This window comes from Rhinichthys klamathensis, unplaced genomic scaffold (assembly GCF_029890125.1).
Source record: "Rhinichthys klamathensis goyatoka isolate OS25496 unplaced genomic scaffold, OSU_Roscu_1.1 h1tg000485l_1, whole genome shotgun sequence".
In the NCBI taxonomy this organism is placed as follows: domain Eukaryota; kingdom Metazoa; phylum Chordata; class Actinopteri; order Cypriniformes; family Leuciscidae; genus Rhinichthys; species Rhinichthys klamathensis.
Genome location: NW_026606972.1, coordinates 18,977 through 307,334, shown reverse-complemented (window position 1 = coordinate 307,334; position 288,358 = coordinate 18,977). Strand labels below are relative to the sequence as shown.

The window sequence follows — 288,358 nt, the reverse complement described above, 5'->3', positions numbered from 1 at the left end:
ATCGCTTAATGTCTATCCTTTGTAGGGACATTCAAGTGCATTGTCCCTGCTTTGAGATGAGCAAGATTCATGACAGCCTACATACAGTAGGCCAAGTCCAACAAGGTCTAACGAGTCCAGGCCAAGTTAGCTGTGGGAGGGGGCGGAGCCAATCAATCGCTGAAGGATGATTCGCTGCCGGAGCTGTCATCATCTTGCTCTTCCAAGCCTTTTTTGCCACCATCTGGAACAGGTGCATCAGGAGTACTGAAGGATACAATAAAGAAATCTATTAGCTAGAACATAAACAGCTCATAATCATACAAATAGTGACAGAATCAACTTATACACATGCATCATCTTGTTTACTGTCATCAACACTTACTCAAGCAAACTAGGGTCCAAACCCTCCAATACCATCTTATTTTTAATGGCCATAGCTGGAACACCCTGTGAACATACAGAGCAAAATTTGGGCATTTGCATACACATTTGACATGACGTCGTCAGCCATAATTAGGGAGTAGGTTTGTTAATGATGAAACTTAAGAGAAACACGCATACCACTTGCACCATTTTCAGGTATCTGGCATATCGCGGGTCCTTGGCTACAGTCATGATGTTTTCCGCTGGGACCTCTGCTTTCGGCTCCTGAGGGGCCACTTGTGTTTGCTGAGATGCCTGAATGGAAAGGGATTTTGTATTAATACTGACTGAAGGACTTCCTATGAGTGCCATTATGTTATAACAACCTCAGAATGCAGTGGGATAAATGGATGAAGACATTAATAATATATCAGAATAACTGTTACCTCAACAGGGGGACCCGTTGCACGACTGGCTTGCACTGCAGGGCCGTTTGTCACTGGAGACGGTCTCACTCCATCCACTGTCACTTCTTCCAAACCAGGAATAGAGGCTAACTGAAAATGTATAAATCATTGTTTCATGAAATCAACTTAGATAAGCTTAAAAAAAGAAGGTATTCAATAAAGTCCTGTTCCTTGAGTCAGAGGTTTTGAGTATTTAGATACCACGGACCCCCAAATATGATCATTGATCAATGTTTTTCAATGCGAGAGACCCCTATCCTGGAACTTAAAAGGCATCCATATAGTTTCATGTACAAAGACCCAATTTCTACTGTAAAAAAATAATATTATGAATGGATCGAAAATAGTATTTGGAAAATATTTTATTTATTTTCTCAGTTGTTTTAATCCACTGTTTATGTATTTTTATCAAATGTTTGACTATTTATTTGTAATCTTACATTTAATTTGTATTAATTATTTAAAATCAAATGTTTATTTATTTGTTTAAATGTAATGTTCGTGGTGTATTTATTTTTATTCATTTCAATCTTATTCTTATTTTTAATTATTGTTTTAATAAAGTTATTAATTAAACACTTTTTTAAAAAACATTTTCACCGCCCATGAAAACCCCCTTAATTGCCTTGACTTACCTTTGCTTCCAAAATGCTTAGTGTGGTCTCAATCTGCTGGATTCGTAGTGATACTGTTGCTAGCTTCTGTAAAAGCAAATTCCATCAGGTCACTGACACTTCCCAGAATGTTTAAGTTGAGTGTTACTGTAAAGATGATGTGCTGACAGGTGAACATACCTCCTCACAAACTGTGGAAAAGCGGTTCAGGAACCTGACGGTGTGGACTATGAACTGATTGAGGAAAGCTACGATTCTTCTCTGTTGAATGGCTGGAACCTTAAGAAACAAAATGTAATGATCAGTTTCAGACCAGATGCTTTGTGCACATATGAGTTATGTGAAAACGAATTCATAGGTGTCAGACGATCATGTGAGCAGCAGCTGATGTTGCAAAGTAAAACAAACTCACCTTTGTAAGATCTATTCCTGATCCCACAATGGGTAATCCGTCCTCGTCCATTTCAGCAACTCTGTTGCGTTTTAATTATCACAGACAAAGATTTTTACGCGTTAAATGTCTTAAACGAGTTGGCATTGCGCATCAAATGCATCGTTGTGAAAATACCTCCTCACGTGACTTCACTGCAGTACTTCCGCGTTCTGAACATAATAAAAGTTCCCAAACCCTTCTAACCTTAATAAATACTGTTTTGTGTTACAAATAAAACTAAAGAGTAATTCATTGTTACACAAATCTTCTTTCACATATTTATATTTGAACTGTTTACGTTTGCTTGCAACTCAAAAGTCCTTAAAACTTCCACGTTACCATAATAAAAGTCCGCTCCCAAAAAACGAAAGTCGATTTTAAGAAATGTAACATTCGACTAAATGTTGAGTTATATTTATAAATAATTATTGCGAATAATCATAAGTGAGAGGATAGGTTATATATAATTGATTACTTTATGTCTAATTAATTACTAAGATTGAAACATTGTCACACACACACACACACACACACACACACACACACACGTCGCCTATGAGATGACGGGTTATATTTCAGACAGCAGAACTGTTTGTGTACCAAGTACAAACAACTAAAATGTCAGGAGTTTGATTCTTGCTACATAGTAGACCAAGAAAAGGACATCAACACCAGCAGAGGACGAACACCAGACTATTATTACAAGAGAGAGAAAAAAATGCAGATTTTACAAATTTGAAAAATGACTTTAATTTGGAGTCACAAAACAAAATTCCACACTTATTGGCATCCAACAGACTGATACATCACCAAAACAAAGATATCTTTTAAAAGACCACTGTGACAACAGTCATTTCTAACTGTTGCCAAATGAAAGGAAGAGGAAAGCTTCAAAATTTAAAAAGAATAAAAAGATAAAATAAGCAGTTTTGGACACATTTAGGGAGTTCACAAACATGATTGAAGGTGTTAAAGTCAGATGTATCTGAAGTGTTGCTCAGTCATCAATTGCGAAGTCAAAGGGCTCAAAGTCAGAGCGCACTTTTTTGGCCTGATCCTCCTCCTCTTCCTTTGTACATTTACACTCTCTCCAGTCAGCTCGCATGGGGATGTTCAACACCACCTCGCTCGCTAATACTTCCCTGTGGCAGCACACACAGGATATACACAGGTGGTTATGCTGAAGCGTGTTTTTACAATCAGGTCAAACACATACTAATGTTTATAACTAGTGTATGACTGCCCCCAGTTGATGAATTGTGCCAGTGTAACAATTACCTGCCAAACTGCAAAGGGAAATTTTTCTTGATGCGATAAAACAGCTTCTCGCCTGTATCCAGCTCCACATAAAAGTAGGGTGTTCCTGGAGGAGCAATCTGCAATGTGGAATATTATTGTTAGTCACAGTTATTTAAAAAAAATAAAAATTAATTTTATTTATTTGTTAAATTTGATTTTAGACTACACATGGATTTGTTTTTGCAGGTTAGACTACAACAAGAACAAACTAAACTGAATAGAGTTGCATATGCCATTAAGTAAATAGATTATTTTTTTTATATAATAATATTAATAATAGATTCTATTAACAATATATATATATATAACTTAAAAATAAATAAAATGACATAACAAATATAATGTAAATATAATTTAAATAAACTTTTGTAATAATAATAAGAAATTATTATATTAACAGTGTATGTATGCATGTATGTATGTATTGTATATATATATATATATATATAAATAAATATATATTAGTATATTATAAATTATAATATCAGTATACAATTTACATGATTGAATTAGCAGTATATTATATAATTTTAAATAAGTAATTTATACAATGTAATAATAATAATGATGATGAGAAAGCAATAAGTTGCTATTTTAATAGTATATATCATTTAAAAATAAATATTTATATAATATAATAAAGTAATAAATTATTATATTAAAAATATATTGAGTTTAAATAATAAATAAAAACTCTGACAAACTGTGAAGTGTTCAGTCTGAGGGAGACCGATGGTGTGTACCTGTTTGAGGTCTGTATGAGCTGGAATCTCCATCAGTTCCATCTGCTGCTCTTCAGCTTGTGTCATGAACGCCTCCTTGATGTCTTCTGTACTGCACTTCTCCATGGGCACCGGCACAACCTGAGGATGAAGCAGAAGAGAAGTTTCCGTCCGTTACACCCATTATGCACTGCTTTCTCATAACTTTAGGAAATCATGTATTTGGTCATCATTGGGAACACGTCCCTCAGAAATGGTTACTCGTCAATGCAGACAGATTGGCTATCCACTCAGACTTAAACTGATGAAATGATGTTGGAGTCTGAGATTGGTGGAAGGTGGGGCGTCTCTCACACTCTCCGCGCTGCTATAAGTTTACCAGACTCTCTTTTTCATATATGTGGTGCTGTTTAGACTGACCTGGGATCTGTGCAGGTCAGTCTGTTCAGGCAGACACCACAATCTCATTATGAATGACACTATTTTGTATGGACCTGTAGTTGAAGGTGCTGGCTGCGGTAGTTCCTCTCAAACAAGACGCACCGTTGGCCTCTGCTTTTACAGAACTTCTTGACAGCGCTCTTGTATTTCTCCATCTCTTCAACCACCTCTGATGCCAAATCCACCACTGACTGGTAATGTTTGATGGGCAGCAGAAGAACATGGTCAGGAGTGAGACCACCCTTAGCGAGAGCCACGTAACACTGGAAATAGAATACTGACATTAGATCAACATGAAAAAGCAACAGGAGAGAAGTCTATAGTCATATCTTTATGTTTAAAAGCTTTCTAAAGTGACACTGGGCTGCTAAGTACATATTTTGTGGACTGACGTGTGTTCCGATTCCGTTGCTTATGACCAAGTGCTTCTCGATTTCTGGATTGGCAAAGCAGAACCAACAGGGTCCAGTGGGCTGTGCTGTTATAAAAGCAGAAATCAAGGTCTGTGTCAAGAGCAGCAAGCAAAAATAAATTCAAATCCTCCCCAAAATCAACTCTAAAAAGAATTGAAATAAGTTCTGCTGAGTGTTTCTAAATGAGGTAATAAAAACAGTTCAGTTTGATCCATTAGACCACCTCTGAGAAGTGAATGGACTCACGGGGTTTTCTGGGCTGTTTGGGTCTGTCCCCGTCCGATTGTCTCTTCCTGCCATGTTGATGTTGCTGGACGCATTAAATGAATCAAAGGTGACAGTAAAGAAATTGATCAAAGAATCCTGAATTTTTTTATTTCAGTTTCCACAAAAATATTAAGCAGCACAACTATTTTCAACATTGACAATACGAAATGTTTCTTGAGCACCAAATCATCATATTAGAATGATTTCTGAAGGATCATGTGACACTGAAGACTGGAGTTATGATGCTGAAAATTCAGCTTTGCATAACAGGAATAAATTACATTTTAAAATATATTAAAATAGGAATCTGTTATTTTATTTGTAATCTTACATTTAATTTGTATTAATTATTTAAAATAAAAAAAATGTATCTATTTGTTTGTTTAAATGTAATGTTCGTGTATTTATTTTTATTAATTTCAATCTTAATCTTATTTTTAATTATTGTTTTAATAAAGTTATTTATTAAACACTTTAAAAAAAACATTTTCACCGCCCATGAAAACCCCCTTAATTGCCTTGACTTACCTTTGCTTCCAAAATGCTTAGTGTGGTCTCAATCTGCTGGATTCGTAGTGATACTGTTGCTAGCTTCTGTAAAAGCAAATTCCATCAGGTCACTGAGACTTCCCAGAATGTATAAGTTGAGTGTTACTGTAAAGATGATGTGCTGACAGGTGAACATACCTCCTCACAAACTGTGGAGTTTCACCAACTGGACGATAACCCGGATGCGCGGCCATTATGGAGGCACTCTGATGTAAACAACAGCATGGATTGCACTGTTTATGTACTACTGAACACATTGTTACACTAATAAACCACGGAAAAAACACGTGGTAGGTGCGAAATCAAATAGAGAAGGACTTGGGAAGCAGGAGAGAGCGCAACATTTAGACAAACTAAAGTTAATATGTGGTAAAGATCCGAACGATTTAGCTTCTCTAGCACGTAACATTACTGCAATTCTTCCATCTATTTATTATCCCGACATAGGATACGTTCAGATTATCAGTCCAAAAAAGCACATGAAATCCGTTTCAAGTTACATCCATATGTGGTTTGAAATCCTATTCAAATCACATATCAGGACATCAGCCTCAGTCTGAACGATCGGATTTCGCGTGGTATGTCTTAAAATGCAAACGTCATTTATAGGAAACATGCTGAAAGTCACTGCCGAAACAATGCTGTGTTGTTGCAAAGTGCCGGACGAGCAGAAAAGTATTATTTCTGAAACCGGCGCAGACGAGCGTGGGAAAACGTCTCCGGTTACTATCGTAACCTCGGTTCCCTGAGAGGCGGGAACGAGACATTACGTCAATCGCCGTGCTCGCCGTTTGATCAGCTGTGCTAGCGTTCAGTCTTGATTCTGACGTAATTGTCGCGCCCATGCTATTTATACTGCCCGCGGACCGGTCAGCATTTGCATGTTTTGCGTCAATTGGCCAGCTGGCGTTAACCTATAAGATTTCAGTGAAAATGGAGAAGGGAGGAGTTCCCATATACGTCAGTATGACGTAATGTCGAAGTGACCGCCTTGAAAGGGAACAGCAGTATACCAGCCTCCTACAGTTCTGCCGCAGTAGTCCAGCGCGGCGGCTGCACATTTGTAGTACCCCAGAGTGCAGTCTGGACGATGGGGCGGGGCGACACTTTTGGGCAGGGCGACACGTGTCGCTCCGCCCACCCCCAATTTTATTGGTTTATAATACCGCAATTAGGGCTGGGCGATATGGAGCAAAAAATATATCTCGATATATTTTGCTATATCTCGATATTCGATATATATCTCGATATCTTTACAGGAAAATGGATGTGAATACAACTCAAAATATAGGCCTACAATCAATAGAAAATTAATTTTCCATAACAGAATGTAACCAAATGAGAAAAATTAAACACAGGGCCTGAATTTCGTCATCATTATTAATCACGTGATTCATATACAGAAACTGAATAAAGAAATCAAATGGAAAATAACACTGAGTAGTATTTTAGTCCTGAATAAATTAAATACATAGGTTATTAATCCTGATTCCTTTAACTTAAAGCTATCTTTTGTTGTATTGACAACAAAATGAATGACACACATATGGCTGCCGTCACTTTAAGAGCTAGTGCACGGATCCTGTGTTCATTATACTGGCATGCGTTTTATGCTTATTAAAGACAAAACCGACTATGTTTAGAGTATACTCACGACGACCGAAATTGACAATTTTGCTTGTTAAAGCAATATAATCCGCGAAAAATAACTTTTGTTACTGGCCAGCTGTTCTTAAGGCGGATTTTCTATGAATGTGCGCATAGAAAATAATCTCTCAGAGAGCGCGCGAGCACTGATTAGTTTAAAATCGCTTGAATGTTTAAACTGGTAAGACTTAAAAAGACGTGCAAATGGTAAACTTCAGTCACGATGCACTGCTGGCCCGATTGTGCGAGTGAATATCCATCATGTCCCGACTCCTAAACGCGAGTGTGTTTTATCGCCGCAGCGCTTGATGCCTTGCACAACACATTATGAGAGACGAGAAAGAAGCGGCACCGCTGAACACTCACGCTGTTTGTGAAATTGCGTCTGGCAGATAGTTGTTAAAAGAATGATTTGATTTTATAATCTGTGTGGATTACGATTGCGGGAATTTCCCGCATTATAAATGGGAGACCTGCGGGAAAGATTAGAATTATGCGCAATACCCGCGCCGAAATTCGAGCCCTGCAATAGTTTAAAACAAGACGTTTGTAGTAGCCTTCTGATTACTGGAGTCCATTAATCGAACTTCCATGCCTCTTATATAGTAATTATATATTGTAGTATGTAGGCTACCAATTTACTAATGCAATTAATGCTCACACTCGGTTTCTCTCGTGCTCTGTCGCTCGCGCGCAGACACACTCGGAGTTCTGTAGCCTCCGGGCTGGTTGCGGATGAGACAATTGTTGAATGAGACAACACGCGAGGTGAGGGGGAACAAAAGCAAGGAGGCAGGGGCGAGCACAGCACAGAGAAGGCAAACTAGCAAAGTGGCAAAGTCAGGATTAAATATAAACAATATATCGATATACGATATGTCAAAATCCATATCGTGTTTAAAAAATATCTCGATATATTTTAAATATCGAGATATCGCCCACCCCTAACCGCAATCTTATTGGTGTAGACGATTCAGGTCTGAGTATGCGCATTCCTTTAAGTACGATTTTATGAATGATTTGGCCGTATTAAAGAACTATTAAATACTTTAATCGTATGGCTATCTTATCGGTTTACCATGGTAATTTTAGTTAAGATCTATTGCTGTTTTATTGTACTTAAGACACAGAATAGATTAAGTTATTGTTTAAAAACGAACGCTTGGTGACACAGCACCTGTAGGCCTACTTCAGTGAGATGTTTTACATTATAGCGCGTCATTCACTTGGCTTCTTTATACTTCTATCAGGATCGGTGGATCAGCACAAACTCGGGATTTTACGCAAAGGATGATAATTCACTGTAAGAATGTAGCCTAATAGCAGCTGATTTTAATTTTTAAAGCACGACCGTTTTTGTTTCATTTTTTAACGAGATGTTATTTGCATTATTGTGTAACGATGTAACGTGCATTATTTGGTAGGCTACAAAGTGCAAAATAAAATGTTTAATGGCAAACTCATGTTTCGTTGTTGTTTACCTGTTAATAAAATGAGGGCCTATATATGGTTCTGTAAAGCCCTATGTTATAGTTTTAAAAGATTCATGTTTTCTAATAAGTGTCAACTGGTTAACATGTAGGCTAGCTACAACTATCTGTGACTGCGACATTATAAAAATCCTATAATTTATTTATCCACCCCCGCATTACGTGTCCATGTTTTAATCTGCGTAGTATAGGCTACGGGATAAAAATGGTTTTAAATATTAACACTCACATATAGGCTAGCTGCATAACCATAAAAAAAAACACTGCTGTAAATCTGTGCAATTATAAGGCCTATAATAAAATAAATAAAATACCCAGCAGAGAAGTGATATGAACATGTAGGCATATTGCTTAAATACGCTCTTGAGCACATAAATAATAATATTTGCTATAGCCTAGATCGACATAATAAATCTGTTTTAGTAAATAAATATATATATTTTTTTCCACATTTCAGCAGTGCACGGTTTTTATTCCTTTTGTAGCCTACGCACAAACCCCAATGGCTTGTATGCTATTTGGTAGCCTATCATTGTCTTATTTGTCACCGTGGTTTTGCTTTAAAATAAAATAAAACACACTTTTGGATTTATACAATGTTTTACTGAAATACAGTTATCATCATTTGTGTAAAATCCCGAGTTTGTGTTTATTCACTGATCCTAATGGAAAAACGAAGAAGCATTTACGAATGATGTAAAATTCCGGAGCCCTGCATGAAATGCGGAAAAATATTGTCTAGCCTAAATCAGCCTATAGAAATTATCTCTCCTTCTATGCCAGTAATTTCATGCCGTCATGATCATTGCTCACTAAAAGTGGCACTGACTTTATCTCCAGGGTAAATTAATAAATACAATAGTATCTAGGCTAAATCTCAAACAGTGTATCATCAGCAACATAGGCTATTTCGTGATATCGCCTAGCCCTAAAACTGCTCAATATTATAGCCTATAAAGCTTACAATATTACTTTTTGTAAAGCTGCTTTGAAACGATGTGAATTGAGCGCTATACGAATACATTTTGACAGGAACTTCATCTAACTTGATTCGTAAATTCATCAAAACATTATCCAATTGATCGTTACTGAAATAGGAAATCGCCATGGTTATAACTTAATATTTCTGTAGTAGGCTATGGCCAAACAGCGTCGTAGATCATCCATAAACTCCTACCATAGACTCGTACATAATGGAATGCGCATGCTCATGCCTTAAGCATCTACGCCAATAAGAGTGCTGTATTATAAGCCAATAAAATCAGGTGTGGGCGGAGCGACACGTGTCGCCCCGCCCAAAAGTGTCGCCCCCGCCCCATCGTCCAGACTGCACTCTGGGGCTACTGGGGCTACTCGCACATTTCCATGTTGTAACATTTAAATAAGACACCATCTAACATTATATTGCAAATGCAACCCCCTCCATCAACGCAAAGTCATTGCCATATTACCAAATAACATGCATGGACACACACGTCGGATCTGAACAGTTGCGATACACAGTGTGGACATCATATTAGATCAGATTTCAATTTGATACAAAGATAATCGGATTTGGACTGACAGTGTGAATGTAGCCATAGTTAACTACGTCGACATTTTAGCCATAGTCAACGCTTCATTTACACGTGTCTGATGCTGTACCTCTCTCAACCACAAACGCCTAATTTCATCAGTTTTTTGCACTCTTCTCTTTAACTTTTGACAGTCTATAGCACTCGACATGCTTTTTCCCGATGTGACCGATTGGTACAGACCAAAACTCGACCATTTTTCAGCAGCAATAATCAGCCAAATTTGCGAGTCCATTCAGTTCAGTGGCATTATTTACGTTCTGTGCCTCCAAATTGGCCGACTTCCGGATTGATGACGCGTCGTGAAACCCCTCTCCTAGGTGTCAGACGATCATGTGAGCAGCAGCTGATGTTGCAAAGTAAAACAAACTCACCTTTGTAAGATCTATTCCTGATCCCACAATGGGTAATCCGTCCTCGTCCATTTCAGCAACTCTGTTGCGTTTTAATTATCACAGACACAGATTTTTACGCGTTAAATATCTTAAACGAGTTGGCATTGCGCATCAAATGCATCGTTGTGAAAATACCTCCTCACGTGACTTCACTGCAGTACTTCCGCGTTCTGAACATAATAAAAGTTCCCAAACCCGTCTAACCTTCATACTATTTTGTGTTGCAAATAAAACGAAAGAGTAATTCAATGTTACACAAATCTTCTTTCACATATTTATATTTGAACTGTTTACGTTTGCTTGCAACTCAAAAGTCCTTAAAGGGTTAGTTCACTTTGAAATACATTTTTGATATGTTTTAGCTTACCTCAAGGGCATCCAAGATGTAGGTGTCTTTGTTTCCGCAGAAGTTTCAATTTTGATATTTTTAGGTCAAACCGTTCTTATCTGTCAGTCATATAATGCAGGTCTATGGTCACCACCTCAAAGAGCATGCACAGAGAAGTCCAAATTAAACATGATTTAATGACTCGTAAATGTAAGTACACATTGATGGCCTAAGACACGAAACGAGCGGTTTGTGTGAGAAAACGAACAGTATTTATATCGTTTTTACCTCTTGTAACGCACAGACCGATGCGCCCGCGCCCTCAGATCACTTGGACGTGGCTGTGTTTACAAGAGGTAAAAACGATATAAATACTGTTCGTTTTCTCACACAAACCGCTCGTTTCGTGTCTATTTTTTACAGTCTATGGTCTTAGGCCATCAATGTGTACTTACATTTACGAGTCATTAAATCATGTTTAATTTGGACTTCTCTGTGCATGCTCTTTGAGGTGGTGACCATAGACCTGCATTATATGACTGACAGACAAGAACGGTTTGACCTAAAATAAAAGTCCGCTCCCAAAAAACTAAAGTCGATTTTAAGAAATGTAACATTCGAGCAAATGTTGAGTTTTATTTATAAATAATTATTGCGAATAATCATAAGTGAGGGGATAGGTTATATATAATTGATTACTTTACTATTTCTAATTAATTACTAAGATTGAAACATTGTCACTCTCACACACACACACACACACACACACACACGTCGCCTATGAGATGACGGGTTATATTTCAGACAGCAGAACTTTATGTACCAAGTACAAACAACTAAAATGTCAGGGGTTTGATTCTTGCTACATAGTAGACCAAGAAAAGGACATCAACACCAGCAGAGGACGAACACCACACTATTATTACAAGAGAGAAAAAAAATGCAGATTTTACAAATTTGAAAAAATGACTTTAATTTGGAGTCACAAAACAAAATTCCACACTTATTGGCATCCAACAGACTGATACATCACCAAAACAAAGATATATTTTAAAAGACCACTGTGACAACAGTGATTTCTAACTGTTGCCAAATGAAAGGAAGAGGAAAGCTTCAAAAATTTAAAAAGAATAAAAAGATAAAATAAGCAGTTTTGGACACATTTAGGGAGTTCACAAACATGATTGAAGGTGTTAAAGTCAGATGTATCTGAAGTGTTGCTCAGTCATCAATTGCGAAGTCAAAGGGCTCAAAGTCAGAGCGCACTTTTTTGGCCTGATCCTCCTCCTCTTCCTTTGTACATTTACACTCTCTCCAGTCAGCTCGCATGGGGATGTTCAACACCACCTCGCTCGCTAATACTTCCCTGTGGCAGCACACACAGGATATACACAGGTGGTTATGCTGAAGCGTGTTTTTACAATCAGGTCAAACACATACTAATGTTTATAACTAGTGTATGACTGCCCCCAGTTGATGAATTGTGCCAGTGTAACAATTACCTGCCAAACTGCAAAGGGAAATTTTTCTTGATGCGATAAAACAGCTTCTCGCCTGTATCCAGCTCCACATAAAAGTAGGGTGTTCCTGGAGGAGCAATCTGCAATGTGGAATATTATTGTTAGTCACAGTTCATCTTTACAGAAAACGCATCATCGTCTCATCATGACTTGCTCACTCATTCCCTACAGAGAGAATGTTTGGAACACTTTGGATTTACAGTGCACAAACAAGACACTTCCCAAATGACATATGATAGATAAAAAAAATAAAAATTAAATCTGACCATTCAAACATTTATTTAAAAAATAAAAATGTATTTAATTTGTTAAATTTGATTTTAGACTACACATGGATTTGTTTTTGCAGGTTAGACTAAAACAAGAACAAACTAAAGTGAATAGAGTTGCATATGCCAATAAGTAAATAGATTTTTTTTATATAATAATATTAATAATAGTTTCTATTAACAATATAATAATTTAAAAATAAATAAAATATTGACATAACTTATATAAATATAATTTAAATAAACTTTTGTAATAATAATAAGAAATTGTTATATTAACAGTGTATGTATATATATATATATATATATATATATATATATATATATATATATATAAGTATATTATAAATTATAATATCAGCATACAATTTACATGATTGAATTAACAGTATATTATATAATTTTAAATAAAGTAATTTATACAATGTAATAATAATAATGATGATGAGAAAGCAATAAGTTGCTATTTTAATAGTATATATCATTTAAAAATAAATAATTATATGATATAATAAAGTAATAAATTATTATATTAAAAATATATTGAGTTTAAATTTTTAAATAATAAATAAAAACTCTGACAAACTGTGAAGTGTTCAGTCTGAGGGAGACCGATGGTGTGTACCTGTTTGAGGTCTGTATGAGCTGGAATCTCCATCAGTTCCATCTGCTGCTCTTCAGCTTGTGTCATGAACGCCTCCTTGATGTCTTCTGTACTGCACTTCTCCATGGGCACCGGCACAACCTGAGGATGAAGCAGAAGAGAAGTTTCCATCCGTTAAACCCATTATGCACTGCTTTCTCATAACTTTAGGAAATCATGTATTTGGTCATCATTGGGAACACGTCCCTCAGAAATGGTTACTCGTCAATGCAGACAGATTGGCTATCCACTCAGACTTAAACTGATGAAATGATGTTGGAGTCTGAGATTGGTGGAAGGTGGGGCGTCTCTCACACTCTCCGCGCTGCTATAAGTTTACCAGACTCTCTTTTTCATATATGTGGTGCTGTTTAGACTGACCTGGGATCTGTTCAGGTCAGTCTGTTCAGGCAGACACCACAATCTCATTATGAATGACACTATTTTGTATGGACCTGTAGTTGAAGGTGCTGGCTGCGGTAGTTCCTCTCAAACAAGACGCACCGTTGGCCTCTGCTTTTACAGAACTTCTTGACGGCGCTCTTGTATTTCTCCATCTCTTCAACCACCTCTGATGCCAAATCCACCACTGACTGGTAATGTCCGATGGGCAGCAGAAGAACATGGTCAGGAGTGAGACCACCCTTAGCGAGAGCCACGTAACACTGGAAATAGAATACTGACATTAGATCAACATGAAAAAGCAACAGGAGAGAAGTCTATAGTCATATCTTTATGTTTAAAAGCTTTCTAAAGTGACACTGGGCTGCTGAATACATATTTTGTAGACTGACGTGCGTTCCGATGCTTATGACCAAGTGCTTCTCGACTTCTGGACTGGCAAGGCAGAACCAACAGGGTCCAGTGGGCTGTGCTGTTATAAAAGCAGAAATCAAGGTCTGTGTCAAGAGCAGCAAGCAAAAATAAATTCAAATCCTCCCCAAAATCAACTCTAAAAAGAATTGAAATAAGTTCTGCTGAGTGTTTCTAAATGAGGTGGTAAAAATAGTTCAGTTTGATCCATTAGACCACCTCTGAGAAGTGAATGGACTCACGGGGTTTTCTGGGCTGTTTGGGCTGATTGGGTCTGTCCCCGTCCGATTGTCTCTTCCTGCCATGTTGATGTTGCTGGTGATATGGTTTCTTCTGCCCCAGATCAAAAAAGAACTGGGATGCTGGTTCCTCCTGATCAAAAAGATTTTTTTTTTTTTGGAAGAAATTAATACTTTTATTGAGCAAGGACGCATTAAATGAATCAAAGGTGACAGTAAAGAAATTGATCAAAGAATCCTGAATTTTTTTATTTCAGTTTCCACAAAAATATTAAGCAGCACAACTATTTTCAACATTGACAATACGAAATGTTTCTTGAGCACCAAATCATCATATTAGAATGATTTCTGAAGGATCATGTGACACTGAAGACTTGAGTTATGATGCTGAAAATACAGCTTTGCATAACAGGAATAAATTATATTTTAAAATATATTAAAATAGGAATCTGTTATTTTGAATAGAAATATTTCACAATATTACTGTTTTTGATATTGAAGCATAAAAGGATGTGCTAAAAAAATCATATCCATCACCTGGATACTAATTCTATTAAGTAAAGTAAAAACTGTACACACACCTCCGCATCTGCCAAAGAGGGTGTCGGTCTTTCTTTCTTCCCATCTTTCGTAGGTTTCCTGTAGGGATTTTCTGTGACATCCTGAGGTTGTTTGACTAACTCTGTGGGGTCCATGGTTTTCATCGGGACAATGTTGAATGCATACAAGTACTGAGAGAAAAGATTAACTTTACAGTTAAACCATGAATTCAGTCTCCATGCACCACAGGTCTTCATTAAAAATGAAATATGTAGGGATGCACAGATATTACAATTCTGTGCATTAGTTGTTTTTGTGTTAAAATTTTAAACTATTTTGTCTAAAATTAAAATACAAAAAAATAAAATCAATTGTTTAAATGCTGTAAGTGAATTCAGGCATAATAACATTAATATTAGGCAGCATGAAAATGGATGTTTATATATGCTATTTTTTTAATTAATTGAAATAAAGCGATACACCAGAATAAAGAATTTTAAAAAAAGAAATAAAGTGAAATATATATAAACAAACTTAAATGACAAATGTTGCCTTAGTTACTTACTAAAATAAAGTTGTTTTTTTATAAAATAATTGTATATTACTATGGTGAAATTATACTGACTTTAAGTCAGTGTAAGATGATGACAAAAGGCGTTAGAAAATGTAATATAATCATACATCATTATCATATCTAATAATATCAGTCATAAAATTTTTTTACACACACACACAAATTACAAAAACATACAAAGAAACAAAAAAACCTTCTTCTTGGCAGGATTGTTGACTGCTGCCAGGGCAATGAATCTACTGACATGCTGAGCATTCTGTTGAAGGACCACATGATTCCTGTAAATGTATACACATTTTGTAAGACAAAGAGCATTTGAAAAAAGTAAAACATGTCCTGATGCTGTAATAGCACACCTGTAGGGCAGCCTCTCATAATGGACCCCTTCCACTCCTGCAAAATGGTAGCGGGGCTTAAGCTTGTCAGCGAGATCTGCGATGGTCGAAACCCCACAATACTTTGTATCAGTTTCCTGAAAAGGGCAAGAAAGTAAACGATTCTTAAGCACACGATCAGAAAATACCTGAGAAATGTATTAAAGAAGCACAACAAAGCACTGACGGGACTGTTTCCATACTGCCACACGCCTCGAGGCCACTGCGAAGACAGGAGAATGTCCACACCTCGAAATTTGGAGTTGGACAGCAGAGGAGCCACCAGGGCACTGAGGTCTTTACGGGTAAAGCAGTGTGAGGGAGCAGGTTCCTGTTGTGATTCTCTGCCACTGACATAGGCGATCTGAAGCCCCGATGCGCCCGTGAAAATGCCCCTTCGACCTAGGAAAAAACAAGCGTAATCGTCTAACTCAAGTTGACAAACCTGAGCCCAACAATACATACATGCATATTAAGCTGAAAGAAAACAGCAAAGACATAATGTTTTCTAAAGATGACAGGTTATAGATCCATCTTACCGAGACATGTGATGTTGTCTGCCAACTCGCAGCCATCAGAGTTTGGGAAATGCTTCACAGTCTCTTGACTGGCTGCGCCGAGAATATATGTGTGAATTGGTGCTGGGGGTTTAGAAAGAGCACAGTTTAATTCAGTACATTTGTTTGGTTTGATTAAAGGAATACATTTTAAAGATACGGAAACCTTACCCTTTTTTGCACCAGATTTGTATGTTTCCCATTCCGATTCAGCCTCGGGAGAGGTTCCAAAAAAGTCTCCAACACACAGCAGCAACTGAAAAACAAAGCAGTCTAGTTAAACCCACAACTCTCTCTCTCTCTCTCTCTCTCTTATGTTTATCGCTTTAAAATAAGTAAGATACACGTGCAGACTCACATCAAATTGCCCGCTCTTTTTCTGAATAGCGTTCACCCGGTTGAACAAAGCATTTATTCTTCCTTCAACGTCACCACATGCGAGACTGAGAGGGAATGAAACAGTAAAGCAGCGTGAAAACAAAACACATTGGTTAATTACATGTACACCTCCGCCTATGCTGTCATTTCTGACTGTAATTTACTTAGTGAGATGGGTAACGAACCAGCTACCATTCACATGTGACGCTTTTTAACCCAAAATCAAAACTTACACTCGTAAAGGCTTGTCTTCCATGCCGAAAAATATATAAATCTTTCTTAGACTCTTAAAATGTGTCTGAGCATTGGCGTTAAATTGTGTGCGTCGACAAAATAAACCCGGTCGTAATAGGGAGCAAATTATTTCGACCGCTCATTGTGAAACATACATCTGAAGGTGATTTTTTTTTGTGTGTGGGGGGGTGGGGGGGTGGGGGGGGGGGGGGGGGGGGGGGTTGGTTGGTACTATATATTATTACATACATTAGAGAAAATACCATATTTAAAGAATATAATTTGTAAACACGATAATATATATGACAACCCTAAACGCACATCAAGTTTCTCCCCGGAAGAAATAACAGAGTGACACAGTAAAAGCGTATTAAACGCTTCCACTATGCGCACATTATTCGCAATATTTGCTCCAGCGATTATCCCTTTATAGAGTAATTTTATCGGTTAAATTGAACATTTATAATGTATAGACTCAAACAAACTAAAAAAATGTTTAATAACATTAAATTATAATGTAGATTTAAAAAAACATACTACTGCGCAAAACTGGGGCGAGCAGGACACCACGTGACGCAACACAAACCACGAGACCAAAACAGGAACTGATTTACATTTGAAATCCCGAAGTGTACAATGTAATAAAAGAAAATAAACTGCCATATTATTTATATACAACGACAGAGATTTCTGCCGATGAGAACTGCTTTTAAACAAGTGCCAATATATCGCTTTAGTTCAGGAATGCACATTAGCTGACTGTATAAACCTGACAAATTGAACATGTTTAAACAAGCAGATGAATTTATATAGCACTATTCCTTTAGTATATGCAAGCCATCCGTTTGTTTTCAAAAGACGCGATTGTTTATGGGATCTATGCATGCATATCAGCAGACTCGATCGGATTCTGTGCGCTGAATATTTCCATATATAGGCTTTGGCATCGAAGGATGAAAAAGCGTCTCTATCACATCTGAAAAACAGCCGCTGGCCCCAGAACAGGAGACATGACATCCCCCGAGCAGATTATAGAGATCGTGATGGATGACAAAACGTACAATGTGAGTAAAAGCAAACTGATCGAGAAGAGCGATTACTTCCGCGCGCTGTACAGCTCGGGGATGCGCGAGTCCGGGGAGGATTCGGTGCAGCTTCGGGGACTGAGCATCCCGGGGCTCGAGTTGGTGCTGGAGTTCATCAACACCTCCAAAGTTCAGGTGGCCAACGAGACTCTGGAGGACCTGATCGAAACCGCATCCTTTCTGCAAGTCACTTCCATCTTAAAACTGCTCCTCTCGGAAATCAGGCAGGAGAATTGCGTCGAGCTCTACAATCTCTCTGAAGTCTACGGGATGCATGATCTTAGGAATGCTTGTTTGAAATTCATGAGCTGCTATTATCATCTCATGCTGCGCAGGCCGGAGTTTAAGAAGTTGCCAGCTGTTCTGCGGGATCAGATCCGAGATATGCGCATGAAAGGTACGGCCACTTTAGTAGCAATAGGGGATTTCACTGACACCTGTCTGGATCTGGCAAACCAGGACGAGCCGTGGTCCATGTTGAGGTATGATGAGCTAGAGCAACGCTGGAAACCTCTAGCCAACAATCTTCCTCCAGACATGATCAATGTCAGAGGTTACGGATCTGCTGTGCTGGACAACTACTTGTTTATTGTTGGTGGATACAGAATGACGAGTCAGGAGATCTCGGTGGCCCACTGCTACAACCCCTCCAAGAATGAGTGGAACCATGTGGCACCTTTGAACCAGAAGAGGTACAATTCACTCACGATGTGTCCAATTATTTGTGGTTTGTCTAGTGCAAGGGATCAGTAAGTGCTCTTTTGGTTTCCAGATCAAACTTCAAGCTCCTGGCCGTGAGTGGGAAGCTGTATGCGGTTGGAGGTCATTGTCTGGGGACGGTGGAGTGCTACAGTCCCGAGCAGGACTGGACGTGTGTGGCATCTCTGCCTGAACCTCTCGCCGAGTTCTCTGCCTGTGAGTGTCAGGGCATGATCTACGTCATGGGCGGTTATACCTCTAGAGGTGTGTCTTACTGTCTGAGAGATTGGTTCATTCACACTCACACACTCTAACAGGCATTAGACTTCATTTACTTTCTTTTACGTGACTGGTAGTAGTGTGAACTTATTCCAAAGAAAAAAATGATTGTCTTTACTTACTTCACTTGTGATTTTTCTCCCTGTTTTGGCTGACGTCATCAAGCCCTTTTTAAAAATAGATTTTACAAGAAGAAAAAAAGTATAGGCAAACATTTATTGCTCTTTTTAATCAATTTTAACATTTAAATGCCCTTTTACATCATTTGACACTCACTAAGTTTTTAAATTTAATCTTTAAAAACTCTCAAAATCAATATACATTTTTCATACAGTGTATGTTATGATGGCTAAATTCACTTGTAGCATTAAATATGATTGGTGTTCTTAAATGTATTTAGATGAAATATGATAGAATTTTATTACCAGTCGGTTATTTATCGGTTATAACATTAAATTAATTAATGTAATTGGCCATAATTTTAGTATTGGTACAAGATTACTTACTTTAAGTGAGTGTTAGATTATCGCAAAGTTAATCTAAAAGCAAAAATATGAGAAATCAGAATTAATTAACTTATTATTAAATTAATTTGTACTTTTTCATTAAATACATAAATGCCATTTTGCTCATATATACATAACAGTAGGGAAGAAAAGAAGATGGCAGTTTTATGTTTCATGCTGACTTTAAATTTCCATTAAAAAGATCTTAAAATGACCAGAGATTCCATCATCTCAGTTTTTCTCCTAATATCTGACAGATAGGAACACCAGCGTGCTGCGCTACTGCCCCGTATTGGACACGTGGTCCGTGTTCCATTCCTGTTCGGCTCATGTGCGCAAGCAGCAGATGCTCTCAGTGGAGGACACCATCTACCTAGTGGGTGGCTACACGCATGAGCTAGAACCTGCAGAAATGGGACGGCGGAGGCTAAGCCATACGGAGGACATGCTGACGGTACAGTCCTACAACGTGCAGACGGGAGAATTGTTGCAACTTAAGGAGAACACGTCAAAGTCGGGTTTGAACCTCACCTGCACGCTGCACAACGATGGCATCTACATCATGAGCAGAGACGTCAGGCTTCCAACCAGCCTGGAGCACCGCGTCTTCCTCAAATACAACATTTTCTCAGATGCCTGGGAGGCGTTCAGACGTTTCCCTGCTCTGGGACAGAACATGCTGCTTTGCTCACTCTACCTGCCCAACGTCCTCTGAGGTTGCGCTCTGGAGAAGACTGCAGACTGCTGGGACACACGGATTCTATTGTAGCGAGCCCAGACACTTCAGAAAGGACAAGGATTGCCACACCAGTTTACTTGATCAGAATGATCAGACAGCACAAAGAACCTGCAGGAGATATTAAAGCGATGGTTTAGCCAAAAATTTCAATCTGGTCATCATTTCCTCACCCTCATTTTGTTCCAAAAACGAGTGGCTTGAACATTCTTGATCGTTCTAATGTTGTTCCACAGAAGACAAAAAGTTTGGAATGACATGAAATTATGACAGAATATGTATTTATTTTTATTTAGGTAAAATAGTGCTTTAAATTATTACTTCTAAATACAGGTCAACATTTTGACTTTGATGAATAAAATCGTTTAAAAAAAAAGTATTTAATATCTCCATCAGAAGTTCTCTGAAAGTGCCCTTGTATTTAAAAGAAGTTTTATTATATTCAGTAAATAAATCATTTTACTTATCTTGGCAAAAAGCGAGAACACTATAAGAGTTGCACCGAACATTTACAACTTGCACAGAATCTACTAATTTAAATGCATGTACAGGATCTTAATGATATAAAACATGACATATATTACTACTAGTATACAGATGCACAAGTGAAGGCTTCAGATTTATAGAGCCTGGAGATTAAATTAACACTAAACTTGCACCAGCCAATTAAAAAACTTAACATGAAGGGTAATTAAGTCCCCGAATGAAACATTAAAGAGGTAGTTCACCCCAAAATAAAATAAAAATCCCATCATCATTTACTCACCCTTATTTCATTCCAAACCAAAGTCTTAGGTTCTTTTTTTTGGACTATAAAGTGAAATTAATGGGGTCCAGTACTGTTTTGGATCCATTGACTTTCATTATAAGGTTAAATAAAAAATTAATAAATATTCAAACAATCTTATTTTGTGTTTTGCAGAGGAAATGGTGAGTAAATTTTAATTTTTAGGTGAACTGTACCCTTAAGATCCAAAGTGCCAGACAGACTAGTGAATGTTTAAGACTGCCATTGCCTGAATAGTAGTTGATTTTTGACTTAATTACTCTGTTACTAGTCTTAATTATTTTATTCCAAATACTGTATATCTGGAGAAGTGTCTTAAAATGTGCTGCACAAATGAAGCACGAATACATAAGCACCTGACCTAAATCGCTGTGATGTATTTTTGCATTTGGTTGGAGTGAGATGACCTGATGTTAACGTGAAAGAAAAGGAGATTCTTTTGTTTTTGTGTTTGTTTGTTTTTTTAAGAGTGAAGGACTTTATACTTATGCTCCATTTACTTTTGGTTTTGTAGCGGTTTGATTATTTTTCATATGTTGAGCCAAAATGGATGATGGTTTTGTTGAACATTCCAAAGTTGCCTTGAAAATGTAAAGGTTGTAACAAGTTAAAAATAAAATGTTCAGGGAAGCAAATAACAGGCTTTATATTGCTTGTTTCTTTTTGTGTGTCTTTGCATTTGGCAGATGTCATACTGTCACTTGTCCTTCTTAGTGAGGTCACCTTCTGTCGTTCTGTCCTCACAGAGGAAGTCTGTGTGTAATCAGCTGTCCATCAGATCAGCTGTGTCATCATTGCAGCAAATGGGTGAGATGCATCGGATTAATTCATTGCCTTTGAATCTGATCGTTGTCCACTTCTTGTCCTTCATTCATTGTCTTGGCATCTGCACAGTGGATTGTATCCTGTGTCTCATAGCATGTGTATGTCCTAGCATGACTCTGGTCACTGGGTCTAAATGTTGAGCAGATGTCCCAGCAAAGACAAGCCACCTGTAAGAGAGTTAAACCGTGTAGTTAAACTCAGGGATACTAAGATCCAAATCCTCCACTGCACACAGGTCCTATATATATATATATATACCAAATAAAGCATATGAATGATGACATTACATTTTAATAAAACTGCACTTAAATGAAGAGATTTTTACCTGATCTATTAGAAGATTCTAATTTCATTCTTGTTTCACAGGCATACAACTGAAGAGAAGAGACAATTATATAAATTGTTTGTTATAATTCATTATTTATCAATAATAAGTGTACTTTTCACCAATACCTTTAGGGAATTCGTGAATAGAAAAGAGGTTGTCTTTAAACACTGATTAGTAAATCTCACATATAAATATTCAGCTCATATTTCACTCTAAAATCAATATAAGGAAAAAAAATTATTATATATTTATAAAGATATATATATAGATAGATAGATAGTCTAATTAGTATGTAGCATATTTTTAGGACCATCAAGATTATATTATATTATTTTTACCATTACAGCAATAAGAATCGGGGGGACTTAATTTTCTATAAGCATTTCTTTTTTTCCACTTAAAGATTTCTTGACAAGCATCATGATATCTACCCTGTCATTGTAACATGGTCAGTTAGTCTATGCATTACTGGGAGGCAAAATATCAAAATCATCTGTTCTATGTCCTTGGTCCTAGTTGTCCTTATGTCCTTGTTGCAATAGCCACTTGGTGGCGCTACAACTTAATTCATAATACATATTTTCACCACGCGCACACACGCACACTGTTATTCATTACAAATGGACATAATGCAAATGCAGATGAATAGAGTTTTTAAGTATTAAAACAACTAAGATCATAAATCCTAATGAAACCATGAAAAACATATCAAGCACTCAGATAAAGAACAGGCAGCAAAGAGCAGTGATTCTTCTGTATTACAGTGACCTCTTTTCAAATAGCCAGCAGCGTGATTTGTACTGGTTGGGAATTGGGGGTTGAGTGAGGGGAGTGTGTCTTTTACCGATTTTCTCTTGTACACCATGTGGCCAAATGATAATATCTCCAGCAAATCAGAGCTGAAGAAAGAAATGAGGTATTGCATGGCCGTTTAATGTGTCACTGCTATAGTGAGCTGACTCTAGCTGATGGGTCATGGTTCTCAAGCTGAAATAAATGCAGCAGACACAGCTTGTTCTACCTCAATGACTGATTTAACAAGTCTCTTACAACTCTCAATATAATTTCTGTTTTGAATAACACCAATTAATCAGACATTGAACAAATCACTTCATTTAAACACTGAATCACAGTGGTGAAGGTTTTTATTTAATTTTTTTGAAAATACAAGATCGAAAGTAAACCCTTGATACTCTGTCTGAATCTTTCTATAGTAGCACTTGAAAAAATGAATTGGCTGCAATCTTCATCTCTGGCTGACCTCTCCGTGTCAGTGAAACAAACCACACGATCATTGAAAATGTCAACCATGTCACTGTTTGTTCCAAAACACTAGACATCTGCACAGCTTCTTTCGAGATGCAGTTGCCCTACTTTACACACCTGGATACTCACTATTTCTATTCTTTTCTCTATTGCATGGGTTTTCAACCCTTTTCAAGCCAAAGACCACTGAATGGATACAGAGATTTTCAACTACACAAGAAAGTCTATTAACGTTTTGCCACGCATGTGTGCGTGACAATGAGAAGACCAAAGACGAAGGCCAAGCATATTTCAAAGAAGCCTTCATCATTCCGAGCTCATTAATGTTACATGCTGTAAGAAGTCACTTTGAAAAGACAATATGGGGAGAACGAGATGAAGAGAGACACATGGAACAGAGTGAGAGAGAAGTGAAAGTGTGAAAGAGAGGTAGGTGGAGAAAGAAAGGGGAGGTGGAGATAGAGAGAGGAGGGGAGGAGAGGAGAGATAGAGCACGAGAGGGAAAGAGGGGAGGACAGTTCGCCTCTGCAGCGCTGCAAGGACAGCGTGAACATCGCTAGGACACAGACGGACTCAAGCTCTCAACAATCACACATTCTTCACCATGACAACCATGCCAATCACTGCACTGGACTGACAGCTGTCAATCACAGGAGAAGATTATCAGGATCACCTGCCACAGGAGAGATTACAAGCTACAATAGGGGACTTAAGAGGAGTAATTCCAACTTGTGTTTGGTTACAAGTTGTCATCCAGGGGGAAATAGGCCATTTTTGATCCCTCAACTAATTTACGCCTGCATGCGTTCACATGTGCATGCTTTAGGGGGAGCACGTACGTACGAGGTTGTCTTGCTTTGAATCAGGGTCACATTCTTGCTGGCTTTCACCCGTCAGTGCAGTGCCACAATAAGCTTCAGTAGCCTGAGTTAGCGGGAAGCTCTGTTTATTTAGCCTTTCGTCCACGAAAAAACATGAGTGAGGGCAAGAAGGAGTTAGAGATGAGGGACAAAGCCATCATGCACCAGCAGAGGAGACTGAAGCAAGCCACCCAGTTCAGCCACAAGGACTCCGCAGATCTCCTGCCCCTGGATGGGCTGAAGAGGATGGGCACTTCCAAAGACCTGGTGAGTGGCTCTTTTGTTGATCCATAAAATGGTTGTGACAGTTATGAATTTACTTATGTAAATACTGTGCGTGAATATGTGTATAACTACATGCACGCAGCATTATATATATATATGCAAATCAGTAAGCAGTTTCATTTTTTTTTTTGCATCCCGTCACACAATGCTCACATGATGCATTAGTTAGCGCTTCAGGCATGCCAGTGAATGTTTCTGACACATCAGTAGATCCGGTTGCAGCTTCCCCTCCATGCTGGAAGATGAAAGTCACACACTTTCACACACGTCGTAGTTTATATCATGGTGAGGACCTCCCACTGACTTCTATTGTACTTGAATCAAGCTAATTATAATTACTACACTGTTACTCAACCTCTTTGAAAAACCTTTTGATATTTTGACATTAAATTAAGTGATTCATTTGTGAGGAAATTATGAGGTTGGGGACAAACATTTCGTTCTTGCTTAGTGCAACCTATTTTTTATTAGGTGGACCTTTTGGTCACCTGAGAAACATGTACATGTTTATTATAAAATGAAAAGTTATATAATAAGGTATTGTCACACAAGAAAGAGTGCCGACATGAATGTGATTCATATAGACACAAGGCAGCAGGGAATCACAATCGTGCTTATATTCAGAGCAACACAACTGTGAGTATGGTATTGCTTTTATACAGTAGTTCAGTAAGCAAGTTAATATTGAGTTAAACCATACATAATATGGCCACTTTCTGTATTTTTGCTATGCCAACAAAAATATTTCCAAACGAAGCCAACTGTCATGCATATTCGAGCAACACATAGTGGCATTTTGTTTTTTAATTAATCTGTGTTTCAATTTCAAATGGTCTGGTGAATAATTCAATGACTCATTAAATGAAATCAATGTTTTTGAATGGATCAGTTGACTGAAAGAGTCAGTGATTGTATCCGAAATCACAAAACTATAAGTAGTTATTTGATAAAGAATCATTTAAAAAAAAGTATGTATGAGTGTAGTATAAATGAAATCCAGACATACTAGCCATTCACAAGTCCTCTTCCATGGCCACATGGCCACAGTGTTTATAGGGTTCGAACTTTAGAATCTCGCCGGAAGTACGTCATCCGGTACCTTTAGCCTATTGTTTTATGAATACTAAGCATTCGGACAAACTATTTTTACATACTGTTTTTTTTTTTTTTTTTTCGTACTACATACAGTAATAGGGAAGTATGACTATTAGGACACAGGAAATTAATAAAAAACGTTCACTTGTCGCCACCTAATGGTATAAAGATGTAACCTGCATAAAGAGTCACTGACAATGCCCACTTCTAATGGACATACTGATCGAGATTGATGACTGGAACTAATAGTTATAATTAATAATAAATAATGTTATCTGGATACTTATTACTGATTTTTGTACTGTTTTTCTCAACAACAACAAAAAGGAGAAAAAAAGAAAAGTTTTGTCGACGTTACATAAGCAACACAGAAAAATAATATATGGCCTTTATGGGCTTCTGCGCCGCTATGGAGTTGAAATCTCCATAACGGTGCGCAAATTAATCCTCTCATGAATAAGTAAGAGCTGCCTATTTCCACACAAGATTTCTCACAGCTTAAGCTCTCTAGCTTTCCCCCACATATCAACAGTCATCAACATCAGAAGCTTAGAGAGAAATATTGGTGGTTATCTCATATCAAAATAATTAAAATATCTTACCCCTAATCCTAACGGTTACAGAAAACCTTTTTCCATGTTAGTCCCTTTACAAAGTCTCAGTGGCACCACAAGTTCCCCACAATATAAGTTTGTCACTACCTGAAACGCACAACAATAGGCCAACAATAAACCAAGAGGTAAAGTCCTGTTCATGTAGTGATATCTTCTTCCTCTATGCCATTAAATTGTCTATCTACCATAATACCTGTCCCGCTGTCATCTCTAGCCACTACTCTGATTAGATGGCACATACCCAAACTCCCAGTGCGCACTCCAAGAAACCTTCAGAATATGAGCGTGCACAGGCACGCATGCGTGTTTATACAGTGGTGTGAATAAGTTATTACCCCCATGCTAAAGTTGCCTAAAAAGAGGAATAAAAAATCATCTTTTGGAAATTGATCTTAATGCCTTACTTAGAAAAATGAGGAAAAATCCAACCTTTAAGGACACCAATTTTCTTTGTGTATGAATAATGTATCATAAATAAATAAATGTTCTTCCTTAAAATACAGGGTGCATAAGTCAGGCCCCCCCTATGTTAAATTCCCATAGAGTCAGGCAGATTTTTATTTTTAAAGGCCAGTTATTTCATGGATCCAGGATAATGTGCATCCTGATAAAGTTCCCTTGGCCTTTGGAATTAAAATATCCCACATCATCACATTCCCTTCACCATACCTAGAGATTGGCATGGTGTTATTTCAGTTAGCCTAATAGCTGGTTTGATTTGCATTGAAAGATGATCTTATGGAAAGTACCCCATGCCAATCTCTAGGTATGGTGAAGGGAATGTGATGATGTGGGATATTTTAATTCCAAAGGCCAAGGGAACTTTATCAGGATGCATATTATCCTGGATCCATGAAATAACTGGCCTTTAAAAATAAAAATCTGCCTGACTCTATGGGAATTTAACATAGGGGGGGCCTGACTTATGCACCCTGTATTTTAAGGAAGAACATTTATTTATTTATGATACATTATTCATACACAAAGAAAATTGGTGTCCTTAAAGGTTGGATTTTTCCTCATTTTTCTAAGTAAGGCATTAAGATCAATTTCCAAAAGATGATTTTTTATTCCTCTTTTTAGGCAACTTTAGCATGGGGGTAATAACTTATTCACACCACTGTATGTGTGTGCCTATGATTAGAGAGTGCATTTAAATGATCTCCATGCACAGCAGGGAAGAGCTGAAGCTTGTGTGCACAGCTTACGATGTCAGAGCCTCTAAAATGTGGGAGCTAAAGATAACTGGCTGTCAGTGGAGTTTTTTGTCTTAACACATCAATTTAAACGCTCGATGTGTCTCAAAGAATATCATATTCTGTTGTTTTTTTGTGTGTTACTGTTCATGCAGCTGTTTCTAAAAATCACAATCTGGCTTTTGTTATAAAAAAGAAAAGAAAAACAAAAAACAATTCTCTGCCTCTTTCTTGTTTCATGAAGGCTGCCATAAGCAATTATTCAACAGATTTGATTTTGACGCTCACGGTTGGCACAGATGTGTCACGCTTGTCCTGCCGTGGCGAGTCAGGGCAGACAGATACCTACTGACAGTTAGACAGATGGTACTGTCTTGTTGCCCTCTACAGTGGACTGTGTACCTCTTAAAGGGAAAGAGGAAGATTATGTCCTTTGTGTTCATATAGATGAAGTGCAGGGTGTGTAATACAGAGAATTTTGGAGAAGTTGAAGGCCCCAAACAAAGTCCAATTAAATTTATAGTTATAATTTAGTGTATTGCATATGAAAATGTTTCCACAGCATTTCAACAACGTTTACATAACTTCAAAAAAATCGAGGAGGTATATAGGCCTACCTGAAGAAAGCTCACTGTTAGCATTCTCATTTATCTCAATGTTAGTTGCTCGGCTGGCACAGGACCCCTGGAAGTAAATAAAAAATTATATATATACAAAAAAATTATATTAATATTTTATATATTTTATTGCATTTTTAATTTAAAATTTATATTAAATTTTATACTTATAATATAATAAATAAAATATAATTTATATTAAATTTTATAATGTGAATGCATATATACATATATTTATATAACGCTGACTCAAAGCATTTTTAAATTGTTTACATATATATCGCAGGACAATAACATACAACAGTGTATAAAATTGACGATACCAGACAAAGAACTGAAGAAAAACAGGGCTTAAATATATGGGGAGTGTAATCAAATGGAACAGGTTTGGGAACTGATAACAACCAGGGAAACTAACTAGAGAACTAAAGTAGGCAAAACAGGAACACAGAGGAAACAAAACCAAAACTGAACATAATCAGAACACTGTGAGAGAGAGACTGTCAAATATTTTTGAATAATGACTGCTAAACTATATTATTAATACATTTGACTCCTCTGAATGTCACTGTATAGGCTGATTCACACTCGGATGAAGTGTGTATATGCCAAGGCAATGTTTTTTTGAAGTGTTCTCAAGGCACCCTGGTTTGCTGCTCTAATTAACCTACAAGTGTCACGTGCAATTGTTCTTGTTACGTAACCGTAGGTTTGTTTTTCAGCTCTTTGGCCCTTAGGCCCTCTGCAATCCCTTCTTCTCTCTCTCATACTGCCTTGTTCTCTCTTGCCGTGAACTAGAACACAGAGAGCAAATCAGTGAGCATGAAAAGGGCACACTCAGATCAGCATTCATGCACAGGAGTTGTGGATGGAGTGAAAGAGAGAAAAATGCACAGACTCCTTTCTTACAATGCTTCTTAATGCACTGAAGAACTGTGTGATGTTTATGCCGCTATTTATTGAATTAGTCCAAGGCCGAACATTTCTCACCATTCAAAGATGAGGGCAGACATGACTAAAATATGTGTAAAAGAGTTGTAAAAAAGTGTAAAAAAGGGGGGGGGGGGGGGGGGGGTGTGTTGTGGGGGGCGTCTTCCACCCTTAGTTATATATACATTACAATGCATAATGCTGCGATGAATCGCATCTACCCTAAAAGTTGTTTTATATAATATATATATGTGTGTGTGTGTGTGTGTGTGTATATATATATATATATATATATATATACACACACACGAAGATCGAAGACCCCCGCATTATTATTATACATCAGATAAGATTATATATAAGATTATCAGAAAATGCTCTTTATGCTAAAAAAAGTTTTTTTTTAAGAACTGCTCACTTAATGATCCTTTGGGGAACCCAAAATGGATCTTCCATGGCATCGCTGCAAAAGCTTATTCTTGGAACTTTTATTTTTAAGAGTTTACTATTGACACAAAAACAAAATCATGTAAAGATTAATAACAAGTGAGTAATGGGGAGCTTTGTGTCCTGACTATAACTCCTCAGTGGCCTCATTGATCCTGAAACATTAACGCTTATTATTAGGATTACTTGATGAATGGCTGAGCCTTTTTTCCTCAGCTCAATCCCTCTTCTCGATCTCTGAGGGATTGTGAGGAGCTGAGATACAAAATGTTCCTTTAGGAGAGATGCTAAAAATACTACCTGTGTCAGGGGGGAAAATAAACAGCTGTACAGCTTCATAGAAGGTATAAGGGAAAGGGTTAAGATGAATAGGGGGGAGAGAGAGAGAGAGAGAGAGAGAGAGAGAGAGAGAGAGAGAGAGAGAGAGAGAGAGAGAGAGAGAGAGAGAGAGAGAGAGAGAGAGAGAGAGAGAGAGAGAGAGAGAGAGAAGCTGGCTGTCTGGTGCTGGGGCGGGAGATCAGCCATTAGGCAGGTCACATGACTCTCTGAATGAGAGAGAGGAGGCTGTTGCCGTCTGATAATGAGCTATTAGCAGGTAATCACACAAAGAGAGAGAGAAAGAGAGCAAGCTCTTTTGGGGCAAAAGCCGCAATCATGCAAGTAGACTCTTAAAAATAAAAGTTCTTTACTGGCATCCATGGTTCCATGAAGAACCTTTAACATCCATGGAAACTTTTCAATGTACAAAAGGTTCTATATAGTGGAAAAAAGCAGGTCGTCATGCAGGTCACTGCTCAATTTGTGCCAACAATTTCTTAAAGTTATGGAACAAAAAGGCTGTGAAAGGGTCAGTTATTTCACCAGTAATAGACACTGACCTCTATTTACCCACAATTCAACAGTACCATTGTTAAGGACATGCTGTTCTGGGCCAAACATAATTTTCTGATAATCTGTCAGTTTGGGATGTTTCTCATTCAGACCAGGGATGGCAATTGCCCCCAAACTACCAATAATAACACACATCTAATTCACAGACCTACGCAAATGAATCATGAATCATTCATGAAGGCCCTTGCAGCGTTTACAAGTTAAAATGGATTTTTAAATAATTGTTCTGGTGGGACTGAATAGATTTAGAGGGGAGATTTGCATTTGATCATAATCTGTTCATTGCATTTCTGAATTTAAAATGACAAAGAGAGAGTTATGAAGTCTTATGAGAGTTATGAAGTCTAAGACTTATGAAGTCTTTACATAAGTTTGAAAAAAATACACACAAAAACTGCTCTTTTAAGCGTAATATTTCGTAACTGCATTATGTCCTCCTTTAATGATTTACCTTGACTGTATTAAAAATCTTATTATGAAAGGTGGCCATTTCTATATCCTGACTATAGTCAATATTTTTTTTCCTTTTTTTTTGCATCTGGTGTGTCAATGACTTATATAATCTGATGCACAAGGTTACAGAGTCTTTTCAAATCGACAACTCAGAACCACACAAGAGCATAGCTCTATCAAGGCAACACGTAGTGACAGCCAGCTCTCAAAGGAAAGAGAGAGAGAGAGAGAGAAACAAACATAATGCTATGATCAATCCTGTCAAAATCAACCTACAAAAGCAAACCCAGATAAAGAGAAACACGGCTAATTCAGTTTTGTTGTGTTTAAAAGCAGACTGAAAAACTATTTTATCTGAATTCACCTGTACATGTACCCTACAAAAAATGGTGTAAAAACAATGTTCACTCAGAAATTGCTAGTAAATTTCACAAATTACAAAGAAGCAACACTAAATTAAATGAACATTTTGAAGTAGAAAGACTGTAAAATGTATTCAATAATCTGTTTTACAGTAAAATATCTTCAATTCTAAGATGTAAGATGATGCAGTAAATTAGCAAGATAATTATTTATAATCTTATCTTATTATATTAATAACGGTAAAATATTAAGAAATATTAAGACTTGTTTACAGATGTTTCTTGAATTAAGCAAACATTTTTTTTACTTAAAAAAAAAAAGATGTTTAAAACAAGCAAGAAAAAGCCAAATCTGCAGCAACTGTGTGATGCTATCATGTTAATATGGAGCAAAATCTCTGAGAAATGTTTCCAGCACCTTTGTTGAATCTATGCCATGAAGAATTAAGGCAGTTCTGAAGGCAAAATCGGGTCCAGCCCAGTCCTAGCAAGCTTACTAATGAAGAGGCCGGTGAGTGTATAAACGTTGGTGAATCAGAGGATTCCCACAGAAAATGAATTACCCTGACTATGTATTTACACATATGCAGAAGAGTGCTAAACGAGGTTCATCACAGCCCAATTAACTTGATGTGTTCACTTACATTATTAATCTTTTCAATAATAATAAAATAAAATAATGGGCAATTGTGGTGTGAAGGTCTTTTCTCAACTGTTTTCTCCATTTAGATCTAACTTAAAGGCTCTCAGAGATTCATTTGCACTGTTGTGTTGTGCTGTGATCAAACCATGTCATCATGCCATAGTTTCACTTTTAGACAAACACATGGAGTGCGTTGATATGCATGATGTTACACTGATTATGATTAATTACCAGGTAATAAAAAAAAAAAAATAAGGCCAGTTTAACAACCTGAATCTTGGCACACTTATATTTTTCGGACATCATCCGGATTTTACCCTGCATGTAAATAGTTACAGATGTTCTGGTTATACACATCTAACTTCACCTGCGTTCTCATTCAAAACAAGTTAAACTTGCAAGAAGATCAATATGTCCTTGTGAAACCAGTAAACAGCAGAGCAAGCAAAGATACTGGCATTTACCTTTTAGTCTCTCTTTTTACTCAACCAGACAAGCTATGGCCATCTGAGCAGAAGGACAAACAGAACTGGTTGTGATTGGTCTGTAGCTGTCAGAAACAAGAGCAATGCATTTGTTTTCATGCAAGCAATGTAATCAATCAAATCAATCATAACAATCTAATTTACCAGCCTTTGGATGTACAGCAGCAATAAAGAGCATCTGAAGCATCGTCCACAGTCAAGTCACAGCTGGATGGTTTTTCTCATTTTGTAAGAGGGTGTCAACAGGAATCTAAGGGCTCTTGTGGAGGTCATCTCATTATGCCGGGATAAAATGAGCTTTGCAATACCATCTCAGCCTTTGACTCTGTGTGAGGATATGGTCTTATCTGATCACACGGTATCGGACTTTGTAAAGATCAATGAATAAGAGAACAGATTGCTGCAACCTCTGTGACTTTTTATTTGATGAAAGAAGATGAAAATCCATAAATCTGTAGGCCTAAGCCTTGAATACATGTCCATTGAAAAATGCCACACCAGGCTGATCTTGTAGCAAAAAGTCAAAAAGCAACAGAACTCTATTTGTGGCTGGGGAGTCTGCTGACGGCCACGCACTCTTTTTCGATCAATGTACAAAAGTCTATTATAAAAAATGCTATTACACGCCATCTAACCCACAGCAGCGGATCAATAGTGTTGTTGCGTATAGCTGGAGGAAATACCTAGTGATAATGTTTTGGTGAGCTGACACATTTAAAGCACGATGCTAGAAAAATGTTGACACAAGCACAGGATGAACGTCTTTCTGATTCAATGCTCACGTACTTTGGATATGAAAGGCTTTATTTCATTCCATTCCTCTTCAAAGACCTATTTTTCCTTCTTTTTTATTGTGTTTTTATTTTTCTCCACTTTTCTCCAAAAATGCATATCAATCTTTTTACATTATGATTATTTTAGAATATATATACTATACTACTTTCCAAAACACATCTATCATCTTAAGCTGAATTTTTGAACAGGATGAGCATATGCTTTGAGTTACGAAAGAACAGCACATGTAGCAGATGAAAGAGATGGGAGAAGGGAGGGAAGATCTAGGTTTCTCTGTGTATTTTCAGCTTCCCCTTTGAGAATATCTGAATGGTACTTTCAAGAGGTCCTGATAATTGTATTATTAGAGGCAGAGACAATTTTAAAAGCAGATCAAATTGCAGTCTGGTCTCCTCAGGTTGCCCTGTTGTGGAAATGGCAGTTGTTCTCTAACAAAGTTATAGGGAGAAGCAATCTCATAGACAGTAACACAGCACATGCACTATGTACAGTGCACAGATTGCCTTCTTTATCCAATATTCACTTATCTGTCATAAACAACAATCTGCAGGATTTGTTTCTGAAATATAACTGAGATATTGTGCTATCTAGCCACAAGAAATATAACAGCATACTAGAATCACACTAACATCAAAAGGCCAATGAAACGGAAATAATGCATCAGAAGAAAGCTTTGAGGAATTTGTTTGAGATGTTTTTATTTTTAGTGTTATACTGTTAGCCTGTTGAATGAGACTCAATTGCATCAGTTTGTTAAAGAAGGTTGACAGAGTGACACTCACAGCCTCAAAAACGACTGTATAAAAAAATGATTTTACTTTCACTTTACATTAAAAGCATGCTGGAAGTTAATGGTGTCTTTCAGGAACTGTGGCCAAAGCAGACACACACACACACACACACACTTCAGCAGTGATTAAAGTGATGGGAGTCGTTCTGGAGTTAACTTCAGCACTCAGTGTTTAATGTCGGAGTTGGCAATGGCGAAAAACTGACTGATAAAAACATCCGTAAACTTGTATATTTCCCACAGGCATTAAAACGGCAGCAATGTACAAGGGAAAAACAATTAACATGTATCGTCAAAGTGCTCAGCAAAATATCATTCTACAAAATAGCTCCACTGGTACTTCATTATAATGCATGAGGATCCTATTGAAAGAAATGAGTTTGTCAAAAATTGGAAATTAGTTTTTCCCCAGCAGTCTTACTGATATATATATATAAAAAAAATCATGGGCTACGGTACGTTTGAAGTAGAACACCAGTATTCCTTATATGCAAGTTATGCAACACTTTAGTCACATGACAATAATTTAATTAAAATTTTAACTTAATATAATATAACTTAATGTAATATTTATATTGTGCATATTTTTAATTTTATATTTAATTCTATATAAAATATTTAATTAAATTAATATTTTTTTTCAGTCCAGTTTTATGACAAAAAAATTGGTATTAGGTAAATATAGTAGAACAACCAGGTTCTCGATGCATATAGAAAATGTGCATACTGTCTAAAATACACAAACTGCAGAAATATAGTACAGCCATAGCAATGAATGACATCACTTCCTATTCCTGTGTGCCCCATACAGCAGCCCCACAGCATCGTGCAGCGACGCCTCATGGAGGGCAACATTCCACGTTTGCGTGGAGAGGCCCGGGACATCCCGTCTCTTGTTCGCTCACCCCTGGCAGACAGCAAAGAGGGCGGAGAGCCAGAGGAGAGGAGCGAGAGCACGGTGGATGACTCCACGGAGGAGAGGGAGTCTCCAGAGGAGAGCGAGAAGAGCCTTAGGTCTGACGAAGATGCGGATAATGAATATGAAGGGGACAGCAGCGATGCAGGAGGGAAGACAGAGTCCAAACAGAAAGACAAAATAGGAGATGAGAGGAAGAAAGGTCTAAAAGAGGGCGAGAGAGCATCCTCCCTCTCAGCTCTAGTGGTCCAGTGTAAGGTAGGCATTCACACAGATGAACTGAGCTGAGCTGTCTGTGCCCATAATAGAAGCGATAACAGCTTGCTGTAATGACAAAACACAAGCTCTGGCTCCCTATGACTCATGGTTTTATTTTCCTCGCAGTCGATTGTTCTCGACGGTGGGGTTTTAGAGGGCCAGTATGCATCTAAAAAGCCCAAATCAGTGAAACACCACATGCAAAGTTTATAACAGAAATTATGTAACTGGTGCGCAAGTGACTCATTGTATGGTGACATAACATCTATCTGACCCATACTTTTCAAAGGTTCAAAAACTCATACATAAGACACAAGGAACTATAAGATACACTACCGTTCAAAAGTTTTGGGTCGGTAAGAAGTTTCTTGATCACCAAGGCTACATTTGTTTGCTAAAAATACAGTAACAACAGTTAATTTAACTAATTTTAATATAATTTAAAATGTTTTTTTTTTCCTGCGATGGCAAAGCTGAATTTTCAGCATACATTACTCCAGTCTTCAGTCACATGATCCTTCAGAAATCATTCTAATATGCTGATTTGCATATTAAGAAACATTTATTATTATCATCAATGTAGAAAACAATGGTGCTGTTTAATTTTTTTTTTTCAGGATTTTTTGATGAATAGAAAGAACAGCATTTATTTAAAATATGAATCGTTCTACACATAGGAGAAAACCAGGAGAAGTAGCAGCATAATCAACACACTTACTAAAGACAATAACTAATACACTTTTTAAATGATTATTTTTTAATTATTTCCTCAGATCTTAAAATAACTATTCTAAATTTCCCTGATGTTTCAAGGTTTTCCAGCACCATCCATTTCCATTAAAAGGTTCTCTGTTTTACTATAGAGCCGACTGAACATGATCAAAATGGCCCATCTCGCAGGACCCCCTCTCCATCACCCTCCATTCATGTAGTGATTGAGCGCGGTAAAAATAGACCCTAAATTAAAGCAGATTAAACCAGGGCTGGGTGTGAACCAAAGAGCAGCTAATTTCCTCTGCCTACACATGTCAGCTGACAATTCAAGACCAAGACCAATCAATGGACCACTGAACTCAAATTAGGCAATCATGGAAATGCCTGTGAAAATGTGATGCTACCTGATGTGATTTTAGCTTGTCCAGCTCACAGCATGGTAATAGTGAAGGCAAAAATACACAGTTAACAGAGTTTAATTAGTCATAATGCCCATCTGACTGCACATGATTTACTTATACTTAAAAAAGTAAATAAATTAACAAATTAATAATTTTACATTTTAAAATTAATTGATCTGACATTAAAATTCAATTAATTAGGCTACTTACTCGCATTATTATCATCAATCAAACTAATTCAAAATCAAACAAATGAATCAAGGTTATTCTACCACTATAAATACTATTTTTAAAAGTTTATAATTTACACATTTTAAATATATTTAATGTATAATGAACAAAAATGAATGAACAATAATAGTAGGCTATATTAGTTATAAATTAACATTAACCTAGATTAATAAATACTGTTAAAATTGTTCATTGTTATTTTATATGACACCTAATATTAAAAATGTAACCCTATTGTATAGTATTCTCTTTTTAACCCTCTGGGCTTCTTTGTTTAGGGGTTACACTTGGCTTCCTTTCGGTCAAAAAAGACCGAAGCCTTAAAATGTAACTTTTTTCCCCCCCAGGAAAACCATTCAAATATATTTTTGTTCAATAATATTTTCTTATTATTATTTAGAATTTTTAAAGATTTTTATGATACTTTGCATTATTTATATAATTTTTACGAGCTATTTTTTCCATTAGAATTTTTTTTTTTTTTTTTTTTTTTATATAAAATTTTTTTTTTCAAAAAACTCAACGTGACACATTAAAATATAATGCTGGCAGCAGGCAAAAAAAAATTCAAGTGAGAATACCGCCATCCAGTGGCTTTAAAAATGTTTTAAAGTGTGTAATGTCCGTAACCGCCTGTAGGCTGCCCATAGCTTCCTATGTAAATACATAGAAATGCTTTTTGATTCCTATTGCTGTTTTAGACATGATTTCTCTCTCTTATTCGTTTTTTTTTATTTAGATATATATTTAGATATGCTAAAAGACTACTTTTTTTTTTTTCTTTTTTTTTTTTTAGATAAGTAAAAATGTATAAATGTGTGTAATGTCCGTAACCGCCTGTAGGCTTCCTATATAAATACATAGAAAGGCTTTTTGATTCATATTGTTGTTTTAGACATGATGAGGTGTGTGTGTGTGTGCATTTGAGCGAGAAAGAGTAGCCTATCTGTACTTTATTTAAATTTTTGATTTTATTTAGCATTTTCTCAACATTTGCTGTTACAGTCTTTCCTATTCATTTCTCTGTGTGTGTGTGTGTGTGTGTTTGTGTGCGTTGGTGTGTGTGTGTGGGGGGGAGGTGTCTTATTTGCACTCTTGATGTTTTAGAGTGTCACCCCTTCATTGCTGTACACTTGGCTGATCTGTAGTTTGTATCACCAAAAGTTTCTCTGAGTTTTCCTATTTTTTCGTATTTCCCATTCATTTCCTATGTCGGTCATTTTTGACCGAAAGGAAGCTAAGTGTGACTATTTTTTTTAAGACCCTTTAACATATCCGAATCATCACCTTGATTTTTTTGTGTGTTCACATAGGTAATACAACAAAAGTCACCAAGTTTCATCCCCCTCCGATGAAGCAAAAAAATTAAACATTTCAAAACGTATACTGTTTCGGTCATTTTTGACCGAAGAAGCCCAGAGGGTTAAGAAAGAGACCACAAAGTGATACAAGAGACAATTGCTGGGTCATTATACAAAAAACATTCGGCCATGACACGACCGACCAATCGTAATGAAGTATTCCAAAAAGCAGTGTAATAAGGCTCGGATTTAAGTTAAATGAATGGAAATTCTCATTTGAATGTTCCAGATCACACGTGCATTCCGAATGAACTGAATGTTCTGGAAAACACATGCAGTTGTGTTGTGATACGTGAACTGAAAGACGGAACGAAACCATCAGCGTCTAATTAAAGCTTGGGTAATGAAGAGCCAGATAAATGGGGCAGCGGGTACTGGTTCATCCCTCCCTTTCTGGAAAGATACAGAGGCAGCAATTCAAGCACGATTTTGCTCCATGCAGAGCATCATTATAAATGTATCACACATGCACCAATGCACACAGATACACCCATTTATAATAGCGGCAATCAAATAAAGACATAGCACATCTCACAATGGAAGCATCCCACCGAGTTTGACTGTTTTTATAGCGTCAACTAGGAGTGCAGTGTGCAAGGAAAGACACTGAGAAACTAATGAAGACGTACACAACCTGACACATATCCAAAAGTCACAGTTTGCCTCATATGGTGTGTTTCCACCTCAATGTGTTTCATTTAGGCCATCTCGCATTGCAACAAAAACACTTTCAACACAGCACTAGAAAGCTAGCAGAGGAAGAAACAAGTGTGAAACAATGCAAGGAAACATGCAAGTGCACGTGGAACATACTAGTGGGGTCGGAACAATGTGCGAGAGGGGCTCAACGGCCCCCCGTAAGTGCACAATGAGAGACTGACGCACTGGTGCGAGAGATGGTGTGTCCCACCTTTTATGTGGTAGGAAAGTTGCGGGGGTGACAGCTCACCTTGAGTGACAGGAAACTCAAAAGAGGTTGCAACAAAGCTCTCATCCACTTATTTATCTTTAACGGTGGAACAGTGTTGACGCAGACCTCATCCCTCACTCATTAACTGTGCAGTTAACAAACAGGCGAAGAGCAAAAGCTTAACAACGCTTTAGCTGTGTGTAGGTGGAGCCATATTGTCTGTAAGTCCTCGTGCATGCTGAGAGACCATATGCTAAAAACAGGTTCCAAATCCCTCGAAATATCTCAGCTGAGGCTTCCTTCTCCCACGACACTAATTTATTATTATTATTATTATATGATATAATAAATTAAAGTATTATTTAATAAATATTGTGTACTCTAATCCAGATCAAATCAAATCAAATACTTTTCTTAATGGCTGTATTTACTGTACAAAATCACGGTAACATAGTTGTTCTTGGAGTTTTTTTTCAAACAATTATTAATTATGAAATGAAATGGTATATATTTTTTATAAGAGGGAGTTATGATGTAACAGCAACGACACTTCAGGTGTTACACTTTACAATACGTTTCCATTTGATAACATTAATTAACTACGTTAGTTAACATGACCTAACAATGAAAAGTATTTGTAGAATTTTTTCAACATTTACTAATACATTATTAAAATCTAGGTTGTATCTGTTAATATTATGTAAAGGACCGAGCTAACTAACAATGAACAGTTGAAGTTTAATTACTTAAGGTTAACATAGATTAATAAATACTGTACTAAATGTATTGCTCATTGTTAGTTAATGTTACACTGTATAAAAGTTGCTGCCTTAAACATTCAAGTTGATTGTACGCAGTTTCAACTTAAATGAAATTAAACTGGCTTAAATGAGTTGAATCTGGTATAACTTATTTTGATGAGTTAAATCAATGTAAAAACATATGTTGTCATACTTATTGATCATATATTTTTTTACAGAGTAGATAATGCATTAACTAACATCAACTAACGGGCCTTATTGTAAAGGGTTACCATAATATCTCCACTACAAATTAAATATATAAACTAAAATGTATTTGTCTTCTTCATTCTGTGCAGACATGCACATTTTGTTTGAAAATTTAAAAAATACATAAAAGGTACTATTTTCATATTTATACTTTGTTTTTTCCCCCACACAAAATGTGCATATACTTGCACATAGGAAGTATGAAAAAAAGAAGCTAAAAAACCCACCATTTTTTTTTCAGCGTTTTTTGCGCTGATCCATTAAGAAAAATGCCTGAAATAACACAAATGGAGTAAGCTATTGTATTCGTTGCTGAAGTTACTGTTTACACAAATGTGGTTTGACCCAACCGTGTGGAAGAATCCATCAGGAAACAAACGGATGGCTAATAAGTTAAAAGACAATCCACTAATTCTGCTAATACAGAACAAATTATTTACACATAAATGTCAAGCAAGCAGCATGAACAGGCACTTAGACCTTCCAAACAGCAAATGCTGCAAAAGCACAGGGTCATTGTTCATCTGATGAGCTCTGAATTCTGCAAGCGCTGATGGAATTTCAGGTTAAGGGACAGACTGAGAATAAACTGACTCACTGAAGCGAAACGACAGGGGCTTCCACAAAGTACCTTTGACAGTGTCAGTCCATTATTAACCAGGACTATTATCCTCAGACGCTGCTAAACCATCAATCCTGAATGATACTGTCACACAATGCAAAAACAAAACCTGGCACTGTCTATTTAAAAGAGCAAGAGCTAATATCTGTTCTTCAACATACTGTAGTGTCTCAGCTTGGCGTCGACGTTGTTAAACTGTTGACTGATAATGTGTTCTGGTATTTAAAATTCCTGTCACATGAAAAGCGTGAAAAAGGCATCACAAGGGAGAAAGATTATATTATCAGGGAATTCATCTGAGTGAAGACATTTTTTTATTTTGCAGAGTGGAGATGCAGAGGTGATGTTATCCATAAACACAGGGTGCCAACACAACCACATCTCTAAAACATGCTGCAGACGACTGGGGTACGTTTATTTCACACACACACACACACACACACACACACACACACACACACACACACACACACACACACACACACACACACACACACACACACACACACACACACACACACACACACACACACACACACACACACACACACACACACACACACGCACACACGCACGCATACACACGTTGTGTTTTTAGGGGACTTTCCATAGACATAATGGTTTGTATACTGTACAAACCGTATATTCTATCCATGCCCCCCAAAACCCATCACAGAAAACTTTCTGCATTGTACATTTTCACGAAACATCACTTAGTATGATTTATAAGCTGTTTTCAAACCAATGTCCCCACAAGGACAAGGATTTTGGATATTGCCATTGTCATTTTGTCCCCTTAGGGTTTACTTAGTCTGAGACTAGGTTTAAGCCTTGTCTGTGAAACTGGGCATAAAACCTTAATAAAATATACTACATGTCCTAAATGCTTGTATTTATTGCAGACTGAAAACCAACCAAGAAGACAAACCTCAAGACAGGCTGCCACTCAGTGATTCAACAGTGGAGACAGTGAAGTCCCTGCACCTGCAGCTGGGCAGAGAAAGAGTTCAATGCACTGCCCAGGTCATAGGTCAGATTTCAAAGTTTCTCCAGTCACTTCTTATGCACTGCCCATTGCATTAATAAAAACATGGCACCATTCAGCGGTTTATAAAATGTTTGATAGATTTGACTGAATACAGAATAGCTTAGAGATATCCAGGGCATTCTCCTTAACAGAACCGGTTTCAACCAGTCATGTCTAAATATAAGTTTAATGCAAAGAGAAAAGTCTTATGAGAGTGTGAAAAGGGATTTTAATATAAATGTCTTCAGCTTGTATTTGCATACAGCTTTCAGAGTAAGCCACTGACCTTTTCCAGTTCAGTCTGGGAATGCTTGAACAAAGAAATGTGGGCAGCACAGAGGAATTACATAACAGAAGAGTACATGACTTGGGCACGGTGGCGGTCGTGTTTCGTGCATGCATTGCATACAGACTTATACAAGCTATACCAATGATGGCAGTTTTATCAAGCCACCTCATGTGCTCTTCTATTTAGAGAAAGAATAAAATTATGCTCACAGGGGATAGATATTCTCTTTTTGCCTCCCACATTTTGAGTCTCACTTCTCGTCTGTTCACAGAGGATGCCACGTTTGAGGTGTGCTTGGGTCTACAGACTCTGCTGGAACTCAAAGTAAGCCCTGCGTTTATTAAACCTAATCTTCAGAGTCTCGAGTGGCATGATTTCCAATCCACGCGTCTCTGGCTTTTAAAAGTTTTGTATTTTCAGTGTGAGTTTTAAATGCATGCATACGTATTTTTGAAAATCACTTGCTTCTGCTACTGCAAATCGTGTTGGTCATCTAGATCAGATGTTGCACTGTATATACAGTATATATATATAAATAAATGTGTAAAATATACTCTACATATTTTTTGCTAAACTATTGCTGTCGATAGAATAAAATATTTATAAATGTTGAGTAAAATTCTGTACATTTTTAACATATGTACCCATATTTTGTTCTTAATAATATTATTTATAATGAATAATGTTTTATTACACTATTTTTTCATCTCAACCTTTTCCTCTGCCCCCAGTTTGATCTAGATCACATCATCATTCATTTAAATGAGACCTAATAATAGCAAATTACAAGCTTATAATCATACAGTTTGTAAATTTTGATTTTAGTTTTTTGATAAAAATCACATTATTTAGCAAAGCAACTTATTTAGATGATCAAAAGTTACATTGCATTCAAAGTATCTATTTTATCAGTGAGTAGTATGTGTTCTCATGCAATGCTCTACCAGTTGATTTTGAACAACTGAACGGTGAAAAATAAGCATGCTGAAATCATCACAGACATAACGTGATGCAAATCATATTATGAAATACGTCCAAAAACAAGAAGCAAAGAAGTTTTGAGGCCATGTTCGATGCTTTCTGACACTAAGTAGCTCTGTACATGATCGGGGAGTTATTTTATGATCATATATCTAAATATTGACTCAGTTCTGAATATGGCTATTTCAAATGCCAGGGAAAAAATCCCCTTTGGGGTTTACATGAGTTATGAGGAGGAAGATAAATGCTATTAAAAGAAGAGAAAATCCTTTTTAAAGTATGACAGTGGGAGCGAGAAAAGGGGATGTGTGAGAGAGAGAAAGCTAGAGGATGAAAGTGTGGAGGACGTGGACAGTATCTCTATAAGTATATGCAAATACTATTCTTGTCAGAAGAAAAAGATAATGTATGCAAGGAGAAGGATCCCTGAAACCAATGCGGACCTGTGAGGACAATAAACAGGAGAATTAAACTTAGGCCTATTTTTCAGCCAGTCTTTTCACCTGGAATATATAAATGCTCTTCAGGCTGTTACATGTACAGTGGCAAACAACAACAATAAAGAATGTTCACCAATAATCTTGCTTTAAAAAGGCACAACACAGTAATTACACATTGTGAGAACCAGTGACCAAAGTCAAGACTTTAGACTATGATCTGTCCTGTGACCGGTGTTTGGTTTAACTATGATCAGATTTAGAGAAAACAGACTGTGAAAACAAATCAAATAAATATTTTTTTTATATAAAAAGCCATTTTTCTCAGTTCCAGTGGTTACGTAGTTACTTGAAATGTCCTTGCTCATAATTTTTTATCATAAAGTATCTAAAAATAGAACATTAACTAAGCAGCTGCTAAGGTGTCATCATTTGTTGCTAGGGCAGGCAAACAGATAGACAGAATGATAGACCGTATTACTGAACGATAGACAGAATGATAGATAGAATAACAGACAGATTGAACGACAGACAGACGTATAGAACGATAGATAGAACAAAAGATAGAATAACAAACTGAACGACAGACAGATGTGTAGAACGATAGAACAGGCAGACAGAATTAGATAGGATGGCAGACAGATTGAATGACAGAGACAAACTGATATAGAGACACAGACAGACAGACAGATAGATAGATAAACAGACAGACACAGATTGAACGACAGACAGACAGCGATTTATAGACAGAACAATAGTTAGACAGACAAACAGATGAAACGTCAGAAAGACAGATAGAACGACAGATAAAATGATAGAGATAGACGGACGGACAGACAGACAGACAGATCAATCGTCAGACAGACAAATAGAATGATAGATAAAATGATTGAGAGACGGACAGACAAATAGACATACATACATACATACAGACAGACACAGATTGAACAACAGACAGACAGAACAATAGATAGATAGACAGACAGACAGACATACAGATAGATAGATAGATAGACAGACAGACAATTAGACAGACAGACAGACAGACAGACAGACAGACAGACAGACAGACAGACAGACAGAACAATAGATAGATAGACAGACAGACAGACATACAGATAGATAGATAGATAGACAGACAGACAATTAGACAGACAGACAGACAGACAGATAGACAGATAGATAGATAGATAGATAGATAGATAGATAGACAGACAGACAGACAGACAGACAGACAGACAGACAGACAGACAGACAATTAGATAGATAGATAGATAGATAGACAGACAGACAGACAGACAGACAGATAATTAGATAGATAGATAGACAGACAATTAGATAGATAGATAGACAGACAGACAGATAGACAGACAATTAGATAGATAGATAGACAGACAGACAGACAGATAGACAGACAATTAGATAGATAGATAGATAGACAGGCAGACAGACAGATAGACAGACAATTAGATAGATAGATAGACAGACAGACAGACAGACAGACAGATAGACAGACAATTAGATAGATAGATAGACAGACAGACAGACAGATAGACAGACAATTAGATAGATAGATAGATAGATAGATAGACAGACAGACAGACAGATAGACAGACAATTAGATAGATAGATAGATAGACAGACAGACAGACAGATAGACAGACAATTAGATAGATAGATAGAATTCTATGGAATATTTGATCTTTTGTAAGAGGAAAGCTTCAAGTCTGATCAGTCAGAAAAGCAACAACTGTGACAACGAGAAGTCAATATAATAAGTAGTATAATACACCAGATGTGATGCAATGATCTGCTCTCTATTCCCAGTGCTGTGTGGACCTGAACTCCAGAGTGCTCCGTCTCCACAGCACAGAGCAGGAGCTTCCCTTCCTGGATCCACCCGCTTGCAGCCAGTGCCATCACCATGACAACAACAAAAACATGTGACCTCGGACCTACGTGCCCAACAACCGCCATGACCGTACCCGTGTAATCAGAGAGGAAGTTGACGGAAGGACGCCTGCATCTGGTCTGTAGTGTTCCCTTGTGCCAGATCAACATAGACAGGCCTCTCCTCTCTCTCTCTCGCATCTTTCCTTCTTTATTATTCATTGTTTGTTTCTGTGCTATTTACAGAAATCTGCCAACTATGATTTTTTTTATTATTATAATTTGCTGTGCTGAATTAGTTTTGATTAAATGTAATAAAGCTCAGGAGGAGGAAGGTCGTGTTCTGACATGTTAAAATTGCCTTTATCAAAATGACAAAAGGGGCATGTGGTTAATCCGCAAGAAATTGAATTAATGTTTGAAGCCTGATGAGTGATATTCTTTAAGTGGTGATTTTAATTACAATACAAGTAAATTATATTCTTGAACGTTAGAGTAACTGAGAGTTGACGAGATACTTCACACTTTGGGAAACCTGATTTTATACTTTTAAATGTGTCAAAAAAACAAATCAGAAAGTTTCTTTCACAAAAACCTCAAATTTAGCTAGAAATCTCTCACCCGAAACTGCCTTTAACTAAACAAAGACTGTGTTTTCAAACCTCACTTCCCTTCAGAAAGTCAAATCTGCCCTCAGATGATAAGGAGGACTTCAGCCAGCCCAATCAAATGTTAATTGAGTCCTTGGGCTGCAATCTCACTCAATGACCCCCAAACCAAGCAAAACACTTCATCTGCATGATTTTAAGGACTTTTCCATTTGTATTTGTCTGCTTTTGGTACGTCAGACTGTGTAACACCTGCATGCGTTTTCTTTTAGAACGGTTAAATTCTCCTCTTCTAGAGCCCAGTTTCTAGAAACCCTGTTCAGTTGCTGCTCAGCTTGTCCTCATGACCGGAGGCATTTCTCCACCTCCTATGCCTTGCTCATTGCTCTGTTTTTCCACTCATAAGCACAACTACTGTCTTAGTACAGCCAAAATCTCCCACTAAAATGCCAACCGATGACCCAAAGGGCATCTATGTCCCACACAAACTCACTCTAAAGGGTGGGGATAATTAAATTGTTGGCACACAATTCTCAATAACCCAGATCATCCAGCCTTTTAACACTATGGATGACCTTTCAGTGTAGAATATATTTGTCCATTTTATGTTCTTCACTTTCTTTTTACGCTGTGTTGAGGGCCAATTGTATGAGGGGGAAAAAAAAAGAGTTTATTTTTTGGTGTTTTTTGGTTTCCTTTTCTCTGAACAGTATTTTCTCTGCCTAAACAAAATAAATATGTATTCTGGCTATAAAGGTCTCTGGTCTTCATCAATGCACAGATCTCGTAACAAGCGTCCTGAGAATCTCAAACCCGAGGAAAAAAAACACCTGCACTACTGCTGGCAAAAACAGCGAAAACACTGTGCTGCTCCTCACTCACTTGAAGGTTCCACACAGAGGATCACATGTTAATTTGCCCAAGGCAGTCAACAGCCTATTTTAAGCTTCTTTCATCTAATGATGGAGGGAAAAGATGTTCCCACAACCATTCAGAGCAACATGGGATGACATCATTGACCCTCCACTGAGGGCAGGCTGCTCCCGTTTCAACCAGCATGAAGACTGGAAACACAGCCAAGACAAGAATTGCTCATTTTGTTGCGGTCTAAAAACCATTAAATCCATTCGTTGAAAAAGCAAAGAAAAGATATTCTAATATATAATAGTTCTAAAATTACATATACAGTGTTCTAAACAGTTTTCAATGTGAAAGGGTACAGGGCAATTTGTAGGTAGCATTCTTGTGGAAATCTCATTGTATTTAACATTAAATATGATTCGACTGGCTTGTGTTGCGTCACACAAGTTTTTTTTTGTTTGTTTTTTGCGTTTTTTGTGAACAGACAAACAACTTAATAGTCATAAAAATAATCATTCATAGTTTTTCATGAAAATATAACAACGTTCCAGGCTCTGAAACAACTGTTCTTTCCTGCTATAATGCAACAAGCCACTTGGGAGGGGTAAAATAATATTATCCATTACAGCCAATGATATCACAGCATCTATAATTCACTTTTAACAATACAATCAAATCCAGACTTGTAAAGCAAATCCCTCCCTACATTATTTTGCACAGTTTCATTCAGATAAGTTGAATTATGGAAGTAAATGCATTGTGAATGCCTTTTTTTGTGGTCTTTAAGGGAGAAAAGAAATTAAATTCAACATCAAATCACTTTATAACCACATTTGCTTCAGCACGACAAGACAGCAGTGATGTATAAACAGTCTATTCATCTGTAAATGGCCGTGTCGCACGCTGTGCCCCATGTCTTTCTGTCACATCCAATGATGACTTGAGAATAACAGATAATCCTGTAAAGCCTCAGTTCCACACAGAAGAGTAGAAAATGCTTCTTTTTTTTTTTTCAGCCAGTGCTCGCACAGAGATGGGCTCTGCTACTGCTTCATAACCCACTGTGCAACGGGGGGCCTGTGGCGTTTTCTTCTAACTCAGTGCACATGCCACATCCTGTCACAGTTTTAAAAGACATCTCATTGTATCGGCGCGATAATATTTTTTTTTGCAGATTTACAGAACAGCAATGTAACCTCTGACACGTAGGTTTAGGGATTGACACGCTTGCTAATTTTGCAAGACGAATGAGTATCTGCAAGATTTGCATTTGCAAGAAGAATGATCGGTGTATGCAAACACCTGCAAAAAGATAAATATATATGCAGCAGAAATCATTGACTCAGCACACTCATCAGGCCAGGCAACATTTTTTCAATCGTCAGTTGTTTGATTTGTTGAGCCTGTGCGAATTGTAGCTTCTTAGCACAGTACTCTTCTGAATACATCGGTTGTAACGATTGTTTATTGCGAAATGACGACGTTTCCATTAACCGATGTTTTGCGACCAGAACATCATTTTTTTCTCTCACGATAAGTCATGGCCACGTATGAGGAGCTTCTGGAAGCTCCTCTCCCTCGTTTCTGCGTCAAGATCTTGATCAATTTTGGCGTTTCTTTGTTGTTTAGAATCCAGTATATCCGTAATTGTCTTTTATGAGTTAAATAAAGAACTCTGTCTCGTCTTCTGTCAAAACATACCGCGCTATCTTTAAAGAACGATCATGTGATGTTTACGTACGCCAGTTGACCTGTAAATGCGAAAAAACTGTTTCCATTGCAGTTTTGCGAAATATTCCTTTTTCGAATTGCCTCATGCAAGTGTAAAAACATTTTTGGGATATATGGGAGTTTTTGCGCAATTGACGTGTTTCCATTGGGCGCATTTTCAATTCTCGATTTCAATTTGCGCAATTTGAAGGGTAATGGAAACGCAGCTAGTTTTGCCTTTCTATCAGCTCGAACAAGTCTGGCCATTCTCCTCTGACCTCGGGCTTCAACAAGGCATTTTACCCCACAGAACTGCTGCTCACTGGATACTTTCTCTTTTTCAGACCATTCTCTGTAAACCCTAGAGATGGTCGTGCATGAAAATACCAGTGGATCAGCGGCTTTTGAAATCCTCAGACCAGCCCGTCTGGCACATTCAAAGTCACCTTTCGTCCCCGCTCAGTTTGGACTTTAGCAGGTCATCTTGGCCATATCTATATGCCTAAATTCATTGGGTTTCTGCCATGTGATTAGGTGTACCTGATGCAGCCGGCGAGTGTATACTGTATATATATTATTTAAAATAAACAATATATATTATTTGCATACAAGCCAAGATTCTTCTGTACTGCTCCTCAAATGAATCAAATTTTAGTAACATGCTTATTTATTTACCGAATGGACAACAGACAGGACACTTTTTTTATGGCTGGTATCTGAAGTGTGAGCAAGAAATCCAGTGGGAGTGCATCAGATGTATGAGACTAACAGGCAGGGAATGAGCTCCCTTACAGCACATAGGTGGGTTTAGGGGTCAAGCTTTGATTGACACCTTCATAGAAAAGAACAGAAATAAACAGAACCTTGTGTGAGCAATCTGCCAGCCCCTTCTCGACCCTAAATCCTTCCACCACCAAAGGCGTTGTGATATTTTGCCGAGAACACCCCATGGTGTCGGATCGGGCAAAATCCACCTCGGGTGTGCAGGTGGAAAGAGAAGCATTGATTAGAGGAAAAGACTCACATGCACGGCAAGAGGAATAAAGAGGAATGGGGCATCTTCCTGTCCGTAATGAACACGGCTAAGGGCAGAACACAGCGGCAGGACCACAGCGGTGTTTAATATCAAGATCTAATGAGCTTTGCACCTCTAATGGCACAAGCCAATGAGGAACCACCACAGAGGAACGCATTAAACGGAAACCCCGCTGCCAGCGGGATAAACATAGTGGCTTATTAAAACTGCCATTTGTGTTTCCATCGACAGGAGCGCCTCTGAGGGGGCTGATGAGATGATGGAATGAGAGACTATCAGGACCAGCACTAGTAAAGTTAAGTGTCCATTAAAAAAATGGCTGGAAACGGAGAATGAGACGCCTCACTGTCAATCAACAGGCTGGAATCCCTCTCTGTCTCCACATGAGAATGAGCACGGGTGCAAGGGAGGAAGACAGGCGCAGGCATTAGTCACAGGGATTTGAAGAGGCATAATCTTTTATGATTCACTCCTTTCTCACCACAATCATAAGTGATGGGTTGTAAAAGGCCAGCGGTATTAATTAAGGGCTTCTCTATTGCACATAGGAACTTGGTGAATTGAAGATAAAGTAAATAACCTTAATGTGACCAAAATACGAATAGGGGGTTAAGGTAAGAAGAGTTCCAGTCATTTAGCCAATGCTGATATCGTGCAAGACACACATTTGGGATTTTGACCATAGACAGTAAACGAAATGGACACAGCGACCCCATAGATTTCAACGGAGAAAATTGAAGCCTGTTAGAAGCACTCACTTCCTGATGGCTGAGCGCACTGCGCAGGCTCAAACTGAGCTTGACGACGTAGATGTGACGTGAGCAACCGTTCTGACAGTTGTAAGTCTTCTAGTAGCTGTGCCAAGACAAATCTGAATTGAAATCTGAAACAAATCTGTTGTTGAAATATTTTGTCCCGTTGCTTTTATGGACTCTCTATCTATGGGCTTCTCCCTTGACTTTATGTCTCAATGTCCACCCGATTGCCTCATAGACAGTAAAAGATTGCCTACGAGCTTCTCCTTCTGTCTATACGGTAATTTCTCTACTGTGCGACAGAGAGTCCTGTGGTTATGCCTATTTTTACAAAAACGGCTTCTACAGGGCCATAACGTAAGATACAAAGTAATGGAGCCTTTTATACATTGTCGTGTTTCTTTAGAAATAAATAATGGACAAATGGACTCTTTGGACGCCTCAGATGTAAAGTTATTTGCTGACGAAGTGACGCCAAAATGATTGGGAGTCAATGGAATGCTAACAGCAGGTGATGGTCTGCTATGGCGGCCCCCAAGCGAAGCTTCAGTTTCCGGCTGGTGGATTACCCCCTTGATTTTGACACAATTGTGAACCCTGGGTTAACATAATCCTAGGGTTTCTGGTTTAATTTTTTAGCGTAGATTCTAATTGGCATTTTATGGTTAAAAACAGGAACAGCATGTGAGGATCACGCAACACGTTTTAATAACTGCTTGTTCATTTGTACTAATAATCTTCACCTCTGCATTATGTTTAGTTACAAGAACCAATGACATTTGTTTGATGGTGAAAAATTATACTGATGTCCAACCTGTGGCAATAAGCAATATATCTGAATTGAGAGATGCAGCAGAAGTGAAGATAATAAGTCAATCAGGTTTTTTTTTTAACTGAAATTTCAATACAATTTTGGTAAATACATCACACTTTCTGCTAATTCTACATTTGGCAATCCAAACTCATGAATTACTAAAGACCACATTTGCATTTCTCATTACATTTCAATAATCCATAGTAAATGAGCATGTGTACGCTGATGAGTCATAAGACCAAGCAAAATTGAAATTACAAAATCATTTACATAGCATGAGTCACATTCAAGCACCACAGACAGCAAACGCTCATTGATGCAATTAACCTCGATGCATTACAGACGCCATCCGCATTAACACAAACACAAGAAGACACACTTGCACATACACAAGTCCTCGTGTGCAAACAGGCCGAATGGCCTCTAGAGAGCTCGGCTCCAGGCTGTCAGTTGCCATAATCTTCAACTAAACTGAGTCTGAATTACTCCCTCTAGCTTAACCGATTCTGTCGCACAGTTTTGGAGAGCAGTGAGAAGACAGCACACATTTTTTTCTCTCTTTTTTTCCTGGAGCTTCCCAGGTGCATTCAATATATCTTTGCGAAGAAATCTTCTCTGACCCCCTTTGACCCACTCAAATGGTTTAGAAAGAAAAACAAATCGCGCTGTCCCCCGAAAAATTGAAATGACGTGTATGTGGCACAATATTCTCTTCAGCCTGTGTGATGAAATTCACACAAAAACACTTTCAAAAGAGTAGCATCTCGCACAGACTAAGGAGTTTCGATCACACTATATCATACCAACTTTTAGTTGCCTATGTTGTAAAACCGAGGGACATGAGAAGACAGCAATATTTGACCATGAATAATTTGTCCACTGGAGTTTAGTCCACCTAGGACCCCAGGTTGTGGCAGTTTGCAATGCCTGTTCAAACTAAAATAAGATAACAGGCTAATATAAACTTTTGCACAGGATATAGGCTAAGCTAACAGGCTAATTTGAAAATCTGTGCAGGATATAGGGTAAGCTAACAGTCTGATTCAAGCATTTACTGAGGGTATAGGCCAAGCTAACATGCTAATCGGTTAACGGTGTGCTAAGTAGGCAATGTATACTGTGCGGTTAGACAGAAAAACATAAGCTATTTAAAAAAATTATTTTTTTGCAATCTACAATGTAGGTTATATACTGTTAAATGTATGTAACAATTAAAAAGACATTAATTGTTGTAATATAACACAGTTCAGACAATGTACATCAAACTAATTTTGGGGATTTCTAATGAGGTAATGAATAATTGAGTACCCTTTAAATGTTCTTTCAGCAAGTGAAATAAACAAAATAAAAACAGCCAGTTGTCCTTTCAGACACTTCTTTCAGACAGTTCTTTCAGACAGTGAACCAGTGTCACAAACAATGACAACATTGTTCGTTACATTGGTTCATAAATATAGCATGCAGCAGATGCTCATTGGTTTTAATGGTGCATTCTGGGAAATTCTATGTAATTTTTCAGCGAACTAGAACGATTTTGACAAAGGAATAGGCCTAGAAACTTCCTGGGAAGTGCACTTGATATCGAACAAGGGATTGAGACATAATAAAGATAAAGGATTCTCAGTCCAAATGACAGATAATCTTGTCTTTTACAATCAGTAACACCTGAGGCTTTTAATACTCAAACACAGACCAACTTCTAAAGTCTGCAGCAAAAACAAACAGCTGAACCATCTTTCATATTTTGGCTGTAGAGATTCCCAAGGGAGGTCTGTTCTCAGGGTCAGCTTTCTACTGGCTTCACATCAGCTAGTTTTTTTGCGCAATATTTTCTTACAGCTTGGCAACAAATTCAGTTCACATGGAATTAAGCAAATGCACAGCTCATTTAGATATGGGTCAGAAAGTCAAAGTGCCAGTAAGACACGTCAAAATGAACGTTTCCTTATGACTAAAAACTATCAAAAATATGGCACACAACGCCACTAAATTCAGTGTGACCCTGAGGAGTTGGTTTCTCTGATGGTTACTGTGCCCATTTACGGTAAAACAGGAAGTGTGATAAGACTGAGAGAGTGCTGACCATTCAGTGTCTTTATTCTACTCTGCACTTTTAAGGGTAAATCATTTTGTGCATGGCTTTTTTGGGTGGCTGAGGGATCAAGCTAAATTCCAGTCAGTGAACTGCTGTCATATTGCTCAAAATATAGTAATAACAGTAGACTTCATGCATTAGTGCTTGCAAACACTATTAGATGAGGCACACAGTAATTTCTTCCTAACTAAAAAACGTTTTAAACAAAGAAATTAGTACTTTTGAAAAATATGATTTATTTTACACAGCATGGGTCACCGCATGGGGGCTGCCATTTTGAAACACAAGACCAGTGTTATTGTTAACTAAGGGGCTGTTTACACGACACGAAGACTTTTTATGCATTTTAGCAGTTCAAAACGCTAGCCGTTAGCCGTTCAGGCACGTTTTGTGTGCCGGAAAACGTAAACTTTTGAAAACGTGTTTCAAAGTGAAAGTTTTTGAAAACGGTCTCCGTGTAAACAACAAAAACACAAATTTGTGAAAACATGATTGACGTCATGCACATGCGTATTTAGTGTTTAATCTATAGTGTTTCATCGCCATCTAATAGTCTGGCAGCAGAATTCAGCGTTTTTAGTTGTTTTCGTGGATCCGTGTGAATGGGGATCGTTTTGCCAATGGTGTCGTCTGTATGCGTGAAAACTCAAAGGAAAAACTTCTCCATTTTAAGCATATCGTTGTCGTGTAAACGTATCCAAAAACTGAAATTTATTGAAATATAAAAAAGGATAAAAATGACAAAAGCATGTTACATTATTACTAAAATAAAAACAGAAAATACACACACAAAAAAAAGCTAATTCAAAATATTAATAAATAATATAACAGTATATAAATAATACTAAAATAACACTGCACAAGACCAGTGTTTGGTGAAAGCAGCTAAATACGGTTTGCTTTTTTTTGGAACCCTTTCACTCTCAGAGAAAAAGTATATTAATTATAAGTTGAAAAATTGTTTTTTATTATTTGTAATTTATTACTTTTTATTTAGAATGTGATAATTATAAGATTATAATTTCATTCTTTTTTTTTTAGCTTTGAGTGAATCATGTTTTTGTACATATCTTTTAAGTGAGAAATCCTGAAAGCCCATTCGGACTTGTAAAAAGCCAAATAAACACGTTTAGTTGATCATTTACTGACTTTAATAATCTGTTTCGTTCACCTTCACAAGATTCACATTTGCTGAACGCCAGCATGTAAACTCTTGAGAGGGTAAAGAGATGTTTGTGTTCACCGAGTACAAAAGCTGTGTCTGGAGAACAGTTATATCCCCAGTGTTCTGCGGTGAACGGCAGTGCAGAGCTCAGAAACGCCTCAAGGGCAGACAGACACACAGGGGACTGACAGTGTTTCAGTACAACTGAATTTGCAGACACGGACACACTTCAATGTGTCCTCCCTCCTCAGCAGCAAGAAACCCCATAATGCATGATGACACCTGAGCCAAACATTGCTCTCGCTCTGAAGTACACACACACACAAACCCTGAAATCAATGTGTCCTCCTGCACTCCCGAAAGCAAAGTATCTCCATAATCCATCGATAATGCATGAAGCTCCACAGGCTCAGAGCAGGTGGTGGGACACGGAATCCTCCCCCTGGGCTTCTCCTACATCTCAGACACTCAGAAGGAGTGCTTCTCAGTACTCAAACTGATGCTTCCTCGTTTCCTCGCTCCTCCAGCTTGTGACCTGGAAACCGATCGTACTCTGCCATCTCAAATCTCTAACTGCACTGCGAGGAGGAGAGGAACGAGGAGCGAGGAAGCTTCCTGCGGAGTCATGAGCGAGGATACACAGGTGTATCCTTCCCTCGCATCCTAAAGGTCTGGAGCTAAGCCGCGAGGAAAGGAAACGAGGATGCACAAATAAGAAATGAGAAGCACCCAAGGACTTTTGCTCTATTCCTCTTCACCTGGAGTTCAACACGGCTCAGTAATAATCAATGCCTTTCAAACTAAAGCTATAAGAGTCATTCCTGTTTACGAAGTACTTTTTGAAATCTGTATAACTTTTTATACAAATTAACATGCTTGTTGTGTTAAAGTACTTCACCAGACTTTCCGAAACAAGCTCAGACATTTAAACTTTAATAATTATTTACAAAATTGAACCGGGTGGAAACTAAAAATAAGCCATTACACAGTGAGGGATTGAGAATTAGCTTACACAAGGGTGTCAAAGTTCAAAAGTAGTATGTTTTGAGCATCTTTAAATTTTTATCATATAAAAATGATTTGTTGTTTTATAGAATCTTTTAAAGTGAAACAAACCAACTAATACAACAAAATATAGATGTTTGTGCTGTTGTTTTCTTATCAGAATGATGCCACTTCCTGTAGGATGATGTCACTAAAGAACAGGATTTTGTTAGTATGGAATATTACAAGAATAACAAGTGATATTGAATCAGTAGTTGAATAATTATTATATAGCAAGAACGTATTTTTTAGTATAGTACTGTATAATAATAATATATAAAGAGTTTATTAAAAAAGAATGGGATTTTTAAATCAATATATGTAAATATGATATATTTTCTGAATATAAACAATATATATATATAATAAATGGTGAAGGGGGGAATAAAAATGAGCTGCAATAGGAATGATTCATATATTCCACCAATTTCAATAGAACCTCATGATCAAACAATGTCTCCAAATGATCAGAAAGGAAACTCTGACGAATGAACGGACTGAAAAGCAATAGCAGCAAATGACAGGCATAGACACAGAGGAAACATCCTGATGTAGTTTTATTAAAAGTCTATTTACAGAAATGAAGATCTGTGTTAGAGAGTCGTGATTCACTCTGTGCCATCTTTCGGTATGTTCTTGTAGAGCACGTCCCCAATGAGTTTCCGAACCGCTACAGTGTCACTGATATCTGTAAGGTGCACAAACAAACACACCCATATCGTTTTTATTCTGTTATATGGTGATAATTCTCTGCTTTCCTGCAGAATGTAAAACACTGAAGCTGTGCAAAAAACAAAAGCTTATTTCAAGCATGCTTGTGTGTGTGTGTGTGTGTGTTGTGCACAGAAACGGGCCAAAGGCATTGCGTGAATGAATTATAAATTCAAAAATGGGTACGAAAGGAGCCCTTGCTGCTGTCAGAATCCACTTCAGACTCATGTAAGATATTTTGGAAACTAAGAGTGGCAAGAAACGAATTGTGGGAGGTTAGGGGGCATCAGAGCTCCAAAAAGCCTTGCTTATTAATTCATGCCTCTAATGCTTTTTAAAATATTCTTTTGAATATATTTGCATAAAATAGTCATTTTATATAAAGTCAAATTCAACTAAAACAAACCATCCAATCCACTAATTGAAATTTGATCAACCCTCATCTTTTCAATTTTCCCATTGGGAATTCAAAAGGTGTCAGTCATTAACCTAAATTTAAAAGCTGTTTCTAACAAGAAAAAATACATTTGTTAAATATTCAGTGACATTTATTGGTGAACACATCGGTTTTAAAAGCCTGGCTCATTTGGTATAAACCTCCACTTATATCCTACAAACATGACATCACTAATGGTCTACCAACTATAGCTCTCCATCTCTCGTGATTCCTCTCACCTGCAGGAGTTCATGGCGGCTGCGTCCCGTGGCACGGTTAGCTAATCACGCTTTGAAAATCACGTTGTGGGAGCACATCAGACTCAGAGGATGAATAATTAACAGTGGCCCCAGGAAGTCAAGCTGGCTTTTCATTAACAACTGTGCATGTGGCAGGAGTCTGAGTGAGCAGAATGACCTGACCCCCCTTTGGCCCAGTCAACCGCTTTTGAATACGAAGGCAAATTATGCCGCGTCCCAAGAAATTGAAATGACGGGGCGCAAGAACACGACTTCAAGAGTCTCTTCAGCCTCTGTGGTGGAATTTGCATGGAAACACTTTCAGAAGAACAGGATTTGTTGCAGGGGTTATTTTTTCACCAGTCCAAACAAAAAAAATCTATTTTACACCATAAAATTTTAGATTGGCGTTTAAAGCAATTTAAAAAACTTGCATATTGGCCAACATAACTTAATCAGCTAAAACATCTCTAGTTTCAACAATAAAACGCACGCGTTTCATAAATACATTTTGGCATATGCTGTCTTGATGAGTGCTTATTACTCATAATGTAAAGTCATGCTCAGTTATAAATGCATTCAGAAACTTGATCTTGCCTATACATCCTATCTTTTCCCCGGCTCCTCCAGATGGTGACTGTGGGCAATGTTGAGCTCTACAAACAATCACACACACACAGACGTCCACTCACCCACTCCCAGTCTGTGAAGCAGGTCTGGATACTCGGGTCTCTCTTCCAGCACACTCAGCAGGTTGGTGGGCTCCATCCTCTCCAGCTCCACTCTCCAGTACACATAGATCTTATGGTTAAAGCTCACATAGACCAGGCAGGGGCTGTTCCTCCCATCCTTACATGCATACTGACCTAATGGAGGAAATAGGAACATGACAAAGAGGACACATTACAGACTATATTACTAAATGTAAAAAATGAACATTTAATAAAAAAATTATGAATGTGTAAATTACATTATATAATAAATAATAATGTATTTATTTATTTAAAAAATTAAAATAATCTACCTATATATATATATATATATATATATATATATATATATATATATATATATATATATATATATATATATATATATATATATTATAGTAACAAAATCATTGTTAAATAACCAATTATCAACCAGTTAGTAATTTAATGCTGTTAACATGATTAAGACAATAATGGCAACTATTGTTTCAATATTTTTGATTTTATAAAATGGATAGCTGCTGAACTGGATTGTGATTGGTCAATACAGCATTTTAGCCCTGTTTAAATACATTCTATGGTAACAGTTATGATGTCAAACATCTGCTCATGAAGTTACTGTGCAGCACCCATAGAGACCAACCAGTAACATTAGTTTACATTTTAGGGACTAGATCTTCTAGCGGAATTGTAGATCAAAATTTTATTAAATAACTAATTAAATAAGCAAACAAACAAATAAATAAAATATATTTTATATTATATGTAACATATTAATATTTTATATTCAAACAAAAAAAAATATAGAATAAATAAGTATCTAAGTAACTTGTTGCCTACATATAATGTAAAGAAGAAATGTTAAGGTTACACTGTTCCTTACCAGAAATCACGGACACATGACAATATAACATAAAACATGACATTGATTGTGTAGTAGTCTAATTCATTTAAAGGTATTTGAGTTAACACCAGATACTATTAAATTGGACACAAACCATGGTATCAAATATGTAAATGTATGCAAAGGCTCTGTTTACTATAACTGCTACTATAAAAACATCGATCAACACTTTTCAAGCTGATAAGCTTGAAAGAATGCTTATTAAATCAAATTACACCTCTGCATTTTTGTTTACACTTTCAAGTGGAAATGACTGATCAGGACTTCAACTGGTGCTGTATAGACAAGACCACATAATGTTTCACACAGCGTCTGATCTCTTTAGCATTAGAGTATGTTTTTCTCCAGAGAGACCTTGCGTGTAAAAGCAGCACCTCTCCTCGACATTCCCATCATACAGCAGACTCACAGAGAATGGGGCTGAATTTTAATGAGTGCACGCTCCCTCCACATTTGCTCTCTGCATTTTCACCAGATGAAAATGAAGACACAGGTGTATGAGCTGATAAACATTACACGTACTGTGTGAGGCTTTGTTGTACATGAGTCAGCGGTCTTTCAATGTCAACATGAATGCAAGTCGTTTTTGTGTGCATCACATCTATCAATTTAATCCTCTTAATGCAACGGTTTCAATACTTCACCAATGTGCACTGCGATGAAAGAAAGAGAGAAAAAAGGTGATAAAAGGAACAGGAAGATGTAAGCAGAAATGAAAGAGACCAGTATAGAAATGAGACTATTTCCCACCCTGCAGATCCTTCTTACATAAATTAATATTAAAAGGAAAATAGTCTTATTATCTTTATTAGATAGATAGATAGAACAATAGAAAAAGAGACAGATAGACAGACAGACAGACAGACAGACAGACAGACAGACAGACAGACAGACAGACAGACAGACAGACAGACAGACAGACAGACAGACAGACAGACAGACAGACAGACAGACAGACAGACAGATAGATAGATAGATAGATAGATAGACAGACAGACAGACAGACAGACAGACAGACAGACAGACAGACAGACAGACAGACAGACAGATAGATAGATAGATAGATAGATAGATAGATAGATAGATAGATAGATAGATAGATAGATAGATAGATAGATAGATAGATAGATAGATAGATACAGACAGATTTCTAAATATACGAAATTGTTGATCATGATTTCAAAATAAAAGTTTAAACCCTTGCTCTGAATTAGCATATTTTGATGTCCACGTGTTTAGAAATTACAGTGGCTGTAGCATCCTAAGGAAGTGGCCAAATATTAAAGATTGAGTGGACATTTGAATGCAGACCTGGTTTCACAGACAAGGCTTTGATTAAGCCAGGATTAAACCTTTGTTAAATTAGGACATAAACGTGCCTTAGAAAAACATTACTGGTGTGCATCTTGAAACAAAACAATGGCACTGACATATTTTAAGATAGTTAGTACAAGTTGCTTTCAGTTTAAACACCTCAAACATGCATTTTAGTCTGAGACTAGGCTTAAACCTTGTCTGTGAATCCGGGGGTAAATGTTGTTTGGCCAATATTAAACAAGGATTTGATCATGCTGTAAAGTGTAACAACAACTTGTTTTTTAATTGCAGTAATGAGAATTTGGGGAAAATATGCTTTGAATTTAATTGTCATGAAAATAATATCACAATGGAATTTTTTTTGTTTTTTTGTGGGGGGGTGAATGTGTTCCGAACATGTTCTTGACGAAAAATAAAGATTCACCCTGATAGAGACTATAAGAGAAGCTCACCCGCACAGAATGCATTCACATTTTCATCAAACTGGAATCGGACCACCATACGCGTATGATCGATGATGTAAGTCTGGCCGTCCCAGGCACAGGCCACCACTTCCTCTCTCCCATCACCCTTAACACATGTACAAATACACACCAAACTCTAATACACATCAGGTAGAGCACTTTTTTGTTGCATTTTCTAGTAGTCAAACATTTATGAAACATGAACATAGAAAAGTTCTAGTATAATTTCTTTGCAGATGGTTTGATTTTTTATATGTGATTCAATTATATATACTGTTTATGCACTTAAATAGTTTTTGGGGCCAAGTACACCCAGACTTACAGTGACATCCAGCTTCTGGAGGGCAAAAAGCTGGTGGTCCACCTGCACAGACCACAAGAGCTTCTCAGAGCTGTCCATGAGCTTCAGCGTTCCTGGAAGACCACCATTCAACGAAAAACAACCACAACAGCTAATGAAAAACAACAACAGCTAACCAATAACATCAATCCACTGCTGTCCAAACAATTATCCCAAAAAAAAAAATCAGGTTTGAATTTGTACTGTGTAACTGAGTGGCCATGGAGAATGACGTGAAGAACAAGCCTGCACTTTTAGAGTAAAAAGCCAATCTTCATAGTTCATACACACCTGAGCCCAGAGTGACCAAAGAACAGAGTGAACAGAGAAAACACATGTGCTGGGCTCATGTTTTCCCTACTACATCAAATAACCTCTGACATGTAGTGGACTAATCAGACACTCACCGTCTAAGGTGCAAAGAGCAAACAGGCCACCTTTAGACGAATCCTCCTTAGAACCTGCAGAAAACAGAAACAGGTTATGTCAATAGATTTGTTTGTTTGTTAAATTCTGAGAATGATTTGTGATTAGCGATGGACCAATATTACAACAACTTTTAAACATAATGATATAATAGCTATAAATACATTTTGATATAAATGTACTAACTAATACACATTTTTTTAAATAAACATCATTATATAAATACATTTTCATATATATACTATATTTACAATTCTTTTTTAATGTTTATTAAAATAATAAATAAATAAATGTATTTTTTTATTTATTAAAAATAAAAATATATATATTTTGATTATTATTTTGTTATTAACTATATATATATATATATATATATATATAACCTACCCTATCCTACAAGCTATCAATTACTTTAAATCCTACAAGTGAATTTAGAGATCATCAAAACATTGTAATAGACAGGGTAAAAAATATGTAAAAAATAATAATAATTTAAGTAAGTGTTAGATAGCAAAGTTAAATGTAAAAATGAGCATGTACAATCATACATCAAATATCAACCAATACCATTAAACTGATCTTTTTTTTGTGGTGGTGGTGAGCCAGTGAAAATCTTGGGAGAGCGAGTAAAAATCTGAACTACTAGTGACTTATTATTGAGTCATAATATACTCGGTCAGCTGCAAATTTTGTAAGGATATGTGTGCTGCATGCGCAGTATTCAATCTAAATGTGTGTGAGCATGCTCTCTCAGTACCTCTGCAAATGCTACCTATCAAATGAGTGGACACGTTCTTGTTATGGATGCGTCCGGAGGTAAGATGAAGGACAACGTCTCTGGAAGAACCCTCCCTGGGTACACACAACACACGCTGAATTACTCCCAAATCCAGTTCTGGATATGGTTTGAATTATTCAGTACCTCACTGTGATTCTCTCACTTGCTAGGAGATGCCGTGGTTTCATCCCCAGGTCCTGCAGCGCCCTCTTGTGTCCAAGAGCACGTCAGAATAGCATAGCCACAGCCAGGCTGAGACACCATGAGCTCAGGGAGACCTTCTGGACTTGGGTTTACTGAGAGACTGTCAACCTGGTGAAAGCAGATAAAAAGGCTGTAATAGTAGTTTGACTTCATGTTGGCCTGACGTTTGCTGCGTCTAGTTCAGTACCTGACCCTCCAGAAGCCATTTCTTCAGTAAGACCAGCTGACCAGAGCTCACATCTGAAGCATCAGAAGGTTCCTCCCACCTGAAGGCCCGCACCACCCGGTCCGTGTAGCCAACGACAAGCTCACAGCGCCCGTCTCCATCTTACATGCCACAAACACTTCAATATTCTCATGACTTAAAAAGGTTTAGAAATCTTTTAGCATGTCATATGCAAACTCCTCACCGATATCACTGATGAGCATGGCTTTGGTATTGGCGGGGATGTGCTGGGTGTAACTGGGCTTCTGTTCGTCACCAATCGAGCCGTCCTGCTGACTTGAGGAGTCTGACTTGGCTGCAGAAGCACTGATATCAAACAGGTGAAACCAGCCCTCCGCACCCACTGCCACAACAAAGTTCTGACAGAGCAGAAAGAAAGTCATGTAACAAAAGCAATGAAAGACTTAAATTTAGAAAAAAAAATAAGATTTGTGATTATTATTATTATTTTTAATAAAATGAAAGAAAACTAACAAAAAGTACCATGGAACTACAATGTTGTTGTTTAAAAAAAAAATATATATATGTAGAAAGTATAATTAATTGATAAATATGAATTGTTATATATTAATAACATAACAAATTATGTATTTACTTGCATATAAAGTTATAAGGTTTTACTAAAAATCCTTACACATATTACATTTAAAAAATAAAAATTAGAATTAATATTAATTAGTATATTAAATAATAATGTATTTACTACAAATAACACACACAACAATAATATTATTTAATATAATTGTATCTATAAATCTAATTATAATTAATAAACATTTAATTTTATTAAAAATAATGTATTTACTATAAATATAATATACACACATTTGTACACACACACACACTCAATATATTATCTATAAATTATAATTAATAATTTTACATAAAAAATGCTGTATTTCGTATTTATTTATATATATAACTGAAATGATTTGCATGTCTACTGCTTAGCATGTTTTTGGTCCCTTCAAAGACAAAAAACGTCATATACCACGGTTTGTGGCTATATACTACGGTTTACCATGATGATATCCTTGTTATTATCTTGGATTACTATTTAAATGCCATGGTACATGAATAAAGTAATCATTGACAATAGGTCATCTGATACCATCACAGGCACCTTTTTTTTTTTTGTAAGGAAGGAAGACAGAGAATTATAATCTTACCCTTCCTTTGTTGCAAACATCTCCCACTCCAACACATGTTAACTGTGAATAAAAACAGCTTGATTAATTTAAATACATTCACCATGGCATCAGTCACTATTCATTGATGCTCCTCCTCACCATGCCAACACATGTTCGCGTGATCCACGGCTTACAGTCATCATTTTTATAGATGTACAGCTTCCCACTAGTGTCACCCACCACCAGCTCATTCAGCTGCAGAAAAACATCTGGTTTAGTTTAGGCACAGAAAACTTAGCTAACGTTACTGAAACAGATACTAGGGAATATGATAGCGATATAACGTTAAACACTAGCCATATGACCTGGTAGATATGATACACCGAGTCATAAACTAAAACACACTTTTGTAACTTACAAGGTCATTATCTGCATCTCCAAGACAGATGGCGTGAGGAAAGAGTGTTCCTGTGAAGTCTAAACTCACGCGCTGCACATAACTCACCGAGCGCATGACCTTTCAACTATACACACTGCAGACTAACGATTAAAATGTATTAAACAGCAGTAAAAACACTCATTTTCAGATACACCTTACATCCAGTACAAACAAATGCACATGATCTGTTTGGGCTTCGTTATTTCAAAATAAAAGTCCGTGGTAACTGTAATAAGAGCCCCCCATACATACACTAAAGATATTATATTTATTCAGCAATTATGCATTAAATGTATCAAAAGTAATAGTACATTTAGTAATGTTACAAAATATTTTTATTTCAAATAAATGCTGTTCTTCTGACAATGTATCACGGTTTCCATAAAAACAAAACAAAAAAAACATTGACTGGAAAACCCCCTAAAATGTTTTATGAAATCGCCAACCAATCTTGGTTGTTTGAAAGATGCGAAATATAAGGCTAAAATTATTATTTATTTATTTTTGGAGTTTTGTCTTGTTAATTACCACCACAGCAGTTCTAATTACTTTTTTTTTTTTGAGGAGAAAAACAGGCAGTCAGAATCCTCCAAATAAGTTTATTTAACAAAAAGATTATTTACATATTCAAACTATTGAAAAATGTATGTCAGGTTTGCAGAACAGAAATCAGAAAGGAAACATAATTCACTGTATGAGCTTTCTCCTCATACTAACACGAGTCCATAAATTCCTGGCACCTCTAGATATGGTCGTCCTCGAAGGGAAACGGAGGCTTTTGAAGGGCTCACTCATACAAGTCAGCATCCCAGGCTGGGAGCTTTGCAAGTGCTCTTGGGAAATGTAGTCGATTCTTCTTAACTGTTTGTTATAGTAACTGTGCAGATGGTGTAGTTCCTCCACGGCAGCTGAAGAGATGATAGATAGCTCAGAAGGAGTGCTAACCAGATCGGCTCTCGCTTGGTCAGCATTAGCAGTACGGTTCTGAGTTGGCAGTGGTTTTTGCCTCTTTTTCGGTGATAAAGATTGCTGTACGGGGTCGTTTTTAAGACCCTTTTCGTCTTCACTTGCACAGTTCTGTTCTTGTATGAGGTTGACCTCGACATCAACCTCAAATACGGAGGTTGGCTTTACATACTCGCTTGCTTCTAAAGCAAGACTTTCAATGTGGTTTTGAGCGAGTCTTTTCTCTATGTTTTGGTGATTCTTAAAGATTTTAGTTTTGTTATGTCCCTCAATGGCCATATTGGACACATCAATCAATGCGGTCTCTGCTTCCTCTTGTGTATCAACTGCTTGATCATCCTGAGGAAAGAGAAGAAATTAGAGTTATCAAAATTAGTAGGTCTGTCTTTAAGATGAATGCAAAGCTATTTTAAGGTTATTGGCTATGGTTAGCTTCAATTCTAATGAAGACTTTTCTCTACAAAACTCCATGCACATCAAAACACCACTTGCGGACACAATAAATAGAAGATTTTAAGAATATTTCATAGCAAAGAAATGATAAATGAGGTTTGATGTAAACTCTGGGGTGCAATAAACATCATGATAGGTGACAAGCAGGAAGAAAAAAAAAAGATAGTGGTAGATGTTTCCCTCATTAAACGCTTAAATGTTTCTTAGGCAATGTCTACATGCTTTTGAGAATATGGAGTAAGTGAACTGTACTTTTGCTTTCTTCTCCTTACGGACTAGGGAAGAGTCTTGACTTTCTTGGCCACTGATTTTTTGTAGTCACTGTCAGCCGGTCTTTTTCCTTCTACTTTGGTACTACTTTTCTCCCCGGCACTTTCTGACACTTTCTTTACCTGTGGGGCGGCACAACAGCTCTTTACCTGTCGGGGTCTTAAAAATCATTTGGATGAGTGGTCACTATAAACTGTAGGAACACAAGAAATAAAAGGGGTTACTGCATGTTCAATGAGGGACCATGTAGCTGAAGTGACACCTCCAACTGAAGAGGTTTCACTCGTGATGGGAAAATGCTTGTATTACATATTGGGCCTGGGCCACTGTTTGTAGATGATCCAATTCCACTATGACTGCTGGGAAAGGGATGTTTAGAGGGTGGTGAATGCATAAACTGAGAGGAAGTCCAATTTTTTTTTTGCATCAACTGGACCACATTGATCTTCTGAAATCCTTCAATTTTCTGAGACAATATTCTTCTTAACAAGACACATAAATCACATACCACTCAAACGATTCTGATTAGAGAATTTAAGGATACAGTACAATCTTTGACACAGCCAAGCTAAATTAGAATCAAATAGCAAAGATTTTTGCTGGTTTTTCAAATTGAATTAACATATTTAAGTGGATAAAACCTATAAAACATGTGACAAAATGTTCAAGACTTGCATTCATTTTACTTTGTTAAAATGAGCTAATGCAAGACAATTCATGAACATTGTGTCACAAATTAATTTCATTGTTCAAATCACTTAAATTTGTTAAATGGAAGCTAAATTAAACTGTTTGTGTTGGAACTACATACATAATGTTTTGTTAACAACTAACTGGGGAGTGGATCTGTAGTTCCCACCATGTATTGTATGTGACTGCATTGGGAGAGTAAATTATTAAAATAAATGTTTTGTGTTTTTCAATGAAGAGAAAGGCTTGTTGGTTTAACAAAAACATTTGTTTGAACAAACTTTATTTTAGTTTTACTGACCTAAACTAATTGGGTGGAAACATTTAGCTTAATTTGATTGCTAACTATTTGTAGTTTGGTGTAAAAATCTAAGCTACGCAAACACTTTATGAATGTTTTAGTTACTGGGTAAAAAAGAGTGTTAACTAAGTGAACTGTGATGCTCCCCTCAAGCAATATGATGGCATCTACCTGAAACACAATAAGACTGGAAGAGGTACAATAAAATAGATAAACAAAAAAGCTCAGTAAATACTACAGAGCAGAGACCAAAGGCCAGATTCAATAAATATAATCTGAAGTTTGATACACATCACTAAATTTAGCAAAAGTCCAATTGAAATGGAGCAAATACAATAAATATTTGTATTACCGTGTAGCAAAAAGTAACAAAAGAATTAGAGGAGATGTTTGAAATGAATCTGGCCAATCGTCACCATTGAAAGAGGTTCAGGAAAGTATTAATCAAACAACCATTAGGAAAAGTTTAAATCTAGAATTTGCTAGAAGAAAAACAGGACTACTTGCGCGTGAAATATAAAAAATGCCTGCTGATTTTGTTGACTGTCTTACGGTAGCAGGTGACACCACTCTCCTCATCTTCATAGTGATTGAGTGACCGCCGTTCTTCAAGAGAGATGCCTTACGGCCCAACTTCAAGTAGAAGTGGGTTGTGTAGGGAGTGAAGCTAAAGTCCTCACTTATGTATAAAAGAAAAAAAAAAAGAGTTAGAGAATATATCTAAAAAATGGAAAGGAAATAGTTCATAATCTGTCTAAGTACCTGAAGTAGCCATGCAACAAAAGGTGGATGATAATGGACTCCACCTCCAAGCGTGACAAGGACGTGACCTTTATCATTTTGCGCCGCTTAGCGGGCCCTTTGCCCATCCAAGCCTCGCAGACTTTCAGAGGGGTCAGTTTTTCATCCATGGAGCCGGCCATTTCTACTACCTCAACAACGTCTCGAGCATGCTGGGTGATGTCCATTGTGATGTAGTCTGAATAAAAAAAACATCACCCATTGCATAAGTGGCCTGATTGAGTTAAGGTGCGGTCACATTAGGTGAAATTGTCTGGGCAAATGGTCAATTGTCTATTGTGTAGATCAGGGGTGCCCAGTCCTGCTCCTAGAGATGTACCTTCCTGCAAAGTTTAGCTCCAACCCTGATCAAACACACAGAAACCAGCTAATTAAGATCCTCAGGACCCAGGAGCACTTGATAATAACAGACAGGACTGTTGGATGAGGGTTGGATCTTATCTCTGCAGGTAGGTAGATCTCCAGGAACAGGATTGGGCACCCCTGGTGTAGATAAATGAATCACGTCACTTTCAAACCAAGCAGCTTTCTATTGGTCAACACGGTCAATTTGTGTGACCAACTTAACCCGTTGGGAAATCTTTCGTCCTCAAATGAAATTCCCAATTGTAGGTTGGACTCCTATTGAAATGACTGGATGTCGACAGTGAAAATTCACCAAGCAACAATAAATGTAAAAGCACATTAAGGTAGGTAATAAACGCTTACCATTGCCGTGACGACAGACGTCGCACATTTGGTTGCACTCTTCATCATTCCAAACTTCGTCAAAATGAATGGCCATCATAGCACGGCGACACCTATGCACACACATAAGAGTCTTGTCTTAAAAAAAAAAAAAACATTAATTCCAAACAACCCTTAAATCAACAGTCATATAACTTCCGGTCTCATCTGATACATTTTTGAAGGCAGCATAATGTATCCTTCGCTCCCTTTGATATCCTGTGCTATCCATTCTGTGACAGTTGAGCTAAAAAATAAAGATGACATCTGAACGTTGCGGTTGGTGGTCAGTGTGAGTGTAAATGCTACAGCTTTGCTGTAGAATCATTAAACCATTACGCCTTTCATGCGCAAACCCTGCCTACAAAGTCATTGCCCGATAAGGCAGCGAGGCAACAAGTCAGCTGCCTAATTTTTCCAGACACAACCAAAGTGTGCAGTGGGGAGGGGGGTCGCCAGGACAGGTGTAAGAAGCACTGATAAAACTAACAGGCCATATGGAGTTAACATATAAGGCATTAGTAATGGTTTGTTCAATGCGCCTGTCACATGACAAAGGAACGAAAGACTAATAATGCGTTTCATAATTTATCTTTGTGTGCATTAATTCCTTGTTTGGAACATGCTAAAAGATATGCCTGTGAATGTGTACAGGGAATTTGGAATTTAACTTTTTAAAAACTCAGTTCAAATGAATGAAATTACTTGAATAAAGGGTAGTTCATTTTGCTGAACGAGACAAAAGAGTTAAATAATCTGATCTTCCTGTCACTATAAACCATATAGTAACACTGAAAAAAAGAGAAAACACAGAACAATGTTTCACAAACTGAAAAATCTAAATTTAGAAACCAAAACCAGGAGCCAAGTCATTGGTATACTGAATATCCTGTGTATTTTGACTCACCTGTCCACATTTTGGCAATATGCTATCATATTCTGTAGCTTCTGCTGCCCAGTATTCTCCATCACAACCATTGTGCTTACTCTGAAGATATCCATAAACCCAAAGAACACAATACAATCTGCTGGGCCATCATCCCTTCCTGGAAAAAATAAATGAATAAAAAGTAAAGTAAAAAAAAGTCAAGATGTAACAGAAGTAGCAACAGACCCTTTCTTTCGAATTTTGACAAGTCAGCTGCCTAATTATAAAAAATATAAGGCATGAACTTCATTAGCATCCATCGGTTGTTGATTGGATGAAGGCAGATCTAAATGTGACATTGCAGTTGACTAACCCTGACTGTAAGAAAGGGGCGGGATTTAAGCAGACTAAAAGTCATACGGCACTACATAAGTCAGACTAAAAGTCTGTCATTTTACAGCAAGATTGAGCTATGACATTTTGATAAAAAATTACGAGCTCAAAAAACATTTGCATGGATGATTTATTTACAAAAAGATCAATAAATATCTTGTGTGAAAGAAAACGTCAACATAAAAGTATCAGGATGATGCCTACCTGCACGTCCACTCTCCTGATAATAATTTTCAATAGATTTGCTGAGGGTGTGATGGATAACAAATCGCACATCAGCCTTGTCAATGCCCATTCCAAAAGCCACAGTGGCAACGACCACCTGCACAGACACAAAAATAAGATAACATGAGGGAACATTACAAAAAAAAACAGGCGACAACAACAGCAACTCTGTAGGTGCAACCTGGATCTTCTTGGAGGACCACCGTTGATGCACCAGAGATTTATCTGAAGGCTCCATGTTGGCGTGGTATGGCTGAGCAAGAATATCCCTCTTCCGCAGGTCTGTAGCCACAACTTCTGCATCCTTTTGGGAGAACACATACACGATTCCTGCAAATACAACATATTGTACATATTTTTCATGAAGTAGTTTTCGAATAAATAGTGAATAATTTGAAGAGCACTACGGCCCGTTCACAACAATGATAAAAAACAAAGCACGACGCACAATAACGATATGTTTATTCTAAGCACAAGCTGCAGTTATACCATCTGCCACTTTAAATTCTCAAGGGCCATTTACTCCTCATAGCAATTTAATTGATTTACCTGACTGGTTTTTGTATCTTCCCCTGATCAATGCTGCAATTTGGTCGGTACAGTCTACGTTATCTTTAAAACGAACCTGTAGAAGTGAGATGACAAATTACTCTGATCTGCTTATTCGGCACTCTTCTAGCAGTGACGTCAAGAAAGAGAATGCAATGATTTGCATACCTCGTAGTAAAGGTTTGGTCTGTTGAACGGTGCTGTCAGAGTGATGGGTTCCTGAACACATAGTATCTTCTGGCAATCTTTAAGAACGTTGCTGGTTGCGGTGGCAGTCAGTCCGACCAATGGGACATTGGGGAACTGGCGCTTTAGGATACCCAGGAGCTTGTAATCTAAGAAAAGGAATTAAGCACAAATTAAATTATGTGTTAGAAGCTACACTCAGCCTGGATGATGAAAAACCTCACCTGGTCTGAAGTCATGCCCCCACTGACTGCAGCAGTGAACTTCATCCACAGCGATGCGTGCCAGCAGACCCATGTTATAGGCCTTTTCGAGTTTGGACATCAGTAGTTTGCTCTTGGCAATTTTCTCTGGGGTTACATAGAGCAACTTGAAAGGGCTGTTTGTATCTATCATCCCTGCCAGGACCCGCTTAGAGTCCTCCTGCAGATGTACATGAATATCAGCACCTGAATGTGAATCAAAACTGTACATCTACAGAGATGTACAAAGTACATCTGTCATACTGTACCTTTGAACTGGAGGCATTAAGAGTTACCGCCGAGACATTTTTGGCCTTCAGAGACATCAGTTGATCCTCCATCAGAGACACCAGCGGGGCGATAACTAACGTAAAACCTGGAAAATGCGACCACAAAAAGACATGCACAGGAATTGACATCAAAGCATTCAAAATATGTTCTTCATCTACCAAAATGTCTATGAAAGCACGAACCCTTAGAGCAGAGAGCTGGAAGTTGGTAACACAGGCTTTTCCCTCTTCCGGTGGGCATTACCAGGAAAAGGTCTTTCCCTGACATGCTAAGGTTGATGGCCGCCTGTTGCAGGGGACGAAATTTGGAGAGCTGGAACACACTACACAGCTTTGCCTGAACTTCTTTAGACCATGAGAAATCTGATGACAGAGCAACAAACAAAAAATAATGTAGATAACCAATTACATCTCTGCATTTTGTAAAACAGAGCATTTAACATTAAATACTTTGTGGCTATACTGATTTTGATTAAATTAATGCATTCTAATTTATTTAAACATCCTAAAACAGTCACTTTTAGTTTAAAGCTGCTTTGGAACAATATGCATTGTGAAAAGCACTGTAAATATAATTTATTTAAAAATGAGCGATACCTGACTCCTCATAGTGCTGTAGGTCCTGTTTGCTGAATGAGGGTTTAGGAGCTTTGCTGGATCCGGAGGGCTGTGCCGAGCTGCAGGCTCCCTCCAGGATCTTCAGGAGTTTGTTTTTCCTGGAGTTCAGCTTTGTCTGTTTCTCCAGCAGCTCAGAGATCTGCAGTTCCAGCATCTCCAACTCTGCTTCCACTGAGTCCAGTTCTGCTTGTGCATCATCTGCAAAGAAAAGGACTCTCTTTAGTCTCAGTCTCGATATGCTAAACTTGTACGCATTTATTAGGGAGCGTGTACGCTATGCTCGTCCATGCACTCGTTTTCTACGAACACACTAAGCAGTTTTTCCAGGATTCCAGGAAGGACTGCTGAATATTTCCCAGTGTCTCTCACCTCTGCATCTCTAATGAGCCGAGCTTCACAGAGAGATATAATGATGAAATTCACACCAGTATGCTTACCTGCCTCACTCACTCAAGGGAATAATAAGACATCCTGACAGTCTAATTCGTTCACTCACACTTTTCTCTCACACACACACACACACACACACACACACACACACACACACACACACACACACACACATATATATATGTGACATATATGAGCATATATAATGCAGAAGACAACAGATACTTACCAGTACTATTTGCCATTTTATACAGTTCTTCAAAGGTACAGATTATGATGACTGCAAGAGAGGGTTAATCAGTATTTTTCGCATAGTTTGACAGTAGGCAACTTTTCATTCTTGTTTAAAAGCATAAACAAACCAAAATGTAGTGATTTTTTTCTTCTCAAATAAATGTGGTTTAAAGGATGTTTACATTTTTTTTTACTGGGAAACAAGATTAAAATTATGATTATATATAAAAAAAAAACTCGTAATCATAGATGCATTATTTAAAAAAATATCTAAGTTAGTCTTTGAACAAAATTACTAGACAATTAACATTAGAACTGCCAACCATTTTACACAGACCATCTTCACCATTATTAAACTATTTTGCATGACGCTTGTATGATTATTAGTGTTGTTATATCTATTATAATAATAGATAATAGATCTGAGCAATGAAATACACGTCATATTTTTGTAAAACGTGTTCAGAACGTTCAGAAGCGCGCCATGTTCAACAGAATTTATATTACGTTATGAATAACACATTAACTGTATGAAAACGCATTTCTGCTTACTCACCGCTGAGTGATCATAAGTCTGCTTCTTTTCTTTTCACTTTCTCTTGTTTGCACCAGATGAAGTCCTCGTTGCCCCACGCGACCATTAATCGGGAAACTGACCAATCACGGACATGGAAATAAAAGAGTTCAGAGACGAGACAAGAGTCTTGTGCAATAGAAAAATAAACCTACGGTATTGTCGTATCACAAATACTGCTCAAACTAAATGTAGTTATTTATGCATTTCATGATTTACTGGGGGTAGTACAATGGTTTTATGTAATAAATGTATTACAAATTATACACACCTTCAACACTGTTAAACATTGGAGACCAGGAAGTGGGTTTTAGTTTTCATAATAAAAGTCAATAAAATGTTTGGTGCTGTGGACTGTAGACATTGAAATCCTGAAAACACTACTCACACTTCAACACTCTTTTTACATGCGCACTAGTTTATTTAATTGGTTTATCAACAATGTCAGAAACAGTGGATGCTGTGGATACAGAATTCTATTAGAATTCTCAGCATTTCCACTGGTTTGACCTCTATGTGGTGATAATAGCACTGCATGCTTCAAGTAATGTTATCTTGGTCTTCCACTATTTGATAGTTTTGATATCAAAAACTGGACAAGAGTGAGCAAGAGTGCCATTAATCATACTCATCAACTTTAAAGTAAGGCGTATAATAGCATATGCAAACTCTTTAATACATCTTTCCTTTTCTTGTGCATATTCTATCCCAGTAAACCTTTACAGAGGTTTTCTAAAAGCTCAGTGTGATACGCAATAGCATTCAGCTAGACAAAACTGAAGCTCTTGCATAGTATAATGAGCAGTCAGTGTCAACAAAAAAAGTAGATTTTTTTTTTAGTATTAAAACACAATGTATATCACACAATGGCAAAAAAAAAAAAAAAAAGTTTTCATTTTGGTTGTATTGGCCAGGTTTTAAAGCATTAATTGTTTGAAACGTGAATGTTTTGTGAGTTACTGTCAGTTGCGGTTTAGAGAATGTTAAGGCTGTTTCAAAAAATGAGACAAAACAACTGAGGATAAACAAATTAAGTCATGCCAATGTGTTTTCCTAACACAATTATTAATCCATCCGTCTTCAGTTAGTCCTATACAGTGTTGCAGGAGTTCTGGAACCGAAGGTTTTCCATAGTTTGTAATATTTGCATTGTTTTCTTAACTTGTTTGAACTTTCACAGTTTTAAACATTTAATTCTTTCAAATTTTGGTTTGAATGAAAATTCAGCTGCAATGACAACAATCTCCACAAGAGGCTGTTATAAACCAGGAAATAGTTTCATTTGCTTGTCCTGATCCATAGAACCTGAAAAAAAAAAACATCACTTCTTTAAATTTGTTCTTCACTCTTGCCCTGCTTTTTAAGAGGGTATTTCCGCTCTGTTCCATTTGCACTAAAATGCAGTCAGCATAAATGAAAAGTAACAAACAGTATAAAAATGTATAGCCTACATTATCAACTCCATGTGGTTGCATTTTTATACATTTATTTAGGCAATCATATTTAGGTATAAATGTGGTTTTATTACTAATGATTCCATGTTTCAGCAAACGTTACAGTAATGCCTGGCTTTTGCCCTTCCCTGTAGAAGCACACTGGACTTGATTACCTGCTTTCAAGAGCACTGGTGATTAAAGGAACACTCCGACTTTTTGGGACTTTAGCCTATTCACCTTATCCCCCAGAGTTAGATAAGTCCATACATACCTTTTTCATCTCCGTGCGTGCTATAAGTCTGTTTGACGCACCCACCGCTAGCCTAGCTTAGCACAAAGACTGGATGTAAATGGTTGCAGCTAGCATACTAATCCAAATAAGTGACAAAATAACGCAAACATTTTCCTATTTACATGTTGTGATTTGTATAGTCACAGAGTGTACAAAAAACAAAGTCACATGAGACACAGACATATTTTAACCGTATAAATACTGGGAACTATATTCTCTGAAGGCGAAGCACTGCTACTTGGGCGGAGTGATAACCGCAGCACCTGAGACGAGCCGTGGTGAGGAGCAGACTTTGTTTTTTGTACACTCTGTGACTATACAAATCACAACATGTAAATAGGAAAATGTTTGCGTTATTTTGTCACTTATTTGGATTAGTATGCTAGCTGCAACCATTTAGATGAAAAAGGTATGTATGGACTTATCTAACTCTGGGGGATAAGGTGAATAGGCTAAAGTCCCAAAAAGTTGGAGTGTTCCTTTAAGGCAAGATGTGTTCCATATGCATCACACAAATGCCTTAAGACATTTTCATGAGCCAGTAAGTGAACAAAGCAACTTCCCTTCTTCAAACTTGCTATAAAGGGCAGTACTTTAATAAAAATACAGCAATATGCTTTCCTTTGAGAGACTAAGTCCTGTGTATCCCTTCCTGGCGACTTCAGTGTTTTCAGCTCAAGGCTCAGCTGTTACATGCAGTCAATGCGACACTTATTTTTCCATTAAATATACTTTCGGGTACAGTGTAATCAAATGTCATTAATGACAGACAATTGCGTGTCTATATTTGAGGCGTATGAATGTACACCAGCATTGAGAACGGCAATGGAAGTCCAACACTGAGGATCTGTTCTCACAAGTTCCTCGGCCTGAGCAGATGTGCTCTGTGACATTTAAGCATTGCTTTAGAAAAAAATCCCCCTTCTAATGATCTGAACCGCAACGTTAAATGAAAAATGAAACGAATTGTCATTGGGGCGCTGAATTTGAGCTTTGCTCCTTATGACAGCGCAGTACGTTGGAAGATAAAGCCAGTTTTACAGGCTTTAAATACACCTGAGATGAAAATCTATCCCTATCTTAGGTTTTTGTGTGTGTATTTGGGGGGCATGTAATAATATTTCACAATTGTACAGTTTTTACTGTATTTTTGATCAAATAAATGCAGCCTTCTTTCAAAAACATTTACAAACCTTACCAACCCAACACCTTTGAACAGTGTACTCTTTTACAGTATAAATTAACATTTATTATGAACACACATAAATTAACACTGAATAGTATTTTATGATTTAGATTATTATATAATTATTTAGATGATTGTAAAATGCTGTAAAAAAAATTGTTGTTCATTGATAGTTAATTAAGTACCATAATGTTAACAAATGGAACCTTATAAAGTGATGATAAGTTAAGTATAGGGATTTTTCACTTTTCTACCGGGTTAAAAGAAATCAGTATGATCATTTAAAGGTAGTAATGTTATTATAACATAACTTTCTGAAACAATTTGAGATATCAGTCATGTTCAAGTGCCAAAATGTAATACTTAGAGTTAGAGGTTTGTTCAAATCCCCCATTTTAAGTAAAATCAACAGTAATAGTGATGCTTGTCTTAAGGGACAGTAGAGGTGTGCGTTCGTAACTCACTTCATTGAGAGGAAGACTGTTAGAGGAACTGAGTGGACTCTGTTTTGACTGATGGACAAGGAACAACTCCTCTGCACATGCTCCACATGTGGATTGTCTCACAACTCTCGGCTCAGAGTCCACAGGGGTGCTGAAGAATCTGCACTGGCCCTTCCTCTGCTATTGTACCAGTTCTTTTCTTACACATAAAGACTAGAGAGAGACAGCGGAGGAAAGGGGGGCCGAAAGGGGTCAAGGGAAAGTGAATGAAACGTTTTGGAGGCTTTCAGCGGTTCAGCTCGAGAAGGAAGGATGAATGAGTGAGGGAGTGACAGAGAGGGACATGGAGAGAAGGAAAGAGAGAGAGAGAGCGGCGGGTCGAGCGGGCAGCCACATGGGCAGTTCTCACTCGGGATAATGAGAGTCTTTTCTGCGGCACTTAACCTCCAAACGGCACGCTGGGAACCCACAGCCGCGCGAGCTGGTCCACACAACAGCCACGCTCGGACACGCTCGCCCACCGCTTAATAAAATTTTACACCCAGCGCAGTGCCCCCCCACTACACGTGGCCCTGACAGCCTCTCTCCCAGGATCACACTCACCCAGAGGCCACGCAGAAGAGAGGAAGAGAGGGAATGCTAATGAAGATGAACAAAACTTTTAAAAGGAAAAAAAAATCGAGCACATTTTCTGCAGACACAAGTGGTTTTGTGGAATAGCATGACACATAGCTACATGTTGTTGGATAAAGCTTATATCAAGCAGGGGAAATCAATGGAAAGTTGCCCCAAAATGTTCTTTATTTAAAACTATTTCCCCCCCAAATAATAATACTATATATTTACTTTAATTTTCCAGAGCTCTATAGTTCTGCAGTGAATCTCAACTTGTTCCCTTCCTTAATTTTGACTGGATGGGTGTTGATAACAATGCTTTTACTGTTTGCATCACTCTGCTTGTCTGTATTTATTCCAGACAGGCTGTCAGTCTGTGCATTAGTTGCGTTTTTCATTGACTCTTTCTGCAGGGTACATTGCTGCGACAAGAGAATTTATGAGAGTCATTGAATCAACCGATTAATTAAACAATTAATTCAATGAGTGAGTCATTTAATCATCCTGACAGCTGATTTGTTTAAAAACACTGACTCATTCAGGAAAGAAACAAGTGTCTATCTTGATTAGTGAGCCATTTAATCATTCACTCAACCGATTTGTTCAAAAATACTGATTCATTCATCTACGAAACAAGTGACTTGCTGAATTCAGAATAGCATAATCTTAAATAACAAGACTGTCTTTTAAGTGAATCATTGATTCACTCTGATTCATTAAAAAACACTAGTTCATTCTTCAGAGAAACAAGTGCTAAATTCAGCATATTAATATCACTGCAAGAAATAACAAGAGTGTTCGTATGTAATTTCATATTCAGCCACTGTCTTTTTAAGTGAGTCATTGATTCACTCAAACTGATTTGTTTAAAAACATTGCCATTCATCAAAAAACAAATGACAGGCTGAATTTGGAATAGCATTTGGAATAGCATACTAGTTTATTATAAAGATATGGCAAAAATGCTAGTTTGCTGTTCTGAATTCAGCCACAATCTTTTTAAACGAGTCATTGATTCATTCATAAAAAAAACTGATTCATTAAGGAATGAAACACAACTACTACTTGGAGACTTGCAGCATTTTCTGCTTTTGCTTTAGAACTATTTTCATTGGCGGAGCAAAAATAGACTAATTGAAAATAATTTGTTACTTTTTAAGATTAAGATTGTTTTTCAAAAATTGTGGATAGCGTAACCAAAGTCGGCAAAAGCGTTTCATTTTTAACAGCATGTTGAGTTAGAAACAGTTCTTTTAAAAAAACAAAAAACAAGAACCTTAGAATCTATCTCAAGACCCTGTTCTATTCAGTTGCGATCCGTCTGGTATATTTTGAAAGTATACGTTGGTTGAAAGAACGTTGAAGAATGAAAGAACGTTGGTTCAGGCATGAGACGGCAGGAGAGATCAGATTCAGAGTTTACTAGCCTCAGGGCGTTAATGTTAACAGGAAACAGCAGCACTTCTGTGGCCAGTCTGCGTAACAATCAGCCCACAGAATGAGAGACGAAACGCTCCCCTGGGTATTAGAGAGCGCTCAGTGCGACAGCTACCTGATGAGCCCAGCAGTGAAGGGACGTGGGTTGCTGAACATGGCTTGGTGGCCAGGGATGGCACTCCATCCTCTCTTGAGCAAACACAAAGGCATGTTTTCTCAGCACACTGCAGTCACTTTCTCCTGTCACTCAAACAGTCCCCTCGGATCCCTGATTGTCTCCAGGTGAGTGTTCAAGTGTGACTGGGCAGTAGTGGTTTCACACCCTTAATCCTTAAATCAAATCTAAGCAGGATCAGAGCAATAACCTTTCTGTGTTGAGATTAGATTTGAAAGCTAAAGTTAAAAGGATGCTCTGGGTTAAATTCAACTTGACCTCTATATACAGTATCTGTGACATGCTGTCAATTATCAAAGAAAACTATTTTGTTTTGTTAAAATTCAGTTTGTGAAAATGATATACGACACAAAATGTGTTGACAGAAATCCACTTACAATGGATATCTATGCAATATGGTGTATGTTGTCCCATTTACCTCTATTATTACTATTTTTTAAAACTCTGAATAGTTTCCTTTTACACACAGATGGATGAGTCAAAATGAATTTCTGTAGTAAGAGCCTATTTTGTATTTAATTTGTAACATTTAATGGATGGATGGATGTATGGATGGATGGATGGATGGATGTATGGATGGATGGATGGATGGATAGATAAATAGATAGATAGATAGATAGATAGATAGATAGACAGATAGATAGATAGACAGATAGATAGATAGATAGATAGATAGATAGATAGATAGATAGATAGATAGATAGATAGATAGATAGATAGATAGATAGATAGATAGATAGATAGATGGATGGATGGATGGATAGAACAACTGATAGATTGTGGATAGATACAGATAAACAACAAAATAGACAGACAGAATATAAAAGTATTGACAGTTTAATAGATAGAACGCTGCATGATAGACAGACAGATGGATATATAGCCAGACAAAACAATAGATATGGATAGAACGACAGACAGGTAGACCGTGGAATGATAATGACAGATAGAATGAAAGAGACATGAGATTGACAGTTGAAATGGATCTAGTGTGTGTTTACAATAGGACAGATCCGATCAAGTAGTTGAATCGTGGTCTCTCCCACACAAGGCTTCAGACTGTTTGCTTTGACTCTGGTCTGAATGCACGGGAGCTGTGTCTGTTTATTACAGCTCTGTGATATGATATTCTGCTTACAGTGACACACCTCCTGCTGAAATGCACAAACACAAAGACATTTGTGTGTACTGTCTAATGGTCTATCCTAGCTTGTCCTCACCGATACATCACCTTTAGGAAACTCTGAACACAGACAGACATGCTTATCAATCAACACCTGGTAATTATGTGCTTTGCAACTGTGACATCATGCAACCCCAGTAACAAGCAATGCCCCCTGGTGCATCAGCCTGTATGGGCCTGCATGGCAATAACCTCTGCATGTAATTTCACCAGCAGAGGGTGACATTTTTCAAGTTCCTTTTAGATGTTTCCCGGGGCAACCTCCTCCTTATTCCCAGATGGGCCCTCCCTTCAGAGGCCTAACCTCTCCTAATCCTCCTCCCCCCGTTTCCGTGGAGACGGCTCAGACGAGCAGGTGACGCATTGACAGGGAGCAGATGGTTCCCCGTGGAGGTAAGCATGGCTAAACAATAACTCCATACTCAACATAGAGCTTTTCTTTCTAAACTCTAGTCTCTCTCCTAAACCACACACACACACACACACACACACACACACACACACACACACACACACACACACACACACACACACACACACACACACACACACACACACACACACACACACACACACACACACACACACACACACACATTTGAACTCTCATATAGAGACTTCCTCAAAACATACACACAGCCCCCACACCCTCCTCCATTTTCACCCAGCTGAAGCCCTCTCCATTCCTTTATAGCAAGCACACACACACCATCACACTACCCTAATCACAAAACCATGATCATACTCACACACAACACTAATGCGCTCCCCTTTCATCAGGCACACTAAAGAAATGCCAGCTTTCTCCATGGCACGCGCATATGAGATGGATGCAGAACACGATGCCGTATAGATGGATTATTATTTAGTAGAGATACTGATTCTGGAACCACAATCAGGTTCTGAGTAAAGAGATATGGAGAACATTGAGATGTTTGGCTGATTTATTAAAGGAATTTGAGAGAGTTGTGTAAATAAGACACGGAAACAAAGTGTTTTCAAAGGAAAAAAAATACTATTTTACATTGAAAAAAGAGGTTAAGTAATGCTAATAAAAATAACTTTTTATTATATAACATTATAATATACATTAATTTTAATTGATATAATTATATAAATTAGTATTTGTATTATATATATATATATATATGTATTAAATACACAGTTTATATACATCCTTTAAGAATAGAATACACACATTTTTCAATTATTACGAAAAAAAACGGAGGAGAGATCTCATAATAAACAGTGCAATTTAACTTATACCTATTTACTTGATTATTGATAGTATGTATGTCAAGATCTTGTTAAAATTCACTTTAAATTCAGAGGTGAACTGTTTTTGAATTAATCTGTTGACTTATAATACTCATTCTTCACCACCTGCGGCTGCTAGAGTAGTGATGAGAAGTGTGTGAAGTCTCTTTGGTGAAGTGAATCAGATGTCATTATGCCCTCTATAGCTCTTAAGGCTTTTCCAGTGTTGTTATTGTTAACTAAAACTTAAACTATTACAAATCTATTTTGTTCATTGAATTACAGCTAAAATAAAATAACAAATCAATAAAAATATTAGATGAAAACTTAAGTTTAAAAATCAATTATTTTGGGGATTGACTCTCAGCCCTAATTAACAAGATATAACAGCCATATCTCACGGCAATTCATACGAATTTTACAAGGTGGCTAATTCGTACTAATTCATACGACCTCACTCGTACATTTTTGCTAATTCGTACATATTTTACGAGTTACCAAATTCGTATGAATTCGTACGAATGACCTACCCCTGACTCCACCCCCAAACCTACCCATCACGTGGGTTTAGACAAATCGTACAAATTCGCACGAGTGAGGTCGTATGAATTAGTACGAATTAGCCACCTTTTAATTACTCGTACGAATTCGTTCGAATTGGTCGTGAGAGAGCGTTGGATATAATAGTAAATTAAATTCTCTGTGAAGTAGCTAGACGAGCGCAACTTTCTGTTGAATCCAAAAAACTATATGTCTACAGACAACTAATCACCTACTAGTAACCTAGGAGTTACCTTCTGTTGTATATGTGTATGTGAGTGTGTACAGCGGGGTTGGGAGGGATTATTATGGAGATCAGCTAATGCATGATGAACATTGCATTCTGGTTTTAAGTGACTATAGTGTGGAAAGCACAGCACAATGCACAACCTCTAACTTTTTTTTCTACTTTCTCTCTCCCTCTTTAAAAGCCACACTTTCTCCCAAAGCACCTGGAGATCACAAAAAAGAGGATGAGAGAACCCCTCCCACCCCTCCCCTCCCAATTCGCACACATCAACCAACTCCACACTGCGTCTACCTATCAATACATTGAGTGTGGACCGCGGGACGCTGTTCGGGGTGGGCTACGCAGAGCCTGAGGCTTTGCCATACAGCCTCACAGCAAGGAGCCATTGAAGTGCTCTGCCTCCATAATGGAGTCACTAATAGGTGCCCATTCAGCAAGGAAAGTGTTTTCTGAAAAAAAAGAAGGGGAGCGAATGAGCGAAAGAGAGAAAAGAAAGTTTTAGGGGAAGCGGCAATCACTATGTACGCTGCCTTGAGTATGTAAAATTTATTCAGGCCTCCTCCCACAAAAGCCCCATCCCACATTTTTTTTCTTCTTCTTTTCACTGTTTAGGAGAGTAAGGGGGGAAAGAGGAGAATAACAAATCACTACTGAAAGGGCTTTATAGAGAGTTTGGAGTTCTCTTTTCTTCTTTACTTGTAGATGGGGTGAATAGCCTGTCCAGGAGTGAGTACAGGCCCGAGTCCAGATATTGTTTGGATGTTCGCAGTTTCTCGCCTCTGTACGCTCTCTCAATTAGCTGCGCCTCTCGGTCATACATGCGCTCACAAATCTGTAAACACTCAATAACACGGCTAACATCTCTTTTGAGATGTTTAATGCATATATTTGATCAGTTTTTGTCATTTTTGCAAGCTAAATGCTTTCTAACAATGTTTTCATGTAGCATGCATGCTAACAGCGACCTAGCCTTCCTTTACATTCTCAAAAACAATGTTAAAAGCTAGTTTGTTCAAAGTTAAAAGCATAATTAACCTAAAAATGATAATTCAGCCATCATTTACTCACCCTCATGTCGTTTCAACACTGTATGTCTCTCAACATTAAAGAAGATTTTATTTTATTTGATAAATATTAAGATATTACACTCTGTTTTTGGTTGCCAACATTTTTCAAAATATGTTCTTATGAGTTCTGCTGAAGAAAGAAAGTCATACAGGTGTGGAATAACATGATGACAGATTTTGGGTGAAGACATTTTTGGTGAACTGTCCCTTTAATTGAATATTTCTGGTTCAGCTGAAGGATAAAATTGATTTTGAAAGTTGTGGTTGGCTGTCAGTATTGAATATGAATGTAGGTTTAAGATTGAATGAGATATATTTATTGAGAGGTTAAAGAAAATGCATGGGTTATTATAGAGGATTCCTCTCATCCCTTACACTCTAGCTTTCAGTTGCTTCCATCGAGGAGAAGGTTTAGACAACCTAGGGCGAGTAAAAATGTGTACCAGATGTCATTTGTGCCAACTGCTATTCGAATTTTAAATGCTGAGAAGATATGAATATGAGTAGGGGTGGATATGTAAGCTATGTATAGCTGCATGGGAATGTTACTGTTTTTATTTTATGTATATTTTTATGTTCGTGATGTCCTTGTGTGTGGTGTATAGTGAAGCCAAAGACAAATTTCCACTTGTGGACAATAAAGGAACTAAACTAAACTAAGGTTTTGCCCATTTTTTTCTCCTTTGACTTGAATCCTAGCAGCAACAACAAAAATAAATAAATAAATAAAAGTATTGTAGTAATTAAATATTAGCTTGGTCATCACCGTAATGATGCCCCAGAAGAATCCTGTCTGGAATCAGTTTCGGTATAATGCGCAAACGCTGCCTGAGAACTCATTGGCTTATGGGGCAGCGAGGCAACAACCTAATCTTTCCTAATCTTTGTTAATCAAGATGTTATTGGACCCGGGTCCAATATTCCTATAATGGCACATTATATGCTCAGAGAGCAGAGGTCGAGATATTTGCCACAACCATTTTCCCCAAGCAACATCGCTCAGTGGGGTGGAAGTAGCTCCACCGATATAGTGTCGCAAGGACCATCTTGTGAAGAGGGAATGTTAATGCAGAGATGCAGGGAGGCCTTATTGTACTGCATGTGTCTGTTCTGGTTTGACAGATTGATGGAATGGGTGTATAACGGCCCAGTGAGGGCTCTCAGGCAGAGATGAAGTTTAGGACTAGAGTGAGTTAGTCCCACAGGGGGTTCGGGTGTCCTGCTGAGATGGGATAAGCCCAGAACCACCAGCTTTTGTCACACAGCTTTTAAGCTAACAATACCTGCAGAATGGCTATCTTATTCACTAAAGATATTGACTTAGGCTTTCATATGATTCTAGGATGCATATTTCAAAGTCTTTCATGCACATTCCAAGATTGGTTGAATTTAGGTTCAAAGCTTGATAACACTTATAACTGATTCGTTTTCCTATTTCATACTTTACTATTCGTTAGGTTATTTCTCTACAAATGAAGGGCAACAACTATATTACTCTGAGCCATTAGATATATCTATAGCTAGAAGCTACTTTTCTCTCTTTACCATTTGTCTGACAAAGCATTTTTCTGCCAGTGTCTTAGCAAGTGACTTTGTTGCATCTGGATCACGCTATATGGCTTGCAACAATATTGTACCAATTTTTAAAACAGGATCACATTTTCTAAGAATCACACATCTGTCCTGATACCATGATGAAGAAATTTACATGTGAGAAAAAAAGTACTCCAAATCAGTCATGTGGTCCAAACGAAGCAACAGCAAAAACATTATTGAGGAAATGTCTATTAAGGAAATATCTTTTAGCATGGTAATTAGATTTATTTGTAAAAAATATACAGTATATACCTAGAATTAAGAAAAAAAATAGGATGTGTATTCATTGGGTGCAATGAATATATATTAATTGTACTTATTTAAAGTTATATTTAAACTTTTTAATGGTATAAATGGCACCAACATGAATACAAAGAGTAACTTATTTTTAAATGTCTTTAATCTAGATTTTTTACTTAGGTCATTGACTCTCATTCTAATTGTTTTCCTGGTGATTTTCTCGTTCTTGTAACCAACCAAAACCAGAAAATTTTATATGTTTGCATAGTGTTGACATTTAGTATGTCACCAGGGCAACAGGCTCACATTTGGTTAATATTTCCCCTGATTTTTTGGCTCTAGCTAAAGAGTGAACGAGCATAAGACAACTTCAATCCTCTCACACTAATGAGATATGATTAAAACGGCAGATAGACAGCAGTCCAACTGACATACACGAGGGGAAACACACAATCGCACACATTCCCACTAATGAGCTTTGATTTGTGGTACTGATAGTGTGTGTGGTTTCCTTAAAACGACTCTGTAAATCCTCAATAATGTAATTAAGCAAGATGGCCGATTTATGCATGCAGCAGGACAGAACCTGATCTTGCCTATTCTTTCCGCACTCTGAAAAGCCCCATGCCTGCCGCTGCTGTCCACTGTCTTGGGCTTGTGGGTGTACAATTCTTAATTTTCGAAAAAGATGACTCACCTGGCTGGTTTAGTATAATCATTAACAAAAGCAATGAGCTCTTGAACCTGTCATTCCAGGGAGCAAGACCAACATAGCTGCAGGACAACAGAAGCCAAGACAGCTCATTCTGTCCAAATAAACGCCAAGAACTTGGAGCTTGAGTGTTAAAAAGTTGCATTACAGAAAACCTAACATGTTGACAACTGAGGAAGTACCTAAACGGCACATTTACAGCTGGAAACCCCATTCTGTCGGAGGCACTCAACCCTGTATCGGTCACCCTGGGAGACGTGTCAACAGCAAGGCATGGCATCTTAGCTCCAGACCCCAGCTCTGGAGAAATATGGTGAGTCTCCATCACACCAGGGTTTTTCAAAATCCTTTAGCAAGGATAACATTAAGCTCGGCCTGTCAGTGGATCTCTGATCTCTGCTTTAGAAATGAAAAAGCACTTCGAATCGACTCCCTATTGAGAGGATGAGGAAGCAGGGACAAGAGAGAAGACGACAGCAGGCCTGAAATCGGAGCATCTGCCCAGGTTGAATGTTAATGAATGTTAAGCAGGTTAGCTGCTGGGGTGTGCAGCTTTATGCCCCCCCAGAGAGCCTCAGAAATTGGGCAAGGTGCTAACTCCTGCTATTGCTATTGTAGCAGTACCACTAACCATATTGATCTCTGATGCTAGCAGATTAGGGCATAAAGAAGGCTCTGTCCTGACTGTGGGGGTCCGTTTCTGATTCTCTGGTCTCCTTTCGGGGTCACAGGATCTGTGGAGCCCCTCTGACCCGCCGAGTCAACACGTACACACACCATTGGATCTGCAAAGGTGGCGAGGATGGACACTATTAAGCCAGATTGGTTGGACGGTTACATTCATGGCTCATCATAGCTGACCCGGCGAGCGGCAGTGGGCCCTTGGTTTTGTGTATGTGTTTTACACCGGTCTCCTCCATGCTGGGGATCAAGGCCTGCTCCTTTTGTAGAGTATTAATAGGGTTTCAGTTTGGAGACCTCATTGTTTTGGAGGAAAAAGGATTTCCTCGTGTTCGTGGTGCCTTTGTGATTTGATTGATGTTCTGTGTTGTAAGATTGTGTGTGGATGATGTTAGGGTGTGTGTTTGTTGTGTATTAGTTTGGTAATTCTCTTGTTGCGGACGTCTGTGTAATGTGGTTTGTCAGAGATTGCTCTATAAGCTTAGACAGTGATCTGCTTATATCAACTCAATTGTGACTGAATACTTTGCCTTTCTAGGCTAAATGACTATCAGTCATCAATCGGGAATTTGTTTGCGTTGTTTAGAGTGAAGTCTTAAAAATATTAATTGAGCGGTATAAAGTCTTCTGAAGAGACACAATCCCTTTACATGATGAACAATGGAGAGACAGAAATCTCTCAGGTGTCATTAAAAAATGTCTTCCTTTGTGTTTCGAAAAAACTTCTGTGACAAAAAGATGACAGAATTTTTATTTTTGAGTGAATCATCCCAAGGATAGTTGAAGAATCAATGGCAAAAGCTACGCAACAATTTCCTCTCTAGGGCAGGGTAAAAATATAGATTTTCTCGATAACGATTCTTAAAATGCTTTTATTCTATTTTCAGTGCCAGTGTGACAATGTGTTTGTACAGAGCTTTCCATCACTGCACATCACTGCCAATTCTCTGAACTGTGTTGTTTGCACACTGTTGTTAATTTTTAAAATTAATGTGCCCCAATTATGGTTTTTCAAATGTTCCTCATGCAGTGTGTAAAAGCTGTTTGTGAATGTAAACGTTCTACAAAGTTGTAAAGTTGAAAAGTCGAAAGTGCACGATAAATAAAGTTACTGTCTCCCAAAAGAAAGAATCGACTCTGAACCGCCTAAACGAGTCGTTTGAAATTCGAATCCCACTGCGTACCGGTTCTACGCCACTAAGATACATTTGCATAATGCCGGCGACGCATGTTGTACATTGTCTGCCCATGAACAACTTGTCCCGTCTTCAAACACGTCATTTTACTGATGACTGCTTTTCAAATCGTTGCTCTGGAAAGATGGGTCAGTATATTTGGACCAACTTGCTCCTTAGAATCACAAGTATGTAATTATGATTAATTATTGATGTACGTATATATTTTCTACCGGGTGTTCAAAATACGTAGTTTTGTGATGCTTTACAAAGTTTACAAATGTTACCTTTAGGGGTACAACAGCTTGCCACTTGGGCAGTACCCTTAAAGCGGTGGCTCTCAATCTTGGTCCTGGAGAGCCACTGCTCTGCACATTTTATATGTCTCCTTTATTTGACACACCCACTTCAGTTCATAGAGCTCTTTCCTAACGAGCTGATGATCTGAATCAGGTGTGTTAAATGAGGGAGACATACAAACTGTGCAGAGCAGTGGCTCCCCAGGACCAAGATTGAGAACCACTGCCTTAAAGGGACAACTTTTGACCTTATCTACCCCTTAAAGGTGCATTTGCGATGAAGTAATCCTTTAATCTATTTCTATGAACCTTTTAGGGGTAAATACAGTAGGTACATAGTTGTCCCTTTCATGCCACTACCGAGTGACAAGCTGTTGCACCCCTTTCTGACAAAATGACCAAAGCAGAGTGATCATCTTGTACCTGACTCATCGCTTCAATGTTCGTCCATAAACATTAATTAAATCTTATGTAAGACAGTTTGTAATAATTGGAAAATATGCAAGAAGTTTGCAGACAGATGCACAAGCCAAGGAAGGAGAAGAAAGGACCACTTTGCTTATTAGTGCATCAAGTAATTTGATCTTCCTTCTTCCACCTACTTGTTATTGACAAGCTTCACATTTCCTGTGTCCCTGGACTAGTGGAGGAGCATTTCCTGTCTGGCCTCAGTCTGTGATGCAATGGCAAACAGCCTCCCTGACAGGAAAAGCCCAAAGGACAGGGGCTCTGCTGCGCCCCTGAGACACGGAGGCAATGGAAAGCCCATCTGCCTGGAATTGGCCTAATCTCATCTGGTGAATTGGACGATGGGATACAAAAAACACCAATCATGCCTGTCCAATTTCATTACAGATCTCAATGATGAGAAGTTCAGAGAGGAGATCAGAATGGTGTGGGCTGACTCTCTCTGTACATACCTGCTCATGTTTGCTCGAGAGCTCTGATTGAAATAAGACCATCACCCTGTGACCTCTAAGACAGGGTGTTGGATTACGACATGAATATGACATCTAATCAAGGCTGTTGTTCAGCCAAGCTGCCCTGATGTTTAAACGCAGTCTGTGGTGTTGTGACTTTTAATGAGTCTTACGGTCTCATTAGGTCTGCTGGTCCCTTTGCCAATCTGTGAAGACTAAATATTACTGTTTTTATTCACAACAGCGCAAGCACTCCTTCTGGTTTCTATAGCCCTCTGTGTCTCCCAAATCTCTGTGCTCTTACTTTGGATCACCCATATGGATCCAAACATACTTGAATTCAGTTTCAAGGTGTAATTAGGGAGAAGGCAGGTTATTGTGCTCTAAGAGGCCGCAATTCAGCTACGGGATTTAGGCATTGTGCCGCGTCCAGCAGTCGATTAAGTGAAGAGCATAATTATCTGTAAGAGACATTAAATACTTTCTGCAGTAATGTTCAGAGGCAGGCAAAAGAGTCATTTCCAACTCTACGACACCGTTTGGATTCACAGCTCTGGTCACTTTGGTTTTAATAAGTAATTCAAATGCTATAAAGATATATGCTGATAATAGAAATATGTTACAGAGGTCATCACAGAGCCACAGCCACATATTTTTTTCGTTATTCATAATTATGTGTATCTATTTGAGCAAAGTTAACTGCTGTTTTTTTTAGGTTTTTTTTTTACAAATTGCTATCTATTATGTTTTCCGGGATAATTGTAGTAGTTTATCACATTAATTCATTTCTTTAATTCTATGACATAATTCTCTGCATAACTTTAAGATGGTCATTTTCCCCCTGTATGACAGACTTTATTTATATTTTAATTATTTGTTTAGTAAATTTTCTGTCACATGACATTCAAATCTGTAAATCTATTTAACAGTGTACTTAATATTTGTTTGTGTTAGTTTACTGTCATATTATTCTTTTTTATCGGATCAGTAATAAATGTTTGATAATTTTTAAGACTGTGATTGTAAAGTCCCAAAGTTTTTTTTATATTCTGCAGAATATTTGCAGAATAGGACAAATTATATATTTTATTATTATACTTTTATTTAATTTTCGGCTACATTTTACGTCTTCAACCTATTTTTCTATATAATTATGAATAAGTCCAAAATAATTGGATTGAATCGTGAACTAATTTCAGATTTCACAATGCACCGCTTTCAAAAGGGGAAAAAGATGGAAAAAATTCATCAAAATGTTGTTGGATAAAAATTTGCATCTTTACTAATAATATGTATCCTAAAGCTTCAATGGAACTAGCCTTGTTAAAATCTGTGTGGTGGTCAGGTGCGCAGGCCACAGGCTTTGAATGTGGCTCTTTCATATAAAAAAAGATCCTAAACAAAACTTTAAAACGGTCCCATCCTGAAGCTTTTAGAGAACAATGCCGCAACCTGTCAATAGTGATTTTCCTAATGCTCCTCAATGGACAGGTTCAAGCAGGCGTTCAATATTCTTCCTTTGGTCCCACCCACAGGTGGGCTGGTGGCTTCAGATTGCACAATTCCCTGCCCCAGTGTGCGACCACTGTGAAAGAGAGGAAAAACCACCAGGCTGCCAGGCTGAAGCTGACTCAGAAGCTCTGGCATCTGCCACAGTAAGACTGATGACCTTAGAGGAGCGAGATACGTGACCTCAGTGAACAGGGACAGGGATAGACAGAGGGATGGTGATGGATGAGTCTCTGCTGGAGCCCTGGGCCACAGGTCAGATAGATGAGAGTGTCCAAGAGTGAGTGAAAAGAAAAAGAGAGCTGAGCGATGGAGCTGAGACCCCCACAGGCTAGTTGTATCGCAGCTAAAGGCTAAGATAGCTGATGAGAGCTTGATGAACTCTTCAGAAAGGCTGGTGCAGTGGTGGGTATTCACCATTAAGATGCATCACAGCTCTCAGGCAAAGACAGAGGTTCAATTGACATTCTGAGAAGGAGGTCTATGAATCAGTGTGTGCGTGTGTGTGCGTGCGTGTGTGTGTGTTCATGTTAATTTAGCCAGTGTCTGCACAAACTCTGAGGAGATTAAGAAACATTGAAGATCATTTCGGCAAATGAGTCCCAACATCTTCATCTTTTTTTTCTTCTACGTTTTTAATGCTTGCCTGTGTAAAACAAGGCACAATGCTAGGGTGTTGTAGATGGTTGTCAGGGTGTTGCTAAGCAAGGTGTTAAGAAACATTGAAGGAGATTAAGAAACATTGAAGATCATTTCGGCAAATGAGTCCCAACATCTTCATCTTTTTTTTTTTCTACGTTTTTAATGCTTGCCTGTGTAAAACAAGGCACAATGCTAGGGTGTTGTAGATGGTTGTCAGGGTGTTGCTAAGCAAGGTGTTTGGATGGGTTTTTAGCATGTTGCTACAGTACGCTTCCGCTAGGATATTCTGGGTGGATGTTCCTTGCTGGCCCAATAGAGCCAATGCATTTTTCTATCATTTCATTGTCAGACAGGTGGGAATCAAAAGTCTGATCACTAAAACACAGGTTTTCAAACTTCCGCATGGGTTCGCAAGAGGGTGTTAGAGGGTCCGTGTAGAATTTGAGAAAATTTAAAAAAAGATTTTTCAGTATGTTTTTTTAGGCCTGAAAAAAGTTAAACTGTCAACTTAAGATTATCATTTATTATGTTTAACTGTATTTTTTAAACAACAAATACATTTGTTTATATATATATATACATATATAAATGGCACCTGAAAGTAAAAGCCACAAGGCTTGATTTAGAATTTATGTCCATAGCACAAATGATGCAGGATGAGTTATGCCCTACCATTCAGAACAACACCATAACCCAAAGTATAATTAATAATAGAACCATGTTTGTCTCAGCAAACATACCTAATTACAGTCAATATCAGTCTTATCTAAACCTGTTTTCTGTCCCCCAGGAACCATCATATTACTTCTGCTTTGTGAGACAAGCCGTCCTGTGGAACAGAGGACAGCATCATACGGTGAGTACTTGTGTCAGAACACCAGTAGACACAAGACTGACACGAGTAATTACACTTCATCAAAGCATAATTCCAATTGATTTAGCATGCCGCACATTGACATAATCAAATAAGGCATGACTAATATTCAAATCTGACTCTTATAAACAAACACTATCGCTTGGAAACACATATGCACTGTTGGCCTGTGCCCATCCACCTCACTGTCTCCGTCTTTAAGAGGCCAGAGACTGTGAATGTGCCACAGGCAACAGAGAGGTTTCCATGGGGACAGCGAGTTGTGTGGGTTGGCTTCCTGTCTTGGCCTCTGGTTAAACAAACAAGAAAAAAAAGAGACAAAGATCCACCAGCCTCTTACTGACTAATTTACATCTTTAAATTGTACCGGTACACACAATCAGCCAAAGCTCACAAGTATGAATAAACACTTGTGCTTTGCTAAACACAAAAACGCACACCCACGCTGACACACACACATTTTCTGCCCTCTGGATCACCTCGGTATATGCTATAAAACACTGGGCGCATCTCCGTATTCAAACCCTCTGAACTTTACGGGGCCGTCCCAGTCCAAACATCTTTTGAGAACAAGAGACGATTAACCCACCCATTGGCTTCATACCTCACGGTCTCCATGGACATTGTCGCCACTGAGACGACATCACGAGTGCCGTCAGCGCCCTGAATACTGTACGCCCAAACGATGACACATGCACAGGTGGGCAAACACACTCATGGGCCCGCCTCGCTCCGCAGACAAACACTGCTGTTTACACTGTGATTTATGCTTTGGTTTGGGTTGCATTCTGTTCGGCATGACGTCCTTTTTTAACGGCGAGTGGAGCTAGACTTTCATTTTTGTGTTCATAAGAAAGAGGGTAGCCACAGGAAGGCAAGCGACATTCAAACTATACAGGCATCCGATGGGGAGACAATGGCATGTCTGTGTTAGCACTCAATAAGAAGCTAAATTCTGACTCTGGATCAGTGAAACATTGTTTGGAGTCGAAAGTTGATTTGTGACTTTCTTTATATTCAAATACTTTTACTATTTCAGCTTAATAAGTAAAAAATAATGCCTTGTAGCATTTAAACATTTCATTTGTTTTATTTTGTATTTATTTAGACAAAATATTATAGAATTCAGGCATAACATGACATTAAGTATTGGCTTAATCTGTATTGACCAGAATTTTAATAGAGGTGCATCTCTAAATTGATGACTTTGGAAAGAGAAGAGTTAGAATAATGTTAGTATATGTGTAGTGCAGGGACTAGAGTTCAACTTCTGACCTAATAATAAACACTAAAAGTTTGGGTTTGGTAAGACTTTTTAAATGTTTTTTTTTTTTAAACAAGTCTCTTATGCTTACCAAGGCTGTATTTATTTAATAATAAAATAGATTTAATATTTGCTCCTCAAGAAACATTTCTTACTATTATCAATATTGAAAACAGTTGCTGGTTAATATGTTTGTGGAAACCGTGATACACTTTACATCAGGATTCTTTGATGAATAGAAAGTTAAAAAGAACAGCATTTATTTGAAATAGAAATCTTTTGTAACACTGTAAATGTCTCGACTGTCTCGTTCAATCCGTTTAATGCATCCCTGCTTCATAATCATTAAAATCTAATTGACCACAAACCTTTGAACAGTAGCTTTGAATAATTAAAGCTAAATTGCAATTCACAGCCAGTGATCAACACGAGCATTTGACATTTGATATTTCGATAATAAATCCGGAAAAAGACATATAAGTTCAGTGTCAACATGAGGGTGAGTATGACATCATTTTTATTTTACATGCAAATGCTATGCGGAAGGTGCGACTTGATTGGACTCACTAAATGTAGTCATATCCATATCATATAGGCCTATATCCTTCATGAACATTCACGGTTGCTTGCTCTGTATTCTGCGGGATGGGGAAAGCAGTTTTGGACAGGGCAAAAAGTTTAAAAGAGAAGGTGAAGGGGTGAAGAGAAATAGAGGAGATTGAAAAAGTAGCCTCATTGTCTGCCGGGACAGAAAGTAGAAAGTTGCTCAGAATGCTAAGCTGCATCTGAGCCTGGCTTCTGACACGAGCGGCTAATCAGATTTGGTCCTCCCAATCCTAGAGACTCCACAATGCTTCCCACTGTCATCTCTTCCCCTCCTCTCCTCCACTCCTCTCTTCCTCATCCCCCCGTCCCAGAGCAAAGCTAATTACGGCGCAGGCAGAAACACAAATCTGGTTGATTGAAAAAGTCACTCTTTTTCAGCAGGGTTTAACCTTGTTAGTGCTAAGCCTGGCTTTCTTAGACGTCAGGCCTTTTTGAGAGGAATCCTCTGTTCCCCTGCAGACAGAGGCACAGAGACACACTTCTGTTTGGCCCCCAATCGCCATGCCCTGCCCCCCCGGCAGAGGGTTCACACAGAGGCAGTGCTATTAAGCGTGCGTGTGTGTGTGTGTGTGTGTGCACATGTGTTTGTGAAGGGACTGAGGAGTGTATGCAGGCCTCTTCTTGGTGCGGGCCATCTGGGACTCTGGTTTACAGACTCCCTACATTCACGAGCGTGCGCTTGCCCATCTCCGTCAGAAGGCCGTCCGGCATGAACACACAAGGTTAATGACATTAGTACAGGCGGTTGTGCATGTGTGTGTCGCAGTGCAGGCCGCCTGACGCCAGGGGGTCATGTAATTTCCTGTAGGCCTCTGAAGAGCCCACACACTGGGGCAGAGGACCCTCAGGCCCGACATGGGGCTACAAACACCATTACAAGGTCAAAGACACTCAGCGTTTAATATACAATGCCACTTTCAGAGGGCTCCAAACAGCTTCTGCAAGTAAACGCTTCGCTTATATGAACGTTGGCGTCGGAGCTGATGCACATCAACCTGACAGTTTGTTTTGGGGATGTTGAGGGATGTGTGCAAGTCTAATAAGGCCCAATTTTTAAATGAGTAAAACTCACCGACACCTACACAATATTAGAGTGTGCCCAAGTCAAAAAAAGCCAAAAGTTCACTAGATATGCATGGCTTCAATGTAACTGCATTTCTGTTCAGTTTATCATGCCAAGGCAAATTCACACACAACTTACACCTCATTTCAACAAGCCGCACAGTTTAGTACAGTGTGAGACGAGTTACATGCAAAAGTTTAATGCTTTGGGAAAACAATTGTAAGTATGGGTTCCATTATTAATCAGAATAAAAGGCTTAGCGTGATTATCAAATAATAAAATGTTCAGCATGAAGTTCATTTGGACGCGTACATCTCATGATCCGGTGTCTTTAGTGTCTCGGTTAACACTAAATCTTGCTCCACACAAACTCATTTTTGCATCTGCTCTGAGTTTGGGTTGCTTATAACATTTGGGAATGCAACGTGCAAAAATAAAAATATTATTTCTTATTTGGTTTAATATTTTTATTTTTAGTAATAATAAAATAAATGTATTTATTTATTATTAATAACTACAACAAATATAACAACAAAAATTATTATAATAGTCTTAAATACTTGTTTTTATTTTACAGTGAAATATAACAATAGTAATATTTCTTATTTTGCTTATTATTTTATTTAGGAATAATAGAATACAATGCATTATTATTATTATTGTTATTATAGTCATATTTATATTTAATCACAACATTTTGGGCTAATATTTATATAAAAAAAACAATTAGATTTTTTTTTTAAATCATTTGTGCTGTTAGTGCAATTATAGGCTTTAAGTTATCCTAAACATAAAGGTTTCACTAACCTCAACAACATTTTAAAAAAAGTTAATGACATAGGGATCCTTTTTAGGCATTTAAAACAGATGTGTTGGGACAGGAGGACAGAAAGAGAGATCGAATGAATGAAAGAATGATTGAAGGGAGATAAAAGGTGAGGAATATCTGTTTGTATCAGAGGAGAGGCTTCATTAGTGTCAGAGAGAGAGTGTAAAATGGTTTTGGGTCACTGCTCTGAGCTCCAATAACGCAGGGAACAGGGAGCACATGTCCCCTTTGATAACATTGTCAGCTCAGACATAGAATGTTTACTCAGCAATTTACTGTCAGTCAATTCAAAAGGGATAAAGACATCAAGACGTGTGTGTATTTGTGCTTGCTAACATTGCCCTGTGGCACTGGACAGGTTAAAACTTGCTCTCTGACAGGTTATAAGCAGTGTGGCACCCATCTGGCTTCACAAAGCAAAGAGAAAAAATGTGCAGGCACACACACAAACACAGAGAACTGCCATAATTACCAAGATACTATTCAAATTCCTGTAAGAATTTACGTTATGTGTTTGTTATGTAAAAAAAACAAAAAAAAAACAGGCTGTGAATTAGCAATGCAGCTATGTTTGCAAGCTGGTCAAAGGACAAGTTAGTTAACCCTTCTAAATATCAATAATGACAAACTGCTGCATCTTGCTTTCTTTCCCCCCCCAAATTCAGTAACTTAATTGCGGGAAAGGCCATGCTAGCCCTGCAGAAAGAATGCTAAATGTATGTGAATATCATGAATGAATATCACAGGCAATATTGAATAATTGTTTCAATGAGTCAACACTAGGGGGCACTGCAGAGAGGTACTTATTCAAAGTAAGGCTGAACCAATGCAGTAACTTTCCAAATGTTATTTTATAAATGAATACAATGTACATAAACTTTTTTGTTGCCTTTTTTTTTTTTTTTTTTTTTTTTTTAGGCTATCAAGCGTGAGAATGGCCCTCCACTCTTGTGTTCTCGCTTTCATGCTCATTTGGAGGCCTGTCCTGTCAATTTTAGAACCCCACATTTCCTAAACGTGCACTCCAGACCAGGCCCTAATCGTTTGGGGCAAAAACAACAACAGCAGAGCCTGAGTGCTCCACAACCTCAAATATGCCCAGGTTAGTACTGCTATACAGTCCTTTTACTGATATTTTTTTCATCCCGGTTAACTGCCATCACTTAAATGCAGGCAAACTTTAACAAAGTACCCTTGCTACAATTCAAATGGACATTGACACACATGATATATCTGTTATCATTCTGTTATTTGGCATGTTTTAATTACCATTATCGGACGATACTGAATGTTTAATTGTGCATGCTGGTTTCACCATTTAGATTATTTTGCCATCATCAGTATCTAAACGCTTATTTCTTTAGCCAATCTCAAAATGAACATTTTCATATTGTACATTATAATGTTGTGATGCCTAAATTTGCCTAAATTCACAATTTTAGTTTGTATTGCTTTATTAATTTTTCCTTTTATTTAGACAAAATTGTGTAAAAATGTAATATTGGCTATTTATCTATTTTTGGCCATAATATGAAAATAATTATTGACTTATCATTATTATAATTTTAATATCGCTTAACCCCTTATTTATATTAATCGTATTGAAAAACAGCAATTGTCATTCAGTATTGAAATGATCTTCCTTATCAAAAAACACTCATAACCCAACCATGCTTTGTCATTTTTGCTCAAATTAAACAAAATGGTCTGAAATTTAAAGTACGAATCTAAATAAATGTCATGTATCCAATAAGCACATATTTTGTGTGTTTACTATGGCGCCGCCCTCCTGGTGGCTTGATACTTCCATTAGGCCTCTGCTGTGGTGTGAAGGTATTTGGGCAGGATTGGTCATTAACGTGCATCAGGACCCTGTCTTTCAGAGCGAGCTTGGGAGTCAACAGAGACGGGAGCATTACTCTACATCACAGGCCAAAACTAATTATACAGCCATATGGTGCTCAGAGACTCTAACAATCAACCCCGACCTGCCTTTAGCTCCCCAAGGAGAGAGTAGGGGGGCGAGGCCACAACAGTGCGATATGACACATGTCGTTCACACACATACATTGTGTATGTGTGTGTGTGTGTGTGAGACTGTGACAGATGGACTAGGCAATGGTATTGTAAGAACAGCAGTGCAGCTATGTGCTTTCCAGCCTCTCTCTCACTTTTTCTCTTTCCCCTCACTCAATCCTTTTCTCTCGCTGTTCTGTCCTCTGACTCCTCAGTGACACAGACTGAGTGGAACAAGAGCGTATTGTGTAGGGGCCTCTGGTCTGCTTCAACACAGGCCCCTGCTGGGGGGACTCACACCATACTGGCCTGGGGGACAACATACGATAAGGGACAAGAGCCAGAGACGGTTGGTTTATTAGTGAATGTTTTTCCCGTTAATTCCATGGCCAAAAAAAAAAAACACAAATCTCCACAGCATGAAGCTTTCAACCTGGCAGGGATGTTCAGCATTCAAAGTTTGGTTGCGATTTTGTTTTTCTTCAATTAAGAATCAATTCCTATATTTGAATTGAAATTTAGACACTTTTATATTTATATTAACAGATTTTAACTTTTTAATCATTTATCTTAACAAACCTTGCAGAAATTTTTACAAAAAACAAAAAGGTTTATAGGCGATAGATAGAAGGATATACAGACAGACAGACGGATGGATGGATGGATGGATGGATAGATAGATAGATAGATAGAGACAGACAGGCAATGATAGACAGACAGACAGACAGACAGACAGACAGACAGACAGACAGACATACAGACATACAGATAGATAGATAGAGACAGACAGGCAATTATAGATAGACAGACAGACAGACAGACAGACAAACAGATAGATAGATAGATAGATAGATAGATAGATAGATAGATAGATAGATAGATAGAGACAGACAGACAGGCAATGATAGACAGACAGACAGACAGACAGACAGACAGAGAGACAGATAGATAGATAGATAGATAGATAGATAGATAGATAGATAGATAGATAGATAGATAGATAGATAGAGACAGACAGGCAGACAGACAGACAGAGAGACAGACAGACAGATAGATAGATAGATAGATAGATAGATAGATAGATAGAGACAGACTTTTTTATTGCACATATTCAATAAGCTCAGATAGAGAGACAGACTTTTTTAAAAAGGTTTATAGGCGATAGATAGAAGGATATACAGACAGACAGACGGATGGATGGATGGATGGATGGATAGATAGATAGATAGAGACAGACAGGCAATGATAGATAGACAGACAGACAGACAGACATACAGATAGATAGATAGATAGAGACAGACAGACAGGCAATGATAGATAGACAGACAGACAGACAGACAGACAGACAGACAGACAGACAGACAAACAGATAGATAGATAGATAGATAGATAGATAGATAGATAGATAGATACAGACAGGCAATGATAGATAGACAGACAGACAGACAGACAGACAGACAGACAGACAGAGAGACAGATAGATAGATAGATAGATAGATAGATAGATAGATAGATAGATAGATAGATAGATAGATAGATAGATAGATAGATAGATAGATAGATAGATAGATAGATAGATAGATAGAGACAGACAGGCAATGATAGATAGACAGACAGACAGACAGACAGACAGAGAGACAGACAGATAGATAGATAGATAGATAGATAGATAGATAGATAGATAGATAGATAGATAGATAGATAGAGACAGACTTTTTTATTGCACATATTCAATAAGCTCAGATAGAGAGACAGACTTTTTTATTGCACATATTCAATAAGCTCAGTGGATATGGGGCCCACCCAAAACTATTTAGTCCCAAACTCTGTGAATTTTAGGCACAACCTTTGTAACAACAAGACATCTTCACCAAAACATATTTTTTTCATTGTGATTCCATCAGCAAGAGAAAGCCCAGAAAGGAATACTGCAACATAACAGTCTGTGAAAATTTCTCCCAGCAGGCATCAGCATCAAGGGCCATCGAAGAAAGAGTGGGGCTTGGCTCATTTGTTTAGTTTGCTGTCATTGCATTCATAATTAGCTATATGGGGTTTCTAATCCCAATTATGAGAATGAGTTCCTTCATATAGTGGTCGCAAGTGGTAATTATCATATCTTAGAGTCACTCTGCATTCTGAGCTGGGAACTGGACAGCTGCTCCTGCAGAGGGGCAGAGTTTTCGAGAGGAAGGGGGGTGTCCGGGGCCCTTGTTAGGAACCAGGGGCCCGCAACAGGCAAAAGACTGTTTGCTCTGAGGCTCAGTGGAGTAGGGCAGCATCAGCTATTGGGCTGGGTGGCCTTTGCCTCTCTCCTCTCCTTTTTAGCTGTAAATGATGATGAATACGCTTTCCGCCTGACCCTCATGCAGGACCCCCATGTTAATTATTCAGGACCTCTTTTTGTGTGTGCCCCGAACAATGCCTGTCATTAAGCCTGTGTGTATGTGTGTGTGTGTGTGTGTATGTGAGTGTGTGTTTGAGTGTGTCGTGTTCATCTCTACATGAGACAGCTGCAGTCTGGGTGCCCTGTGCTATGCTATGGTTTGCTTAGTGAAGGATTTCTGCTCTTGTGCATTAGTGATGCACTTTCTCATTTGCATTTTTGAGTAAAGATTCCCCAAACCTCACTATCCAGTGCAACAATAACCTTGACCCAGATGTAATCTCTCCTTTGGAGAGGGATGTCCAATCCTGCCCCAAAGGGACAACCATCCTGCAGAGTTGAACCTCCCTGTCCTGAACCTCTGCTACCCCTTAGAGATGGGTTGACCTTATACTCACGTTCATTTCAACCTCTTCTTTCCCCAGATGTCAGGAGGCACCAACACATGGATAATTCCAGAAGGAATACATCCAATGTGTTTCTGCCCCATGGACCCAGATCCCCTACTTCTCCAGCACCCCCAGCAAGTCCTTCTCTGACTCTTAGGTTTATTGATGAACCTCAGAGATCCCAAACCCCCAATACACACTTCCAGCTGACAGATGAGGAAGAAGATGCATGCTCTGCTCCACAAGATCTGAATCAAGGGCACCCTGAAATGGCTAAAGAAGAGACAATGACACCAACGACCCCAATATCCACCCCGACAACCCCCAGCATTACAGCCACCCCAACAACTCCAGGCACCCAAAGAACCCCAAGTACCCCAATTACTCCAGGCACCCAAAGAACCCCAAGTACCCCAATTACTCCAGGCACCCAAAGAACCCCAAGTACCCCAATTACTCCAGGCACCCCAACATCTTCTATGACCCCAAATTCTCTTTCTGATTTCAGCCGCCCTTCATCCAGCCAGTTCAGCCGTAGCACAGACCTGAACAGTAGCTTCTCAGAGGCCTTGTCAGGTATCTGTTCTCCTTATACTGACTTAAAAATGTAAATGGTGCAATGAAACCTAATTGACTTATCTCTGCACTCTCTTTATGTTAACAGTGAACTTCAGTGTTGACCATTATGCTGATAATAGCACCGATGACGAAGATAATCATGCTTATGACCTCAACCAGAATAATGATTATCAAAAGGGCTGCTCTACTTCTCTCCCCGAGCTTCACTTCAGCTCTGCTGGAAGTTGCAGCCAAGCCAACTCACGAATGGAAGTCCTTCAAGCACGTCTCTCCAGATCTCTCAAGTCCTACAAACAAGAAACACCTTCCACTTGCTTGCCAGACACTCCAATTTACATCTCTAAAACTCCTAAATCACGGCAAACCTCAGCCGCCCAATGGTCCACAGATGAAAGCCTGCATGGACGCCTTGGATCCAGCCAGTCTGACCTGAGCATTCAGTCTCAAAAGCCTGATTGCTCAGCAGCAGATAGTCAGTCAGAATGGAACCTTTGGCCTGTGCTTCCTCCCATTATGCCTCAGGAAGATGAACTGCAAGGTGAGTTTTAATGGGATATAAACATTATTGTTCTAAATATAAGCTATAAACTATAATGACTATAATATAAACTATAATGACTACTTCATAATAACAAGAAGCACTTCAGAAAATTGTCATCTATTAAGAATTGTGTAAAACTTAATATTGTGCTTTGATGTTTGGCAAATTTTTACTGGAAAAGTTTTTTTTTTTTTGCACTATAATGCATATTGCCCTTTTTAGATATGAATTAAGGTTAGTCTGTTAATGAACATGACTCAATGTTTGTTATTCTTCTGAGGATATTTTCAGAGATTACATTCCTGAAAGAATGGCCAAATCTGATCTCATACACACACACACACACACCTACAAGCACTGTGTGCTTTATTAGACTGACTCTTGTGTATTCATGCACACACGCTGGGGGTCAGTTGGGCCAAATAGAATTGAACATTCACCGTACCTCAAACATGAAAGAGAACAAAAGAAAATCAAAGTCCTACATCATGACCATGAGCTTCAGCTTTCTCGACAGAGGGACTAAGTCATAAATATGGCAAGGAGCTTTTCTCTTCTCTTCTTTACTGAAAGCAGAGGGAAAGCGAGGGGGTTCTTTTGATAGGGAATCAGGCTGGTACCGTTTGATTCCCCAGTTCAAAGCGGCCAAGGCCTTTACAATGGGGGATGTTGTGGGGGATGAGGGAGGGTGGCGGTGATGCCGGCTGCGGCGTGTTCTTCCCTCTTAGCTTCAGCCTCCCGCGTTCCCTTTTTCTTCCTCTTTTCTCTCTCTATTCTCTCCGCTCCCTGAAAAGCAGACGTGTGGAGCGGCGGTCATAAATCCAAGCTGACCGCCGCCTCTCTGACGGGTGAACAGTGAGTGAGCCTCAGCTACAATGCGTATCTCTAAGATGCCCTCCATGCGCTAATTTACCGTCCAGTCAGGAAAAAGAGCCAGGCCACTGACATCTGACTCAAACGGAGGGTTCATGAAAGAGAGCAAACAATTCAGAATTTGCAGAGCGGTTTCTTCGTCTTTTCTCTCTTTTTTTTCAGAGTAATTATAAAGTGACAATCTGTGCCTTGTTTACTAATTCATGCGGCCAGACAGATAAATATATCACTGATATGATAGTGAAGCTGTGGTTTAGTGGGAAATTAAATCCAACAGAATGACAGAAAATTACACTTGGGTGGGGTGGGGGTATCAGTGACCTTTTCCTAACTTGTGTGTGTGGTTGTGTGTACAACACTATAGGCTAGTCTAGGGTAGTCTAGTATTTTGGAAAAAAACGCCCTGCTGTCACCCCCCATGCTATGGTCCAGCAGTCAGTGGCCAACCCTACAGCGACCTCTTTCAGTCCCATCTCAAGAGTGTAACTGTCCTTGACAATGAGCGGGACCCCCAGGCCTCACTGAGACCCCCCTACCACACACACACTGCCTGGCCCTGACACTCTCCATTTGGCCAGAGAGGGAAAGTAAAAAAAAAAAAGTTGAGACACATATGGATTTCACACTAACTAAAGAGAATTTGCCACTAAACATTCTGACTCAACCATGATTTAAACATACACACACAACCTTTATGATCAGGCAAATACACATTTTTATAACACCTTCCACCGAGGTGTCAGAAATGTCCTTCAATTTCTGCTAAATTTATTTTGAAATAATTGTCTACTTTCAAATGTTGACTTGAATGAGGATGAAACTTCTTTTACATCTGATTTCTGATTGGTTAGCAAGTAGTGTCACACAAAGCCTTGGGGTCATATGGAGTGTAACAAGGTCAAAGCTAAAATACAATAGGCTACTTTTATTCTGCATGGATGCATTAAATTGATCAAAATTGACAACTGACATTTAAAGACACTTATATAAATAAATGCAGGCTTTGTCGGCATAAGAGACTTTTTTCATAAAAAAAAAACACTTAACATCAAACTTTTGAAGTTTAGTGTATATCTAATCTAACATTTACTGTATAACATTCTCGCAATTGTGACTTTCTATTACACAATGAGGTATAATGTTTATTCTAAACTTTCTTACAAATATATATATTTTTTTTACTGTGAGGCGGAAAGGAAGCTTCCATACATATTAGCCACATAATGAACAACATTCACCCTTGAGACAGCGAATAAAGATATTAGACAGCTATAAGCCACTAAACACTTAAGTAGGTCTTTCATGGAATAGTACTGTAGGTAATTGATAGATAACAGAATAAAAAAAAAAAAAAGAAAAGAAATTCACAATGGGGCATTTTTGCAACAACATTTTGATTACCAGGGCATTTCTATCACCTTTCAGTGGCATTTTACACCAAGATTTGTGATGCTGCCTTCATCCAACCTACAGGCTGGTGTACACAAAATCCATACGCACTCCCTTACATTCACATATACCATCTCAAGAAGCTCTTGGCTGAAGATGACGGCAAGCTTGACAGCACCAATATGCTTTGAAGTGTTGAGTCAAGTCCCTCCATTGTGTGTGTGAGTGGTAAGCCGAGGCCTGCCTACAATAGCCGTGTGTCTGTGCAAGTGAATATGGAAGCCTTGGTTGAAAGGCCTTGTTTGTCTATATATATAGAGAGAGAGAGACGCAATATACTGCGCAAACATCTCTCCATAGACTCTTTTTAGGAATTTGCATTTTAGCGCAATGAACGTTTTGACGTATTTCCTCGTATAAACAGACTGTATCTGTGTTTATCACGTAAGCTATAGGCTAAAAGTCATTACCAGGAATTGAGACAGTGCTGCAGGGTAGGGTGTGATGCTGGTTGTTGTTTAGCTCACGGAGGTCCTTGCTGATGTTCATTCAGCCCGGGGCAATAATAAAACCGTAAGCTGGTATGACAGCTGAGGAAATAGGTCAGAAAGGTTCATTGCGATAAAATGCAAATTCCTGAAAAGAGTCTATAGAGAGATGTTTACACAGTATATTGCGTTTCTATTTACACACATCATGTGTTTGGCCCGTTTCAGGGCAGTGTATAATGGAAGGGACCCCTGACTCCCAGTCCAACGGGTCCCAGTCTGATATCTTTGCTGAGCTGGATGATCTGGCCCCTCGCTCAAGTTCCTGTGTGTCCCCAGACCACCCACCCGGGAGTCAAACTGACCGATCCTCACCTACCACAGGTAATATTGGACACAATCCAAACAGAGGCATTGTCATTCTACTATGCAAATATAAGTGATTGAATATGGCCTGGAATATTTACTTTGTATTAAGTTTTTTTCTTCTATCCAATTTATTCCTGTGATGCAAAGCTGAATTTTTAGCAGCTCTTACTACAGTATTCAGTGTCATGTGATCCTTCAGAAATCAATCTAATATGTTTGTGGAAACCTTGATTTTTTTTAAAAATGTTTCTTAATAGAAAATTATAGCATTTATTTGAAATCTAAATATTTTGTAACATTATAAATGTCGCTAAAGTATTAATTTCTTTTAAAAAATCGTACCGATTCTAATCATTTGAATGGTAGTGTATATAGTATATATATACAGTAATGTTTTTTTTTTTATATATATTTCTGGTAGCACTTTTAAATCCCCAACCCTAAATATGAGCTATAATAATGTTGATGCTTCCCATTAAACATAGACTCTCCATAATGACAAATTTCATCCATTGACTTTTCTGTAACACACAGAAGTGGCTCAATATTTAAAAGTTGTTCCAAGTAATCAGATTATTGTCCATGCTAATTGTGAACGAGGGGGATGGCACAGATAAGCATGTTTGTTTTAAAGCTTGCATACTGGTTTGACATGCCATATTCATTTACTCTCTGTTTCAACAGAAAAGGCCAAAAATAAGTACAGTCAGGTGTGCAAAAACTCAAATATTGTAACGTCCAAGAGATAAAATTGAATTGCTGCTGTGTAAACTTCATTTACCAGTGTGCTAACCTGCCTAAGCATTGCCTCACGTTGCCTTGCAGACATTTTTTCAAATCTGTTTGTTTTTGTCAGAAACTTAAGTCTTTACTCTGCCCTGAGGATTATTGCTGTGTGTGTATGTGTACCTGGTATTTCCAACAATTTGGGGACCAAATGTCCCCACAAGGATAGTAATACCAGTCATTTTTGACCTTGTGGACATTTATTTGGTCCCAATGAGTAAAACAGCTTAAAAATCATATCAAAATTTATTGAAAATGGAAAATGTTTTTTCCTGTGGTGGGTAGGTTTAAGGGATTGAAAATACAGTTTTACAGTATAAAACTGTTGGGGGGTGGGGGTGGGGGGGAGTCAGCACCTTGTCCTGACTCTTGACAAGGTGTTAAGTGTTTCCGGGTGTCTGTGACCTGACCCTCTCACCTTTCTAGCTCCCTCTTTACGACTGACATGTGTTTGTAATGCACAATGTTCAGCTGCATAGACACCAGCCGATGTAATGCATGTCATTATGTACAAATTCATATGGACTAATTGTCAGTAGTTTTTTCCTCTTTAGAAATGTTTTACGGCAAACTGGCCATTTCAAGGATTTCTTAAAGATGGCATAAAGACAGTTTCAATCTGGGTGGCAGTGTTAGACCAGGTTTCAAAACTAGGCTTTGATATCTTAAAGAGTTTTTTGAGTCTTTTCTTCAGTAAAGATGAAGAGGTGTTATATGCATTAGTGAACAAACTTTACACAGGCTGACCTATAGTAATCGAAAATCTCAAATGAGATGTCTCTGATATCTCAGTTTAGTTCCTCCTAGACTCCAATCAGATGAATTATTTTGTTTAATACACCCATTTATTAGATTTTTTATCCTTGTAAAAGTGAGTAATCTCATGTGTCTTAGAAAACTAGCACAGTCAAACCAAAAATTATTCAGACAACAGATATCATTTTTGATATTGTTTTACTAGTGGGTGCAGGACACTATAGTTCATTTATGTATGTGGAGAAAGCAAAATAAAGTTAACTGACATATTATACCCAAAATTCTTACAGTGGACTACCTGTAAAATGTATACAAATTTGGGACCAAAAATTATTAAGACACTTTGACCTGCGCCAGTGTTTATAAGATGCAAAGAGTCGCTGACACGAGAGACTGGTTTAGTCAAGCCTTTACTGGCAGACGAGGAAAAACAACTCACACACACAACCCCACGCGCATGCGCTGCCAGGGTCAGAGCATTAACGCTCAACGCCACAGAACACGTCACGATCCATGTTACACTCCACATACTGGCGCTGACCATGTTTTGCTTAAGTGTTCTTTAATGGCTAATGTGACCTTTTTACACCATAGACTGAACAAAATTAAGCATTGCTTGGTAATTTGTTGACCTGAATTGGTATTATCTAATTATGCACTTACATTTAACAGCTGACAGCTATTCAACTTAATTCATTTGTGAGACAGTCTAAAAGAAGGATGGCCGAAACCATCAGGTTGGAAACCAACCGTCAGAATGGCAGTTCTTGTCATATTTTATTACCATTTTCTAAACTATAGCGAATAAACTGTGATAATGTGAGAAATGTTGGTAAATTTTGGTTCGACTGGTGTTCCCACCAAGCTTAAGTAGCGTAACCAGCAAGACGTCTATGGTTTTTGCATGTTTTTTCTCTAAAGGAGTTGTAGGAGAAACATCTAAGACAAAAACTGATACTAAAATAAGACATAACTGAGAGGTCCTCAGAGAAGTACTTTTTTCATCTGGGGACATTAAAAAAAATGGGGTGATTGTTACACATTATCCCTCAATCAGTATCTTTTTCATCACATTTGTATGTCTCCCCATCTTTTGTCTGTGTTTACAAATGGAGGCGTAACTCCGAAAGGCACTGGTTAACATAAATTGTAATCAAGTGTCACGATACAATTTACAAAAGTGGAGAGGAGGACTCAAGTGCAGTGAAGGGATGATTTATTAACTAAATAAAACAAAACACAAAGCAAAAACCCACAAAGGGGAAAACACAATAAATGAAACATAAAACAACACTGAACTAGGAGAACCAATACTAACTAAGAACATGACTAACATCACAGGGAAACCGGGGTGACAAAAGACAAAGATCCGACAAAGACAGCAAACAAGAGGAGACTTAAAAAGGAAGGCAAATAAGGTGGGTAACGAGGATAACAGGTGGGACAAATAAACCAATAATCAGATAACAAGGGGGAGGGACCAGACAATAACAAGAGCACATGGCCCAACATAACAAAACACTCAAGTGCATAACCAAGACAGGACAGACATGTGACACTACCCCCTCCCTATGGAGCGGCTACCAGACGCTCCATAAAACCGGGGCGGGAGCGGAAGGAAACACCAGGGCGGGACGGGAGGGACAGACCAGGGCGGGACGGGAGGGACAGACCAGGGAGGGAAACACCAGGGCGGGACGGGAGGGACAGACCAGGGAGGGACGGGAGGGACAGACCAGGGCGGGACGGGAGGGAAAGACCAGGGCGGGACGGGAGGGACAGACCAGGGCGGGACTGACAGACCAGGGCAAAACAGAGAGTCCATCGACGGCCAGGGCGAAACACAGAGTCCATCTGGCGGCCAGGGCGGTGAAGACCCCTCGGGCGGCCAGGGCGGTGAAGACCCCTCGGGCGGCCAGGGCGGTGAAGACCCCTCGGGCGGCCAGGGCGGTGAAGACCCCTCGGGCGGCCAGGGCGGTGAAGACCCCTCGGGCGGCCAGGGCGGTGAAGACCCCTCGGGCCGCCAGGGCGGTGAAGACCCCTCGGGCCGCCAGGGCGGTGAAGACCCCTCGGGCGGCCAGGGCGGTGAAGACCCCTCGGGCGGCCAGGGCGGTGAAGACCCCTCGGGCGGCCAGGGCGGTGAAGACCCCTCGGGCGGCCAGGGCGGTGAAGACCCCTCGGGCGGCCAGGGCGGTGAAGACCCCTCGGGCGGCCAGGGCGGTGAAGACCCCTCGGGCGGCCAGGGCGGTGAAGACCCCTCGGGCGGCCAGGGCGGTGAAGACCCCTCGGGAGGCCAGGGCGGTGAAGACCCCTCGGGAGGCCAGGGCGGTGAAGACGTCTCGGGAGGCCAGGGCGGTGAAGACGTCTCGGGCGGCCAGGGCGGTGAAGACGTCTCGGGCGGCCAGGGCGGTGAAGACGTCTCGGGCGGCCAGGGCGGTGAAGACGTCTCGGGCGGCCAGGGCGGTGAAGACGTCTCGGGCGGCCAGGGCGGTGAAGACGTCTCGGGCGGCCAGGGCGGTGAAGACGTCTCGGGCGGCCAGGGCGGTGAAGACGTCTCGGGCGGCCAGGGCGGTGAAGACGTCTCGGGCGGCCAGGGCGGTGAAGACGTCTCGGGCGGCCAGGGCGGTGAAGACGTCTCGGGCGGCCAGGGCGGAGCAGGCCCCTCTGACGGCCAGGGCGGAGCAGGCCCCTCTGACGGCCAGGGCGGAGCAGGCCCCTCTGACGGCCAGGGCGGAGCAGGCCCCTCTGACGGCCAGGGCGGAGCAGGCCCCTCTGACGGCCAGGGCGGAGCAGGCCCCTCTGACGGCCAGGGCGGAGCAGGCCCCTCTGACGGCCAGGGCGGAGCAGGCCCCTCTGACGGCAAGGGCGGTGAAGCCCTCTCAGTACCCGACACCGGCTCGATAACAGACACCGGCTCAGGGACAGACACCGGCTCAGGGACAGACACCGGCTCAGGGACAGACACCGGCTCAGGGACAGACACCGGCTCAGGGACAGACACCGGCTCAGGGACAGACACCGGCTCAGGGACAGACACCGGCTCAGGGACAGACACCGGCTCAGCCTCCGGCTCTGGAACAGGCATTGGCTCTGCCTCCGGCTCTGGAACCGGAATTGGCTCTGCCTCTGGAACAGGCATTGGCTCAGGAACAGACACTAGGACAGAAACAGTCACAAGGACAGACACAATCACAGACACAAACACTGGGTCCGGAACCGACATGGGCTCCGGCTCAGGAACAGGCACTGGCTCTGCCTCCGGCTCAGGAACAGGCACTGGCTCTGCCTCCGGCTCAGGAACAGGCACTGGCTCTGCCTCCGGCTCTGCCTCCGGCTCAGGAACAGGCACTGGCTCTGCCTCTGCCTCCGGCTCAGGCACTGCCTCTGCCTCTGCCTCTGCCTCTGCCTCTGCCTCTGCCTCTGCCTCTGCCTCTGCCTCTGCCTCTGCCTCTGCCTCTGCCTCTGCCTCTGCCTCTGCCTCTGCCTCTGCCTCTGCCTCTGCCTCTGCCTCTGCCTCCGGCTCAGGAACAGGAACAGGCACTGGCTCCGCCTCTGGAACAGACAGAATGTGATCAGTCTCTCGCTGGGCAGACGGGACGTGAACAGTCTCTCGTTGGGCAGACGGGCATTTCCTCCTCCTCCGTCCGTGACGGCGAGAAGTAAGTCCTGAGCTGTCCCTCAATGGCCCGGAATCAAAGAGGGCCCCGGATGGAGCGTGGTGTTGAACCACTTCTCGACCCTCTCGTCCTCCCTTACAACCTCCCCGGGTCCCTCGAAAAATGATCAGGCGAGTCCCCCGAAAATCTCTCCTCTCCTGCTCCGTGGCTGGGGAAGAGAATCTCGAAAACCCCCCGCTGGACCCAGGGTTAGGCGGAGTCCTTCTGTCACCATAGGTGGACGAAAATTGGGTTGACCCAAATGTGGCGATGGTGTAATCCGGGCAATCCAAGTAATCGTCATCCATATAATTGTCATCCAGATTCGCCCAGTCAAACTCCTCATCCTCCATTCTGCTGAGTCCTCAAGTGGTCGGATCTTTCTGTCACGATACAATTTACAAAAGTGGAGAGGAGGACTCAAGTGCAGTGAAGGGATGATTTATTAACTAAATAAAACAAAACACAAAGCAAAAACCCACAAAGGGGAAAACACAATAAATGAAACATAAAACAACACTGAACTAGGAGAACCAATACTAACTAAGAACATGACGACCATCACAGGGAAACCGGGGTGACAAAAGACAAAGATCCGACAAAGACAGCAAACAAGAGGAGACTTAAAAAGGAAGGCAAATAAGGTGGGTAACGAGGATAACAGGTGGGACAAATAAACCAATAATCAGATAACAAGGGGGAGGGACCAGACAATAACAAGAGCACATGGCCCAACATAACAAAACACTCAAGTGCATAACCAAGACAGGACAGACATGTGACATCAAGTGCCTTTAAAAATAACGTGTTGTGTGCTGAGATTCAGGGTTCAGAGTGAGAAAGTAGAGTGAATTCCCTGAATTGCCACACCTCAGTGATGTAGGTTAGAGATTTGCATATGTGGCCCATAGCGATAGTGATGCCATTTCCACAGGGTGTGATTGCAAACACAGGACCCCTTATGGGACATGATGAAAGTGTGATCCTTAACCCTCTTAAAAAAGAAGGAAAAAAAGAAAGGCAAGCCTAGTACATAGATTTCAGACATAGGCACAGTTCAGACGTTGACAATCATCTGTTTATTTTTAAATTTATTAAAAAAAACATTTAAGTTGTTCAACTCTTGAAGCCCTGAATATTATATTATATAATATTATATAATATTATATTATATATTTATTCCAGAGTTATTGGTACAACAGTAAATGTAACTTAACTTGGTAAAAAAAAAACCCTGGGCATTAGCCTGTCATAATTTATATATATATATATAGTAATATACAGCAATATATAATATATAGTATATAGCAGTCACATGGAACAGCCCAAAGGGGAAAAAATGTGATAAAAATGTGATGTTCATAAACTGTATGGTCATTTTGGATACATGCTTATGAATAATCAATAAAATATTATTACATATATTTGAAATATATTTAAAATTATATAAATATATTATATATTAGAATATTAATTCCAATATTATTTTGTTCAACCAGAGCCTATATAAAAAAAAAAACCACTACCATTACATGTTCAATTTAGACCACTCTTCCAATTTATCACTGATTTTACAGAAAAATCTTACAATTTTCTTTGATTTATCATCTATTCATTATTAATTATCTTTAATTCAATTTTCACTAAAAGCAAAGCAACGAAAGTGCTGTTATGTCACATTCACACTATAGCTGAGCTATGGCTGATATGCCTGTCCTTTCTATTTTTCCACAGATCTGAGCCCTGGACTTGCAGCACTGACTGTGGGATGTGATTCTGGTGATCTGGGATCTTTGTCCCGCGTGCAGCTTTTGCTATTGGACCGAAAAGGATCTGAAAGCCCTGGTTCCATCCCAAGCCCCGAATGGTGTTGCACTCCGGACGGGGAGGAGTATGAACCTGGCCTTAGAGTCTGGAGCTCGGGCATTCCCCAATATTATCAGTCCACAGGTACATTACATATCATATAGCAAGCTGCCAAGCACCTGTCCAGCGTAGCGGTAGATGTGTGCGTCTGTTTGTGTGTGGGTGTGCGCACGTATAAGCTTGCCTGTCTCTGCGCGTATTTGCGCGTAAAAAGGCAGACCCAATGGACCCATGCTATCTTTCCCCGTCACCTCACATCAGATTGCGATGTTTACATTCACGAGCAACAGCTCCTTGATTGCCTTTAAATAACTCTGAAAAATAGCAGTTAGGAGGGGAAAAAAAATTCCAAGAGGAACGGTTGATTTGAGTTGGGGAAATTTGGCATTTGTGCTGTGTAAAGGAGAGGGCGTCGGGGAATAACGTTACGGGTGTGCCGATTGTTGGCCGTCCTTGAGAGTAATGTTTTCAGTATTTGTCTCTGTGCGTGTGTGTGTGTGTGACCCCATTGCCGTTACCTTTGAACCAAAGCCGGCATGCCTCTCATCTGTTCCAGGGCGCGCGGCTACAAGTCCTTAACTGAAGCCATAAAGATGTAGCGGTTTGTTGCTCCTCCAAAAAAAGCTTTATGGAGTTATGAAAAAGTCATATTAATCAAGATAAAAAACGGGTCAAGTTTATCATTAACCCAAAACCTCAGTTCATCCACACGTCTGGTCTCGACGGCCCCCCTATCAGGACTTGATCCTGCGATGCGGCTATTGTGCATTGTTCAGGCGCAATCCACAGATAAAGGCACTACAAAGGAAGCCCACGTGTGCCGGATCAGATCTGGGTGCAATCTTGATGGGATGTGTTTTGAAATAGTGTTAATGTGTTTCTAAAGTCTGGCACAAACACGCACGACAGCGCGTGGAGGCCAGGCTCCTCGCTAGGTGTGTCTGCACCTGGCATGCTCCGACTAGACAGGTGCTGCTGCAGGTTTGTGAGGCACCATTTCTATCAGTATTTGCAGAAGGATTATGGACCTTCAGTCATGTCAAAAACAAGGCATTAATCACTCACTATCGTCCCTCTTCATGTATTGTTTTTGCACTTGTAAATATGGCTGTTGTTTTCAAGCGTGCGTGTGTCTATTTGCAGTCTTGGACAACCGCAAACCATTAAGTGGCAGAAACAGCGGCCAAGATTCTTTGGCAACTTTCAAGGGACACAGAAAGTGCCCTGGGGTGAGTGCCTTGCTCATAAAACCATTTCAACACACATAGAGGAATCTACGAGCGACTTTATGGCTGTCATTTCTGTATGGAGGCGACTGGGGGATTTCTGCTTGCTGCTGGGTGGCAGGTGTGGGGCTAATGAGTCAATACGGACAAGAAAAAGGTGCAGCCGCAAGGAAGTTGGGCTCCTCTGACTTGCCACGCTGATAAGGGGGCTGGATTTTAGGGCATGGATGTGCCACAGTGGGGCCAGAGGGCAAGGTTTAGGAGGTAAACAGTGTCAGCAAGGGGTACGAGGACACAAAACACTTGATGCAGGTGCAAAGGGATGGAGGCATTAATCTTTCTTTTATGAAGGGAGGAGGAGGAAGGCGAGGGGAGGGGTATGGTGGCGAAACATGAATGTGTTGTAAGCTGCTGTCAATTAAGTTCTTGTACAATAGATTTTCCCCAGGACTGATTACTGTTCAGGCCATTGCTTCTTTGCAGCACAGCAGGGCCCACACTTAGCACGGCCATGGCCGCAAACACACACGTTTTCATTTGGTGGTTATACACTTCTGTCCTTCTTGTGTTGACCTGTTTGTGTGTTCATTTTGGTGCTTTTAGCCCATCAATGTGGAGAGTGGATCAAGGACATCATCCTCTTGTTCTGTCAGCTCAAGAGTGTCTGAGAGCAGCTCTATGAACCGAAAGAAACCCACCTGTGAGGACCAAGGTGCACCATCCCTCACACCACCATACACGTAACTGATTTGTTAACTGTTGAGAAATGACATCTGACACAGATGAATCAATGCTCACATCGTCTCCAAACCCTTTCACTGCTGATATCAAGATTTTTTTCATTTGAAAAAAAATCAATTGTATGGTTTGCTTTGATGAATGTTCCAGGTTCAGTACATTAAGCTCAGGTCACAACATTTGTGGCATAATATTGATTACTACAAAAAAAGTAAAAAAAAAAATGTTGAATTTATTTTGATGAGTTGTGTCATAATGTCATAACTTATTGATCATATAAATTTTTTTACAGTGTATTCACTGTTTCAAACGTATAGCCATAAAACCTAAACAATATGCATGTTAAAGATTACTTACTATTTAAGTTATATCCAATTTTACAACTTTAAAACTTAACGTCATAAACCATAACAACTGTTAAAAAGGATGATTTAAACAGCTTTACAGATAAAACACACCTTTTAACAGAAGAATTAATGTACACTAAGGTTAGGGGCTGGTAAGATTTTTTTGAATGATTTTGAAAGAAGTCTCTTATGTTTGCCCTTGCTTGAGTGAAAACAGCAATGTTGCGGAAATGTATTTTCATTGAAATAGTTAAAAACTGTTTTCTTTTTAATAAAATGTATTTTAAAATGTAATTTAGTCTTCAGTGTCACATGATCCTTCAGAAATCAGTCTAATATGCTGATTTTGTGCTAATTTGCTTTTGTTTAATATTTTTGTGAAAACTGTGATAACTTTTTCTAGGATTCGTTGATGAGTGGAAGTTTAAACGAACAGCATTTATTTGGAAAAAAAAATTGCAACAGTTGAACGGTCTTTTATCCTCGCTGAATAAAAGTATTCATATAATTAAAAAATCTTACTGACCCCAAATTTTTAAAAGTTATGTGTAAGTGATTATATAAATTGCCTCTCCTTAACATCCGTTTTTTGTTTTTCTTGTTTTTTAAGAGTACGAGAGAGTCAAAATAATATTTTTTTGTAGTAATCAACATTATGCTGCAAATTCTGTTATTCAGCCTAACTTGCGTGTAACCCAGAATATTCCCTTAAACATTCATCAAAAAATTAAACCGATTTGATCATGAATAAACATGCTGAATACACATGTGATCATATTTAACAGCTTTCAGACACAGACCTAATTTCCAGCATGTGAGTGGTATAACACACCTTTCATAATGTCCACCTGAGGGGTGAATACCTGCATGTGCTGAGAGTGTACAGAGTAAAATGGCCGGTTACATAAACTAGTCTTACAAGTTAGTCATCTCATTTTTTTTCTCTTTAAGACTGGTTATAGATGTGTGTTTTTTTATGACAGTTACATTAAAAAGTCGATTGGTCAAATTTGAATTGCCCCTTGACTAACTGCAGGTTGGTCAGACTAATTCTTAAGATACAGTCTTAACATAGTGGCTACTGTATATTTATGCAACTGGCCTAAGGTGCCACTCCATGGAGCTCTCATCGCTGCCAGGCCAGTGTTTGGTATCCTTGTGCCTCTGGTACAGTTAAGCCACATAATCCCTCTGAGAGGCAGCTGCCTGATGCCAGGCCGGTCTTCTCTGTGTGGCCATCTTATGTACATAAATGAAATAAGTGCCTAGAAAGAAAATTAAGAGTCTGCTCCTATAATGTAGCCTACTCTCATTCTACCTCTCATGATGCAACCTTAACCAGAATGGAAAAATCCAACTCAAGCCAATTCAACTATGGCACTGTGGTGAAGCATCTGCCATAGCTTTGAAGAATAGCGTTAATGACCAACATCCGTCATTGTGTTGAGGAAGTAATGTTCCATGTTACTCAATCAGTCGCCTTCCTCCATTAGCGGCTCAGACTGGCATTTATGCAGGGCACAATGTTGCCCCACAAAACAACCCTGTTCTAAAGCTCAATGACATTTAAAATAATTTCCTTTTGAGGAAATTTCTTTTGAGGTGCTTAAAGAGTCAGTTCAGTTAAAACATTACAAAAATGTAATGTTTTACTCATCTTCATGTCATTCCAAACCCATACGTCTTTTACTTCTGTGGAACACAAAAGAAGAAATTTCGCCGAATGTTAACGCTGATCTTTTCCACAATGAAAGTAGGTGGTGACCAGGCATCAAGCAAAAAAAAACCCAAAACACACACAGCCAATTTGGCATGTTTTATGGTAGATGCCCTTACTGCCGCAACCCAGCACTGAAAGTGCAAAAACATAAAAGACTGAAAATCTGATTTTTCTTTCGTCAATTCTGTGAATTTTTAGTGGTTCTTAATCTGTAAAAAAAAAAATCTTGTTTCTCCCCAAGGTTGCGAGTTGCAAGATGAAGATGTCTCGCTCTATTTGTCGCCACTCTCTCCCAGTGCTTTGTTGACAGGTGAGTGGTATTTTGCTATAACACCAATGGGGTATTGACTTAAAATTCCTTTCTTATTTAGACCCAACACCTAAAGACTGGGTTAGTCATTCGAGACTTACCAGAAAAAAATAAATAAGGGACCTTGGGTTCAGTTCTTTCACCAAGACGGGCAAATAAAAGTAATTCACCTCAAAAGAGATGTTACTCATGTAACCTAGGAGACGGTGGGAGTGTCTGAGCACAACAACCCTCCTCAAAGTCCAAAGACATGGTCACTCCTGGGGAGAGGGTCAGTGTGGGGTCAGTGCGAGGTCATCCCGGGGCCAGTATGTATTGAAGAGGCCTCAATGTGTCTAAAACTGTGGACATGAGATTAAAGCTTCCTGCTGAGAATACCATGTGGATTATCACTGATTGGAACTCAAAAATAAGCAAAAACCTCTTAAAGGTCTCAATTTTATAGGGGAAAGTTGGAGAAGAAAGCACATTACTCACCATCAAAGCTGCTAATGTTAAAGGGATAGTTCACCAAAATGTTTTAATTCTTTCATCATTTACTCACCCTCATGTAATTCCAAATCTGTATGACTTTCTTTGTTCATATAATAAAGGTCAGTGGGGTCCAATGTTGTTTCAGACCCCAATTACTTTCGTTACATGGATACATAGTTCTTCAAAATATCTTCTTTTTGTGTTTCATAGCAGAAACAAAGTCATACAGGTTTGGAAAGACATGAGGGTGATCAAATGATGCCTTCAAATGAAATGATAGACGTTCAAAATTTTGCTGAAAAATCTACTGTACAAAATCTACTACATGGTTTTCTTGATTATCCAAACATCATTTTTTTTTTTTTAGGAAAATCATGTTAAAATCTGTGTCTCAAATATGATACAATAGGCTTTTAACAAACGTTTATTTATTGCATTATATATTTTGCCCTGCGCAATAAAAGCTACAGTGCTATGATGATAAAACCAAGCATTTAAATATCATCTTACTAAGACGTATCCAAAATTTCAGCAACTGCACTTATATGCACAATGGCATATTTCTGCACAGTTTGGGCCTGTTCTTTCCTCCTCGAGAATGAGCTCCATATTCTCATATATCACACTATGTGAACCATTAAAGCCTGAGGTATATCAAATTTGATATAAATATTTTTTATTTTAGATTTTATCTGAAGGTACAATTAACTGTTCCATTTAATATTAATATATATATATCAGAGCATTATTTAATATGTCAGGCGTTACAGGGTTAAGGCAATCAAAAATGACATAATCTGCTTCTTTGTGTGTGGTTTAGTCCGATTTAAATTTGTTTCGCTTTTTTCTTATAAAACTAATACGTGTGTTAGGCACCATTAATTATTCATCCGCTTGAAGAAACTATTAATTTTAGAATCATGATTCGCACACACTAATGAAGGTGTTTCGGTCACTGCACAAAATGACACATGACACGGTCCCGATTCCCACCAGTTTCGGCTCCCTGACCACTCCTTTGTCCTCCTGACTCATGTATTCATAGGTGTCCTAATCCCTTTTTGTGACGGAATGGCAACTATTGCTTTTCTCCTGGTCACTCGGGTGACCCCTGAAAGTGTTTATTATAGTCTTTAGCATTCAGCTGAAACTGAAGATGTCACAGAGGGACATGAATGTGCCATCATCCCGGACAAAAACAAGGGCCTAAACCAGACTGACCAAGGAGGATTGTTCTGGAAGACACCAGGCACTGGCGAAAAGATTAAGGGCGTGAATGAAAGAGATGGGGAAGGAGAGATTAGCCGTGTTCGGAGCAGGATCGTTTCACCCTAAAACAGGACCACACACTGACACAGTCACTTTGCCACCATTGTCTCTCTCTCACTGTCACCGAGGGCTCGGAAGCCATTGTTTGCCAAATCCTCAATCGTTTGGACAGCGCTGAGACCCGGATACCGACTCTTTGATTGGCACTTGTCAGCGCTGCTGGAATGGAATGACGTGTTGGGAAACTGAAGATCCAGAAAGGACAATCAGTACCATGAATAATAATCAAGGAGGGATTTTCCCTTTTTCCTCCACCCCTCCCTTTATTCTGCCAAAAGATGGAGGCGAATGGCTTTGGGTGGCACTGCTGAAAGCCTCTTGCCGTCCGATTGTGTTGTTGACGCTCATCCCTTTCTCAAACACACAAAGAAAGAGATACACGGTCGACCTTCTTGCTTCTTTCTGGTGCGCTGGATGCTCGGATTTCCACATGGGAGGGTGGGCAGGGTGTGTGTTAACCAAGGCGGACCAGGGGAGGTTTGTGTTTTGTCTTCTATGGCCTTGTGAGCACCAGGGGAGGGCCAGATGTAGGATTTGACTCTGCCACTCTCAGCCAAATCCAGCTATCTGTCTCTTTCAGGCCGGCCAGTTGGTATGGTAACCTGGCGTGTGTGGGTTTAAGATGGTTTCTAAGCAGGTCAGTGCCTTGTTTCCAGCTTTGACCGTTAAGTAATCACTGTTCTGCATTGGAGGATTAGGCAGTGTAAGAAAAGGAGGTTTTACAGGGAGAGATAGGCCGCACTGAATGGAATTAGTTGAGTTTCGGAAATTACCCTGTGAAACTTGATTTCACACAACGGTCAGGGTCTGGAGATGTTTAATCCACACACACACAAAAAAATACACGAAAAAAACTGTTTTTTTTTTGAAAACATTGAAAAAAACAATGTTTTTAGAAACATACAGTGCTCATTCTGAATCGTATGTTGACTCAAAATGTATTGATTTAGTAGTTCATTCCATGCAGTCTTTTTTAATCAAAGTATAAAGTATTTAAATCTGTGTAAAATTAGACAGAAAGGTCTCTAATAGAATTAATTAACAATTCAAATGTGGTTTCACTATGTTATTTTAGAGCAAAAATCAATAAATGTGCTTTCCCATGGGAAGTAGAACCTGACATTCTCTGATCTCACGTGTAAAGACTTGCAAGCATTTTTTTTATCTTCTTCTTCTTTTTCTTTTCTTTTTTTTTTTTTTTTAAGAAAAACAACAAATGTCTTCCATGATTGGCTGATTTTAAAATTTGCATGAACAGAAAACTTTCCAACATCAGGTTTGGGCTGCAGCAGTCTGCTTGCTTAGATTACAAGGACCAACAGTCTGTGGATCATAAACTATGAATCATAAACTATGTAAACCCGTTTGCCCTTGCAGGATTTATGCAAAGGTGCCTTGTTGTCAGTATTCTCACGTTGCACAGAGCTGATCACAGATCCATTACGGCCCATTTTTAGAGCTGAGCAAGTGCTTAACTGTCCATTTTCACGTCTCATTTGCTCGTTTTGCGAAATGTTTTCACACCATTAAAGGCTGAGCGTGATGTATTGGCATCTGTCAAGGTGATAAATCCAAAGCAGTATTAGCCTATATGATCAGAAATGAAATAAAAGCAGAGACACCTGCTCTTATCAACAATACCCGAACTGTGTTTAATCCTGATTAATAATCAGTTTATAAAAAAATAAAAAAATAAAAAGTTTATTCGGTATATAAAGTAAACAAAAAATTCCCTTAAAATCTATTATGCAATTGATTTAAAAAAAACTGGAATATTACACATATTATTTTAGAATAGTTTTCAGTATTGTCGTTATTAATATATTATTGTAATTTAATAGTGTAATATTTTTTATAGAATTATTTTTTAATAAAAATATTAATCAATAATTAATCACTGTAAAAAGAGATCAGTTGACTTAAGTTAAAAAAGAGAGGAAACCGGTTGCCTTAAAATGATTAAGTAAATTAAGGTAAAAAAAAAAGTTATGTGGAATTGTCAAGTTCACATAACTTATTTTTTTCAATTACGCATGAAGTCTGTTTACTTAATCATTTTTAGGGCAACGGGTTTCCTCACGTTTTTTGAAGTTATGTCAACTGATCACTTTTTAAAATACATTTTAGATGACACAAACCACATATTTGCGGCAAATGAGCTAACTTGGCACAACTATGATTAGTTGCATTTTATTAATTGCATTTAGCATTGTTTTACCTTGCTGTCTATAACACTGAACAGACTGGCAGCCCATTTCTGGATCTCAACCAACCAGTTGAGAACCACTCTCTCAAAGACATTTACTATTGTACATTTACTAGCCCATTCTGTAATCGCAAATGTAGAAACATGAGGTTGAATAATTAACAAACTGACCCCTGGAATTCATGTGCAGTTGTGTTAATGAGAACGAGAGCTGATTTTCCTGTTCTCCTCTCTCTCACACTGTTGCACAAAGCCACATCACAGTCCAGTGTTTTAGATTGAAATGCTGAAGAACACACAATCCAGAAACCCCCACAGGTTCAGTGCTAATCGATCTCACTCTTTGTGTCTCTAAACGCAGGAAGTGCTTTGTGAGGACTTCTCAATGAGTTCTAATGGAAGCTGCTAATTTGGGACCGCTGGTAAATTAACAGACCTCCAGGTCTCTCAAGAGAGCATTTTGCTTTTAAATGGTGTCTTTGAGGAAGGACAGAAAATGTGATTATGAAGTGTAAAGGAGGAAGGAAACAGAATAAGTACATTTTGAATGGAAGAGTTAAGGGGAACATTTGAGAATTCTGCCACAGAAGACCCATTGGTATCCGATTCACAGAAAAATCCAAGTAAAGGTACAAAAAAAGAAAGAAAGCATTGTTTGTGGTCTCACACATTGATAAATTAAACAAATACATCTAATTCTATCACTGTTGTATGTTTCAAAATGCACAAAATTAATTGTAGATTAGAAGAAGCATTTAGAAGAAAACAGAATATTAAAGGTCAGCGCAGCAGAACATTTTTATGGGTGGTCTCCATCTTTCCAGGGCCATAAAGCAGGGGTTTGGGGTCTGGGACCCCCAGGTGGTGGCAAGACAGTGCTTTTGGGATCTGTAAATAATTATAAAGAAATCTAAAAGAAATTTGAAAGAAATCGAAAATTTGATGAATTTTCCATTATTACTATTGCATTCTGCTTTCTAAAGATTGGCAGGAAATCAGGATTATTATTTTCACTTTGCAGCCATACAAACAATTCTTCATATATTTTTGTTTAATTTTTTTTAAAATGCAATATATTATATGATTATATAATTCAATTATATTATAAGAAATAAAAAATGCATTTTGTGAACAATTTATATTTATTTTTCAATTGATTTAAATTTTATTATTAATTTATATTAAGCCACTAATCACAAGTCAGCTGTGCATTATTAAATAATCTAATATGCATGTTATATGCTTGATGTCTGCTAAATTAAAGAAAGCCCAGCAAACGAGGGGACCATTCTGGTCCTGCAGTGCCCAGAGAGGAGTGACCATGCTGAAAAGCACAGGAACAGGTCCGACAAACTCCGAGAGAAGAGGAAGAGGAAGAAGGAGACCAAGAAGACAGAGGCGAGGAAGAATAAAGCCCTGGAGATTTACTCCAAACTGCAGGATGGAAAAGACCTGACAGAGCCCACTCATCAAAGCCCTTGCGCTAAGTTTGAGGACTGTAAGTACAAATCCATATGAAAACCACTCTGAATTCGTTGAATGTATTATGACATCATTTCCAAGTCGCTTTTTACCAATCTGCCATTGTTAACTGGCAATTTAAACAGTTGATTGATAAGGTCCTTTCAGTAGGCCACCATTTTCATTTTAAGGACAACAAAAACGCTCACACCATTCAAACAGAGAACCCCACCGCTGTAATTTGACACTGTGTACACACTCGTCGTCCCACCATCTCTTGTTTAGTTTTGAGCTCGGAGCTTTGCACTTGATTTTTTAATTAGCTGTGCTTTCGAGTGCCGTTCTGCCGATCTACGCCAATGGTCCCAATTTGCTGGCCATTTTCATGATTGGATATGCGGTTTGGAGTGCTGAGGAGAGGGAGGGTGTGTACTGAAGGTCAAGGTGAAGGGGCGGAGCCCCAGCTGGGTCACGGGAGGTCACGGGGCTTGTGTGAATGCAGGGGTATTGTGTGAATAGGCCTGATTGGACAGGTCCCTTCAGCTCCTAATCAAGCACAAGAGGAGGAAGCATGCAGCTGTCGCTCACATCAGAGATGAGTGTTGCTCTTTGTGTGTATGTGGATGAAAGTGAGAGGAGTTTGAAAGGGAGAAAGTAAAGAGAAATGTGCTGAAAATGTTAATGTTTCAGAATGACTTAAATTTGTCCCTGTTTTAAGTTCCCTTGTTCTCCTGTACCAATTATTCCTATAGGATTCCCTCAGAACGAGACGGCATTCACCATAAATTGTGTGTATGAATATGTGTGAGGCCTCTCAGACACGTGTGAGTGTGGCTCCTCATTAGGGGCTCAAAAGCCCTAATTGGACATGATTCGTACCCACTCTCTCCATACTGACCAGAAAATCAATGCACAAATGGCAAGTGTCCCAAAATAGGTCTGGCCTTCCCTGTTCTTTCAGTTTTTCCCTTCTTTCCTCTCTGTTTTTGTGGTTTCCCTTTCTATGGCCCCTACCTGCAGCAGGTATTCAGTGTTTGGCTGTATGTTTTTTTTTTTTGAGTGTCCATGGCTGCATTCAGAATAGAATACTAGCATACTACTGGACAGTACAGTACTGTATATATTGCTTACTATACACAGGTCCTTCTCAAAAAATTAGCATATTGTGATAAAGTTCATTATTTTCCATAATGTAATGATAAAAATTAAACTTTCATGTATTTTAGATTCATTGCACACCAACTGAAATATTTCAGGTCTTTTATTGTTTTAATACTGATGATTTTGGCATACAGCTCATGAAAACCCAAAATTCCTGTCTCAAAAAATTAGCATATCATAAAAAGGGTCTCTAAACGAGCTATTAACCTAATCATCTGAATCAACTAATTAACTCTAAACACCTGCAAAAGATTCCTGAGGCTTTTAAAAACTCCCAGCCTGTTTCATTACTCAAAACCGCAATCATGGGTAAGACTGCCGACCTGACTGCTGTCCAGAAGGCCATCATTGACACCCTCAAGCAAGAGGCTAAGACAGAAAGAAATTTCTGAACAAATAGCCTGTTCCCAGAGTGCTGTATCAAGGCACCTCAGTGGGAAGTCTGTGGGAAGGAAAAAGTGTGGCAAAAAATGCTGCACAACGAGAAGAGGTGACCGGACCCTGAGGAAGATTGTGGAGAAGGACCGATTCCAGACCTTGGGGGACCTGCGGAAGCAGTGGACTGAGTCTGGAGTAGAAACACACAGGCGTGTGCAGGAAATGGGCTACAGGTGCCGCATTCCCCAGGTCAAGCCACTTTTGAACCAGAAACAGCGGCAGAAGCGCCTGACCTGGGTACAGAGAAGCAGCACTGGACTGTTGCTCAGTTTTGCATGTCATTCGGAAATCAAGGTGCCAGAGTCTGGAGGAAGACTGGGGAGAAGGAAATGCCAAAATGCCTGAAGTCCAGTGTCAAGTACCCACAGTCAGTGCTGGTCTGGGGTGCCATGTCAGCTGCTGGTGTTGGTGCACTGTGTTTTATCAAGGGCAGGGTCAATGCAGCTAGCTATCAGGAGATGTTGGAGCACTTCATGCTTCCATCTGCTGAAAAGCTTTATGGAGATGAAGATTTCATTTTTCAGCACGACCTGGCACCTGCTCACAGTGCCAAAACCACTGGTAAATGGTTTACTGACCATGGTATTACTGTGCTCAATTGGCCTGCCAACTCTCCTGACCTGAACCCCATAGAGAATATGTGGGATATTGTGAAGAGAAAGTTGAGAGACGCAAGACCCAACACTCTGGATAAGCTTAAGGCCGCTATCGAAGCATCCTGGGCCTCCATAACACCTCAGCAGTGCCACAGGCTGATTGCCTCCATGCCACGCCGCATTGAAGCAGTCATTTCTGCAAAAGGATTCCCGACCATGTATTGACTATTGAGTGCATAACTGAACATAATTATTTGAAGGTTGACTCTTTTTTTTTGTATTAAAAACACTTCTTTTATTGGTCGGATGAAATATGCTAATTTTTTGAGACAGGAATTTTGGGTTTTCATGAGCTGTATGCCAAAATCATCAGTATTAAAACAATAAAAGACCTGAAATATTTCAGTTGGTGTGCAATGAATCTAAAATATATGAAAGTTTAATTTTTATCATTACATTATGGAAAATAATGAACTTTATCACAATATGCTAATTTTTTTAGAAGGACCTGTATATATTTTTTAAGTATGTGAAATTCAAATAGTGTGCTACATTATTTTCATCTGACCTCACGTTTAAATCAGTGCGTTGCTTCTAGTGTAATAAAAAAGATGAATTAGTATATTTAACCTGATGTGATGAAGAAAAAACAATAGATATGAATTAAGAATTAGATTCCTCAACATATTAATTTGTGGCTATGTTTTATTAATTTGTTCCCTCATTTTAGTAAAATTGTGGCCACGTTGTACCAATTGCATTCTCTTGTTAAATTGTGGTCATGATGTATTCATTTGTTCACTTATTTTACCATTTAAAAATATGCTGAAATACAGTCATTATGGGAATCCGCACAATTGGGAGTTTCATGAGAAGGCGGTAAAGTTCCCATCCAGATTTAACTCGTTTTCATGTGAATTCTCTGCAATGACCAACAAAAAGGTGCTGGGAATTGACAATTTGCTATGCTATTGACAATCGACAATGGACCTTTTTTGCCCACGAAATTTTGCTGATGTGTCTGCACCATTAATCTTTCAAAAATAATGTGTCAAGAATGAGATATTTGTGTATTACATAATACATGTATTCCTTTCATCACACTGGCAATAGAGGGTAACTTCGAGTGCATTGCAGTAAGACAGTATTCCATGCAGTGTGCACTTCTGTGTGCTAGACTCATGGCCAAGTGTAGTAGGATTCCAGGTATTTCATGCATACAGAAAATGTGTTTACTACACTATACTCTATATCACACTATATATATATATACTGCAGAAATAATATGAGTATAAGATATTATTTATAAATCCAAATATATGCATACTTCCATACTATAGTATACCAAAAGCAAATGAGTTGTGTCTGAATGTGCAGTATTCATTAACTGTGCAAAAGATACCTGGATGACCTACGCTGAGTTTCTGAAAGGCACATCCAATGGGATGTCCCATGAGGTTACTGCACATAACATGTGTAAATATTAGAGAAGAGTGGAATAGCTGTTTTCGGTAACAGGACAATGCCAGCATTGCAGATGTAGTATGTGTGAACTGTATTCATACTACATGTATAGAACATACAATATCCAGTACTCTGACAGTATGCGATTCTGGATGCAGAAAGTTTGCATACTTCACACAATAGTATACACCGCATTCTGTACAAATAGTATGAGTAGAATGCTATTCCAAGCATAGCCCTTATCTATGTTTCTTCTGGTCACTTGGAGAAAGTAGAGATCTCTGATAAATGTTAGCATTGAAGGGGAACACCTGGTAGACCTGAAACTGCCCCACCCTGCTTGTTTGCAAGTCTGCCAGTGGTTAGTGTTCAGACCATGTAGGAGGCTGACTATGTGGCTCATTTGTTGTTTTCTCACTGATGAATGGCTACTTCAAAAGCTCAGCATCCTGAAAGGCCAGAAAGTGCGTGTATATATGTGTGTGTTAGTGGTACAGTGGCTTTATGTAAGTGCTGTTTGCACAGTGCTAAAGGATGGAGTAGCTGTGTGTGTTTACTATTAGCTCAGAGTGACTAGGCAAACAAACAGTCCCGCTATTGACAAGCACGAAGCATGGAATATGCTCGCTGTTTTCAAAGCTCACAGCGAGAGGGAGAGAAGTGAATCTGTCAAAGACTCTATTATGCGGCATCCAAACAGAGTGGGCTTTTCCACAATGCCCTTAATAAAGGGACAATGTCAAGGAGAGCGGTGGCAATAATAGCAGATGATTTGGCCATTGTGGGGTTATCGCTGTAGATAAGTTATAACAGATGATTTGCCCTTTGTGAAGTTATCAGTGGAGATCAGGGTGTAGTGGTTTGTGAGGGATTGTGATCTGTGTGTATGTGTGTTGAGAGTGCATGGCATGCCGCCAGCAGGAGGAGTGTGTTGCCTGTGTGTGTCTTTGTTTGTTTTTCACCCCTCCTTTTAATGGGCAGTAAAGGGGCGGAGCCACGTGTCCGGCGGCCAACAACAAAGCTTGCTTCGAGAGGTCTGCCAAAATTTCCCCCCTGCACTTGTTCAAAGGGACTAAAGTACAGTGCCAAATTTTTTAAAATCAAGAAGCACAGCAGAGTCGGATACCCCGTGTAAGTTGTTTGTCAGTTGGGTCAGCACCACAGTGGCCCGCACGTGGCATACAGAGTGCATACAATGTGTGTGTGGTGTAGGATGTGGTATAGGCTAACAAAAAGTAGTTTTTACACTTAAGCTACTATAAAAAACATTTACTTTTGTTCAACTTGGGTCAAGGATTTTTGTGGATGTGTGATGTCAGCTGCCCTCAAGTTTACAGAGGTATTAGGTAATACACACACACACACATACACACTCTTTTCTTGTTTGAAAGATTGGTTTGTGGTATATTTCTTTTAAATACTGTGAATGCCATTTTATTTTAATCATTTTAATCAATGCAATCAAATTAATACTTTTTGAAGTGAGTCTCAGGTGACCAAATAGTTTTAGGACCTCATATCTCTTTAAGATCAGATACAAAAGTTGAAAATGGAAATTATATATTGAATTTTTGTTTGGAAACCATTAAGTGTCAAAGATAGCAACTACAGGCACTTTTTATGTTTCAGAGATAGTAATAGAATCTTTTTTCCTTTTTTTTTTTTTTTTGCTATATGAAAAAATTATAGACTTTGTTGTATCCTTGTTCCAGACCTAGACATTAGATTATGAAGGTCCATCATAAAAAAATAATTACTTTATTTAAAGTTATAAACCCTTTGAGTATGTATTAAAATAAATATAAAATGATTTACCAATTTTTACACACACACACACACACACACACACACACACACACACACACACACACACACACACACACACACACACACACACACACACACACACACACACACACACACACACACACACACACACACAAAACGACTGTCTGTCATTTTTGGCATCATTTCCATCATGTACAAAAATGATGGCCCTATTAAAGTTTTATCAAAAGTAAACAGTGACAGCAGAGACCTTGAGACGAAAAACAAAATCGGGGAAATATCACTTGCGAACAGAATGTTCATGTTTCAATGACACTTTAAATATGTAAATTTAGGTGTGAAAATATAATTTAATTGTATTAATTTAAGATGCAGAAAGCGTTATGAAATTAGCCTTAGCAAGGCAAAAGAGCCTTCCATTTTTTCCAAAATTATTTATTTCCACCAGAATTAAACACAATATATACGTACACAATATATGGTGGAAATGACACTGTGGTGGAAATGTGCATGAAATAAAATGTCAAATTCTGCATGTATGTCCACTGTTGGACATTGTTAGTAGACAAATAAAATAGTGAGTATGAAATGTGCTTTAAGAAAGTTTATTTTGAAAAATCCAAAAGGCTGAAAGTGCTTAGTTGAAACAGTTGAAGGTTTTCTTGGTTTAACCGTTATTGCACTCAGCACATACGTTTTTGATAGCTAGTGTCATTATTTGACATTTACTGTATGTAGAGCAACCCCAATCTGAGAAAAGAGGTCATAGTCTGCAGATTCAGTTTGACCTTATTAGTAAACTATGTAAGGGAGTCTTTCTGAATGATGATGAACATAAACAATTAAGCTACAGGATTAAATATAGAACACAAACAAACACGGGTACAAAACGGCCCCCATAAAGCACAATGAGTCTCTGTGTATGGATGATAGAGGTATTTTTGAGCGGGAGTGCGTGTTTGTATGTGTGTCAAAATGTAGCATCATTGGCCTTCATGACAAACTTATTTTAAGGCAAAAGAAAGAAAAGTTAAAACGTTGAGCCTATATGTTCTAAGACAGTAAGAAATAACTGTACACTGAATAGCAAAAATGAACATCCATTATTCATTGGCTATAGACGTGAAAGGACGCGCAATCAGTGCATTGCAGTGAAACAGCTGTGAAGTTCTGTCCTGAAGAGTGAGTGTTAAATGGGATGTGACTGCAGTTTTCTATGGCGTCTTCAGCCTTTTGCATAGAATGATTCCGGCTTGAGGCCGTCAGCCCTCGTAGAGGAGTGACTCTGTCAAAAAAAAAGAGAGCAACAAAGCACAAACGTGCAAATGTGGTTGACGGGGTGCACGTCGCCCGGCTCTCGTCACCCCTGTCACACTTCCCTTATTCCCTGGCTTCCATTTGCTACTGAATTGCCGTCACTCCCATTACAGATTATGAGAGAAGTTCTGTTCTTGCAATCACACTTTCTGTCTCTCTCTCTCTCCACCTCTTTTTTTTAAGACTTCTTCTCTTGATTAACATTTTCTGCTAGGCTTCACACCAAAGGGCACCAACCTGTGTGCAGCAAAGCCCATGGTGGAAAAAAGCCATCAGCCGCTGAAGCAGAATCAGATAAGGCTATCAGGCGGGAGGCGTTAGCCCAGGAGCTTTGTGCCCCCTCCATCCCCCTTCCCGCACGTTTGCCTGTGCTTCCTCCCTCAATCTCTCACTCCACTGCACCTTTTGTTCCCTTGATTCCATGGCATAGAGCCCCCCCAAAACACACACACACACACACACACACACCATGAGCCACAAATCCCTGAGTGGACCGGTGGCCTGAGCTGGGATGCAGCACTCTGGTGGGGTCTAAAAGACATCTATAGTGGAGTTTAACAGAGGACTATAGTGAAGTTCAAAGGCCTCGGGAGGAGGTAAAATAAGGAATTTGGTGGAGCTACAGACAGTTAGAAAGTGGTGCAGGCGCAAATAGATATGTATACATGCTTAATATTTTACTAAGTGAGAAAAATGATAACTGATATGCCTACAAAAATACCACAAAGTGGTAGAGACTGTAGGTGACTTACAAAAATAAAGTTGACTTTTTAACAACAAACAAAAAAACTGCAAAAATTATTTTCTTAATCTGTGTTTTTCAATAGCAGTGATCTACGATCCTTAGGTCATATTTTAGATAACCCACTAGATTGCATAATTTCAGACTTTAAAATAAAACTTTTAGACTATATTAAGATTTATTTATAAAGAATATCTAAGTTTATTTTCCTTGCCTAAATTGGACAATTATTTTTCTTGTTTTAAGCATAAATCTATATTTATAATTAAAAAGAAAAATGCCAAGAGCATAGATAGATAGATGGATGGATGGAAAAATTAAAGATAGACAGACAAAAACAATTTAAATGAGCAAAAATAAATAAATAAATTAAGTTTAAGCTTAAAAAATGTGCACTGGTAAATAAATAAATAAATAAGCTTAAAAGAAAATTGTAAAACGCAAAAATAAATAAATTAGATTTAAGCAATGTGAACTGGATAAATAAAGTATAAAGAAAATATATAAAATAAGCAAATAAATAAATAAATGAAACAAAAAATGTGAATTGGGGAAGTAAATAAATAGATAATATCTAAAAACATGTATACTTATTTTTACTGGACAACAAGACTAAAACAGTGAACAAGTCAATGGAGATAAACAGGATATCGGGGTAGATAGGGGAAACACGGTTGGGACATGCCATAACCTGCTTCTCCTAAACGGCTTGTATATGTTGTCAGCATGTGACCATGTCACAACTCTGGGTGCATCAAGCTGCATGCTTTTTCCATGGGCCAGACATATTTTACTAGACATGTAGAACACACACTTCTAAAAGTGTCCTAGCTGCATGTCTCATATAGGGAAAATCCAGACCAAAACACATGTGCGACAAGACCAGTGGCAGCAGGACCAGGCCAGCAGATTCAGCGTCTTGGGAGCATCTGAGACAGATGAGTGCAGATAAAGCGAGAGTCAGTGAATACAGATCAGTTCAATGATCCGAACAGATCACTGTTTCAGATTTGAAGCTAAATCCAAGCGCTGCCGAGGGACCGGGGTGACACCAGAGCGCTCGCTAGCCGCAGTTATTTGCAAACAGATGTGCGTCCCTGGACCGAGAGGTTTTGATCAATCAGGCCTTAACAAGTCAAGTTGACTACATGCGAATGTAACACTTTGCATGAGAATGGAAGAGGCCATGCAAGGCCCGGGTTTGATTAGGGGTAAGCTGATAAATGGCAGATTGAATCGGACCCCTGTGAGCAGGCCGCAGCTCATTGGGCCCAGTGCTTTAAATCCACACTGATATCAACTCTTTCTTCCCTATTCTTCTGCCTTGCTGATGAATAGATCCATTATTCAGTGGATTCTGTCTATCATTCTCGTTTGTTTCATGTATTGGAGTGGCAGCAGCTTAAATGAGCTCTCCACAGATTTATTTCCTCCCTATTCCTTCTTTTTCTTTTTAACTTTTCTGTTCTGATCCTCTTTTCCTAACTCATCTTAGTCATTCCCATCTGTCTGTCTGGCCAAATGGTTGAGTTTCTGCCTTAATGCTTCATTATGTGGTTGGACTCAATTGATGGTAAATAGTAAAATACATGGCTTTAGCTTTTCTATGGTGTTGTTCTTCAGGCTACATAGATGTTTTTTTAATTAATACTTTTATTCAGCAAGGCAGCATTAAATTGATCAAAAGTGACAGTAAAGACATTTCCAGTGTTACAAAAGATTTCTATTTCAAATAAATGCTGTTCTGAACTTTTTATTAATCAAGCAGACCAACTGTTTTCAACAATCATGGAACAAGTTTCTTGAGCATCTAATCATCATATTTGAGTGATTTCTAAAGGATCATGTGACACTAAAGTCTGGAGTAATGATCCAGAATGAAATTCAGCTTTGCAGTCACAGGAATAAATTACATTTGAAAATATATTCAAAGAAAACAGTTATTTTAAATTGCAAAAATATTTCACAATATTACTGTTTTACTGTGTTTTTGGTTACAAATGCAGCTTTGGTGAGCATAAGAGACTTCTTCTTCTAAAAAAACCCCAAACTAGTGTATCTATAGTAGATACAATAATAGAGTTTCTGATAGAATAGAAAATCTAATATATTTCTTTATAATAGAGTTTCTGACTCACATATTTAAATCATAATCACACACACTTTTTCCTTTCACTCTATAGACTAAACTTAAACTTTCTAGAAAACAAAAATTCATACCATGGTAAATCAACAATTAGCAATAAATGTAACTTTTGTATGCACGTTTTTCACAACACTTTAAAATAAGGTTGTATTTGTTCGTTTATTAGTGTATTTAATTAAACAATATATATATATATATATATACTCACCGGCCACTTTATTAGGTACCCCATGCTAGTAACGGGTTGGACCCCCTTTTGCCTTCAGAACTGCCTCAATTCTTCGTGGCATAGATTCAACAAGGTGCTGGAAGCATTCCTCAGGGAGTTTGGTCCATATTGACATGATGGCATCACACAGTTGCCGCAGATTTGTCGGCTGCACATCCATGATGCGAATCTCCCGTTCCACCACATCCCAAAGATGCTCTATTGGGTTGAGATCTGGTGACTGTGGAGGCCATTTTAGTACAGTGAACTCATTGTCATGTTCAAGAAACCAATTTGAAATGATTAGAGCTTTGTGACATGGTGGAAGTAGCCATCAGAGGATGGGTACATGGTGGCCATAAAGGGATGGACATGGTCAGAAACAATGCTCAGGTAGGCCGTGGCATTTAAACGATGCCCAATTGGCAATAAGGGGCCTAAAGTGTGCCAGGAAAACATCCCCCACACCATTACACCACCACCACCAGCCTGCACAGTGGTAACAAGGCATGATGGTTCCATGTTCTCATTCTGTTTACGCCAAATTCTGACTCTAACATCTGAATGTCTCAACAGAAATCGAGACTCATCAGACCAGGCAACATTTTTCCAGTCTTCAACTGTTCAATTTTGGTGAGCTCTTGCAAATTGTAGCCTCTTTTTCTTATTTGTAGTGGAGATGAGTGGTACCCGGTGGAGTCTTCTGCTGTTGTAGCCCATCCGCCTCAAGGTTGTGCGTGTTGTGGCTTCACAAATGCTTTGCTGCATACCTCGGTTGTAACGAGTGGTTATTTCAGTCACTGTTGCCCTTCTATCAGCTCGAACCAGTCTGGCCATTCTCCTCTGACCTCTGGCATCAACAAGGCATTTCCGCCCACAGAACTGCCGCTCACTGGATGTTTTTTCTTTTTCGGACCATTCTCTGTAAACCCTAGAGATGGTTGTGCGTGAAAATCCCAGTAGATTAGCAGTTTCTGAAATACTCAGACCAGCCCTTCTGGCACCAACAATCATGCCACGTTCAAAGTCACTCAAATCAACTTTCTTCCCCATACTGATGCTCGGTTTGAACTGCAGGAGATTGTCTTGACCATGTCTACATGCCTAAATGCACTGAGTTGCCGCCATGTGATTGGCTGCTTAGAAATTAAGTGTTAACGAGCAGTTGGACAGGTGTACCTAATAAAGTGGCCGGTGAGTGTATATATATATATATGTATGTATGTATAAATGCTGTAAATGTATCATAGTTCAAGTTAACTGTTGTGTATTGTAGGTTGTAACCCACATTAATACATTTGTGTGCTTGTTTTGCAGTCGATTTTCTGGCAAAGTACTGCATCCTCAATCAGGAGAAGCTGTCAGTGTACAAAAGGGCTTTTGAGGGCGTGAGTAAAAGAAAATCCCACAATGTTCTCATCAAAAAGAACTGTTTTGCTCATTTTCATATTGGTAATGACAGTAATCTTAACTGTCTTTTACTGTATACTCTGCCTGCAGGCTGATAGCGATGGAGATGGTTATCTGAGCTGTTTCCAAGTGCTACTTGCCCTGAAAGAGATCATTCCCCCAGAACTTCTGACTGAAGAAGAGGAAATATATGTGTACAGGGTGAACGCTGCCTTCACAGAAAAATATAATATAATTTCTTTTTTTACCTCAATGTCCGGAGGCAATTCACTAAAAATTATCTGTGACCGCTGATAGCGCAATTTATTTGCATGTACTGTCTGTGTTGTCTTAGCACCCGATTCACTAAAGGATTCATGCAAATCAAAGTAACAGCGCAAACACACCCTGAAAATCTGTGCCGAACGTAGTTTGCACAGTAAAATTTCCTCATCTTGCAGGGCCCTTATCTACACCAAACAAACTTGTCTACACCATACAACTGAATATAAGCCTGGTTGTGAGACTCTTCTGCATCATTTGATCATTTGGATTTAATCAATTACTACTGCCATGATTGCTAAACATCTCTTTTAAACAAAATTCAGTTAGTGCCAGGTTTTTTTTTTTTTTTTTTTTTATCTATTTAGGTAATGTTTCATTTATCTATAATAATTTTATCTATAAAAATAAAATAATAAAATTGTATTTATTTTGATTGTTAATACTATTATTACTATTATAATAAAATAAAAATATAATAAAAATAAAACAATTAAGATAGAAAGTTGTGTTGTGTTTGCATTGAAAAATCATATTTTACATATATACATTTACCGTAAATAAGTATTTGATCTGTTCCCAGATTCTGGAGCTGGTTGATTTCAGAGTGACAGAAGGCCTTACGGATCTGCGCCTGTTTGCTGTAGTGGCCAGTCTGGCCCAGAAAATAGCCACATTAGAGTGAGTCGACAGGCCAAGCATTCAACACACACAATAGCATTAGAAGAGGAGTCACTGACCTTCCATAAATAAGGATGGGTAGTTCATGAGTGTTTGTGTGTAGGAGCACACGGAGGACCGAAAATTGTGTTTATCCGTTTGTAGCACCTATACTATTCAATTTTACAATAATACAACACAATGTCCCTGCACACCAGCACTTGTCTTCCTGCCATGCGATTTGAGGGTGACCCATGACAGCCTGGGCGGTCGTGTGTCGTGTTGAAGTCCATTACTGTGATGAGGGTTTGGGGGCATTTGGCTGTGATGCTACACTACAGCCCATATGCCAGAGATTCCCACACACAGGCTCTTTCATTCCTGCTCACTTTTTTTAGGATCCTTAACAGCTTCCACTCAACGCAGGGGCCCATTCTGGGTTTCCTGGGTTATGTGTGCGAGGGGATTTGGGGTCACGCCTCTTCGCTGATTTACGGCATTGCTCTTTGAGCATGTGAGCGATGCCTTTCCCTATGCTAGTGGACAAATGCAACAAATGAAAAGGAACAAGGCTGTTTCTTTGGAATGGACACAATAGGGACATTTATGTGCTTTAACCTTTTCCATCAACCTCTTCTGAACCCTGATATGGATTTGACCCCATTCATTAGCTGATATACACCCATGTTCACTCATTACAGTGGTAATAACCCTCTTAGAGTGACAAAATCCAGTCCGACTGCTTGTTTTTTTGCGTGAATAACCAAAATCTCTCCTGTCACCTTTAGCTCTCGCCATCTGTCAGTGCTTTGGCACTTTCTCCTGGAGCTGCTCATGTGATTAACCACTGCATTTCCATACAGAGGCTGATATTAGCAGCAGCAATCCCTCAAAACAACGTGTTTTCATCCACCTGTGTGATTTTTGTGGGTCGGAGGGTAGAAGCGCCCTGGGTGGGCTGCGTGTGGCCTGAGTGTCCACAGGTTCAGTTCCAGTGACGAGAACAGTAAATCTATGGCTTAATTGGACTGATTCAACCCTGCGAGTCAATGCGTGACTCACTGCACCAATTCAGAATGAAAAAACGGAGGGAAACCTGAACCGACCTGCTTTAGCATCCCGCCTCTCTCTCTCTCTCTTGCACTCTCTGACCCAGTCATAAACACACTTACCGCCAAAACCTGCTTGTCAAAACAACTCCACCCAAACTTTAAGTGGGTCACCCGTCTGCCCCCCTCCAAAATCCAACCATATCTTGCAAACCCCCCTGCCAGAACCGCCAAAACTTTGGCAATTACGTAAGCACGAGGTCCGCGGTGATGGGGCGCAACAATAGAAATGGGTTAGAGCTGCTATTATCCTCCTCTCTGTCTCTGGTGCGCTCTCTTTTGCCCCGGCTATTATCCACGGTGCAGTTTGGGCTCTTTTTCTGCAAACCAAGTGCAATTAATGATCATTAGCTGGCCTGTCTCCCCTCATTCCCATCAAACCCCCTGTCTCACCGCAAGCCCAGATGAACGGGCCAATAGCGGTTTGTCTGAGGGTGGCGTACCAGCAGCTATTCTCCTCCCAGCATGCTCTCTGAACGGAGGGGCTCGTTAGCACAGGGATGACCATCGTTGTGCCACACGCTGGACAGTGGAGTTCTGTCCCGACTGAATAGGCGCTGTCTCTGAGCAATTATCCCAGTGTATGCGCGTGCAAGTGTATATTTGTGTAGATGTGTACTGGTCACATTGCTCCAGAGCGTGTCCCCTGAACACCCTCCTCACACTGGGGTAGGGTTTTATTTATCCGTTATAGTGGCGGGTTGGCCCTGTGTCCGAGATCATTGTTTTAGGGGACAGGCCATAATGAGCAACCACAAAGGGCTCAGAACACTTTAGCATCATTGCCCCCCTCACCCCCACCAAAAACAATGTGCCACATGATTTCGCTGGAAAAAGTACCCGCCAAAATACGCTAACATTTACCAGATATCCTTGCATAACCCCATAGACCTCTGATAAATTTTGATTTTTTTTTTATTCTCATAATTATATATATATATATATATATATGTGTGTGTGTGTGTGTGTGTGTGTGTATATATATATATATATATATATATATATAATTTATTCAAATATCAAAAATCTCAGACTTCTCTTTTGATTCACAGTGATTTCATGCGCTCCCTCGTCAGCAAGATGGATTTCAAATCTCTGGAGATGAAGCTTTATAAAGCCAAGGTTTGTTTTCTATTGACAATAATGATATTTATTGTCATCTGTCATACTTGCTTCATAGCAAACTGTTCCTGTTCATTTGGCAATTCTGTCCCTCTTTCTCCCTCTCCCTCTCTCAGTAGGAACTAATTACAGTGAAATGGAGACCATAAAACACTTTAAAGGCCAACTCAAACGCGGGCTTAGTAAAACTAGCTGTTTCCGTCAAGCACCTTGCATGTTCATTGAGAGCCAGAGTAAAAAAGAGAAATGGCATTTTCTCTCATTTTTCCTTCAGCCTTTCCCCCTCCCTCGTATTCATGGATTACAGGCTGTAATCTCATTAAAGTGGCCGTCAGTGTACATCCAGTGCAGCGTGCTCTGTAATCAAGCAAAGACATACTGCTCATCTCGGATAAAGCAGAGGTATAAGGTGGCCATTCAGTGGAAAGACCCGACCAGACCCATTGAACAGAAAGGGCCGGCTGCTGAAAAGCGTAGAGACATAAAAGTTGATGGCGGAGGCTGGGGAAACTGAGCCCCTGCCTGGTCTAGGGGTTAGGTGGAGAGGGGAGGCTAATTACAGAGTGAGCTGGGCTTGAATTGTTATCGAGGGAGAGGAGAGAGGAGTGGGCACTTTGCCAGGGGATTACAGGACACACACACATACACTCACTTTTAGTCATTACCTCGGATGCATTTAACTGTGCAAACAGGTGCGCTCACAGAAGAGTAGGAAAAGGCCGCTGTAATTTGAGCCCCCTCTGGCACACGTGTGAACCCAGCATACGCTTTCACTCTCTCACACAAACATACAGGTTATACCGACATCAGTGCCCTGACTATCCAGAAGTGTGCAATAGGTGATGACTCGGGCAACATGAATGTATTCACTCACAATGGATTTGTACATGTGAATGGAGGGTTATATGTATAGACTCGTGCTGCTATGTACCACAAGTTAAAGCCCAGGATAATGCCTTGTAATTAAGAGTTGATTAAAAAAAGTTTTTATTTTATTTTGGTAGTACTACACTTCTGGACACACACACACAAAAAAAGGCCAAACCAAAAATGGCAAAATATTTAGTGGTCTCTGTTAATGGTCTTTAACATTTTAAAGGGGTCATATAATGGTACATTCACTTTTTCAAGTTGATTATACTGAAATATGTGTTGGCAGTGTCTGTACACAACCATCATATAATGATAAAAATCCATCCAGTGGTTTTGTTTTAATCTCCTTATATGTTTTCCCCTGCCTCAAATTGAGCCGTTCGTTTTAGTGACATCAATAAAACGGACGCCCCTCCCACGATTGTTGAGTGACAGCAGCGCTTCAACACAGACACGCCCTCGCTCGTGAGCGAGATGTCAACATAGTCCGCCATTGTTGATGCGCTCGAGCAGAATGGCGTCTAAGCGATTGTGGTGTTCTGTTCGTGGGTGTAATAACGAACACAGCAGTCATTTTAATGTTCCTAAATCCGAACCGCCGAAGACGCAGTGGCTGTGTTTGTTTTCGAAGGGAATATTCCCCACGAGCAACGTCACTGCGTTCATGTTTGCGCGAATCATTTCTCACCAGACTGCTTTATAGACGAGGATCAGTATAAAGCTGGATTTGCTAAGCTGCTGCTCATGAAAAATGGATCGGTAGCTGCTACCAGATATTCGTGTTCCTGCTGAATCTCCAGAAGAACGGAAGTGAGTGTAACGTTTTATTAAACTTTATATTAATATATTAATCTTTGCAAATCGCTAGCTGCACGCTTCACAATGAATGCGTCTAAGGTTTACACTTAGGGTACATTACGGCATGTTTTCTATGTATGACGTTCTCAATATAATTCATAATCCCACGTTTATACTGAACAACGCGTTATTGTGTTATTGAGTTACAAATGGTGTACGCCAGAGCTCTGGTGTACGCATAGAACAGAGGGGCGGAGTCAGCAAAGCTCATGATCATTTAAAGTCATATGCACTGAAACGGCGTGCTGAAAACAGAGCTGTTTTTGACCAGGTAAAATAAGTGTTTTCTTACAATACTAATGAGAATTTTTAATTAAAGTATATTACAAACTTTTAATTTAGACCCTAAAGAATCATATTAGCTTGTACAAAAATGGCATTATATGACCCCTTTAATCTCAAATCCCTGGTCAGATAATTAACAAGAATTGCACAAATACGGAATAGCCTTCACTTTTCTGCGAATGTTTAAGCCATGTGGGTAAACTTGCAAACAGCTTTTTATAGGAAGGAGAGTCAGTGTTGTTCCACTCAATGTTAATGGTTTCAAACAGTTCATAGTTGAAAAATGTCTCCCAGTTCGTTTGAGTTTAATGTGAGACAAAATATGAGCATATTTTGTCTCACATTAAACTCAAACGAACTGGGAGACATTTTTCAGGGTTCAAATAGGGTTCAAATCTGGACTCTGACAGGCCAAAACATGAGCCTGATAGACTTGTTCTCAAGCCACTTCTTGGTTGTCTTTGCAGTTTGGGCAGGAGAATTGTCTTGTTGAAAAGCAACATCATAATCATTCCTCTTTAGATAACAACTTTTCATTTGTGGGAAGTGAGAGCACTGTGGTAGAGATACATTTATTTTAAAAATTCTCCAAGACACTTCTCAGAAGCATCACAATGCAACTCGTGTTTCACTGTGATTCATCACTCCACACATAACTTCCCATATTCTGCCAAATCTTCATTCTTTATTTGATGTATTTCTGAGACAGCAATGGCTTTTTAATTAGTACATTTGCTTAAATTTTGCTGATTTCCTGAACAATAATTTGTGGTTAAAACAATTAAAAGCATAGTATTTAGCCATTTGGGGCTTGGCCCTTTTTTCTTGTTTTTTTTTTGCCCAGGAGTGCAAGTACATCTGCAACAGTAAAGCACTCAAAATAAAACCTAATTAATCAAAATATATCCAGAATATTCATATTGAAATCCAGTGCACCTGCATGCCTAATGTAAGTGTCATAAGATCTGACATTAAATACATTGATGCTTTTGTACTAACCTGAGTATTCATGCTTGTTCTACAGCAGTTGTTCCTGTTCTTACTGGAGGCCCAGACAGGGGGCGCTGGGGCGCCAGAGGGCTGCATTGAGGCAGAGCAACTCCTAGTGGAGCTCAAGGCAGGGGGCATCAGGCCGGAGCACGAGGCGTCGGTAAGACGGGAACTTCGCAATCTACGCTCCCTCGACCTTCTCGACTTCCTTGCTCACCTGCCTCTCTTCATCCTCATCCACAACTCTGTGATCGCCAACCCCTTCGATGACTCCAGTAACCTGTGATGGTATCAACAAGAACTGTTTGCACCAATGGTTATGTCATATTAACTCCAGTGCAAAACATTAAAAACACATATATAATATATATATAATACACATATCTGAAAAAAGTTTAGGGTTGGTAAGTGGTTTATGTTTTTGAAAGATGTTCTTAGGCTCATCACAGCTGCATTTATTTGAAAAAAATACAGTAAAAAAAACTGTTAAATATTATTACAATTTAAAATAATTGTTTCTATTTGAATATATGTTGAAATGTAATTTATTCCTGTGATGTCAAAGCTGAATTTTCAGCATCATTACTCCAGTCTACAGTGTTAGTTGATCCTTCAGAAATCATTCTAATATGCTGATTAGCTGCTCAAGAAATATTTATATTATATTATATTATATAAATGGAATACAGGTGGGGCAACTGGTGAAGTAGAAATATTTAAGAGTAATCAAATTTTGTCAAGTGTTCCACTGCTAAAAAATCAGCACTAAGTACAGAAGTAATAAATACGGAAACAAATACTGATCAAAAATGATTATGTTTAAGTGTACCATTTAACCTGCATCAATAAAAATTAACTACAACAATGCTTTGTTAATTTTTCTTTCATCATCCATGTCAATAACTCTCCAAAAAAAAAAAGGTCAGCACTGACTGACTGTGTTGTCAAAATGACAAAACTTCACTCTGTTTCCTGAAAAATAGTCCATAGATTTAATTTACTGCAAAAGACTGCATCAGTGGGCAGAGTCATCAATGCTGAACATAGAGGAGTGCTGTCTGTGGTACTGAAACACTGTTTGCTCTGCACTCTTCAGGGCCACAGTCGAGCAGCTCATATTTCATGCAGGCTAGAGGCTTTATTAAATGTGATTCACAATTTGGTGTACAGAGAGCTAAAAGTTTGTGCAAACATGGTCATCAAACATCCTATCATCACTGATAATCACTCACCATAACTAGAACTCATGGAGAAAGAGGACAGAAGAGCTTTGACAAGCATGGAGAGCACAGTCACATTCAGACATAACAAAAGTGAGCATTTGTATAAGAAAGAGGAGAGAGGGGGAAAAACTGAAAAGGATCGAGGTAGCGAGAAAAACTGAGAACGACCGGTCTCATTTAGCCTAAAGAAATGACCGCAGTCCTCTGTTAGAGATTGGACAGTTGTGAAAAGCTCTCTGGGCACTCATGAGGAAGTGAGTGCTGTCTAACAGTCTGCGTCTTTAGATTTACAAAGTCTGTTGAAGAAGTTGAGAGGCAAGGATGGCAGCACTTTCAAAGAGAATGAAAGGAGGCTGGAGAGGAGTGATAACAAGAAGTCCCCATGAATTTCAACAGGGAGAACATCAGAGGGGCCCGGATCACTAATCAGTGTGGGTTACATGCTGCCGCTCCCGTTCTATTCAGGCATGGCATAATGAGGAGGCAACATTCTGCCACAAAGGGATGGACACGCGGACAGGCTCCAATGGGCTGTGCGCACAACTACACACACTGCGTTGCTTGCTACCGTTCCCTTGGACACAGTTCAGATTGACCATGAATAGTTTGTAAAGGGAATCGGTGGCTTGAATTTTCAGGTTAGACACAAAGCACATTCACAACAGGTGACCGGAAAAGTTTAAGCAAGACATTTCCATTGCTTTCTGTGTGTTTAGTTGTGGGGGAAAAAACTAAACAAATTTAGATTATTTTGCAGCTTTACTCCAGCAAACCAACAATTATTCTGTAAATGTTAACATATGTTTTTACATTGCTTTAACTCATCAAAATAAGTTCAGCGATTTTAAACTTTTTATGTTATACACAATTACATTTTTTAAAGTCAGTTTAATGTGATTTAAGTTTTACTTAATCACTGAAACATCCAAGTTGATTGTACTTAAAAATTTAAGGCAGCAACTATTAAGTAAACTACAAACCAACAATTAGTAATGATTTCTGCAATGTCTCGATAAAACAATGTCCTTGAACAAACTTATTGGATGGAAGCCATCTTTTATTATGTTTTCCCGGCTTATCTTTCAGCGACAGACACAAAAAGCCATAAAATCAAGTGGAAAATATGTTTCATCCTCAGAGATCCTGATGCATTGATTTTTTAAGGACTCCGAGGAAAAAAAAAGAATTGCCTCTCTTCCCCAAATTAATTTAACATCAGATAGATATGTAGCTCTATCTATTGAAATGTAACTGACAAATGGGTCCAGTACGCTGCAATAAGACGATGCTCGGTCAAGCGACTGATGGATAAGTGCAAAAATTGATTTCCCAAGCTAGTTGACAGTTCAGACCCATCCATTTAGGATGGTGGTTTAACATGTCATAGAAGTTGGGTCACAGTGAATCACACAGTCACAGGGAATTCAGAGACAACTGACTTGGTCTGTTTTAAAACTAAATTTAAATGCAGTGTTTGACTTCTCTGGACAGATCTCATGACAAAACCTATAACTATTTTACGATGTGACAGTTCCGTATCAATTTTTGTGAATCGTAAGGAAAAGTACGATTTTTTTAGAAAGAAAAATATGTAAGCAGCATGAAGGTCCACCCCTAAACGGAAACGTAAGTGGATCGTACGAGAACGTACGGTTTTATACGAATTAGCCAACACGCCAAAATGTCAAATAGATTCGAATTGCCATGAGAGTTTACTCCCAACTTTCAGTCCAGCTACGAACCTGTCTGGTCGAGCTACTTCGTCTTAGGCCTATACCCTAAACAATGCTCGCGCTACTTTCGTCTGGGACATGCTTTTTTTTTCTTCAACACCTGCCTCTTGTATACAGCACTCGCTTCCAGACGCCGTGTGTTTTTAAAGGGGCAGTTGTTGAGTGCGTGTCGCGCGCTGTTGTCAGAAAGGCACACGCGCCTTCAGCCGACTCCACTCGAGCGCCACACACGCGAACAGAGCCTTTCAATTCATTACAGCAGGCACGCGCCCGCCCCGCGCGCACACACACTTTACCTGTCAAACTCCACGACTGTTTTTTTTTAACTTCACGACTGTGAGTTATTTATGTGTAAACTTAACAACAAAAGTGTTTTATTAAATACGTTTGTATTTTGGGTCAGTGACGTCACGCTCGTGTTTTATTTGAAGTTTTTCATCAAAACGCAATAGAAAATTACTTGAATATGAATAACATTTTCAAAATTTCTGAATTAAAAGTTATTTTGATATTTTTGCTGGGCCTAAAGTTAAAATGCCCTAGGTGGTGTAACTGTCCAGGCTAAAAGAAAGAAAAAGATTAAAAGGCTGATATTCTTGGAGAAAATACGAAAACCATAATATCTGTAAACACTATTTTCTTAACAAATATTTTATTATATAAAAAATATATTAAGAACCATCTTGCCCTGTGCGTCCACAAAAGTCCTATATATTTCTCAGTATTTTAACAATCGTATTTCCTCGTTTTAAGTAACATTGTTTTTAAAATTATTAACAATAATAAAAGCAAATAGCCATCTTATGTTTATACACTCTCATGTGAGTACTTGTTCCTTTGCTCTCTCTGCCATTCTAACCCACAAAAGTGTTAGTAGGGTGAGCCAACAATATGTTTATTTTCCAAAAGTGCTGTCTTCTCCAAATTGGCATTCATTATGAGCGCATGCAGTCTGTGAAACGGTCCAGTATGCTGGTCACGTCTCCTCCTGCCTGACAACAGGCAGACTGCCGAGGCTTAGCAGGCTTATCACTTTTGTTGCCCATAAAAAAGAAAATGTGCAACGAAAATCCACACTTGACACTTGATTGTGTTCTTATAAAATTGATTTCAGTAATCAACAAGATAATATGTTGCAATACACAAGCAAACTCAAGAAAACATGTTTCTTTTAGAAACTTTTATTATGAGACTAAACTGTAGAAAATATGGAGATAAGGCATATTCTTATTTTCTGAAAGATGCAAACCCCAGCATTGTAAAGGCAAAGTGGAACAGTGTGGAGACAAAACACCTCCGTTTGGACAATAGCTGCATAACCTTTGATCACTTCGAGTCATATTACAATTGCAATTAATTCCTATTAAATAAGACACGTTGGTGTTGAAATTTAAACTCTTGAGTATTAAACTCCTCTAAAACCCCCACAACCGTAAAGGGAATTGCCAGCTGCGATGCATTTGAGACTATAAGTCTGAATAAGCGAGAGGTAATGAGCAATTTACGGCAAGCTATAGGTCAAAAATATATACATATTAAAATGAATGTGTACAAAAACATCTATAAATCTCTTACATACAAAAATAGCTTAATATATTTAAAAAAAAAAACATTTTATACAAATAGAACTTCATATAATAAAATTCGCCAAGTTGGAAGCATATTAGAGTTGTGAGGGGGTCTATCAAGGCAAACCTTCTTTGATTACATTAGCATAGGTAAAGAACAACGTTTGCTTATTGTTGTTTATATGCCACAGTGTCGTGGAAAGTCATTTTAAAATAGATTTATTGGGCGAATGCGCTGGAAGGACTGGTCCCCCGCTCTTCCCGTTTAGTCCTTTGGCTCTTTGACACTCGGGACCCGTGGTTTGCCGGTATGCATGGGCCATCTCTGGGTGTGGATTCGAGTCTATCCGAACCGGACTGCAGCGCAAACGCAGTGCTGTGTTCTTGGAGGACATCCGAGTTCCTCCCAAGTGAGTGCTGCGATTTTTATGCGTTTCCTAGAAAGAGAACATGTCATGGTGAATATCTTGCATGAACAACAAATTATAAAAGCGCAGCAAGAGCTGCAATAATGATGTTTTGATTCATACGAACCTTTCACGAACGTTCAAAACCAGTTGGTGAAGTCCAGGAGCTCTTGTTCTTCTGGACTCAGAGGGTCGTAGGAGCCCTCATCTGAAGAGTAAGAGGACACGGGCGAACCGGCCATAGAGTTCATGTCATTCGTGTAGTTCTGGGAGATGGTGGGTGACAGGACGCCCGACTGGAACGCCGCGCTCACCGCGTCATGCTCGTCCAGGAGCTGCTGGAGCGCGCGGATGTACTCCACAGCCGAGCGCAACGTTTCCACTTTGCTCATCTTCTTGTTCGCCGCTCCGTTGGGAACGTGTTCGCGGAGAGTAGCAAAGCCGTTGTTCACCAGCTTTACCCGGTTGCGTTCTCTCTCGTTCCGCCTGGCCACCGCGTGCGGCTGCTGCTGAGGCAAGCTGTACCCGAAGCCGGCGAAGTTGAGCCTCCTTTTGCACCGGAGCAGCTCCGGCGAGGATGAGCGCTGCCTCTTCGCCTGCTTCGATGCGGACTTGTTGCTGCACTGGCTGTCGGTCGGACTGAGTTGGATGCTCTGCGAGGCAAAAAAGCAGGCAGGTGCCATGAACTGCTGCTGGTTTACGCTTATTTCCATCTTGGCAGTGATGTCCATTTCGCGGATGGGAAAAAAGAGCGAGGGAAAGCACAAAAGTTTCTTTGGACTGCCCAGTGGCCGTGCGTCTTGCTCGTGGCGTTCACGTGTGGCTTCAATGGGCAGGGGTGCTCCGGACTCTCGACCTGTTCTGAGTTAGGAGCTGGAAACAGCGCGGCCTTTTCAATACGCCGACGGCTAGCCGCGCGTTCTCCTGACCACGCCCCCTGAGATGCGCTTGCTTTGCGTACGCCAGGCGCGTGCCGCTCCTGCCACTGAGTAAACAACTTCTCGTAAAGAATGACTAGAGGTGTTTTTCGGTTATGACAAGTGTTTCTCGAAGAACAAACACGCACACACTTAACTTCGAGCTGCAATGAAGGCATCCCGTGACCTTGTAAAATTAAACAAGGGCGCATTTCGATTTTTCATTATGGCGCTTAATTGAGAAACGCGTCATTAAACTGGCGATTAATAATGTTAAAATACTGAAAAAAAGCTTGAGAAAAATATAAAAGAATCGAGCATATTTACGGAGACGATGGACTGTAGTGTATTTACAGCTAAAAATACACTCGAAAGTTCATGAATTTGTTCAAATTTTAGGCTTTTATAATAATGGCAGAATCACCTGTCATTACACAGCTTATCAGGAAAAAGAGTTTAGAAACAAATCAATTCATAGAAATGTAGCATATAAGGAGAGAAAAATCAAATATTGTTTTGGCCATCAAATAGCTACTGGCATCAATGATAACAATTTATAACATTTCAAACATATTTGTCCTGACCTGACATTTACGGGAAAAAATAGCAAATGTAGTTTGGAGGACAGATAAGGTGTTTGAAATCAAGAACATATGGCTATACTTTCAAAAATTTGGGGCGTATATGATTCGTGTTTGTGAGAACCCCAGTTTAGCCTACTCTATTTAATCACATACGAATCCTGTCTAAAATGTCGATCATCATCTACTTATCAAATAAATCAGATCTTATATAGCAAACAATTTGTAACTGCTGTTGTGAATAAGACCCACTTGTTCGCATCCATTCAGAGGCGAACAAACTCATTCAAAGCACTTTGCTTTCACTGGACTCAAATGTATAGTTTAGTTATGAATTCACGCCTGTCACGGTAACGGTTACATTGTTAACGCGTTACAGCCATATAATATTGCTCCATATATAGCCTAGACTAGAGAGAGAATATTTAGGGAATCAGAGCAAGATGAATTCGGCCAGTCATTTTAAGAAATCATCACAGCTGGAAAGGCGGAACGGATGGGTTATTTTGTGGACGCGCGTTATGAAAAGCTCCCGACAATCTATTCACTCTATTTGCTTGCATTATATCTCTCGATTAATTTCGCTTCTTTCATAGCATGATAATGGCACATTACTTTCAACCAACTTTGTTTGAATGACTCTGCCTGCGCCGGTGTTGTGTGCGCGCGCGATGCATGTGGAGTGGAGAGGAAGGGGGGCAATAAATTGTGTAATTTCTCTTAGTTGGCTGAGGCATTCAAGATCAGGCCAGCATTCAAGCACCCAGCCCCCTCCAACTTTCTTTTCTCTCCTTCTCTCTTTTTCCCCCCTTCTCCTTTTTTTAGAGCAGCAAGGGCGTTAAGAAAAGAAGCGTGGGTTCTATTCACTCCGGCTGGGACTCTCTGAAACATATCCACCATGCTCTGTCAGTGCATTTGCAGAGTCCAATTAGCGTTTTGTAAGCCCCTCTTTCTTTCATGATATACTCTAGGCTCAGGGAAGGTTCCAGTCATTCCCGGGTGTAATAATTAATATGACATCTGGGCGTCTGAACTTCTATTGAAACACCTCTGCACTCGGAGAAATGCTGTAAAATAATAAAAACAAAACAACTCCATACAAAGACGTTTGTTTTCTCCTATATCCCCGGGTTTGATATGCAGGATTATATTTCAATTTGTAAGCTGTTAAAACTACATTGTAAAGTTTTTTTTTATCGCTTCAATGACTATTCATTGCTGCTATTTGGAGCAGATGCGTGGCGTTTATGCACTGCTATTTCTGATGTTAGTGGATGCGAGAATGTTGAAGTAAATGAAAAGGTCATCATATTCGTGAAAGAACCGAACACCGATTCCTTGTTAAATGCGTGCGCGTGCTTCACACCCATGTGCACGCGCATGATAGTCTGCAGCGCGCGATCCACCGCGGAGACATTATAATGTAGGCAACAACATGTTTACTGCACATACGTACATAAGATAATCCTATAAAACACACTGTCACAGTGGAGGATCTACAAGTTTTTGAACAGTTATTTGGAGCAAAGAGTTGTGTTCCAAAATGGAGTTTGTAAAAACTGTGTTTAAAACTGTTTGTAAACCACTATAAATAACTGTTTGTAAAACATGGATGTTTAAGGTTCGTCATGGAACCAAAAACAACTTTTAATTTTAAGAGTTTTGGGGGCTAAATTATTTGGTATCATATTTTTAAACAACTGCGATTAAAAAAATGATCAGAAAGTGATCAGAAACTTTACCAGTATTCATCTTATATGTACACAGTAAAAAATGATATGATCAATAAATTATGACGTGTTTTTAAATCGCTTTAACTCATCAAAATGAAGTTATACAAGATTCAGCTTATTTTTAAGTCAGTTTAATGTAATTCAAGTTGAAATGACCTAAACATCCAAGTTGATTGTAAAAGTCGCTGCCTTCAATTTTTAAGTATAGTGAACTACATTTTTATGTAAAAAATGCATAATTGCAGCAAAGTGACATTTTTCTTTTTAAGAGCATGTTTTCAATGTAGGCCCCTTGAAGTAAACAAACTTCAGCTATGATTTTTCGAGAAACTCCCCTTAACAATATAAGGCAAAGGCCAGATGTGTTGGTCATATCAGCCATTCATTCATTTCACTTAGCTTGAATATGTGAATTAACTACCACCATACCTTGATGTGTTTTTGTGATAACATTTCTATACAGAGGGAGGGATACTGTATCCTAACCTGAAAACATCTGCAGGTGTTGAAGGGTAATTGTGTCCAGATGTTCATTCAAGAAGAGTCTTTGCCTGCTGTTGTGCAATTTCTGAGGACTTCAACTCTAAATAGATCAGGTAGTTGGGTCATGGTCCTACATCTCCTGCGTAAATATAGACATTCTAATGCAATATTCCCATATCCTATACAGTGATCACATATTATTCTAACATCAATTTCTGAGGTAGTAGGCTGATGAAATGAATAGTGTTTTTGTATTGGACTGATTGTATTGGTATGATTTTTGTACATTAAGTGTAGGTCTAATTATCTAGCTATTTAAATGGTGAGCCCAGGCTATTAGCCTTCTTCATATTGAACAGTGGAGTTAACAGAATGGCTGGTAAATGGTACAGACACCTACTGCCATCTACTGGTGAAGTCATAGATGGTTTGTGCAAGCATTTGTGTGTGTGTGTGTGTGTGTGTGTGTGTGTGTGTGTGTGTGTGTGTGTGTGTGTGTGTGTGTGTGTGTGTGTGTGTGTGTGTGTGTGTGTGTGTGTGTGTGTGTGTGTGTGTGTGTGTGTGTGTGTGTGTGTTTATAACTCAGTGCCTATACTTTTTTTGTCTGTATGTTTACCAGTTTGATTATTTATGTATGGTCCAAATGTCACTGCATGTCTGAGACTTGTCACAAGCATTTCAATGCCCACTTTTCCCCAGTGTTAACTGTGAAAAGGAAAAATAAATGCCTCTTGACTCCATGAGGAAACAAGCTTATAAATCATACAGAATGAGTTTTTTGAAAATGTAAAACTATAGAAAGTTTTCTGTGATGGGTATGTTTAGGAGTATATAATAGTTAGAATAGAATAGTTTGTACAGTATAAAAAAACATTAGCCTACGTATATGGAGAGTCCCCCACACAAAGATAGCAAACCAGACGTGTGTGTGAGGCCATATTCTTTTTTTTTACATACAAGTAGACATAGTGTTTGAAAGCATTTCGATAACCACAAAAGTTACATTATTAGTAAGTAAGAAGTGTATTTTACCTGACGTCAAACAGACAAGACACGAGGATGTATCCAGCAGGCCTATGCGATACGTTGAAAAAAACATGACAAGTTTACATTATAAATATATAACCAACATGTTAGTGTTGGTTTTAGAAAGTATTTTACATATACTTGCTATATATAGGCAATAAATGCTCTTATTAAGTAGACCTCACTAAAATCATTGTATAATTCTTTCTCGTAGGCTGGCTAAACACGTTCCTTCACCTGCTGGACTCAATTAACTTGGCGCCATCTCGTGGTCATAAACAGAACATCAATGTAGCCTATAAATCGTTTTTTATAATTATTACGGGATCCTGCCTCAGTTTTTTCCAATCTTGAAAACTCAATCCCATCTAATTTGATTCATTATTAAATCAATTATGTAACTAATACAATTGTTACATCAAGATGAGAAGCAAAAGGGCAAAGTAATCGTTACGAAATGCTGACTTTGAACTTCATCCTCACCCAAAACTCCCCCTGAAAAGTCTTTCCCACTGGACAGCTTCCAAACATCCCCGCGGTTTACGGGCAACTCGTCGCGTGACAGGCACCCAGGCACACGGGCAGTTCAGGGGGTGTGGTGTCACGTGGTGCATTTAAATCGATGGAGTTTTGGATGGGTTGTACAAAGTTTACAGACTCATCCAACAAATCAACATCACCTGAGGACTGAAGCAAGAATGGACGCAGGTCTCAAGCAGATGAACGGGGAACTGGAGAGAAAGGTGAAGAACTTTCTGTTTTTAGATCTTTTATTCTAAAAATAGGCTATTATTATGATTGTGTTGCTGTATTATTTTAAATAATGTATTTATTATAGCACTTCCCCAACATTAGAGGGAAAACAAAACAAGAATAAAGACATGCTGACTTGGTTGAAGCTTAGAATTGTCAAAGTGTAAATTCTGTGTGGATAACATTTTGTCAGTTACAGTCTAACTCACTTAATGTCAGACCTGACTGGAAATTTTTCTCCAGACCACAAAACAAAGGGAAGTTTAGTGTAGCATCCATTGAAATCCCAGTAGAACAGTAACTACATGTGTTAAAACTGATAAAATTTTAAGCAATCAGAAATATTAATCTGATGCTTTCAAATAAGTCAATAATACATTGTTTTATTTTTATCTTAATGTATAATTTGGGTGCCTCAAGGTGTATATTGTACTTATAATAAAGAATATTATAGATTGAAAGTTATGAAATATCAGAAACATTAGTCAATAATACAGTAATTGCTTTAATGTTTCTTTAATTTTGGGTGCCCTGAGGTTTATTTTGTTCTTTAAAGTGTAAAAATAGGGGGGGGGGGAATTATGATATCATCGACATTTTGATTCAAAGGAATGTGGGTTCACAGGAATGTGAGTGTGACTTTGGTCATGAGTTTTAAAGTCATTCTGCTCACACACACACACACACACACACACACACACACACACACACACACACACACACACACACACACACACACACACACACACACACACACACACACACACACACACACACACTACTACCACTACTTTTGATTGTTTTGAAGCAACATTAGGATTATGCAATGGTTAATAAGATAATAATACATCATTCTAAACCTACACGAACCTACTGACATTGAAGCAAACATTATTTGCATTTATTTTTACATTAATTTCCAATTAGAAAGGTGAGTGTGCCTAGAAAGTTAGCCATCAGTAGTTTAGCTGCCAATGTGTAACAGACACTGTTGCATCTTTTTTTTTTTTTTTTTAAAGGAAATACACAAGCAGAGACGGGTTATTCTGTTTGCCTTGGCACTATATGAAAGATTAACTAATGTTCTTTTCAAGGACAAAAGAAAGAAATGTGGGTGCTGATCAAATAAAACAAGTGCAAAGCCCTCAAAAATGTCATTTTATATGATGGTTCTGCACTCATTTGATGCGTGTTGATGATGAAGAGTGCAACTGTGTGAGTGTCTCGATATGCTTGTTTAACAGGGCTCTCTGACCTCATCCTACCTGGAAGAACCGTTAAACAAATCAGGAGTGGTGTCCTGCATCTTCTCTCTGAAAGAGGAGGTTGGCGCTCTTGTAAAAGCTCTGAAACTATTTGAGGTTAGTATCCTGATGACACATATGACAAATCTCTCCATTTTCTCTCTCACTCTTTCTCTCGCTTATATACACTTGCATTTATCTAAAGCCAAAACATGAGGGTCAAGGTCAGTGGAATGATAGGCAATTCCACTGACCTTGAAAGGCAAAACACTGAACAGGACGTATTTGTGGCGTATTAGGCAATACTGTGCACATGATGTACATTCAGCTGGGTTAAAGAAGTTTATGACATGCCATCCGTTCATAAAACAGGAAGGAAATGTTGACCTCACAACACCTTGATATATTAAAGGACACATTTGCAGATTTTCAACCAGCTTTGTATTGTTAAAATGATGTTAGTGTATGTAGTATAACGTTTTCTTGAGCAGAAAATCAGCATATTAGAATGAAGGATCTGAAGGATTATATGACACTGAAGACTGGAGTAATGATGCTGAATCAGCTTTACCATCACAGAATTATTAAAAAAGAAAACAGTTATTATTATTTATTTCACAATATCACTATTTTATTGTATTTTTGATCAAATACATGTAGATGTAGTGAACTGACACTGAAGTTTTGTTTTGTATAACATACTGTACTCCTTAGTATGAGTTCAGAAAATATAAATCTGAGGAGAAAAAAAAGGTACAGAGGGGCAGTACCCTAAGGTACAAAATCTTTGTACCTTATTTACCCTTAAATAGTACATATTAGTACCTCAAAGGTACATATATTAGTAACTTTTAGTTTTTGTACCATAGGGTACTGCCCCAGTGACAGCTCTGTCCCTTTTTTTCTGAGAATAAAAAGAGCAATAATAGGCAGAGACAAAGCTTAAGGCCATTGTGAAAGAACATTGTCCACGCCGTACTTGTCAAGCACATAGAAAAATCAATAATATCAAGCAGAATTGTGCTTTGATGAGATGAACGGATTTTACACCCAGACTCACAATCAGAAAAAAGTAGTACCTTAGTGTTACATCTGCTTGTCACTGGGTGTCAATGTGTACCTTTGAGATTCTAATATAGACCCTTTAGGGGTCCAAAGGCTGTACGTTACATAAGGTATTTTTTCCTATTTTCCTATTTTTGTAGGATAAACACTCAGACACTCATTGATAGGTATCAACATTTAAACTTTGTGTTTAGGTATCACAACATACAAACACATGTGGATATGCATACAGTCCCGGTGTCCTGTAAGAATGCCAAGATTCCTTGAATCATCTCCAAAGTGCTTCCCTACTTGTATCAAAGTTCAGTATACTTTGTTTTTGCATGTTGACTTTTCTTCTGCCTACGTGCAATGAAACATACTCCCAAGTAGATGGCAGGTTTTATTGACTGAATGTATTTCAAGAAATTATAACTACATAAGCACACTGAAAAAAGTGAAACAACTGTGTCATTTCTACATTTTAAACAACAATATATATTTTAAAAAGACATCCCAATAAACAGTAAGGTCTTTTGAAGTTGTCTTTATTTATAGTAAGTCGACTAAATGAAATGAACAAAATGTTTTTAGTTTTATCTCAAGTGAAAATCCTTTATAGATGATTTAGTTAAGGTGAAATTAAATTATAAAATGCCAAAATATTATTATAATGACCTACATTGACATTTTGGCTTATCTCTAAAGAAAATAAATTGGATAATAATGAATCATTTTACTTTATAGGGATTTTTTTGTCTTTGGGAAAATTAACATTTATGATTAATGTTAAATCAAAATGTATATTAATCTAAAATATAATGTGAGAAAAATGAACAAATTAGAGTAAAAAACTTTTTCCAAAGTAAAAAAAAAAATCAGTGCACAACATTTTGCATGCCAATACATGCAGTGCTTTCCTGAAACTCTAGAATCCTGAAATCCTAGAATCTTCTCTGGTGCTTTCATGCAAGTCAATAATGGATATGGGCCAAACTTGCACCCCCTAATGCTACTATAAAGATAAAAGCTTGGCCTGTGGCTTCTGATTGGTTCTTCTGTACCACCCTACTCCACCCCCTTAAAACACCCCCTACTCCACCCTCAATTTTCGCACACTTTTGACCTATAAGTAAAAGCAATTTCTTGCAGCCCACATTGAAAATGCTGTGAGGGGAAAGGGTGCTTTATGAAAGACTGATTGGTTGATTATAGTTATAGTGAATAATAGTTCCAGTTCGAACAACATATCTGACAATTTATTCATAATTAATAATATAATGCTGTGCAGAAGCCTATTCATTATTAATTCATACAATACCAATAATAGTGTTCATTAATATCATAATATCTTTATATTTTAGATTGTTAGGACAGTATAAAACACAAACCAGAAATAACCACAAATAGACTGTATTATCAACTATTTTATGTGGGCCAAATATCAACATGGGCTTTGTGGCATTATACATGTAAAAAACAGAACGAATGCAACAAATGTTCTGACTGAACCTGTTGACATGCTGGACAAAGTTATAATAACTCAGCATTGCAAAAAAAATGCCAACCATGCAGAAAAATAATGCCGCGATTTTCTGCTTTTGTGTTTTGAGTGGTAAAGGATGTAGATTCATATGGACTCAATCAGTACCACATGGAAAGGGAGGGAGAATATTAGAGATGAAAAGGGACCAGAGAGGGTCCAAGGCATTGTAAACCCCATCCGCCTTCTCTGCGGGCCTATGGCAAACAGCAATGAGTGTCCGCCCTCTGTGTGCATAAAAACACATAAATACAAACACATTTTAGCTTAAACAGTGCAAAAACACCCTCACTCCTATTGGCTGAAGAAAAGCTGCAGAAGTCAGTCCCAGTTGGTGCCAAAATGTGTATTTCACAAATGTGTGTCAGTGTGTGTGTGTGTGTGTGTGTGTGTGTGTGTGGGTGTGTGTGTGTGTGTGTGCAACTTTGTGATGTAATTGACTAAATGTCAAGTTTTTTTTCCCTGGTAAACCCTATGTTATTGGGACAAAATGTTTCCACAAAGATAGCATTATTCGAAATCATAGTCCTTGTGGATACATTTTTTTGGTCCCCATGAGGTAAACAGCTGATAAATCCCACTAAGTGAATTTTCTTTTTCTTTTTTTTTCCTTTTTTGTTTTTGAAAATAAAAAAATGCAAGAAGTTTTCTGTGGTTAGGGTATGGAAAATACAGTTTGTACAGTATAAAAAACATTATGTCAGTGTAATGTCCCCGTGTGTGTGTGTGTGTGTCACAGACAGGTGTCAATACGTTGCCTTAACTTAAGAAAAATGAAAAGATTGGTTGATTTATAGTATATAAACTATAAACGGTAGAGGCCATATTCTTTTTTAACATTTAGTAGACCTATATATTTCTATGGTGTTTGAAAAGCATTTTGATAACCACAAAAGTTACATTATTATTATGTGTGTGTTTGTTTGTATAATGACATGGGTATTACACTGGTAGTCCTCGTAATACAAAATGGCTTAAAAAACACACTAAACAATTTTCTATTAAAAATGTAAAAATGCAGAAAGTTTTCTGTGATGGGTAGGTTTAGGGGTAGGGTTAGTGCAGGGGGATAGAATATGCAGTTTGTACAGAATTAAAACTGAATGTCATGGAGTGTACCAACATTTGTGTGTGTGCACGTGTGTGTGTGTGTGTGTGTGTGTGTGTGTGTGTGTGTGTGTGTGTGTGTGTGTGTGTGTGTGTGTGTGTGCGTGTGTAGTTTAGTACAGTGCAGTTGCTGATACATTACAGTAATTTACTTAATGTGACACAATTTTTTGAAATTGAGATTTATACATCATCTGAAAGCTGTATAAATAAGCTTTTCATGGATGTATGGTTTGTTATTGATATTTGGCCGAGATAAAACTATTTGAAAATCTGGAATCTGAGGGTGGAAAAAAAATCTAAACATTGAGAAAATCACCTTTAAAGTTGTCCATTTATGTTCTCGCTTTTGCTGCATCCACTCACAAAAACAAAATTTTGATATATTTTCGGTAGGACATTGACCAAATATCTTCATTGAACATGATCTTTACTTAATATCCTAATGATTTTTGGCATAAAAGAAAAATCGATCATTTTGACCCATACAACGTATTTTTAGCTGTTGCCACGACTTGTGACTGGTTTTGTGATCCAGGGTCACAAATGCCAAGTTAATTATGAAAAGGGAGGACCACACACAGAACCCTATCAAACACTATTAATCATGTCATGTTCGTGATACTTCTTACACATTTTTTAATTAGTTGCTTTTTCCTTATATGGACTAGCTTGGAGTGCCACCTAGTGTTTATTCTCTATTTGAAGAAAGACTATACAATTTGAATGTGACTAAAAATTGAGGTAAAATCAACTGTCAGATTTTCAAACATCCTAAAACAGGAGTAAATATATATATAAAAAAAACTTCCCTTGGTTGTAATATAAATTAGAGTGAATAAATATTTGATTATATACATACATATATATATATATATATATATATATATATATACGTTTATATGAAATATTGGCCTTCTGAAATAGGCCGAACAAGCAGTAGACTTGAGATAATCAGAAATTGTAATATAGCACATTGAATCATTTTAAATTATGTAATCCAATGAAACATTTATATATAAACATATTGTCTGTATTTTGCAGGAGAAAGGAATTAACCTGACCCACATTGAGTCCCGTCCATCACGCAAGAACAAAAAAGAATATGAGTTCTTCATCAGTGTGGATCAAACCTCCTGTAAAGCAATGGAAGAAGTTGTTCACAGTCTGCGCACACAGATCAGTGGCCAAGTTCATGAGTTGTCTCGCAACAAACAGAAAGACACAGGTGAGACAATGAGGGAGGAAAAAAAAAGGCGCATTTTGAGGTCAGAGAGAAACACAACGCGAGAGCAAATGAGGGAGCAAGAACAGGATAGTGTAGATTAAGAAGAACAGAAATAGAACACATGTTGTAATCGCTCATAAATGTCATTGTGCAGATGGATGGCAAAGACCCTTGCTCTCAGCCTCTCTTATGGTTGTTTCCAGAATTACATTAGTTTAGTTTTTGAGGACAAACAGACTCATAGAGATGGACTGAAATGTCTTGTTTCTCTCCAAGAGTCAGTTCAGCAGGGTGGGGGTCAAAGTTCAAAACAAAGACTGACAGACCAACAGACCCATCACAATTTCCCCCTCTATACAATAAGAAAACACAGAGCAGCGACATTTATGAATATTTATGGCCGATGAGGAAAACCAGTCAGGGTCTTCAGTTGTTGGCCTTTTGTTCAGACCGCCTCAGGCTCACTGTTGAACTATGTACTGATGGCTGGACCTCCAAAGAGTTTAACTGTCATAAATCTAGACGCTACACAGTTCTGGCTGCTGTAGAGCAAGATTTAGCGTCATAGCCTAGACTGGCTCATTCTCCACACAATGCTGTCTGTTTACTACTGTGTCATCCATCTCTGTTAGCATGCCAATGTTAGCGACCAATCGATATTAGCAAGTTCACATATCCACAGCTTAGTTAATTAATCTCAATTTAATAAAAACTCATAGAATGGAAACACTATAGATCTCATTGAAACCGAAATCAGGAATTTCAATGAAAGTCTTTGGGGAGTAATTCTGGAGGATTAAAAGAGCTCAATTTTCTCAAACTTCATCTATACAGAAATGTATGTTATTTTAAGTGTAAATGTGTCTAAATTGTCTTTTTAGTAGTGGGACTAGTGTTCTAGGTGGATAAATGTTACTCCCATGATTCCAATGAGTGAAATTTGGGGATAGTTACGAATAATCAGTCATTTCAACTCTTCTTACATTAGCATGTATAATATTTTAGTCTTGTGCAATGCCTTGCCCTATAGACTTCCATTGTAAGTGCATTACTACAGCCTTGGGAAAAGAAGTGCACTTAATTGTATGTGCAGTGTGCAATATATTTAAAAAAGGAGATAATGTAATTTTAATGGAAAAAAACCCCACTGTACATAAGTGCACGTTTGAAAAGTGCACTTTGTAACAAGTTTTACTTCGTTACATTTTAAATCATGTTTTAATAACCTTTGGTTGTGTACTTAGAAGTACACTTATTTAGATGCGTTGACTAACATACTAAAGCAAATGTTAATGACTTGATTATAATTTTAACTGTAGTTTGTTATTTGATCAAACATTTAAAGTTAATATATTTTAAAGGACTGTGTAACTTCATCATTACCACTGTGATTACATGTAGTAACACTTTACAATAAGGTTTTATTTGTTAACATTAGTTAATGTATTAACTATGAGCAAAACATTTGTTACTGTATTTGTTAATCTTTTTTTCATATCACTTAACAGTGCATGAACTAATGTTTTGATTTTAATAATGTATTAGCAAATGTTGAAATTAGCATTAACAAAGATCAATAAATGCTGTAGATGAGCAGTTCATTATTAGTTCATAATAACTCATCTTTAGTAATGAAACCTTTTTGTAAAGTGTTATCGTAATAACAAATATATTTAAATACATGACATACAAGTTTCAGTAGAAATGACAGTAAATTGTAATTTAGTTTACCATAAATGCCTGTCATTACATTCAGGAGTACACTTCAACCATATTTAAAAGAAAATAGGTAATGAATGATGAAATTATAATTAATTTAAATTTAAACTATAATACATTTTTTATTTAATTGCTATTAGCATGCAATTAAGTGTCCAAAAACATTACATTCAGTTCGCACTTACAAGTAAAAGTATATTATTTCCATTTAAATTATTATTTATAATGTGCTAAAATGTGCTTCTTTCTCACAAGGGTGCTATCAATAGAGCGTAACTCGCATAGAATATTCCTTTAATCAACTCTCTTCTTTTTTCCCCCTCTCATCTAAAGTTCCATGGTTCCCCAATGTCATCCAGGACGTGGACCGCTTTGCCAATCAGATTCTCAGTTACGGGTCCGAGCTGGATGCAGACCATCCTGTAAGACACTGTGTGTGTGTGTGTTGTCTGTTTTTGAAGTGACCGTCTGTATGATCAGAGAAAAGAGCGAAAGTGACGTAAGAGGAACGTCTTCATTTTTATTTCAAACGCATGCGTGTGTGGGTGTATTTTTGTTGACACGTAGTTGGTCCATGCGACTCTAAAAGCCCACAGTCAGGATCTGCATCACTCTCTATTCTAATGGAAACGGGCGGGGGCCCTCAAATTGATGTCATCGCTTTAATTGAGCCCCTGTAATTATAAATAATTGCCCCTTTCCAGCCGTCATTAAACTGAAATGCATTCATCATGAGCAGCAAACACTCTACAAAGGCTTCATTTGAATGAGTCTTTTGCATCAGACTGAGTAATACTGTCAAAGGCTACTGAGAGAACTAGCTATAGATCCACTTTGTGATCCCAGATCACACACCCTAACGTCGCTCTCATTCACAGGGCTTTACGGACCCCGTGTACCGTGCCAGGAGGAAGGAATTTGCTGACATTGCCTACAACTACAGACAGTAACTATTGCCCTCACTGTTCTTTCTTTCTTCCCCCACTTTCCCATAGGCTACAGAGATTGTCCCCACCTCTAGCGCTTTCCCTGTTGTTTTGTTGTGCTTTCTATGGAAAATTACTCCTACTGCCTAACAAAAGGGCTAAATTACAGGGTCCCAGCGCAGTCCGGAGCGCCGGGAGCTTTGTCATCATAATTGAGATGCATTATTCACACGGCCACTACAAAGGGCAGGAGCGTTGAATGCTACGCCCCCTGAGGAAGCTCACATTTACATACACGCTCCATCAATAATAACACCACTCATCACTCCTAAACTTATTCTCACACAGATATGACGTGCAAGCTCATGTATGCTTAGTGTGTCGACGTACCCTGACATTTGTGCTTATTTCAGTTACTTACAACATTTTAAAGGCTAAAATCTGATTCCACTGTATTAAGCACAAACTGTGCTACTATAATATGTGAGCAACACTTGTTTGTTTGTTTAGTTAGCTACACCCCTGTTTTAGTGCTGTTTTGGTATAAAAATACAATGGAACCCAACAAGCATTTGGAATCTTAAAGGGACAGTTCACCCAAAAATGAATATAATGCCGTGTCAAGTCAAGTCACCTTTATTTATATAGCGCATTTTACAATATAGATTGTTTCAAAGCAGCTTTACAGTGATAACAGGAAAATAATGCAACAAAGTTTGTTTCGGCTGCACGGCAGCTCTAGAAGAAAATAGTCTCATTGCCCAGCTTAAGTAAGTTCAGTGTTGATTCATTTCTGTTGTAAAAAATAATTGGTAATACTTTACAGTAAGGTTCATTAGTTAAAATGAGTTATCTACCTTAGTTAACATGAACTGAGAATGAACAATACTTCTACATCCTTTATTAATCTTAAATAATCTTAATTTCAACATTTACTAATACATTATTAAAATCAAAGGTTGTATTTGTTAACATTAGTTAATGCACTGTGATCTAACATGAACAAACAATGAACAGCGGGATTTTTATTAACTAACATTAACAAAGATTAATACATACTATAACAAATGTATTGCTCATTGTGAGTTCATGTTAGTTAACCCTTTGATGCGCAAGCTATGGATACCCCCTCTAATGCACAACATGGGTCTAAAAAGACCCGTATTCATTTCCTATGTTATTTCATGCATGGCTCGGCATTTTTTTGTTTCACCTTTTGAAATCACTTTATTTGAGCATTTTCTATTTCATGATCTATAAATTTCATGATTTATGAATATTCAAAATATCTTGTTTTCAATTATCACAAATTCATATTTTAATATTTCCTAGGTTTTGTGTAAATACATCAAGTTTACACACATGGGTCTAAAATGACCCATCTATGCAAACGTGATAAAACAAAAGAATAAAGAAAACTTTTTGTTAAAATAACCATTGTCACAGTTGTTTAGATCAACACATTTACTGTAACACTTAAAATATGTTTATTGGCCACTTTGTCACGCATAACACACATATAACCGATAACACTGAAATTGAACTGTAGTGTAGTGCAACTGTAGGGGGGATCTCCCCGCCACCAATGTGCAGCATCCACCCGGATGATGCGACAGCAGCCATAGTGCACCAGAACGCCACCACATGACAGCTTATGTGACCGATAGCATTGATTTATGACCACAAATAAAAATTAATATGGAGGTACTGCCCAGGTAAGGTTTCTGCCCAACAGCACCAATATAATACTTGTATATATAACTTTCTATCGCAACTTTTATTTTGTTGACCTAGCTAACATTAGATAAAATAAAATATGTCGACCGCAAGCTAGCTAATAGTATTGGACATGTTTCTCTTTTGCACTAGTAATGGATTTCAAGGTCAAGGTAACCTTAGCCTAAACGTTCAAATTTTAGGCTATATCTAGATGTCTTTCACAAAATATCAAATATTTTCTGTGACAAAAAATGTATTAAATAAAACTTACATGCATGAAATATACAAAAGCAGCCGTGTTGAATTTTGAAATGTGTGGCAGGTGAATAGTTTTCTATATGTGTGTAAAATCGATGTAGAAATACAAAAAACGTGTTTGTTTATAAAGTAAGAAAGGGAAAATAAAAATAATGATTTGTGGAAATCAAAAACAAGATATTTAATGAATACCTGGATTAATAAATGATAAAATATATTTATTTCAAATATTCAGCAAAGAAACATGAATACGGGTCTTTTTAGACCCATGTTGCGCATTAGAAGGGTAGTGAAACAAAAACGATTTTTATTCGAAAAGTAAGAAAGGAAAAATTTAAATAAGGATTTGTAATGATCTTAAACAAGTTAATTGAGGAATACCTGGAATACTGAATGATGAAATTAATTTCTTGCAAAGATATAGAAAATGAAAACTCAGTCGGGTCTATTTAGACCCATGTTGTGCATCAAAGGGTTAATACATTAACTAATGTTAACTAATGAACCTTGTTGTAAAGTGTTACCAAATCATTAGTTATTAATTTAGTTCATATATCTATACAACAGATCTGGAGAAAACAGTGATGTCATCATCCAGCTCAGTTCAGTTCTCATACAATGGTGTCAATGCATCAGTAATATTGTTGAATATTGTCATTATTTACTCACCATCATGTTGTCCCAAACATATATGAGTTCATTTTTTTCTGGGGAACATAATAGACGTTTGTGTTTATACAATGTCATAGGGTCCAAAACAACAAAATACTAAGACATTTTTTGTTTCAGGTTTAGAGGGATGATGACAGAACTTTCATTTTTGGATTATGGGATGGATAAAACTTTATAAGTGTTTTTGTATTATAAAACTAAATATCTTAGTTTAAGAAATATAGCACAAACCTGCTTTTCAAGCAAAGCAAAGTTTGTTTTAAATAATAAAACTATAGATACAAGTATTTGAACACATTGTGTCCTAAACATGAGCTAAGCACCTCTCTCCTCTGTTAGTGGACAGATTATTCCACAAATCGAATACACGGCTGAAGAGAAGGCCACATGGGGGATGGTTTTTCGAGAGCTGAAGACTCTGTACCCCACTCATGCCTGCCGTGAACACAACCGTGCTTTTCCACTGCTGGAGAAGTACTGCGGGTACCGTGAGGACAACATCCCGCAGCTAGAGGACATCTCACGCTACCTGCAGTGTAAGATCATCTTACAGCAGAGCTGGCTTGAAGTCATACAATCAGCTAGAGGGGATGTAAAAATGAGGATTTAGTGTGTAAAATAAAATAAAATAAAATAGTTTTAACTGTACTCATATCTCACCCTTTGTTGATTTCTCAGCATCCACTGGTTTCCGTCTGCGTCCCGTGGCCGGTCTCCTCTCCTCACGTGACTTCTTAGCTGGTCTCGCCTTCCGAGTGTTTCACTCCACCCAGTACATTCGCCATAACTCCAAACCCATGTACACACCTGAACCGTGAGTATACATACCAAGAAGCTGTTACAAATCTCTATCTGTGAAATAAATGTCACAAATATATTTCATAATTGTAAAAAGTGATCATGGGAAATACTGGTAATAATACAGTGGCTAAAATATGTATTTATTTCCCCAGGGACATCTGTCATGAGCTGCTGGGTCATGTCCCACTGTTTGCTGACCCAAGTTTTGCCCAGTTCTCACAGGTTGGATACCTTTACATGCTTTAATGTAACTGTACAATAACATAATATAATATAATATTGTCACGCCTGTTCTAGATTTGGTTTCAGTTAGTTTTGCACTGTTCCCAGTCTAGTTTCCTTTGTCCTTGTTCATCAATTGCCTTGGTTTTTGATTTGCCCTCATGTGTTACACCTGTGTCTTGTTAATTATCTAATTTAGTCTCTAGTATGTCCCTGTGTTTTTATAGCCCTGTGTTTATCAGATTTCGTCAATGCACTTTATTTTGATTAAAGAAAACTGCTTGCAAATAGATCCAGCTCTTTATTTCATCTTTTACAACCCCTTGCTGACAATAATATCAATGACCTAAATTTATTAAGTGAATTTATTGTATAGCCTACTGACATACAGTATGTTGTAACATACTCTTGACCGTAGATTTCCATATAAGAGTAAATAGTAACTGTTTTGTTACACAACTCTGACTCTTCTGAGTTTACACTTTTATTCTGTGACAGAAATAAGCTTCCATAGAATTAGGCCTGTTAGCTGCGTATAAAATATCTGCTTGATACTTCATATTTTAAATGTGCATTTTATCAGTGTCATGATGATGTTTTTGGTCTGATCAGGAAATCGGAATTGCTTCTTTGGGCGCCCCTGATGAGTTCATAGAGAAGCTGGCCACAGTAAGTAGAGATTAAAAAAGGCCTTTTTAACTGAGGCCAAGTTATAAGACCACACGTTACATTTGGCTCTCTTGAAAGGACTGCATGATTATAAAATGCTTTTTATTATTACTTGTAGGTCTACTGGTTCACTGTGGAATTTGGTCTGTGCAAGCAAGGAAATGAAGTAAAGGCTTACGGTGCAGGTCTGCTCTCATCTTTTGGCGAACTGCAGGTGCTTATGTGGTGCCTTTCTACTTTTACTTCCCTGTGCTCTAATAGGGTATAACTTAACGAAACTGGGTTATCGCTGTGAGCTTTTAGAGAATGTTTTTTTTTAATGGTATGACTGGGTGAGTCATACACAGAAACATGACACCGATGGACAAAAATATGGTTATAGTGGAGATCAGGCTGAAGTTTAGATGTTATTCTACTGTCTTGCAGTACTGTTTAACAGACAAGCCCAAACTCCAGCCCTTCGATCCAGAGAAGACCTCAATGCAGAAGTATCCCATCACAGAGTTCCAGCCAGTTTACTTTGTGGCTGAAAGTTTCGAGGACGCCAAAGAAAAAGTCAGGTAAAGTGACTACAATTAAATCAACAAAATCTGTCTTTCTCTCAGAGTATTTTTTACAGTTATCTACGTGCATTTTTTTTTTACAGGAAATTTGCCGCCACCATTCCCAGACCTTTCACTGTGCACTACAATCCCTACACACAGAGCATTGAGGTGCTGGACAACGCTCAGCAGCTGAAGGACCTGGCTGACAGCATCAGTGGTGCGGCTTCAGTATTATGTATCTCTTAAACTGTGTCCTCCCCATAATTATACAAGAAGGAATAAAGTAAAATCAGGATCTTCAGTAGAAATTCTGTACTGAATGTAAAGCAGGGGATTCTACAATTTTTTTTAAAGTACACTGTAAAAATGTATTATCAGAAATTGTAACAAAGAAACTAACTGGTAAAAAAGTCAAAAGTAAAAAAAAAAAAAATCTATTTAGTATCAAGTCAAACTGAATACATTAGTTAACATCAGATCAGCACTCACTGTAAAACATTAAACTTAATTTACTGTGTTTATCCAATTGATTTGTCCAATGTATTTGAATTGAGAAAATAAAAAAGTTATCTTAACTTTTGGGAGTAAGTAAAAACTCAAAAAAAGCCCATACAAGAAAAAGAAACTAAATATAATGGGTTGAGATTTTTTACAGAGCTGTAAAACTTTTTATAGCATTATTTCATAACATCTTCGTTTCGAAACATTTAGCTTGTCACAATAATTTCTACTCATTTTTATTTTATATTTAAATTCTGAATTCTGAATTTTAACGTAATTTTCTTCACCCATAGTGAAATTCAAAGTGGTTAAAAGTGCAAGGAACACCAGCACCACATTAAACAGCAATAAAACTGTATTTTTTTTAGTTTAGAATTGAAAATGTAACCCCCTTTTTAAAAAGTGTTTATCTTGAAGCAAGTCTTTTTTGCACAGTTTTTGTTGAGATTTTTTGTAGCCTTATTTGTTAATTTAATCCACAAATTGATGTTTGTTTGTTTTTTTTTCCCCCAGGTGAGATCTCAATCCTCTGCAATGCTCTGCGGAAGATGGAGTGAAACGATGGGGAGTAAAGAAGAAATGCTGGAAAATCAAAGAAGCTTCATAAGCATCATCTATATATTGCTTTTTAGGCTCATCTAACATCACTTCTATATATAGGTTTGCTAATCAAGCTGTGACAGAGAAAGCATGCTATTAAATATTAAATTAGTCATTATGTATTGCATGTAGACCATATTTATAGCCTAATTTTTGTAGTCGAAATATATGTAGGCACCACGTATTTATCTGTCAGATAACGAAATAACACGAAACATTATAACAAATCGCATGTAAATACCAGAAAGCTTCGGGCATTCTGAGGCGCGCATCTCGCAATATAGGCTATTTGTTATTTTACATGATACATTACTATATGTAGAATAGTTTAGAATCTTGTTTAATCGTACAGAAATACAGATTGCCTACCGTCCAGAATTTGCTTCAGCTGTTGATTCTTGTTGTCTTGTCGGACAATGCTGCTGTAATTTTTCCAAACCCGCAATCAATGAATCACAGGATCAAAGGCTTGTTGAAAACTGTGTTGAGCCAATGCATTTTGGCGGGACGAATTGGCGGGAGTGCTTTTATTTTTACATGCGTTTATGTTCTATTAAACCAAAGCTTAATAATTAGCAGTTTCGCTTGACTGTGACGCAATTCAGCATACTGCATTTATCATTTATCTGTGACTTAAATGTTATGCATGCATTGTCACATGTATTTAAAAAAAAAAATGAATAAAAGTGATGTTGTTATTATTAAAAATGAGTATATCTTTCTTTTGTTATTATTAGTAGTATTTGTATTATTAAGATGAGCTATACACTACTACTACTACTAATTTTGTATATAATTTATTATGGAGGCCTATAATAATTAATTTATTATTATTATTTATAGCATTAACACGTGAACAGCATGCGCACAGCAGAAGCCAGTTTCAGTACCTTGGAGAGCAGCACGATCTCAATGCCCTAATTTTGCATAATTTAGGACCCTAAAAACAAAATATATTTATATATTTCTAATAAAGACTCATTTAGGTCTGACCTTTCACAAAAGAGCGTTTAGTTTATGTAATTTGTCGCTTTTGGCTGTGAAGCACCTGTGAAATGTCACGTGTCACGGCTCTTAGCCTATTTGGTGCCTGTGAAATAAAAAGACAAATTCATGACGCATCTCAGCATAAAATCAGACGTGCATTTGCGCAACACATTTACATAAAGTCCCGCACGATATAAATCGCAAGGCTGTGGCCCCACAGTGAACATAGAGTTTTCGCCGCATTTGGGTAGATTTGAACTCATTTAGTGTCAACACCACGATTAATTGGATATATTTATTTTAGATATAGTGGTCAGTTGTTCCCCTAAGAATCGATGAAGACAGACAGTATAGTGCAGAATATCCCGCTGGGCGGCAGAAAGCGCAGTCTGATCGAGGACGCGCGGCGCGACAGAGAGAGCGGCTCGTCATCTCCGGGCCCGTCGCGCTGCGGGGACAGCTTCGTGTTTGAGGAGGACAAGAGCGGCAGAGTCACCCTCAACCTCGTCTTTGCTCTCAAAAATGAGAAAAACGCAGGCTTTTTCAAGGCTGGCAAAGTATTTGAGGTAGGCTACGTTGCTACTTTTACTTAGTTGTTTTTTTTATTCATTAACTACAGGTGTTTCAACACACACACACACACACACACATTTTGTTTCAACGCCTGTAACGATTTTCCACATTGAGCGATTTAGTTTAATATTCCATACTATAGGCTAATATTCACAGTTTTTTTTATTTTGTTGCAAATAAGGAAGTTTAAAAATCAAGCTAATGTCAAAAACAAAAACGGTTAATTTTACGCTGTTACAGTGTAATTACACAAATTAACTTGATTAACTTGTATTACTTACTATAGTGCTAAGGTTAGGGTTTGGTTTAGGGTTAGTTACTTTAATTATGCAATTTCACTGTTATTACTATAGTAAGTAGCCTACATGTAACACATGTACACTCTTAAAACTGTGTAACTGTCACCTTAAAATAAAATGTTAACACCAATAGAAAACATGGACATTTTAAGTTCTGTGCATGAATTTATTGTGGTAATCAAACATAATGTTCTTCTCATAATTATACCATCCCCAGTACCACCCCACATTCATTTTAATTCAAAATGGCATAAGCAAAAAACAAAATTTGGAAACAAACACATAAAACTGGTTAAGGACTCTAAAAACATAACAGACATGTTCAACTTTGTGAGTCCTGAAGCAGTACACTGGAAAGTGTTACACAAGTGTTACAGCAGATATTTCTAGTGTTTATACATGTTACAAATGTTGTGTCTGGTTTTTGCAACTTAAGACTTTCGAAGCCAAGCTCCTTCATCTGGAGAGTCGGCCGAGCAGGAAGACGAAGAAGAGCACTGGAGAGGATCTGGAGTTCTTCATGAGATGTGAAGTGCACTGCTCCGACACTGACATTTTCATCAACTCCTTAAAAAGAGTTGCTGATGAAGTGCGAATAGTGCAAGAGGAAAAAAGTAGGTGATTTAGCTATTCTATATTGCATATGACAGCAGAATAATAACATTATTTTATAATGTCAGTTTTATATTGATCCTATAGTTCCCTGGTTTCCAAAGAAGATTTCTGACCTGGACAAATGCAATCATCTGATAACAAAATATGACCCTGATCTGGACCAGGACCATCCTGTAAGTGAACAACAGTGATGCTGTTTTTAAAGCTGGGCATTATTTATGATCAGGATTTTATAATCCTAGTTCTGCTTGTGCGTTATTCAGATCAACTGTAATACTGTTGTATTATTCAGGGATTCAGCGATCCAGAATACAGAAAACGAAGAGAATTAATTTCCGCACTGGCTTTCAACTATAAGCAGTAAGTAATATGATTTTTTCTTTTTATCTGAAAATAATAATAACAATATTAATTATTATTATTGTAAAATGTGGATTCTGCTAATCAATCAGATTCTTTTTTTTTTTTATAAAATGTAGTAATGTATAACTTAATGTATACATTACTGTTAACGTCAATTAATAACTAATTATTATTACTATTATTATTATAAAATGTGCTTTGTGCTATATTTTACTCAATAATATATATATATATATATGTAATTAATTCATGAACTTCAATCATCAACTATGTAAATATATTTTAGGAAGAAGAAAAAAAATCTTTCTTTTGTCATTGCAGTGGTGACCCTTTACCTGTAGTGGTTTACACTCCAGAAGAGATTGCTACTTGGTAGGTTTTCCTATTATGAGTTTGATTGCAGTCATTACTTCTTTAACTCTATGTACGTATGACTGCGTGATTCTAAGAGCGCTTTTTGTGATGAGGCAGGAGGGAGGTCTACAGGACTCTGAGCAGTCTGTACCCCAGTCATGCCTGCGGACAGTTTCTAGAAGCCCTGGGCCAACTGGAGAGCGAATGTTTGTATGGGGAAGACAAGATCCCTCAGCTCGGAGAGGTGTCTGCTTTTCTCAAAGGTAAACAGGCCTGTTTATTTAATTTCTGTGCGCAAAAAGTTCAAACTGCGATTTGCATTGATTTGAATGTTCTGTGTCTGTGTGTGCTTTTGTTTAGAGAGGACAGGGTTTCAGTTGCGGCCAGTGGCAGGGCTTCTCTCTGCTCGGGACTTCCTAGCCAGTCTAGCATTCCGGGTGTTCCAGTGCACCCAGTACATTCGTCACCCTTCAGCTCCCATGCATTCCCCTGAACCGTACGTACAGTGACACATTTTGCAAAACTTTTAAAAGGGGTCCTATTATGCTTTTTTTTTTACTTTTTGAACTCTCTTTACTGTGTAATGTTGCTGTCAGAGCAGGAAAAATGTCTGCAAAGTTAAAAAGCACAAAGTCCAATCTAAAAAGAGTTATTCTCTATATCAGTAAGCACTGTTTCTGAACTCCCTGAAACGCCTCGATTGTAGTCTTGAGTTTTCTTCCAGGAACGTACACCTCATTTAAATCATTCCTGGCAAAAGCATACACAGAAAAAAAAGGGAATAGGCCTGGTTGAGTTTTGAAACATGCAGTTATGGTGAGGGCCGTGACATTCCCGAAACACACTCAGCGGTTGACCAATCGCAACACACTGATCCAACCGACCAATCAGAACACATTGTGCTTTTTGGAAGGAGGGTCTTCATAAACGCCAGAACTAAATAGAGCATTACTGACAGACTGGGAAGAGAGGTGCTGCAACAATGTATACTTTGAGAAAAATTGTGTTTTTTAAACATTCAAGCATTAAAAACTCTTCTAGTAGACCCCAAAACCAAAATCAAGACTTTGAAAAAGGGGCATAATAGGTCCCCTTTAATGTACACTATTGATATTTTAAATAACTACATTTTAATGTCAACAGTGACTGCTGCCATGAGCTACTTGGACATATCCCTATGCTTGCAGACAACGAATTTGCTCAGTTTTCACAGGTACTACAATGAAAATGTCCATACTACATAACAAATAATTTAGTCAAAATAGATTAAGTAAATTTATTACAGAAAGGCCTTATTTGAATCTCCATCCTCTCAATACTGAATATGAATAACAATTTGTATTTGACACTGAATCGTTTACCCTGCAGGAGATTGGCCTTGCCTCACTTGGAGCATCAGATGAGGATATTGAGAAACTGTCCACTGTGAGTACATTGAAATATTCAGTGGGAGAATGGTGTAAGGCGAGACACTACAGGTGAATATGGTAATTTTTTTAACTAGCAGATATCACCATGAAACTTTCCCAGTTGATTACCTACATTAAGATGAGGAAAAAATGTATTACAAGTTTTCTGTAATTTAATGTTTAAATATGCAAATTAGGCATTATCTAATTAAATATGCGCTAATTTGCATATATTTCAAAAAATGAAATCTGAGTATTGGATAAAGCCAGGTTCAAAATTATTTTTTCATTGTGTTCACATATTAGATGGGGAAAAAATTACAGAGGGATTTATGGATATCTACTTTTGTTATCCTATAAATCAGAATATACTGTCAATAGCCTTAAAAAATATATTGGCTATTGTTTTTTGGAATAAAATGTTATATAAATCGGGCTAGGAATAATATATTTACAAATCCCTCTGTAAATGTCTTCATAATATAACTAGGTACAAGACTGTAAAGTTTGGTGTATAGGTGCTACCGAAGTGGAGATTTCGGACTTTGAGTATGAGAGAAAAGTCATTCAAGTCATCTTGAGACAACTGATGTTTGGTTTTCTGGTTCGTCTGGACAATTCAGTAAACAGTATAATTGAGGCCCTAGTCAATCCTCTTAAAAGCTGTTATAGACATACTTCGAGGTTGAGACGACATTGGTGCAATAGCCTGTATCTCCTATAGAATTTTTAATGTATTTTTGTATCTCTTTTCTATGCTGTGTTATATGGACTTGTGTCTGCAATAAAGTTTATATATATTTTGAGAAAACGAGCTTTAATGATTTAGCATCAGCCAATGAGATTGCGCATTTGCGCCTTTTTACTTTCACGATTGGTTGCTGATAAAAAGGAAATGACCATATTTGGATGAGACAGCATTGTACAACTTTTGATGAATTTATGAGAAATCTACAGACGCAAACAGACAAAGTGCAGTAAAATAAAGACCTAAATGTGTATTTCGGACTTTTTTTCAACCCAAGTCTGAAAGAAGACATGTTTTTGAAGACAAATATCCCGAAATCTCAAAATTGACCAGTGAAAAAAAAACAACTGTTTTTGCCTGCCGTGTCTCGCCTTATAGCAAGTCTTTAGTGCCCCCTTGTGGTGCTTAATTCAAATGACAAATTCAAAAACTGATTAAAAGGCCATTACCTATACATATTCTATCAAAGCCAGCCATTTTTAATTAACCATTTTTTATTTAGTTTCCTGTATGTATGTATGTACTATACATGTTTGTATGTGTAGCCTAACAAAAGTCTAAATTTCTCTAACTTTCACACACAGCTGTACTGGTTTACAGTGGAGTTTGGCCTCTGCAAGCAAAACGGAACAGTGAAGGCCTATGGGGCTGGACTTCTGTCCTCCTATGGAGAACTTTTGGTAAGACAATTTATTTATTTGTTTCTTTGCTTGCTTGTTTGTATGTTTACTCTTGATGCACTCATTACGACCCTGACTTGCAAAACCATTATATCCAGTCTTTTATGTTTACCAGAACACAGCGAAAACAGTAATATTGTGAAATATTATTGCAGTTATCAAAGTAACTTTTCAGTTTTAATATATTTCAAAGTGTAATTTATTCCTGTGATGGCACAGGAATGGCAGTTTTCCAGCATCACTACTCCAGTCTTCAGTGTCACATGATCCTTCAGAAATCATTCTAATATGCTGATTTGGTGCTCAAAAAACAGTTCTTATTATTATCAATGTTGACAGCCGTGCTGCTTAATGGTTTTGTGGAAAACCATGATACATTTTTTTTCAGGATACATATTTTTCTTTGATGAATAGAAAGTTTAAAAGAACAGCATTTATTTGAAAATTAAACGGATAATGAATTGTGTCTTTTACCAGTACGCCCTTTCTAATGAGCCCCAATATAAGTCATTCAACCCAGCCGAGACTGCAGTCCAACCATACCAGGACCAGTCATATCAGCCTGTTTACTTCGTGTCCGAGAGCTTTGAGGATGCCAAACACAAGCTGAGGTGATTTTTTTTTTTTCAGATGATCTGTAGATCTCTTCATGTCGGTTATCATTACTGACTGCTATTGCTGTCGTTCCACAGGCAATATTCATCTACAATACAGAAGCCATTTTCCATTAGATTTGATCCCTACACTTGCAGCATGGAGGTCCTGGATGAGCCTTCTAAGATCCAGAATGCTTTAGGACGGATGAGGGATGACCTGAAGATCTTACATAAAGCCTTGGAGAGGCTGGGACAGAAATAAACCAGAGTGTGGGTGATCTGTCACCAACAACAACTGACCCTTTCTTTATGAATATCAATACTGCAGATTCTATTACACATGAGTCAATGAGTCCCGGAGTTTAAATGTGTGTATATGTGTCAGCACCTATGTAATGGACAGTTTGGTTTACAAAAACAATAAATATATTTATTTTGACTACTGCTACAGTAGTGTAATGTGAATATGCAATGACACCTCACAGAGTCCCTTCATGCTGAATTCTGTAGAAACTGAATTCTGGTATTAGAAAAAGGCAGACACAGACATGGCTGCCAAAGGAAGTATGAGTCTGTGCTCACTGTGACACTGGTGAGGTTGAGACAGAGACATGCTTTCTCCTTCACTGTGGTAAATATAAAGAGGTGAGAGAGAAATGCTCTGACAAACTGTCAAACCTCATGCCACAGTTTTCCAGTTCAGTAAAAACAGATCAAATGCAGATGTTACTTGGGGAAAGACAGTTACTCATCAATTTCCACAAAATTCATCTTTCACAGCTGCACACCGTCTGCAACCATTACTTTAATGAATAATCCTGCAAACCCCCTCGACCAAAAGGCAAAATATGTGTTAGAGATCTGTGGACAACCCCCGAAGAGCAACTAACACCCAGGCACGAAAGCCATTTACGACCAAAAGAAATGTGAAAGAGCTAAAGCCCAATTTATACTTCTGCGTCGACCTCCCGCCGTAGCTACGTCGTATGTGTGTAGCGCGCGTACCCTTCGGCGTACCCTGACGTGCACCTCTCCAAAAATGTAACAACGCGTCAATTCTACGCGGACGCAAGCGCTGTGATTGGTCTGCTAGAACCGCTCCCTCGGGTTTCACATGTTCCCTCTGCGTGCATCGACGCGGACAACGACGCAGAAGTATAAATTAAAACCAACGCGTAGTCTATAGCGTAGAGGCTCCGGCGTAGGTCCAACGCAGAAGTATAAATCAGCCTTTACTCTCACTCACTCTCACATTTTCCTATTGAAACAAACATCATGCCTATAAAAAAAGGACTCTTCCCCATTCATTCATAGAAAACCTTCTTTAAAGAAACATGCATATCTCCAGGACATTGTGTGTATGATTATATAGTGTCTTTTGTTTTGTAGTACTGTTTATGCATCCTCCATGATAGAACCACTAGTTAATGTAACCTCATCTATACCATCTTCCTATCAAAATAATCCTCATTTAATGCCATACGCATTGGTGTACATCACTTCATAGCATGCATTGTCTTGTTATATTAATCAGAGCATAAAGGGACACAAACTGCCAGCTTTACTCCAATCATTCAAATGAGTCAGCTTTCAACAAAGAAACTTTTCCAGCTTGAAAATTGCACCTTTCTCATTGGTCAAGCCGAACTTGAAAGGTGTGACCCCTGTGTGGGTTACAGAGAATCTGCACAGTGACCTACTGTACTCTTCTCTGCGACTTCTGGTTGCTGTTCGTGTGGGACCTCACCAGGCTTTAACACATCAAGCCATGTGTAACTATGTGTAACTTCATCAACCACAACAGAGTCAAACTAACACAAGTTCTGTTCAGATGGTTAAATAACTTGTACTATCATAATATCATTTTACACATGTTTGCGTTATTTGTGTGTATAGGCCTATGAGTTTGTTTAGATTAGTTATGTGTTTGTGATTTAGTTAAACAAAAATTTTGTGCACATTCATGCGAGTTGATTCTGGTCACTGAGTGTAAATCAACGTCACTTTAACGATGCGATCACAGCTACATGCTAAGGAAGAGTTATTTTCCTGTGGCCATGGAAAATATCCTTTCTGAAAGTTGATAGATGATCAGTTCGCTGGATGGATTGAACAGATTAATTGATTGTTATATTAACTCAGCTACATCAAGTACATTCTATTAACTGATCCAAAAAATAAGTTATAATTAATTATTCATATTTCCCTTTTTAACATCATAAAATGAATCATCTTTACTGCATTGGCTCCAGCAGGAAAAGAGACTGTGTATTAGCCCAACTTTTAACAGATTGGCGGCTTGTGGTTGCACTACAGATGGAGGTCGGAACAACTACGCAACTGTTCCTATTCATACTAAAAGATTAGGCTACGAGGTCACAGCATATTTGTCCCCAATGGCCCAAGCACAGGCCAAATTATCTTCTAGGAGAAACCACAAAGCGAGCAACCAGGTCACTCTGTCCTGCAATTCATTGAGTTCAGGGGTAAATGAGGTTCTATTAGCTGGCTGGCCTTTGTTTGCCTTGAACATGCTGAATAAAACGAATCAGAGAGAGAGAGAGAGAGAGAGTTTGTCAGGCAAATAATGTAATAAATCTGGGAGAGAGGAGAGGTGCAGACATCTGCTTTCATAAACCAAATTCAAGCACTTAATCGTCTCTCGTATCTCATTTTACACAGCGCTCAACCCAACCCACAAATCCCTCTGAAAACCATAGCTTGGATCTGAATCCATTACGTACAAAACAAATGTGCATTGCCATAGCAATACGATAACCACGGATGGTTCCAGTGAAATTCAAATCCCAAATGCTTATTACGTCACATCAGAACAGACATTTCTATTTGGTAATATTGTAGAATGCAACAATGCAAATCAAAAGTAATTCCATTCATTTTCTCCATAGGGGAATTGATTTTGAATGCTAACTTAGAAATCTTTAAAGACAGACCTACTGTGAGGGTTATTTATAACAATTAAGGGTGTTAATTGTTGGTATATGCTGTTGCTGAAGCCATGCACATTATTTTAACTTATTTTTGTAAATAATCATTCAACAGAATTCCTGGTTTTAAAAAAAAATCAGTGCATGATGGAGACCTCACTGGTCAAAAATTCTGGGATTTGGATATGCACAGCCACACCTATTTTGTATTTGAAAAAAATACAAACATTTCACAACATTTGAAAAAAACATTACCAATGCATTTTGGTAATGTACCAAAATACCAGCCCGTTCTCATCCCAAGGCGTCATACATGTGACGCTTTGGACATTTTGTCGAAATCTTACGCACATGGCATCCTTTAGTGTCAATGTGAGACGCAGATCCCAAGGCGTCATAACCGTAGTACCCTACCCCAGGCCAAGACCTACCCATAACAGTGCGTGTTATATTGACGCTAAAGGATGCCATGTGCGTAAGATTTCGACGAAATGTCATATGGCATCACCTATATGACGCCAAAGGATGAGAATGTGTTGCAAATACTGACAAAAGCTATATAATCTAATAGTATTGTGACAAACAAATGGCACAAATATAACTGTTTAGCACCCACCCACTCCCATGAAGCAGAACGATTTCAAGAACTGAAATCGTGCAGAGGAACCGGAACCAGAATTGTTCAATTCTTTACAATTCCCATAGGTATACATCACTGTTCCAACTACTTTTCAGCCATTGGTTAAACTAACAAAGAAAGTGAAACCACAAGTCTGGTCCTCAAAAGATTCTATCCTGGAGAGCCCTCATGAAATTACATTATCTCCTGGAATCAAAAAGAGGACTCCTTTCTTTTGTTCTTTTTCGCTTTGTCTTAAGTAGTGAATAGGATTATGCCTTTGAGCCATACGGAAGCTCTCAACTTGGTTGAAGCTGCTTTGATCATGGTGATTTTTTTAGTCATTAAAACTACTCGCCAACTTTGAAGGCTTAAGGCATTAAGCCTTTGAAGGAGGGCTTGCGTAGGCTTTATTCTTAATGACAGAGAGCATCTGCTGGAAGAAATGCCGAAGCGTACTCTATCACAACACTGCCTCTGTAGGGCCATCTTTCCTGACACGGGATGACTAAAATATTCAGAAGAAAAAAATAATTCTTTCCTATTTGATGCTCTGATTTTGATTAAAAAGGAATATTCACAGAACTCTGGCACAGCCCTCACTACTAAGTGTAACCAGCCACCAGATGGCAGTCTTGGGTTAATATTGATAATTTAAAGTAGATTTTGGAAAGGTGATCATTTTACTGTATTATACTTCCTAAAAAAAATCCTTTGAGATTTTTTTTTAATAATTTCTCAATTCTCTTTCAGAAAGTTATTGTATCCTTTGGAATAGTGTCTCTTGTGTGAGAGTATGTGGAAGAGGCTGACATTGATTTCTCCAAGCTATATGCAGCTGGTCCAGCACCAGCCACGTTCAGTGCTACCAAAGCCTTGTTTCAGACCACATTGAACTTATTCAAACAAAGCCAGCAGACCAGGACAGCAGTAGCATGTTATGATTGCGGATGGTGGTGTGCTTCTAGGCTCCAAGAATCATACAGGCTTGTCTTTCGGGCTTGAAAGAGTGTAGGTTCATTACTCCCCCTTCTTTATGTACCCGTTTCAATCACACCTTAACACCTAGGCACAATATGCCCTACTGTTACAAATGGAGCACATGCAAAATCTCACTTGGAAAACTTCTCCAGGGTTGCTACACTTCTTCACCAAAAGTGCTTCAATTTGTTAGTCATGAGGTGCATGCAGAAAAAAAGGAAAATATATCATAGAGGACCCATACAGCCCCTCGATTGTCAATAAGTCTCTTAAAATAATATGTTATGCATGACAAGTCTCAGAGTGTTTGGTATGGTAATGGATATGACAATGTTGATATGGTCTTGGCAGAATAGATCTGCTAAGCTGCTGCTGCTGAGCAAGTACAGGGCTTGATACTGCCAATACATACACGACACACTGCTGTGAGCAATTAAGACATGCCGCTGCTGTACATGAATTACTCGTAGCAGATCTATACAGGTGGAGCTGGGGAAGGTGGAGGGTTTCTATAAGCACGTTGCAACTGCTACAGCAAATGCTGAACAAGTATTTGAAGGTTGAGCAGCGAGCTCATTGGCTGAAGCAGGACCCAATCAGCTGGGCCCAATAGAAAATTATGTGATTGCAAGAAGATTGAGTTAAAGACCTGGGCTGCGTTCCAGTCCAAAATTGTCATGCCCTTCACTCGCTAACTTCCCTCCGTCTCGTTCACTCGGATGTACGTCATTGCTTACGTTGCATGAGTGCCCACTACTGGTGGAACCTTTGCAATAGGCTGAATTGGAACGTGCTAAGCCCTTGATCACTTAGAACCCACTATGGGGTTAATTTATTATTTAAATTTTCCCTTACGAAATTGTTTAATGCAGCATTCTATATGTATATAGGTGTGTTTGACTTGTTAAAATTTTTTTTTATATATATCATAGAGTTGTTTGTGGTGGGGTAAATTTAACGCAATATGCATTGACGTCACAAACGTGTTGCGGTGTGGTATATGGAGCTGCCTGAAGTGTACATAGACTCGAAGTAGACTCGCTCCCTCGGTCAAAATCGAGGGAGCGAGGGTCTGTCCATATAAACTTCCCTCATCCACCTCACGAAGTGGAACGCACTTCAAAATGGCGGCAGGGATTCCCCCGAGGGGAAGAGCTTAGGGAAGTTCACAAGTGCGTGTCTAAAAGTGGACTGAAACGCAGCCCTATTAGCCTGTGCCATCCAGTTTCATGACAGAACTTTGCATTTATTGTCATGAGGTGCGACTCTCCAAAAATGTAATGATTAATAATTAATGGTATTTGTAAATAATACTTTTCAACTTGAAAATCCATTCAAGGTGCAAGGATAAAACCAACATAAATACAGAGCATATTTGTAAAAAAAAACTTAGTACATGAAAAAAATCTTAAACTAATTTTTTTAGTGTTCTTATTTGTCATTGACCCAACTTTTCTACCTTTTGGCCTCGCACCTTCCTACCCACACAACTGACCTGAGAGAACCCTTGTTCCCCCCTTTGAGAGTCTCCTGTGTTTTTCTTGGAAAAGCACGACTCACGTCGTCTTGTGTTCCCCTTGCACTACAGTTTCCCATGCTTGTCTTCAACTTCAGGGTTCAACTGTTGAAGCACAAATAGCATTGCGGCTCTATCTCCCCCACCACACGTGCGTCACGGTCGAGTGGAGGAAGTTCCCCTGTAGTGTAAGGAATGGGACTGCAGATTATTATCCTGGTGGAGACAGTCTATATGAGCACCTGTACAGAGTTTTTTTTCTCATACTCAATCGTTCTGCAATGAAAACTGCCAGCTCCTGCCGTTTGGCGACCTTTGGCTCAACTTTAAGCCAGCTTGGCAGACCACCACACCAAAAACAATGATACAATGCTTCGCAGAAAAAGGGGGAAAAATTGGGGCGAGAGAAAGGTGTCTCATTTCCCACAATTGTTAGTCTGAGTTCTAACCCAAGTGACCTATAAAATAAGACACAGTGGGGTAAGTACAGTGACAGCGCATGAAAAATATGACTTTATTTATTGAAAAAGCACAACAGAAAAACTCTCCAGTTGATTTCCATCCAGGTTACATCTCCGTCATCCAGAAGAACAGCTTTCGGTCCCCACCAACGACACAAAGAGGCAGGGTCTTATGCCAGCTTAGACCAGCCCCCACAGACGCTGAACCAATCATCACAGGCTGCAATGACAATTGTGTACCATAAGGCTTGAGGTAGGTAGGTAACACATCAACAAACAAGTACGTCATTTTACAAACCTGTGGATGGCCCAGGTGATGCACCAATAACTGACTGTTTATTTTTCCTGGATAGCCTGTGGTGGCGAAAAGATTTTCATTTGCCCTTGACCATCTGTAGAAGAGAGGCCATCAGCATTATAGTCATGAACGCAGTCCAACAAATAATGAATGATCTGATCTTTAGTGAAAATGTACCTGAAATGTCTCGCCTTCCCAACATGAGCTGGCCTCTTCTCAAGTGGATAACTACAGGCAAACCACATCAGTATCATTTACAGAGTTTACTTCACTCCTACATTACAGCATGGTCCGAAAAACTGCTCATTTGAATGTCGTTATGGTGATTTAGTGTGGAGGAGCTCATGTAAGACTTAAAATCTTGATTCTCAGAAAGATAAACTAAATTAAGTAGAACAGGGGAGATAGTAGACAATATGCCTGGGTCATGCTGACCACATAAAAAAATTTAAAATCTGCTTTAAAAGTAACTCACTGCAAAAACATAAAAACATTTGAACGATGACGAAATTGTGTTTACCTGGAGCGGGTAATGTCCCAGATCACCCAATCATTGGCCACCACAGCTCCAACCTTAATAGTGTTTGTGAGACACCAGTCAGCTGACATGAGTGGCATCTGCCCGCTGTCCAGAGACAGAATGGCATGTTGTGTAACAAGGTCATAGAACCGTATAGTGCCTTTCTTCTCCGCCACCATCAACTGTATCAAACAAAGATATACATTGATTTGGTATACATTGGAATCCTTAAGTCTGAAACCAAACTGAAATTGTGGGACTCAAAATCAAATTTGACATTACACATTAGTTCTCTACAAGACTTTTGTTTCTGACCTTACAGATGTCCTCGGGGTGCCAACAGACGCTTACACCGGGGGAACGCAGTCTGAATGAAGTGGTTTCATTACCATCAAGGTCCCACACTCTTCAGGAAGGAAAGCAACAATATAATTGTCAGGTAAATACAATACGAAATGCAGAGATAAATTTTGTGGTGAATTATGTTACAGCTGTCCACATGATTCATGCTGAATGATGGCCAAAAGATAGTACTTGATAGTCAAAACATAAAAATCTCTGGAAAAACTACTAGGGAGTGAAACAAGCCGTGTGTACTTCTAACTTTGATGATGTTCTTTTTCATTTTTTCCCTATTTTAGTGTCTGTTGTGTTAAGAAAATTCACAATCTAATCCAAATAAGGGGCGCAATAAAATCACAGTGACAAAGGAAATGGGCCAGCAACAGGAAAAAAGACTGAGGCCATAAATGGGTTATTACATCACCCCTGTCCTCATGTGTTCTTACCCTTTCAAAGGCATACACAAACTAAAAAAAGAAACTGTCAGAACCAGGACACTAATCAAAAGCAGCATAATCCTAATAAGAGCTCAATTAGGCACACAGAAAAAAAGCCAGATGCTAAAAATAACTTCCCGTCAAAACCATAAACCACTAACCTAAAATAAAACAACAGGATGACGTAAGACTACAGAGTTTGAATACAACTTCAATAGATTTCAACCTATAGACGAGTAGACATTAGTGATATACTATCATATTCAGGGCACTTCAAACAAGGTATACATTTTATCAGTATGCGTGTTCCTTGGGAATCAAACCTATGACCTTGGAGTTGTTAGCACCATGCTCGAGCAGTTGAACTACATGAACCCTTTTCTGCAGCTGACCTGTTCCAGTGAGAAGCAGGACTGCCAATACCTCCCAGCCTTTTCTTCCCAGGCACAGAAGACTTTCACTCCAAATCTGCTGCTCAAAGTTTGTGAAAGCACGCTAGGGCAAGTAAGGGTACAGCAAGAGGCCTGCAAGGAGACGCAATAAATCATTTGGACGGAGAAGACTGGAGATCAGATTCTGGATGGTTTCACTGGAGATCAGATCTTGGGTTTACCACATCACACAGGCCCGAGTGATGAGAACCACAATTTCCCTCAAATGAGTTAGAACTGAGGAGGTTTTCTGGGAAAGCGAAAAAGAAGCCCTCCATTAATAGGAAAGACGCACAACCGCTTGGTTGATGAGGTCATTGAGAAGTCTTCATCAAATGAAGGCTCCAAAGCCTGTCTGAATGTCAACCGTGCAGTTGGGTAGATTAATATCTTCAGCTGGGCGGTACTTGGAGGACATGCCTCATGCTCAACAGCTCCCAGACAGGGGTCTTTGTAAGCATCTAAGCTCTGCCCAACACTTTTGCCAGGAACTCCTGAACTGTCTCCCCGAGTCTGGGGCATCTCTGCTCTGATCAGGCTCCTTTGAGTGAGGTTTCAGACCACACCACACAAACATGGTTAAAACCCCTTTACTCAGAACCCCTCGCCAAGCAAGAGTTCAATTGCACGCAAAACCAAAACCGCCAGCCCTGACAATCACCAGGGTATTCAAGGAAGCAAAAAGTCAGCTCTCTACAACCCTGACGAAGCCAAATGAGGATTAAGACACTAAGCACACAAAAAAGTGGGAAGCATCACAAACAATGTGCTACTCCTATTGCGTAAGGCTCTTCAATGACTGACGCAGCATTGTGGGATAACACGCAACAGCCATGTACAATACGAGTTGAAAGAGATGGGAAGTGTTTGAAGTCACGGAAGATCTAAGAGGGAAAACAAGGGGAGGGTCTGTCTGGCTTGTCTGTGTTTTCCCACACTGCACAACCGGGAAGCTGAGCTGAGCGTGTGATGTGATTTTTAGGATGGGGAAGGGGTGAGAAATGCTGAAATTGAGTTAAGAACTGTTGAAACAAACATTTATGGTGGTGACCAGGTCAGTGGCTAATTCCTTGTCAAATATGATATGAATAACAGTTCAGACCTGACCTGTTTAAAACAACAGTGTTAGTAGTTTTGTTTACATTCAGGTGCTCTCAGCAGCCAAAATAAGACTTTTTTTGTGGTCTAGTATAATTTATCAATCATGAAGGGTATGAAAAGTTTAAAACCTCACACAGAACCTGGAGGGCAAAACTAACCTGAAAACAGCCATTGTAACCAGACTCACTTTATAGACCATAATGGATTGGTTTCAAAAACGAGTGAGCTGGTTCATAGTAGTACCATAAGAGTGCATAATACTACATTTAGGGTACATATTCTAAGGTACTAATATGAACCCTTTTGGGGTATAGATAAAACAAAAGTGTATCTTTGATGGTACTGCTCCAGTAACAAGTTGTTGTACCTCTAAAGGTAACATTTTTGCACATTTCTGTTGACAGTATAGCAATATTTTGCTGCCATCCAAGGTACCTTGCATCAGTAAAAATCTAAGACATCACCAAATGTATCCTTCTTAGATGAGAAGTTATGCGTCATCAGTTTAGCAGCATAGTAAAGTCAAACTCTATAGCGGGTTTCTCTAGACCTGCTTCTGGAGGACCATCTTCCTGCAGTTTAACTCCAGCCTGCTCCAACAGACCTTTCTAATCTGTAGTCAAATCTCCTGCCATTACACAAGGAGTGCTTTTTGTGTTTCAAGTGGAGTTGCTACATATGTTTCAAATAAGTTACTTATGATGTTCTATTTTGGATAAAAAACACATTTCTATATAACAGAACACTCCTTGCATTACCTGTCATCCTCTAGAACAGCAGGTATGGCTAATTCTCCTACAGTGAACCCTGTCAACTCAGCATTTCCTTGTGTGACCTGCACTCCCAAAAGTAATCAAAGGAAACAAGCTGCACACTTTCCTCAACACACACACACACACACACACACACACGCACGCACGCACGCCACAACACAACACTAACAGGATATCTGATGATTTTGCTTGATTTTGAGGCGATTCTATGACTGGGGTTGTTAATTAATCCTCAATGGCAATATCTTAAAAGGCAGGAAAGATAAAGCTTATGTGAACTTATGTGAAAGAACATATCTGCTGAAAAGAACACAATGCATTTCCGATAAGGATGCAGACCAACTAAGGCTTGCTGGATAAGCAAGTTAAGAACCATTGTGTGTGTTGGACGTGCCCATATGTGACACGACCATACTAGCATCCAATGCTGGGGACCAGCATCCCAAACATATGCTGCTGAATAGAAAAGTTGGTATTTTCAGCAGGGAAGGTGTCACACGTGCAAAAACATACCAGCTAAAAGCCAGATTTGTATCAAAAGCACAGTTTGTGTGGCCTGACTGGAAAAGGCTCACTTTTTTTCTAACATTAACCTGATCTTTCTCTTGTTCCACCTCGCTTGTTCCTCCTGCGTCCCATTTTTTCTCAACGTGACAGAATTTAAATCTTTCTGCAGATGGAGCGCTCTACTGTTTTCTCTGGCTCCACGGAAGAGGGAGACTGAGGCTTACGGCGGATGTTTCCTGCTTCGATCCCTTCAGTGGCCCCTCTCCTCTCCAACCAAACACACTATCTCTGACACAAAACCTACTGACCAAAGCAACATTTTTCAACTAGCTGCCTCTAAATTCTGATGGGCATGTGTAAAGTATGTTTTTGGAGGGCACAATAGGTAACATTTAGCTGTTTTCCTTACGAGCATGACCACAATGAGACACCAAATCTCAAATCATGATATCAAATCTCTCATTTGAGCTGGCAGTTCAGGATTAGTAATATATGGTAACTGCAGTGGTTTGCACCTTACTGTGCTGTCGGGTGGGCCATGATTTATTCATAAGAAATGGTTATTATTTAATCAAAATAATAAGCTGCTTCTCCCTGGGCCAGTCTTAGGGGTGTTAGGGATTACTAAAGGGGTTTCAGCACATCCAGGATCCAGCAGAGAAGAAACCCATTATTGCAGAAGCTGAAAACTGAAACGGTCTCATCTCCAACTGTGATAAAGATCAGCGATTCCTCCTTTCATCACAGCCTGAAGTCCCACCAAAATCAATAAAACAGCTGCGAGAAGAGTGATGGACCTAGATCACTCTTATTCTCAATGATGCACCACCCCTATGATGAGTGTATGAAAACATTATCGCAGCGCAATGGGTCAGTGCTAACACAGGTGCTGTGTGCACCAAGAAATGCACTGGATTCAGAGCAGAGCTTCAAGCATGCTGATCCCAGCACAGACCTGATGGGGAAGATGAAGGTTAATATCAAACAAAGGATGTAATATCTACAAGGCAATGGCACAGAAATGGCAACATCACCTGATCATGTTAAGAAAGCATGGTTACACCATCCAAACTTTAAGAAGTATACCATAAAACTAGGGGTGGGAGATATTGACAAAAATGAATATCTCGATATTTTTTTCCAATATCTCGATATCGATATTCAGACGATATTTTTGCAATCCTTCAAAGAAATGTGTGCAAACTGGCAAAGAAGGTCCAGTTGGTCTTTTGACTTGCTCCATTTTACCTATCATTGTATAGAATTACTAGTACATAAAGATATGAAACAATTGATTTAAACATGAACCAAGTTACTGTACTAAATATTTATTGTAATACAAGAACAGTGCTTTTTCAGTACAATATATGTACGTATTAAATTTACTTTGTGCTTTGCAAATAGGCAGTTCACAAAATTCACGGTTCGGTTCGATACGATACAGTGATGTACGTTTTCGATACAGCAAAAAGAAAGAAATAACAGATAAATTTCCTATTTATTAAAAGAAAAAATATTTTTAAATAAGTGTGAGGTTTTTTTTACATCTTGAAACCTTTAGTTTTATAAATGGGGGTCATATTTGAAGGATGAACAAATAATGTTTTGGTCATCATCACATTAAAAATAACTTTTAAATATGATAATATTTGAGTTTTGAAGTGCTGGAAAAAGATGTGTGATGTAGGCCTACCTGAAAGCATTTGACTATTTCTGCCAAACTTCCATGGTTACAGTTAGTGTTACTATATTAAATCCATGGTGAATGTTGCTGATCTGTGAACGTAAATTTGCCTATAACTAGTTCATTCATGGCAAAATGTTTCTCCTGGTTTCCACGTTTGATCCGTTAATAACAGAGAAATGTGCATGCTTCTCACTAGATCTCGCAGTGATGTTATTAGTAACGTTACTTCAGTGGCGAATTCTAATGTTTTCTCTGGATCTCTTAGCGCTGTGTATAACAGTGTCGCTTCATCACGATTCGGCGCCCCTGTTCGGCGCGCGCTGCACTGACATTGATGGTCCGAACTGAAACGGTCCGTGAAGCACAAAATAATAGCACAGTTTCGTTCCGCTTTTATTACGTTTGCCATTTGATGTTGTGCAACGTCATGGTGATCGCGCCAACGCGGATTTTGGTCGGCAGGAAAAAATGGTCCAACGAATCGTTCGGTTTGTATGCGTACCGAACCGAAAGCCTCGTACCGAACGGCTCAATACAAATACGTGTACCGTTACACCCCTATTTGCAAACAGTACTTCTATTAGACTAACAACAATGCGACTACCTATTTACTAGAAGTTAAAAGAAGCCCTGTTCGAAGGCTATTACGGTGGATCTCTTGGGAAAATGTATTCCATCTTTTGGACTCATCATACAACGCAATTTTTAAAAACTTTTTTACTTCAGACTTCAGTTTTCTGCAAACACCGCATATTTTGCCTTTTCTATCAGCTATTTTATTAATCGTACATCGGCTTTATTCTTTACGTTTTTGGATTGTTGCTTCAACCTAGAAACGTCATAACACACAGGTAAGAACTTAGTTGTATTGCAAATTAGTAGCAGCTTACTCTCGTGCAATTGAGGAACGATCGTAATTTTGTAAAAACACATAAAATAGAGTCAAACAAACCCATACAGTATTAAAATCGCAACATATAATAGTTTAGAAGGTTATAGTGTGTGTTATTTGTTTTGTCTTTAACTTCCTTCAGCTCTTTTCATGTTTGGGGGGGGGGGGGGGGTCGGATTGTAAAAATTATGAAATATTCGATATCCCAATTTTGCATATCGTCCAGACAACAATTTGGATATTATCGTCTAAACGATATATCGCCCACCTCTACATAAAACTGTCATGGCAAGGTCTGCATAAAGGATCCAGTTGCTGAAATTTGGATCTCTATAAGGAAAACTACCGTCTTGGTCCTCATCCACCTTGAAGCCATTAAGGTTTGCAAGCTGGGAAGACTAAAGCCGGGCCATTGAGTTGTGGCAGGCCACAGCACTACAACATCCAGGTGTGTCAGTTACATGGTTCTGACGCAAAAGGGAAGACCCGAGACTCCAGGAGTGCTCTCTTACATTACCTCTGACTGCCAGGAAACCGCACTTACCTCAGTGGCTGATTGGTGGGGCCACATTCAAGAAGCTCGTTAACTGTGGCCGTGGAGAGGAAAAGCCACGGCTACTGATTGGATTTCCACGTTTAACCAATTACTTAGAAAAACTGTGCAAGCAAGTGGTGGTTGACGCTTACGCAGACCAACAGTGAGCCATGTTGTGTTTAGTGTTGGGTTTCAGTGTGGAAATTTGGTCAAGACTTTCTGCATCATTAACAGAGAACAGAACACACTCTCACACACACACACGCATATATATTTTCATTTCTCACACTCATACACTCGGACTAAAGTGCAACTAACCTGCAAGTGTGGTCATCGCTGACAGAGGCTATTTGCTTTCCTTCTGCAGGCTCAAACACTAGATGATTGATGTAGCTGGTGTGGCCTTCCATCAACTAGGCAACACAAGAAATAAAAAAATTGGAATACAACATTCATACAGTGAACAAGTCAGCCAAGGACAAAGACAAACTTTTCCGTACAGATAGATGGGTGTGCAGTCAACATCTTGACATTATATATATTGATTAGGTCTGAAACAACTAATCGATTTAATCGATTAAAATCGATTATTAAAATAGTTGTCAACGAATGTCATTATCGATTAGTTGGTCTGCTTACGTCACGGAGTGCGTTTACTGGTGATTGGTTGAAACAGGCCAATTCTCATGCTCTCTGTCTTACATGAGCTGCACTTCTTGAGACACACGTAAGGTCTCTCAGTCTCCCTTCGCCGATCTGCCGTGCGCGCAGGGACCGAGATCTTTTTTACAGTCTATGTTTAGAGCACAGTCTCTTCTGTCTCGCATGCGCGCTCTTGCTTGCGCGCTCTAGATTCCGGGAGTTTGAACTAATTTGCGGGCATCAGGGAGCCGCTATCAATATGTGGATGACTTCCGGAACTTCCGCGAGACTTGGGATGTCTGTATTTTGTCTCGAGCATCAGGTTGCGCAATCAGTTCGCTCGCAACATAAGTGATGGATTAAAATAGCACTACCGCAGAAATAGGTTAAATTAAAACTGTTTACAAAGTGAAGCACTAAATTAAAGGCAGTTAATAACAGCAGCAGTAAAAGATTGTTTTTTAGTCACTGTACTCAGTGGTTTTCAGCGAATGCTTGTGCACTAATGCAGTGATTCTCAACCGGTGGGCCGCGGCCCTCTAGTGGGCCTCGGAGCGCCATCTGGTGGGCCGTGTAGGCAGTGGTAAACTACCCCCAAATTAATTTTTATTTGTTTTTTTAATTGACAAATCTTGTTATTTTCTAATTATCTGATTGTTCTTATGAATTTATATGATCAAAAACACTCCAGTCCAGTCATAAAGCATTATCTAAAAGCGAATTTATGTTTAAATATCGCAACACCAATCACGTTACAACGTCAGATTGAACGTTTATTCGATCAGATGCAGTAACATTACGTTACTGTTATATGGATCGTGTTCTGAAAAGAAACGCAGACGTGGGAGACAGACTGGTGCAAGCAAAAGCTGCGAAGTGTGTGGTGAGAAAATATGATGCTGAATACATTCAAATTGTTTTTTATAAGGGCAAGTCCTACTGAGACTAAAGCGGGTCGCACACCGGACGAGAAGCGCAGCGCCGCGTCGCGTCTAGGGGCCTGTTTACACCTGCTCACTTCATGTGTTTTTACTGATCAGATAGATATCCGAAGATCCGAGATATCAAAACGATTCCATTTACACTTGATCACATAAATGTGTTTCCTCAAAACGGATATAGCCTAAATCCGATCTTCAATTCCCGCGCTTTATGCTGATTTAATGGAGTTAACGTCACCGAAATCAAAAGATATGAGCTGCAATTTATTGATCATCAGCTAATTTCAAAATCAAAGACCACAATAGGAGAGAACGGCAATGGCACATGGTAAGATAATTTCGTTTCTTTACTTTTAATGAAGATGATTGTGTGTTAAGCAAGGGTCTGCGACTACTTTCACTTTGATTTGCTATAAGTTGCGCGTTGGCTTGATGATGCTCAGCTGCTCTCATCTGCGGCGATTCGTAGCCCACTGCAGTAGCGCCGTCATATCTGATTATAACATGACATATATAGGCCTAGCCTATAATACGCTCTCACATGTTTTTTTTTTTGTTTTTTTTTGCATTGTTGGGAGGAGTAACATTTACATATGTGGTTTCAACCAGATGCATTTCCACTTGTCCAGTTTCATCTGGAATGCGCCCCAGACCTCCTCCCTGTGGTTTGAGCGATCGGATTTAAATCCGTCTTTTGGTCTTTTCACAATCGGATAGCTATCCGAACACAGTTTAAAGTGGCCAGGTGTAAATTGCCCCTAGGAGCTAGGACAACTCAAGGTATCACACACCAGACGTGCACTTTCTCAGTTTATGGCCAGCAATATTGTTATGTTTAAGGACATTATTAAATTAAGATAATATCTGTACTATTATGATTGTATTGTAGCTACAATTAAATACAACCGTTGCTGAGTCTGCTGCAGAACACTTTACCTCAAGACGTAGGCCTACATTAACTGAATTAATTGAGAATCTCACCTGAAAATCCGATAATTTTCATCCACGCAGCTGATTTCTGTAAATTAATGTAAAACTAAAACTAAATGTATCTTGTATCTATCTTAAGTCAGTGTAAATGGGGCTCTGTGGCGCGGCAGGATTTTGAACAGGGTCCTGAGCCGTAGCTGGGTGCCGCGGACAGACGCCGAATGGCGCTGCCGGTGTGTACACACTCATAGAAAATAATGTGTTCGAATTTTAAAGCCTCTCGTCCGGTGTGCGACCCCCTTAAGCCGAAGGCACAGTGTGTTGAATGTGGAGAAACGTTTCAAATGAAGCGCTAAAAAAACCCATCAAAGCTGCAGAAACATTTGACCTCAAAACACCCGGGCTGTGTTGGAAAGCCAAACGAATATTGTTTTAAACAGTCATGTTAATATCGCTAATTGTATTTGATAAATTATACTTACACTATGTAAATTGGGGTGAATGAACATTTCTGCTAATGAATGTTCCCCTCTTGTGTGTCTGACCCATTGTGCCTGTTATTGTTACAACAAGAATGGTTACTGAGTAAACCTGCCGAGTCGTTTTAATAGACAGTTTTCATCTATATAGCTGACTTGACCTAGTCTGCTACAATGGCATAACAGATTAACAGCAGAGTATATCATTGCACTTTTTGAATTATCTGTTATTCTGTGTTCATACTATCATATTTGGAAAGGTGGTCCTTGGAATGTTTTTAAATAGTCATTGGTGGGCCATGAGTTGCAAAAGGTTGAGAACCCCTGCACTAATGCATAATTTTTCCTGTCCTTTTAATTTCTCCTTTTACTTCCATTCCACTCTCTTTTTATAGCATTTGTCTACTATTAAGTTTTAATTGTTTTTCAAACGCGATCTACTGCGGCTCTACGTTCACACGCTGGTTTTCAGTCTTTCTATATTTATTTTATCAATTATTCTTATAATTCAATTAATTATAAGAATAATTATATTTATAAAAAATAAATTCAAATTAAATGAATTATATATTTGAGATGGTTTTAGTTTATATCTTCACATCTGAACAACATGTTGTGTAAATTTGTTTTAACAAAAATTGTGTTAAAATAGATATGTTGGATATAATTTAATTAATTTTACATTAATCATGGTTGTCAACTTGCCATCAGCAATTATCATTAAAAACAAAGCAAATATTGATATTAGTAAAACTCAATGTGTGGCTTTTGCACTTTTTAAAGTACACTTATACACATAAATACCCTTGTGGCGAGCAGGACGAGGCCGAGGGACGTGTGGCGTGAGTGATAATGAACGACACCTGTGAGACGCACCGGTCTCGCATCTCTCACGTCCCTCGGCCTCGTCCTGCTCGCCACAACCCTGATTTAGGGTTTTATTTAGTTATAATAAACAAAAAATCCAATTGAAATTTTTATCTGATTAATCGATTAATTGAAAAAATAATCGCCCGATTAATCGATTATCAAAATAATCGTTAGTTGCAGCCCTAATATTGATATTTTTCAGCCTTTTGACAATATTTGTGAACCTTGAGTGATGATGATCATGGATAGTTCAATCGATTTTTCATTTGAATCGATTCAGAACTTTTGAACTGGTTCATGAAAATGAATCAAATTTCAAATCAAATCATTTTGATATTGACACATTGAGTAATTTTATAACACCAGCAGAATCATTGCAAATATTGGGAATTTTCAACAAGAAAGAGCTACCTTTACATCACAGTTGTTTTGGAGATTGGATGTCCACAGCCTGATTTTTTTGTCTGCCGCTGTGGTGCAAAGCCTGAAACAGGAGCACATTTTTTTCTTTCAATAAAACACTGCATTTAGCCATCATCATGTATGTGGGTGTGTAATAAACCACAGTCAGAAGATAAAACACTGGAGAGATTAAAAATGTTAAAGACATACAACTGAAGTCAGAATTTCATCACGCCATTTTCACATTTGTCTGTTCAAAATCCAACCAAACCTAATAAAAACAGCTCTGCCACTAATCAGGAGCAGCAATTATTCACACAATTACACTAACTCACCTCTGACAAGAAAAACACTTTCAGTTAGAGAATCGCACGCACATTTTAATGTTACTATACCACACACAGACACAAAATCTTCTTACATCCTCAAACAAATAAGAATCACACGAGTTCTTGCCATTAAAGGTCCAATTACAATCACAAAGTTCTATCAACATGTTCATTTGCGAGTTGTCTTTGGCTAGATTGTTGCGCAGATGGCGTAACATCACAACGATACCGATCATTTACATGCCAGCAGTACAGGCAGGCAACCAGTCAACCTGTCAATAACCTCTGACTCAGTGTCAACCCACACGTCCAGGAAACATTAATAAGACCTCTAGTACTCCGTTCCCAAGAGGTACACCTACAATGAAGAAAATAAACCCAAATAAGGGGCAGTGCACACAGTTAAGCACGCTACACCTTCCGTTCTGACCACAGCATGGCCAGGAAATAACTCTGCCCTTCCCATGCTGCTAAAGCTACAGGAAACTTCCCCACCGGGAGCAGAACACTCCCAGGTCCAGGAAGGACATGTCAGACTGACAACATCTTATTAAATTCTTGATACAAACCAGATCAAATTAAAGCTGTGACAGACACTTTCCACTGCTTGACATGAACATACAAATCTTGGTAATTAATTGATCCCTGGAAAATGGGTCTCTCAGTGATAAAAACATTCTGAGTATGTTTGTGGATGTGTGGTAAAATATCTCAACTCTCAAATATCGCAATTGACTCAGACATCAACTAGGATGGGAAATTCAATAGTGCAATACAGAGAAAGCATATTTATCTAACATTTAAAAGAATATCAGGATTTGTGTGGTAAAATAAATCAATTATCATATGCTGTGTCTGAGCCTCTAATGAAGAGAATGAACCCGGCTGTAGATGAAGAACTGTATGGTGTCTGGCATTAAGACCTGTGCTCCTTCCATAGATCATCATAATTCCACATCTTCTATTACAAACACAAAGTCACATTATAATCCATCAGTCTCATTTGGTTTCACCCCTGCATAAAAAAAGCAGTACACGTTCAAAACCGTACCTGATGACGGGAGGGAGCTTGTCCAGGCGGGTTTCAGGGCTCCATGCGATGGCATCCACACGTACTCCATGCATGAATACTTTCAAAGAGATGAACTCTACACCCTCGACCTCTGTGTCTTCCTCCTGCACAAATACAAATCACTAGGCTGTGGGCACCATCACTCAAATGCTGACATGCAGACAACACTGTTGGCTAGACACCATCCTGGTAGAAAGTGTGTTTTCTTTTATAGACAGATATGAATGGTTACATTCGGAACAGTATACTATTTCTGTAGGATGCATACTACGTACTTTGGCTGAATCTGAAATTGCATACTCGCTGAGTAGGTACTTCTGCATTTACTTTGCCACAGTTAAAAAGTATATTTTATGTAGTATGAATGTCTATAGTTTGAATGCTATCCAGATGTACTACAATCATCATGTGACCTACAGCACTGCCTATCTTGTGGCCTCATACGATAGTTAACCGTCCATTAGATGTGTACATTTTGCCTACTGTTTTATGAATACTGTAAATTCGGACATACTATTTTCACACGCTGCTTTTTGACGACTATATTAAAGGGAAGTATGCATATTAGAATGCAGCGATTATGCAATTTCTACATTTCCTAGACAACCTACTACTTTTGCCAATATATGTAGTATACAATATCTCCCATAACTCGCATAAATGTATTCAAATTGACCTTTTAAGGGATAATTCACCCAAAAAGGAAAATTCTGTCATTAATTACTCACCCTCATGTCGCTCCAAAGTAAACCCGTAAGACTTTCGTTCATCTTCGGAGCACAAATTAAGATCTTTTTGATGAAATCTGAGCAATTTCTGTCTCTCCATTGACAGCTACGCATCAACCACTTTGACACTTCAAAAAGTTCATAAAGAGTTCGTAAAACTAATCCATATGAATTGAACAGTTTAGTCCAAATTATCTGCAGAGACTCAATCGCTTTATATGATGAACAGATTGAATTTAGGCTTTTATTCACATTATAAACATCGACCAGCGAACATAAACCTGCTTGAGCTTCCGTTTACCATAACTGGTCTGCGAGTTGGTAAATGTTTATACGTGAACAAAAAGCCTAAATTCAATCTGTTCATCATATAAAGCGATCGTGTCTCTTCAGAAAAAAAATGAATAAACTGCTCAATTAATATAGATTAGTTTTACGATCTCTTTATGAACTTTTTGTGTCTAAGTGGTAGTTGCGTAGCTATCAATGGATGGACAGAAAGCTCTCAGATTTTATCAAAAAGATCTTCATTTGTGTTCCGAAGATGAAAGAAAGTCTTACGGGTTTAGAACGGCATGAGGGGTGAGTAATTAATGACAGAACTTTCATTTTTGGTTGAACTATCCCTTTAATTTCAAGTGTGATGAATGAACATAACGCATAATACTTTTAGGTAAGGGTGCTCCGATTGATCGGTCGCCGATCATAATCGGCCGATAATTGCTTTGGGATGTGTGATCGGCGGTCTCTATAAAGGCCGATCAGATGACGCAAAACTCGCGAGACAATTTTTTTACGCACTGGTAAAAATAGCTTCACCGGTCTGGCAATTCTACAACAGGGCTCTCAAGTGTCAAGCATTGAGCGTGACAGTCACTCATTTCGGTCTTTTGTCACGCTCTCCCGCCACACATTGTATTTCTCACGCTGAAAAACTATTTGTAATATATTTAATATGCCGCAGCGGCCAAATCTCTGGCCGCGCCGCTCTCACTGTGGAACCGGCATGAATCAAGCGCGTTTCCTCTGGTGTTGTTCGTCGAGCTACACAATAGCCAATCAGAAAATAGCACTATTGTATCTGAGTAAGATTTAACGCAACAACCAATGACAAAAATGTATCCAACCCCCGTGCGTCCGTCAAATCACTCGTACATATTTTCTCTCATCAAAACTGAATATGTTCGTCAGCGGTTACAGTTATATCAAGCAAGGATACGTTTGTGTTTTATTTTGTGATTACACCGGAATGAATAAGAGTCCGCAACGGCGATAGATTGAAGCGCGCGTCCGAGTGAAGACTGCGCGAGACCATGCGCGAGAGCGAGACACAGAGCACTGTATCCATGCAACTGATCGCCGCGGCAACGAGCGCGCAGCTTGAGTTCAAAAACACATTTTAGCGCTAGATTTCTTATTTAATAGCGAACTAAATGAATGATCTGCTAGTTAACTGAAGATGTTTTATTTATTTATATTAGGTACATGGTGGGACAGACTTCACTGGATCTAAAAAAATCAATCTAACCATAGATATGACCAGTAGTGGTGGCTTTCTTAATCTGTTTAAAATAATTTTGCAAGGGTTCTTCACACACACACACACACAAAAAAGGTTTCTCTACCTCTCTCTTCCTCTCTAAATGCCCACAAAATCTGACAAAGCATCCCAGAAAAAAGCAAAGTTATAGATACAGATATGGAAGTTGTTATTTTTTTTATTATTATTATTATTATTTTTTTTTGTTGCTGTGCACTTTACTACCTGTGGTCCTTTAAGTGTATTAGAAAAACTGATGGCTGACTGACTCTAAACTAAAAACAGCAACAAAAAAAGGCTATAGTCAAAATAATGTTTAAAGTAGTCTAAAGCTAAATTTAAAGACTCAGATGTTCTGTCTTTTATTCATTTTATTTTATATTCTACAGGAAAGTTGTATGTCAAGCCCTAAGCTGCTCCCAATAACCAAGCTGCTATGTTAATATATGTTGCTTGCAAATAAATACACAGGTGTCAATTCATTATGCATTGTCTTCTCTTAAATGTAATACTTAATGTACATTGTTGTTAAATATAGTTTAATAAGTAATGCTACATGATAAAAAGAAGTCTTCAAATAGACCCTGTAATCGGTGATCGGTATCGGTATCGGGTGATACAGCTTCCAGTAATCGGCGATCGGTGATCGGCCCCAAAAATCCTGATCGGAGCACCCCTACTTTTAGGGGCTACTTGAAGAGTTTTTTTCCCCAAACGTCTAATATAAAATAATGACATTTTAAATTCGATATGCAACTTATAGTTGGTTGCAAATTTTTTTGTCAGTATACACAATTACATGTAAGCAGCACAGGTGTTTACTTTTGTCAGTAAAACTGCTTGTGTCCACCTTGCATCCGCATACTATCCACCCTAGATAGTATTAAAGATTAGTTGTCTTTAAAATTATTTAGGGTGTTTTGTTCCACCTGTAATCAAATACACCTGAACTGGTTCATCAATGTTCAAATCACAGACAGGTGTGCCGGAGATGGATTGTAGCAAGGTAGATCTACAGGAAGTTTATAGATTATAGAGAGTGCCCTTGTCAAAGAATGATCAATCTGGTGGATTACTGTTCTTACCTTAAAACGACAAGTGCCCACGACCACATACTGGTTTCCTCCATACGCCAGGAGTGACGCAGGTGAGCCACAGTCATATGGACTGAACTCCACTACATGAACATAGTCCTCGCAGGGCACTGTGTAGGTTGCAGAGCGAACTGTATCATCTGGCATCTTCCATCAGCCGAATCTTTGTTATTTGGATGAAACGGAGTTACTTTTCCTTTCTAAATGATAAGTAACGAGGGGAAAACATTGAAAATGCATTTTATTTGGAGGAAATGGTTAACAAAAGTTCACTAAGTATTATCATTTATCTAATATGCAGTAATAGGATTAAATGTGTGCCGTGTAGAAACTCATTAAAATTATATGGCTTCAAATATATTTGTATAATAAACTCTAGAACTTAATGTCTACTGTACCTCATACATGTTATGTAATACTAATGAATAACGTTACATTAGTATTTATTTACGCTCTCCGTACACTTATTTCACTGTCTTAGTTGTACGTGGTGTGAACTACACTTCTTTCAGATCAGAGACAGCACACTGATGTGTAACGAGTCTAGACAATTCATGTGCATGAAAATCAATATTAAAGCTTTATACGACAAACCTGGGATAACTTTATGAAGATCGTCTGGTCGAATAAGTGAGCGCTGGCGCATGAAACACATACGGTGATTGTTTTCAGCGCGCTTTCTGGTCACGTGATCGCGTTTGTTTTCTTCCAGGTCAGTGACGTATTCGTGACGCAAGCCCATATATATATATATTTTTTTTGGCAATTGTAAAACATTAACAAAAAGACATGATCTCTCTTTTGACTCATTAGAAAAAAGATGTATTCATGCACTTCTTTATTTGATTGATTGTAAATTGCAACTTTACCCCTGCGCAAATTTATTTATATTTTGTTGTTAACTTATAAATAATATAAATTAGTCTTCTAAATGTGTTTCTGATCTTATTATTGTGCACATGCTTTATATAATCCACAAACGATATAAACAAGTGTAAAACGCACTGATTAATACTTTAGTGTATTGCCAGTAAGGAGTATAGGAGTGTTTGTTGATTTCTTGTAGATTAGACGAAATGAATTAATTTACTAATTTAGGGAAAATGTCCTGCCCCCTGCACTTATAAAATAAAATTGTTTTAAAAGAAACGATGGATGTAGCTCTCATATTCTTCCACATCGTTATATGAGTTGTATTATTTATTTTCTTGTCATCAATAAACACACATATCGTTTTGAAAGAAAACAAACGGGACTGTTCGTTGCGCATTTGACTTCCTGTTTGGCGGGGGCGGGGCCGGGGACAAACAACACATCCGCTCTGTGATTGGTTCAGACGTCCTGGCATGTGGATTTAAATTTACAGGGAGCGCACGGCACCAGTTTATAATAAGTTAACTTATTTACTGGCGTGGCGTCTGTTTTCCCATATGTTTCACATTAGAGACCTCGGACACGTCTTAATATCAGTGTTGGTAAGTTAACCTACGAGGTTTGAGGGTTCTGTTCCTAATAAAGTGCAAAGGACAATAAAGTGCTTCTTGTTCCTGACTATAATTGTGATTTGCTTGATGTGGACTTTCTGTTCTAGCTCAGAGGTAGAGTTGGAAAGCTATATGTGATGCTGGCTGGGTTGCATGTATGTTCTGCTGTCTGCTCATAATCATTTCATTGCTGACCTGCTCAATTTTCTGACCCCGTAGTACATTTTGTAAAGACTGAATAATGGTGGTTATGGAGGAAAGCCTGAGAACAATGACCAGGGTTTTTAGGAGAGAGTGTCACAGGGTGTTGGACTCTGAGAGGACCACCATCCAAGGGGCTGATGGGATGCTGATGGTCCTACAACTTGCTATGGCTGGGGTCAACAAGCAGGTAATGTTGCATTGTTAGTAACTTGGTTTGAAGACTTATTCCACATCTTTAGAAGTTATTACTTCTCTGGGTTATAACTGTTTGTCAGTAATTAATGATTTTTAGTCCCCAAGGACGAATGTTTGTATCTCAGTTCTGTAAAAGCATATTGACTACCTTTTAAACGTTTGGGGCCAGTAAGATTTAAAATAAATTAATACTTTTAGGCAGAAAGGATACATTACATTGTTTAAAAGTGACAGTAAAGATATTTATAATGTTACAAAAGCGTTCTATTTTTAACAAATGCTATTCTTTTGAATTTATACTACAGATTCAAGAGTCCTGAAAAAAAAAAACAGTTTCCATAAAAATGTTAAAGGAATAGTTAACCCAAAAACGAAAATTCTGTCATTATTTACTCACCCTCATGTCGTTCCGAGACTTTCTTTCATCTTCGGAACACAAATGAAAATCTTTCTGACGAAATCTGAGTGATTTCTGTCCCCTGCATCCAACAGAAACAGCGATTTCTGTTGGATGGCTATGCAACTACCACTTTGACACTTCAAAAAGTTCATAAAGCGATCGTAAAACTAATCCATATGAATTGAGCGGTTCAATCCAAAATTTCCAAAGAGACTCGATCACTTTATATGATGAACCGAATTAATTTAGGCTTTTATTCACATATAAACATTGAACATTTCATTCAAATATCTGCATTTGTGTTCCGAAGATGAACGGAAGTCTTACAGATTTTCTTTTTTGGGCACCACAACTGGTGATAATAATAAGAAATCTTTCTTGAGCTGCAAATTACCAGATTAGAATAATTTATGAGAATCATGTGACACTGAAATTCAGTTTTATACATGTAGCAATAGAAAAAAGAAAAAAAAAGCAGTCACAAGTTTGATTCATACATTTTGTTCCGTATCTGTACATTTTCTGTGGATCGGTTGTGCGTAATATGCTTGTCCCTGTGTTTGCTCTTCTCCTGACAGGAGTATGGGGACTTTGGTGTTGCTTTGAGTGAAGTCTTGGCTGCCTGGAAATACTTCCTTCTGGATAAGCTCCAGCTATCCCACAACGATATCCCTCTTCCACAAAACTATGACCTCATTCAAAAAGAGTATGACTGCTTTTTGAAACGTACAAATACTGTGGACTTGATTGACGTCTTCATTATGTTCAAGGAGCTTCGGATAAATGGGGACCCTGAGGAGCCCCTAACTGCGGTGAGTGCTGCCAGTGGGCCTCAGATTTGGATGTTCTTTCAGTCGTCTTTCTGAAAGATCTTTAATCTGTGGTGTATTCTTTAATCTGTGGTCTTATCTCGATATCTAGATGCAACTGTTTCAGTTTCTCGTTGGTGAAAAGCAGAGTTTGGAAAAAAAGGAATCTTTTCCTGTGTGTCCCGCAACACCTTCTAACAAGGCTGGAATCTGCAGTCCACAGGTAACTAGAGAAGGATTAGCATGAGACTTGGAAAAAGTGTTGTTGAGGTTTTTTTTTTGTGTGTGTGTGAATCTTACTCATAATACCATTTTATGACCGCAAATGAGATAAACGTACAATTTCCGCAAGACCATTAAATGTTTTTCTCTATTTACCGATGTACGTGTTTAAAAAAATATTTCATAAAAAATGGGAAAGAAATACTTTATTGAAAATTAAATGCACCTAATTCTGACACTTTTTAAACTATATTTATGTATAATTATATTTAATAAACATTTATTTACAGTTTATACGCACAATTTTATATATATATATATATATATATATTTATTTATTATATATATATTTATTTATTTATTTATTTATATACACTTTTGAAATGGCTGACCTGCTTTGAAACTTACCTAACTCCCCATTAGATGGATGATATATTATTGTCCAATAACCTTAAAAAAAGACAAATATGAACAATTAATTGGCACTAAATAATCCACCTCAGTATCCTATGGAACATTTTAAAAATATTGGACCTTAACAGCAACTAAGGAGGGTGAAGCTTAACAAAGGGTTAATTAATGTTGATTCTGGCACTTTTGACTGATGTCAAGATCTTACTCTAGTTTTCTTTTCCTGGCTCTCCTTCTCCCTTTTGTTTCCTGTTAAATTTCACACCCGTGGATGTCTCTTATTCAGAAGAACGTGAATATCATATCATTCTGAATCGAGAAATGAAAACAGGATGTTTTAAAAGCACTTTGTATAGTGTGTTGAAACTACTGCTACTCTTGCCCAGTTCTGTTGACAGCTGCTCTGCTGGACTCTGATTTATGTGCAAGTAGACGCTAGGCTTTGCCACTGTAATACTGGGGGTGATGAAGTTTATGAGCCTGGCCTGTTTAAGCTTAAGGGGTTGTGGAAAAAGCCCGTCCTCTATACAACATGAGTCCAAGTCCGCTAACTGACTCATCAGTATTGCAGAACGGAAGAGTATGAACTGTTCCTGTTAAAAAACAAACCATTTACTCTTTCAATTAACACATGAGTTTTAGTACAATACAAATTATCCCACCTAGTAGTTGTTCAATTTTTCTTTCAGATACAGCGAGTCATCAGGAGAGTTTTCTGTTCTTATTTGGGCCTTCTGGTGAACTGTAAAAATGACCTGGCCCTTGTGTACACCCTGGACAACCCTAATCGCTCTCTGGGCCACATCGCCTTTACTGACCTGAGACATGCTGCATGCAACAATGCCTCGTCTCTTTTCTTGGTGAATTTGCAATGACTTGTACTTTTTAAATAGATACATTTACATTTGCACACATATTTGTTCAACTAAACATCTTTTTAAGCCTAATGTGAATGCTGATTAATTGCCTTTTTGTATGTTCAGACAGTGACATCGTTTGTCAGGGCCATACAGCTGGGAGGAAAGGGGTACGCCCCACCCGAGTCTCACCCCTTAAGGAAGCACATAAAGGGTTTATCGGAATTTCTCAATTTTGTCGACCAGTGTCAAGACATTTTAGGAGAAACCCCCAATCCAAGGTATGCTTATTTGGCCTAAATAGGAACTCTATAGGAATCGTGTGTCCAACATTGGCAAATGCAGAGCTGCAATGTAGACTCAAGACATTTGCAGTGTTCAGAATGGAACTACCTCACTATTGAATATTGTGCAGTGTATATATATATTTATCAACATTTAATTTATTTGAACATAATTATTGTAATTATAATATTAAGTGAAGAATTGGGTATGATTCCATGAAAAGTTTCTACTTGCTCACATGACTTCACACTGTTTGTAACATAATATTAATAATATATTATTATAATGTTGCCCTTGCATTATAATCACCCAATTTTGTCTATAAATATCTGAGTATTTATTTATTTGGCAAATATATATATTTTGTAAAGCCAATCATAACTGGTTTAACTTTCTATTAATCTGTCTCACTAGAAATGGGAGGTCAGTTTGAGTGCACTGCATCATGGGATAAATTATTCCATGCCATGAACCATACCTGTTGTATATTGCTCTTTTTGGCAAATGTTGCTGGTCATTCATGCATGCATACAGAAAATTGGCACCCTGTATGTTGCATAAAGTACATGTTGTATTACTGCAGCAGTAGTGCGAGTAGTATACTATTCTAATAGCCATTGCTTTAAATCAGTCGCAAGGAATCTCATGACCTGGACTTGACTTCCTTTGCATCTCTCTATCATTAGTGCACGACCCCAGATGAGAGATAGAAGCCTTTGATTTATACAGGTTTTGTATCACATTGCTTGGCTCAAAGAAAATGTTCCTGCTATCTGTATGTAGATCTGTTGGTCTCCTATCTTTAAAACGGATCCTCTCGTCTTTTACCCGCTATCTATCGATGCATGTTCCTCTTCTCTCAAACGCAGCCTTTAATGACGTCTGCACCAGTATTAATGAAATCGCCTGAATTGTTCAAGCATGTTTATCTGAGGAACATCAAAGTGTGTTGTTCCAAAGAAAATAGCGACTTGTCCCACCTTAGTTTGATAACTCTGATTAAAAGTCATAAAACTGAGATTCTGCCATGATAACTTGCACTTCAAAACGTCCAAGCAAATCTCCACTAGACATTTGGCAGCACAACACATGGAGCTGAATTGTAGAGATGATTGTGTTATTCAGAAAGGACGCAAGATCATTTCCTGGACTGCATCATGTGCATCAACTTCATTTTTGATGGAAGTGCCTTGAACCTGCTGCATGTGGTCCTGTTCACTACCACGTCTCTTCTCTGAAGAGAGAGTGCGAACGCTGAGCCAAAAGGGGTCTTTCATCGGCCTGCTACCCTGCCTGTGCAGTTCCCCACCTCCCAGCACCTTATGGAGTACTGTATTACCACACACAAACACTTCTTACGGGGGAATCGGGGTCTCTCGTACGGCTAACATCTGTTTTCCCAGATGATTCTGTTACTGTAATTCCCTTTCACAAAAGCAAGGTCAGGGATTCAGGGCGGCCTCTTTCCCGCTGCAGCCCAAATGTTTACATTTATTAATCTCTTCATATATTCACACATAAAGTGAGGTGGAGTACAGCAATAGCACTGGTCTGGCACGAAAACCTTTTGGACCCTCCTAGACCACATTTTTACATGAGTTATAGAGTGGTCACTTTAGATTTTAATCATGCAAAATTATTTTTCTGCAATAAATGTCGTCTTTATATAACGAATAATTAATATTCAGGAGTTTGACAGTCATGGAAAATCAGAAAATTCTGTTTTTAAAAGGCCTAGAGAAGTCATTGAAACTTCTGCGGTTGTTAATTAGTGCTAATAATAGATTGTTGTTATAACAATTATTAATATATTGAAAATATTATGTATTTATTGCATATTATTTATGCAATTATAGATGTTGCTCTAATGTAAAATTAAACTTGTAAGCCATAATTGTTTGTGAGTGAATTGTTTTGAAAGCGAAAGCGGTTGACACATTTTGTAAGATTCATTAGCAATTCTTTAAAAAAAATCTAGTAATTGCACACAAACAAAAAGTTAATTCATGGAAATAATTGGTCAAAAGGTGTGGGATCCCTGAAAAACCCATTCAGAATGTTAATGTACAAAAGTGTCCCGCAACACAGCAAATCAACACAACAAGCTGCAAGGTTTGCAAACTAAACTGCCCAAAGGAGAGTTTTCTCCTTGTTTGTGACTGCACATTTAGGATTGGTGAAATTTGAAAATGTGTGTTTTTGTTGATTGTCTGTCTTGTCCCAAACAGAGAAGCTGGAACCAAGCTGGTGTCTAGTATTAGAGCTGCTTTGGTCAAAGGCCGCAGTGGTGGAGACCCAGTATACCTTGCAGCAGAGGACACCGCCAAAAGTCTCAAGGAAAGGATCAGTGAAATACACACCACGCAGACGCAGTCAGTGGTTGGCACAGGAATTAGTCCAGCCAGGGTAAAACATAGTTGATGTACTCTATTTTCTGAATCTCTCCAAACCAGCATTATTAGTAAGACACAATGTTTACTTTTTAGCCCAAAGCATATGCTATTAACCACTCTACTGCCTATGGGGGCCGAGAGACTGTGAAGGTTCTGATGGCCCTCTTGGATGAAGAGGCACTAGCCCCGCCCTGCAGGAACAAGGTGGAACTGCTTTCTGAAGATCATGCGATTCTTAATGGCAGCGCTGGAGCTTGTCTTCTTACCCTGTACAAGTGAGTTACACTTTGATGATCTAAAAATTGACAATGTTCTGAGCAGTCGTGGCCTAATGGTTAGAGAGTCCGACTGGTAACCCAAAGGTTGCGGGTTCAATTCTCAATACTGGCAGGAAATGACTGAGGTGCCCTTGAGCAATGCACCTAACCCCCAACCGCTCTCCGGGCGCCACAACAAAAAAGGCTGCCCACTGCTCCGGGTGTGTGTTCACTACTCGCTACTCCTAATGTGTGTGCACTAACTTGGATGGGTTAAATGCAGAGGAAAAATGTACCATTATTGGCCTTCACATGGCACTTTCATTTTCACTAATCAAAATTATCCCCATGGCATTCCCTTGCGAAAATGACTAAAATGACAAAAATAGATTCTAAAATTTAAAATAAAATAAAATGGTTCAGTTATTATTATTGTTGCTGTTTTCTTTAATGATGCAAAAATACAGTTGTAGAGTTAGTAGATATTTCCTGTCTATTTTATCAGTTTACTCTCCTTTTGACAGTTGTGGCAAAAAAAGTTAATTTGTGTTAATTGGACTAATTAAAACTGTTGTTTGTTGCAGTTATTTATTTTTAAGTCGTATTATTTTCATTTGCATTTCAACACCTCGTTTTATTCTTCAGTTATTCAACTTGTTCTCGTTCCAATTTGTGCCTATAGATCTCCAGAAGCTCCTACGGGATCTTCTCCAAAACCTTTACGGAACCGCGTCTTGAGCCAACAAGAACATATCAAGTCCAAGGTAAAGAATCATCGGGGTTGTAAGCAGAGACCCTGGTCTCAAATAGCGGTCAAACAAAAATTGAATGTGACGCTTGATTTTTAAAACAGACAGCAAGTATTGCAAGTTCACAAGCTATATCATCTGCTTTCTCTGTTTTGTAATGTGCAAATTTAAACACTACAGCTGTTTTTAATGCATGGTGCTTGTGCAGCGGGTTTCCTGTTATATAAAAACAACCACTGAGTGTGTAATTTAGTGTAGTACAGTACACTCCTAACTTGAACTAATAACCTCTGGCAGTGATGCGCACTTACACACTTCAAGCCTATCTTATCCGGAAAACATTTTAAATGGTCTTGGAAGGCTGTGAGAAGACAGATTATATTTGCATGTGATAAAAATGTAGGATTGTCTTCTGGCCTTGTAAGGATTTATTTTACTATTTGGTCATAAAATTCTTGAAAGGAATAAATCTCTTAATATGAAACAACTGCCTGAATGGGAACTAAATGATGCCTGTCAAAGAGGCTTGTTTCTGAAACCAACTTTAACTAGTCTCTGGGTTGCTAACACGTTTTAAATGTGGTGATGAATGGCACTTTAATTTTTAAGGACTGGGCATCTTCACCAACCAAGAAATGGTGAGCGCTCTGTGAACATGTATGCTAGGCACATTTTGTTAAAAGGCTTCTTTATTTGATTGCACTAGCAGATGTCTCTTTAGACCTTCACTTTCTGGCCGCCTTCCTGTGTTAGTGAGCGGTAATGGTCCCCGGGCAGCTCACCGCTTCCTGAACTGGACGGGCGGAAGCTTTCTGCATCAATTTCACTTTGAACATGCCATATCAGTGGCGTTACTCAGCTAGCAAGGGAAACTTGAAAGGTTATTGTTTCCTGTTGTCTGCAGAATGACTTTATCCAGTCCTACTCCAATAGTTTCATCACAAACTGACGTCGATTGGCACGGGGAGAGATCAAGAGGTTCCTCCAGGAGTACGACTGCAGAGAGAGATTATTCTGAGTACAGTTATGTAGTAAGGTTTAATGAACACGTAATGAACCCCACACTAGAGTCGGTACTCTGAGGGCCAGTATTAAACATAAAAAAAAAATGATAGTACATTTTTTACATAAAGTTAGCAAATCTCCAGCTGCTCAAAACAGACCTCTCGTATTAAGATCTGCATCGAGTTACCCAATCTGGTAGTGGATGGTCCTTAGTACAGGTGTAAATGGTTTCAAATATGTTTTGTGATGTGGAAAAGTACTTGCATGTAAGTGTCACTGCAATTTGATATTAGACAAACTGAAATTTTCATTTAATAAAGGTACTCCTCAAACTCATCTTGAAACAACGTTCTATTTCAAAGCAACAATTTTCCCAAGTGTATTTATTTTGATTATCATTTAAAAAATATTATTTAATAAACTATAAAAGTAGAATAAATAATAATAGTAAAAAGGATTGTTCTGAATATAAATTTATTTGAATTATTATTAATAATCCATGCATTTTCCAAAATGCTTATCCAATGTTGTCACAGGGATGCTGGAACCTATTCCAGCATTGTGGGCTGAAGGCAGAAACACCCTGGATATATATATAATATATATATATATATATATATATATATATATATATATATATATATATATATATATATATGAGATGAATGTGTATGTTAATAATAATTCTACTTTATAAACGTTCTTTTGTAATAATAATAGTTGTAGCAATAACAATAATAATTAACTTTTTTCAACATACAGGAACGTGATGAGTAGTTTAAAATCCGAGACCCTCCCCTCAAACTGATCACAGTACTTCGATGCACATTGCTAAGTGTTAACAGTAATGTCTCAGCTAACACTTATAAGTTGATCCGATGTTAATACCATGTGTAAATGGGGACTTAAAGGAATAGTTCACTGAAAATGTAAAATTCTGTCATTTATTCTCCCTCAAGTTGTTTTAAACCTGTCTTCTGCTGAACACAAAATATGATATTTTGCAGAATATCGGTCACCAGACAGTTGAAGGACCCCATTGACTTGCGTAGTATTTTTCTTTTTCCTACTATGGAAGTCAATGGGGTCCATCAACTGTCTAGTGACCGACATTCTTCAAAATATAATATTTTGTGTTCAGCAGAATAAAGAAATTCATACAGGTTTTGAAAAACTTGAGGGAGAGTAAATGAGAATTTTAATTTTTAAGAGAACCATTCCTTTAATCTCACTGCTGTGCTACTAGTGCTGTGTCAGCTGGCTCCTTGGGTTTTTCTCAGGGCAGGTGTTATTCAATCCTGCGTCATTTCATTGTATGCTTCACAAACAGACACACCCCTCATCTTATTGAAGGCTTAATGATGACGTTCATATCAGAGGAAGTAGCTGGTGGACCCAGCCTGTCGCAGTTTTTCTTGGGCTCTCTCTTGGCGTGCAGTCAGGGCTGCCCAATGTACCATATAAGCCTCCCATACGAAGCACCCAGTTTGAGCGATACTGTTGTTTTAGGTGCTCTTTTGAGAAGTGCTTTGAAAAGCTGCACTCAAGCTTTGATTTCCAACCCCCACACACACACACATACACAAACATACACCCACTGCCCCGTTTTCTCTATGCTTTGCAGTCCCACCCAAGTATGCCTGCAGTATTTTTTTATTTTTTTACTTTGCTGAATTCCACTCTCCTACTGCGGCCGGCTAGCCTAAAGGGAGAGAGCCTTGAATCCTGATAATCCTCAGCAGGGATGGATCAAAGGCCCTGAATGCGGTGGATCAGCGCTTCTCTGAGACCCTTGAGACCTTAGAGGTTCACTACCCCTGTTCAAGCTACCATTTCCTTATTTCATGCTCCTCACTGCCTCCGGACCGCAATATTTATCTTTTTTTTTTGTATATTTTCTCATAAGATTTTAGATGTGGTCATTTCCACCCATGTTGTATCAGCAGGGCTGAACAATAAGGACGATCTGATGACCTGAGGCCAGTGTGAGAGTGTTTCTGGGTAGTTGATGGGACTGTTATTTGTCCTATCGGACCAGTGCTGCAGTGCCACTGTCATACATCCTTCGTTCATTGACCATATTCATGTCTAGCAGATGATTTGAATATTCTTGGCAATATAGCACTGAGTAGCATTTTTTATATATATACAGTATACATGCATGAGAATAAGCAGTTAACTTTTTTTGAAACTCAACACTAACTGCATTTAGATTTATTGACCATTTTAACACTTTTCCCCCAGGTTGTGCGGCCAACCATCCGCTCTCAGTTTGCGTGTACGTACAAGGACGATGAGCTGCCCCTCAGCCGGGTGTTGGAGTTTCCAAGTGCTAGCCAACTTCCCACCTGTGCGCACCCTGCGCCCAAACGAACCATCTCTTTACATGCATCTGTGGAGGAAGAGTGTGACTCCCCTGGGATGGATAACAGACTCAAAGGTAGTGTCTCTGCCAAGCTTAAAGATGCCATTATGTCAAAAAGTAGTTTTGTCACTCTTAGTCGTTGTGTATTAGCTTTGAGACCATGTATATGCTGTTGTGTCCTCTTAAAAGTTGACAAAATTAAATATTAAATGTTAAAATTCTTTTAAAATCTGTAGGATTTGTCTTCTGAGAAACAATGGTGAAAATATTGATATTGACTCATCCTGCATGCCACAGGCTCATGTCCTATCAAAGGCTCTCTAGAATTAGAGTCCCACCTCCTGTAACAAACTGGCAAGAAAATTAACTAGTTGCTTATTAGCATGCATATTACTATGATTTTGGCTGTTTATTAGTACTTATAAAGCACATATTATTGCCTTATTCTGCATGACCATATTCTACATCCATTAATCCTACCCAATACCTAACTTAACAACTACCTTACTAACTATTATCAAGCAGTAATTAGGAGTTTGAGGCAAAAGTCATAGTTAATAGTGAGAATTAGACCCTAATCTAAAGTGAGACCAAAAAGTAAATAAAAAAAATATATATATTTAACAAGAGAGGGCTTGGTCTGTTCACTGCGCGCACACGCAAAGTGTTCCCCTTTTCTGACGCCACACAGTCGGAAAGATGCCCAGGTCCACCTCCAAAGCCCAGGCCTCGATCCCTGCCCAGTCCCTGCTTGGGGACTGGTACTTAAGATCAACCTTTAAACGATTCCCCATCCCATAAAACCTGGCCGCCCCCACATCTGTTGTAAAAACCCAGAGAGCACACGTTCCTCTTCCCCCCTCGCTTGCTTTTTTTGTGGGAACGCGGGCTTCGCTCCACCAGGTGACAAATGTTCAGCTTCAGCACTGTAAAATAAACACACCGCCTGTTAAAGTGCAGACTAACGTCAGCAATTTCATCATAACCTTTTCTACCCTTCCGTCCTCAGCCCTCCCTCTTTTTTATTCCTGCTCATTGTTTCACCTTATTCTCAAATTCCAATGTTTTTCTTTTGTCCCCCCTTGTTTTTCTGTGGATGTGGACCCAGAGGCCACTAACTTGAAGTGTGAAGGTCCCGGCCAATCCGCTCTGGGGGAACATAGTGGAAATGCCTGGAAGCAAGCAGGTGGGAAGGGGACCCAGCCAGAACCGCTCCGAAGAGCAACCGGTACCTCGAAGAGAAAGCTTGCCAATAGAGAGTGCGCTGAGCATGGAAAAGAAGAGAACCAGCCCCCTCAGAAAAGACCCCCTGCTAAGGCTCCCGCTGGAGGCCTGGGGAAAAGGAGCAGTAAATCTGCCGGCAAGAAGCTCATTGCTGGTCAGGGCAAACTGACTGGATTTTTCAGACTATAATGTACTCCATGAGCTCTTATTGATGGTGATGCTGTTTTGGCAACAAGCACATATTTAATTTATTGGTAGTATAAATGCATTTAAGGGGGATAGTTCACCTGAAACTGGTAATTTGCACCCTCATTTTTTCAAACCTTTTATTGTTGCCATGAAATATCCCTTTAAATGCTTTCACTATCCCTTTAATAAAAACCAATCACATCAACTTGAGTCAGGGAACTCTTCTGCAGATACTGACAGGGTGTATGTGTATATATTTGTTTGTGGGCATGTTTGAGACGTAAGGGAGGAGATTGAGTTGGCAGAGATTGAACTTTATCATTTTAATTGATGATTGTGTGACTGGAGTACATTTCATAATGTATGCTTTCTGTTTTCCTTAAACACGACCCATCATTTGCAGATTTTAATAAATTTTTATTTCCGTTCTTTAAAATCATACAAGTATGTTTGTCATCTTTATAATTAGAGTATCTTGAAGGATGAAGGGAGAGCTGGGAAAATCATGCAGATGCTTTGTCAGCTGCTCTGCTTTCAACCTTGCCAGCAGGGCCTGTATACTCTTCCTATCATGCACCTCAGCACTGTGAAGAGAACAAGAAGAGCAAAACAAATTTAGTATTAAATATAAATGGAAGACAACTTGTTTACCTATGGGTATATTCTCTACTGAAACAAATATTTAAATAACCTAAGATTGTTTGTTGGTCTGCTTTGCTAGTTTTAGAGGGGTCTTGAATGCTTTTCAGACCAGCTTAAACCATGTAAGACCAGAAAACTATCTTAGTCTGACTCTATTTCTGGTAATCTATATTGTTTTTCATAAAGTTATGGATGTCAGGTTTTGCTTTTTACCCACTAGATTCTAGCAAAAATGTTTTTAAATTATATTGTAAAATGCTTTCCATCCATCGTTCATCCATTTTCCAGACTACTTGGATGCTTCTCGATACTCAAATTGATGCTTCCTCAGTTCCTCGCTCCTCCAGCCTGTGACCTGGAAACTGATTGAACTTGGCCATCTTGAAGGGGGCCTCTTAATTCTCAAACTGCACCCCGAGGAAGCTTCCTGAGGAGTCATGAGCGTGGATACATGGGTGTATCCTTCCCTTGCATCCTAAGGGGGTGGAGCTAAGATGCGAGGAAAAGAAACGAGGAGGCACGAATAAGAAATGAGAAGCACCCCCTGTCCTATGCTTGTGGCAGGGATACTGGAGCCTATCTAAGCATCTTTGGGAAACTCCCTAGATCAGGGTTCCCAATATCCATCCCAGGACGGTCGCTTCCCTGAAAAGTTCAGCTCAAACCCTGATCAAACACTGAAGGCTTTGATTAGCTTGTTCAGGTCTCTTTGATTAGGGTTGGAGCTAAACTCTGTAGGGCTTTGGTCCTCCCCTAGATCAGTGGTTCCCAACCCTGGTCCTGGAGTACCCCCGGAGTTCTCCCTAATCAAACACGCCTGATTCAATTCACCATCTCGTTAGTGGAGACTCCAAGAGAGACGGGCTGCATCTGAAATCGCATAATCTCTTAAGTAGGTACTCATTTTGAAGAAGTAATTACTTCACGGCCGCTAAAATATATCTATATTGTATGAATGCAACCTTTTCGTACTACATTCGCCATGTTGCCCTTATCGCGTGACCTACCAGCGTCAGTTGTCTTCACAAACCCTCTTTTGTGGCCTCATGGGATAGTCAAGTGTCCACACTTAAGAATCTTGCTGGAAGTAGGTCATCCTTGCCTTCAAGTGGCTTTGACTCCAAGACTTCAGATTTATGTGTCAGATAAGAGAGACATCAAAAATGTGCAGTGTTGGGGGTACTTCAGGACCAGGGTTGGGAACCACTGCCCTAGATGCATGGCCAGTCCATCACCAGGTGAAACGTGTTTTTTTTTTATTTTTTTTTTATCGTATATAGACAATTATTAAAAAACTTAAGAACTGCTTCAAAAGCACTTTCATACTATTCAATTTCAGACTACTTTCATGGCTAGGTAAGAATATCTCATCAGTGGAAAGGAAGAAGATAAGAAACTTGGCAGTGCTTACTGTCTATGTCCCTCCTGCCCACAGGAATGACATCATCCACGCTACGTCGCTCATCCCTCATGTTGAATCCATCCAGAGCATGATCCGTCCCACGTGGCGACAGTACAGGGAAGTTTCTCGAAAAGGCCAGGTTTGCTTCCCTCCCAGGAGACCCTTTCATTCCTGTGTCCTGATGGAAAAGGGAAATGCATTAAAAAAAACAAAAATCTGAACGTGAGACAACCACTTGAACAGAAGCAGCCTAACTCAAAACACTGCTCCCTCTACAGGCATTTTTTTTCTGGAGAATAAAAGTCTGAAACCACACATGGAGATGTTTAAGTTAATTTGAACAACACACGCCCAAGGGCAGCCTCAAGATCCCTCTCCATAACTGCTCCCAAACTACTGGAGCAAATCCAGTGCATGGAGCCCCACATGGAAGAAATGTCAAATTGCGACAAAGTTTCCCATGCCTCGCTTAGCCAATTTTCACAATATCACCATGGGCCCTTTTATCCATAGATTCCATTTCCCCTCTTGTGACCGTGTCCTTCCCATAGTCCTCTCCGACTGTTCCATTACTGCACCGATAATTGTAGCAATGTGAGGACGATTCAACCTTGAATTGCGAAAGCTCTGTTAGATACCCATAGAAAGGCCACCTGACTCCTACAATGCCAGCAAAATTGAAATTGGTATGATTTCTTAAAGGTAAATCATTGCTTTAAATGGACTGAAACCAAACTTGTAAAGTGCATGTAAATGTACAAGTGTTGGCAAATACAATCTTGAAAAAAAAAAAAAGAACTTGCAATTTTCACTTGTTTCACAGACAAGCCTAGTCCCCAACTAAAATGCATGTTTGAGGTGTTTTAACTGAAAGCAACTTGTACTGACTTATCTTAAAATATGTCAGTACCATTGTTTTGTCTCAAGATGCACACCAGTGATGTTTTTTTCTAAGGCATGTTTATAAAAGCTACTTAAATGCCCTATTTGAACTAAGGCCTAATCCTGACTTAATCTAAACCCTGTCCGTGAAATCGGGCCTTTGTTTGTCAACTCAACTAGATCTTTATTTATATCACACATTTAAAAACAACAGGAGTTTAACCAAAGTGCTTTACAATGCACATAACTGACCCCTAAAATCTTATCTATTTTTAAAAGTTAGTCAAAAGCTAAGGAATAAAAAAGATTCAAAGCAGATTTAAAAATGTTAAGCGACAAGGCTGGCCTGACGTGAAACAAATTGAACATTAAATTGACATGCAAACACTTACAGCAAGTATGAAGATGCGTTTTGTCCCGTCTTCATCCACCAGTCTGCCTTCTATGATGGGGTGTCTTCTGAAGGTGAGCTGCCCAGGTCCTCTTTCACTTATATCATCATCTCCTGCTATCGATGCCACTCTATCTTGGTCTGTGCGTTCTTCATCCATCATAACTTTGGGCAGAGCCATTGTTGAGTGAGTATTCAACTCAACTAAAAGTGCAAGTGCAAACATGAGCATGTATGAAGATGCCATGATCTTGGGTGATGATGGTTGATTTGCTCGCAGGAACCTGACTTTGCACTCGCATGTCCTCTAAGAAGCAAATGTGTGCTTTTATAGTGTCTGATGATGATGAGTTGGCCATTTTGATCTATTATTTGAGGTATTGATGACTTCCATGGCACTTCTTTGGTGAAAGTGGTTCACCTTGACATAAAGAGGTTGATGACCATCCACAGGGAAGATACTACGAGGATTATCTTTTTAATGTTTTTCTTTTCTTTTCTAAAAGACCCCACTGTGACTTTGGAAAAGGCCAAATAACGTTTCATTGTAAATCTGGAGAAAAGGGAATCCCCTTCCACTGTGACTTTTGCACCCCTACCACACTTTGTTCTTCAAGCTCATGCAGTGGGTCAGAGGTTGTGCACTGAGGTCACATTTTGTATAATATCTAAAAGCAGTAGTAGTAATCTGCTACAAATATTTACAATATGAAAGAAATGAGCCTCAAAGAAGGGAGAATGCCTGTTGAGACATCATCATCCATCAGATATTTCCAATTCCCTTGGTGCCGGCTCCTCATGGTACTGTCTAATATCTTCCTGTCCTTTTTTTGTTTGTAGGTCAGTGCTGGATTATAAGTAATTTCATCATAGGTGGAACTTTGACCTCTCTAAGAAAGGAGGCTTATATTTGTGGTCTTCAAAGGACCAATTTACTGAGAGAGACATTCTGAAGAACGATGTTAGAGGTAGGTTGGTGTTCAGTCCTACATTCAAGACAATATCTTTCAATACGAAAGGCATAATAATGGCAGCAAACCTTCAAAAGGGGTAATATCCCCCTTCTAAATTACAAATGTAAAGAGTTCCTCTATTCGGGATTAAAAGTGGTTTACAACGACAATAACTCTAAGTGCAGTGTGAAAAGTGCACTATATGTATGTTCACATTAGCGACGTTTCGCCAGCAAAAAAAGGTCCATTGTCAATAGTGTAGTCATAGTGCATGAAGCACTGCTCACACAGAAGTCAGAAGAAGAATTTGCTTGGAAAAACTTGCAAAATGCGAACTATGCATGTGAAAATGTTTCGCCCTCACAAGAAATTCCAGATCGTGCAGATTTCTATTGAAATAACTGCTTTTCGTCTGCAAAATTCACACCTAAATATTATGGGGGTGATTTCAGACACCGCTTGAGCTTCTGCTATCTTTTTGATTGACTCATCAAAAGAAACGACTCATAAGAGTCATTTTCTCATAAAAAAAGATCATCAGGGCTCACAGGAAACAGCCCTCTTTCAAGCTGTAATGGCACCTCACAAGATGGTAGCTATCTGACGAAACCACATTTGGACGAACACAATCTTTTTTTTGTCACTTTAGTTGTTTCAGTCACAGCCCAGAGTCCCATAAGGTACTTCATAAGAAATCAGAAGTGTGTTTACATTGCTCTCCAAGGCTCCTCTTCAGTTCTTATGAAAACATAAGTGTTTTCCTTATTAATATCATGGAGGCTGTTGCACATGCAAGAAGAAATGGGACATGAATAATAGTTATTGAACTCAGCTGAAGTGATTTTACTTGGAACACTCAGCCTTTATTTAGTGAGTATTTGTGTTGGAGTGAGAGAGCCTCTACTGAAGGACTCAACTGGTCTATGGAGACACTGCTGTTCCAGCAAGAGTACAACTGAACTTCATAGTTTGACGCTCTGTTATTCTAACCTCTCTTTCTCTGTTGCCACTCCACTTTCTGATGTGTCTCACCCTTCAGAGCTACCTCTTCCCACCTTTAATTGCCCTCAACAATAATCTAATGTTCTGATGTGCAATTTCATGCTAACATTCGTAGATCTCCTTTCATGCCTCAATTGCAACCATGGTGAAACATGGTGTACATTTGCGGTCTAGCTTAATTTTTTTGCCAGGTTTTTGAACCTTCGACCTCAGCGTAACTGAAATGTTAGCTACAGTTAAGTTAGAGGTAATCTCTATTAAATACATTATGTAGAGCGATTCAGTCATGATTCATGTTGGCAAAAGTTGTGAATTATACATTATCACTTTAATTTTCATTGAGCATTTAAATTTTATTTTCAGTAATTGATCGAACATTGCAGTGTAATTATTTCAACATCAACAAGAAGATTTTAGGTTAAAATGTATATTTTAGGTGCTGTGACTGGTTCCTCAATCCCTAGTTTAATAGTTTAAAATAGTTTTAAATGGCATTTAGCACATCAAACTGCGGGACATGTCAGCTTTCTAAAAGTATTATGTCCGCTATCCAATTTTGTACTACTGCAAAAGCTCTCTGCATTTTGTAGTATGTACTCTAGGAGTAAGACTGACTGTGACTTTTGATTTGCTTCTTTGCAAATCTATCCTTTTGCTGCAAAACTGGAGACTTGAACATCCTGTAATTTAAGTGTTCCACTCTAATGGAAATCCATTTGTGTCCTCTGAATATTTTGCATGGGAATTACCAGAGGTGACACAAGATATATAATGACATCAGAATTTTGGCTATTTTTTCCTGTTACACAGAATCACACTTTTGGCCCTGGATTTCGCCACGGCCCCATCTCGCCCCATCTCTCACCTCATGGTCTTTGCCATTGATGGATCAGGTATCCACTCCAGAATTGGCAGCCGAAATACCCAGTAATGGAAAAGAGAGAGTGGTCTGAATGACAGGTTTTTATTTATTTATTTTTTTTTTTTTCATGTGGGATAAAGTTACGTACAATTATGGCCGCTGACTCAAAGATATTCCACTCATTGCCGGTTTGAATTAAAAATCACATGTGGATGCTTCTCTTTTGAGGAAAAGCATTAATTCTTCAAGAGAACTGGAGCTGTGTGATGAGTTTAAATAATGCAACAAAAAAAGAACTGCGGAAATGGACTGAAAGATTTAAGCAGTGGGGCCGATGAACCAAGCACTTTGTCAGGGAGCATCTCATGGGAACATTTAGTTCCTTTGCTTCTCATATCAGGGGGCACTGCTGTAAAGTGGTCAAATGCGTCTTGTGGTCAACAGGGACACTTGACTTGATGACATCACCAATATCATTACCATATTTCCCAACGGATGCCAAAAAGACCGGGCATGTTACTCTGTCCTATTTTGTTACTCACGTCTTCACAAACCATACATTTTCATTTTCCGAAGACGTTAAAAAGCGGCTTTTGATCACCCTTTGGGAAACCAGGAGAATTTACGGTCACGATTCCAAGATACTCTCCCCATTGATCGTGTTACCAGATTATTTTCTTTACTCGTCTGTTGTTTGGTGGTGTAGTAAATGATGGGTTCAGGACTGGAGGGGCCAATGGGGGCTCAAGCGGGACCATGGTGGACCGAGATGGGGTTGGCTTCTTTGTTGCCCAGAGAACAAACCATGGTTTCCAGGAACAATGCAGCTGATGAGAAACTCTCCAAGGAAAATATGTGTCTGACATCATGGGTTCTTAAAGCTCGCAGCTGAGCCAACACTCTCTTGCCACAATCAGCTCCCAGTGAATTTCCACTGCTGACGGAGGGAGCGATCTAGAGGTAGAGGGTGAAAGGGAGTGTGTAGGGGTGTGGATGTCGCCTGCTACCTTGTGTATACGTGAAGTGTTATGATGACTGGAGACCTATGAAGAGTTTGGTTTTGATTATCGGTGGACTTTATTCTGTGGCATTACAGTAATACTCTAATATGAAATGGCTTTTGCAATGCTTTTAAATTTAGTGATGCAACACATGCAGCATGAAACAATGTAAGGTGGGACTTAATTTTATACATCAGGATTGGATTGTGCACAGTGAGCTGTGAAAAGTGGGTTAGAAGTGTCATTTTGGGCCACAAGTGGAACCAAACGGAATTGTGATTCTTAGACCTTTGGAGGTTTTTTTATGATCCACTTGTTTGGTCAGTGTAAAAGTAATTTCAAAGGCAGAGAAAGTTTGTATTTATTTGTTATTTTAGTATTATTTATGTACTATCATAGCATTTATTCAAATTTGAATTAGTAATTTTAGACTTTGCTTTCATTTTAATTTGAGTAATTTTGTGATTTTTGTCATTTTTATCAGTTTTTCTTTACATTTTCTATTCAGATTTATTTTATTTTTATTTAAAGGGGTCATATAATGCCATTTTCATACAAGTTAATTTGATTCTTTAGGGTCTAAATGAAAAGTTTGTAATATACTTTAGTTCAAAATTCTCATTATTGTAAGAAAATACTAATTTTACCTGGTCAAAACCAGCTCTGTTTTCAGCACGCCGTTTCAGTGCATATGCCTTTAAATGATAATGAGCTTCGCTCACTCCGCCCCTCTGTTCTGCGGGCGTTTTGACCATGGTTTTGATACAATGCACGTGGAGTGTTGCCTTGACAACAGTTGAGGCTATATTTTGGAGAAAGAATGGCAGCGGGAGTTTCTGAGGACACATCTGTGCAACCGTATCAATTTGAACCGGAGTCGCACCCGGAACAAGATGACGGCCAGAAGAAGTTCGACAATTAAGGCTCGAACAGGACGTTTCTGAATGGTTGGTTAACGTAATGTCACTTTGATCTTTGTATGTACTGGCAGGGTAACGTTAGAGTAACTTAATGAGATGTACGAACGCTATGTGTTTACTGATGTATACGTACTCAGTTTGTAATAACACGATAACCATAACGCGTTGTTCATTATAAACGTGGGATTATGAATTATATTGAGAACATCGTACAAAACATGCCTTAATGTACCCTGAGTGTAAACCTTTGCCGCATTCATCGTGAAGCGTGCAAGCGATTTTCAAAGATTATTATAAAGGTTAATAAAATGTTACACTCACTTCTTCTGGAGGTGCAGAAGGAATATGAATAGTTGGTACCGATTCTTTTTTCAGGAGCAGCTTCTTAGCAAAACCAGCTTTATACTGACCCTCGTTTATAAAGCAGTCTGGTGAGAAAAGATTCGCGAATCGCGCAAACATGAAAGCATTGACGTTGGTCGTGGGGAATATTCCCTCTGAAAACAAAACTCAGCCACTGTGTCTTCAGCGGTTCGGATTTAGGAACATCAAAATGACTGCTGTGTTCGTTATTACACCCAAGAACAGAACACCACAATCGCTTAGACGCCATTCTGCTCCAGTGTATCAACAATGATGGACTATGATGACAGCTCGCTCAGGGCGAGGATGTGTTAAAACGGTGCTGTCAATCAACAATCGTGGGAGGGGCGTCCGACCGTGTGACGTCACACGGTCGAACGGCTCGATTTGAGGCAGGGAAAAACATATAAGGAGATTAAAACAAAAACACTGCATAGATTTTTATCATTATATGATGGTTGTGTCCAGGCACTGCCAACACACATTTCAGTACAATCAACTTGAAAAAGTGCATGTACCATTATATGACCCCTTAAAGTTTTAATGGTTTTAGTAAAATATTGCCCACTGAAAAAATGTTTAAACAGCTTTATTTCACTTAACGAAAACACTTTTAGTTTTAGTTAGCAATAACAACACTGGTATTAAGAAAGTAAATTGGGTGGATTTTAATGTTATGTTGTCTTTTTAAATGCCAGGATATGTGTTATGTACTGCAAATAAACATACAGGAAGAGACGCCATGGACGAATATGGGAGAATTTCTGTTATTTCTGGACTTCAATAGACCACCGCCATTTATGCATTGTAGTGTGTTTTACCAGGGCAAGTTATGCTGTATGACATTCGATAGCACAACAGAACGTCTGTTTTCCTTGTATTCATCTTCCTTTCATCACCTGCAAAGCTGCGTTTGTTAGAAAGTGTTACAGCTTGTGCTGAATTGTGGAACTGGCATTCTGTCACTTATGTATTTGTCTAGTAATCAAAACAACACAAAGCAGTCAAGTTCTAGTACACACCTGAATCTGATTATTTTTTCTGAACACATGGTGTTTGGAATGAATGCATTTCATCAATGGCTGTTCAAGCCCATATTGCAAAGCTGCCAGATGTTGCAGTGCAGCCGACAGATGTTGCAGTGCACCTGCCGCCACCAACCAAAAAAAAAAGAGGGGGAAAACTGTCAAGACTGTTTAAATAGATGCTGCTCCCTTAAAAATACTTAAATTAATAACTTATTTTTGCAAATCTTCATGCACCAGCCATTCCAGCAGGCTAACTGATGCCTTGTATCCACTAGCAGTGAAACAAAAAAGCCTTTTCAGCCCTACATTAATTCTATTTCTTCAAACTACTGTGGGGAAGTTTGGGAATGAGAGAAAGAACTGAATTAGACCACAAGGTCATTGAAAAGACAATAGCACATGTAAGTTGAATGAGCTCGAAGCTTCAGTTTCAGGGTTAGGTCCAGGAACCGTGTCCTTAGATGCACTCGGCACTCTGAGAGCTACAGTAGGCCTGGTCTGGGGGAAATACACAAGCTTGCTTTTTAGCTAGAATCCCTCTGAACTTGACCAGCAGATGGGAAGCTGCTGCCTTCAAACAGCTGTCTTTGGTTACCATTGCTGGATGGCATAGGGTACTGGCATGTTGTACGTGTGAGAAGTGTACATTGCTGTTGTCATAATAGACAAGAATGTCATTGGAACGTTGCAAGATTTAATAGGATTCAAAGTGTTTTCATGGAGTGTGGTTTGGACGTGCAGTATCTACTGATTGTTTATGTTCTTGGCTGACTTTTTTGCACAATCCTATTGTATTGCTTTAAAAAAAAGAGTGAGAAATATAGCAGATACATAATTTGTTGACTTCTTTTATTGTACTTTTATGGCACTTTTTATGACATTGTGGAGATCTGGTCACCATTTAGCTTCACCATATTGAAAAGAGTAGTGCGAACATTCTGTCGGGTTTGAAACGGCATAACGTTCCCTTTAACAAAAGTGTAAAATTACATTCAATTAGCAGATGTTTGTAATGTATTTTTTGTGCAGACCAAGTTGGAGGTAGCGTAGACCAAGTCAGGTTTGGATAATCTATTACAATTCTAGAAAGGTTATTCAATGGTTTCTCTGGTTTTGCAGAGAATCCAGAACTATTTGCAGACTGTAATTTGTCTAATTGGGCATAAGAATTGATTTGGTATTACAAGGAAAAATGGATGAAATAAAGATTCAAAATAACATTGAGACAACGCCTGCCAGCCGCCTGCTCCACATTTCAAATTATGTCTGCTGTACATAAGCCAGGTGGCCAATTTATTTATTAAAAGGCTTGATTGTTCCACTATATATCCATTAAAAAGTGCTGACAGCAACCAAGAAGCTTTGTCCCGTCACGGAGTACCTCCTAGAAAGAGCTGAATGTGCAGCCGTCTTGTCAGTACAGCCACTGCCTGATTTGTTTGTCTTGGCGGAACTTCATATTTTAGGAAGTATCACTTTGTCATGCGGCTAATGTGCAGTTTTAGGGCATTAATGTTCTATTTGGCAAATGTTACACCTTTATCACTTTTTAGAATCCAAGGTGCTTTGCAAGGGGCAAGAACATTGCTTTCTCTGCTTGAAAAACTTTTTGAAATCTACATTTTTGGAGCTTCATTTGTGTTAGCTTTGAAAAGTTTTTCTCTTCTGGGAAAACGAACTAAAAAATTGATGACTCATCCTGCTCTAACAGACTTTTTGTCCAATCAAATGCTCTCTAGAAGGAAAAGCCCATCCACCCTGAAACTGGCCAGCAAGCAGCAAATCTTCATTTGTGGCTGTTATGTAACTAACATGTATTGACCATTCAAGTCCAGCCCAGACTTCCTGTTTCATAAGGAAATGCAAATGTATAGTTTCTGTCATTTATAATCACTCTGAGACTTCAGTATTGACAAGTGGTTTATTCAGCAGGAATGGTGAACAATCTGTCAGTATTTTCATATTTTATACAGAAAGCAATTGAGCACCAGTAATGAAAAAAAAAAAGCTTTAATGATCAATGCCCAGAATCCTCTAATATTTGTCATTCAATACAGTTTCTGTCTCTGGATTTATGTAGACATGTTCTGATGAAAACTATCAAACACAAGCAAAGTGGCGCAAATCGCCGCAGCAGTCTTAAATCCTCCGTTTAATTTATGAGGAAACAGAACCACTTCAAAATAAGCATGATATTTAACAATATGTTCCTTAATGTGTCTAATTAAAGATTCAAGAAGTTTCTTCAGTGCTACCCATGATATTAGCTACAAAGCTATAACCAACAAACCAAAGTCTTTGGTATTTTGTGAGGACCTTTTGCCGGAGGTCTTTTACAATCAGATAACTTGTGCACATTACATCGATATTCTGGGTGGCTATTGCATATGATTCTACATTGTTCTATTGTTTCTTAATGCTGATTGAGAAGATATGCACACTTTTAAAACACTTTTAAAAACCGCCGAGTTCAAAAGTACAAACACTTTAAGACACAAATTTAGGTTGTCAAAAAATAGATAGTTGCCTTTTTGAACATGGCATCCATCTTGTCTACACTAGATGATTTATCTTCAGATGGCTAATGTGCTGTTATTTAAACCATAACCTTTCTTCATTGCACTGGTGTAATTGAAATAATTTTGGTGCAATTTTCCTATTAAACCTCCTTAGGCATATCGATAAGTAAAAACACAGGCAGGTGAAAAGAAAACCAACGGTCCTGAATGGGCTCGTACAGTGTTAGCCAAATTACACTGTTGCTAGCTGGTTGAACTGTACTTTAACTCTATTATTACTCAAGGGGAGAGAGTCTTTCTCGTCTCTGTATTACACTGAAGACAGTTTTGCCCCATTTCTTTGCCAGTTACAAATACTTAAGTTGTAGAATCAGTGCCAGGATGTCAAAATGAGTGTAGTGCGCATGAAAAGCTACATTGTGATGGTCAAAATCTTGGTAATGTTGGAGATTTGCAGTTCACAGTACTCTGTCAAGTTATTTGGCATAGGGACATTGTTTCAAAAATATGAATAATTTTAAAAAACAAAAACAGCAATTAACCATCTCGGGCCACATTTTTCTTTTTTCCATGCATTCACAGCGCTCACAAAAATACTTTCTCTCGCTTACATTGTTACCTTATTGAAATAGCTTAAAAATAAAAGAATATTATTACAATGGTGGCCACAAGGCTGTGCAAAAGGGAAGACTTCCGACATTGAGCTTCTCAAGCCGTCACCTATGTTTTCAGCCAACCCCTGCAAGTAACAAACTACAAAATAGCACCATTATACAGTGGGTTGATCTTTTATATGGTTCCGCTATATGATGCCATCACATACGATTATGGTTAGAGAATGCAAAGGTTAATATAGGTTGAATATAGATACAGAGTAAACGGTGTGGGTTGACATGATCCGATGGGTTCAGAAAAGAGGAAAACACCATGCAGAGGGACTGTGAAAACACCCCGCGACCCCCTCTGACAGCCATTTAAAGTGGTGTGTAGAGGGATAGTTCACCCAAAAACCCAAATTCTGACTATTTACTGAAAAACGATTTTTGCTGTATAATGAGAGTGACCCTGTCTATGGAGTGTAACAGCGCCTGTTCACTTTTTCAGCGGCGTTGGTTCCGGAAGTATTTTTTCCAATCATTTCTCCCATAGGGATTTCAAAAAAGTCTTTGTTAAAGCGTTATAAGTCATTAACCAAGCCAACCAGCTACGAGGTAAATTATAACACTACAAACTTAGATTTGAAGCAAAAAAGTATTTGAAAATCGGCCTTTGTGTACTTAATGGATTTATTGAGGGAAAGAACTACAATCCCTGAAGCACTGCGAACAGCATAATCGAATTAATTTAGAAATTCATATACAATATATTTTAAGTTTATTGCAAAATATGCATTTATATATTCAAATATTTTGAGAGTGTAGGGAGACTCGATTATGTCATTCGCAGTGCTTCGTGGGAGTGGGCGAGGCTAAAGAGATCTTTTGGCACTTTATGCTTATTCTGACCTCTCTGATTGGTGGAAATTTTTTTTTGTACAGCGTCGTGGGAAATGTAGTTTTTCAACACAAATACCACTGTTAAACATGATTATTTTCAAACTAAGCTGAAATAATGCGGGCTGATGGCTTTAACAGAAGCTAATTCTATCGATTAACAGCCTCATAGCTCACAGTAAGGCTTTTACTTCTTGAACCCAACTGTTGCACTTTATAAAGCTCCAAAATGGACAAAATTAACATGATAAAACACAATTCCTGTATTTTTTAGGTGTGAAATGCAAGTCGTTGAAAAAATGTTACCTATATAGATTCCCATTTCCGCTTCAGATTTTTTTTAATGAGAAATGGTCACATTGTGGGCCATTAAGTTGCTAAATTATGCTAGAAAAGTTGCATTTTCCTAAATATTATATTGGAAGCTAACCCATGAGAGGGTAATGTAAAATGAGTATAAAGAATTACATAATTTAACTTTTTGGGTGAAATATCCCTTTAATACAGCTATGAGTTGCAGTCCGGCTCATGCCACCAGTCTTTCACTATAAAGATGCAAACCTGCAACTTCCTGTTTGATGAAAAGTAGTTGCTTAAACATATTATGTTCTTATTGATGTTCATACCTTACAATTGCTAGTAATTTTTATGTTTCTGTTGTCTTCCCTCTGTCTTTCCTGTGAGTGCTGATACACTGGTGTAAATGCATGCGGATAACTGTTCGAGTGAATGGCTTTCACCTCCCATTTTCTAATGAAGGTAAACCATGCAGTTAAACTTATTTTTTTAAAAAGAAGCAAAGATCCCTCACACACAATTTAAAAAAAACACACACAAGGTGTTTTGCAGGATGTAGGTCATGTTCTATCATTCCTAAATGTGTTCTCTAGAGCACCTCAGCACATCTGCATAAGGCTTTTGTATAATCCCTCTTGATCTGGTCTTGCACAATGAGTCAAATAAGAAAAGAGTGATTTGTATTTTAAACGTCATCTTTCTGTGCAGCCGTAGTTCAGATTTGCAAGGGTTTCATCTGGTATAAACTGTCTAGACAGCCTTTCTTGTCAACACGTGATCTCATTGCGAACCCCTCTCTTGGCAGCGGAGCTTCTAACATTTCTCATAAAGGCAACACGTTTGCCTGCAAAAAAATGTTTTTGAGATAAAAAATATTACAGCTTTCTTCCACTAGATCCAGATTGTGATAAGAATTATAAGTAACTTAATGTGTGTGGGGCATCAATAGTCACCTATTACTTCTGTTCCAGTGGCCATCCATCAGAATTCAGTGGAATATGAACATTTAATAGGTGCTGCGAACTAGAGTAGGGCCAATTTATAGGGCTCTGACACATTTTTTTGCCACTTTGAAAAGCTTTCGGCATCCATTATGTGCAACCGTTCACACAAGGAGGATAAACAGTTATTATTTGACTCTTTATAGCAGCTAATTTAGTATTTTCCCCCAGTATAGAATGGTGCAGTGCATGGAAATCATCAGATATTCAGTAAATCATTTTTTTTTTTTTTTTTTTTTTTACAGTGGAGCACGCCCCTGGAAGACCAGTCTTTCTTTCATCCCGTTTTCCACTGTCCAACAGTTTCGCTTGTATAGCCGTTCCCCCCGCTGTCCTACATGCGATAGTTTCTGCCCCCTGTGTTTCCTCGGCTTGAGTTCTTCTGATGAACCTCCTGAAAATAAGAAAGAGAAAGGCAGTAAATGTCGGTTCAGATGATGAGAAGTAACGCAAAAAGCCGAACCAAGGAGAGCAGAACGGCTGTCGCTGCCCGTAACAACACAGCTGTTTGGTGAACGTAGTGTTATTTCATAATGCCGAGGAAATCTACTGTCAAAGCAAGACATCAAAGGTTTCACCGCAGCAAGATTAATAAGTGTAATTCACGAAAGCTAAGCTGGGAATGAAACCGCATGCAGGGAGTGGAGGAGAAAGGCCGGCATGAGGGTCCAGACTCTGAACTCAGCGTGCAGACTTCTAAGGTGACCTTAGACTCAGCTTCCAGCGCATTACGTATGGGTGCAGAAATATGTCTGCGGAGAGCGTATGCAGGTCTACCACAAAAACCACTTAGGCAGTTCACTTGCTAATGGTTTTCTTTTTCGAGAGAGGACGACTGAGAGCACTTAAAAGGATGGCCCACATTTGGGCAGCAGGGGTGAGGGAAGAGCTGCTTTTTCCTTAGTATGTATCGTAGCACAATGTACTGCCATTATTCGCTCTGTTCTGAGATGACGTAAAAAGCTCACCAAAAAATACAATTTCTGTCATCATTTACTCACTCGTTTCAAGACCGTATGACTTTCTTTTTTGAGTGGACCACAAAAGAAGACATTTTGTAGAATGTGTCGGTTGCTCTGTTCCGTGCAATTGCAATAAATGGGGAGAGTGAAAAATAAGGAAAGTGAAAGTATCATAAAAGTGGTCCATATAACTTATGTGCTATATTAGTCTTCTGAAGCCGTAGAATAGCTAAGTTTAAGTCATTATTCACTGATCTTTTCTGCATGAGCTGGTAACAGCTGGACATCTACAACTGGATCATTGAGTTAATGAGTTGAAGTACTGGACCAGTCTTGCAGAAAGAATCATTCAGACTGATGTTGTAAACTGGATTTGAATGGATTTAATTCAAGATGTGACTCAAAATAATTTGTTTGAACATTGCTATTTCATTTACATGGCGGATGTCAAGATTTTCAGCAAAGAATAGCTTAAATAATGAGTTGTGAACCACTTTATGGTAATTCAGAGGTGTGTGTGTGTGTATGTATGTCTGTCTGTCTGTCAGTGTGTAATTTTAGATCTCAAAAATTCGTCTTTTGCACTGGAAAAAAAAATCTTAGTGTTTCTCTTGTTTTCCAGTACAATTATATACACATTCTTAAATCAATATACATTTAATTTAAGTGAATTTATGCTTAAAACTAAATATCTGCCAAATATCTGGGTAAATCAAAAACAACTAAATTTGGGTGAAACCAGTATCATTTTCTTACTCTATTGACAGATATTTTTTCTTGTTTTAAGAAAAAACTCACTTAATTTTGATCAGTTTTTCAGAACATAAGACTTGAAATGTTGTTTTGCTTTTCAAGTAAATATACCTTGATTTTAAGAATGTTTAGATATTTGTACTGGAAAGCAAGACAAATACACTGCGAAAGATCTTTTGCAGCGTGTTTACCACAAAAATCGGAAAGTCATGCAGGCATTAGGGTGAGTCTATGACAGAATTTTACAGGCTTAATAAAAAAGCACTAAACTTAAATGCTGTTATAATTCAAGCCCTCTCATGCACATACGCAGCACTGTAAATTACGGCTCGCTCTCAGACTGAGGGAAGACTTACCTTACAGGAAGAGTGGCTATGTCCAGATATAGGTTTCTGCAAGGTAACACAATCAGTACAGTTATGAACTAATATCAACCACATTAGTCAACTAATGTTGCATCAGCATTATATATTCATAAATTGTTACTATCCGTCCCAAGGTTTTACAGAAATGTACGATTGTATCAAATGCTCTTTTGACCCCTTCGCTAAACGGTGCTGACCAATGGTACAATAATGGTACAAATGACAATAACCAAGGAGGTGGAGCTTAGCAAAGGTTCACTATTGACATCACAAGCGTGGCTGCACACCTTTGCTGTCCTGGTGATGTCCGTGTGCCGTTGCGCTCGTAGGGATCGTGGAGTTTTTCCGGTTTTCACAGGTGCACAGTACATCTCAAGGCGCCGCAGTTCGCAGCTCTGAAAGCAGCATTCGTCCACAATGCCGCGGTTCTGCGACCGTCTCGAACTAGGCCCATATCCTATTGGTTTGTCTGTTGGATGCATAGGAATAACATTAAGAAATAGTCTTCTGTATTGGCGAGAACATCTGATACACATACGAAAAGCGAAAGCCCTCCTGTAAATCTTCGCTGTGAGGGAGGATCTGCACTTAATGGCGAGTTTAAATTCTGTCCTATCTAAGGTACGTTAAATAAAAGCCTGTCCTCACATCAAGTTCAAGCCCTTTATCCATTTTAATATTGGCGTGGCACCAGCTCATGAGGAACAATTACAGCCCGCAAGGTCATGCTCCGAAACGCTAAATCTCAAAAACGTTCTGTTGTAACCTGTGGCTAAGAGCCCGGTCATGAGAGCTATAATAGCTTAGTGATGCAGCCAGACCGTAGCTGCGATTCTTCAGATATATGGACGCGTTAATGACATGAATTTCTTCAGTGTGAAATTTACAGGGTATCACTTTGCAGTGGACCCTTCTTGGCAAGCCTCCTAGTTAAATGGAGGTCACACTGACACAAATGTTTATAATATAACGTTTTGCAGTTTAAAACCTGATATCTTAAACTAGCTCACCACTGGTTTGGGAGGCCAGGTTCGGCCCATGTGGAGGTCAAATCAACCTAAGGAGAGAAATTTCCTGCTCAGCACCACTTATGAGAATAACAATGTTCCTAGTAGACCATGGATGAACCATGAACTTTCCCCGGTGTGCTTGTTAATGTCGCTGCTGAACTAGGTGATAATTACCCATGTGAAAGAACATGAAAAATGAAACTGCCTTATGGGTATAAAATTTTGTGTGCTGCAAATGAGGTCAATGCACTATTATAAAATGTCCTAGACATTATGTTTAACGATGAGGTTGGGCTACTTAACGTGTAGAATTCGGGATTTGGGTTGTCTGATCCCAAACAATGGATTTATGTTAAAGGTAGCACTCAGACCCCTGACTAAATTAGTGTTTCTGTGTCGCCAAATCACGGTGGCCTTAAAAAAAATATCCCACTCTCCATTTACAAGTCACCACTTACATAGGGCAATATAGCTCCGATAGGCTTTTCCCAGTTACCAAATGAAATAATAATAATAATTTAATATGGCATTTACAAGAAGGAAATGCCTTTCCCTTTCAGAGTTAATAGCTTTTGGCTTGCAGGGCTGCCAGTGCTGACAAAATGCATTAACTTCTGCTTTGCACTTGCTGGACTCTGACAGTGTTGTTTTGGAAAGAGAGGTGCTCTAATTCTGACAAACATGCATCCCTGCAGACTGCATGACTCTTGGGTGCCGAACATATTGGGGAGAATAGGGGGCGCTGTTATATTCAAATACAATTAAGTTTTATGTTGGACACTGTCACTGCTATCGTCTGCACACTCAATTGGACACTTGATGGCCTTTTTTAGATTTTTAATTAGATTTAAATTTATATAATCAAAAAAATGTTATTATTATTTACCATTATTTTGTCAGAGTTTTGTGCCTGTAATAATGCCCAGATTATTTTTGAACACCAGGCTTGTAAGAGACACAAAATGTAAGAGTCTCTCATCGTTTGTTCTCGTTGACATCTTGAACTAAATATTCCATTTTCCTCTTAGGATCAAGGGTTCATTTCTATTTGTAAGCTATGTGCCATACAAAATAAAAATAAAAAAACACACACAAAAAGAATTATCTTGCTGTAAACATCAGGTTTTCACATGCCGGTAAAATTGTTTTCTGGATGCATTTTTTAATCCTTTTCTAAAGAAAAACCTCCCAAAATTAACATCTGCTGTTTTCCTCAAAATAGCTCATATGACCCTTCATGAAATCCATTGAGTAGCGGTCTAACAGGTGCAATAAACAAAAGCAGCTCTTACAATGCAGTGTAATCGGTTTAAATAGGTTTTCAGAGATTTGAAATGCTGAATTTTAAGAGGTCAAAGTTGTAATCCTAAAATAAGGTATTATTGTTAGATCAGCCATGATCCAGCACTGGTCTGCAAACCTGTTTTCATGTTTTGTTCTTTTTATCAGCATGACGAGCAGATAAAAGTCTTGTATGTCTTTCATTTTCCATATAAATTGTCCACAGATTAGGTCATGCATTTATTGAAGATTGCTGCATTGTTGGATAGATTATCTATCGGCTCTTTCATCCCCTCCCCCAGTAAAACCATCAACCCATTCACATCATTGTGAGAGACCCGTGAGACCAAAGCATATCTCCATCATTAAGATCAATGCAGTACCATCTGTTTCAGTGTTACAAAAGCACAAACGTTTGTGTTCCCACACTTTTGGGTTGACACCTTTGCTTCCAACTAAACAGGCGCATCAGGACGTGTACATTCCAATGAGGAACACCGCTGGAAAGAAGCTGACTTTTATAGCCATGCCATGGTTATTGAAGAACAGGGAGTTCTTGGAGCTGCTGCCATAAGCTGCCTGCATAGTGTCAGGAAGTTTACTGTTCACTGGGGACTATGAAAGCTGCTATAGTCCTGGAAACTACCTCTTTATCAATGGCACCACAAAGAGTTTATAGCAAGATGTAGTTTCCTTCCAATTTTTTTTTCCCTCCTGGCTCTTTTTGCCACTGTTTACTATACAAAGAGATGTAAGCTCTTGCAGGCATTAAGGATTGAATATGAACTGTTTGTGGTGTTTAAAGGTTGTCAACTGCCAAGTAACGTTTTACTGTTTATGTCAAAATGCTGTTAAATGTTCTAACCAGGGTATTGTGCTGATATAGGCCTGGCTATTATTGTTGTTGTTATCTATTTAAATGTTAGATAAATAGATATTTACTTGTGGTGTTCCTAGTCAAAAATGACTGGCCTACAGAAAAATTGCTTATAAACCTTTCGCTATGCTATATTATCACCAAATATCAAATTCAATCGTTGTCAGCTTGTTTTCTTTCAATTAGGACAGGTTTTGTATTTATTTTTTAAACTGATTGATCACAGGCTTTATTGATCTGAGCCTCATTGTTCTGAGGATAAAGTTAAATTGATCAACGTCAATGATCTTACGATCTCTGTGAAAAAGAAAGCCTATATAATACTCAAAATAGTTTGTTTGTGTACATGAGCACGTGTGTATGTGCGCGGATCCACACATGCACAGGCCCAGGGCCTTTATCTTTGCAAGTACACATGTACAGTAGTGCATGTGAACATAAACATGATGAACATGCTCCTGAACACTTGATGTTTCTCCTATTTCCCATTCCCCCATCATTTTTGACCAATTCAAGCTCAGATCAATGAGGCCTACAATGTAGTCAGTTTCAAAAAATAAATACAAAACCTGTTCGTAATTGAAAGAAAACAAGTTGACAACAAGGTTGAATCCAATATTTGGTGATAATATAGAGTAATGAAAGATTGATAAGCAATTTTTTGTAGGCTGGTAATTTTTGACCGGGAGCTTCAAAAGTGTGAATTTGTGCCATTTTGTACAAGATAAAAGCATTTCAATACAAACTTCCTGGTTAAACATTAAAGCACATTAGTGTGACAAACAGTGTTCCTTCATTTTTTATTGAATATTGACAAAATTATCACACAAGAACTTTTTTCACACAAAAACTGGGGTGCATGAGCTCAGATTAATGAAGCCTACGATCAATCAGTTCCAAAAATAAATACAAAACCTGACCAAATTAAAAGAAAACTAGTTGACAAAAGAGATTGAATCCAATATTTGGTCATAATATAGCATACCGAGAGATTTATAAGCTATTTTTTTCTGAAAGTTGCATTTAAAATCATCTTGGCTCTGAAATCCAACTCCCATGTAAAGTATAGTCTTGATGGACGCTTAGCTTTGGTGAGAAGTCATTTGTTTGTGTCTCTTGTAAATCAGACACAGCCAAAGCTTGAATATCAGGCTTTGTGGTTAAAAAAACAACAACTTCTTCTCACCCAAAAAGTGCTGGCCCTAGAATACACAGTGCCCTCTGCAACGTGTTTATGTCCAGTAGAACAACGGGGCAGGAGGGGGCAGGGGGCATCCTGATCATCCTGTAATCCCATATAATCCGGTGCTGCTCTAGGACAAGAGCCAAGCCTGACTGTGTGCTGTTGATGTGTTCTTCTCTCCAGCTGCTTCAAATATAATGAAACCAGACAAACAAAACTGAAAAGTAGGCCTATCACTGACGTTCGTGACAGAATTCTGTTTTGCAAACTTTGCTACGGAGTGGGGGTCACCTGCAATCTTTCATCATTGATTGATTAACAATGCTTAATAATGTTGGAATGATCATATTTGCAAGATGGGGGCACATAAACACCAATGCCGGTCATCCCTGTACGCAAAGTTTTTGATTTTGGTTTCCAACGATTATGTAAACTTGATTCCGCATTCTGTTTCTTTCCTTTTAAGAGGTGTGCTGTCGCCCTTCCTATGTAACATACAAATCAGTCAAATCATATAACGTGACTTGTGATATCAGTGAATCAGTGATTGCCCGGCACTGATTAACACCATCAGTTGTGATTGGCCAAACTTTCTAAGTTGAGTGTCAATTGAATAATTATGGCCAAAAATCCATTGATATTGATCATAATATGTTTTAATTGTGAGTGTTGGCAGTACAATTTACGGGCATTTTGTGCTCGAAGAATAACATTCAAGCTGTCCAGAAATGCTACTCATTTAGCTGGTTAAGCACATTTTTGTGCAACCAAACTACATTTCCCATAATTCTCCATGGCAGCACAAAAATGATACAATACACAAATGAAAGCATCTGTTTATTTATCTTTTTATTTTCTTCCATTTTCATTAAAAGCTTCCAATGAAATAGTCCAGAATGTGTATTTTACTCCAACCAAAATCACTTGAATGTAGCCTGGTTAAAACCAGACCATTCTCAGTTGTAACTGAGTTATGGTCTGGCAAAGCGTCATAGAGAAATCATTTCCAGAGGGGCGTCCAACGGACGTCGCGGATAGACCTAAAACCAATCAGAGCGATGAAGGAGATGACGTATGCAGAGCGGCGGAGAAACATCTCTGAGTGTTGTTCTTTGCTCGTTTTTTAACGAAAATGAAACGTTCAAATCGCTTAAAACAGACGCGATAGCTGATTCGAACGAGTGATGTTCGACGGCGGCATCCATCTCTGTAATGTAGGCAACAAAATGTGCTTCAAAATCCCAGCGCTGTCGTCATCGTGTAAAGCCCGCCCCAACGTTTCTGATTGGTGTCTCGATTTTGACGGATTGGAAATGGGCTTGAATGAGCTCTTTGCCAGACTAACTTTCAGAGCAAATCTAAATTTGCCAGAAGTTGTCTAGGTTTTCCCAGTCTAACTTGAATGCACAACAGGTCATAATTCGTATGTAGGAACTTCCCGATTTTGAATAAGGCAATCGTCAGCAGAGATATCCCTGTCATCCAGAGGTGCCAGATCATTGGAGATTCTTGCAAATGTGTGAGAGGAGACTTGCACCCACTCCTGGCCAAATTGTGATTTTACAGCGTATACTGAGCCAAAACTTTCCACGTTCCCCGTGTGTTGGTGTCTCGGGAATGGGAATGCATCACGAGGTACACGCTCAGGCTGTTGGCAGACGTCAGAGGTACTTTGCTGCAAATGATGACTACACAGTTGAATGACCATGGAGGGAAAGGGCAGCTTTATGTCAGCACAAACACGTCTGGCCACCAAGTGCCCTCTGTAAAAGCAGGATGTTGTGTTCCAGCACTGCCTCACTCATTCCGGAGTCCCGCTCCTCTCCAATAACCCCTTAGAACCGAAGACAATCTGGGATGAGACGGCTGCTGAGGCATTTCAACGACAACCGAGGATTTCTAGGTCAGGCCAACAGTTGGAAAAACTGACAGTCAGTTTCTTCTTCTGCTTCTGTGTCTTCCTCTTTTCGATGTCTTCAAAAGACCACATTTGGTTTCAATAATAAAAAAAATCCCACGAGTAGTATTTCACCTTTCTATCAAGATAATAAAATCTGAAGTATTGAAATGTGAGTGGAGTTCCTGCACTGGCAGTGACAAGAGAACTGGTGAAATGGGTCGCACTGAACACTGTCACTGAACACAATGCTGCTTGCTCCTTAGATGAATCCAGTTTGTTTATGGGTTCATGTGTTTGATGCCAGTCTGTTTAAAAGTAACTTTACTTATATTACTAATGATGTATCCAGTATAATTAGTGTTAAAAAGTTGGGGTTGTTGGGGCACACAAGAAATTCCTTTAAGTTTTATATATACCGGTTGGTCAAAGTCAAATGATCTGTATAAAATCTGTCTATTTGCTCTTCACCGAATCTGTCACGCTGATGCAATAATTTCACGGAAAGTTCAGATTAGCATAAACATATTTATTTTGGGCTCTCTACTGACAAAACAAACACATGTCCATTGACAGCCATGAGTGATCCAGCCAGCTCCTTTGTGACCACTAAAAGCTCAAATGTTGTTGACTGGAAACTTAAAATGTCAACTCTAACTTGAAGTTTAATCTTGCTTCGCTTTAAGTGAATAAAATGTGTCTCCTTAGAATCAGTGGGTTCTGTCCACTTGTCAAAATAATCACTTTATACGTCATCATCGGTGGCCTGAGACTCACATACTTTCTCGAGCCATTTGCACATCGTAAATATCTCATTGGGTAATTCAAACAGATAACAATTTATGTGGAAAACTTTAAAACAGCATAGCTGCACAATGTGATGTAACTGGTCTCATTTGGGCAGCTGAAATCAAATGTCATAGACAGGGCAATTGATTTTTCAGAAAATAGGAATAGTCTAAAATTAGAAACATTTTCTGATCCAGTTACTGCTGCTGAGTGGACATTGCAAAATAGTTATCCAGTTTGAGTTTTTTCAAGCAACCTGGCCTTAAAAAGATAGTTCACTCAAAAATGAAAGTCATTGCGTCATGCTATTCTGCATATTTCTTGTTGTTTAAAGGGATGCAAAAAATACCAGCCAGCATGTGACCGACCTTCAACATTGAAATGTGGTAGAAGTAGTGTTAGTTGTTCATCTATGTAGCATTTTTTTCAATGTTGAAAGAATGTTTGATGCTAAATGTTGTAAAAAGGTTAACAAAATGAATATAATTAACACTAAAACAATGTTGTGATATCAATGTTCAGTTGAATTGCAAAATCTAAACAAAATTCACAGTAATTCAACATTGAACCATGATGTTGATTCACCCTTGAATAAACATTGAAATGATGGCTATAGGAAAGTTCACCCATGTATCATATCTTGATTAGGCTGAAGATGAGATTTTCTGTTAATAACTAATTGTTTTTGACAAAAAAATCACAATCCTCTTTCAATGTATGGAGATGTAGACTGCTACACTTTCTGCTAAATGTCTTATTTTGTGCACCACAGTAAAGAAATCAAAATGGGTTTTGAGTGAGTCATTAAGTAATGACAATCCAAATTTCTGTGTGAAAATCCCTTTAATCCTATAGCACTAAACACACTTAGGAATCGAAAAAGATCATCCTGTTAAACAAATTGACTAATAAATAATACAGATTAAATTTGAATTAATTGCATGCTCAAGATAAAGTCCATAAAGTGTATGAACAAAGTGTAACAGCAAGTCCCATCAAGGTCTAAAACTCTCTCTGCCTTCTGCTGATTGGGACAACTCAAGAGTCAGCAACTCTCATGGGTTGTGGAAAAAAAGAGATTTAAGTCTAGGATTCAAAATGGTTTTCTTTGGGTAGTCCACTACTCAGTTGGAAATAAGATGTGCACTACATTCATTTGCCCTGCCTACTCGTGTCTGCCAAATTCCAGCAACCTCATTTTGGGGGCAAAGCAGCTGGCTGATCTTCTTTAAATGTAATACACAAGCATCAGCCAGAGCATTTCTTTCAGCTGCCTCTTGGCATTGCAACTGCTCACCTTACAAAGTGAAGCAGCAATCACATTACATACATAATGACATACTGTATGTATTTCAGAGTGAAAAGGGATAATTAATTTGTTTCCCCTATAAAAAAAATGGATGTTACATACCAGAATGCATTTGGTTAATGGGAATGTTTGAAAAGTGAGGCATTTGTGATGTCAGGCGATTAGGAAAGTCATTTTAGAGGTTGAGCAATGTAATTATGTAAATATATTTTGATGAAAGCTTATACACATTTATATTTAGAATAACAGGCACTGGTTAATCGTGCAGACCAGAAACTTGCATTGACATGTAGGTTATTGTTAACTTTCTATCCAATGTAACAGACAAAAAAAGCAAAGGAGAAATTTTGGGAAATTGGACAGCAAGACATGAAAACTGATGCTTTTCTTATTTATGAGTGGCGCATTAGTGCATGCATGGAGAAAGAGGAAAAGAGAGAAAGAGAGAGAGAGAGAGAGAGAGAGAGAGAGAGAGAGAGAGAGAGAGAGAGAGAGAGAGAGAGAGAGAGAGAGAGAGAGAGAGAGAGAGAGAGAGGAAGAGAAAGAAGAGCAGTTGATGAATAAATAAAATGTGCACTTACTGAAATAAAAGCCCCTGTCTCCACACACAAACTGCAGCGTGTCTACAAGCTCCGCCCCGCACAGCGTCTCCGGCCCCGCCTCCAGTGTCGCGGGAGTCAACGCGAGTACGCACAGCACCAGTGAGAGGGTGTGGGTGCACGAGAGACAGCGCATGGTACACTGCATGCATCACAGAGAGAGAGGAACCATAAATATATTAGATATATGCACTGAAACATAATTAAGGATAATGGTCTTTTATTTATATATTTATTGTTTTTATTTTATTTATTTTATTTACTGATTTATTCTTTCCTCGTATTCTATCTATCTATCTATCTATCTATCTATCTATCTATCTATCTATCTATCTATCTATCTATCTATCTATCTATCTATCTATCTATCTATCTATCTATCTCTATCTATCTATCTATCTATCTATCTATCTATCTATCTATCTATCTATCTATCTATCTATCTATCCATACATACATACATACATACATACATACATCAATCCATCTGCACAGATGTTACTATCATTCATGTTTCTAAAATCTGCTTTTGCATATCAAATAACCTGCAGAGACATGTGCCTGGATATTGAGGATACTAAAAACAACTTCAACTCATTGCTCATAAGAAGAATGACACACACAAAAAACGATTCAATGCAAAATAAAGTTGAACTGTTCAATGCACCTGTCAATACATCTATAGCTACTTTTGCGCTCTTGGCTTTAACTGAATAGTGTCTCCCAATCAAAACCCCGTTTCTGTGGTGGCTTTACAAGTCAATTGTCCTACCTCTATCTGCACACAATCTCGCTAAAACAGAGCGCGTTATTTCGAGGCACTTCTCCACGAATGCGCTCCAGCGCGCGCTTTGAAGTGCCTAGTTCTCGCCCGTGCCAATAGGATACTGCTGCTTGGACCCAGTTGTCCGGTAAAAGAAGAGCGCTTTTGAAAACCATGCACTTTTGGGTTGCTTGGATAAAAGATTGGAACTGGAAAGCTGCAAAGCCGCCAAACCCAAAGAGGAAGCACTTTACATAATAAAGAGAATATAATGCGCAAACACACAACGCACAAGTAGCTATGCTGCAAATCCTTCTGCCAAAGCCCTGATTCGTGTCAACTCAGCAATATTAACTTTTAAGGGTCGTGATATAGCCTACAAGTTGGTGACTTGTGCACTGCGCAAATGTACTCCCTGGTGCATCATGATATGACTCACCATACACATCACGCAATCTGTCGTAAGTCTCAAAAGTTTGCCATAATACAGCTGTCAGATCTTTAATGTGAATTACTTTTGCATGCACATGCCTAATGTAATGCAAATTGCGTAAAGATGCAGATTGACCATTTATCAAATTTCAAATTGAGTGCAAATTGTCTTAAAATATCATTCAATCTATATCAATGGCTATTGCTTCACTGAGAAATCAATAATGGTTAGTCTAAGCTGCCTATTTTTGCTTTCAAAGGAAATAGGTTAAGTTACCTTAAAGGCATGACACCAATGCCCCTGGAAGAAATGACCGCTAGACATCCCCATGGGTCTCCAGCAAAAGCCCAGCAAAAATGAACTTGTTTGAAGTCATTAAAAAGCGAGAAAGAGGATGAGATGCGGGCAATGTCACATCTCAATATTCCGACTTTGTTCCATTGCGCAGGCTCGTTGTGGAGAAGTGAGATTTAGCGAACGGGAGACGGATTTGGAGAGAAAATCCCTCACATTTATCTACATTACAGAGACATTTTCAACAGGAAACAGCTGGGGCAGCATTTGCCTTCTCCTCTTGCTAAGTTACTCATTAAGGATTTTGGGCACCCTGTCAAATAACGTCATCTGTTTCTTAGAATAGGCTTGAATTTGGATCTTTCTACGACTTACTAACAGATCAGAAACGATTGCATTGCAGAACGAAAACGAATAGGAGAGTTAGAGAAAGTGGTGTGTTTTTAGAAAGAGACAGAAGTTGAATTTAGAGTCACTCCCATGCGTAATTTGGACGGTGTCTTTTTCATCACTATATTCCCAGCAGACACATGGCAGTGTTTGCATTATGCTATATACATTTAAAGTGTTTCCTCCTGACAAACGATTATTTTCGCGCGCCTCTATTTCTAAGCAATAAATAACTATTTTGTAACTTTTTATTAATTCCGAAACTGAAAATCGCTTCTCTATCAATCTCAGCTGGCGCACGCATCTGCAAAATCTCACTTAATTTATGCCATTTCCATAACCAATATGCAAAATATATTGCTTTATTAAATGTCGTTTTATTTTTGCTTCTCGTCAAGAATAAAAGATTATTGAGAGAATATATAGGCTATACTCGCTAAATATTAAGTATGCATTTGCTAAATTTTTAAGTAGGCTACAATTAACTTGAATGTTTAAGTCATTTCAACTTAAATTACATAAAACTGACAAAAAATGTTTTAATCTTGTATAAAAAACGTGAAATTTGCTTAACTTATTTTGATGAGTTAAAGCAATGTAAAAACATATGTTGTCATATGTCATATACAAATGTCATATACATTTTTTTACAGTGTTATCACATATATGTAAAGTTATGTCATTTTTTTCAGGCATTAAATAAGGAGCTTTATTATAGAAACAGTTGTTTTCAAAGTAATGTTGTAACAGTAATGCACGCACAAATGATGCCATAGCCTAAAGTAACAAAAAATATCAGTTCAAACCGATTATCGGTCTACTTGTGCATTGTGCATATTCTAGTCTGATATCTGTCACTACACCACTGCATTATTTTTGGAATATGCTCCAAATACTTTAATCTATCATTGCTGTGATGTGACAATAAAATGATCTGATTTGATTTAGAAACTGAACCACAATATCCACACTCATCAGCGCATATGTGTAAAACACTGCAATAACATTATCCGTGGAAAAGGGGTTGTCGACTATTTATTTGATATAATTCCTGTCTAGATGATTGATGCTTAGCCTGGCTTCTTGGGTACGTTTTGTCAAAGTACGGTCTGGCTGACCTCAGAGGAATGAGCTCTCTCATTGCTTCAATGAACAGACATTGCTTTCACTGAGACTTGGGAGAAGACTTCTCTCCACTAATACCATCTCATAGTTCGCACGATGAGCCAATAGAAGTGCTTACATAGTACAGTCTCTCTCACACGCTCACAGAAAAGTGGTTAGAGGGGACACAGTAGTCAATGTGGAAGGACATGTTAATAGATGGCCAGTATTACTGATTCTGGAAGCTTTTTGAAACCACCCAATAACCTCCTGCTGTGTGTGGTCAGTGTTCATGGGCAAATGAGTTAGACTGGCACAGACATGTCTGTGATGTTTTTCTCTTGCTGTTTTCATCAAAGAACAATGATCACTGATGGTGTCGGCAATGGGTCGGCCAGCAGGACAAGGTTTTGTTCAGTGGTTAGCGATGTTGTTGAAAGACCATTGCTATGGCACATGGAGAGTTGATCTGACCCTTGCAGGCTGAAGAAAAGAAATCAAGGTAGATTTAACCATGGGATGTGGCATGAAATGAAATTGTAACAAAATAGAAAACTTGTTTAATGCCACTTAACTAATAAAGTTTATATAAAAAGTTATTATGCTGAGTTAACATCTTATATTCTGTTAAAAAACTCTATAGGCCTATATTTGCTGAGCAACAGTGGACAATGAATCTAATTAGTATGTACAGGATGAAAAGAACATTGAAAAACTCTTTACAGATTTACTCTTCAGCAAAGCCAAATGAACGGTGAGTCCCTTAAAGGACTTCTCAGCTAAGCTGACAATGGTGACATTGCAGTACCATGGTGTTCCTGAAACAGCATGGTGCTATTGGCAAGGTCATGGGTTCAAATCCCATCCTTCTGAAAAAGAAGTGCACTTAATCGTATTGAATCTGCACTTCTAATACTTCAAATCTTTAAAGTATTTACTTAAAAAAGACCTATACTTGCAGATAAGATCATTTTAACAAAATAAAAGTCTACTCTAGAGAGTACACTTTCATGACTTTATGCACTTTAATAAAAGTCACTTTGTAATAACGTTTCACTTTAAAGTACATTTGAAATCGTTTTGTTTTAATATTTTTTTGTCATACTTTAAGGAAGTACCCTTATTTTGATGGGTTGACTAACTTAATAATAAGTTTAACTAACTTAATTTCAATTTTAACTGTATGGTGTGTTATTTGATATTACATTAAAAGTTAATATGTTTTAAAAGAACAAAATTGCAACTTCATCATTACAAATGTGTAATTACAAATATATTTAAATACATCACATAGAAGTTTTAATAGAAATGGCATTAAAGTTTATTTTAGTTTACCATAAAGGTCAGTACATGAAATATCATATAATGATAAAATTCTAATTCTACACTTTTAAATACAGCTAATTGCATTTCATTTAAATTTGAACTATAATACATTTTCATTTAATTAACATGAAAACATTACATTCAGTTTGCACTTAAGTATTTTAAAGTACATTATAGTGTAGCACTATTGAATAATATGTTTAAAGTTAAAAAGGTATTTCATTTTACATGGAGCGGGTCACCTTAAGGAGGTTGCCATTTTGAAATCACATGACTAGCTGAATACTATTGCATACTATTATGGTAACCCCCTGTTATTAACCCATATGCTCACAAAATAAATATTTTGTGGCTGACTTTGAATCGAACATTTCTGCAATGAGTGACTGCTACATTCACTCCACCAGGTGTCAGTATCAACTAGGCCTAAATAATTCCAAGATGAATGTTATATTTGCAAGCACAACATCAACCAAAACATTGCATGTGTGCATGTTTAAGCCAACTAGAAATTTTAGATGGACTCAGTCACTGAACATTTTTTAGTTGGAGAGATCTTATTTTTTTTAGTAATGTAGGCCTACTTTATATGCACAGCCATGTATCATTTGAGAGAAGTCACGCAATCACTATAAGTACTTAAGGATAAACCCTTTGAATGTGGTTCTTCTCCACAACAGCTGTGAATGGAGAGTAACAGTAAGCTGAGTTCAAACCACAAGATCGTGTTTACAGAATGAATGAATTATCCCCCCATCCCCAGTGCTGTGAGACAGCTACATGTAAAGTAATACAGTGGGTTTTGTGCTGATGCCTTGCTGTGTGTCTGAGCAAGTCTGGTGCAGTGGGATGACCTTCTCTCTCTCCTTGCTCCGCACTGGGCAGCACTTAAATTCACTGTACCTCTGCCAACTTGCTCTTCTTTGGAGCCGTCTGCATGTGTGAACCCACTGACCAGGAAAAAATCCCCCCCCCCCTCAGACTCTACAGAGACAATGCCTGTGTTATCTGTCTGGCTCAACCTGCCTAGCCTGCTGAGTAGAGGTTGAGACGGTGGTCCCTGCTGCTTCATTCAGGAACAATATCAAATGATCTGAAGGAGGAGCATTTCATGTTGTCCCTGAACCATTTAGATGGTTTAGATGCAATAATAAGTTGATTCCTGTTGGTACCACGGTGCAGTGGGCACTCGCAACATAAGAGTCACCCTCAAGCAGAAGCAGGGTTGAACTGTCCTGCATCATATCATACTCTGAAATATTTACAAAATTCACTTTTAGCAGATTTACTTTTTAATTGTTCAGTTTTGAGGTTGATGACTCATGTTGTTCTACACAGATTTTTATCCAATCAAATGTTTTCTAGAATGAGAATGCCCCGCCCCTTAATACCACCTGCAGCCAAACTAGCAAGCAGTAAATCACACTTCACACTTCCTGTGTTCAACAAGTTTATTTATATCAGTTAATTATAGGCCTAGACCTATATGTCGTTGTAAACTGTAAAGCATACAGGGGGCAAAATGGCATAATGCTTGAAATGTTAACATATTTTATGGTGAATGTTAAAGTCGCAGTTGCTACAGTTTTACCTTTTTAAAGCAACAAATGGATATAAATAGTAATAAAAATGAATACATAATGGATTCAGAATGCACATATTGCTAATTAAATTGATTATTCCTGTAATATATGAAATATCTTTCCAGGCATCTATACACACAACACAAAGGACCTTTCTGATTAAGTAACTCAATACGATCCACTTCCATAATGCATTGACATTTGTGGAAACTCGGTCCTTCAATTAGCATGCGAGACAAGGACTGCAATCATTCTGTCAGCTACCATTAATAATAACTGGACACAATGCTTCCTGTTGGAATTTCATAAACTGGATACTGTAATCCTCTGAGTGGGTGAGATAGAGAGAAAGAGAGTTTGTGTCTTTTGTAGCTTACTTCATGATGTGTTATCAAACTGTCATCGGTCAAATGTTATGTTTTGCCATTCAGTGTTGCTATGTGGTGTCAAGTTTTGAGTCTGTTTAAATATCCTCCTCGGATTGACTTTCATGTTGGGTTTCCATGTTGGAAAGTGGAGAAATCAAAGGTTTATGGGAAACTTCTTACCATTATTTCATACATTAAGAACAAAGTCATGGTGGGTCCCGCCTGGGAATGTCATCTGTGTAAAACATTTGACTTGATTTTTCCACACCCAAGCTTAATGTCGATGTGTGTGTCGCTATAAATCTTCGGAAAGAAAAAGAAAATGAGAAACACGTCACTGACACTAATTGCAAAATAAACCGCAGATCTGTTCATATAGGAACATAGGGAAAAACAAAATAAAAAAATAGAATAGAATAAAACAAAACAAAACAAATGAATAAATAAATAGGTATATGCATTTTTAAAAAGGAGTAACTCTTTATATTTATTATGCAGCTAATATGCATCCCATTCAACTTTTTAGAAAATATTTGTATTATTTTATATTATTTTATTAGCCTAATATTAATAACATTTGGTGCAATTTTTATTTAATTTTGTAAGACAAAAACACCACTTGATTATCAATGAAAACTACTGTAACTTTTACAATTACAAGTTTTTATGTTCATTATATAGTGCAACAAGAAAGCACAGGCCATTATGACAAACCCATGCCAGATTGTAAGGTGCAATGAAAGTACAATCTTATCAATGGACTGCAAGTTTCAGCTTTTACACACACTGCCAAATTCTTGCCCTTTATCATATGAGTAAATGCTCACTGAACCATGTGAACAGGGAAACCTCTGCTGTAAATGAAGATGGGGCAGGGTTGGGGATGCTCTCCCCTCTTGCTGGCACAGGGGATTGGGTGGGGTGTCTCTTTACCCGCTGCCTGGCACTGGGCATTTCCAGGAGTGCGTCTTTGCCAGGCCTCAATTATGGGGGAGTCATCCAGAACATATTGTAGCAATTACAGCTCCATATAAATCAATATGCTTCTGCTTAAAAAAGTGATCTGATCCCGCAGTACGCTCTGGATCAAGTCTCCTTCAGGTCCATTTTGATTTCTGTCTCCTTTTCTAAAGGCAAAAGCATTTTTTCACAGTTCGAGAATGATTAAGGTCACTGAAACCAGCTTCACATTTTTTATGTAACCATAAACCAGAGCCATCTTGGAGGTTAGTGGAAGCTATAAAGGCTATAGTCTGTAGTCAATTTGATTGGCAAACAAGAATTTGGTCTTAATTTGCAGCATAAATATGTTTTTGATTTTTTTGCAATTGAAATAATGTTTTATTCTAGATGACAATCGACAAAGTGAAACATCACACACACACACACACACACACACACACACACACACACACACACACACACACACACACACACACACACACACACACACACACACACATTTATACATTTATTTTACTATATTTATATATATACACACCTGCCCACTAGCACCTCACTGCATATAAATATGAATAATAGGTGTGGATGAAATCCACTTAGACAATCATTAGCGCTTTACAACATTTGTTATATTACGCCATCTTGTGCAGAAAGATGGTACTGCATCTTCTTATTTATTTATTGAATTATTATTATAGACGTCATCAGCATTAAATGATTATAAAATTATTAAGCTGAAAAGACGTACAGAAACAAAGAGAAAAAAGGATGAAAACACAATGCAATGCCTTCTTTTTTGCTACTACATCAGTGGTCTAATGATTTAGACCTGAATAATGTCACTGATCAATTTTAATACCCATTTACTTGGAAAAAAACGTTACAAAATAAACATTAAAAGCCAATTAGAGACAATATCCAGACATCTAAGCCACGCACATTTTCTAATCAAACCCTCAACCAAGTCCAGGACACTTCATTTATATATCGATTATAGCGATTAAAGGCAATTTAAAAGGAGGAGAGTTTTATTTTATTTTAGGATATATTATTTTAATTTCATGTTGTGTGTATGTATGAGGAAGAGAGGCATTAATGAAGTCTAAGGTAACTATAGGGCATGTTAAATAATGATGAATGTGTGTAAAGTGTGTTCACAAGACAAAGTATAGCAAAAACAAGTGTGATTGCCCTTACGAAAAAGAAGTATCCTTCAAGTTAATTTTATGAAGTATAGGCTAGCCTACTTAAGTAATGTTCAAGTATATTTTTAAGTATACTTTATGTGTTTACTAATATCAATGTAGCCTGACTTCGTCCTACTCATATTCTAGTCAGAATGTGAGTCTGCTGCTTCATTGGGCTTTGATTATGAGGCGTGCCTTAACCGAACCAGGAAAAAAAAAACTCTGCACTCAATTGGATAGACCTACAACCAATGAGAGCAACGCAGTAAGTCAACTACTTTGCATAGCACAGTTGTCAACTACAGAACTCAAATGCACGCACGCTGTAAGAAGTAAAATAACGAGTGTTGCTTCTTTTACTTGGTCCTCTATGAGTGCGACCAAAGGAGAAACCACAACGACCACAGGGTTTTCATTGCGTCCCATCTTCTTAGTTACCATCGGAGCCAGCTGATAAATTAAACTTTTGCCGAATCCCATAGGAAGGACGGCAAACACATCTTTCCGATCGACAAATGCCTTGATTGCAGTTCTCTGTTCGTCTTTTAAAATGAATGCGCTGTCGATTTCTTTTACAACGGACGCGATAGCGGAATCTCTACATCTCAGTTCTCCAGCGGCAGTCATCTCTGAGGGAAACCAGTTCAACCCAAGCACTCTTTGATAACGTGAGGATTACGTCCCTGCAGATCATCTGTCCATCATCGTATAAAGCCCGCCCTGGCAATTTGATTGGCCCGACGACCGAACTTCCGAGGTACCCCTCGCTGCAGACTGTAGCGCGGTGACATCACGTATACACGTCACGTATGTACGTCACGTATGTGTTACCACGCATGCGCAAAGTAGACGCATGTGCGCACGCGCAAATTATACGCATTTGCGCACGCGCAGTTCATTACAATCACTTCCGGCGATGGATTCGATGGCAGTAAGTCAATAAGGATTATTTATGCTGTTTTAACAATTGTTCTTTTGTGTTAACGGCTTTTAATTGTAAGAGATTCCATAGAGCGCATCAGAAATGTTTTAGATTTTACAAAAAATGTTATGTTTTATGATCTCATATTATCAAAATGACTTCAGCGAGTTTCAGCGAGTCTTAAAATGATATGTATAAGTCTTAATTCGCCTTTAAACAAATTAAGGTTTGAAAGATGTCTTCAAATAGAGCAGAAAGACTTATGTAAGTAATGTAGTTGATTGTTCCATCCATTGCAAAAGAAATGTTGTTCCTCAGTATCAGATCGTACTGTAAAAGTTACATTCGTGAATGTAGTACACTTACAGTACGTAAGTTATGTTAAATACATTTGTGGTGAAATTAATTAAAGTAATGAAGTTGAACATTGTATTTTGCTCAAATAAGATTCATTGTGATTCTCCTTAGTTGTTTTTATTATTTAGACAGCATAACTTTTTTTTTTTTAACTAGTTTATGTTAAAGTCTCTTAGGTACTTAGGTACTTTACAGACAAAGCCAATAACTTTGTTTAAAAAAATGATATATATATATATATATTCCTTGTATGACGACTCTGTACTGTATTAATGCCTTTCTTCAAAATGATTCATATTGTTTGTTCTGTATTTTATCTAAATTAGGTGTTGTGAACTGGAGTACATTTTCCAGCAATACAAGCAAGAGTTCCGGGTGCCCTACTCGTTAACTCTGTGCTTGCACTGCAATATACAAGGACTGCCCACCTGGGGCTGGGTGTGTGGGTGATGGCAGAAGGGGAGTCCTGCGTTGATTTTATTCTGATAAGGAGGTTGAGGGCTATGCTCAGTTGATTGTTTTTTCAATGATGGAGGGGAATTTCAAGCTGAGTAGTGTGTCTGTCTGTCTCTCTCTCTCTCTCTGTGTGTGTGTGTGTGTGTGTGTGTCTCTGTGTGCGTGTCTGTCTCTGTGCTTGTGTGTGTCTGTCTGTCTGTGTGTGTACAGATGTATGTGATTATCTGTATTTGTACATATTTCTTTTACACAATTATCTTTGTTTTGAAATAAAAGTTATGACTGTTATGAGTTTTTTTTTGAGTTGGCATGCATAATATCGGATACAGAGATTGACAATGTGCTGTTTAACTTCAAACTACTTTATTGGAATAAATGTTTTATGATAGCCTATATAATGCACAAAAATAAACAATTATTAACTATTAAAGGGGAATGATTAAAATAAGAAATATATAAGGTGCCATCAGTGTTTACAGTAATTTTGTAATTTACAAAGTGAAGTGCAATAAAAGACAGAATGAATCTAAGGCTGCTGGTGTCCTTTTATAAATCCACCATTGAGAGCATTCTTTCATATTGCATCTCTGTGTGGTTTGCTGGGTGTTCTACTGCCAACAAAAAGGCTCTGCAGAGAATCATCAAGACTGCAGAAAACATTATAGGATGCCCTTTACCATCTTTGTCAGACATTGCACTTCGTCGCACTCTCTCAAGAGCCAAAAACATCATCAAGGACAATACTCATCCAGGTCACCTTTTGTTTCAACTGTTGCCTTCTGGTAGGCGTTATAGGTCTATACAATCCAGCACCACCAGATTCAAAAATAGCTTCTTTCCAAATGCACTGTTTTAATTCAACTTTATACTGTTTTTATGTTTGTTTTATTTATATATATTATTTTATGTACTGTAAGGATTATTTAAATGTATTTATTGTATACACCAGTGGAGAGTGTTACCAATTTCGTTGTATTGTAAAGTACAATGACAATAAAGGCATTCAATTCAATAGAATGTAAAAATAAACTTTAAATAAAATACTACACAGATATTACACAATAATACATTCTAAAATTTCTCATAAGTTTACCTTAAATCAGGCATAGTTAAAACTATGGATGTGTGTTTTACTTCTTTTTGCTGCTTTCATTATTACCTTAGAGTTTTTTAATACATTAACATTTTTGTTAAATATTATGTCAAATTGACGCGGGACGTCAAAACACGTGACGTAACCGCGTAACGCGCATGCGCTGTCGCCGCGATATGGCGCATGCGTGGTAACACATACGTGACGTACGTACGTGACGTATTGTATATACGTGACGTCACCGCGCTACAGTCTGCAGCGAGGAGTACTTGGAACTTCCCGATCAAAAAATGTTGTGGGCGGGGTTCGGGCTGGCACCCAGGCTAATATCAATGTGTACTTGTAGTAAACTTGTAAGTGCACTATTTCAATACTGCTTGGGACTAAATTGGCCCACTTTTGGTATATAAAAGTATACGTTTTAAGTGTAGCTACTGTAAGTGTAACAGTAAACTTACACAACTGTAAAAGTAGCCTACACAACTAGGTTTCTCATTTGTAATGCATACAAGTGAACTTATAACTAGTTGTTTACTATTTTAATACAAGTAGTAGGCTACATTTTTTATTTATGAAAGTAGGCTACACACTGAAGTGTAACTACTCTCAGTAACTACTAGTTTAGTCAACTTGTAAGTTTTCTTTAAGTGAACATGCCATTATACTTATAGTTTACTATTTATATATTATTTTATATAGATTCAGATTCAGATTCAGAACGATGATCAAAACACAGATGGAGTAGATCGAGTCCAACACCCCCAAAGCTTCACAGTCGTTTTCTCTTCATGGGTTACGCTTCATTTCATGTGGTAACATTAAGCAGTTTTGATTTACACGCTGTTTAATGTTTGATTATCACGTTATATTACATTTGAGTGAGCAATCTTCTATCACTTGTTTCAGCTTCTTCTTCTCCTGTGTTTTGATCCGGAGATTCTGTACTAGAAGATGTGTCATAGCGCCCCCTACCGTATAACAGTGAAAACATGGATAGCTGGAAAATTCAGTCAATGGTGGAGAAAGAGTAAAGTAGAATTAAAGTAAATTCCTATGTTGTACACAACCAGCGGACTAGCCTACACAAAAATTCAGATAGGCAGAATTAGAAACATATCTGTTTTATATCAATATTCTAATCAATATTTTCAAACCATGTAAGTTGCATAAGACAGTATATGAAAACCTATGTAAAAAAAGTATATTTAATAGGCTACTCGATCAAAAGAGTTAACACAACTTCAAGCCAAGTATACTTTAAATACATAATTATACTTTTAAGTATATCTCGATCAAAAGATTGAGTACAATATATCTATATTCCTGGTATCACATCACAAAAAACTCAATACTATATCTATTACACATCTCTGAATGTCTATCATTTAATTTATTTGTGCTTATGTAACTGTTAAAATCTTATTTATATTTCATATTAAATGAGGGATCACTTTGTTTGATCATACAAGCATCTACAAACAAATTTAATGTGGATTTTAAGGTTCCCTTTTTTGAGTGCAAAAATGTTCTCCATCAAATATAATGCAACTCTAAGTTTGTGCACATGGATGGAAGAGTTTTAAACACAATAGCTGTAATAATCACTATTATCAGCTACAATTAAACGTTACAACATAAACATTTCTTGGTGGTATACATTAAACATTGAAATTTCTTTAAAAATAAAGTTCTACCACAAAAACATACTTCCTTAAAATATCTATAAATGTCTTTCAGAAACTTAAAGAGCTTTGTGCAATACGACAGAAATGGCATATTATCATATTATCAACAGCATCAATAAACTACACAGTGAGGAAATCTCATACACCTCAGCTATATTATTAATGAAACAGCTGGTCACGAACTGTGATTTGCTGATTACTGATTATTAGAATAAACTGTATTGAGTAAATGTGACCATATAGAGGCATCTGAGTGGTGTAGTCTGATAAAGAGCAACACATTATTGCTAGTCTAGATTTTAGTTAGCTGGTAAACTTTTTTCAAAACAAAAAATACATCTACGTGGCAGGTAATTATTCCATGTATCCACAAATAAAGCTTTTGTTGTATAATGTGCATGTTTTAAAATGTGTTGAAGAGCTTGTGTACGTTGACAACAGTGAGGTTCCTTTATACGACACAAGACCAGTCACTGGGGGTCCGTCCATACTGCAACGAGGCAAATATGTTATAACGATGAAAACAAAATAACACACCCAAAACCTCATAATTCTATCCGTCCCACGTGGGTTGGGTTGGGGGTATATAATAAGAATATTTTTTTAAATTATTATTCTTGTTAAGAGTTGTTTGCGAGAATACATTAAATTAAAAACTTGATTAACTTGATATTATATATTACCAGGTATATTAAGCTGAATGAATGAATGAATGAATGAATGAATGAATGAATGAATGAATGAATGAATGAATGAATGAATGAATGAATGAATGAATGAATGAATGAATGAATGAATGAATGAATGAATGAACGAACTGCAAACTAGGAAAAATCTAAACAAAATATCCCCATGCATGGCAGTAAAATAATTAAATTCCTGTAATTGAAAAGACACAATATCTAAACTAACCAAGTATGAATGTATTTGTTTCCCAGTTAATATAACACTGAATGAAAATCTATTTTGCTTTATTTCTATTTCATTGGTTTTTATTTATTTATTTAGCTTTTAAGTGCACATACACTGAGGTCATTAAGCTAAGTTGAAGAAAGTGTTATCAACCATGCAGCTCAAGACATAACCAGAGAGGAGATATGCTTTACTTGTGCAATATTGATTACAATATTGATTACTAAATAGTATACTGTTACAAATGACACATACAGTGCTTAGCATAAGTGAACACACCCATGCTAAAGTTGACTAAAAAGATGAATAAAAAAATCATCTTTTGGAAATTGATCTTAATGCCTTTATTTAAAAAATGAGGAAAATCCAACCTTTAAAGACACCAATTTTCTTTTGTGAATGAATAATGTATCGACAATAAATAAATGGTCTTCCTTAAAATACAGGGTGCATAAGTCAGGACACCCCTATGTTAAATTCCCATAGAGGCAGGAAGATTGGTATTTTTAAATATTTTAGCCAGTTATTTCATGGATCCAGGATACTATGCATCCTGATAAAGTTCCCTTGGCCTTTGGAATTAAAATAGCCCCACATCATCACATACCCTTCACCATACCTAAAGATTGGCATGGCTTTATTTCAGTTAGCCTAATACCTGGTTTGATTTGTATTGAGAGATGATCTTATGGAAAGTACCATGCCAATCTCTTTAAGGAAGAACATTTATTTATTTACGATACATTATTCATTCACAAAGAAAATTGGTGTCCTTAAAGGTTGGATTTTTCCTCGTTTTTTAAATTAAGGCATTAAGATCAATTTCCAAAAGATGATTCCTCTTTTTAGTCAACTTTAGCATGGGTGTGTTCACTTATGCTAAGCACTGTACATTATATTGGGCTATAAAACATTGTAGTGTGTGTGTATGTGTGTGTTTGTTTGGTGTCTTACCTGAATATCTGTGAGCTCATTTAACAGTCTGCAGGCAAGTGGAGGGAGGCTTCCCTCACATGGAATATGTAGATTCTAATGGGCAGGAGATTAGTGTAAGAAAAACATGTGGAAAATCTAATTGAAAAAAAGTAAAACAAAACATTGGCCAAGTTTTTGACCCAGAAGTGGATATCTGTTCATTCGCCTACATATTTTGATAATGACCTATCGTGCGGTGCTCTTTCCAGCCAAAACAAACTAAACTCACCTCTCCCTGATATAAGATCCTGCCAACTGGACTAACGACACAAGCTGTTCCAGAACCAAACATCTCCCTCACTCGGTTTTCCACCAAAGCCTGCTGAAGATCGGCCATGGTCAAATAGCGCTCGGACACTTTAAACTCACCCTGTTCACAAAAATGAAAAACAAACAATTTGAACCAAGCATATGCAAGACAAACACACAAAAAAGAAAAAAAATGTATGCAAAAATGTTAACTTTCGTCACATGATTCTATTTTTCATGTGTTAGTTCTTGTCTTGGTTTCTATGTATGTTCCCATTTGTTTCTATGGTTACTCATTTGTTAACTGATTAATTCCACCAGCTCCTTGTTTTCTCCCTTCCCTTAACCTGTGTATAAATAACCCTCAGATGGTTTTTGTCTGTTCGCGTCTATGTTAAGTAGGTTGTGTTAGTCCTGTTCTCCTGTGTGCTGGTTGTTTTGATTAAATAGTGAATAAAGTGATGCTGTGCTTAGATCCTCACAACTCTCCAATTATGGCTGTGACCCCTTTAGCGGTACAACAGCATTTCACTGGTGCAGTACCCTTAAAGAGACAACTTTATAGCTTATTTTTGCGCCTTATCAACTTCATACCGTATTACCTTTTATTTACCCCTAAAAGGTTCATAGTAGGGTATATTACTAGTCTAAGATACTAATATGCACATTTTAATGGTAGATAAGGTACAAAGGTAATTCCCCACCCCAGTGACAAGCTGTTGTACCCTTGAATATACATTTTTTGCACATTTTGTATCTGACAGTATGGTTTTAACAGTTTTTACCCATTTGCGAGCAAGTTCTAGGATGCTTTGCCGTGTAATGCCTGGCAGAATTATGCCATCTAGAGGTGGTGTTGCGAGCTCCTCCTCTGGAAAGAAAAAAAATCCATAGGTTTTTCATCCTAAACGTCTCTTATAAAGACATGGCTTTCCTTTTGACCACTAGAGGTCTTTAGTGATCTGCACCAAGCCAGAGAATGAGAATATAAATCATTATTGATTTGTAGCCTTTTGAAGGTCCTGCAAATTTACATTGAGCTCTATATACTTTGACTTCCACATACTATATTGCCTGTTAAAGCAAATATACATAAACAATCTATCAAAACTTAGAGTGAAAGAGTAACTTTTCACAAATGTTTGATTATCAACTGTCATCACCTCCTTTCTCATTGATCCAGTAGAGGAAAAGGTTCATGGTGCCGACCTCTGTGATCTGATGGTTGTCCCCATACAGCCACAGAACCTGCTGACAGCCGTAATCCACTGCCTCATACTGGGCATAGATAGATGCTCCATAGTTCCTAAAAAAATGCAGGTTTCACACATTGCATCTTCTTCGCAATCAGAGATCTTCACCTTGCAAAACCCCATTGCCCTGTTGCATCATCCTCCCTTCAGAGGCTGTTAAAGCACTGGCTGCATTGCTAAAGCTACTGTAGTTCTGCTCTCATGTGAGAAGTTTTGAGCCACGTGAGCCAAATATCACAGACTTAAAACGTTAGCACACACAAATCCGAAAGTTTACTATGAGGCTTTCAAAATTAAACCAAGCTTGCAGGATTTGGATCAAGGGTGAGTACGTGCCAGTGCAACAATGCTCCTCATTCATTTATGAATGAGTGTTTTGTAGTAAAATACTGAGTCATGTAGACACACAAACAAACACAGTGAAATATCTCTTGCTGAGTTGCTTACCCTCCCATCTTGCAGTCTCCTGTCCCTCCTCTCCAAGCTCGGATGTATTTAGAGTCGGCCCACAAAGACACTGGTTTAGCTCCTGTGCTGAAGTAAGAGCCCACAGGACTGAGGATGACGAACAGCAATGCACTGGAGGGCTTCTTCACACCAAGGGTGGGCTGTTCACACATGCATATGTAACGAGAATATTGGTTACAAGCCTTCATGTGTTCATGTAATGCAAAAGTATAGATTTTTGAATTTATAGCTGTCATGGATTCAGTGTTAGGGAAAGTTACTTTGAAAAGTAATGCATTACAATATTGCATTACTCCCTTAAAAAGTAATTAATCGTGTTACTTAGTTAGAGTTACGTTACTCCTGATTTTTCTCAACATGGGGACAAGAGAGCTCTCAGTCAATAATGGGAAAACAAAGTAACTTGCGTTACTTATTTAAAAAATAACTCCGATATTTTGTTGTAAACTTTACTAGTTACTTGAAAAAAAGTCATCTGATTACGTAACTCAAGTTACTTGTAATGCGTTACTACCCCAAGATTTATATCTATGAACATATTTTGGAGTATAATATTACAGTATAATATTACACTAAATTACCAGCTTTTATTGCCAGTTAAAATGATAAAATCATAATATTCAATAAATTATTATATTACATTAAAATACTTTTGTAAGTTGTAAACATAACACTTTTCCTTTTAAACGCCATTATAAATGGAACAAATCATAAATGCATGTTCAGACCTTAGTATATTTATAAAATATACTAGAAATGAAAATCTGAAAATAATGAGTTTATTGCAAGAATGGTGGTTTTGTGTAGCTATAACCTCTGTGCCCAGGAAGGTGGGACGGATGTACAAACTGGCAGAGTCTGAGTGAGGAACCCAGTCCTGATCCACCTCCACCAACTTCCTGATGCACTCCAACAACTCTGCACCATCAAAACTCTACAGATAAACAAAGAAAATGAGAAACAGAACTGCAGTTTAGTGTCGCTATCCTAATTATATCCTGAATGTGAGGGGAGAGATGTCGATCTTACAGGCAGACAGGCCCTGTGGGCGGACTTCTGCATCCGCTTCATGTTCATCATGGGTCTGAAGAGACGCACTTTGTTATCTGGCCCCCGGTACGCCTTCATACCCTCAAAAAGCTGCACACAGTACACATTTACATTTTAACATAAATCATAAATCTATAATAGCCATGGAAGTCAAATGATTTTATTTGATGTCTAACCAACCACACAGATGGCGAGGACACACCTGTATAGCGTAATGCAAGGCAGAACAGCCTGGATGTATGGACAGGTTCCCAAAAGGCTGGATATGCGGCTTTTGCCAGCCTTCCTCAAGACTCCACTCGATGGTCAGCATGTGATCAGTGAAAACAGTCCCAAACATCAGGCCATTTAGGTCAGGTTTTGGCTTATGGGTCTTTGCTAACTGTGTCACTGTGTCTGCGGCCTAAACAGAATGCGGCCAAAAATAATCAGCATCAGATGACATAATACACCAACCAAGACCTTTGTGCAGACACAGAATAGGGTCAGTCTGTGAAAACTATCCCTCTATCTATTTCTATGGATCTCTCTCCCTGACAGAAATGCACTCAAAACCCTGAGATTAGACACTCTCACAGATTACATGTTCCTTCAGCAGCCCTCTGTAATCCAGGATTATGGTGGAAAGGTGCGCCACACTGTTGTGTTTGTTTAACTGAGACTGTCCACAGCACAGGCAGCAATCTACAGTAGACCTAAACTTAGATCTATCTAACTATCGGCATCTGCACATTATACTTGCATGTAATGCAAAGACATTTCATTTTTAAGTGTTTCTAAAGTGTCCAAATACTTTTTGGGGTTGCTGTATTGGCCTGCAGTTTTGGACATCTGTACAATTCATGGACTATCAATTAAAATAATATCAGCTCTTGAGACAATGCATATCTGAAGTGCTTCCTTTTCAAGGTGCTGACTCGTAAATCAGTGGTAATATGAAGACTGTGCTGTCTGACACCTCAGTGTATGAGTGCTTTGTGAGTACCTGACTATAAATATGCTAGATCCAATTGAACAACCGTCTGTAATCTCAGCTGAGTCTCGAGAGCAATCATGAGGCAGTCAACAGAAGTGCTATTATTGTCATCGATGACAGTGTTTTCAGGTCTATACTAATTAGTACTTTTACGTAGAATGATAAGACACATTGCTTTCTTGAAAATCTATCATTTTGTGTAGGTTACACTGTAGTGAGAGCTGTAGTGTGGCCATCATCAATTCACCGCCTTCAGTGCCTTGTGACCTCATCCGCTACAGTCCTCAGTCCCTTCAAGAGGCTTAAATGCGATTATCCTCATCAATAGACAAACACTTATTTCTGTTTAATGACATCTGATATTCAACTAATGCTATATGCTCTTGAAATGATTCAATTAAGAGCATGCACTGTATCTCAAAGGAATAGTCCGCCCAAAAATGTCAGTGCGATCCATCATACAGAGCCCCAATGAGGACATGATGATGGAAAAGATACGAGATTGGAGGACAGAATTATATTTCAATGCCTTTCGGTTCACTTGCAAAACTTTAGCTTTTTCTCGAAAAATTTGGGTTCACTTTTGTGTTCGCTTGCAAAACTTTTCCAAGTGAGCAGAACTAGTGATGGAAATAATAAGAGATTGCGAAAAACTCTTTGGCTTTTGTGAACAAAGTGAGTGCAGTGTTAAACACAAATTGCATTGAAACATAAATTTCCACCAATCTCATATTTTTTTCGAGCACTTCAATAAATTAATTCTTCTCTTAAACACACAAAAAAGAGAAATTTTGCAGAATGTACTTGTTGCTCTATCCCAAGCAATAACAATGAATAGGGACTGGAGCAAGGATGCACATATGTCAGTATCATACAGTATATTTCAAGTGTGCCCTATAAATGCCTGATTTGGACTTTCATTAAATCAACTGATCTGGACTGAATGATTTGTTCAAGTTCAACTCACTGACTTAAATTTCCACACACACAGCTATTATATGACTTTAAAGAGTTTAAAATATGGCACATTTTGAAAGCTTGGAATCTTCACTCCCCATTCATTGTAACGTAGAGAAAAAACTGACCCGAAGTTATAGACTGTTTTAATATGAGATATTCTCTCATCCATAAATGACTCCTAGTGAGCCTGAGGCATGATTGCAGATATCAGACAATTCCATGTTGTCTTTAAGGCAATGGTGTGATTTAGCATGTGTTGAAAAGACCTTAATCACCACCTGAGTCAGAGAAAGGTAGAGACAGAGGGCATGTCCAAAGGCAAGCCAAGCTTGATTGACAGGGCTTACAGTGATCTGAGAGACTGGATTCTGTTTTACTCAGCACGGGACCTCTTGGAAGAGCAAGGGCCCTTCTGCTAACTGCCAAAAAGAGGGGTCCAAGGTCACATTTTGGAGTCATGAAAGCCAAAATATGCCATATATGAAAGAGGTCTGTCCACAATTCAACTCAGGACACTCGGACTCAAAATGCTCTTTTGCTATGTTGAGAATATTTTAGAAACAGTATTTGGACACTGATACGACCATAAAACCAGAACAAAAGTGGATTTATCTGAGGAATCAAGATTTGACTGAGGAGGAGAGTTTCTAACTGTGTAGAGTATCAATCAAACATCAGAATGAAGCCACTGGACACCATGTTAAAGGCAAGTGCTGTATTTTACAGTATCTGTAATATGTGTATTACATACCTTAAAGCTAGAGGCATTGTCTGCCACATTATTCTCAAGCTCCTAAAAGGAAACAAACATTCAACATGAATTAAAATATAACAAGCATAAGCAGTTGAAGCTGGAATATGCAATCAGATTATTTAATTTCCAATCTGATACATTTCTGGCACTTTAGCCTGCCTTAAAAGTAAAGGAATGCCTTAAAAAAGTAAAGGAATGTTAATTTCAGTGCTGAAGCTCTTCACTGATTTAATTTAATATTGTTGAGGGCTTCTCTAAACCAGAATGATCAACGTTGGTCTTTCATTTCCATGCCCTTACAAAATATCTAGTATATCATATAATTCTTAAGATTAACTGAGTCATCTTCATGTCTTATTATAATTGAGAATGCATGTGATGCATACTACTACATATATCTGATAAGAGCTGAGATATAAAAACAACTGATGAATTATATATAAGTATGGATAATTACATATACTTACATCAAAATGTAATTCTATTTAAAAATCTAAATATCCAGCTAAAAACATACATACTTAAGTAAAACTAAAAAGCTTGGAAAACAGACTGAAGAAGTCAAGACGCCAAAAATGTCCTGACCTCTGTCCTGAAACTGAAACCGAGACCTTTATATTTAGTATAGCTGTTTATAGTAAAATTGCAAACCCAGTCTTCAGCAACAGGCATAATTATAACTTCTTTAGATTAAAGACTGCGTGAATAAGACGTTTCCTCACAAGGATGAAGCGTCGTTTTGTCAAAATACAAAGTGTCATTTGCTTTAAAAAAGCTGTGAGCATGGAGTAATCTCAATGTTCATGGTGAGCTGTAAAAATAGACTTTGTACTTTGGAGGTCTAAACGAAGGTATCCTAAAAAGTATAATTTTTGCCTTTGAAATGTATTGAGCAAGAATGCATTCCGTTTCATTACTTAACTTACTTAACTAACTTAAAGTTAATTAGCCCAAATTATCCAAAATAATGCTTAAGTGTAATAATAAAGTTAGAAGTCATGATGACCTGGCTAAATATTACCTTTTACTTTGGAGGTCTAAATGAAACTGTAAATAGCAAAAGCAATAATTTTAATTTTTAAAATAGACCCCTGCTCCAGTAAAATCTCCACCAAAATATTACCTTAGCCTAAGCTGAAGTATATTTTACACTCCAGATGAACTCACCCACTCAGACATCACGTTCGGTCATGAAATGAATGAACTCAAAGTGGCTTGAAAAATAAAAATTATCTGTGTGAGTGAACCGTTTTTAGTGACCAATCAGATGGACTGAATCAAAGGCGCACCTCCATGTGTCCTTCACTTGCAATGTTTACGGTTGCTTAATGGTCTGAAAAGAACGCAACCTTTAGGCGACCGTTAAAAACAATAGCCAATGAACAATTAACATATAAAAGTGCTTGAAAGAGTTTTTATATATCAACCACGGTAAAAAATAAAAAAATAATTTAATATAGGCCTACAATATTTATATAAGCACAAAAATAAAACTCAAACAAAAAATTACATAATATAGGCCTATTAATACAAAAATATGAATAGCTTCTTGTTGATAGCTTAAGGTAGGCCTACGTGCCTTTACATCATGTAACTGGAACATATTTTTATATTTGACACAAAAAAAAAACTTACAGGGGACTTTGCTTCCCCATGTTATTCGCCTAGTCCAGTGACGTATGCGTATCAATAGACTACGGCATCATGCGCGTAACCGAACATGCATAAGTAGAGAAAATAGGCTACATAGGCTACGTTATATAACATTACATATTTTCTATATAACAGAATATATCCCTGCGTTGTTATTTATTTCAATACAATGCACTGCAGAATAATGCGTTGAAAATGCGAAAGACAGAGAGACTTTGTTAATCTCTTGTTTAACGTACACGCATGACCACCGAGCGTGCATTTTCGCAGCGGTGGTCATACGCAGCGGTGGTTGTATGTAAAATATGACAGGGTTTAGACATCAAACACATAAAGGTTGAAACGCGAATGAATGTGACGCGCGCTCCTTTACCTTGTAAGAATGAGATGATGGTGCGCTCGTGGCTGATGCAACGCTCGCCATGATGAATGTGCGCCGTCTGTAAACCTCTTACAGATCACACCATATCAAAGCCAGTGTGTCAAAACAAACAGAGCATGTAAAAAAAAAAAAAAAAAAAAAAATATATATATATATATATATATATATATATATATATATATATATATATATATATATATATATATATATATATATATATATATATATATATATATAGAAATGCACGTAGGCTATGTGCCATCATTATAATTGATTGTGTGAATGGAGAAAAAAACATTTTGGTTGAAAATGTGGGAAATTATTGGTAGTTGGAAATTAACATTGACGTTAATTTATTTAAACATAAAAATTTCAGTTTTATATATTAAATACGGCACACAGGCACAGGATAGGGTAGCCTACTGAAGCCCCCTGGGGTAAAGGGTGCCTTTTTAAATGATCTCCCAAGGCACTCAATTGCAATAGGTTTCCATAGGTCTAATTTTATTACATCTATACCATATGCACGTGGTCACAACATATTTTTTTTCTGGAGATCTTACGTTATGTGTTTATGGATTCTAAATTTTTAATAAAGGCACACTCATTTTGTTATATCTATAATATATGAACATGGTCACATTTTTTTTTTTTTTTTTTTTTTTTTTACCGGAGATCTTTATATAGCATACGTTAAATTGCGTTTATTTGATAACATTTGTAATAATAGGCCCATTAATGAAAATATGAGGAATCAATGCTCTGTTATTCAGCCTCTGTCAGTTGCAGTTCCATCATTGGACGCAAGGTGTCAGTGCGCCGCAGATTTTAATACGGCCTTCGATCAGCTGTGTGACGCTTCTGACGCACTTATTTGTGAACCGACCGCGGCGGCAACGTTTGAACAGATTCAGGTGTGTTTGTTTTTCCAACAGTAGCTTTCCAATATTAGCTTGTCCCGTATAAATGTCCTCAAAAGATAACAGAGACACCACATGAAATTGAAGGTGGCCTTTATTTTCACCTTAAAAGTGACAAAAACGTTTTGCGTTGCGTTTGGATTCCCCATTAGCTGCTAGACGGATTCTGACAGGTTGGTTTGCTTTTTTTGCTTTTCTGTTTTTGATAGTTATCTTTTTATACACGAGATCATACTTGGGCAATATTTTAAGATAAGTGTGTTAGGTTTTTACTTATGGCCGTTTTTTTTTTACCACATTAAGACGTAACTTAGTTGTCACGTCACCCATAAAAAAACAAATAACGCAGTGACCGTTTAAAATGTATGAAACATTTGTATTGTATATTCTAACGATGCATTCATAAATCAGTTTATTAACAATCTTTTATGTTTTGTATCCTATCTATCTATCTATCTATCTATCTATCTATCTATCTATCTATCTATCTATCTATCTATCTATCTATCTATCTATCTATCTATCTATCTGTGTGGACGTGATTGACGTATTAAACTATATATAGCCATTTTGAGATCACATGACCTGCCAAATACTATTCACTCTGTTTTAAGCTTTGAACTAATTAACTCATGTCGCTCCTGTAGGTTGAGGCTTTCTCTCCTTTCCCACTCCAAAATGGATGTTGGAGTGACCCCGAGACGGCACAACCCCGTGGACAGCATCTGCCGCAAGCTACAGACCATCCAGCGGCGAGACCAAGAGGTTAACTCACCCTTTCAAATTCCTAAGTTTCAGTCTAGCAGCTACGACAGCCCTCACTCGGGGCTGCGCCTAAACCTGGAGGCCATCCTGAAGAAACGTACTGTCCGACCAGACGGAGAGACTGACTGCGATTCCCCTGCGGACATGCTGACCCCCACAACTTCCCCCGGACCGGGGTCTTCCTCCAACACCCCTCGTGCTCCCATCACCCCTGCCAATGCCACCTATACCATCACCAGCACGCTTGGGGAGAGGAGAACCACAGCAACGTACAGCCGGCCATTTCGGCGCAACTGCTCCACACCAGCAGGCCAGACTGGGGACAATTATTTCAACTTTACCCCACGCTACTCCACACAAACCCAGCTAGTGGGGCCCGACACGGAGGTGAAGACTTCGAAGATCCCAAATCCCGGCTTGTTATCGTATAACCTGAACTTCACTTCAGATATTTCTAACATGGACAGTGAACTGACCTACCCGGCCCTTGTGGTCAAGAGACTTTCACTGGGCGAGGGTAATGAATCACCTCTTTTTTTAGTTCTCTTTTTAATGTCGTAAATGTTTTGTTAATAGCGGTAACTGTTTTTTTGTCTTTTCATTGGTTTTGAACAGGATCTCTGTTTCCCTCTGAGCCCAAGAAGGAGAGCATGGCTGAGGTCAGTTTGATATGCGAGGAAGACCTGTTGGACACCATTTTTCAGGCCTGTGACACACAATGCAGAGGTATTTACATCTGTTTGGGACTGTTTAGTACTGTTTTTTCAGTTTCCGTTTTCCAGTTTCCGTCTGGAATTGATTGAATGTTGATTGTTATTTGTTACAAGCTTCAATGCAAGTTTGCTCAACTTTGCCTAAATAGTTATCTTGCTGTTGTTTAATATAATCCAATAGCCCACACAGCTTAAAGTCCACCTGTAGTTAATAATTTGTATCCCTTAAAACTCATCTTTGATCACCAAAATAATTGAAAAAAATATCTTCATGCCTTAAAATAGCTTGAATGTAACTCTTAGTATGCGGTTCTATGAATATGCAAATTAGCCCCACCTCACATCAGCTCTGAGATCCACTCTGACTATCACTCATTGACGTGATTGGTTTCACTGAGTCAGAAACACCAGCGATTTCAAACCGCATTTTTGAGACTGTCTTTGGTTCACTGCAGTTTTAAAGAGAAAAAACTCAGCAATGGTGTTGACTTATGAATTTGTACATGGTTAGTCTTAAAGCATATTAAAATCACCACAGGGGGACTTAAGTGATTTCAACAGAAATGTAAATTAAAATCATTACGGAATAAAAGTTCTTGCGCTTTCAATAAGCTACATTTACCTTTGTTCTGTGAAGTTTTAGTAATATCTATACCATATCTAGTAATTTCAGTAGGAATCCACATGATCATGAATTTTGCATGAGGGCTAAAGATTTGTGCGTGAGATTTTAAAGCAGGTTCAAGTTAGTCGCTATACTATTGACAATGGATCATTTTTTTGCACATGAAATTTCACTAATGTGTCCACATAAATACCAGAATTGTGCATTGAGGACAATCATGTTTTGATGTTTAGTGGACTTTAACTGCTCCCTCCTGTTTCTCAGATATTAGTCAGCTTTACAACCTGCTGAGGAATAACATTACAATGCCAGTGGTTTTGTTTGGTTAAACTAAAGTAACCACTAAGAGCATCTAAGGACATTGACTCATTCAGATTCATGCTTTTCAGCATTCACACTTAGAGGCAAAGGCCTTCTGATCTGTCCTTAATGAATCCCTGCTCTCTCCTCATGATGTCTCTGACCTGATGTGCTGTTTGTGGTGATCAGACCGCTAAGCTAAAGGAGAACAAAAGCGTTTTTTATGAACAGCCATTCTTCTCATGGATGCAATTTGCTGTGTAAATGAATGCGAAAAGTGTTTTTTTGTTTTGTTTGTTACAACCTGTTAAAAGCGACGATAGCAGCAGACTTTTATATTGATATGTTCAGAGACACGGTCATGGTGACTCAGAACAAGTAGGTGTTGATTTGCAAACTTACTTGCTGGGATGGTATCTGACGAGACCCAGGACCCTCTGACTCTTGCCACTGTAACCATAGTAACACAGTCCTCTGTTGCAGGTAAGGTTTATGTATCGCACATTGTGGACTTCTTGAGACACACCACCTGCCGCAGTTCAGAGGACAGCGGCCTAGAAGAGCTCTGCAATATGCTGGACCCAGAGCACAAGGACATCTCCATAGACCTGGATACGTACCATGCCATCATGAAGGAGTGGATTGATGACTGTCGCAACCAGGGGTATGAAGACGTGCTTATGCTTTAGAACAACGATACGCAGTGAATTACTGTAATAATGGCCATTTTAATAATATTAATAGTAGTGTTAAATGATATAACTGCACATTTCTGGTTTTGTGTCCATGAAGGGGTGTTTGAGCCTTATTGATAGAGCAGAGATAAAAAAGGTTGGGAAAATATTGCACAGGACAAAAAAACAAGAAATATGCTGGTTGTTGACCTCCTGTTAATTTTGCTGAATGTTTTGGTAAGTTAAAAGGAAGCAGTTGTTTTTGCCAACAACTTTATGCGGTATGCCTTTTGTAGATTTTGCCACCCCCACCAAAGACACATTGCAGATTTTCACCAGTCTGCTATCAATCCACAATCAGTTTTGATCAAAAGGCCTTTCTTTGCTAAATTTTCCCCATGACAGTTTTTCTGGAGATAAAATCCAACTCAAATTTCCCCTTTTCATTTAGAACGGACTCAAAGAATGACACCCAACAGGAATCATTCAAACTACGGGACAGTTTATCAGGTGAGATCTTCTTAGGAGTATATCAGAATGCTCATGTTGTTCATATGTTGCATTTTATTTTATTATTATTATGAGTTTGTTTCAATCACCTCTTTTTTCCTTTAGCAAAGAGATCTGCTCTACTGAATATGACCTCAGGTAGTCTAGAAGCATTTGGAGGGGAAGCCTCCAGAGCTGACCTGTAAGTTTAGGAGTGCGAGTTGTGTGTTTGTGACGGATAAAGCGTTAACAGTAGTGCTCATGTTGTTTGTGAGACTGTATCAACTGTATCAATCAAAACTTTGGGCACACTTGAATCGATTTTCTTTTCATGATCTTAAAAACCTTTTGATCTTTAAAGGATTATGCTTAAATGCTTATTTATACAAAAGTTAGAAATCTAAATCTGCATTCTGAGTTATTTTGTGTTTGTATTGTACAGGGAGACATCAGATCTGGTCTTCTGTGTGGCAGATCTGCAACTAAATAACCAAAAACTGCAGGAAGAGGTTCGTAAACTGAAGCAGGCGGTTGAAAACATGGAAGACACCAACCAGAAACTCATCGAGGAAAATGAAGACCTCAAAGCACAAGCTAAAATGTACTGACTCTGTCTCGCTTCTCTTAAACTCTGAAAGCTCAAATCCCTTCATCATCATCAATTCTCACCTCTTCACTCCCGTCCCTTATCTTTGATCCTGCAGGGGGCAGCAGTTATTACAGAAGGAGAAGATGCTTAAAGAGGAAGTTGAGGAGATGAAGCTCAGCCTGACCTCTTCAGAAGAGAGTCGAGCTCAGGCCTCAGCTCAAAGAAAGCAGATGGTGAGGCACAAGACCCTCTCACCTTGATGGCAGCTCAGATGTTAATAAGCCAAGTTATGAGACTTTCATAAACTAATGCAAACAGATAATGCTTCTAATTAGTTGGCTAGTAATATTGCATAACCCAAGGATATTAAATCATCCAATGTAAACAAATCTGGTTGCCAGATGAACACTATCACACTGGTAATATTGACATTGACAATATATATTATTAGAACAACAAACATGAACACATTTATAACTAAGCTCTAAGGACTAAGCTCGGTGCGATATTCTTCTAGTATCTGGTCTCACTGGCTTATGAGCCTATACAGGTGATAAATGTATTGCTTTTATGTGTGTCTCTTTTTTTCTGTAATATGGACCATTATTTACGTGTCTGAAATAAAATACAATATATATATAATATATAACCCTTTGTTCTGGTTTCCCACAGGAACGGGAAAACCAGAGTCTCATATCCAAGATTGCTGATCTACAAGAGGAAGTATGGCCCTATACATCTACACATTAATCTAAGTAGTCTCACTTAATGATCCTCACTCATCTATAATTCCATTTTATTTGTCTTCCTTCCCTCACATATCTTCTTCAACCCACATTAAGAACATGAAAGTCACACTGGAGGCAGAGGAGCTTCATAAAAAGATGAGTGACCTCTGTGACCTGAATGCTGACCTTCAGGTAGACACTTTTTTTATTTTACTTACTCCTGCTTGGTCTTTTATGCCACAATAAGCATTTAGCTCTGTCATTGGTAAATGCTTTCTTACACCCTCAGGTCCAAGTTCATTCATTTGATGCTATTTTGGCTGACAAGGAGTCGATAATTCAGGAGGTCAGTCCATCTTGCGTATCGCGAAAACAATAGTTTGAAATGAAACGTCAATCTTAACAGGCAAATTAAATCGTTTGAATAACTTTATAGAAGAATTGAGGCTTTCCTTTAGTCATAACTAAGAATCAGTTAGTGTCACCATTATTAATTTGGTATGTTTATACAACCTGCAATCATGTTTTTTTTTTTTATCCATTATTATAACAGAACTGCCCTCTTTCTCCTCCAGAAAAATAAGCAGATAGATGAACTGAAGGTGGCCATTGTGGAGTATTCCTCAGTTACAGAGGTGATCTCTCTCTCTCTCTCTCTCTCCCTCTCTCTCTCTCCCTCTCTCTCTCTTTCTCTCTCTCTCTCTCTCTCTCTCTCTCTCTCTCTCTCTCTCTCTCTCTCTCTCTCTCTCTCTCTCTCTCTCTCTCTCTCTCTCTCTCTCTCTCTCTCTCTCTCTCTCTCTCTCTCTCTCTCTCTCTCTCTCTCTCTCTCTCTCTCTCTCTCTCTCTCTCTCTCTCTCTCTCTCTCTGATGCTGAATCAGTGGTGTAAGAAAGTAGTTCTACACACAAGCATTTTAGGGACCTCAAAACCTCAAAAATATTTCTAGATAAGCTAGTGTGCATATGATAACCGGTATAAGTGAAATAATTTATTCCAGAGTGTTGTATTGAATTGTATATTCATTTTGCTTACTTTAGCTGCTGAGAGCAGACAAAAACAAACTGGAGAGTCAAATGCAGATGATGCAGCCTGATATGACAATGTAAGAGCTCATATAAAATGCACATAACCCATGTCAAAGAAAATATTAGCTGATTAGTTGAGCTTATTAGTGGGATACATAATACAAACTTCAGCAGTTCCTTCACATGTTCCTCTAACTGTGTGTATGGGTTTGCAGCCCAGGTCTCTCTCTCTCTGTGGCCTACAGACTCAATCAGATGAGTTCAGGCTCTCTTCAGACAGAGTTGGCACTGGCACAGAATCCCCTGGAGGTTTGTAGTGTTTTTTGTGTGTGTTTGCAATTCCCTTGTAGGTCTTTGTCCAGTCCATGATTTGGAGTGTTTCTTTCTCTCCACTCCCACCACCACTCATGTGCTGTTCTCTGTCCGCCCACTCTCTCCCACTCCACTGCCACAGTGTGCACTCAGTAATCCACACCCTCTTTTTGCTTTTCTCCAAACTTCTGGCTTTACAATGAGTCTGTCTACATGTGCTTTATTTCACAAGTTTCTTTTATTTTTTTATTATCTTTTTGGCTGTGGAGGATTCCATAATCGTAATTGGTGATAACTTAACAAAAAAAAAAACTATTTTTCTCTATATGTTTGAATATTTATGGTATTAAATACATTGCATTTTATTCAATAAATAAATATAAATATAAATTATATATTATTTATATAAAAAATATATAATATAATTAATAATTGAATATTAACACAAATGTATTACACATTGCTGACATTAAGTGTGTATGTGTATTTGTGTAGGGTTTGGAGCATCTGTCGTCCTCTGTCTGTTTTACATCTTCTCTGGATGAGACTCTAGATCGTGAGGTTCTTCTGCTCCTCCAAGGCCCGACTCCGGAGCAGCTGTCTCTGGAGTTCAAAACTCTGACTAGCAGACTGGTAAAGTAAACCAAAGAAACCAGCCATCACACACACACAGTTTTAAAGCAAACCCTCACCTGCACATTTATTCTGAGGTTAATTTTGCCAGCTCTCCATCACCAGACACCTGAATTCAGTTTTGTATGATCTTGGTCCATAATGATATAGAATGTTCACAGTGTATCAAACATGAATCGTTCCAGAAGAGGGAGTTTAAGGAAGTCGGCGTGACCTTCCTCACAGCATTCAGAGGCCTTACACGGAACAGTGAAACTCAAGAAGCCAACACTGACCTCAAGATACAGGTGAGAGGATTTCAGCCAAATCGGACAGTATAAATCAAAAGTTATGCACATACAGTATGTAAATAACTAATCATGATACCATTATATATAGAGATACACATTGGCTCGTGGAAAATTATGCAAGTACTAATTTTCCCTTATCTGAGCCTTTATCTACCACATTGCATAACTGCCTGGCTGGACATGATCACTCTTATTGTGTGTATTCAGCGGACCGCATCATTACGTGCGGTCTTCCCCGGTGGTCAACTATATAGGCCAATATTTCTCTCACTCCAATTCCCACGATGCACAGGGGCAGTGTGTCGGGTCAGAGTTACTCTGCGACTCTCCTTAAGAGGTCTTTGATGAAACTAATGATTTAGCTGGTATGATTTAGCTGGTATTAATGACTTTTGTATATCTATTGTATTTTTTTGTTGATCTTATGAACTGCTGCAGGGCCTGGAGGTGCAGCTTGAGCAGAGGAGGAGTGACTGGACCCGCAGTCTGGAGCAGTTGGACCAGTACACAGACTCTCTAGAGAGGGAGCTTCTGAAGATGGCCAGCAACATGCGACGTTCTCGTACTGAGATCCTGCATTTGTCTGTCAAGTGAGTGGACTGAGTCGGTAGCAGAGATGTTTTTATTAGCTATCATTTGATAACAGTTTGTTGAAATCATAATCATAGTTTCGTTTTTCTCTGTATTCACGAGTCACATTTACCGTTAGAAATCTTAGAAATAGAAATCTTTGTGATCTGGATTTTTGAAACAGAAAGATGCTTGGTTTAAAAGTGACTTCTGTGTGAAATGTGCTTCATACACTATTACCTATAGACAATGGACTTTGCCCACAAAATTTTGCTGGTTTTGTGAGCCAATCATTTGTCATTGAATCATTCATTCAAGAGATTCGTTAAAAAAACTCTGATTCATCCCGTACTGAAACAAGTGTAGTCTTTATGAGCGAATCATTCGATTTAAAAAAATAAATAATTCACTCTAGTAAATCATGTTATTTTGTTTAGTTATCTGTTCAGAATCGTGGTAGAATCGTGATCTCTGTTTGAAACCACAGCAAAAAAAATGTTATTCTCAATTTATCCAGAATCGTGCAGCTCTACTGTGATGTGAATGTCTGTAAATGGATAAAGATGCTTCTGGGATCTACCAACATGGTCTGGTACCACTGGGATGAAATTAAATCTTGTGTTTTCATGATCAGTCATTGCTGTCATATTTGATTATTCAGAGTATTTGTGCTAATCTATAAGATAAATTTAGTAACTGGGGATAGTTCACCCAAAAATTCTATCATTTACTCACCCTCAAGTTGTTCTAAATCTTTATGAATTTCTTTCTTCTGCTGAACACAAGACAAGATATTTTGAAGAATGTCGGTACCAAACAGTTGATGTTGATGAAATTCATACAGGTTTGGAACAACTTGAGGGTGAATAAATGACAGAATATTCAACTGTCTGTCCCTTTAATTTAGACTTAGATTTTGATTTTATCAGTGGATATTGGTAGTACAAAACACCAGCTTGATCATACAGTTAACAGAGACTATGGAAGCCTTTAGATTGCAATCAACAATTATTTTAATGCATATATAAGTGCACTTTTAAAAAATATATTTTTTTAGTATAAATTCAGATTGAAACATCACCCCATTCTAGGCAGTGGAAGGATTATGGAGCAAGGCTTTACCAATTTAGTCCATGTCTGTGTGAATGTCTCTAACAGCATTTGTCAAGGGGCTGTTCCGGTTGACTCCCCTCAAGCTGTTTTTGGTTCATTGGTGTCTCTTATCTGACATAACATGGTTTTCAAGGCTATGGCAGTCAGCGTACTGTGAATAAAAGGCAAAGGCTGTTGTGAGAAGCCAGGGAAGTTAAGGGGTTGCACCGTCTAGTGGTGCTCTAAGATTGGGGTAAAGGAGCAATGGGACACTGCTTGGGCCTGCGGATTGGGTATAGTATGTCCGACTTTCGCTTTTGTGAACAGTTCAGACTTGTACTGAGCATTTGTGGGGATGGTGCTTATTAGAATGTTTTCAGGCTGTTATGAAATCTGGTTTGGTCTTTGTAATAGGAGAATCTTTAGGCACCTCACAAATGGGCTTTGATTACAGGAGTCAGGATATGATTCTTTTGTCTTTTTACTAACATTGTCTCATGTGCAGTGCTTTTCAATAACCAGAATAATTGTGTTTTTGTCACATTATTCTTTAGTGCATTAGTTGTATTTTAGTGTTTTTAGTTGGGGAAAGACGATCTTTGGATTTTTTGTGAATTCTGCCCTTTTAGGGTACAAGAACAAGAGAACCAGAAGCAGCAGTTGCGAGAGGAACTCGACCGACTAAAGGCTCCGCTGGACAGCAGAGAGGCCAGCAGCCAAACACCGGATCACCTACAGCAGGTATTGAGGCTCATCAAACAATTGCTTTCACTGCCTGGTGCCTGCACATGCTTCAGCATATGTGGACTTTAAAACTCATGACAGATTTAGATTCAGCCTTCGGAAATTATTTTTTTTATTTTGTATTTTTTTTGCGAGAATCTGCAGATCACAGATGGGTACTTCTACAGTCTCATTACAAGATGCCTGGAGCTTTGTGTGTAGGCGGCAAGTGTGGTTTGTGAGCCAGTTTGAATCTTGACTTCTTCTTGAACCCATCTCAAGAGATTAAACGCCGTTTACCGACTACCCCACAATGTTCTTATGTTTAGAACTTGCCACATGTCTTGAGTTGATTCACTTTTATTATTTTCCAATCCACTTTATTTGTATGTATTACAATGCATATTGTTCCAAAGGCTCCAAAAGCTCGGCTGGGGAAGCCCACTTAGTTTTATCATAGTTCTTGTGTAGAGCTTATCACCACCTGATGACATGTGACTGGTGTTATTGTGTGTCTTCAGGTTGTGGAAGAGCTGGATGGCCCCTCTCTTGAATGGGATGAGGAATATGTGTTGTCTGAGTCACCTCCTTTACAAGAGCTCGGACCTGACCAGGAGATTCTTCAGGAGCTCTGTTGTGATGAAGAGGAACTACAGGCCCTGAAACGAGAGGAAGAAGAGGAGGAGCACACAGAGTCTGTGAGGGACAAGGATAACATCACGGTAAGGACTGAGGAAGAAGGTGAAGTAACACAGGATTCTGGAGTAGAAACCGAAGAGCTACAAAGAGACTTCACAATTTCTCAGACGATTCTACCAGACGACAGCACTGACGGCGAATCGCAAGGTGAGAAATGTATTAATTAGTAAGGGTTATTTTTCCCATAGTAGGATTCAGTTTAGTTTGAAAACAAGATTCAAGATTCAATGTTCAAAACATTTCTTTTTAGCAAAGCGTTTGGTCCCCTTTAGATGTTTTTTTTATCTTATATATATATATATATATATATATATATATATTTTTTTTACCTGTAGCACTTTGAGATCTTCTGATGAAAAGTGCGTTATAAATGAAATGTATTATTATTATTATTATTATTATTAAGATTCTGAAGAATTTTCAAAGTTACAGTCTGAAATTGCAAGATAAAGAAGGTTTTATAAATGGTAAAATGGAGAAACAGACCTAAATGGTAGGGTTTTCCTCTCTAAAGAATAGTTTTGGATGTGAATCTGTGATCTCGATTAGTGTGAGACTTCATAGTTGTCTAGTGGAAATGGTCACATCTAGAGGACAACAGGCCTCTGTCAGATTCGTCAGGCTATATAATCCTTCCTTAATCCCTAGTCACACAGGGCAGGCAGCCATCCCTGAATCTTAAACCCAAGCTGGAAAAGCAGGGTCAGACCTTTTTTGGCTTTTCTTCTCCACTTGTTCTGCCATCTTTGGTCAGTAGTACAAACTATGTAACCCTATTTTTTCCCACATCCTTCGCCGCATGACTGCCGACTAACCATCAGTGACTGGTCATTTCATTAACCCAATTGTCTGATCATAACTACTTGACATGACAGTGAGGAAAATGCCATTTTCTCTCTCTCTTTCAGAAACTCCATTTAAGGGTGTGGGAGGACTACAGAGGCCTTGCACATCTCTAAAGGTAGATTTGTGTTTTCTCATCTTCATTTCCCATAATCCCTCTACAAACTACCAGAAAATTAAATGATAATTGTGTAAATGTTATCATTCTTTTGATCATATCTTATGATGCAGTGATGCAAGATCAACCATTTTATGCACATTTATATATACAAGTTCAAACCGTTTCATACATTTGGTTTTAAAAAAAAAATCTTTTTCAGAGTGCCTGACTATGAAATTTGAAAACCGATTTTTTAGTGACCTTGTGATGCGTTAGGCATGCCAAGCTGCATTGTTCTTTTTAATGTCATGGACAATTAGTGTTTGGCACATAGACAGTATAAGAAGTGGACAGAGCCATCTCATTGGAACTCAGTTGAGACAGTTGAAGTCCATTTTTAGCGATTTTTGAGCACTTCCGTTCCTGACGCGCAGACTCAAACCGACTCTAAGCTTGATGACGTGAGCAACCTGTCTGACAGACGTTAATCTTCTAGTAGCTGTGCATGAAAATTGCCAACGTTATTCTTGCAGAGACGGGGAACTTGAGCAAAGAGTTCTTTGGCGTGAGTGAGCAGGAGTAAGTATTCCGTTGCTTTTATGGACTCATTATCTATGGGCTTCTCCCTTGACGGGACGTCCCCCCGATTGCCTGCGAGCTTCTCCTCCTGTCTCTACGGTAATTTCTGTACAGCGCGACAGAGAGTCGAGTGGTTATGACGCAATCGTTAGCCTATTTTTACTAAATCTGTTTCTACGGGGCCATAATGTAACATAGAAGGTAATGGAGCACTTTATACATTGTCGTGTTTCTTTAGAAATAAATAATGGACAAATGGAGTCTTTAAACGCCTCAGATGTAAAGTTATTCGCTGTCAAAGTGACGCCAAAATGAATGGGAGTCAATGGAAATGCTAACGCAAGTGAAGTTCTGCTACAACATGGCGGCACCCGGCCGGCTTTAACTTCCAGTCGATGGATTACCCCCTTGGTTTGGCATGGTCAACCATGTGACTGACTGCTGTCAGGGGGGATGGAGTTTTACTATGGAATGCTCCTTCCTGAATGCTAGAGGGAAATTGGATGAGACTTAGAACAAGTGTACATGCACCGACACACCTGAATAAACTTGTCACAATTTGCATTGCAAATGTCTAAAGTGTGGATTTTTGCCCATCATTTAAAAGTATCCAAAGACAATATGTCAGCTTTGGGGATTCGTTCTCTTTGGCAGAGTAAAGATTAATTTTCTCTGGCCTTTCTCAATCTTTTCCTGGCTGCTGCAGGAGGAAGACAGACTCCCAGAATGCACTGGGCCTGAGGACGCCCACGGGCAGGCTGCTCTTCTGCCTCACACCCACAGTCAGTGTGCTGGTAGGAGCTCTTCCTCTCACTGTCCTTCTCTGCTTAATGTTCTCTATTATTTTAGTAACATACATTAGTGAAATATATTTCATTTGTCATTCGAATTAAATTAAATTATTTTCATTACACAAAATCAAAGTTTTAATGTTCCTTTTATGACAAGGTGACTATTTTATTGTATATCCACACACACTTCTACCACTCTCACTTCAGATGACCCATCTTTGAGCTCCGAGACATCCCATGAACAGGTGACCTCAGTCAAAGTTCTAATTTCATCTACTGAACTTTCCTCTTTTGTGACCTCTGAGATGGTGTCTGTCTCCACGGGCCAGCCTGAAGTTGGTGATTCCATTACGGGAAGGTGAGATAATGCACCCTTTTATTGTTCACATACAATTTCCATACATCAGTATTTGTTTGTGGATTTTCTCTGGCGCACTGCTATGAAGTGCTAGTTAATGATTCACAAAAAAGAAATTATGGTCTACTTTTATTCGAAATGCCTCCCACACACCCAAAGATCACATTTGCTAGTCAAATGCGTGTCCTCTTCCTGTGTGTTGGGCTGTTTTGTGTAGACTTATTAAGGCGTTATTACTACTGACAGAGTCTCGCTTTGCATGCTCACCATGCACCTGTGTGGCCAGGCTCGCACAGACGCCCCGTCCACGCACTGATGGAGCGCTCGTACCATTGTTGCACTTACTGAGAGCAGCTGCATCCTAAAAAAAAAAAGAAATCGGAAAAACTGAACAATTTGGTAAAAACTTTTTCTCTTCTCCTGGGTCAGGATCCAGCAGTCTGCAGCCACTAACGGAGAACGTGCGGCCGCCACAGCCGACATGAGTGACTCGCAGGTCAGTTTGAGGAAGCTGAGGAAACCAATGGGGAAGCTTGTTGTGTTTGTAACGCAGCTAGCCATTTCTTTCACTTCCCCTTTTGTATTTCTCTTTCTTTGTAGTTTTGCCCGTTTCTCTTGTCATGTTCAATTGCAAAAGACTTCCTGTTTATCAGTCCAGTGTAGTGAGTGAGTAGCTAGGCTTACATTTCTGTTGTGCTGTAAAGGGAAGACCGCAGTTGGCCGATTGAGAGAGTTCTGGATGGTGGTAAGCAGGAATTACTGCTCATGAGAGGATGTGCCCACTCTCTTATCGATGTGATGTTCTTGGGCTTTCTGTGTTTAGAATTGCTTTGTGTGAGCTGCTTTGCAATTTTATATAAGCGCCTTTCATCTGACAGCGTTTTGTAAGTGTAATTTGCCTGCTTCTTTGTCCAGAAACAGATGCAAACTATTTTATTAACCTGCAAAGCCAAGCATTATTCTCTGATATATACACTGTAATAATTGCCTCATTGTTGACTCTGTCGTGGAATTTGTTCACTTATAATGATAAGATGGGAGATATTCAGGTGAAATTGGAGTGCTACCAAAATAAACTGCACTTCATCTGAGGGCTTTTCTGCTTTTCAGTTCATAGAGAGTGGGCAGTGTTAGACCTCTATGAATATGTACTGTAGCATATTAGTGCAAGTAAGAGATAAATAGACTGTCCTATAGCTAATATTAGTCCGGTATGGTTTTATGGAAAAGACTCGTATTCAAGTCCTGCCTGAATACAAAAAAGCTGGCTGCTTTTCACTACTGTTCAAAAGTTTGTGGTCAGTAAGATTTTCTTGTTTTTGAAAGACATTAATAATCTTAGTCAATAATGCTTAGTAAATTGATTAAAAAAAATTGCCATAAAGACCTTTATAATGTTACAAAAGATTTCTCTTTCAAATAAATGCTGTTCTTTTGAACATTCCATTCATCAAATAATTCTGAGACAAAATGATAATGGTTTCCAAAAAAAAAGTAAACAGTACAACTGTTTTCAACATTGACTATATATATATATATATATATATATGTATGTGTGTGTGTGTGTATAAACAGAAGCCATTCTCCAGCCATACTTCTGTCACATGACTCCTCAGAAATCAGATTTTTAAAAAAAAAAATATATATATATATCACAATGTTACTGTACTTTCTATCAAATAAATGCAGTCAGGTAAGCATAAGAGCCTTCTTATAAAAACTTGAAAAGTATTATCGACCCCAAACTTTTGAACTGTAGTGTGTATATAACTGGTTTTTGATTCAGTACCTAGATATTTGACTGGACATCAAGTGACATCTATGTTGTGATCTGCCTAATTTGGCGAGCTTCTACTAAATGACAGTTTGGGTGCTCAGCCTTTGACGTCAACAGAAAATATGGGAAGATTTTCATAAACCTAATTATTTTTCTATTCTAAAACTTTGCAACTACTAACCAATAAATTATGCATTTGTTTCTTCCTTGGTAACTGTGACTCAACCGGAACAGACCTGCAACCATTTTTGGTGTTATTTGTTGGTTGTTTGATTGTTATCTTGCTTCTGGTTTATGAACTTGATGATACAATATGTTGCCCAGGCTTTGTGTATGGATTTTTCAGTATGTTTGGAACAAGTATAGCACTTTTTCACTCCCACTTCAATGAACTCTGCCAGTACACAAGTGCTCTCCCCCTCCCTCTCTTTCTGTCACTCCCTCTCTCACTCTCTCTCTTCCTGTCTTTACCATCCTCTCTCTCTTTCCCTGCCAGCTGTAGAGCTCTCATACACATTATGTAAGTATCTACTAGCACTTCTCTCTCTCTCTGTAAAGCAGAGTGTAGCTTTTATATTTCATCTGCCATGTCATGGGACAGGTATGGAACTGTGTGCATGTGTGATGCTTATTTGCACAAGATAGTGGTTTTCACAAGTGTATATGTGTTGCTGCTCAGAGTGTGTCACTGGGTCTTAATGCTATGCTGTTGTCACCTATAGAGACTGAGCGAGGGACAGCTTTCTAAAGTGTCTGCAAAATCGGACAAGTGAGTATTTCCTCTTTATGAAACTGATTATTTTCCAGTACATTTATTATGCACTTGAATCGCAGAGATTGGTGGTCTGAGTGTGTTAGTGTTGTAATATGGATATCTTAAATAATAGCTGTTGTATTGTTTATTGTTATTTATCTGTTTAGAAATCTCTTATTGCCAGTAGCAGAGGAAGAGGAGGCCATGCCAGAGGCAGTGGAGGTGACATCAACTGGGGTTAACTCACCAGGTAGGAGGAAGCTCCCTGTTGACGTTTGAAGTAAGGATGTCACATGTATTTGTATTTCAGCATCAATTTAATACAAAAAAAGATACAATACAATAGTACAGAGAAGCTAATCATTTTGGTATCCATGTACCAAATGTATGACTGAACTATACCAGCTGTGTGACTGAAAGACGACTGCTTTTGTAACAATTAAATTCACTTCTTGGTCAAAATGAAGACACTTAATGTAAAGACAGATTTGCCATTGCCTATATTTGATGTTAAAATTAATTGGTGAGCAATACTGACAAGATAAAGAGAAACCCTGCAACTGTTTTTCATTTATTTGTTTTCATTACTGACTGTTACTTGAATATTTAGTTAGAAAACCTGAAGCAATGTGTAAATAATTGACCAATACTTTAAGGATGCATGCCAATGTTCATTTTTAAATTTATATTTTGCTTTTTAAATAAATGTGTTTAGTAGCATTGGCTTTTGAAATTGATATTGAGAGTCGTGAAATCTTGCTGGTATTGCTATTGGCTCCTGAAATTTTGGTATTGTGACCAACCAATAAAGAATCTCTAATAACACTGTAGCTTAAAATATAAATATTATAAAACAAACTTAAATGTAGAACTTAAAAACTAGAAATATTGCCTTGGCAACTAACTGAAATAAGTTTAAATTGAAGTACTAAAAGTAAAAATGAAATATAACCTAAAGCTAAATAGAAATATTACAAGAAAAAATAAAAGAAAAATTGCAAAATGAAAACTGAAACTATAAAAAACACTCTAATTTCACTAGTTCACACTTACAAATAAGTTAGATAGAATAAATGGTATGTGTATTTGGCGTGCTGTCCGGGGAGAGGGCTCCGAGCTCGGATATTGGGCCTGACCCTGAACCCAGAGTACTCCCACCGTATTGCTGGTTAGGAAGTAACCAGGTGAGTGTGAGGAGATGGGGTGAGGAAGGGGTGCTGAAAAACTGTCGAGGAACATTTGTGAGTCAAATGAGTATATATAGGTCTCCACTCATGCTGATTGGATAGACATGTTGATTACTGATTGTCGACAGCTGGTTGGAATGATGTGATAATTGGATCAATTATTTGAACGTGCTCCTCCCAAAATTTAACAAAACATAATTTGCTGGCAACTTTGGGTGTCATACCAGTAGCAGTGCAGATGAGACTCGACAATTGATTCCAATGTAGTTTGCTGTTAGCATGCTGCTAAGATAATTCTATCTTTTAATATTCCAAGTATAAAAGTACATAGCAAACATAAATATTTGGTAAAATCCATTCTTATTTATTATACCAAACTATTAGCCTGACTTCGTCCTACTCATATTCTAGTCAGAATGTGAGTCTGATACTGCTCCATAGGGCTTTGATTATGAGGCGTGTCTTAACCGAACCAGGAAAAAAAAACTCTGCACTCAATTGGATAGAACTACAACCAATCAGAGCAACGCAGTAGGTGTTTTTTTTTTATGAGCTACGCAAATTGTCAACAGAACTCAACTACACACACGCTGGAAGAAGTAGTAAAATAATGAGTGTTGCTTCTTTTACTTGGTCCTCCATGAGTCCGACCAAAGGAGAAACCACAACGACCACAGGGTTTTCATTGCGTCCCATCTTCTTAGCGACCATTGGAGCCAGCTGATAAATTAAACTTTTGCCGAATCCCGTAGGAGAGACGGCAAACACATCTTTCCGATCGACAAATGCCTTGATTGCAGTTCTCTGTTCGTCTTTTAAAATGAATGCGCTGTCGATTTCTTTTACAACAGACGCGATAGCGGAATCTATAAATCTCAATTCTCCAGCTGCAGTCATCTCTGAGGGAAACCAGTTCAACCCAAGCGCTCTTTGATAACGTGATGATTACGTAACTGCAGATCATCTGTCCATCATCGTATAAAGCCCGCCCTGGCAATTTGATTGGCCCGACTAATTCTGAACCGATCATAATTACTCCTCAATGGATCGAGTCCAGACTGAACTTCCCGACCAAAAAATGTTGTGGGCGGGGTTCGGGCTGGCATCCAGGCTACCAAACTATGTTTTGAATGATAGAATTTAGTAGTATTGAATTAATAAATAAGTCTACATCAACATTTCTCTGCTTGGCAGGTTTCGGAACAGAGCTTCTCTCTCTCTCTCTCTCTCTCTCTCTCGCTCTCTCTCTCTAAATGTCCATTCTCCTTTCTTTATTCCTTTTTAGACAAAACAGACAGTAAAAGGACAGTGGTCACATCTGATTCAAACTCAACAGCCTCACCTGACTCATCAAAGGGTGCTTCTGAAAAAGCAAAAGACATGACCTTTGGCTCCTCTGCCAGTGAAGGAAAAGACCCCTTGACTCTAAGGAACAAGCTCAAGAAGGTAAGAGCCACTCTCACCAGCATGTATTTAACTAAACAAAATGTAGTCAGGTGAATGCAGTCCTACCTGCTGTTCCAGATACTTTCATGAAATACTTTTAAATTTAAGAGGTTTGTGATCTTATTAATCAACATTTATAGTATGCCATATGATGCCCTGTGTAAACTACTTGTTGCATATACAAAGTGAAATGGTTCTCTTACAGGAATTGAGCAGTATGGAAGCCATTGATGAACAAAAAGCTCAGGAGGACGGTGAGCCTTCAGTGGCCACAGAAAAAGGTGCCTTTAGATAAACGCTCTCTCTGTCTGACTGTCTTTCTCATCCAGTTCTACTTAAGATCTCGTCTTTCCTCAATGTCAATCTCCTCCTCCGCCCTCAGGTGACACATCTGTCATCTCTGGAAATGCCAGCGATTCCACCAAAGATGACAAGAACAGGTTATAATGCGTTGTGTACCGAATTGATATACATACTTTTTAAATCTGATTCAAGCGTGTCTTCACGATTCACTTGACGTATTTATGTTCCCATTAATCTGAAATGTGCATTTCATCTGCAGCCTGTTGCCAAGTGACAAAGAAATTGAGGTAAGGTTTTTTTTTTCATCCAGTCCCATGTCAATGTGTAGAGTGTGAAAAAAATATATATATACATATATACCGGTATATATATATATTTTTTTTTTTTATAAATGTGTTAAATAATATACCTTAGAGAATATGCCGACAGCTACACGTCATTAACAAATACAGAATAGTAATTATTGATGACTTCAGATGAAATGGCAGGTATTTTTTTATCTTAATTTACATTGGTAGCTCATAACTAGACCCACATAAAATCTAAACACCTTTTTACATATTTATAATAGTTGTGGCGGGAAATTTCAAGGAATTCGGCAGGATTTTTATAATGGTATATGTTTTAAACAGACCTGAACTACATTCTAAACTAGTGAATAAGCAAACATATTTGCAAAAGCATATCAGTATTTAAAGTGTTTACTGTGTGCTCTCCTCCAGGCGGAGTTCCACCGTCTCTCTCTGGGCTTCAAATGTGACATCTTCACCCTGGAGAAGAGGCTACGCCTGGAGGAACGCTCACGGGACCTGGCCGAGGAGAATGTCCGCAAGGAAGTGAACGGTTGTAAAGGTCTACTGCAGGTCTGTCATTGTCCTTTTTCTGCAGGCTTCTGCATTTTTATTCCTTAGAAATTGGTAAATGGACTGCATTTCTATAGCGGTTTTCCTTAGAAATTACATTTAAAGGTAGTCTATTTTGTCAATGCAAGCAAGTAGTCTTCTTATTATTATTATTGACATGTAATTTCTTCCCAAATTTGATCTAAATTCCTGTTTGAAGTAGCTTGAATATTACACTGTGTTTTGTTTTATAGGCCCTGATCCCACGGTGCGAGGAGGATAACCAGTCCATGGAGATCATTCATCGTCTGCTGAAGAACCTTGAGATCCTCATCCAGTCCATGACCAGAGTGTCAAGCCGTTCAGAGATGCTTGGGGCCATTCATCAGGTTTGTGTGTTTACTCTGGCTTTTCAGAGTGCTGAAATAGCCCACTAAAGCCAAAGTTAGCAAATAAGCTTGCTTGTTTACTTCTTGGCTTCCTTGCATGTATAGGAGACCAGAGTGGGTAAAACGGTGGAGGTGATGATTCAGCATGTGGAGAATTTGAGGAGGATGTACACCAAGGAGCATGCAGAGCTGTTGGAGCTCAGGGAGAACCTCACGCCGAACGAGAGGCCATTTGGGTCCTCTGAGAGGGGTTAGTCGCTACAAAAATAATTATAATAAAAAAAAACAATGTAATAATACCAGTCTCTTTTGTGTCTTAATCACATGGGATTTATTTTATACTTGCAGATGATTTTAGAAACAAGAAGCAGTCAGCCTCAAACATGTTCAAAGTGAGTTTTAGAACAAAACACACCATGTTGAGATCATGGATCAGCTTGCAGAGTTTACTGATATTTGTGTTTTGTCCCAAGACCACTAGCCGACGCATCAGTATAGCTACCATTCCCCGCAGCGTTGGAGGACAGACTCATTTTGACATGGTGAGTAGTCCACTTTTGCTTTTGAGATGCTTTTGGTAGAGAGAAGTGTAACATCTGAATAAACAGTGGTTTCTAATTCACAGCCCAAAGACATGGCAGAGACTGAGGTCGAGAGACTTTCTCGTCGGTCACCATGGTAAGTGTACAGATGCTGTTTTTGAGATTGCCTGGTCCACAAAACACAACAGCCTTTAACTTTGTCCCCCAAAACAAGGGTTAATGTAACCCAAGACTTCATTTATGCATCAGAACAACATTTATTCATTTGGCAGACACTTTTATCGAAAGGTACCTAAAGTGCATTGAAATTATACACTTATCAGTATGTTCTCTGGAAATCGAACCCATGCCCTCTACTGGAGTTGCATGCCGATTGTTTTGATAAACTTCTGCACTTCTTTGCACTGCGAGAAAGGATGTCATGGCTGTGTGTCAACCGCTTTACAGGATCATGACAGCCAAGAGGCCACCTCTAAAGCGCTTCGTTAGCTCTGGTACTTGGGCCGACATTGACGAGCCCACTCTGATGAATAGGTAAGGTCACGCGTGAAGAACTGTTGTGTACCGTTCGTCTTTTGCATCGATTTCATGTCAAAATCATAAAGCAAATGTGCCATCGAAAAGTTGTCATGCAGACCCACAATGGAGGCCTTGAGCCAAGATGGGTCAGTACAGTGTAAACTTTGCACAGGTATGGATATGAAACAGACTCTCACTCGGAGGAGGAGCAGAAAGAGGAACAAGCGGACAGAAGGACTAGCCTAACAGAACTAGGCATCAAAATCACCTCCTTCATTATGCCAACTAAGACGTTAGTGTATCTTCCGCATCCATTATTTCTCTGCTTCAGCATCCAGGCATTATCTACTACAAATCGAGGGTTTTCTGTCAATAATGTCACTGCCTTTTGCTCCTACAGCTAAGCTGGGAAAGTAACTTTAATTGTGTTCTGAATGGACGCTGGACACCCGTAATGTTCGTTAGCTTTGCATATATCTTTAACACACATTATGACACTGCATGTCTTCTGCTTCGGTTTGCAGCAAGTAATCTAATCAGCCAACCTGTGGTTTCAGAGAGAAGACAAAGTTCTTGAAAATATTTTTTTCTCCACATTGGTGGACCGTTGTGGGCATTTGCAAATTTGCCAGTGTACTTTGATCCCACAGTTGTGTGCTGACGTTCTCTTGGGTATTTTCTTGAAAACAGGATGAGTGGTAGACCGATAACTAGAGATGAGGATGGATATATTTATATGTATACTACTGTTCAAAAGTTTGGGGTCAGTAAGATTATATTTTGTTTGTTTTTTAAAGAAATATATATTTTTAATTCAGCAAATATGCATTAAATTGATTTAAAATGACAGTAAAACATGCTCTTCTAATGTTAAAACGATTTCTATTCCAAATAAATTATGTTCCTTTGAACTTGATTTTCACAAAAATATTAATCAGCACAACTGTTTTCAAAATTGATAATAAGAAATGTCTCTGTGGCATTAAAGCAGCATATTAGATTGATTTTTGTTGGATCATGTGACACTGAAGACTGGAGTAATGATGCTGAAAATTCATTGATCACAGGAATAAATTACATCTAATATGTTAAAATAGAAAAAACATTTTTTTAAATTGTAATAATATTTTACAATCTTACTATTTTTTACTATATATTTGATCTTTGTGAGCATAAGAGACTCCAAACTTTTGAACTGTAGTGTAAAACACTTTTCGAAATTCAAGAATGAAAGTCAAGAAATTGACCTAGCTGGTATATTTCGAAACTGCGGCTGCTTTGTTAATCGGCCAGTCAATTATTGGCTGACCTCAACATGTTAAAGTATTGGCCGACTACCCGGCCTGACCTTTATATGTATCGGTCTATCACAGAACATTCATATTTATCTTGTTTATCATGTGCTTTGTCAAACATTGCTTTCAGCAACAGCAGTCAGTTTTCACATTCCTTTAAATGTTCACCTTATTCTCTTCAGGTCGCCTCAGCCGTCTCACCCATTCAGACTGACCTTTTTTAATAGAATTTGTTGCTTTTTATGACCTGCTTTGTACATTTTCTAATAATAAAGCTCGGATCATACTCTATACAAGTATGTGTATGTAAACGCTTCTAGCTAAAGCAGCTCAATTTCATGTGTTATTGATTCCTATTGAATGCACATTAAGTATGCACAATGAGACCACATGGTTGCTGTTCATTGCCAAGTCATTGCTTGTACAGAGTATTTTACTGACCTAAAGATATCTACTGTATAAAGTGTTCAGCAGCTAATTACAATACCATGAACATTTTACTTTCTCTTTCCTGGTTTAGCATAAGAAAACGCCTTGCTTCTTTTTGTTGAAGGTATGCTTTTGTACTTTTCTTTAAACATTTCTTTCACTCTCCATCCCAGTCCCAGCCCCAGCCCAACAGATCACACTCCACCCAGTCTGATGGAGGGGCGGCCTGCAGTGTCCAGAGGCACCAGGGGCATTTGGATTTGGGTGGCCTTGTTTGTAGTGCTAGCTGTTCTACTGGCCCTCTTGGCAAGCCTGATGTTACAGCCTGCAGTAGATGCAGCACCTGTGGGCACCGGGGACTCCTGGATGACCATCCAGCAGCTTCTGTGGCCCTATACTGGGCTGAGGCACAACGCCCAGCCCCCTGTGTGACACCTGGGCATCTGCAAGGATGGAGTAGCCGGTCCTGACATTCAGAAACTCCTCCGGCTACACTAGCTGTGATGCAACACTGCTGCCTGTCCTACTAAAAGAACTCTTTGTGACCATTTCTTACTGAAGGTAAAGAGAAATGTGGGCGTCTTGAGAGAGATGCGCTGAAAACTGCAGACTGCTTGGATGCTGTGTACACAAACCGTTGTGTTGGCCACGTATGTTGTAGGCATTTATATGAGACACTCAGTGCCAGCCAATCACAGTGAATATTTGGATTGGAGTGAGATGAGCAGACTGCAACAGTGTGAATGTCGAACATCATATATCGGTTGCCCGAAAAGGCTGACTTTTTTTTAAACATTTTGAAATTGATCAGTGTATTTTTATGGGAAGTTTGAAAGAGTATTGAGATTTTTTTAAAAAAATATTTTTTTTCTTTTTGTTAACTTATTGTTTTACAGTTTTATGCAGTAGATGGTTTTCCTGATATTATTAATTGTTACAAACACACAATTTTTAACCTTATTAAGCTGTTGGTTTGGTGTTTATTGTTTAATGTTCACTTTTGTATGTTCCAAAGAGGGAGGGGGGGAGAAACTTTGCACAATAAAAGAAACTGATCCAAATAATCTCACTATTTATTGCAGGAAAACAAGCTAAATGGATCATGAGGCTTCAGTCAGTCTGTTACATGTAATACTCACGTTTGGGTATGTCTTACTTTGAATTGTTCATCCAAGGCGATATAAAATGATGTCAATGGAATCAATGTCAAATAGTACATAATAAAACATTAGTATAACAATCTATAAATCTCATTTGGGAGAATCTCACCAAAACATGTCTGAGTCATGTTTTAGCCGCCAAATCAATAGATGTTGTATCTATGATATATTTTTTTAAAAATATAATTTATATTTATGAAGCTTGTTTTTAAGAACGTTTTTGCATTGTGACCGTATTCGTGTAAGTGTTAAGCATTTAAGTTTTATATATATATATATATATATATATATTTCACACTGCTAAAAATATCTTAATGCCCCTTCAGAATTTAATTTATCTCCTTTATTTGTAATGTCTTTATTTTTAATTCAATTTGATTAAAATTAACTTTATTATAGGGGAAACCTGGACAGGTCAGATTTGATGAGATTCACATGTGAGTTTATATTCTGGCACTATAAACATTTCCTCAACGTCAATGATTTAACCCAGTGCTCTGAGATATTATATTTATTTCTTTGACATATTTCTAAGTATTTTTGCTGGTATCAGAAAAATGCATTCAAGATTATTTGGCTCCACTTGCTGGTTATAAAGAGAAGTATGCTGGGTGTAATTTTATATCCTCAGCATATTGCATTGACTATCACATGTTCAAAATGGGTGTTAAATGTTTTAGATATTAGTGTGTATGCGTGTTGCTTGTTTCTGGATGTGTATGTTTTCTAATCTCAGGAATATGTGAGGACACGTGTTGCACATAGGAGCCTCTGTATGGTGTCTGTGTAGAGATAGTGAGACTGACGGACTCTAGCTTGTCCCTCGATGCTCATGTCCTGTCTGAGCATGTGCTGAAAGGTGGAGTGGAACTCGCTGCCCTCGGCCAGTTCAGCAGAGAAGCTGTTGTCATGCTCCTTCATCTTAAGATGCTGGTTCCTCTGAGCACCCAGCAAGTAAAGAGACCACATCTCCTCAGCCACTGGCACCGCTTCCAGCTGCTCACACGCCTACCAGAGTCAAAAGGTTAAAGGTCAGAGGTACTGCCTGCTTAAAAAGAACACATACAGTAGTTCAATAGGGCTTTAGTCTGTTTATAGGAGTGAATGACATGCCTGAAGAACAAGGTGCTCTTGTCCGCATTGTGTGTTCCAGCGGCTCCAGGAAAAAGCCACGGCTGAGGACATTAGGGCCATCTGTTCATACACTGTGTGCTCTATTAATGGATCCTAAAAATGTATAAAAATTATAATAAGCTCAAAGCTGGGTTTTTATAACTTGTCTATTTAACAGTTAATTATTGAATTGGCTCTAAGGCAATTCAGCCCCTTTGTTACCTTTGAGTTGATGCTGACGTACTTGTCAGAATACTCATTCACAAATATATTGATCCCAGCTCTCCTCATGGCCTTCTGCAGTTCTGAGGGGCTCATCCACTTCCCTAGAAGATTATCCAGGTCTTTTTTCTCCTCCATTTGCAGCATACACTGCTTACCCTGAGAAACAAAAAAGCTATCGATCAGTCCTGTTGATTGCACACAGAGGGCAAACATTTTTTTGGGGCCCTCAGTATGTATCAAAAACGATATGGCCTTGAAATGAAAGGCTTAGATAAATTAAATGCCTTTGACAGGATGCTTTTTTCTGTTGTCTATTGATATGTTCAAAATACATTAAAAATGTAAGTCATACATGGAGTAATTGTGAGGTCACTTACTCTGTGACAAGCATGTTTTTTTATAAAACTATTTTGCTGCTTGTTAATATTTGAAACACTTATGTACTCCTTGATTTTTAGTGGTTTCAACGTATTTTAATGCTTGTTTTGTCTTGTTTAAAAAAAAAAAAAAAACTTTTTTTATTTTTTAAATTGAGTACATTTCTAAGAATTTTGGCACATGTTTTTTTTTATAATCTTGGATATGTTTGAACAGGGACTCTCTTGCCTTGACTGTGATGCTGACTTCAGTAAGAGCTCCAGTGATTGTGAACAATGCTGAGTCTTGGCCCAGGGGCCTCAGCTCCCATGACTGGAAAGGCATATTAGCATAAGACTCTTGCAGTAATGTAAAGGCATAGAATGCATTCATCTGAAAGGAGATGCTGCGGGTCTCTGCGTCATAATTTGTCTCAGAGATGCAGTCCGTCCGCCAGTGTTGGCCTGCAGAAAACGGTGACCAATAACAAGCATAAGGTAAAATACTGTACTAAGATATGAATGTATTCAATATAAAGTCTATTGTTGCATATACTGTACGTGTGGTGTGAATTGTTCACCGATGGGATCCCAGCGTGCCACTTGTGGACCCTCCAGAAACATTATTGAGTCAGGCAGAGCTACAGTGACCCCTACAGGCAATGAGACAACAGTGCTACTGTGTTCATCCAGCCTCACTGAGGTAGAGCTCTGAACGTGTGACTGCTCTGTGGGATAGGGGAACACCTGCAGACCGGTCTCTAACAACTATGAGGAAGCACAACAGCGAATGATTATTAATGCAAATTACTTTCTATGATCTCTTGCAGAGTGTCCCTGATTACATCCCAAGATGTACCTCTCTCATTTCCCAGCCCTTCACTATATGAGACTGGGGTGGTAGATGGAAGACATCAAAGTAGAAGACTCCGCCTAAGGGTGTGAACTGTTGCAGATCCACTATGTCAGCACTGTCAAACACCAGTTCAGCTGGTGATGGGTTGGAGCAATTTTGATCTAGAGACAATTTAATAAAGATTAGTTTAATAACACATTGTAATCTTTAGCAAATCTCAAAATGAAATTCCATCATCATACTTTGTTATAATGTTGTGATGCCTAAATTAACTTGCAGTATGTATTATTTGTATTTAATTAAAAGTAGTATAGAATTTTGACCAACGATTTATTGGATATCATCCTGACATCAAAATAATTTGACATTTTTATTAGCTATAATTTTAATACCCAAGTACGAGTAAGCTGTGTTTTTAGGTGCCATGCAAAGCATAGTTAAATAATATTAATAATTAGAACAAAACATAATTTGCCACTTAATACAGCTCTGCAGTGTAACTCTTGGCTTTTTATGCAAAACAACATAGCAACTATAATATGTACATGTTAATATAGATATCAACTCGAACTCATGCAGTCACGTGGAGTTCATGATTTTCTGAGCTAGACTATGATGTAACATCCTTCAGTGGTTTATTACTTTTATAAAATCGTGGCAGCAGTGTCCATATACATAATAATTAATAATAATAACCACAATAAAATAATTATTCTGCCAGTTATTTGGCCTGTCTGATAATATTAAACATGTTATCATTATAATTCTGATGTGTAAATTTTGACTATTATACAGGAGCTTTAAATAATTTATTTCAAATATGGAACAATCCAATTTATAATTTAAAGCATTGGCGGTATTTTACAAATAATCATAGTTAACTAAAACAAATTATATGTTATTTTTATGTGATAAAGATTTCATCCTCAGCTCATGTTGTTTGATATAAAGAAGGAAAGAAATGAGGAAAATCAGGAAGTGAAAGACGATAAAAAGAAGGGACCAAACCAGCTTCTAAATTTGTAGCGATTCCCTCCATCTGACTTTCTCCTTCCTCTAACAGCTTGATTGAAGAGCTCTTCCTCCCCTCCTTAGATGAGATCACACTCACAGCACTCTGACACATGGACACACATTAATATTGTCAGCGACAGAATCCAATAGAAAACAAGTACATAGTGTACACATGATCAAAGCCTCACTCACCCTCTTCCTGCTCTCTGATCTGACTGAACGGCTTTCTTCCTCCACCTGCTTTGAGCTTTCTCCTTCATCCTCCTCTCCCTCTATCTTCCCAGCTTGCACCACTGCAGCACTCTCAGATGGCAAAGTGAGAAAGCCCTCCATCATGGATCTCCTTCTCTGGACCTGTTCACGCTCGCTGTGGTGGGACAAGTGGTCATAGCGTGTGTGAAGGATCCGAACAGCGATGTCACTCACAGCCAGCGGCTTCGGCAACTCGAAGCCCAGACCCACCTCCTCGAACCGGTAACCTTTAAACCTGGAAACATGGATTGTCAAGTATTTCCTTTATCCTAAAATAGTGCCTAAATTTCACCATGAAGACTGACAAACCTTGGATTTTTGTTTAGGTTGGCCCACAGACAAAGAGAAATGTTGTCGTTCTGGACTACAGTCTGCATGTTGCCAGTCTCAATGTCAGAACTAGAATTTGCAAACTGGACGGGGAGCAAAACGCATATTATATCCAATATGTGTTGAAATAGAAGTAAGCTGCATGGGAAGAACTCACCTTAAGAAGCTCCTCAGTGGCCTGGTTGAGTTTGTAGAGGTTGATATTCTGTAGACAAAGGACTGTTTCTCGATACTGTTGAGCAGTGCATGGCTCAGGACCCTCACTCAAGAGGAAGTCTAGTTCGTCTATCAACTGTCCAAGAGAAATTGTTTTAGATTTTCTGAAGAAAACATGCCTGCACAAAACTCTCCACCATGATGCTACAATGTTTTGGGTATTGCTATGTGGTTGATAGTGTGGTTAAGGAGTTGCTTATTGGCGCTATAAACTATAAAGATTGCTATAACGATAACCAGGATCCACACCAATGGACAACAACGTTCTCTCTTTTTTTAAGGGGCCATTCACACAGAACATGTTTTTGCATTCCACTGTGCTGCTTTTCCATTGTTTTTCTATGCAAACATGCATAGACTCTCATGTCTCTCACTCATGAAGCTACATTCTAAAAAATGTGATGCTTAAAGGTGCTCTAAGCGATGTCACCTGTTTTTTAGGCCAAACATTTTTTTGTCACATACAGCAAACATCTCCTCACTATCCGCTAGCTGCCTGTCCCCAGAACACACTGTAAAACAACGCGGTCTCTGCAGACACCCCAGGCTCCACAAACTGGAGCAACAACCTGGGCTAACCCGCACCACGAAACATAACAAACTGTTCCAGCCAATAACCAACAAGAAGGATTTGGGGGGTTAGAGCACAGAGGAGGAGGGAGGGTCTAGCTAGCCTCCGTTTTGTTTGACAATACTTTAAACGTCAACAAGAAGTGACGTCACCCGACATCGCTTGGAGCACCTTACGTTTAAAAAAACGTAAAGTAAAGTTTGTTTAAAAAAAGTTGTGTATAGACCTTGCATTTATTTCATTCCACTGCTGTGGAACTCCAGGCAGTTCAAATACATGCACATTTTAACATGTAAACAACACTGTTTGTACATTGCTTCTGCATTGACTTTTTTTAATATGTAAACAACACGCAAGCAATGCATCATCAACATGTTGTGTACATTTTTGCCTGACGTTCCATAGCAGTTATTTCCTCTGCTGCTTTAAATTCTCAAGCTCTTTAAAGTCGGATAGATTAAGATTGGATGTTTTTATTAGGGCGGTCAAATGATTAATCACGATTAATCACATCCAAAATAAGTTTTTTTTTACATAATATATGTGGGTGCACTGTGTATAATTATTTTGTATATATATAAATACACACACATGCATGTATATTTAAGAAAAAAATATTATTTATATATAAAATATTTATATTTATATATAATATAAATTATATCTAAATCTATACAGTATATACATGAAAATATTTCTTAAATATATACAAGCATGTGTGTGTATTTATATATATAAAATAATTATACACAGTGCACCCACATATATTATGTAAAAAAAACTTTTATTTTGGATGTGATTAATCACGATTAATCATTTGACAGCCCTAGTTTTTATTGGTCATCAGCTGGAAAGACAATCAGTCTGAAAATGATTCTTATGATATTGTTCCCTTTGTCATTATTGTTTTAGAATTAGAATGATTATTCAAACTTTATATTTAAATCATTATATCATTATAGTTACTGTCCTTTGCTATGTTTCACCCGTTTTACTTCAAACGGGCCTCACAAAAGAAGGAGCCTCTGCTTGCACTCTAAAAAGAGCCTGGCTAGGGGCAAAAATGCCACCAAAATTAATAAAAATGGTCTGTTTTTGCTCTATTTCGCCATCGAAATGAATACTAAATGAATTTCTTTACGTGTTTTTAATGAATTGTTTGACTGAATGATGGGGGGCCTCACTGTTTCTTTGAAATGGGCCTCCGAATTGCAAAGGCCACCTCTGCATTCTTGTTGCAAACGGCCCTTACGTCTGACATTTCATCAGCTTTTGTATCATTCCCCAGAAGGAAATAAAACATTGGATCCTTAACAATTAACATGATTTGAGGTATCACTCATAGCCCTAGCACAGAGGGATGAGTTATGTGTCAACTTTAATAGTAAAATGATCAATAATAATGATACTCGACTTACTAGGATCATCTTAGTCATCAATAATTGACTTGAAACCATGAAAACAACAGATCCAGGGTGCTGGTCTCACCTGAAGAGCCAGAGCACAGTTTTCCAAGACCTGCTGGATTTGGGTTTCAGAGTCTTCTCTCCACAAACTGATGAATGAGTTGATTTCCGGCTGCACAGCTGGATCCGGACTGCCGTCGCAACGCATGTAACGCTCCCACTAGACAAGACCAGACAACAAATCATCCTGTAACACACTTATAGTAGCCTCAGAATTTCCCTGAGATAAAGCTATAAGTCTTGTACCTTAGCTTTGTTCCTGCATTCTGATTCCCACGTGGTGACTGCAGAGTGGTTCTCATCTAGAATGTGCCGCAGTTCATTCAGCTCGTCCTCTCTGCGCTCTCTGTCCTGTGGACATTGACAGGCGTCAATCAATCATCAAATCCAATCTTGTCACACACAATCCATCAGTACAGACAGCTCCATATGCACTAAAGCCCGCAGGTAAATGTCTGCAACACAACTGTGAATGTTCAAATGAAAGTTCATCAGACCTTTAACTCAAGTAGCTCTTGTTTCTCTTGTTCTATTCGCTCCCTCTCCAGCCTTTCATTCTCCTCACGTTCAGCAATGAGACGAGCTTCTTCTACAGGACAAAACGCAGTATACAGATTTGTTATCTTTATCAATCAAAAAACTAATTTAAAATTAAATTACTTTAATACTGCAGATATACCTTCCTCTCTCAATCTTTGTTCATCTGCCTCTCTCTGCAATCTCTCCCTCTCAGCCTTGCTGATTTTTCCTCCTTTCTTTTTTGCAGACTGGATACAAAAGATACAAGTTATTAATGCTGTGTAAAGTGACCAAATTATTTCTTTCCTTTTTAATGAAACAATTTTTTAGCTTAAAGTTTATAGCTGCATTTATATAACGTTAACGTTAGTTCTATAAAACTCTACAATTTCTAATAAAACAAATTAGTAAGTGAAGAGATGTTATATACAGGCATTATTTTACTGGCAAAATTGGTATTTTATTTTTAAGAATACACCTACAAGCCTACCTGACAAAAAACATTTATAACGTTAATAAAATAAAACTAATTTGAGGTTGAAAACTGTTATAAATATATTGACTCCCAACAAACAAAATACTTTTCCATCCTTTGGTGGCTGTTGAAAAGAACAAATAAATAAATAAATGGATTAAGGGGAAAACATCACAGAAAAAAAGTCAAAGGTAACGTTAAGTATTTTCAGACAGGCATTGCTAACATGCATATCAAGATGCTAAGTTCACATTTTGTGTCGGGACTTTCGCTTTTTATGTTTCTTTAAATAAGCGGCCATGATTAATTTACTGAAAATAGACTTTATAGCACATATGTGCTTATATTTAGTTGCTTTAAAAAAATTCTTTCTTAAAAACATTGGGAGACTCACCATTTTGAAAAGCTCTCGGGTAGCAGGCAGACAGACAGGCGTCTGGTCACCATGGCAACGGCGCACGCGAGATAGAAACAATCACTTATAAGCGGGAAACGTCTGATAGAAAAATAAAGATATGTCGAAGAACTTACAAACAACCATTAAAAGTGTACTCAACGTCCTGATACAGTAGTCCAATAGAGTTTTATTCTTTTTGCAAAGAATAAGCTTGTATGAAAGCTTGTAAATATTGCCATCTCCTGGACACATTAATAATTAGACTTTTGCAGTAACGTTAACGTTAGTATTGTCTTCTTCACACAAGATGGCGCACAAGATGAGTCCGTCGTCTTCGTTTTTTTGAGCACCACAAAGACTTTTTGAATCTTCTACATGGATGGTATTAATGCTACACTATGTTTGCTACACTAGCCTACTATGTTATTAGGCAAGCTAATTTACTATTGATAACAAATGCTGTTTCTCGTGTTCAATCAACTGCCCTCATTTTGTTTACAAAAAAAAAGCTGTATTCTGTTCAGTGATATCATATATGAAATCAAATGCAGTAGCCTATTTAGTGTCCATTGTGGCTCATGTTATCTGTGTTTTAAAGCTAAACATATTAACCCTCTCATTAGACCATTAACTGTTATGGTAAAGGTTATTTACAAAAAGCATGGTACATTCTGATCATATGACGTTTGCAGTGCTAAAATAGAATAACAGTCTATTTGTTCATGTAAAATTGAGCTAACTGAATCCTAATTTTCTTCCCAGTGGCAGCTCGAGGTGATCTCATGTTCTGCAAAACCCGTCAGTGTTCAATCTTTCCAGCTACATTGTGAGCTAACCTTTGGGTGGTTATGTCTTATGTGTTTAAGAGGGTAAAGGCATTGCCCTATATTCATCTGCTGGTCAAAGGTAATTTTCACATCATATGTTTGGGACAGTGTTCACCCGTCTTGAGGAAGGCTGGCAGAAGCCAGAATCCAGCTTTTTGGGAACCTGTCCACACACCCAGGCTGTTCTTTCTTGCATTACGCTGCACAGGTCTGCACTCGCCATCTGGAGTTTCATCTGTGTGCACTGCACACACCACATGTCTATCCAGACACTGAAACAGGAGCATGACATTGTCATGACAAATGTAGTCACTTGTTAGACTGACAGACAATAACATTATTAGCCTATATTTATTTGGATCATTGATGTATGAGATTTGAGATTTTGTCATTTGTAAACTGAGATTTAATGAAAAGTTAAGACATCTTTCAAGGAAAGTGAACCTTGCACTTATCACATCAAGATTGGATCACTGTAATTTCTTAATATTGCTATACCTCAGTCTATATTATCTCGCTTGCAAATTGTCCAAAACACAGTCGCAATGCTTTTGAGGGACCATATTTGCCTTATACTAGCATCTCTCCACTGGCTTCCTGTTAAGTTCAGGGTTGATTTTAAAATTCTTCTGTTGTGTACAAGGCATTGGCTAGCTGTGCACCAAAATGACCTTCTTCAACTACACTGTCCTACCAGAGCGCTCAGATCTTCTAATCATGTTGGCTACTCTTATCAGTTCCACGGTGGCTATCTATCTATCTATCTATCTATCTATCTATCTATCTATCTATCTATCTATCTATCTATCTATCTATCTATCTATCTATCTATCTATGTATCTTATCTTATCTTATCTTATCTGCCTGCCTACCTACCTACCTACCTACCTACCTACCTACCTTATCTTATCTTATCTTATCTGCCTACCTACCTACCTACCTATCTATCTATCTATCTATCTATCTATCTATCTATCTATCTATCTATCTATCTATCTATCTATCTATCTATCTAT

At 38.4% G+C, this 288,358-nt stretch overlaps 18 protein-coding genes and 1 long non-coding RNA gene across 24 annotated transcripts in view; 7 read left to right on the top strand and 12 right to left on the bottom strand.

Moving 5' to 3' along the window:
- washc3 (WASH complex subunit 3) overlaps positions 1 to 2,201 on the bottom strand; it is a 2,709-nt gene extending 508 nt beyond the window's left edge. Inside the window, exons 1-7 of the mRNA XM_056237271.1 lie at positions 1,839 to 2,201; positions 1,607 to 1,705; positions 1,448 to 1,513; positions 792 to 902; positions 544 to 660; positions 365 to 429; positions 1 to 246 (exon numbers count right to left, since the gene is read on the bottom strand). The exon at positions 1 to 246 is cut by the window's left edge and continues 508 nt beyond it. Of these exons, the coding sequence (XP_056093246.1) occupies positions 153 to 246; positions 365 to 429; positions 544 to 660; positions 792 to 902; positions 1,448 to 1,513; positions 1,607 to 1,705; positions 1,839 to 1,889 (603 nt within the window). The 5' untranslated portion in view covers positions 1,890 to 2,201 and the 3' untranslated portion in view covers positions 1 to 152. The remainder of the gene's footprint in view (positions 247 to 364; positions 430 to 543; positions 661 to 791; positions 903 to 1,447; positions 1,514 to 1,606; positions 1,706 to 1,838) is intronic.
- A 383-nt stretch (positions 2,202 to 2,584) lies between these two features.
- On the bottom strand, positions 2,585 to 4,637 carry LOC130072250 (CWF19-like protein 1). Its single transcript, XM_056237272.1, has 4 exons — positions 4,375 to 4,637; positions 3,902 to 4,021; positions 3,138 to 3,235; positions 2,585 to 3,001 (listed from the first exon to the last, which is right to left on the bottom strand). The coding sequence occupies exons 1-4, from the start codon at positions 4,603 to 4,605 to the stop codon at positions 2,857 to 2,859; spliced, it is 594 nt and encodes a 197-aa protein (XP_056093247.1). The 5' UTR covers positions 4,606 to 4,637; the 3' UTR covers positions 2,585 to 2,856.
- A 7,318-nt stretch (positions 4,638 to 11,955) lies between these two features.
- cwf19l1 (CWF19 like cell cycle control factor 1) lies at positions 11,956 to 18,457 on the bottom strand. 2 transcript variants are annotated; one of them, XM_056237266.1, is made up of 14 exons: positions 18,226 to 18,457; positions 16,872 to 16,956; positions 16,685 to 16,769; positions 16,496 to 16,597; positions 16,144 to 16,358; positions 15,939 to 16,054; positions 15,776 to 15,860; positions 15,050 to 15,199; positions 14,472 to 14,601; positions 14,211 to 14,290; positions 13,872 to 14,081; positions 13,399 to 13,518; positions 12,487 to 12,584; positions 11,956 to 12,350 (listed from the first exon to the last, which is right to left on the bottom strand). In XM_056237266.1, the coding sequence occupies exons 1-14, from the start codon at positions 18,324 to 18,326 to the stop codon at positions 12,206 to 12,208; spliced, it is 1,722 nt and encodes a 573-aa protein (XP_056093241.1). In that variant the 5' UTR covers positions 18,327 to 18,457; the 3' UTR covers positions 11,956 to 12,205. The 2 variants fall into 2 exon arrangements, with proteins under 2 accessions (XP_056093241.1, XP_056093243.1); XM_056237268.1 differs by lacking the exon at positions 18,226 to 18,457 and adding an exon at positions 17,125 to 17,180 and having other exon boundaries at positions 11,957 to 12,350.
- A 462-nt stretch (positions 18,458 to 18,919) lies between these two features.
- On the top strand, positions 18,920 to 20,686 carry klhl42 (kelch-like family, member 42). The gene is made up of 2 exons (XM_056237269.1): positions 18,920 to 19,173; positions 19,952 to 20,686. Exons 1-2 carry the CDS (start codon positions 19,140 to 19,142, stop codon positions 20,407 to 20,409), a joined length of 492 nt encoding a protein of 163 aa, XP_056093244.1. The 5' UTR covers positions 18,920 to 19,139; the 3' UTR covers positions 20,410 to 20,686.
- A 3,430-nt stretch (positions 20,687 to 24,116) lies between these two features.
- Positions 24,117 to 45,812, top strand: nrip2 (nuclear receptor interacting protein 2). Its single transcript, XM_056237288.1, has 6 exons — positions 24,117 to 24,763; positions 34,911 to 35,273; positions 40,848 to 40,930; positions 41,425 to 41,552; positions 42,110 to 42,162; positions 45,084 to 45,812. Exons 1-6 carry the CDS (start codon positions 24,611 to 24,613, stop codon positions 45,201 to 45,203), a joined length of 900 nt encoding a protein of 299 aa, XP_056093263.1. The 5' UTR covers positions 24,117 to 24,610; the 3' UTR covers positions 45,204 to 45,812.
- A 9,961-nt stretch (positions 45,813 to 55,773) lies between these two features.
- Positions 55,774 to 63,774, bottom strand: itfg2 (integrin alpha FG-GAP repeat containing 2). Its single transcript, XM_056237314.1, has 12 exons — positions 63,538 to 63,774; positions 63,279 to 63,374; positions 63,159 to 63,200; positions 62,174 to 62,348; positions 61,951 to 62,090; positions 61,723 to 61,871; positions 61,539 to 61,633; positions 60,763 to 60,816; positions 60,338 to 60,429; positions 60,004 to 60,121; positions 57,313 to 57,486; positions 55,774 to 55,922 (listed from the first exon to the last, which is right to left on the bottom strand). Exons 1-12 carry the CDS (start codon positions 63,631 to 63,633, stop codon positions 55,843 to 55,845), a joined length of 1,311 nt encoding a protein of 436 aa, XP_056093289.1. The 5' UTR covers positions 63,634 to 63,774; the 3' UTR covers positions 55,774 to 55,842.
- A 367-nt stretch (positions 63,775 to 64,141) lies between these two features.
- On the bottom strand, positions 64,142 to 71,811 carry recql (RecQ helicase-like). Of its 2 annotated transcripts, XM_056237278.1 has the most exons (15): positions 71,756 to 71,808; positions 71,116 to 71,334; positions 70,702 to 70,881; positions 70,498 to 70,604; positions 70,211 to 70,409; positions 69,969 to 70,135; positions 69,801 to 69,876; positions 69,433 to 69,581; positions 69,231 to 69,348; positions 68,673 to 68,811; positions 67,748 to 67,839; positions 67,001 to 67,217; positions 66,791 to 66,917; positions 65,230 to 65,369; positions 64,715 to 64,863 (listed from the first exon to the last, which is right to left on the bottom strand). In XM_056237278.1, exons 1-14 carry the CDS (start codon positions 71,769 to 71,771, stop codon positions 65,253 to 65,255), a joined length of 1,923 nt encoding a protein of 640 aa, XP_056093253.1. In that variant the 5' UTR covers positions 71,772 to 71,808; the 3' UTR covers positions 64,715 to 64,863; positions 65,230 to 65,252. The 2 variants fall into 2 exon arrangements, with proteins under 2 accessions (XP_056093252.1, XP_056093253.1); XM_056237277.1 differs by lacking the exon at positions 65,230 to 65,369 and having other exon boundaries at positions 64,142 to 64,863; positions 71,756 to 71,811.
- A 12,889-nt stretch (positions 71,812 to 84,700) lies between these two features.
- LOC130072264 (mucin-2) lies at positions 84,701 to 138,302 on the top strand. Of its 2 annotated transcripts, none has more exons than XM_056237286.1 (16): positions 84,701 to 85,076; positions 90,780 to 90,845; positions 95,544 to 95,727; positions 99,453 to 99,992; positions 100,081 to 100,533; positions 103,515 to 103,670; positions 110,588 to 110,803; positions 111,863 to 111,948; positions 112,549 to 112,645; positions 114,992 to 115,060; positions 120,334 to 120,567; positions 131,708 to 131,778; positions 131,891 to 132,001; positions 132,645 to 132,742; positions 134,883 to 134,952; positions 137,993 to 138,302. In XM_056237286.1, exons 1-16 carry the CDS (start codon positions 84,924 to 84,926, stop codon positions 138,242 to 138,244), a joined length of 2,856 nt encoding a protein of 951 aa, XP_056093261.1. In that variant the 5' UTR covers positions 84,701 to 84,923; the 3' UTR covers positions 138,245 to 138,302. The 2 variants fall into 2 exon arrangements, with proteins under 2 accessions (XP_056093261.1, XP_056093260.1); XM_056237285.1 differs by having other exon boundaries at positions 84,702 to 85,076; positions 112,549 to 112,657.
- Positions 138,303 to 142,079: 3,777 nt separating this feature from the next.
- Positions 142,080 to 143,820, bottom strand: ascl1a (achaete-scute family bHLH transcription factor 1a). Its single transcript, XM_056237287.1, has 2 exons — positions 143,017 to 143,820; positions 142,080 to 142,919 (listed from the first exon to the last, which is right to left on the bottom strand). Exon 1 carries the CDS (start codon positions 143,618 to 143,620, stop codon positions 143,030 to 143,032), a length of 591 nt encoding a protein of 196 aa, XP_056093262.1. The 5' UTR covers positions 143,621 to 143,820; the 3' UTR covers positions 142,080 to 142,919; positions 143,017 to 143,029.
- Positions 143,821 to 148,218: 4,398 nt separating this feature from the next.
- On the top strand, positions 148,219 to 163,160 carry pah (phenylalanine hydroxylase). Its single transcript, XM_056237248.1, has 13 exons — positions 148,219 to 148,372; positions 149,627 to 149,743; positions 154,365 to 154,548; positions 156,601 to 156,689; positions 157,146 to 157,213; positions 160,182 to 160,378; positions 160,521 to 160,656; positions 160,796 to 160,865; positions 161,478 to 161,534; positions 161,653 to 161,748; positions 161,961 to 162,094; positions 162,181 to 162,296; positions 163,094 to 163,160. The coding sequence occupies exons 1-13, from the start codon at positions 148,328 to 148,330 to the stop codon at positions 163,135 to 163,137; spliced, it is 1,353 nt and encodes a 450-aa protein (XP_056093223.1). The 5' UTR covers positions 148,219 to 148,327; the 3' UTR covers positions 163,138 to 163,160.
- A 103-nt stretch (positions 163,161 to 163,263) lies between these two features.
- On the bottom strand, positions 163,264 to 163,911 carry LOC130072232 (uncharacterized). Its single transcript, XR_008804101.1, has 2 exons — positions 163,690 to 163,911; positions 163,264 to 163,659 (listed from the first exon to the last, which is right to left on the bottom strand). It is a non-coding gene; the product is annotated as an uncharacterized LOC130072232 (long non-coding RNA).
- A 118-nt stretch (positions 163,912 to 164,029) lies between these two features.
- th2 (tyrosine hydroxylase 2) lies at positions 164,030 to 170,249 on the top strand. The gene is made up of 12 exons (XM_056237246.1): positions 164,030 to 164,733; positions 165,476 to 165,653; positions 165,739 to 165,827; positions 165,947 to 166,014; positions 166,339 to 166,389; positions 166,489 to 166,634; positions 166,732 to 166,867; positions 167,515 to 167,584; positions 167,740 to 167,796; positions 169,113 to 169,208; positions 169,686 to 169,819; positions 169,901 to 170,249. Exons 1-12 carry the CDS (start codon positions 164,503 to 164,505, stop codon positions 170,064 to 170,066), a joined length of 1,422 nt encoding a protein of 473 aa, XP_056093221.1. The 5' UTR covers positions 164,030 to 164,502; the 3' UTR covers positions 170,067 to 170,249.
- Positions 170,250 to 176,353: 6,104 nt separating this feature from the next.
- nup37 (nucleoporin 37) lies at positions 176,354 to 193,562 on the bottom strand. Its single transcript, XM_056237294.1, has 10 exons — positions 193,474 to 193,562; positions 192,871 to 193,079; positions 189,497 to 189,621; positions 188,126 to 188,198; positions 184,171 to 184,265; positions 177,463 to 177,553; positions 177,148 to 177,329; positions 176,805 to 176,855; positions 176,628 to 176,721; positions 176,354 to 176,549 (listed from the first exon to the last, which is right to left on the bottom strand). Exons 2-10 carry the CDS (start codon positions 193,024 to 193,026, stop codon positions 176,436 to 176,438), a joined length of 981 nt encoding a protein of 326 aa, XP_056093269.1. The 5' UTR covers positions 193,027 to 193,079; positions 193,474 to 193,562; the 3' UTR covers positions 176,354 to 176,435.
- Positions 193,563 to 194,256: 694 nt separating this feature from the next.
- On the top strand, positions 194,257 to 206,372 carry parpbp (PARP1 binding protein). Its single transcript, XM_056237323.1, has 11 exons — positions 194,257 to 194,354; positions 194,583 to 194,754; positions 195,741 to 195,974; positions 196,084 to 196,194; positions 197,294 to 197,464; positions 197,588 to 197,742; positions 199,975 to 200,152; positions 200,233 to 200,414; positions 201,079 to 201,160; positions 204,395 to 204,590; positions 205,624 to 206,372. Exons 2-11 carry the CDS (start codon positions 194,605 to 194,607, stop codon positions 205,926 to 205,928), a joined length of 1,764 nt encoding a protein of 587 aa, XP_056093298.1. The 5' UTR covers positions 194,257 to 194,354; positions 194,583 to 194,604; the 3' UTR covers positions 205,929 to 206,372.
- On the bottom strand, positions 206,325 to 209,562 carry pmch (pro-melanin-concentrating hormone). The gene is made up of 3 exons (XM_056237325.1): positions 209,247 to 209,562; positions 207,982 to 208,150; positions 206,325 to 206,512 (listed from the first exon to the last, which is right to left on the bottom strand). Exons 1-3 carry the CDS (start codon positions 209,490 to 209,492, stop codon positions 206,463 to 206,465), a joined length of 465 nt encoding a protein of 154 aa, XP_056093300.1. The 5' UTR covers positions 209,493 to 209,562; the 3' UTR covers positions 206,325 to 206,462.
- Positions 209,563 to 220,579: 11,017 nt separating this feature from the next.
- Positions 220,580 to 233,508, bottom strand: igf1 (insulin-like growth factor 1). Its single transcript, XM_056237351.1, has 5 exons — positions 233,182 to 233,508; positions 231,692 to 231,851; positions 223,052 to 223,233; positions 222,756 to 222,791; positions 220,580 to 221,078 (listed from the first exon to the last, which is right to left on the bottom strand). The coding sequence occupies exons 1-5, from the start codon at positions 233,233 to 233,235 to the stop codon at positions 221,019 to 221,021; spliced, it is 492 nt and encodes a 163-aa protein (XP_056093326.1). The 5' UTR covers positions 233,236 to 233,508; the 3' UTR covers positions 220,580 to 221,018.
- Positions 233,509 to 244,949: 11,441 nt separating this feature from the next.
- Positions 244,950 to 254,320, bottom strand: bcat1 (branched chain amino-acid transaminase 1, cytosolic). Of its 2 annotated transcripts, none has more exons than XM_056237317.1 (11): positions 254,257 to 254,320; positions 252,228 to 252,269; positions 249,743 to 249,943; positions 249,520 to 249,630; positions 249,305 to 249,424; positions 248,470 to 248,630; positions 247,933 to 248,075; positions 247,555 to 247,640; positions 246,750 to 246,890; positions 246,500 to 246,574; positions 244,950 to 245,123 (listed from the first exon to the last, which is right to left on the bottom strand). In XM_056237317.1, exons 1-11 carry the CDS (start codon positions 254,305 to 254,307, stop codon positions 245,085 to 245,087), a joined length of 1,170 nt encoding a protein of 389 aa, XP_056093292.1. In that variant the 5' UTR covers positions 254,308 to 254,320; the 3' UTR covers positions 244,950 to 245,084. The 2 variants fall into 2 exon arrangements, with proteins under 2 accessions (XP_056093292.1, XP_056093293.1); XM_056237318.1 differs by lacking the exon at positions 254,257 to 254,320 and adding an exon at positions 253,398 to 253,460.
- A 767-nt stretch (positions 254,321 to 255,087) lies between these two features.
- lrmp (lymphoid-restricted membrane protein) lies at positions 255,088 to 278,629 on the top strand. Of its 2 annotated transcripts, none has more exons than XM_056237244.1 (38): positions 255,088 to 255,179; positions 255,833 to 256,467; positions 256,566 to 256,676; positions 258,072 to 258,252; positions 258,714 to 258,772; positions 258,878 to 258,953; positions 259,194 to 259,352; positions 259,456 to 259,573; positions 260,013 to 260,063; positions 260,183 to 260,260; positions 260,358 to 260,414; positions 260,644 to 260,703; positions 261,105 to 261,169; positions 261,308 to 261,401; positions 261,900 to 262,037; positions 262,223 to 262,324; positions 262,766 to 262,917; positions 264,619 to 264,730; positions 265,234 to 265,558; positions 266,320 to 266,372; positions 267,640 to 267,727; positions 267,932 to 268,082; positions 268,512 to 268,578; positions 270,582 to 270,628; positions 270,781 to 270,863; positions 273,086 to 273,246; positions 273,452 to 273,527; positions 273,629 to 273,686; positions 273,809 to 273,836; positions 274,272 to 274,412; positions 274,646 to 274,780; positions 274,886 to 275,030; positions 275,129 to 275,172; positions 275,254 to 275,322; positions 275,406 to 275,458; positions 275,770 to 275,856; positions 276,014 to 276,133; positions 277,739 to 278,629. In XM_056237244.1, the coding sequence occupies exons 2-38, from the start codon at positions 255,864 to 255,866 to the stop codon at positions 277,995 to 277,997; spliced, it is 4,407 nt and encodes a 1,468-aa protein (XP_056093219.1). In that variant the 5' UTR covers positions 255,088 to 255,179; positions 255,833 to 255,863; the 3' UTR covers positions 277,998 to 278,629. The 2 variants fall into 2 exon arrangements, with proteins under 2 accessions (XP_056093219.1, XP_056093220.1); XM_056237245.1 differs by having other exon boundaries at positions 255,091 to 255,179; positions 273,095 to 273,246.
- A 632-nt stretch (positions 278,630 to 279,261) lies between these two features.
- On the bottom strand, positions 279,262 to 287,565 carry dnai7 (dynein axonemal intermediate chain 7). Its single transcript, XM_056237295.1, has 15 exons — positions 287,458 to 287,565; positions 285,804 to 285,891; positions 285,622 to 285,713; positions 285,371 to 285,475; positions 285,147 to 285,284; positions 283,029 to 283,163; positions 282,851 to 282,954; positions 282,482 to 282,776; positions 282,284 to 282,392; positions 281,279 to 281,436; positions 281,001 to 281,187; positions 280,670 to 280,884; positions 280,061 to 280,219; positions 279,839 to 279,952; positions 279,262 to 279,733 (listed from the first exon to the last, which is right to left on the bottom strand). Exons 1-15 carry the CDS (start codon positions 287,563 to 287,565, stop codon positions 279,458 to 279,460), a joined length of 2,283 nt encoding a protein of 760 aa, XP_056093270.1. The 3' UTR covers positions 279,262 to 279,457.
- Between the last annotated feature and the right edge of the window lie 793 nt (positions 287,566 to 288,358).

Excerpts from the sequence above, each read along its gene's own strand:
- LOC130072250 (XM_056237272.1), bottom strand. The coding sequence starts at position 4,605 with ATGTCAGTATTCTATTTCCAGTGTTACGTGGCTCTCGCTAAGGGTGGT. Across the intron at positions 4,022-4,374 it reads GCCAGCACCTTCAACTACAG|GTTGTGCCGGTGCCCATGGA; the intron begins GTCCATACAAAA and ends CTTCATCCTCAG. Across the intron at positions 3,236-3,901 it reads CTCATACAGACCTCAAACAG|ATTGCTCCTCCAGGAACACC; the intron begins GTACACACCATC and ends TCCACATTGCAG.
- cwf19l1 (XM_056237266.1), bottom strand. The coding sequence starts at position 18,326 with ATGAACTCCAGCACCAACTCGAGCCCCGGGATGCTCAGTCCCCGAAGC. Across the intron at positions 15,200-15,775 it reads ACAATCCTGCCAAGAAGAAG|TACTTGTATGCATTCAACAT; the intron begins GTTTTTTTGTTT and ends CTTTTCTCTCAG. Across the intron at positions 14,291-14,471 it reads CAAACAGCCCAGAAAACCCC|CACAGCCCACTGGACCCTGT; the intron begins GTGAGTCCATTC and ends CTTTTATAACAG.
- klhl42 (XM_056237269.1), top strand. The coding sequence starts at position 19,140 with ATGATCTACGTCATGGGCGGTTATACCTCTAGAG. Across the intron at positions 19,174-19,951 it reads GGGCGGTTATACCTCTAGAG|ATAGGAACACCAGCGTGCTG; the intron begins GTGTGTCTTACT and ends AATATCTGACAG.
- nrip2 (XM_056237288.1), top strand. The coding sequence starts at position 24,611 with ATGAGTGAGGGCAAGAAGGAGTTAGAGATGAGGGACAAAGCCATCATG. Across the intron at positions 40,931-41,424 it reads ACATGCTGCAGACGACTGGG|ACTGAAAACCAACCAAGAAG; the intron begins GTACGTTTATTT and ends TATTTATTGCAG. Across the intron at positions 41,553-42,109 it reads ATGCACTGCCCAGGTCATAG|AGGATGCCACGTTTGAGGTG; the intron begins GTCAGATTTCAA and ends GTCTGTTCACAG.
- itfg2 (XM_056237314.1), bottom strand. The coding sequence starts at position 63,633 with ATGCGCTCGGTGAGTTATGTGCAGCGCGTGAGTTTAGACTTCACAGGA. Across the intron at positions 63,375-63,537 it reads GAGATGCAGATAATGACCTT|CTGAATGAGCTGGTGGTGGG; the intron begins GTAAGTTACAAA and ends GTTTTTCTGCAG. Across the intron at positions 57,487-60,003 it reads TGTGAATGCATTCTGTGCGG|GTCAGTATGCATGTAAGGAT; the intron begins GTGAGCTTCTCT and ends TTCCTCCATTAG.
- recql (XM_056237277.1), bottom strand. Across the intron at positions 70,605-70,701 it reads TCCAGCTCTCTGCTCTAAGG|GTTTTACGTTAGTTATCGCC; the intron begins GTTCGTGCTTTC and ends CGCATTTTCCAG. Across the intron at positions 68,812-69,230 it reads TCAGGAGAGTGGACGTGCAG|GAAGGGATGATGGCCCAGCA; the intron begins GTAGGCATCATC and ends TATTTTTTCCAG.
- LOC130072264 (XM_056237285.1), top strand. The coding sequence starts at position 84,924 with ATGTTGACAACTGAGGAAGTACCTAAACGGCACATTTACAGCTGGAAA. Across the intron at positions 85,077-90,779 it reads CCCAGCTCTGGAGAAATATG|GAACCATCATATTACTTCTG; the intron begins GTGAGTCTCCAT and ends TCTGTCCCCCAG. Across the intron at positions 90,846-95,543 it reads ACAGAGGACAGCATCATACG|GCTATCAAGCGTGAGAATGG; the intron begins GTGAGTACTTGT and ends TTTTTTTTTTAG.
- ascl1a (XM_056237287.1), bottom strand. The coding sequence starts at position 143,620 with ATGGACATCACTGCCAAGATGGAAATAAGCGTAAACCAGCAGCAGTTC.
- pah (XM_056237248.1), top strand. The coding sequence starts at position 148,328 with ATGGACGCAGGTCTCAAGCAGATGAACGGGGAACTGGAGAGAAAG. Across the intron at positions 156,690-157,145 it reads AGCTGGATGCAGACCATCCT|GGCTTTACGGACCCCGTGTA; the intron begins GTAAGACACTGT and ends TCTCATTCACAG. Across the intron at positions 161,535-161,652 it reads TCATAGAGAAGCTGGCCACA|GTCTACTGGTTCACTGTGGA; the intron begins GTAAGTAGAGAT and ends TATTACTTGTAG.
- th2 (XM_056237246.1), top strand. The coding sequence starts at position 164,503 with ATGAAGACAGACAGTATAGTGCAGAATATCCCGCTGGGCGGCAGAAAG. Across the intron at positions 166,015-166,338 it reads CTGGCTTTCAACTATAAGCA|TGGTGACCCTTTACCTGTAG; the intron begins GTAAGTAATATG and ends TTGTCATTGCAG. Across the intron at positions 166,390-166,488 it reads CCAGAAGAGATTGCTACTTG|GAGGGAGGTCTACAGGACTC; the intron begins GTAGGTTTTCCT and ends GTGATGAGGCAG.
- nup37 (XM_056237294.1), bottom strand. The coding sequence starts at position 193,026 with ATGCCAGATGATACAGTTCGCTCTGCAACCTACACAGTGCCCTGCGAG. Across the intron at positions 177,330-177,462 it reads ACCCCGAGGACATCTGTAAG|TTGATGGTGGCGGAGAAGAA; the intron begins GTCAGAAACAAA and ends TGTTTGATACAG. Across the intron at positions 176,722-176,804 it reads GGGAAGGCGAGACATTTCAG|ATGGTCAAGGGCAAATGAAA; the intron begins GTACATTTTCAC and ends TCTCTTCTACAG.
- parpbp (XM_056237323.1), top strand. The coding sequence starts at position 194,605 with ATGGTGGTTATGGAGGAAAGCCTGAGAACAATGACCAGGGTTTTTAGG. Across the intron at positions 197,743-199,974 it reads GGAGAAACCCCCAATCCAAG|AGAAGCTGGAACCAAGCTGG; the intron begins GTATGCTTATTT and ends TGTCCCAAACAG. Across the intron at positions 204,591-205,623 it reads GATGGATAACAGACTCAAAG|AGGCCACTAACTTGAAGTGT; the intron begins GTAGTGTCTCTG and ends ATGTGGACCCAG.
- pmch (XM_056237325.1), bottom strand. The coding sequence starts at position 209,492 with ATGGCATCTTCATACATGCTCATGTTTGCACTTGCACTTTTAGTTGAG. Across the intron at positions 208,151-209,246 it reads AACGCATCTTCATACTTGCT|GACACAGGAATGAAAGGGTC; the intron begins GTAAGTGTTTGC and ends CTTTTCCATCAG. Across the intron at positions 206,513-207,981 it reads GGGCAGGAGGGACATAGACA|TGCTGAGGTGCATGATAGGA; the intron begins GTAAGCACTGCC and ends TTCTCTTCACAG.
- igf1 (XM_056237351.1), bottom strand. The coding sequence starts at position 233,235 with ATGGGGATGTCTAGCGGTCATTTCTTCCAGGGGCATTGGTGTCATGCC. Across the intron at positions 222,792-223,051 it reads ACATCACCAGGACAGCAAAG|AAACCTATATCTGGACATAG; the intron begins GTGTGCAGCCAC and ends GTTACCTTGCAG. Across the intron at positions 221,079-222,755 it reads ATAGCCACTCTTCCTGTAAG|GAGGTTCATCAGAAGAACTC; the intron begins GTAAGTCTTCCC and ends TCTTATTTTCAG.
- bcat1 (XM_056237317.1), bottom strand. The coding sequence starts at position 254,307 with ATGGCGAGCGTTGCATCAGCCACGAGCGCACCATCATCTCATTCTTAC. Across the intron at positions 249,425-249,519 it reads CCCACAGGGCCTGTCTGCCT|AGTTTTGATGGTGCAGAGTT; the intron begins GTAAGATCGACA and ends GTTTATCTGTAG. Across the intron at positions 248,631-249,304 it reads CCACCTTCCTGGGCACAGAG|CCCACCCTTGGTGTGAAGAA; the intron begins GTTATAGCTACA and ends ATGTGTGAACAG.
- lrmp (XM_056237244.1), top strand. The coding sequence starts at position 255,864 with ATGGATGTTGGAGTGACCCCGAGACGGCACAACCCCGTGGACAGCATC. Across the intron at positions 259,574-260,012 it reads CAGCTCAAAGAAAGCAGATG|GAACGGGAAAACCAGAGTCT; the intron begins GTGAGGCACAAG and ends GGTTTCCCACAG. Across the intron at positions 268,083-268,511 it reads GGTGATTCCATTACGGGAAG|GATCCAGCAGTCTGCAGCCA; the intron begins GTGAGATAATGC and ends CTCCTGGGTCAG.
- dnai7 (XM_056237295.1), bottom strand. The coding sequence starts at position 287,565 with ATGGCGAGTGCAGACCTGTGCAGCGTAATGCAAGAAAGAACAGCCTGG. Across the intron at positions 285,892-287,457 it reads GCCAGCCTTCCTCAAGACGG|TCTGCAAAAAAGAAAGGAGG; the intron begins GTGAACACTGTC and ends TTTTGTATCCAG. Across the intron at positions 281,437-282,283 it reads CGCTACAAATTTAGAAGCTG|ATCAAAATTGCTCCAACCCA; the intron begins GTTTGGTCCCTT and ends AATTGTCTCTAG.